At 51.4% G+C, this 251,752-nt stretch overlaps 9 protein-coding genes across 21 annotated transcripts; 5 read left to right on the top strand and 4 right to left on the bottom strand.

The window, feature by feature from the left end:
- The first annotated feature begins 25,570 nt into the window (after positions 1-25,570).
- KCNG4 (potassium voltage-gated channel modifier subfamily G member 4) lies at positions 25,571-36,718 on the top strand. The gene is made up of 2 exons (XM_036909270.2): positions 25,571-26,490; positions 35,729-36,718. Exons 1-2 carry the CDS (start codon positions 25,741-25,743, stop codon positions 36,593-36,595), a joined length of 1,617 nt encoding a protein of 538 aa, XP_036765165.2. The 5' UTR covers positions 25,571-25,740; the 3' UTR covers positions 36,596-36,718.
- Positions 36,719-48,634: 11,916 nt separating this feature from the next.
- Positions 48,635-55,299, bottom strand: ADAD2 (adenosine deaminase domain containing 2). Its single transcript, XM_036909403.2, has 10 exons — positions 54,815-55,299; positions 50,970-51,110; positions 50,626-50,673; positions 50,411-50,536; positions 50,173-50,323; positions 49,923-50,090; positions 49,575-49,804; positions 49,243-49,483; positions 48,844-48,964; positions 48,635-48,765 (listed from the first exon to the last, which is right to left on the bottom strand). The coding sequence occupies exons 1-10, from the start codon at positions 55,278-55,280 to the stop codon at positions 48,661-48,663; spliced, it is 1,797 nt and encodes a 598-aa protein (XP_036765298.2). The 5' UTR covers positions 55,281-55,299; the 3' UTR covers positions 48,635-48,660.
- A 3,876-nt stretch (positions 55,300-59,175) lies between these two features.
- Positions 59,176-68,709, top strand: TAF1C (TATA-box binding protein associated factor, RNA polymerase I subunit C). Of its 4 annotated transcripts, none has more exons than XM_036909386.2 (15): positions 59,176-59,326; positions 62,361-62,499; positions 63,581-63,662; positions 63,828-63,925; positions 64,002-64,091; positions 64,186-64,259; positions 64,861-65,099; positions 65,215-65,331; positions 65,413-65,530; positions 65,619-65,690; positions 65,827-65,962; positions 66,100-66,243; positions 66,903-67,077; positions 67,163-67,300; positions 67,447-68,709. In XM_036909386.2, the coding sequence occupies exons 2-15, from the start codon at positions 62,362-62,364 to the stop codon at positions 68,223-68,225; spliced, it is 2,400 nt and encodes a 799-aa protein (XP_036765281.2). In that variant the 5' UTR covers positions 59,176-59,326; position 62,361; the 3' UTR covers positions 68,226-68,709. The 4 variants fall into 4 exon arrangements, with proteins under 4 accessions (XP_036765281.2, XP_036765280.2, XP_057349364.1 ...); XM_036909385.2 differs by having other exon boundaries at positions 67,381-68,709; XM_057493381.1 differs by lacking the exons at positions 63,581-63,662; positions 63,828-63,925 and having other exon boundaries at positions 67,381-68,709.
- A 265-nt stretch (positions 68,710-68,974) lies between these two features.
- Positions 68,975-88,062, bottom strand: DNAAF1 (dynein axonemal assembly factor 1). Of its 3 annotated transcripts, XM_036909390.2 has the most exons (12): positions 87,701-87,970; positions 85,682-85,817; positions 85,140-85,231; positions 83,251-83,472; positions 82,996-83,162; positions 81,176-81,297; positions 78,142-78,287; positions 75,800-76,042; positions 72,907-73,016; positions 71,331-71,387; positions 70,116-70,464; positions 68,975-69,309 (listed from the first exon to the last, which is right to left on the bottom strand). In XM_036909390.2, exons 1-12 carry the CDS (start codon positions 87,822-87,824, stop codon positions 69,221-69,223), a joined length of 1,857 nt encoding a protein of 618 aa, XP_036765285.2. In that variant the 5' UTR covers positions 87,825-87,970; the 3' UTR covers positions 68,975-69,220. The 3 variants fall into 3 exon arrangements, with proteins under 3 accessions (XP_036765285.2, XP_036765287.2, XP_036765286.2); XM_036909392.2 differs by lacking the exon at positions 85,682-85,817 and having other exon boundaries at positions 87,701-88,062; XM_036909391.2 differs by lacking the exon at positions 71,331-71,387.
- Positions 88,032-118,020, top strand: HSDL1 (hydroxysteroid dehydrogenase like 1). 2 transcript variants are annotated; one of them, XM_057493382.1, is made up of 6 exons: positions 88,084-88,167; positions 90,590-90,692; positions 98,794-99,019; positions 99,680-100,125; positions 100,341-100,568; positions 115,356-118,020. In XM_057493382.1, exons 3-6 carry the CDS (start codon positions 98,800-98,802, stop codon positions 115,452-115,454), a joined length of 993 nt encoding a protein of 330 aa, XP_057349365.1. In that variant the 5' UTR covers positions 88,084-88,167; positions 90,590-90,692; positions 98,794-98,799; the 3' UTR covers positions 115,455-118,020. The 2 variants fall into 2 exon arrangements, with proteins under 2 accessions (XP_036765276.2, XP_057349365.1); XM_036909381.2 differs by lacking the exon at positions 90,590-90,692 and having other exon boundaries at positions 88,032-88,167.
- A 1,347-nt stretch (positions 118,021-119,367) lies between these two features.
- MBTPS1 (membrane bound transcription factor peptidase, site 1) lies at positions 119,368-170,114 on the top strand. Of its 3 annotated transcripts, none has more exons than XM_036909378.2 (23): positions 119,368-119,525; positions 133,221-133,704; positions 134,419-134,676; positions 137,431-137,634; positions 139,236-139,346; positions 139,791-139,900; positions 141,151-141,267; positions 141,691-141,758; positions 145,492-145,594; positions 146,838-146,989; positions 149,397-149,558; positions 151,569-151,713; positions 154,319-154,507; positions 155,037-155,209; positions 156,541-156,656; positions 157,170-157,326; positions 158,045-158,169; positions 158,851-158,928; positions 161,416-161,556; positions 163,329-163,460; positions 164,545-164,671; positions 167,813-167,943; positions 169,234-170,114. In XM_036909378.2, the coding sequence occupies exons 2-23, from the start codon at positions 133,542-133,544 to the stop codon at positions 169,428-169,430; spliced, it is 3,159 nt and encodes a 1,052-aa protein (XP_036765273.1). In that variant the 5' UTR covers positions 119,368-119,525; positions 133,221-133,541; the 3' UTR covers positions 169,431-170,114. The 3 variants fall into 3 exon arrangements, with proteins under 3 accessions (XP_036765273.1, XP_057349417.1, XP_036765275.1); XM_036909380.2 differs by having other exon boundaries at positions 119,408-119,590; XM_057493434.1 differs by lacking the exon at positions 158,851-158,928.
- Positions 170,115-171,378: 1,264 nt separating this feature from the next.
- On the top strand, positions 171,379-194,287 carry SLC38A8 (solute carrier family 38 member 8). 4 transcript variants are annotated; one of them, XM_057493038.1, is made up of 11 exons: positions 175,541-175,904; positions 176,230-176,420; positions 178,141-178,339; positions 181,420-181,561; positions 182,280-182,381; positions 184,604-184,661; positions 188,533-188,647; positions 189,915-190,062; positions 190,418-190,626; positions 191,796-191,847; positions 192,952-193,071. In XM_057493038.1, the coding sequence occupies exons 1-11, from the start codon at positions 175,865-175,867 to the stop codon at positions 193,013-193,015; spliced, it is 1,320 nt and encodes a 439-aa protein (XP_057349021.1). In that variant the 5' UTR covers positions 175,541-175,864; the 3' UTR covers positions 193,016-193,071. The 4 variants fall into 4 exon arrangements, with proteins under 4 accessions (XP_057349020.1, XP_057349021.1, XP_057349022.1 ...); XM_036909377.2 differs by lacking the exon at positions 192,952-193,071 and adding an exon at positions 194,082-194,287 and having other exon boundaries at positions 175,548-175,904; XM_057493037.1 differs by lacking the exons at positions 175,541-175,904; positions 176,230-176,420; positions 192,952-193,071 and adding exons at positions 171,379-172,317; positions 194,082-194,287.
- Positions 194,288-199,159: 4,872 nt separating this feature from the next.
- NECAB2 (N-terminal EF-hand calcium binding protein 2) lies at positions 199,160-227,891 on the bottom strand. Of its 2 annotated transcripts, XM_036909375.2 has the most exons (13): positions 227,638-227,891; positions 225,069-225,093; positions 219,796-219,904; positions 217,829-217,854; positions 217,609-217,706; positions 210,504-210,640; positions 207,941-208,059; positions 207,665-207,744; positions 204,694-204,747; positions 203,972-204,084; positions 201,498-201,575; positions 200,914-201,005; positions 199,160-200,371 (listed from the first exon to the last, which is right to left on the bottom strand). In XM_036909375.2, exons 1-13 carry the CDS (start codon positions 227,851-227,853, stop codon positions 200,343-200,345), a joined length of 1,176 nt encoding a protein of 391 aa, XP_036765270.1. In that variant the 5' UTR covers positions 227,854-227,891; the 3' UTR covers positions 199,160-200,342. The 2 variants fall into 2 exon arrangements, with proteins under 2 accessions (XP_036765270.1, XP_036765271.1); XM_036909376.2 differs by lacking the exons at positions 225,069-225,093; positions 227,638-227,891 and adding an exon at positions 220,148-220,288 and having other exon boundaries at positions 199,320-200,371.
- Positions 227,892-228,758: 867 nt separating this feature from the next.
- Positions 228,759-238,368, bottom strand: OSGIN1 (oxidative stress induced growth inhibitor 1). The gene is made up of 6 exons (XM_036909371.2): positions 238,218-238,368; positions 234,127-234,234; positions 232,829-232,965; positions 231,843-232,034; positions 231,531-231,622; positions 228,759-230,059 (listed from the first exon to the last, which is right to left on the bottom strand). The coding sequence occupies exons 2-6, from the start codon at positions 234,188-234,190 to the stop codon at positions 229,111-229,113; spliced, it is 1,434 nt and encodes a 477-aa protein (XP_036765266.2). The 5' UTR covers positions 234,191-234,234; positions 238,218-238,368; the 3' UTR covers positions 228,759-229,110.
- Positions 238,369-251,752: the final 13,384 nt, after the last annotated feature.

Raw genomic sequence — 251,752 nt, 5'->3', positions numbered from 1 at the left:
GTGGACAGTTACATCGTGTGCTGGGAGAGTTCACTGACTGTGCCCGTGAAGTGTTCCATACACACAAAAGTGTGCTGTGAGTGGGTGTGCTTCATACAGGCACGGAACGCACCGGGCTCAAACTATATTCTGTGCCTGTTCTCAGCAACCCCAAGACAGGCAGTACTTTGATGCCCATTTTACAGATAAGGAATCTGAGGCACAGCACTTGCCTGAAGTCAGGCAGCAGGTAGCAGGCACCAGGTGAGGTGGAAGGGACCGTAGCTCCAGGCTCAGACACCCCTGGCCACGTCCGGGTTCAGCCTCTGTGTCTGTGTGATGCAGGGAAAGCCTCCCAGGCTACAGAGAGATTGAACCCCAGACTACATAGCCCAGAGCTTGGCACACAGCAGGCGCTCAGTACGTGTTCTACAGTTGAGATGTCAGGTCCACAGAAGCATTTGCACCACAAGGACCTAGGTGTCACTCTGTGACCCATCAGTTAGCTTCTTGCAAACATTAACTTATAAAAACGACCCTCTCAAGTCCTCAGTAAGAGAGGGGGTTTCCTCAGGGAGCAGGGAGGGGCTGCAAGTTCCCCATGGGAGGAGGAGAGCTCTGAGAGCAGTAATAAACACGAGCAGCCCTGCCTGGGACCAGCTGCTTTCCTTTGATCAGAGGCGGACAGGACCCCAGCCTGACAGCCAGGCTGGACGTCCTCAGTGGGGGCCAGGGGGGGCCAGCCAGGGCCTGGGGCCTGTCACGGCTTCATGGCCAGCAACTCCTCCCGGGCCCCTGCCAAGCCCAGAACTTCATGTTCCAAGGGTTGGAGACCCATCCAGCTTATCTGAGCTCCGGCAACTCGGACCTGCTCCCACGCTTAGTGGGCTGTCCCCGTGGCCCACACCAACCCGAGAGTGAGGCTGCCAGCAGAGTCATGGGCAAGGTCACCCCTATAAAGCCTTGAGGCCGGCCAGGCCTTTTATCTCCTTTTGAGCAAGGGGCCTGCTGGGGTCTGACAGCAGCTGCCTGCCAAGGGCTCTCTCCCTCCCAAAGAGGGAAAATATCTCCTTTAAAAATATAAAGGGCACAAGAGCTTAGAGGCCTTATTATAAGGAGCAGAGGACAGAGCTCACCATTACAGGGTCTAGGAAGAAATCCTGCCCACCACCGCTGATAAAACCCCCAACCTGGCCACTGAGGCTTCAGATTCCTTCCCACAGAGACAGAATACTTCCTTCCATAGTAATCAGGTCAGGCAAATAAATGCTCCAGGCAAGGGGACAGGGTAGCATTAATCCATGCTTCATACTAAAATATGAATGACTTCCAGCAGAGAGAAACATACTGGCATAATAAGGAGGAGAAGTGTGCATTCACTCATTCATCCAAACATTTGAGTACCTACTATGTGCCAGGCCTGGGGTAACAAGAAGAGTAAACCCAGGCCCAGCCCCTGCCCTTATGGGGCTTACCACCAGGTAGATGAATCAGATATTAATCAAATAGTGATTTCAATAAACACTAAGATGGCACTTTTCAGTGTCAGGCATGGTTTCCAGTGCTTTAAAACTTTCATTCATTTAGTCTATTATAACTCTTTAAGGTAGGTACTGTGATCATTTTTTAAAGATAAAGAAATTGAGTCTCAGAGAGATTAACGATGGAGTAGTTTAAAAATATTCACTCGCTTAATCTATCAAAACCCTGTTAGATGGGTACTCTCACTATCCCCATTTTACAGACAGGGAAACTGAGGGTCAGAGAGATGAACACCTTGCTCAGCCAAACCTCACTGATAATCGGTGGAGCTGGAATTCCAACCCAGACATTCACTGTCAGAGTCTGTGTTCAGAACCGCCGCACCACATATTCACAGGAGAGCTGAGCTGCAGCAAGGCCTCGGGGAGACTGACCTGGTCAGAGGAGCCCATGGAGGTCCCCTGAGGATGTGGCTGTGCAGCTGAGGACTAAAGGCTGAGGCTGGCACAAGAATGGGCACTGGACGCAGACATCAGGGGCAGAGAGCACGCTGTGGGCCATGAGAAGGAGGGGAGCTCTTGGTGATTTGCCTTCTGGGACCCCTTCCTCTACTAAGAAAAAAATTTAACAGTGTTCTATTACAGCTGCATCTATGGACACACAAATATAATCCAAGCTGAAACATATTCTTTTTCTTCCTTCTGATTTTGAGAGAAGTTATGGCACTTTCCTGAGCCCTAGAAGTCTCTTGGGCCCTAGTCAGGGTGCCTGCAGATGGCCCTGGGCCCAAATACCGCTGTGTGACCTCAGGCAAGCCTTCGTGCTCTCTGAGCCAGGAAGCCAGAGGACTAAGTGGAGGGTGTAGATGGAATGGAGAAGGCCCTCAAGTTGCAATGGGCCTTCCGAACAGCCCCGCCCTGCCCTGTTCCAGGCTGTGAATGGAAACAGATGTCGTCTGGGCCGCCTGTTCCTGGAGAGACAGACCCTGACCTCAGCTCACCCGCCGCCTGTGCCGCCCTCCACTCACTGTCCGTCTGTCCCCTGAGCACTCAATGATGCTCTCTCAGTCAGGGGACTCCCAGCTTCTCTCTCTGACTCCAAGGAGCCTGCCCACCTTCTCCCCCCTGACCAGAGGGACAGGCCCGGGGCCAGAACCCCAGGAATCCCTCCCATGCTTCCTTTTGCCGTTTGGCATTGCTGTGGGGAGAGGGGTCCCCTTTCAAGCAGTAGGATGCCACAAAGCCATGGTGCACGGTGGCCAAAAGGTCAGGGCTGAAGGCTGGCCTGGCCCTCCGCCCACTTCTCCCCAGCTGAGACCTGCACCTTGCTAGCCGACTGAGCACCCCTCTAGCTGCTGGGCTAAGCCTTTGCTGGGCTTCTCTTATTTTTTTCCCATAAGACCAGGACCCCCAAAGTAAGGTTTTCAATGTGGCCACTTGTTTTTGTTTCTCCCCCAAAAGCGAATTTGATTGTGAAACCCCCACTCCCTTCCCGTGTCCCACCTCTCAGGCAGAAAGCCTGACTATGGCCCTGTCAGCACAAGGAGGACAATAGCCCAGCCCTTCTCAGCCTGGCTGCTCATTCATTAGCGTCCACCTCGGCAGGCGGTTTCAACCACACCCACACCCAGGTCTAGCCCAGAACAAATAAATCAGAACTGGGATGAATGACATCAGACCTGGCTGTTTCCAGAATCTCCCATCTGGTTCTAATGAGAAGCCAGGGCCAGGCCCCCTGACGGATGGCCTCTCCCTGACCGTTCCCAAGCCCAGACCTGCAGGGGCCTGTGCCTCCACACACCCTCCTGCCTCCCCCACTGCCGCACACTGGCCTTCCCATGCGTGTGCCCTGGGCACACTTTGCCACAGGGCCTTTGCATGCGCTGTTCCCTCTCATTGAGGCTCTGCCCTGTCTTCTTTGCTGAGTGTGCTTGTTAAGGCTTCCTCATATCTCAGCTCTCAGAAGCATTCCCAGCTCTGGGGACCAGCTTGTTCCCCTAGAGCGGACGTTCATGGCCCCGTGTACCTCTGCTTGACGGGACCCATGTAAGCCGATGTGGAAGTGAGATTTCTTTGTGACAAGGCCTGACTCTCCCAGTAGATGACAGGGACTCTACAGGCAGGGATTGTGCAATGATGGTTTTTGTTTTTTTCTTTCTTACCTACTATGCACCTGGCACATAGTAGGAGTTCAATGAACATTCATTGAATGGCTAAATGGATGCGCCCACACTCCCCATGCAGAGCTCCTGCCCAGATGACTTTGCTGGGCCTTCCTGATGCCAGGGTCACCCACCACCTGGCACCAAACCCCCGGACCTGACTGGACTGATGCCAATCCCTGCAGGAACTCCTGCCCCCATCCCACAGCCACTGCCTGTGCAACAGCATCCCAGGAGCCGGGGACCCGCATACCCCCTCTGCCCGCTTCTCCTCAGCACCCTTGAAATTGGGGCTCCCTGAGCTCTGCAGGATAGTCCCCACCTGCCAGAGGCCAGCTGTATTTCCCCCACCCCACAACCATGACAACAAAAATGTCTCCAGACAGTACCAAACGCCCCCTGGCCTGGGGGCAGAGTCTTCCTCCCGTTGAGAACACCTGCGCTGAGCGTCTTATCGTAAAACAGAATGGAGCTAGCATGTTGGTTTATGGTTCTCCATAAACTGTCCACATATGTTCTATGCACTTTTCTGTATGTATAGGAACATGGGACAGATTTACTAATTCACACACACACATGCACATGGTCATACGCACACACACAGGGTTAAAAGAAAACAAAAAACAAAAGACCACCGGCCTGTAATAAACTGCCAAGAAGCACGAACCCCAGGCTAAGGGCTCCGAAGTCTAAGTTTCCTCTCCTGCTTTTCCCTGTGAGTGTTGTGAATCGCTCTGTCTTCTCAAGGCCTCTCTCCTCGTCTGTAAAGCGCAGGCCACAGCAGGCTGGGTCACAGAGCCCGTGGTGGGCATAGTGTGACCTGTCCTCAGTGTCACCAGCACTACTCCAATATTGTCGACCATCCTGTCCTGAACATATTGTAGGTGTGGAGAGTCGGTGTTCAAACAGAGTAGGTGATGAAACAAATGGGGTAAAATGCAGAATTTGGGTAAAGAGTAAATCGAAATTTTACAGTATGCTCACCATCTTTCTCAGCTTGAATTATATCAAAATGAAAGAAGTTAGACGGAGAAGAAATGTCCAGGAAGCCAATCGATAGAGACAGAAAGTAGATGGGTGGTTTCTGGGGGCCGGCGTGTAAGGGGACAGAGAGCAACTGCTAAGGGGCAAAGGGTCTCCTTCATGGGGGCGATGGAAGTGTTTTGGAACCAAACAGAGGTGATGGTTGCACGACCTTGTGAGTGAACCAAATGCCACCAAATCGGGCATTTCTTAAATGTGAAATTTACCTCAATAAAAATAAAGCTGAAAAAACTAAAGAGGACCAGGAGAGCAGAAACAGACTGATGCTCTCTGGGCCCCACCCCAACGCCGGGGCAGAAAGCGCGACAGCCCAGACACCTGCGTGGGGCTGCTTCTTTTGGCTGGGCACTCAGCCCCCTGCTTACTGACCGCTCCTTCGTTCTCTCCTGGCCTTGCGGTCAGGGCGGGGGCTCAAGGTCAGCCTCATGGGGGAGGGCCAAGGTCAGACGATCCAGGGAGATACTGATGTTGGTGCCACAAAACATGGGCCAGGCAAAGCCACCCAAAATGATGTTTGCTAAGGATGTCACTACCAAAAAAACAAAAACAGAGCTCAGACACCAGGACAGTTAGATGTCAGGACATTCCCTTCGGCCGGTACATGGCCTGGGAAGTGAGCAGCAGACTTCACAAACCCTTCCCCAGAGGAAACTCTTAACTTGCCAGGGAGGTAAATGCGTCCTATGTTCCTATACACCAGCCTCATCCAGTGTTTTCCTGGGTTACCCTGGACTACACGTGGCCCTGGTGACAGTCCTGCCACACAGTAGGGCCTGGGTAACATGTGAGAGAGATCCCCTCTCTCAGGGAGGGGACGATCCCCTGGGAGGCGCAGGTCAACGGGGCTAAATGCTGTAAGGGCCCAAGAGTCTGAGAGATAGTGGGGTGACACATGGGATGGGGTCCCCCTCTAGGGAGGGTGTGAGGAGCAGTGTCCAGTGTCCATATCTAAACCCAGAGGTGAGGAGGGGCCCCGCAAGTCCAGGGGATGGTGAGGTGGGAAGAACCTTCCAGGCAAGTGCCACCAGCCTCAGTCCCCATTCTGCTCGATTACAATTGCAGGAGGTTCTTGAGGGATAAGAAGAAGGCTCTCAGCTGTATCCTGAGATAAGGGGAGGAAGCGGAGGAAAGGGTGGATGGAGCAGGATTTCTAGGAGATTTCACCTAGTGATAAGGGTGGCTGAGTCCCCCACAGTCCTCACCACCCAGATGATTGACCTAAGCTAATCATGTATTCCCAATCCCACCCCCTTTATTGATGATTGGTTCAGGACTGGGTCTGTCATCTGATCTGGACCAATGAAGTGTGAGGGGAAGTCAGGTAAGGCGCTTCTGAGTGGTCCTCACACCTAAGAGACATGCAGGAAAGTGGTGGTTCTTCCACGTGTCTAGACTTTGCCCAGTCAAAATGCGATGCCAGGATATGCAGCAGCTACTTTGCAACCATGAGGGGAGCCAGTTGAAGAGTGAGCCCAACACTGAAATGACAGCATGGAAAAAAACCACACCTGAGTCCTTGGTGAACTGAGACATTGCTGAACTGTTGAATTGTGCCCATCCCAGAGCTATCTTACCTGGGCATCTCTTTACATGGGACAAACCAATCTTCCTTAGGATTAAGCCTACTGAGTTGGAACTTTTTGCCACTGACCACCAAGCGCATCCTGACTGATATGCAGGTTCACATCCACCCGGGTTGATGAGCATCTACGGAGCAGAGACTGCAGGGGAAAGAGGATATGGATACTCACATTTCTTGAGCACCTATTATGTGCCACACTTTGTGCTAGGTCTCGCCACCTTACACAGGTCTCTCCTTAATCCTCAGCTTTTGAGGCAACTACTACAATATTATCCCCCACTTGTCAGAAGAGGAAGCTGAGGCTGAGAAGTGAAGACAGCACTGGCCTGATTCCAAAGGCTGGGACCAGGATGTGATCCAGGTCTGCCTTGGCGCGGGGCCCGCAGCCTCCTGGGGGAGCAATGGTGCTGCCCTGGTGGGGGGGCCTGATCGGGATCAGCGTTTTCTGCAAACGTCCATCGCTACCTGAGCGCTCAGGGCTCTGATCTGCCCAGTGGCCCACCGTACCCGGAGCCAAGGGCTCATCCGAGACTGGGGGCTTGACTGGGTTCCGTCTGAACACTGTCAGGACCCATATAATCACTCCACGCGAACCTTCCTTCTCCTTCTTCCGCCCTGAGGGTGGGTGGCTCAGGCCCCTTGGCCAGTGGCAGTCACCAGGGACAACAAGACACCCTGGACTTCCTGGCAGGGACCTCGGGGAACACTTCAGCTTGGCAGCACTTTGAAAAAAGAAGAGAAAGAAAGACTCCTTGACCCTTATTCTCAGTGCCTGGTGCAAATTAATTTATCATTTGGCAAAAACAAGCTGTCCTGTTGTAAATCACAGTGTGGCAGGAGTATTAATTCAGAAAGCGATTTCTGCCTGGCTGGGCATGCGGGGCCCTAGCCCTGGAGGTGGGTCAGAGAGGTGACCGCCTGCTGCGCCTGCTGTCCCAACCTCCTCTCATCCATTCCTCAAGAATCAGCCCTCAGCAGCTCTTCTAACTTTTATTTATTTGTTTTTCATATTACAAAGGCACAGGTTCTGTTTCAGTAGGAAAACAGAAACAATGATGGATATTTAACACAGAGGGACTAATGCAGGGACCTGGTTATGGGGCTATAGAAAGGCTGAGAGAGTGAGGTGACTCAGAGCCTGACAATTACAAGATGCGAATGCCCTGCCCCCAGGGGTTGGGGGGATGATTGAGGAGGGCGTGGTTCTGAGCCCAGGATCTGGGGTCACTAGGAAGAAGCCAAACAACACACAGGAAGGCTGCCTGGTGATGCTGGAGCCACGGAGGAGACACAGCCACTGTTTGAGGCTCTGTCCAAGTCACAGAGACATCCGAGTGCACAAGCCCTCTGAGCCCCCAGCCTGTCCATCAGATGGCCTCATAGTGGCAGCTGCCCCATAGGCTGCTGTGCAAATTAAAGAGAAAACCCACAGGAAATGCTTTGCCTAGAACACGGCACAGAATCAGCAGGTTTATTAAATATAAATCATGGTCATCTCTTTATAGGGAACCCAAAGGTGAGTCTTTGGTGCTTGTGATTTGGGGGCGCACCGCAGTGACATCACAGAGGCGCTGGGAAAACAAAAGCCAAGGCTGATTGCCGGCCTGCATATCAGCAAGAAGGAACCCGACATCAGACAGGAGCGGGTGAATGACGAGCCCATCTGGGGCAGAGACGTGTGTGTCACTGTGACAGGCGCCGGCGAGCTGTCGTGCCCAAAGCTGGAAGCTCAGCGTGGAAGAGCTGCTGCTATGCAGAGGTGCTCCCCTCCCCGCCCTGGGAGGCAGGCAGCAGCCCAGATGCCGAGGGCTTCCAGGGGGAAGACACCAGGGGAGGGGTCCTTGTTGAACACCCACCTCTTGCTGCCCACACCTCTTATTTCTCAGGGGTGGCTTCAGCCCTCTGGTGGGGAAGCTGTGAACTCTGCACACACTGGGGGACAGGTCAGGGCACAGGACCATGATGGTTACGGTAATGATTACTCCCACTGGGAGAACTGCCAATAATCGTGCCTACAGGGTCATCCTCTGAGCCGAGAACTTCACATACTCCCTGAGTCCATATAGGTCTCTGAGCAAGTACTGTTATTTTCCCCCATTTCACTGATGGGGAAACTGAGGCTCAGAAATAGCTTGCCCAAGGTCACCCGGCTGGTTAACAGCTGAGCTGGCTCCATTATAATCAGATCTTGTCGCCCGAGGTGGGGGTGGGGGGTACTGTCTATCGTTTGCTGCCCTGACATCTCATCATGGAGATGAGCCCCAGATCACCTGACCCCCAAGACCTGGACCACACACACACACACGGGTACCGTTAATCACCTGGGCTCTGGCTTCTCGAGGGTTCCACCTGGACACAACCACCCAGCTGGGGAAAGCTTTTCCTCCCGGGACTTGGCAGAAGTGTCCCCGCCCCTGCTCTGCTGCTGCTCAGGGATCAGGACTCTCTCTGAGCGTCTTCCCGGTGGTGAGGCCTCCCTGTGTGCCACGTGTCTGATGCCGGGGCAGCGCGGTTCTGCTCACCGTAACTCGCCTTCACTGGAGCCCTGACCTCCTTCCTGAATGCCCTTCCCTGCTCCACACTAAATCCTGCTTCCCGTTGTCAGGGCCCAGACCCCCTCAGGGTTGGGGAAAGAAGGAGGTGGCAGGACCTGGGAGGACAAGTGGGCGAGGCTCTCAGCCACACCCTGAACCATGGAACCACTTTCTTCAACCTGCGCGGCTTTGCTGTTACCTGCTTCCAGCACCACCTGCTCCCTGAACGAAGGCCAGTGCCACGCACCTTGCTTCCAGCACTGCCCCTGCAGCCCGGCTCTCTCAGCTTCCTCTTCCCAACCCGGGATAAAATGTGGCAGTTTTCTTGGTAATAAGAAACAGCCTCATATGTATTGTTTAAGCCTGGCCTGGCCCTCTAGCCATGCAGAAGCAGCATCCCCAGATTCTCAGTAAGCGTGTCTAATGTAGTCCAGGAAAACTGGTCCAGGTGGGTAGAGTAAGTGGGCACAGCTGAATTTCCAGAAAAACTAAGAGACAGAGGCACAAGGAAGGAGGGAGAAAGAGAGAGAGAAATGAAAGGAGAGAGAGGAGGAGGGATATTTATCTGAGTTGGAGCCCCAGGTAATGTCCAGTGGGGACTGGAACTGACCATCAGTCACCAAGCCCGGGCCCTGGTCAAGGGCTGATGTAGGACTGGCTCGCGACGCCCCTGCTGGAAGCAGCCAGCGCTGCAGTAAAAGAGGTTGGGTATTTAAAGGAGGAATAACACCGTCTGGTTCCACACTAGGTGGTCTTCATAACTAATTTCTACCTTATTAAAATGAAATTGGCCATTACTTGCATAGAGCTTGTACGGCTTTAATCTATTCCCTCCACCTGGTTTGCTGAGCAATAGCAACAAGAATGCATGCTCAAAGATACCCATCGCCACACTGCGTAATCATGAAACATGGGGTTTTGAGGACAAATGTCCAACTGTAAGGACTTAGCTAAGAGAATCACATATCCGCAGATAAGGAATTCCATGACCTATTGGAATGGTGCAGAGTTCTATTTATTAGCTTGGGGAAAGGTTCATAATATATTGCTAAGAAATAAAAATGTATTCTGCAACAGATGGTATAGTGTATTGTAATTTTTGCATAATTTTTATGCATGTGTGCATAGACAATGTGTAGAATACACACTAACATACTAACATTGGTTACCTGATGGGTGTCACCATGAATTCCCCCTTTCTGTTCTCCCATGCTTTTCCATGTTCCTACAAATTATATAGTTACCAATGTAAAATGATCAAGTTAAGTCTTTGGTATTGAAAAGGGTGTTGGGCCTACCCAAAGGAATAGAAAATTTTGCAAGACTTTGTAAAATTCTTTGCTTTGGGGCAGTTCACTTATTCACATTAATCAGCTCCAATTAGGCCCGGGTCTAGAATCAGATCCCCACGAGGCTGGCCATCTGACCGAAGTCACACCCAACCTCATAACACTGCCTCATAACACTCAGCTTCCCCCAAAAGTGGTGGAAACCAAGAAAGAGAGGGCTGGCCAGGTCCTGAGAGAGAGACATGTGCACACACCCACACACACGGCCCACACATCTGAACAGCTGAGCCAGGTGCCACCTTCTGCCCCAGTGACCAGGGGCGCAGCTGCACAGTAATCCCATTGAGCACCAGTGCCTGCAACATCACAGGCACAGAGCAAGAACTGAAAATATGGATTTAGTTCAGTAAAAAGATGGGAAGGAGTAAATACCTGGGCAAGTGGAATATAGGGAATGAAAGGGATGAATGAGGATGGGATGCTTAAAATGGAGCAGAGTGGATGGCATGAGGAAATTAGTGAATGAATGAATGGAAAGAGGTGGGATGGGATGAGTGAATGAATGGATGGATGAAAGAAGCTGACCCCAGGCAGCTTCTGGTCCGAGGAGAGGGAGGCCTGTAAGCCAGGATTTTCAGGGGCGTTTGGCCAGTACCGTCCCCCTAACAGGCCATGGATGGAGTGAAGGGTGGTCAAGCCTCGGTGCCTCACTTTACCCTCCCAGCAGGTGGCTCTGTGAGGCAGGCTCCTCCTCACAGAGGAGGTTTCATTTTACAAACCAAGAAACAGAGACTGGGGAAGCTTTAGTCAAGTCCCTGCAAAGAAGCAGTTCCAGCTCAGGTTCCCAGAGGCAAACTTTGGGGAGCTCTGCTGTATGGGGCATCAGCAGCACCCTCAGGAACCAGGCCGAGGACAGGAGGTGTGGGCTCAGGACCAGACAGAGACTCACTGAGGGCCTCAGTGAGCTGGGCTGGTCCTTACGGGCCATCCAGGGTTGGGGCAAGGGGGCCCGGCCTTACACACCTTGAGTCCCTCTCCCCACTCACCAGTCATGGGCTACAGGTCCTCTTTCCTCAGGGCCACGAGGCCAGAAGTCTTAGTCCAGGTGTGCCCGGAGAGTTGTCCCTTCTGAGGGCTCAGAGAGAGAACCTGGTCCAAGCCTCCCTCCCAGCCACCGGTGTGCCTGGGGGGGCACGTCACCCCAATCTCTGAGGCCATTTTCACAGGGCCTTCTCCCTGTGGGTCTGCGTCTTCATAAGACCGTCTTCTTAGGAGGACACTAGTCATCTCAGACCAGGGGCCCACCTGCTGCAGTGTGACCTCATCTTAACCAACTCCGTCTGCAGCAACACAGCTCCAAATGAGGTCAGATTTAGTCTTGGGGGTTAGAACTTTAACAGACCTTGTCTTTGAAGGGGGAGGGGGCACAATTCAACCCCAAACACAAGCCAAAGAATATTCCAGAGGGCTGGTAGCTGAGCGGCATGGGCCGCAGGCAGCTATCCCTCAAGATCCTCCTGAATCAAGCCTTCTCACTTTCTAGTCTCTCCACCTAGAATACTGTCCTCCCCCAGGGAATGTGGGTTTGCATGTCTGTCCCCTGGTCATTTAGGTTTCAGCTCCGATGCCCCCTCCTCAGAGAGACGCTGTCCCACCCACTTAGCTAAGGTAGCCGCCCAGTCCCTCTCACTGCCCTGTGTGAATTCTGTCTGCCGCACCCACTCTCATATTTTCTCCTTTGCTTTGGGCATTGCCTGTCTCCAGCTCAAGGCATTCAGCTGCGTGAGAAAACCCTCGCCTGTCTAGTACACTGATGACTCCGCATGCCCAGGACAGGACCTGACATACAGCAGGCACGCACATGCAGCAGCTGAATGGATGGGAGACTGAGGGCTAGAGGGGAAGACGAAGGGATGGGTGGGTGGGAAATGGGTGGAGAGAGGAGGACAGATAGAAGCATGGGTGTAGAGAGTTGGATAGAAGGACAGACGGGTGGAAAACGGATGGATGGAAGGAGAGAAGAAAGGCTGATGCAGGGACGGACAGGTGGCTGGAAGGATGAGTAAATGGGAGGATGGTGGATGGAAGGATTGGTAGTGGGTGAAAGAAAGTACAGATGGAAGGATGTTTGGGTGGGTGAAAGGATAGAAAGATGGTCCAATGGAATGATGGGAAGAATGAGAGAAGGATGGATGGGTGCCCAGAAGGGTGGGTGGGAATGGGGATGAGTAAACAGATGCAAGGAAGGAAAGATGTAAAATGCCCCAGCAGGAGGCTACCAGACTGAGCTGGACTGACTTTGCTGATGATAAATAATTTCCTGTCTGTGTTTGAAGGGGCCTGGCTGCCCCACCCCTTTCTGACAAGGACTTTTATTGCCAAGTGACAGAAGCCAACAGGCTGTTTGCACCTTTAATCCTCTGAATCAGACTCCATAATCACCTTAACTCATCATCAAATATCTATATTTAATGAACTCCCCACCTGATGCCCAGCTCCCCATGCCCAGCTGCTGATTTAGCTGCTTTATCACAGGGCTTGAAAATCCCAGTTCAAAGCATTAGCATCAGCATTAACTTCTCCCACCACCAGCAGGGGCCCTCTGTGCCCTGGCCTCCTTCCAAAAACAAAGACTTGCTCACATCACTTCTCTGCTTAGCACCCTCAGGAAGCGATCTGGGGCTCACAGGACAGGTGCAAACTCCAGGGCATGCAAAGTCCTTCACAGCCTGGCCCTAGCCTAACTCACCAGCCTCATTTTGCAGCTTTCTCCTGATCCTGTCACTTAAGGCCCCTGTGTTGCCATCACATGAAACTCCTCTCTGTTCTGAGAAGAGATCCTGCTCCCCCAGGCCTCTGAGCACCAGTACATGCTGTTCTCTTGGCCTAACATGCTGTTCTCTTATCCCTCCTGTCCACCTAGGGAATGTCCCTCATTCTGAAGCCCAAGTTTCAGAACATTTAAGCACCACTGGTCTCTCAAAGGCCGTGTCTTCACAACTGAAGCCATCATCATCTCCTGCCAAAGCTGGTCCTTCTGTATTGTCCATGTCCTTAAAGGGTCCTCCTGTCCCCCAGACTGGAGACCAGGAGGAATCCAGGATGCTGCCCTCTGCCTCATCCTTCAACCCCATCAAATGCTGTGTCAGCAGCTCCGTGAAACCTGTTCCCTCTGCTCACCCCAGTGTAGACAGCAGGCCTCAGCAGAGCATTAACCTGGTCCCAGCGGGCCTCTGCCCCAGTGTGCCAGCAGACCCCTAGAATAAAACCCCCAGTACTTTCCGTGCCTTACAATGGCTTTCTGGTTGACTCACTGCCTAGCTCTCCAACATCCACCCCACCCCTAACTCTGCCTGCTGTTATATACTGGGCTCCCTTTAAGTCTTTCTGGGCATCAGGTTCTCTCAGCTCCTGGCTTTAGCAGAGGCTGTTCCCTCTGCTCAGGACACTTTTCCTATCCCTCTTAGCCTGGATAATCCTCTCATCATCAGTATCAGAAGCAAAGCACCCTGCCCGCCACCACACCACTGGAGGAGCTCACTGGCCTTTCTGGGTGGGGCTGTCCAGTTACCCAGGGCTTAATCGTACTGCAAATTCTGCCCCATTAAGCAACAGTTACCATCTCACCCTCTAAAAATTATATCAACCCCAGGCATTTAATAACTGTGAGCCAGGAAGACAATCAGGCCTGACAATATTGAGCTCAAATGGAAATCTGGCTTCTCCACATACACGAGCATCAGAATTAGGCTGTGGGAACCCATTGAACTGCCTTGTTAGAGCGCTACCATCATCAATGGATTCCATAACGAATAGTCCACTTTTTACCCAAAGCAATAGTCTTCCACGTAATTTCTGATAACTTAAGTGTCCCCAACAATATCACGGAATTTATTTTTCTTTCTAAACATATTTGCAAATGGTTTGAGGTTTCTCAGCCTCAAATTAATATATCATGAATAGGAGAGGTCAGCCCCAGAAAGCCTCACTGAATGCTTTCTGCAGTAACAGGTACATCATCCTATTGAACCATCGCGAGAGGAAGAGGGACCTAAAGTCACGGAGACTTTGAGCTTGGGTTCCAATTCCTGTTCTGGTTTTTCTGAAGCTGTGTGACCCTAGGCCAGGCTCTCAGCCTCTCTGGGCCTGGGCATCCATATCTGTGGGATTGGAGTGCTATACCCTTACCAGAGACCTATGGAATCCAGTGGGACTGAAGCATGACACATGCATTTAGAAACTATAATGCGTTCTGCAGATGTCAGCTGCAATCCATCTTTGGTGGGGCATGAAGGGCACGCTGCCAGGGTTTGACAATTTGAACCTCCTGGTTTTTAATCTAGGTTTCTTGTCTCAAGTTCCCATGCTTTTCCTTAAGTAATTGCTTTCTCTTCCTACTTTCATCTTCAAAGCCCTCCCTACCTGCGGTGGAGGAAGGCAGTGCCACAGAGAGCAATGGAATGCCCACTGCTGACGAACTGAACTCGACCCACTCAGCCTGGGAGTAGGCTCTGCATGTGTCAGAATGACGCTCGTGGGAAGGAGTCCCAAAAGACAAGGGGTAGGCTGCGCACTGCGGCCAGGGCTTGGGGGAGGGCCGCCCCTCTGCCCCTCAGCCCCCTGGGCGCGCCCCTTGCCCTGTGCAGCTGGAGCTCTGCATGCACAGGGGCAGCGGGGTGGTGGCTCAGAGGTCAGCCTACCTCGCCCAAGTGTCCATGGGCGCTGTGACCTCTTGTGCCTTAGTGTTGCAGGGGTCACAGGGGTGAAGGAGGACCCGGAGGTGCTCTGACATGTGACACAGAGGTGACAAAGGACAGCCTGTGTGCAAGGAGAGGAGGGTCCCTGGAAGAGGTGCCCATCCTCGTCTTCCCAGCCCCACAGTCCCGGCAGTACGTTAGCCTCTGTACTTGGGTCACACACACTGCATCGCAGTCACTTTGATCCAGCAGTGTTGTTTCCCAAGGTGACCCCATGCACCTGGTTCCTGGGGTGTTCCAGGCCCCCCCCTCCGGTCAGCTGGTCTCATCTTTTCAGCCATAGGAAGGAGACATCAGCAGGCCCTCTGCACCCATCAGATGGCCATCGTCCTCACCTTTACTTGAAAAAAAAAAGAAAAAATTCACCTTTTAAGTCACAAAAAACATTTGCATGTTAACTTTGCTGTATTATGTTGACAAGGATGGAGCAGCGCATTGAGTGTTTAACAGCATGGGCTGGGGCGTCAGACCCTCCCTGTCCCCTGCTGAGTGACCTTGGACACGTTGCTTCACCTCTCTGATCTTCTGTTTCCGCATCTGTGATAAGATCACATGAAGAGTCCCTATCTGTGAGTTGCTGGAGGGCTGACTGAGGCCATGATGTAGGGCGTGTGGAAGGCCTCAGGCATTTACTACGGAATGTGTAGAAACAGGTCTGGAGAACATGCACCACACGATGGAAAACAGTGATCCATTGCTAAAAAGAGAGGGTGCATTTGGATTTTTTTACATCAATTTCATACAGATATATGAAAACACACATGCTCATTGTAGGAAATTTAGACAATGTGGAAAATTATGGGGAAGAAAACAAATTTTAATTTCTATCACCCCGGAGCCATATGTCCAAGGGAGAGATGATAGATCATTAATAAGTATCCTTACCATTAGCCAGGGGAGCCCTAGGTGGAATGTAGAAACGTGAATAAAAACCATTGTTTCCTTTGCATTCTGGTCCCAGCTGCCGAGCACAGTCCCCAGGAGGTCAGAGGTCAAGAAAGTGCCTCCCACTCCATCTAATTCCTCTATTTGTCCATCCATCCACTGCTTACTGTACGCCCATTCCATGCCAGCCCCTATGCCAGGAGCATAACTGAAAAACCTCCAGCTCTGGCCTGACTTTGCACTCCACAATGGAGCTTGATATGAGCCGCTTCTCAGAGCCAGGCCGGCCTTGCTCCCGTGACCTGACCCAGGGCTGCCAGGGTCTGCCATCCACTCCCGCTGGGATGAGGCGGCCATCACCCCACTTCTCCGCCACTGTTTGCTCTTCCAGACTTGCTCTATGTAAACACGATAGTCCTGCGTGTTCCTCCCATTTATTTCACCATGGAGGTTGTTGAATGCAAAAGCCAGAATTTCTGCTGACAGCAAAACAAGTCAAACAAACCTTTCCTTTTAGGGTAACAAAGGTTTTGCATTCCAGCAGAGAACAAACTTCTGCATTAAAATAAAATCAGGTCAATTACTCTACAGCTTTTAGCATCTGTCTTTCCTGAGTAAGTACTGACTCCAGAATATTGAGGATCCACAGGACAGCATACTTCTCTGGCAACCTTCTTGCTCCTCAGGAAAATCACTGCCCTAGATTTTTCAAAATCTTCACGAAGGCAGAATATGTCTGGAGCAAACGGCTCTTAAAAAGTATGGAAGCAAATTATGAGATTTTTTCCAGCAGTCAATCTAGGCTTATTCTCCTGATAAAATACACACATGTACTCATACAAGATGCTGTTGTTAGGGCCTTAGAGACCCAGTTGTCTTTTTTTTTTTCTTAAGGGTTCTGTGTGTATTTACGGCTTTTTGCCTTTTCCTAGTGTAATTACATAAGCTTTTCTCTGTTTAGAAAGTTTTTAATAATACAACTAAGAATAATCCCTAACCTTGACTTCCTACTTTATGCCGGACACTATGCTAAAGGCTTTGCATGCATTATCTTACTAAATCCTCACAATAATCCCACCTTTGAGGCAGGAACTATTGTCCTATTATTAGCCCCATTTTACAGATGAAGAAACAGCTTCAGAGAGTCAAAGTGACTTGGCCAAGGTTACCAAGTTAGAAATTGAAAGAGCTGGTATTTGGAGACAATCTGACTCCAGAGCCTGCCTGCTCAATCACATGATACTTTAACTTTGCACGCAAAATAAAAACATGGATACACAACAACAACATAGAAATCACATCTAGGCCTTCCGTTCAGAGATACGTTCCTAGCCCCACGACAAATATTTTTACATTTTATTTTTTCCCTCAATTTCACTTATCAAATGTGGCTTGAACATTCGCATCTGTAGGCACATTTTCTGTTGTGTTCTGGGGTCCATGGGCAGACCTTACCAGATGCTCCACCCCAAGATCAGAGGGACCAAGAAAAAGAAGATATCCTGACTGGATGAGGACCCCCAGGACACAGTCAGACCCGCCCCTTCCTGCAAAAATCTTCCTAGGATTCTCTTAATTAGAATCAATTTCTAATTGGTAATAGCGAGGTGATTGGTGATTCCTTAACAGGTTGCTCACCTAGGTGGGAGGGGACACGGGGTTATGCATCCCGTTCCCAATAACCCCTCCTCCTGAGTTCTGGTATCCTCTCCACCAAAGAATTAGAAGTGTTTCACTCCAAAGAATAAAAAGTATTTCACTCCTAACATCATCCCAGAATACTTGTTAACTGGAAAATGAAAGGCGTTCCCTTACAACGGACATGTCTGCTGCGGCTGCCTTACTCCAGCGATACATCACCCACAGGGGACAGCCAGGCATCGTGAACTCCCAGCATGCCCACCTATGAAGTATGCTTGCCAAAACTATCTAACCTGAGTGTAATCAATACTTTAGACCTGATTTCCAGAAATAGGAGAGATGGGCACTTCGGAACAATGGGGTAAATCCAGGGGGAACAGTCTACAGGCAACCTGGCCTCATCTCTTTAGAAAGTCAATGTCATGGAGGTGGTATGGGGGAGGGAAAGAAAGTTCTGGGGTGGCACAGGAAGACTGTTGGAGATTAGCAGAGGAAAGGAACATAATCAGCAAATGTTAATTATATGTCATCCTTAACTGGATCTTGGTCTTCAAAAAACAACTATCAATTTGGAGACACAGAAATTTGCTTATAGACTGGGCAGTAGACAGCATTAGGGAATTAGTAACTGTTGTTAATGGTGTTCGATGTGGTAATGGTTCTGTGGTTATGTAGGAAATTATTTTTATTTTTCTGGATGTCTGTGCTGAAGAATTTAGGGTGAATTGTCCCAGCATCTTACTGTGTGAACTTACAGTAGTGAAATGCTTTATTGGACCCTTCATGGCAATGGTTGTTTAAAAAAAAAAAAAGCTTTTTAAATTTAAATACAGATTAAGTGCACACATCATTTGCATGAATTCAACACAATGCAGTCAGCCCCTGGGAGAACAGATCAAGCAACATGATCAGCCCCCAGAATCCACTCTGTACCCCCAAAGGCAACCATTCTTCTGACTTTGATCACCATAGATCAGGTTTGCCCGTCATTGAATGTTGTATCGGTGGAATCATGCTCTATCTGCTCTCTTATGTCCGGCTTCTTCCACTCAACATAAGGACCCCGAGCTCCTTCTGAGCTGGTGCAGGTGGCTGGAGCATGGGAATTTTCCTTGCTGGACGGCGTTCCACTGTATGAATGTACACAGTTTCCCTTCTCCTGGTAGTGGGCGCTTCAGTGGGGCGCCCAGCCATCTAGTCCATGCTTTTGGGTGAGCACAGGTGACGTTTCTCCTGGGTGTACACCGAGGAGCAGAATTGTTGCATCATCAGATATGCCTGAGTCCGGCTCAGGTGCTTTGTAAACTTCTGGGTTAGTTGGCAACATTCAGAATGTGAGAAATTTAGCATAAAAATGAGGATAACAGCTCTTCTTCCCAAAGGGAAAGCGTTTCAACATTGGACCCACATTCCATCTTAGCACGGCACGCACCCAGTCTGTCTCATGTCATCTCTGCCTGGCTCCTGGAGGCGCCATGACGTTGGAACTCTCAGGGGTGAATGATCTGAGTGCCCTTGTACTTTAAGTTCATAATGAAAACTACTGAGTTGCCTTGGTACCCCCAGTGAGCTCATGCTGAATGACCCCGGCAGCCCAAAGGCTGCGTGCGATCAGGTCTCTCCAGTGGGGTCTACAGCCTTGGCCGCCAACAAAATATTCTTGATGGGGTGCAGTTGAGGTTGAAACAGCTGAAGGCAGGGCAGTGCAGGGCTCACGCACTGCTGTTTATCCAGCACCTTCCGCTTGGTTCCCATGTCCAATGGCTCCTCTCCCCGCCTCCCTCCCCTCCAGCCCCACAACCCCTGCCTGTTCACAGCCTTATCACCTCCTGCCTGGTCTGATAAATGAGCTCTTTTCTTCCAGGCTGCCTCGTCCTCCCCGTTGGTACCAAGGTGTCTTTTAATTTAACTTTTTTAAAAAGTTTTTTAAATCAATACATGCTCATAATTTTTTTCAATTGAACAATACAAAATGATAGAGGAAATGAAATTTCCCTCTTGCCCCTCCTCAAGACCCCTCAGTTTCCCACCCTAGAGACAAACCTAGTTTCTAGTTTTTTACCCATTTTTCAGAAATAAATATTCCATGCATACACACACCCTTCTTGTCTATTTTTTACGTAAACTGGGGCATTCGGTCTGATCTGTTCTACACCTTGCTCTTCATGCATCTTGCTGGTCTTCCACATCAGTACATGCAAATTCCTCTCTTAACAGCTGCGGAGTTTTCTCTTGTCTTAATAATGATTTGTTTAGCTAGTCCCTTAAGGAGGGATCCTTTGGTCATTTTCAATCCACTGCTACTGCAAACAATGCTGGAATGAATATCTTTATACATATATCTTTGTACACACACGTGAGCATATGTACAGAACAGATTTCCTACATGTGCAATTGTAGGTCAGAGAGCATCTGCATTTCTTATTTTGATCAACAGAGCCAAATTGCCCTTTAAAAGGCTCGTGCACACCCTCCAGCAATACTTGAGTGAGCTAAAGTGGGTCTGGAACTTGCAGACCTGATCCTGTCACTCCCGGCTCCAAGCTCCCACCCCAGCTGCACACCACAATCACCTAGGGGAGCTTTTGAAGCAATACTACAAGTGGGACCCTGACCCCGGAAGTTCTGATTCTACTGATCTGGTTGTGGCCCAGTCACAAGAGTTTTTAAAAAGATCTGAGGTGTGATAGTAGAATATCCCAGGATGGAGAACCATAGCTTTCATTGCCAGTGGCTCCCGCAGCCAGCCCTCAGCAACGTGGAGAACCCCATCACTTCTGCATCTCTGTTCTCGTCCCTCACAGTCCTCGCTGCTGGCCCACCAGGGCCCACTCGGGGTCCCACCTTGGGGAGCGCTGGCCTGGCCTGCGGGTAGGCCATGTGCAGTGATGGACTGGAGCCCACGGCCAAGCTGGCCAGAGCCAATCATTAGCATCTCTTCCCAACTCCACACTGGAGACGCTAAGGGTTATCAGCACGAAACTGGCCATGGCAGGAGGCAGGCACCACTGTTAACCGGCGAACTCTACACAGCAAGGCTTTTTCCCCCAGAAAGCCAGTTGTTACCAATAAACAGCACACCACCAGTTATCTGCCGCCTCTGCTTGCTCATGGCCCACTGGGGCCTGGCTGCTCTGGCTCTTCTCATGCTCTGTTATCAGGAGACTGGAGCTCCATCAACAATAAATAACAGTGATGATTAAGAATAATTTCATATTGAAGGTTTACTGGGAGCCAGGCCCTGACATCAGTGCCACCCGTGGCCTAGCGCGTGTGTTCTTTACAATGCGCGTGTGAGGTGGGGCTTCATCTGCCCCACCCCGCTCAGGCACACAAGGGAGGGTGACTTGCCCAATGTCACACGGCCAGCAAGCAGCAGCCCCCACAGTAGATGCTCAATAAATGTCTCTTGCATGGCTGGATGGGTCCTGCCTTCTGGATGCAGATGCCGCTGGGAAGCCTGGCTATACAGATAGGGCCGGACTTTCTCCTCAACAAATGGAGAGTGTCTCTGATGGTCAGTTTGTGACATGCACCCCCACTCCCCGAGTCAGGATGTGCATTAGTTAGCCATCGCTGCCGTAACAAATACCACGCACACACTCAGTAGCTTAGGACAGCACTGATTCGTTATCTTATACTTCTAGAGGTCAAAAGTCCAAAATGGGTCTCACTGAGTTAAAAGATGTCTACATCTCAATCCCCAGGACCTGCAAATATATTACTAACATGGCTAAAGGAATTTTGCAGGTGTGATTAAGTTAAAGATCTTAAAATTCAGAGATTATTCTAGATTATCTGGGGGGCTCAACGTCATCACAAGGGTCCTTATAAGAGGGAGGCAGGGGCCTCGGAGGAGGAGATGTGAGGACAGAAGCAGGAGGAGGTGGGATGCAACCAAGAGCCAAGGGAGGCAGGAAACCCCTACGTGCTGGGAACAGATTTGCCCCCAGAGCCTCCAGCAGGACTCAGTCTGGGCAACACAGTGATTTTAACCCCTTAAGGTCCATTTGGGCTCTGGCCTCCAGAACCACAAGTAACGTGTTGTTTTGAGCCACAGTGTTTGTGGGTTTTGTTACAGCCGCGCTGGGAAGCATATACATGTTCACTGTGGCCTGACTGTTATCAGAAGCCATGGCACTTGGCAGTCCATCAGAAAAATCAAGGATGAACAAGGCGTTCCTGTATCCCAGACCTCCAGGATACTGGAAAGAGAAGGAGGCTGGGCTACCGTCCCTGGAGAGCTGAGCTCCTGTGTACACAAAAGAGAGGGACCCTGGGGGCAGGAAGGCAGGGCATTAAGCTCAAAGGTGACTGGGACTTTACCAAGCCCTGGGGAAGGACTCAGTGAATGCCCTGGGGTGGGGCTGACCAGCCGGGGTCCTGTGGTTAAAGACACGGGTCCTGGGGCCCAGGCAGAGCGACAGTACTGAGGGAAGACCCAGGAGCTGTGGCAAGGGCACTGGACTAGGAGCCCCACCCAAGCAGGGCCCTGCCATCCGCTGGCCATGAGCACTCAGACAAATCTCCACACCTCTCTGAGTCTTAGTTCCTCATCGAGTTCTGTGGGGCTTGTACTAGATCAGTGCCTCTCAATTTTTCTCTTCAAAAACTTATTTAACAGCAGGCTCCTTTCTTCAAATAAAACCCTTCTTGTATGATGTGGACAGAAGTTAAGGTGATGATCTTATTAACAGCAAGCACTTAAGTGGGACCTGCTTTGCCCCAGTCTATCTTCTCAGCACCTTACATATGAAAATGGATTTGTTTGATAGTCAACAACAAATCAGTAGGTGGGTGCTAGCATCTTCATTTCACAGATGAGGGAAGGGAGGTACAGAGAGGTTAAGGAATTTGCTCAAGGTCACCCAGCAGGGAAGCGGTAAATTCTTGATTTGAAAACACGCACTCCAAACCCCAAGAGAACTGAGAGGCCCAGGTCGGGTGGGGGGACATTTAGTCAGAGGTTAAGGTAATAAAGAGCTAGGGGAGGCAGAGAGAGGGAGAACAGCATGAGTTGGAAGAAGCATTTTGGAGTCCAGCTCATGAGATGTTGAACCGGCTTTAGGAGCTGAGAGAACTGGGGGGTCAGGGGAAGACGGCAGAGTGTCATCCTCACCAAGGGGCCCCTGGGTCTCTCTGAGTGGGTTGAGGGTGGAGACTGGGCCACATGTGGTTCCACTTATAGACTCACTGTGCAAAACCATTCAGAGTGCAGCTGGTGTGGTGAGTGCACCCCTGTGTCGCTCCGCCCCCCCGATTCCAGGCCCCTCCGTTATTTCTGCAGAACCCTTGGGTTTCAAGCAAAACCACTACCCTAGATCACCTCCTCTCAGCCAGCTCCTCTGCTCCTGCCTGGATTCGCCCCCATTTCCCAGGCCAAGGATTGCCCACAGAGGCTAGCAGCTCCTGCCTCCAGGTAGCTGTGGATGGCTTGAGCTCAGCCTTTCCTCACTCCCAGATCCTTGCATCACAACTCAAAGTTCTGTTGGTGCAGATTCCCACCAGCAAGGCGACCATGAGCAAGCCTCTTCCCCAGACCTCCGGGCCTCATCTGCAAATGGAGCTGATGATGATAACTCACCTTTGGAAGCCAGGAGACGGCCTCAGAACCTCTTAAGAAAATTAAGAAGAGCCAGTGTATGCTGAGCACTTACATGAGAAAACGGTTTTGCAATTTCAGCTATCATAGCCTCGAATGCCCTCACTTGACCAGTAAGGAAACAGAGGCCCAGAGAGGTGCGGGGACCAGCTGGGCACACACAGCGAGACAGCGCAGGGCTGGGGCTAGAACTGTGCCTCTCCCTTCCTCCCTACCACAGCAGGAGCCTGCTCTGTGGCACACGATATGACGTCCCTGAACCCCTTTCATTCTCATATTTTTTTACAAATGAGGAAACTGATGCTCAGAGGCAGTAAGTCACCTGCCTGAGGTAACTCAGCCATTCACATCAGAGCCAGGGGCCAGGTATGTGTGACTCCATGCTCACACCTCTCCCTGGTCCATGATGTAGCCCCTGGAACTCCCACCCAGCACTCTGACACTGGGATTCTCCAAATCTGTCCCCAGACTGGTTAAAAGCAGCAAAAAGGTCCTCAGCCTCTACCTGAGCACCTCCCCATCCCAGCACACCCCAGGAGCCTCCAGGGTACTGGGGACAGCTAAGCCAGATGCCCTGGCCCCAGAGGACAGAGTGCCTTGCCTTCCAGAGCTGCGGCTGCTGCTGCTGCCTGGCTGATGGAGAGATTATTTCCAAGCCCTTCCCACTCCCCCCCCACCCCCGGTGCCGTCTCTTGCAGGACCACACTGGCTGTCCCTGTGGGACTCCTAGTGCAAAGCCCGTGGCTGAAGCAGGACAGCTGGTCCGGCTCCCTCCTACCATGAACCCCTCAGACTCTCACCTCTCACAGGGGAAAGGGCTTCTGGGTCATTTTAAAAGCCCCACCCCACTCCCCCAGGGCTGCTGTGCAGCTGTTGGAGAGAGAGATGCAGAATGAATGGACTTCTGGTTTCTGGAGGAGGAGGAACAGAAGAAAGGTCGGAAAGTAACTCTGCCAGAACCTGCTGTGTTTGGGATTTGTCTTTTCTTCCCCTTCATCTCTACCACAAACCTGTCTCTTTCCTGGGCATCAAGACATGGGCTCCCCTTGCCGGGCACAGGCACAGCTGGAGACGGGCTCCCTGAGACAGAAGGGTGAGTTAAACTTGGGGGCAGGAGTTTGTGCTCACTGCAGGGGTGGGCATGTGCTGTTACACAGCCTTGGCCAAAACGCTTTTTGAGTGACTACCTTTCCCAGGCTCTGGAAGGAGTTTTGTGTGCCGGCTATGCTGTCTTGGGGGCAGTGCATTGCAGAGTTGGGTTCGTGCAGTGAAAGCAGAAAGGGCAGTTTGGTGGTCGGGGAGGTTCTAAGAAGAGCCCCAGCTGGGAGACAGAGTCCTGGGTAGGGTCTGGATTCACTGTGTGACCTTAGACAAGTCATTTCAGCTCTCTGGGTCTGGGTTTTTGCAGTTGGAAAATGCGAAAGCTTGGGAAGGACTCCCAGGATTTCAAAGCACTCTTCTCTGTGCAGGCTGCCTGTCTTCCTCTGGCCATACATTGTAAATGAAGTAATGCATGAGTGCAGAATAACAGAGTGCGTGGTGAGCAAGAGTGAAATGCATAGGCTGTGATTCAACTCTTCACTGCCTCCTGGAATCCAACTGGCTCTGAAATTGAGAGGAACTTTTATTTCCATTCAGCTGCCGATTTTTTCTCTTGATTGGTGTGCATCTTGGAATGTAAGGTTATAGATGCTTTGGAATCAGCTCTGGTTGGAATGAATAATGTAGGAAATGACTGCAGGATGCTGAGGATGAGAAATACTGAGGTGATTTTTGAAATGTGTGGGCTAAATCTAAAACTCTGTTCTAAGTCAAGTGCCCCAATAGGTCTGAAATGAAGAAGGCATTAGAGGCCCCTTCATTTGGCAGATCACAAGAACCAAGGCCCAGAGAAGGGGAGTAACTGGCTCAAGGTCACACAGCAAGGGTTGCTGAGGCAAGCACCCAGTGAACAGGGAAGACCATTGTCAAGATAGCAAAGTCCTCCAAATGAGGGTTGAGGTGATGGTGTGGAGCTTCTGAGAGTCACTAGACGCTGTGCTAAGCACAGTCACATTCCTTGTTACTTAACCTTTCTGTGCCCCAATTTCCTCATCTGTAAAATGGAGATATAATGCTTGCCTCGTGGGGTTCTTCAGATGAGTTAATGTAGGGGAAGCGTATAGCTCAGTGCCCAGCACTTCTCGTATGTTAGACTGCCTGTACACCCCCACAGTGCCCAGTGAGGTGGGCATACATACCACCTCAGGTGTAGACAAAGTGAAAGGCTCCAGGCAGCCAGCCTGTTAGGGATCATATCCCGGTGGTGAACTTGAGACCCTCTTACACTCTTACACAGCTTTGACCAAACGAACCTTGCAAACCTGGCACGAGTCTTGTTATAGGGAAGAATGGTGCTGAGATCAGAGAGGTTAAGCCATATGCCCAAGACCACACAGCCCAGAAGTGGGGTGGCTCTGACTTGTCCAGCCAGGATGGAGCTCCCCCAAGTCCCAGACCACATACACTAGTTCCAGGTGTTATGGAAGAGCCTTCTGAGATGTGAGTAGGTGCTCCACCAGAGAAGGGATGTCATCATCTCCTTTTGTTCCCTGATAGGCCCCAAGGGTATAGCAGGTGCCCAGTGAGCCTGTGTTGGATGGAAAATGCAAAGAATGAAGGCGCAGATGAGGTCGTGGGAAAGCAAACGTGAGAACGCAGCCCTGCTGTCAAGGACTCTGCCCCGACCCTGACTCCTCCCGTGTCCTTGCCCGTTTCCTTCTGGGTGCCAGGGCATCTTCGGCAATGCCTGTGTCTTTCAGAAGCAGGGGCCTGCACCCCGGACACCATCACCCCGGCTCCTACAGCCCCTTGGGTCAGTTCTCGCCCGGCCCCGTGGGGCCCCCGTGCATCAAGGGCCTTTACTACCGCAGGGCACGGAAGGTGGGCTCCCGGGCCGCCTCCCCGGCGGCGGACCTGACGAAGGAGATCCTGGTCAACGTCGGGGGCCGGAGGTTCCTGCTGCCCTGGAGCACGCTGGACGAGTTCCCGCGGAGCCGCCTGAGCAAGCTCAAGTCCTGCCGCAGCCCCGAGGAGATCGCGCAGCTCTGCGACGACTACGACGAGGACAGCCAGGAGTTCTTCTTCGACAGGAGCCCCGGCGCCTTCGGCATGATCGTGAGCTTCCTGGCGGCCGGCAGGCTGGCGCTGCTGCGGGACATGTGCGCGCTGGCCTTCCGGGAGGAGCTGGCCTACTGGGGCATCGAGGAGGCCCGCCTGGAGCGCTGCTGCCTCCGGGAGCTGCTCCGCAGGCTGGAGGAGCTGGCCGAGCTGCGCAGGGAGGGGGCGCTGCATGGGCAGCCGGGGGCCTGCCGCCCGGCCGCCGCCCCCTCGCGCTGGGGGCTGGTCCTGCACTGGCTGCGGGAGACGGTGGAGAACCCGCACTCGGGGCTCCCCGGCAAGGTCTTCGCCTGCCTGTCCATCCTGTTCGTGGCCACCACGGCGGTCAGCCTGTGTGTCAGCACCATGCCCGACCTGCGGGCCGAGGAGGACAAGGTGAGTGGCCTCTGACCCGGCCTGTGTCTCCGTAGGGCCCCTGAAAACACTTAAATTTCCTTTAAAACCAGAAAAACCAAGAAAATTACTTATCAAGGAATGGTGTTCATTTGTAAACCAATGTAGACATAAAAGATCATTTTTTATTTTGTGTTTTGGAGGAAGAGGCCCGTGAGGGCAGAAGGACCTAGGGCCTGCAAGGCGGGAGCTAGCCCTGCCTCCGGGAGTGAACCTCAGCTACTGATACAGTCGCCCCTGGTCTCAGTGGGCCGGTCAGGCCCAGACTTGCCTCTCCTGCTCTGTGACCACAGGCAAACTGCTCCCCCTCTCTGAGCCTGTGTCCTCCTCCATAAAACAGGTAACCTTGTGGTGAATGTTCCCAGAGATTAGGGCCTGCCCTCACGGTTGCTTGCCTGCAGACTCACCCGTGCCGTGCATTGATCAGTGCACTCCTCAGGCCTTACTGAGCAGCGACCCTGGGCCACGAGCTATGGCAGGCCCCAGACCCCTGCCCTCGCAAGCCAACATCCTTGCGGGCATCCCGCCTCCGTCTTAGATGAGGACACTGAGGCATAGGGCGGTTAGCTTCCTTGTGGTTACAGAGCAAAGATGCAGATGATCCAAAGATTCTCAGCCCCCAACCCCCAGATCTCCTGTTTGTTCCTTCACTCCTGAAACCTAAGTGACTCTGTCCCAGAACGCCAGAGCAAAGAGATGGCCGTGCCCACTCCGGCGCTCTCTTTCCAGGGGGCCAGGTGGTCTGAGAAATGGGTAAGAAACAAACGTTTTGTTGGGAAGTCTATCGTAGAGCTTCAACCTGAGAACTGGAGTGTTTTCCAATTTAAAACACTGTTCCTGCCCTGCTTCATATTCCTCCGTGGTTCCCCATTGCCCTAACCTATGAAGCCTATATCAGAGTAGACAGAAGGGGCTGATAAATGAAACACATATGGGCCTTGTATATGGCCCATAACCGTTGTCAGTTGATGTAAGCTCTCTTCCCTTAAGGATATATCCCAGGGCAATATGGTAGGATCAGAGAACTTTCCAGATAGAAAGGGCTTCTGTGGAGAACCAGCCCAGACCTCCCCAGAGTAGGTTCTCAAGGAATATTTGTTGAATAAAATGTACCTTGTTCAATTTATATATGTTTTGTCCTATAGCAAACCGAGTAAAATATTTCCACTTTCAGCTTTTTTCCCCCATGGAGAGGCATTTTTTTATTCTTCAGCACAAAACCTTGTGATTTTAAGAGCTTGATTATTCACAGTTTAATTTATACGTGGACACTGCAGTAAAAAAGGTTAGGACAAAAGAAGTGGCCTCTGTCCCAGGCCCCCAAGGGTGCCCTTGATCCCAGTTGCTGAGGAAGGACCCCTGAATTTTCATAAGCCTGTTCCTCTTAGGGTTTTCCAGGGAGCCAGGATTTAGATTGTGCAGAGGGACAAAGCCTAATGCTTTGGAAATTACCCAGGATATGAACCCAGGCTTGTTTTAACAGGGAATCAGGAAATCAAATCAGAGGTGGGCACGAGGCTCCTGACCCGGGCAGCCCCAAGTCTGAGTGGAGAATGGGTAGCCATTCCTACCCCTGGGTTAAGAGGGGCTGATGCCATGGCCGGTCGAAATCTCTGCTTTGACCTTGTGAGTCCACCTTTGAGCATCTATTTCTGTCCAGAGAGTGATTCAGAGAGCAGGGAGGCTGAGGACAGGGCAGTCTTTGTTCTTTCAAGACTGTGTCCTCACATTTACATAAAAAGATGATGTTCTTTCCACCAACACGTGCCTGGTATTCCGTGTTCGCCCTGGGGACGTCAGTCTGAAAGCAGCTGAGTCAGGATTCGGGACTCAGCACACAGGCTGTGAACACTGGCCCACTGCTTCTGAGGGCAGGCTGAGCTGTAAGGCCTGGAGCCTGAGTCCATCGAGGGGCCTGGTGCGTGGCTGGTGGCTCCCCGAATTAATGGCACATGAGGGGACAAACACCCCAGGTCCAGGACCCATAGAACTCCTCCACCGGCTAGGGGAGGGCATGACGGTATAACTCTGGGTTGGAGAATTGGAACACATGCAAAGAAGTGGTTTGTGCTCTGTCCTTCTAACATCCTACAGCAATATCCCTTGGAGTAACTTGGTAGTAAAGGTAAACTGAGGTAAAAGGTCTGCACCAGGAGATTGCAGGTTTACATGGAGCAGGGAGGAGGCAGTATAGACAGAAAGGACTGAGTCAAGTGCCTCAGCACCAACAAGAAGCATTTGGACTTGCTGGACACCTTAGAGGAGCACATCCCCAGAGAGATGAAGGCACAGATGATTATTAAGCGCCCCTCACGACAGAATGGACTTAATCCTTGCACAGCTTTGGGAAGCAGATACTACTGCAAACCCATTTCACAGATGAGGAAATTGAGGCACAGGGAATTTTATCACTTTCATGAGCTCACAGCGAGTGCCAGAGCCAGGATTTGAACTCACCTCCACTGGACTCTAAAACCTGATGCCTTATGACCACATGACAGCGTATTCCCATGCTGGGCCATCTGCCTCTAGTCTGGACCCTTGGCCTGGTGGCCCTTGGGGCTTCTGCGGCAGCTGGACTTCGTGAGTCTTTCTATGTCCAGCATGATCACTCCGAGCGCAGACACCCTGGGCTTGAACCTTGGCCTCACCCCTCGCACACTCAGTCATTCTCGGGAGAGTCATGTTGCCTCTTTGAGCCTCCGTTTCCTCATCTGTAAAATAGGGATGCCATCAGCCCTTCCCTGAACGGGTTATGGTAAAGACTACAAGAGTCACTCATGCGAAGCAGTTGGGGCAATGCGGGCACATACGAAGTCATGATCATCAGCAGCTGCTTATTAGGTGCTAGTTTACAGCAAGTCACATAATTAGCCTTCCCGTCACCCCTACAAAATAGGCATGCAATTTTTCTAGGTACTGGAGACAAGACAAATTTCTTACCTTCTTGGAGCTTTTATTCAGAGCATATCTGCTCCACTTTCTAAATTGAGCTGAAATTCACACAACAGAATTAACAGTCTTAAAGTGAATGATTCAGTGACATATTAGCACATCCATAATGCCACGCAGCAACTACCTCTATCAGGTTCTGAACACCCACAACCCCAAAATAAAACCCCGTACCAATTAGGCAGTCCCTCCCCATCCCTCTCCCCCAGCCCCTGGCAGCCACCAGTCTGCTTTCTGTCTCCATGGATTTCCCTATTCCAGACATTTCATATAAATGGAATCAAGCAATATGTGGTCTTCAGTGACTGGCTTCTTTCACCCCTTCTGACATTTCCAAGGTCCATCCCTGTTGTAGTGTGTCAACACTTTATTCCTTTTTATGGGTGAATAATATTCCACTGTCTATATGTGCCACAATTTGTTTATCCATTCATCCAGTGATGAATGGTGTAACTTCCTAGTCCTTTGCTTCCCGCTGCCCGAGTCCTCCGCCATGGTTGTCCACCCTGTGATTCATCCCTGGTGCCCTTTCCACATGGACTCAGCCGCAGGTGGGCAGCTCTGCTGATCAGAGCACCTTCCCTCCCTCTGGGGGAGGCTGAAGGTCACTGCCAGATGCAGGCCAACACTTGCTTCTCCTCTTCTGACCTCTTTCTTCCTCTTTACTGCTACCAAGATGTCTGCAGACAGTATCACTTCATGGAAAGAAGCCAGAATCTCTAGTTGACTGCTTGTGGGTTTGAATCCCAGCTCTGCCACTACCTGGTCCGGCCCTTGGACAGGTCACTCTATTTCTCTGTGCCTCTATTTTGTCATCTACAAAGGTAGATAGAATAGCACCTACTCAGAGGGTGGTGCTGAGGCTGAATGATCCTAGTTAAATGTGCCGGCACACAGTGAACCCTCACCATGTTCTCACCCACCCTCTCGAGCTCGGCCCGCACTCCTGCCACCTGCTCTTCTGCTTTGCTCATCAGCCTCTCTCCCAGCTCATGGGAACCAATGGCAGCAGCCAAGTCAGAGGCCACTTGGCTCAAATCAAATGTCTTCCTGTCCTTTCTGGTGCCCAGCATCATCCTTCATTCACTTGTGTCCTCATCAGACCTTTCCAGAAGGCCTGCCCTGGGCTGGAGCCCCAGTGGGGACCAGTACAGGCACAAACCAGCTCTCTACCGCTTGCTCGGCCTTTGTTATGCGTTCGGGGACGTTGCAGAGGGATGTGCACGCCTGATTGCAGCCGTGCAAAGCCCTCCCTCCTGTCCTGGGCTGTGGCTTCGGCATCTCACTAAGGTGCAGGGCTGGAAGGAAGGCACAGGGAGGTTTTGAAAAGATCAGGTGGGACTACTGGGGGCACCTCGCAGGAACAATGCCCCCCTTGAGAGGGTGCGGCTCACCTTTTGGGCTGCAATTTTGGTCTCCCAGGCTTTAATAAAAAGCCCGGGGCTGGAGCCAGCTTCCCCTCCTCCCGCGTCCCTTTCTTGAATTGTGAATCAGCTCTGCTGCCCCCTCTCTGTAGCTGCTCCGTGTTCAGTGACCTTTGGTAATTGCTCTGGGAATTCTTCTTAACCTGGTGTTTCTGTTTTGGGGGATTTTTGCCCCTCAGCTGAGCCTCCCACGTGCCAGCCAACAAGAAGTATTCCCTGTTTCCTGCAGGGGGCTCACCTTGCCTGACTCAGCGTAGTTCCCACCCCCTGTCCCCATGCCCGACCCCCTAGCCCTAACCCCCTTAGCTGTACACACTTCCAGAGCCAAGGCTGGCTGGAGGAGGGGGCGGAGGGGCTCAAGGGGTGTCGGGAGTTGGGAGAGGATCCTGAAAGGGGCACAGTGGCTGGAGAGACGGCCGAGAGGGAAGTGGCTCCCAGGGAAGGGAGAAGCTGGGGAGCAATGAATCAGCACACAGGCCCAAGAGAGGAGAGAGTCAGGACTGGGACCAGGGCCAGAGGTGCAAGCAGGGGAATGAACAGGAAGGAGGGAGGGAGACCAGAGCTGCCCAGGAGACAGGTGGGACCTGCACGGAGCCAAGAGGAGGTGGGAAGTGGCCAAGTCTGGCCATATTCCCAAGGGCGAGCTGGCAGGTGCCCCTGCAGGAAGGAGTGGGGAGAGCTCCAAGGTGAAGACCGTGGCCCTGAGTCCCTCCCCGGTGGGCTCAGCTGCACCTGCGGCCAGCAGCCTGTGCAGACAGGCCCCAGGGACAGTGGCTTTGTCCTTGGAAGCCCTGCCCACCCTCTGAAGGCAGGGCTGTGGGAGAGGAGCAGGGCGCGGCTGTGGGGCCCACTCCCTGCCTCACCCGGATGCACTCAGCCAACTTTGATTCAGACTCCGATTTCTTTTTTATTAAGACTAAACTCACATACCATAATTTTCCCCCTGGTTTCTTTCTTATGAAGCTAGAACTTACATACCATACATAATATTCTCCTTTGTAAGGGGCACAGTGCAGTGGTTTTTCGTATACAGTTGTGCAACCATCCCCACTACTTCCAGAACATCACATGATCCTTAAAGAAGCCACACACCCGCTACCAGTTCCCAAATCCCCCAATTCCACCAACCACAGGCAACCACGGATGTCATTTCTGAATCCATGAATTTGCCTTTTCTGGACATTTCATGTAAATGGTACCAGACAATATGTGGTCTCTGTGTCTGGCTGCTTTCATAAGGTTTTCAAGGTTCATCCACATTGTAGTGCATCTCAGGGCTTCATTCCTTCTATGGCTGAGTAATATTCCGTTGTTGGATGGAGTCATTGTCCCAGTCACTGTTGGTAGGACTTGGGTCATTTCCACTTCGGGGCTACTGTGAACAGTGCTGCTATGAGCATGTACATAGTGTTTGGGTAGAGGGATATTTTCAGTTCCTTCTGGAATATGTCTGGGAGCGGAATTGCTAGGTCACACAGCAAATGTATGTTTAACTTTCTGAGGGACCACCGCCCTGTTTTCCATAGCAGCTGCACCATTTTACATGCCCACCAGCAGTGTTAGGGGGGTTCTCATGTCTCCACATCCTCACCAACACTTGTTAATTTCAGTCTTGATAACTGCAGAACTCCTAATGAGTGTGGAGTGGTAGCTCATCGTGGTTTTGATTTCTGACTCTGATCTTTTTTTTAACCTGTTCGCGATGGGAAATTTCAGGCATTTACAAAGTAAACAGGACAATAATATAACAAACCCCCAAGCGCCCAGGACTGAGCTTCCACCACATCCTGTCATTCTCATTCTCTCTCCCCACCCCTTCTACCCCCATAGCTTATTATCGTTATTCGTTTTGTTTTTACGTTACTGTTTTATAGGTAGGATTTAAATACATTGAATGCACAAATCTCAAGCTGTACGGTGTGACCCACACTTCTGCTTACTGTAGAATATTCCCGTCCCCAGAAGGCTCTCTCATGCCTCTCATAGCCAGTCCCTACCCCACCCAGAGACAGCTGCTATTTTGGGGATTCTGTCCACCACAGGTGAGGTTTGCCTGTTCTTGGACTTCACATACTGGACACGTACAGCATTGGCTTTTTGCATCTGGCTTGGTTTGCCCCACGTCCTGTCTGTGAGATTGGCCCACGCTGACAGACCATCACTCATGCTCCAGGCTTCTGAGCCCTGAATCAGAGCAGATGTCATTCCACCTGTAACAAGGCCCATGGAAAGGATGACCAGCCATCCCAGTCTGCCCAGGTGTGAGGGAGTTCTGGTGACCTGGGACTTTCTGTGCTCGCATTCGGAAGGTCCTGGGCAAGCCAGGACAAGGTGTTCGCCATACCCATGCAATACAACCAGAGACATCATCAGAGGGAGGAAAAGTAACTTTTTCTTTCCTTCTTTCCTGTTTTTCTTCAGATATTAGCTGGCCTGGGAATTTCCTCAGCTCGAGCCCCATAAATCCCCACCGCTCCTGGGGTGGCCTCTAATGGGGCATTTATCTGAGGACCAGTTCTGGAAGGTCGGTTAAGGATGCAGAGCAAAGCTGCAGTGCAGGGAGGCAGCCGGCAGGCCAGGCCAGGAGGGAAGTGGGTGGCTCGTGCCTTGAGTAGCCAAGCACCAGCACCGGAGGCAGAGGGAGGGCCCACCGAGCCTTCTCTGCCTCTCAGGAGTCACCCTCTTGAGCAAGCGTGTCAAGGAAAGGCTACCCCTGGGCTACAAGAGGCCCTTAAGCCAAGGGGGAGACACTCAGGATGTCAGAGATGAAAAAGGCCTTGAAGAGAGAATCTGGCCCAGGGTGAAAAACTTTCAGGTGCCTCGGGGTCAACTGGGGGGCTTGCCAAGATGTGAATTCCTGGAACCAACCCGCCCTCCCAGGTTTTGATTTTGTGATGAGAGCCCAAGAATCTGCATTTGTAGCAAGCATTCCAGGGGATTCTGATGCAGGGGGTTCTGAATCAGCTTTGAGAAATACTGATTCTGTTCCCACCTATTCATTGGAAACTGGAGCACAGAGAGGGGCCGTGAGCACTGCAGGGTCACACAGCAGTTTCATAGCAGGACTGGGGAATCAGGATCCCAAACTCCTGAGTCCTCCAAGATCCTGATGAAAACCCCAGGCAGTCATGGCAAAGACTTCTTGGTGTGCTGGAAAATTTCCTCAGCTTCCTGTAAAATCCAGTAAGAGGAGGAGGGTATTGCTACCCTTATACTGACCAGGCAGGTTGTGTCTGTGACCAGTGAAGCATCTCATAAAGGTAGCTGCCATGTATCCTGTGCCGGCAGGCTCAGCAGGCTGCTAACTTTTACATGGGTCACTTCACCACCTCCCACCACTTTGGTAGATCAGAGAGAAGTCAAGGGAGAAAGCTGCCTCGCTCTGGACAGGCAAATAGGGATCAAACAGTCCAACATGTTTCTCTTCCTCCAACAGCCAGACATAACAAACATTTTAATTTAGTAATTCCTGTGGGCCCAGGCACTGGAAATAATTTCCTTTTCCACTTCAGAGCTTTTTAATCCAAAGAAAACTGCTGTTGTCAACATTTTGCTTTTTCATTCAAGCAGCTGTCTTTGGTCATTCATTCATTCATCCATCATAGATAACATATATATGTAACAGTTAGAATTAGGTTCTCAACTCCAGCTCCACATTAAACTCATCTTTCAGGCTTCTGGAAAGTTCTCCTTCTCAGGTACAAATCTAGATCAATTAAATTAGAATCTCTGGGGTCCTGGCCTGGGCATCAGCCTATTTCAAAGCCCCAGACCAGAGCTTGTCAAGCTTTAATGTGCATGCAGATCATTCGAGGGTCTTGTTAAAATGCAGTTTCTGATTTCATGGGGATGGGGTGAGGCTCAAGAGTGTGTTTCTCACAGCTCCCAGGGGAGTCTGATGCCTTTGGTTCAAGGACTGCACTCTGAGGACAACACATTTTTGTTGTATGAATGAGTGAAGGACGACAGGCAAGGAAGTTACACAATGGCGCATAGTGGCTGAGAGACTACCTATTATGTGTGTGAGCTCAGGCAATTGCCTCACTGCTTGGAACCATTTCTTGGGCCATAATGAAATCACACTGCCTGCACATGGCACTTTGTGGCGTAAGCGACAGCACTAGAGCAGTGCATGGAGCACAAAAAGGGCTTCTATCAGTAAAGGTGAAGGTTGGCTACAATGACAAAGAGGCCCTAAACCAGAATGGCTTTAAACACAATAGAAGTTGATTCCTCTCAAACAGAAGGATTGAGGTAAATGCACTGCTCTCATTCTGAGACCCAGATTTTTCCCACTTTGATGCTCCATCCTACCCAGGAGTGTTGGTCCAATCTTCAGGTTCTAAGCTGGAGTGCAGGCCCATAAGGGTTGTTGTGGTTCATAGGGAAAAAGAGTGTCATGGGACTGGAGGTAGCCTGCATCACTTCTGCTTACATTCTACAGGTGGGAACTTAGTTATCTGGCCACACCTACCTGCAAAGGAGGCTGGAAAGAGTGGTCTCTGATCTAGCTGACCAGCCATGTGCCCAGCCATGACTTGAGAGGTATGCAAAAAGGGGCATTTGGTGGACAACTGAGAGTCTACAGCATAGAGCTCCATCAAGATGTATAAGGTAGATGGATAGATAGGCTGTAGAGAGACTATATTACATATAGACTGTATACAGAATATATTTAATATACAGAATCTATATATGGGATCTATATATATATGAGTTCCATCTATATCTATGTCCTATCAGTATCGATGCAGATACAGATGAAATCGCCTTCTGCATGGTCCCTTGCGCATTTCCAGCACGTTGCTGTCCGCTCTCTAGCCTGTTTTTTGTTGCCTCCCTAGGGCGAGTGCTCTCGAAAGTGCTACTACATTTTCATCGTAGAGACCGTCTGCGTGGCCTGGTTTTCCCTCGAGTTCTGCCTGCGGTTTGTGCAGGCCCAGAACAAGTGCCAGTTCTTCCAAGGGCCCTTGAACATCATCGACATCCTGGCCATCTCCCCCTACTATGTGTCCCTGGTGGTGTCCGGCGAGCCCCAGGAGGATGGCGAGAGGCCGGGCAGGAGCTCTTACCTGGAGAAGGTGGGGCTGGCGCTGCGCGTGCTGCGGGCCCTGCGCATCCTCTATGTGATGCGCCTGGCACGCCATTCACTGGGGCTGCAGACTCTGGGCCTCACGGTGCGCCGCTGCACGCGCGAGTTCGGCCTGCTGCTCCTCTTCCTCTGCGTGGCCGTTACCCTCTTCTCCCCTCTGGTCTACGTGGCTGAGAAGGAGTCCGGGCGGGTCCTGGAGTTCACTAGCATCCCGGCCTCCTACTGGTGGGCCGTCATCTCCATGACGACGGTGGGCTACGGGGACATGGTGCCGCGCAGCGTGCCTGGCCAGGTGGTGGCCCTCAGCAGCATCCTGAGCGGGATCCTCATCATGGCCTTCCCAGCCACCTCCATCTTCCACACCTTCTCGCACTCCTACCTGGAGCTCAAGAAGGAGCAGGACCGGGTGCAGGCCCGCCTCTGCCGCCTGCGACACGCGGCCGTGGCCAACGAACACGGCCTCCTGAATGATGCTGACAACCTGGTCCCAGAGAGATCTGGCTCGCCCACCAAATACGTTTATCTCAAGACCCCTCCTGAATACAGGGAACCCCCCCACCGCCCTTGGCTGGCGGGCTCAAGAGCACCAGGGCACAGACGGTGTGGTGGTGGTTTCTAGAGCTTGGGGAGTTTTCCTGACGGAGGAGGGGCTCAAGGCCAAAGGTACATGTTCGTTGTGATTCTTGACACGGTGGCCACGCCAGCCCCAGCTGACCTTGTCTGTGTCACCTGCCTTCCCTCTCTCCCCACCCGTTGCTGAGCCCGTGCGACCTCGCTGGGTCAGGGCAGTCTCCCTGCACCCTCACCTGCTTCCCTGAAGAATCTCCAGCATCCCACACTGGGTTCCAGAATCCTGCAGAATTCTGCTCCTCCCCTAAGACCCTGTTTCCTGGGTCACCCACTACCAGGAACTGGAGGATTCAGTCACTTAAAACCCTTCTGACCACATCTCCCACCCAGCCCCACCAGGGGATCTGGGAGGGGTCCTCTCTCTGCTCACTCTTACCAATGGCATTTTCCTAATGCAGCCGCCTGCTCCCAGCAGAGAAGGCAGAACTAGCCTGTGCATTAAATCCCGCAGTGAGGCTGATGGCCTGCCATCCCCCCAACATCCCTGGGCCCTGGGCAGGAGCCCCACCTGCCAGCATAGCAGACCATCCTTGGCCAATGGATCTTGCTGGAACATTCTCCAATTGTCCAGTTCTTGGCAGTGACAGAGGTTGATCTTGCAGGCACTGCATTGTCCCTTGAGAGGACAGTTCCTGCTGCTGGTTCCTCCAGCCCTGCGGAGACCTTAGCTTCCCACCTCAGCTGCACCACCCCGGCCAGTGTAGCTTCAGTGCAGAAACGAGGGCAGCCTTAGGCTCTGCCCCTTGCTGGCGCCCCAGCTTAGGCCCTTGATGCCAGAGCATAAGTCCTCAGCTTAGGTTTAGATGTATTTATGTCCTTATTCATTCATTCACTAATGATTCAGCCCTTTGCATCCAACAGAGGCTGAGGATGTAGGACCAGGTCACCTGAGGTAAAGGCAGGGCGCGCTGAGGCCAGGGGGGAAAGGGCAATGAACCCTGAGCAACTGCCACCAGGGGGCTCCACGGAGATGGGGCAGGGCTGGAATGCTGACGGATGTGGGGCCCCCGAACTGGAACGGGGTCAGGCTGAGAGGGTGGTGGGCTGAGGAGGTTCTGCAGAGGATTCAGACTCTTGCAGATGGAAGGTAACCGTTGGAGGCACCAGAGGAAGGCGCGACATGACCTTGGAGACACCAGAGGAAGGCACGACATGACCAGGCAGCAGATGTGGACAATGTGCCTGGACGAGACTCCACAGGACTGTGTGCAAGGAGAGCAGCCGCTCTGCAAGCTGTGAGGGCCCAGCAGCTGTACGAGGCGGTGCCACATCCTGGTGTCTTGCCTTTTTTTCTTTGGCGCCAGGCAGAGCACACCTGAGAGAGGTCTTGATGGCACCTCCCATGTGTGACACGGACACAAGCAGCAGTTCCTCGCCGTCGGCTGTAAATCCATGGGGAGAGCGCGTGGGGATACAAATGGGTGACAGGGAGGGGGACGAGAGCCATGGATCTGATGTAGTTTATGTGAAAGGGCATCCACATTTCATCACCATTCATTCAATCCTCTAGTATTTATCACAGGCCTACTATGCGCCAGGCACATGCCCTCCCCTGACTGTTGCTCCAGGCATCAGCGTGGCCGCCAGTTCTGGTCCAGCGGAGCCCCCCACACCAGCCTCTGGCTTCAAGCTGGCTTTGCCTCATGGGGAGCCCCCCCTTCCCTTTGACTCCTCTGGCTGCCCTCCCAGCTGACCGGGGTCCATGTATCCATCCTTCTAGACCCCAAAAATCAGAGGAGCACTTCCCCTGAGTCATTCTAACACTGACATTTCACCCAGTCGGCTCTTTGCAGAGTGGCACAGTGGCCAGGCACACAAGGAAAGCCCCTCTTCCTGTAAGAACCCCGGGACCACTCCATGCCCCCGGTGACTAGCAGAGGCTCAGGAGCACTGGGGGCCCATGACTTGGGTGCTGCCTCAGGCCCGGATTTTCAATCCGTGTGACCTTGGCCCCTTGCACTCTGTCAACTGTGGGCTTTGGCTAGATCTGTGGTTTCTGTTTGGGGTTCCACGAAGACCCTCAGGACCACTATGTGGGTAGAGAGCTCAGCATCCGGATATGTAACACTTGCAAATAACTATTTTTAAAAGAATATGTAAATTTCCAGACACCCTCCCCACCTCCAGTCAGCGCCCACCGAGGCCCATTGCACTGAGGTGGTGAACTCACCCTCGGAACCAGGGAAGAGGCCTCAGCAACCAGCAGAGGGCCTGGGACCCATGTGGGGCCTCACAGCCAGCCCTCCCTCTGCCGTGCCGCGCGCCTAGGGCGCTAATTCCCCCCTCCAGCTCTGCGCATCCTGTGGCTGCCTTCCACTCAGGCATATCCATTTTCCTGATTCACGCACCAGGCATCTGGACAAAAATGGGCCAGAACTCAAAGGAAACTAGGTGAGCCCACCAACACCATCATGAGATTCTATAGTGTCGTAAGGCCCAGTGGAAACCCTCTACCAAATTAGAAGTGGAAAATTGGAATTGCTTGTGCATTATGTGGGGCTTAATTAAACGCTGTATTTTTTCTCACCGGGCATAGCCTGACAGAGCAGCCCTTCCTCCATGCTGATTGGATGGAGGTAACGTTGCTAGGCTATCTCTTCATACCCATTGGCTGAGAGGAGTCTTGCCGGTCCCAGAAAGGCTTGTTTTCCCTGCGGCCAGTGGGCATGACCGCAGCCAAAGGTAGAAATTTCCAGCTGAAGGCGAAGAGCAAACAGCCTTTAACCTCAAGCATTTTCGTGCCGTGTCACAGATCCCACAGGTAACTTTAAAATGGTCATTCAACATCTCTCTAGGCAGTCAGAGCTGAACCCGAGAAGTGACATTAGGATAGGTGGGTTAATTCAACATTGTGCAACTGGGGCTTAACCCACTGGCTAGTTTGAAGGCTTTTAAGGACCTGAGAAGTTGCTAACTGGACAGCCCACCAGATGCAAGTCTAAGCAGGGAGTTTCCATGAGGGGCTCTGTGAACCTCTAGAGATTATGTGCATCTCAAGTGCACAGCTTTGAACAATTTAATCAGATCCTCAGAGGAATCCATGATCCCTCAAAAAGGATAGGAAATTTTCAAGTAAATCAAATACTGCATTTTAAGATGGAGAGCCCAAGGCTCAGAGAGGGAAAGCCACCTGCCCAAAGCCACACAGCCATTTGGTTTCGTTAGGTCCAAGTGTCCTGATTCTAGCAGAAAACTCTTCCTAGTTTCATGCTACAGCTCTTAGACTCATCTTAAACAGTGCTCAAACCTTCGAAGAAAATATTCAAGGCAAGATTGTAACACTTGGCCATGTCCTTCCAAGCAGAGTAAACAGGCTATCTTGAGGTACCACCAGCACTCACCCTCCCCTTGTATAGCAGTGGACGTGAAAATTGACTTTGCTGGCCCTTCCTTTTTTCATTGATCCCATGGACAGGTTGGACTATGTCGGTGTTAAGGTCCCTCTCAGCTTCACAATCTGTGATTCTGGGAAGAAGAGTTCATTTCACCAATGTAGAAGAGCAGGTAAGAAACAAGAAGAGAGGAAGGATATAAACAAACCATGGTCCCTGACTAGCCACAGGATTGCTGCCTTAGCAAAAATCAGCAGGTAGGTCAAGTTTGATAGAAGTTCACTAGGATTTCTGTCTAGCAGCTACTGGATACATTCCTACCCATCCCACCTGGGGTCCTCACCTCCACCCTGCAGCTTTGCACCCCCTGTGTCTGACTGCATGCCTTTCTCCGGTGGCATTAAACTACCTCCCTGCTTTTCCTCATATTGATGTGCTAATGATAGTCATCACTTACTGAATGATCACTAGTCACCGGGCAATTGATTTTTGAACATTTTATTTGCAAAAATGTCAAACTCACACACAAACACTGCAAGAACAAAACTGGTATGTAGAATACCTGAATACATCTCTTATTTTTAAACATTTTGTCCCAGTTGCTTTATCATTTGCTCTATTTTTTGTATTGTTTATACATAGTGTGTCTTCCTGGACCTTTGAGAGTAGCTGGCTATATCATGGCCCTTTGCTTGCAGAACTTTAGACTGTGAGAACTGGAAGGCCCCCCAAGAAGACTGTCAGTCCCAGAATCCTTTGTGAGAGTTTCCACAAGAGCTCTGTGAACCTCTGGGGATGATGAGCAGCAGCGCGTGTGTGTGTCATGTGCAGTGCAAGCTGTTCAGTGATTTCATCCAATGCTCAAAGGACTCCATGACCCCCCCACAGAAATAAAAGGGTAGGAAGCTCTGAGGTCTACCAACTCCTTTACTGTAGATGAAGAGCCGAGGAGACCCCAAATACTTTGGTGTGTCAATCCTAAGAACGAGGAGATTCTCTCACAGAACCACAGTACAGTTATCAATGCCAGCACCTGTGGCTTTGATGCAATATTTTAATATAATCTATTGTCTGTTCTGAATTTGTCCATTGACCTAATAATATCCTTTACAGCCTTCCTTTCCCCTCCAGGGCAGGTCCAGCCCAGGATGGGGTATTGCATTTATGCATTCTATCTCTTTAGCCCCTGTAATCTGGACCATTGCCACAGCCTCTTTTCAATGTAGTGACATTGAAATTTTGGGTGACTATAGTGCTGCCCTTTGAATAGAATGTGCTTCATCCTGTGTCTCCTTGTGTTCAGATTGAAACTGTGCATTCCCTGGCAGACACTGCATCATGAGGTTGTGTCCATCTAGGGATGTCATATTTGGGGGTGCCATGGACCTCACTGGTGACACATGAGCCCCTTGTTTGGGAGGTGACTTTAGGAAATGCTGGCAGAGTTGTGAATGAAAATGGGAAGGTGAGCTAACAAGTGCCAGCCTGGACATTAGCCCAATCTGATCCATGCAGACCAGAAAGAATGTGCCAGAGGGTGGGCATGCACAGGCCACCCCAGATGGCCTCTGTAGGGAGGAGGTATGTCCCCTTAAGGAAGAACTAGTCTCCAAGGCTCAGTGCAAATTTCCAGCTCCAGGCGATTTCCATCTTCTCTACTGCTAGGGGGCTGGCCCACAGATTCTTAGAGCCACAGGACTTTTATGGCCAGTGGGTACAACCTGCCCACTTTACAAGTGTGGGTGTGAAGGCTCACAGAGGTGACGTAATGTGGCCAGTCACATAGCCCCAGAGGTGACATAGCCAGCCCAGCCAAGTGCTTCAGCTCCTTGCCTCTGATTCCTGCCCCGGCCTGCCTCACCCAGCATCTGACAGCTAACCAGGGGCACTTCCAGAAACACAATGTCAGTTAAAAATAAAACAAAACAAAGGCCCTGTGGCTGCTGCCCAGCCCAGCCCGGCCTCTGCAGCAGACTTGCAGAACAGGCATGACTTCCACAACTCACCTTTGCTCAGAGGGGGACAAAGCCGAGGGCAACTTGGGAATGGAACAAATGTGAGTGTTCCAAGCTAAAATTGGCCAGTCCTGCTGTTCCAAAGGCTTCCATTGTATTCGGCCAATGACCGACTTGAAATAAGCCCCCCTGGACAGCTCAGCAGTTTCACCTGGCACCTTCCTAGCTAAGCTTCAGGCTCTGCCACCCTCAGCATCTCTGAGAGCAATTAAACAATATTAAGAAGTGGTGTTGTGGCTTCTCCAGTGTATTGGGGCACGTCCAGTCACAGGGCCTGTAGGGGCCCTTGAAATGTGGGGGAAGGTGGGGCGTGGGAGGGTGCCACAGAGGGAGGGGTGGAGGGTCAGGGGTCATCCACCCCTGGGTTACTGCCAAGACCCCCTCAGAAGTCCGGGGGCTGGCAATGGCTGGGGTCTGGGGAAGAACTTAAGTGCCTGCCATGCGCCCAGTGGTCTTCTAGCATGGAGGACATGGCCACTCATGAGGCCAATGCTGGTGTGGGCCTGAGAGGGGTGGGGCAGGAGCAGGAAGGCGGAGCCCTGAAGTCGGGAAGGAAAGGAATGGGACAAGCATGGCGTATGGCAAGTCATAGACAGTAAGAGGGCAGCAGAATGATGAAACTCATGTGCAGACGCAGAGGTGCAGCATTTGGACAGGCTTCTAAGGTCTGTCTTGGTTCTCCCAGAAGCGAGCCCTGAGACAAAGACTTATGTGCAGGTAGTTTATTTGGGAGGAGACCCCAACAAACTCTGGTTGGCAGGAGAGAAGTGAGACAGGGAGGGGAGGGTAGCCAGTCTAGGGCGTGGGGCCCTTCAGTTCTCTGGGAAGCAGTGTACCCAGGAAAATGCCAAGGACTTATTGTATGAAAGCTAATTTCACCCTCATATCAGACTCCCATTCCAGAGTCCCAACAGTAACAGCTCTAAACACTGTCTAGAACACACCTATAAATATCAGTTACGAATGTTTTGTTTCCAAGTACAAGAAACCTTATTCAGACTTTATTAAACAAGCAGGCAGACAAACCAAAGGAGACTCATTGGCTCTTATAACTGAACAACCATATGGAGATCAGGTGTGGTTTGTTCCAGGTGTTTGATCAATGTCAAACAAATGCTTGGATTCTCTGTATTTTTCCTCTGCCTCCCTGGGTCTATCAGTTTCACCCCAGACTCTCCTCATGGCCACAAGATTGTTACACAAGTTCCAAGTCTCACACCCTCATTCCACCAAGCCTATAGAGGAGAGAAAACTTTTGTTCCCCACAATCCCGAGCATGTGCTTTCCTTGAGTCTTACTGGCTCTGAGTGGGTTATGGCTGCCTCCCTGAATCAGCCACTGTGGCTCTACTGATTGGATTATATGAGTCAGGGCTCACCCTGGAGCAGAAGATAGGCTCAGTCCCACCCAACCAATGGCTAAGAACAGGGAGGACAAGGTTTCCCCAAGGAAAATCAGGGGACCATTTCAGAAGAGACAGAAATAGGTGCTGTGCAGTAACTGCATCTATCGGGACAATCACAGCATCTGTGGTGTTGGCTGCATGTCACTTCCTGCCCATCACTTCACAGGCACCTTCTGTGATCCTCACAGACACCTTCTGAGGAAGGTACTTGCGGGGAAGTTGGGGTTCCTATGGCCAGGATCCTCACTGAACTTAAACCACCTGATGATGTAACTGGCCTGTTGCTAGGCTACCGCTTCCCCACCTTTAGGCAATAAGCTATTGTTGCGCTATATAGAGAGCTCGGCCCAGTGCTCTGGGCAGAGGCAGAGATGCTAGCGCTCAACCTACTACCCGGAGAACAAGCCGGGTAATAAACCCTTTCACCCCAAAGAACATTTGCTGTCAATTTCTTTGGTCACATTGAATCCATAGCAAACTTGCCTGGGGCTGAAACCCATTGGCAAGACAATACTATTATCCCCATTTTACAGATGAAGAAACTGAGGCACAGGGAGGTTAGATGAATATTCAAAGGTCACTGGCTGCCAGTGATGGATTCAGGATTCAAACCTAGCCTGTCAGGCTCCTAAATCCTTGCTCTTAATCTCTACTTCCTACTGCCTTCGTGAAATCCCTGTCCACGAGCACGTATTTTCCCAAATGGGCTATTTGGGGTTCTGTCTCTCACTACAAAACCAATGCTAAGATCTAATAGTCTCTGTAAGATAGTGTTCTAGAGCTAGAATGCTTGTTTTTTATTAGAAGCAGGCTTCCTGACACAGAGGAAGGCCCTGGTTGACCACTGGCTCTGCGCTGGGTCTCACGCACTCACCTGCTCAGCTAGCCGGTGGGTTTTAAACACCTATAGAATAAAATCCCCAGTCTCTGAGGATCTCCTCCATATGAGGCTCTGGGCCAAGGCTTTATGCACCTTATCTCATTTCTATCCACAAAGCAGCTGTGTGAAGGGGGCCCTGTTAGCCCCCCTTTAACCAGCAAGGAAACTGAGGCACTGAACAGTTCCCACTGACAGTAAGGGAGACAGACAGTCAGGATTCCAACTCAGGGGTGCTGGCTCCAGAACCTGTCCTTAGCATGGACTCGGAAACCTGTCCCGTCGGTGCTGAGCCATGGAGCAGGGTGACCATTGGCAGAGCAGACCCTCTTTCTCTAGGTTCGTATTAACCTAGGGACTGGCTCTACGGGACAGAGAAAAAGGGCCCACAATACAGCGGGAATGTTCAAAATGCCTCTTAAAGCTGTGTTTTAGAGCAGGGTTCCTGTTCTCTCCAAGGAGTCCCCTCCCAGAAGGAGGAGTTGCTGTGACTCATCACTTCTCCATCCAGCACTTGTTCGTCAGGCATCTTCCTTGTGGGAGACCCCTCAGGGGGGAAGGAGAGATGCCCAGAGCCCAGGGCTGCAGGGAGGGAGGAGGGGGTGAGGGCCAAGGTTGCCTGGAGGAGGGGCAGCTCCAGGGGTGCCCAGCTAGATTACATCACCTCTCAATTTAAATATGCTGTTGTTGGCAAAACTTCACCCCAGGGGGATTAGGCCCAGACGACATTAACAGACTCCACTTCAAAACAGCGTTCATCAGGGCCCTGCGATATAAATGAGCTGATTCAAAGGAACTGAGCAGGTTTGTGTAATGAGGGCTGTCTTGGGAGGAAAGGACTGGAAGGGCAGATTTATGCAATGTGGGACAAATATTCCTTACTTGGCAGAACTCAGCACAGTTAATGTCATTTTGAATAACTTGTTTACCCAGTGATTATGTGATGAATGAATACCAAAAGGCTCATTGCATAAAACTGCAGTTGGAACGGCTGGCATATTTCTGGACCTGGTTGTCAACAGTGCAAAAACTAAATCAATTTAAATTATCTCTTGGGGAAAACAATGTGTAATAAATGGGCTAATTAATAGGCTAGGGTGTTTTCAAAATCCTGTCCATCCCTGAAAAAAAATAACCATGAGAAATCATTCTTTCAAAGTTGGCCTGAGAACTTAAAAAAAAAAAACACAGTAAATAACTTCGCAGTTTTCTCAGTTAAACAGAAAAATCAGTGCTTAGCTGGCTTTTGAGACCCTCCCTCCCAGCTCAAATTTGCCTCCCTCTAATCCACCCCCTCCGTCACACATGCTCACTCCAACACCTGTCCTGCCTCGGCTGCCCAGCAGCCATCTTCCCGCCCTCCTGCAGCTGCCACTCAAAGGCAAAGATGGCACCTCCCACCTTCGGAGGCAGCACAGCAAGGCTTCCGGGCCGCCAGGAGCATTAGGAGCCCTCCTGCCTTTTCTAGAAGAAGTTGGGAGTTCTGTGCAGGTACAGAAGCCCGCCCAGCGGCAGCCGAGGCCTTGACTGGGGCTGCAGCGCTCTGAAGTCAGAGCCTCCCAGGGACGGCTGCCCTTCCTGACGTTTCCCCACCGTCCCTGTGAGTTTCCTCACCTGTGAGATGGTGGGGGGCGGGGATAGTGGCCGTACTGTGCACAGCTGGTGGGAGGCTTACATGTAACCGTAGGGAGGGCCCAGGGTGCGGGGCCTACTGGATCCCTCAAACCGTCAGCTGTTTCGTCTACCGCTGCCTCCCTGGGATTTCCCCCTCCTTGGCCAGGGTGTTGGTCCAAAGGCAGAGAGCAGGAGGCCAGCGCACAAGCGGAGGGAAAGCCCAGGCCCGCAGGGGGCACACTGCCTTCCGTACTTTCCCTGGGTGAGGTGACCAAAGCACACGGAGGTTAGGCTGCTGGCCAGGCCTCACACACTGAGAGGCAGAGAGGCGGCCCGGAGGCCTGGAGGGAGCAGGCACCGGGGCAGGGCACCGGCCTGGTGTCTGGCCGGTGGGTTTCAGCCCCGGGCAAGTTCACTATGAACTCAGGGAGACCAAGGAATGACGATGGAGCGTTCTTGAGGTGAAAGGGTTTATACCCAACTTTATTCCCATGGTGGCAGGTTAATCACTAGAATCCTGTCCACTCAGAGCGAGTCTGCAGGCAGCAAGCTGGTCTCTGTCTCTGGGCCTCTCCATCCCCGCAGCTGTCTCAGTGTCTGTCCTCCGCGCTGCCACCACTCCAGTCTCTGCCCTCCATCAGCCCTGCAGCCGTGCAGCAGCCGTGCAGTAGCTGTGCAGCCTAGAGCACTGGGTGAAGCTCTGTACATAGAATCAATAACAATGTATTGTTCATACATGTGCAGTGAGCAGGCCAACGAGGGCCAGGTGAGAACTGTGGCCATAGGAACTTTCACTTTATCTACACCTGGCTGAATGCTGACCCAGCTTCCCAAGGCCCACCTGAGAAAGCAGTCTCTAGTTCTGAACTCCGAAACTGCTGGGGGTACAGGGCGCCTCAAGCCATAGGGTGGGAGCTGGGGCACTGGCAATGGTCCTCAACCACCCGTGGCTTCAGGTCCCCAGACTTCGAAGCTGCCTGTTACCCTTCTCTGCAGACACTGCCCAGGCTGGGGAGGTACCCAGGTTTGCAGACACGTGCATACGCTGTGTGTGTGTGTGCTTGTGTGTGTGTGCCACGTACACTGTCTTCTCTCCCCACCCAAGGTCCTCAGAGAGCCTGACAGTCCCCCACTCACCGCAGCCCCCTGGAGGAAGCTGGAGAACCACCAATCTGGCCTTGTGAGGCAGGCTCTGGCCTCCCCACACTGGGCAGACAGGCTTGGGCAGGCACATGACTTACCTGGTACACAGCTGGGGCTGCACAGAGAAAGGGCTGTGTGGATAAAACAAGAGTTCCTGTGGCCAGGATTCTCACCTGGCCCTGGTCGGCTAGCTCACTGCACACTTGTGGGCAATACGTTGTTATTGACTCTATATAAAGTGCTCCACCCAGTGGTCTGGGTGACAAGGTGGCAGGGCTGCAAGGCTGCAGGAGAGCAGAGCAGAGACTGGAATGGCGGCAGCGTCGAGGACAGAGGCCCAGAGGACGGCTGTGCGGACAAAGGCGCCCAGAGGCAGAGACCGGCTTGCTGCATACAGACTAGACTTGCTCTGAGTGAATAGGATTTCAGTGATTGACCTGCCACTGTGGAAATAAAGTTGGTATAACCCTTTCACCCAGAAGGAACATTTTACTGTCATTTCCTTTGGTCACAGTGACCCCATAGTGAACTTGCCTGGGGCTGAAACCCATTGGCAAGACAGGCTGACATCGAAGTCTGAACAACCTCCTCTGTTAGCCTCCCAGGGCCGCCATGGCAAAATACCACCAGTTGGCTGCCTTGAAGCAGCTCTGGAGGCCACAAGTCTGAAGGCAAGATCCTGGCGGGGCTGGTTCCTTCCTGAGACTCGAGGGAGAGAGCCATGCACGCCTCTACCCCAGCTCCAGGTGATTTCCAGACTCCTTGGCCTTCTCTGGCTTGTGCAGCCTCCCTCCTGTCTCTGCCTCCATCTCCATGTGGCCTCCTCCCCTCTGTGCGTCTCTCTGTGCATCTATCCTTATAAGGACTCAATCATTGGACTTGGGGCCACCCTACTCCAGTGTGACCTCACCTTTACTTGATGGCATCTGCACACACCCAACCCTGAGCAAGGTCACTTTCACAGCTTCCGGGTGGATGTAAATTTGAGAGGATGCTCTTCACCACAGGCCACCTGCAAGCCCAGTGGAAGGGTGTCTGGGCCCTACCTGCTGGCAGAAACCCAGAGGGCCCTAAGGACAGGGGCTGGGGCTGCTGCCTGCCTAGGCACCTGCCTCCCCTCCTGACAGGACCCACCCATGCCTGCACACCCCACCCTGCCCCCTTGCTCCAGGGCTGTACAGACCCATGAGCTAAGCCTCTGGCTTGTCTGCCTGGGACCCAGAGCGGGAGCCACCCTTCCCAACCACCGTCCAGGTCTGAGCCCTGGGAAGGGACCTAGAGCCTCCATCATGCCCAGGGAGGAAACGCTCCACCCTCTTTGCCAAGAGCCCAGCCCCAGGACAGCACAGCCCCTGGCAGGCAGGCTGGTAGGCGAGGGAACCAGGTGGGGCAACCATGAGGCAATTCCGTGAGGAGGGGATGCAGCCGAGGGCAGCCACAGGGGCTTCCTTCTTCACAGACCAAAGGGCTCCAGGCTGCCCCTTCACCCCAAAAATCCCATGACACAGAGGAGCACCAGAAACAACTTCTTTATTGAAGCCCAAACGTGCAGCAGCCCTGACCCCTCCGAGGCCCTCTCCCCACTCCAGTCCCAATTCCCCCATCTCTCCCCCACCCCCCAATCAGCACGCCTCCAGCTCAGGGACCCCCACTCTCTGGAGGTCTGCTTTAGTTTCTGAATTTGCCCACCAGGGGTTTCGAGGGCCAAGCACCCAGGCCCTGCTGGTCCAGGAGCAGAGACAGCTGCCGGCGAGCCTCTCGGTAGGACCCGGCCTAGGGTGGGAGAGGAGAGGACCTGGAGGGGGAGCTCCCTGGGTGCAGGGGGAGGAGGGCCGGAGGGGTGGGGCTGACCTTGGCTGCCTCATAGGTCTCCAGGGCCAGGAGGTGGGACCTCCCGAGAGCCTGGGCAGCCTGGCGGAAGGCGCTGAGGAAGGCTGCCTTGCAGAGGCGGGAGGGAGGCCCAAGGTCAGCACTGGAGGTGGAGAGAAACAGAGTGGAGACCCAGGAGGGAGGGGAGGGCTGAGCTGGCAGGCCCGAACCGTGACCCTCACCACCTCCTTCCTCGCCAGGACCATCTTAAAGGAGTGACAGGGTGGGTGCCGAAGCCCCAGCCACAGTCACACAGCTGCTAAGAGGCTGAGCTGGGACTGGAACCCAAGCTGGCGACTGGACGCACCCTGTAACCCACGGGGAGTTGGGTGGGACCCCGTGGGACCCTGCCCCCCCAGCCCACCCACACGTCCTCCTCACTCGGCCTTCACACGCCCGGTGGCTACATCCACAACCTCGACATCCGGGTCCCCCAAGCTCCAGTTGAGGCTCAGGCTGTGGCAGGTAGGGGTGGGGTTGGAGGGGGCCACAGAGGGCCCTGCAAACAGGTGCAGCGTGGTTCGGGCATAGGGAGGTGGCACACATGGCCCCGAGACCCCATCTAGGCAGGGCCGGGTGTGGATGGCCCTGCTCAGAGTCTGGGGGTCATGGCAGGGGTCGGCTGTGGGGACAGAGACATGGGAGAGAGTGCTGAGTCTCTCCCACACCGCCCAGAGCCCACCTTCTGCCCTCAAGCCCCTCAGGGCCCTCACCCAGGACAAGGCTGGTGGCATAGAGCGGAGGCAGAAAGTGGCCCAGCAAGGCACCACCCAGCCCCAGCACAACCCAGCGGGCCAACTTGTCGCTGGCTGAGAGGCAGCCAACGTGGGTGTAGCGAAGCGCAGGTGCCACGTAGCACACGGGCTTCAGGTCCCCCTGGATGTGGGCCTGCAGGCGGCAGGGGCTGCTGTGCAGGAGATGGCCCTCGGAGGACGGCGGGAGGCTGCAGAGGCAGGAGGAGGGAACGGGGCGCAGGACGCAACTCAGGGCCACCCTCTGACCCCGCCGCACCTGCTCTCCCTCCTCAGCCAAGCCGGGCCCCACTGGGGCTCCCCACATACTAGATGTCGTGGGCAGCTCCCTTGGGGGTGTTGCTGATATAGAGATGCAGGAAGATCCTGGGCTTGAGGGCAAAGGGGGGCCCTGGCCCAGGCTGGGGGGCCAGCACGGACTTCTCCTTGCCCTTGGGGCCCCCCTGTGTCACCAGCAGAAGCTGCCGAAACAGGAACCTGGGGGAGAGGGCAGAGGAGTTGGGCGCTGCCTCGTCCTGCCCGGGGTTCTGGCAGGGTGCCTACTGTGCCTGTCCCTCACCTCACCAGGGCCCGGCGGGCCACAGCCAGACTGTGGCAGTCATGCAGCTGCCGGCCTGAGAACTCCAGCCGGCCCGTGCAGCTGCCGCCACCAGTGCCCAGCGCCACCAGCTCGTAGATCTCGTGGGCGTGGGCCCTGGTGCCTGGGACCTCTGGAGGGAAGGAGGCAGACACGGCCCTCCCTAAGGCAAGGAGCCCACGGGGGCCCATCGACACAGGGGGAGCAGGGCAACCCCCACCTCTCTCCAGGATGACGGCAGCCACAGTCCCCCTACAGGCCTGGTAGGGCGACGTCTTATCCACCAGGCGGTCAAAGCCAGTGCTGACCACGGCCGCGCAGCGCTGCTCATGGGTCAGAATGTTCTCTGCACAGAGCGGAGAGGGAGGAGGTGGGGCACCACAGGCTGTGCCCCTTCCCTCACCATGGGGAGCAGGTCAGCAGGGGCCTACCTACCTACACTCAGGGAGGTGAATGGAGGCCTGCCGGGGGTCTTTGAGGGTTCTGGAAGAGACAGGGGACGGGTCTTCGTAGTGCTGGGGTCTGCCCTCCTGTCCCTTGGGAAGCCAAGAAGGGTGGGGGGCATCTTCCAGAGGGCAAAAGTCCCTAGGCTGCCTCTCTCACAGTCTCTGCCCCCAGGGTGGGCAGGCTTCCAAGGATATCAGTAGAGGTCAGCCAGGTCCCCTCCACCTAGCTCCCTGCAGGCCAGCTCCTGATGTCCAGATGGTCACTGCAGGTACCCAGCCCTCCCCCCCACACCCAGCTGGCACTCAGTCACCTGGGCCACCTGTCCCCCTTACCTAGGCTCCCCAGCTGACTCCGGATGTAGTGAAGGGCAGAGACAGCGGCCTGCTGCTTGGCCTCCAGCTCGCTGTTGGCGGAGCCCGAGGCGCAGACCACCCCGTCCAGTTCAGCGCACATGGAGAAGGGGCAGCAGGGGTCTGCAGAAGGAGGGGGCTGTGAAGTGGCGAGCTGCACCCCCTCCCCACTGTGGGCCCTTTCTAGGAGCACCACAGCCCCTGCCCCATCTGAGGCACAGCCACTCAGCTACATTGCCCCAGACCCTACGTTGCCCCAGACCCTGTCTGGTCCTTTCCCTGCCAGAATCTTTGCTGAATAACTAATTGGCTGTGAGGCAATTTTGCCCTAAAAGATAAAATGACAAAAAATGAGAGGGACATTCATTAAAAAGGGCATAAAGAAACATGAAAACAAAATTAAGATGACTTTAACATAAATACAAGATATTTGAATATGTTCAGAGTGTATTGTGTAGCTTTGCAGTAACTCTGGGCAAATAACTGACTTTATTTTGTGCGTCACACCTGAGCCCTTGTCTTCAAAGCCTGCCCTTCACAGTATTACATTATATGGTTTTGCTGCCTATTGATGGTCTCTTCTTTCAGCATCACACTTTGTTTTCACTAAAATAACTTTCTTCATTAGGAGGGGTGTCGGTTTCCAAGTACTAGGATGCATATTTGCAACAAGTTTTGCATTGCATCGTCAAAGTCTTCCATGTGGTTTCTTTCTGGTCTCTTGTCCTGTGTCCGTTGATAGACATCCCAGAGTTCTTTGGAAAAGGTGGGTTCAAACTCTGTGCCACTGTACAGACCATTGTGAAGGCTGAGATTTATATCATATAAAATGAGAGCACTGCATCAGTGGAGCAATGAAACCAAATTTTCACTATTTTTCTATCTTTTATGGCCATAGTCATGCAGTGAAAATGTCTGGGGTAAAAATGCTTGCAGCAGAGATGTCTATAGCAAGAGTACCTACCTAGAAGCCCTCCTGACCCCCCACAGCAAGGACCACCAGAATGACCAGGAGAGTCCCTTCAGGTGGTCCCCTGCACGGGGCACAGCACATGCCTCTGAGGCCCACGGCCACTCAGAGATCTCAAGTCCCTCTGAAACAGGTCCATACCATTTTACAGAGGAGGCACACCAGGGCAGGCAGTGGGCCTGGGTGGTGCCAGGAACCAAATCGAGGGCCACACTATTCCCAGGATGCAGGCCCTGGGCACAGCACACGCCCTACCTCCCCCAGACACACTGCTCCATTTCTTTCCTACTTTGGAAAATTTTCTCTACCAAACACTATCCTTTCCGGGGTAACTTATGACACAAAAGAGGCGGGTGACAATCCCGGGCCTAGGGTCACTTGGTCAAAGGGCATCAACTTGTTTCAATCCCTGTGCTTGCAGACACTTGCTGCTATCTGTTTCCCCAAAGGACTGCCCTTTTAGCAGAGGACCCGCAGTTCAGCTCTCCCCACCAGCCCTGAAACTCAGGAAACCCAGCCTGAGGAAACAAGCCCACGTCGGAGGCCACTGAACAGAACCACCACCCTCACTCCACAGAAAACGTCAATGTTCTGGAGACAAAGACCTACTTTAAAAGGGCATCACAAATGCCGACTAGAAGATGCGGAAGGAACGCAGGCACCGGAACACCACCACGCAGCACCCAGCGCGGTGATGCAATAGTCAAGTCTAGCGACAATCCTCGGAGGGTGCTAAAGCCACAAGCTGACGACATTCTGGGAACAGTACCCTCACACTGTCCCTACATGCCCCCCATGGATAACTGATGAGCCACAAAGGGGAAGACACCTGGGGTGCCACCCATCAAGCCCCCGCAGCTAGCACGGTCAGCGGCAGGACAAACACCCCACAGATCTCGGGGGCTGTGCAGCCTGGGACACAAGGTTACCACATGCGCTCCTGCCCTAACACGCAACCTGAACCCCAGCCTGAGGAAACAAGCCCACGTGGGAGGCCACTGAACAGAACCACCACCCTCACTCCACAGAAAACGTCAATGTTCTGGAGACAAAGACAGACCCAGGAACTGTTTCAGATAAAAGGAGATTAAAGACGTGTGACAGCCAAACGTGATCATCCATGCCGGGCTGGGAAAAAACGGTCATTATTGGGACAATGGGCAAAATTTGAAGGTGAGTGGAAATTAGGTCAATGCTCCGTTTTCCAGGATTTGATCATTGTACTGTAGTTACATAAGCCGATATCCCCGTTCTTGGGAAATGCACACTGAAATGTTTAAGGCATAAATCAACTTTCAGATTTTTCAGAAAAAATGGGGACACTTTTACATAAATAAATATACAGGGGGAGAAATAGACACATATGCAAAGCAATGTGGCAAATATTAACTGGAGAATCTGGGTGAAGAGGTTGTAGTTCTTTTATACTATTCTTTGAAATGTTATCAAAATAAAATGAATGACTAAAGACCTTGGCGGTGGGCTCTCAGGGGAACAAGGGAAAGGGGAAGGGAGAGGTGATACAGTCCAGGGGTTCAGCTCTGATACCAGCCTGCCTGGGTTCACACTGCCGCACAGCCACACCTCTCTGGCCTGCCTTCCCGTCTACAGAGTGGTGGTAACAGCATTGTGTGCCTCTTAAGGAACGGCAGTGAGCACTCAATGTACTGATGTGTCTGAAGCCCTTCAAAAGTGCCTAGCCCATCACCCAGAACTCAGGAATGTCAGCTATTACCATCTGTACGAGTCTATTTTCTTACTTTCTGTATTCTTGATGCTTCTAAATTTGGGGCCTTAATCCTGGAGCGACTGCTGCTCCCCCAGGGCTAATTCCTAGAAATACCAAATGACTTCCCTGTGAGCACACCTGTGACACCGAAACCAGCCAATCCAGAGATCACACCCCAACTACCAAACTCTCATACAAGCCGGTATCAGCCATACCCTAAATCACCCCAGGGCCAGGTACTAGGCGACTAGGGCCACCCCAATAAACCCCTAAACTTACTCAGCGTCTTCTTTACTCAATCCTCCCTTAATTTACTTAGCCTATTTACTCTGCCTTGAGAAAACACCATTCCTTCCTGAGAAAACCCCATTAAAGCCTCTGGCTGTGCTCTCCCCTCTTGTCTGCCCCCTGACCCACTCCGGGCCTTTCCCATGTGGCTCTGCACGGCAAGCTGTGCCTCCTGCTTCTAGGGATCCGTGTGTACAAACTTTTCCCTCATGCAATCATCTCTATGTCTGCTGTCTTACCATACCTGATTAAAATAAATCCCAGGTACATTTTTAATACATTCTTTCTTTCTGAGCTATTCATTTGGGGTTCTCTTAGGTAGTTTTACAAATGCTCCCAACAGATCGAGGGATAATTCTCGTGCTATCTCCTTAGAAACTGGGAAGGTTTACAGTTGGGAACCTACATTTTGGACCTGGTGTATGGCTCTGTATGTCTGTGTCTGAGCCCAGGGTGGGACGGATGTGCTGAGGAAGAGGAAAGGACATGGTAATCACCACACCTCTATGCCCTGTTGTTATTATTAAACTGTGTTTGACAGTGTCTTTTAAGACAGGCTGGCCCTCACTCAGGTATCTCCAATGCTGGCAAGGCAACTGTAATTGCATATAACTGGACCTGAAATAAACTTGCTGAAAGTCTGGGTAGCCTGGGGGCATGTCCTTTAAATTCCCCAAACCTCAGCTGGAGATAGTGTTCACCCTGACATGACCCTGGCACAGTTAGATGCCTGGCGTAGCGAGGGTCTGTCTCAGCCTGAGGGTCACGCGCAGCCCCCGGTCCCCCCTTCACCTGGGGTAAGCCGGAGGAGCTCTGCCATCCCAGGGCCCCAGGCCTCACCTGCTGTGTTGTCCTCTCTGAAGATCAGCGAGATGCCCAGACTAACGGCATACTGCGTGAGCAAGGCCACGGCCTGTTCGGGCGGCGGGTCTTTGAGCTGCAGGCCCAGCTGTCTGGCTGCTGTCAGGAAGTCCCTGGAGGGCCCCGCGGGCAGGACAGAGACCCTCGGGGACCTCCCTATCCCCTCCACGGAGTCTTCCCGCTCCAGGGCCGCCCCCAGTTCCCCGACTCCGGGCCCTGCCCCAGGCCCACCGTCCCTCGCCAACGAGGCCTGGGGCTGCCCGCCCGCCTCATCGTCTTCTGCGCTGGGGGCTGGCGCAGACTCTGGTTCCCAGGGATCTTGGCCCAGGCAGGCCGAAGGCGGCCAGGGTCTGGGCCCGGGGCTGATTTGCAAAGAAGCCGCCAGGCGGGGCTTCCTACGGCCACTGTCATCCGCGCCTGGGACTGTGCTGGCCAGCGAAGCCATGGCGGATGCGGGCAACAGGGGGGAGTGGGCCCTGATGTCGCGTCACCCGTGACCTTTTACACGCACTGGTCTGGCCTTGCTGGAGAAGCACGAGGCTCTGCAGACAGCGCATGGCGAGCTCCGCCCCACCTCACCGCTGGCCAATGAGAGCCCACAGAGCAGTGGTGGACAGTGCACCCAGCCAATGGGAAGGCTAGTCTCTTGGACAGCAGTGGCCGGATGTAGAGGATGGGTTAAGTGGTCACCTGGCCAACATCACACTTTCTGCATGGGATTTTGGGTGTGAGGCTGGGGACCCAGAAAGGAGGTGCTCCTGTCAGCCTTCAGTGGTCCTAGGAAAATGAAGACCAGGGAAGGGATGTAGGGTTCCAGATTGAGTGCCTTGCCCTGCTCCTACCCTAGGATGCTCCAAGCCACACCCGTCACACCAGCCTGCCCCCAACCACTCAGCTGAGTCTGGGGTCCTCACACCATAAATAAAGGTGTTGTCAATTGAAGCAGCCCCGCAACATCTTGAGGATCTACATTTAAAAACTGTTCACTGTACTTTCTATAAAGCCAACCAGGAATGCTCTCTGGCCAAAATTAACCATTTGGCAGCCCCCCATCCCCCCTTTCTTTCCCAAATGGGATTTTAAGTTGGCTCAAAAAAAACCCAAAAACCAGCAATTCTCTAAGATGAGGGACTGGAGATGAAGGAAAATATGATGAAGTTAGACATGAACACAATTTACATACCGGCCTAGTATGAGGCCAAAGGTGATTCAACAGGTAATTGCTTGAAGGGGGCTGCATATTTAACTAAGACTTAATAGGAGCTGGTGAGCGGAAAATATGACCAATCACAGAGTTCACAGTGCGTAAAATTCGTTGCCATTGCTGCTGCTGCTAATTATTGCTACCTCTGGGTCTGACAGTGCTGACCAGGATGGCACCAGTGTGGATGCGGGGGCACAGGAAGAGCAGTTGGTGGAACCAAGAGGTTGAAAGAGAAGATGTGGGCGGAGTCAGGGTAGATTTAGCCTCCCAAACGTTTCAAGGATTAGCATCAGGAAGAGCAATTCTGGGTGTGGTTAGGAGAGCAGAATTTGGCCTGGTAGGTAGAAGGAACTGCACAACAGGTGTGCAGGAATGGAATGATGGCCGCACATATCCACAGAAAGAGGTGAGCAGAGTCGTGAATCCCAGTATGTTACAGACAGAAAAAGGCATGAATAAATGGCGATAAATTCATACAGTGGATTATTACTCAGTGGAAAAAAACAAACTGCTGTTACATGCATGATGTGGCTGAATCTCATAGGAATGGTAGGCATGTTGAATGATAGATGCCAGACTAAAAAGAGTAACTTCTGTATGATTCTATTTATACAAATTTCGTCACCTGGTAGAACTAATCTGTGCTGATAAGAGTCAGAATCGTGGTTACTTCTTGAAGGGGAATATTGATGGGGAAGCGGCACCAGGGAATTTTCAGGAGTGATGGAAATGTTGTCTTGATCTGAGTCGTGGTTATGTGGGTATACATGTATGTAAAAACTTGAAGAGCTGTATGCTTAAGACTTGGGTGCCTTACTGCATGTTAAGTCTATGTCAGTAACAAAAGGAAACAGAATAGTTTGTTTAGAAGAAAGAAGAAAGGGAATTGGCCTTCCAGTGCAGAAGCCTGGTGGGTTTCTCATAATGGGGCTGTAGAACTGTGGTGTGGTAAGCAAAATAATGGTCTCCCAAAGATATCCATGTCCTGATTCCCAGAGCCTATGACTATGTTACATCATATGGCAGGGGGGATTTATGATTGCAGACGGAATTCAGATTTCTAATCAGCTGAGTTTTAGACAGGCAGATTATCTCAGATTCTCTGGGTGGGCCCAGTGTAATCATAAGTGTTCTTCGATGGGAAGAGGGAGACGGAAGAGTCAGGATCAGAGAGGTGGCATTTTGAGAGACTCAACTGGCAGTTGCTGCCTTTAAAGATTGAAGGAGCCATGAACTAAGGGATATAGATGGCTTTCAGAAGCTAGCTAGAAAAGGCAAAAAACTGGATTCTCCCTTGGAGACTCCAGAAAGGAACATAGCCCTGCTGACACCTTGATTTTACTCAGTGAGACCCATGTCAGGCTTCTGACCTCAAGACTGTACAATATTGTGCTGTCCTAAGCCACTAAATTTGTGGTAATGTGTTACAGCCACAGTAGGAAACTAAGATAAATGGTATTTAATTTTTTTGCATACATAATCTGAAAATAATGCTTAAAAACTAAGTATCCCCAATTTTTTAAGTCACAAATTGAAATAGTTACAAAAGGTGAAATTTATTACAGATTAAATAACCTTTCCAATGTATTTTCACCAAAACCATGGAGATGAGACCTAGCACATTCCATTTATGAAAAACTTGCACCAAATGATCCAAGCGTCCTCTTAATCAAACCACTCAGCCAAAAGAGAATTTCTTCCTCTCAAAACAGTCTGAAACAGAATTGAAAAATTTTTTCAATATCAATAAATTTGTTATTTTCTCAGAAGACATCTCGTTTTATTCCGTTTCATTGATTAAAATATTTAGTAAGCATCTACTCCTCTAGTTGTTGGGGATACAACACAGGCAGAAGAATTTCTGCCCTCCTAGAGTGACTACTGAATTCTATTTCTAAGATAGCTGAGAAGGCATGTAGCCTGAGAGGTTGAAGTCTTAGTGAGATAAAGTGCCCCAGTCGGCAGTATTTTCTTCTTTTTTTCAAAAAAAGGCCCTTTATTGAAGTATAACATACATACAGAGAAGCAGACAGCTCATTTGATGAGCATTCACACTGCACACCCCCATGTAACCAGCACTCAGATGAACATAGTACCGCCAGCCTCCAAAAGCCCCCCCTTCTGTACCCCTCCATCGATATTTTTTATTGAACATGTTTTTCTTAGCTTTAAAGGGACTGTCTTCTGCAGGAACTCCGGTTTTCGGAATCACCCCTTGTTCAACACCCGTCTTAGGAAATACTCCACAGTGGGGGAGAACGCAATTGTGGACGGGGGAGATGTTGGAAGAATCATTAGATTCCAAGGACCTCCCAGATAAAAACAGCATAGAAGCTAAGAATTGGGAGATGTATTCTTTCAGGTAATGGTTCTCAAACTGTGGTGATTGGACCACCAGCATCAGCATCACCTGGGAGTCCATTAGAAATGCAAATTCTTGGATCATATCCCAGAGCTACTGCCCCAGAAACCCCGGGGGCGGGGCCCAGCAAACTGTTGTAGCAAGCCTCCCGGGGTTTCCTGATGCACACTCAAGCCGGAGAGCTACTGGGTTAAAGAAATTGTAAGATTTATGACTGCGCAGTAGTTCTTAAAGCGGGGCCCCCAGGCAAGCAGAATCAGGGTCATCTGGGAATTTAGGTGTGCAAATTATCAGGCCCCACCCCAGACTCACTGAATGAGAAACTCTGTTTTAACATGCCTTCCAGATGATGCTGGTTCACGATGGAATTTGAGAACTGATGCCTAAAACTATACTTGCCAGATCACTGGAAAAGCCTCCTACACTCCCAGGGGTACCCGAACCCCATTTATAAAGCCCGCTTCATAGGATATAAGAACAATCAGTAGCATTTCTACCGACTAATACAGTGCCTGGCTCATAGTATGTGCTCAGTGTTTGTTGAGTCAATTATTTATTACAACAATCCTGTGATATAGGAAGTTAGTTAAGCAGAGGTGGGTTTCGCACTCCTCTCAACCTAGCCTTCACTATTGTGCCTGGATCTAACTTTACTGTCCAGGGCGCCGCCTCACTCCCATTGCCCCTCCGCCCGGCAGGTGGCGCTCTGGGGGGCCCGGGAGGCCAGGCTGGGAGGCGGGACTTCCTGCCCTCGAGGGAGCACTTCCTGCCCGACCTGGAAGCCGGGTAGTAGCTGTTGCGGGTCGGTCCCGTTCCCGACGCCGGATCCCGGGTGCTGCCTTGGGGCTCCCTCGTGGTTCGAGGGTCGGGCGGAGCGTCGTGCTGAGGTCCAAATCCCGGAAGGGCACGGCGAGGCTCGGGCCACGTAAGTGCGCGCCGCCGGGGCCGGGGGAGAGCTCGGGGTTGCCCCTTCGCGGGTCCACGCGCCGCGTGCTGTGCGGCCGTGGGGTAAGCCTTCCAGCGTGTACAGAGTGGGTTATTAGCTCTGAGCTTGATGCCGGGGTTCTTGTTTGCGGAGCCGAAGAATGAGCTTCACAAACAGTCAAGGTAGGAGAGCAAGGTACAGGCTTTTATTTAGAAATAAAGAATGGAGCTCCTGGCTCACGCCAGGAGGGGACAAGAGAGCCCGTAGTGGTGCGTTGTCTAGGGGGTTTTATAGGCAGCTGAGGATTTTTCGAGAACATGAAAAAAACTTAGGGGTGTGGACTTGTTAAGTGGTCCCTGAATATTTAGAATTAACTTAACACAAGCAACTTCTGAGATACCAGCATCTTGGTCTGGAGGCATATGAAACAAGGCTACCTGCTCAGCCCCCAAGGTGGGCTGAGGTATTGTTTGCTAAAGAGTAAGTAAGAATTTTTAACGTCTTAACTTCTTGGGTATTAAAATGCAATCTTATCTTTAAGGTGGAATCCTTGCTGCCTTTTACTGTGTTGTTTATGCCTGGGCTTACTTGCTAAATTAGTTGCTCAGTTTGCAAAATCACTTCATCAGATCTGAAGGAGGAAAGACAGCACATAGGCCTGGGCCTTTTAGCATGCTAAAGAGAACCTTACACATGATTATAGATGGTTAGCATAATAAAACATGTGCTACTCTTTATCTGGGGAACATTAACTGATTTCACTGAAGAATGATTCCAGAGCTCAATGTTTGACATAGAGTTTTAGCAGGGGATTTCCTTGCATGTAGTTACATTGCTCTGACTGAAAATATCCTGCCCTGCCCCCTCCAGTCGCCCTCACCCTGCTCTGACTACATCCACAGTCCCTGCCTCAAGCTGACGGAGGGGTGGGGATCCCACAGATGTAAAGCGAGGCTGCCGCTGCCCAGCACACAGCGCCTGATGCTAGGCCTCCGCTGTCGGGCTAAATTCGGGGTCCTGGAGGTGGAGTGAGAAGAGGTGGGTGGGGAGGACCGGGCAAGGAGCTGTATGGGGAACCGTCCGGATCCCTTCTTCCCGTCCCCTGTCAGGCTCTGCCATACCTGGCCTGGCATTAATGCAGACCCGACTGATTTCTACAGCCTTGGAAGTCTGAAGGGCCTTGGAGAACCAGGGTGAGGGCGGGAAGTTGAGGTTGCCTTGTCTAAGGGCTTTTCTGAGGTCGTGGGCTCCACCAGTGCCCTCTGCCTGCCTGTGCTTGTTTGAGACTGTTTGATTCCTTTTTTCTTATTCATTCATTTTCTGGTCTTGTTCTTTTGTCTTATATGGGCTAATTGGTACCATGTAGCAAATATCAAGGCACTAGAGATAAAATTAAGTCCCTTTCCCATGAGGACTGTTAGAGCAGTTTTGAATCACACACCTTCATCTTGAAATATCTAATCATACATTGCAATGCCTGCCCTGGAGGAAGGATTCAAAGTGGTGTGGAAGAACTAGGAGCAGCTTCCTGCCTTGAAATCTGAAGAATGAGTAGGATTGTATAAGTGGGGAGGAAGGCCACCAGAGATGGTTCTAAGTGGAGAGAGAGTGTGCCAAGTTCCCTCAGTGGAAAGAATCTGGTGAGGAAGAACCCCAAGTAGTCAGTGCATTTGCAGCTCAGGCACAAAAGGTAAGCTGGAGATGTGTGCGTGCTCACGTGGCCTGCTGGTTAACAGAAATGCAGCCACACCTGGGAGGCTTAGGTGCTCCTTAATTGCAATCCGTACAGCCTGTCGGAAGCTAGTGTTTTTCACAAGGATTGCTGAGCATCTCCTTGGCTCCTGCCACTGCCCTCTCCTGTCACAAAAAAGGGAATGACAGCAGCCGTCAGACACCGGGAACTCAAGGATGAATCAAACAGCCCCTACCCTGGGAGAGCTATCAGGCTACATATAAACCACAATTAGAACTAGGCTGACATGCCGTGAGAAACATATTCATTCTTTCGACAAGTATTTACTGGCCTTTATTGTGTGATGGACACTGCGTGGTGCTGAGGGTTCATGGCTGTACAGAGGTCACAGAATTAACTGAAAATCCAAGGGAAAAGATTTTTGTTACTAAGACTATAATGCTGGTGTTTGCGTTTGGATGCACAGGAGAGTGGTGGTTCAGAACTTGCACTTTGATTGGATGGAGGCTCAAGCTGTTGGCTTTGGGCAAGTTGCTCTTTCCTGGGTCTCAGTTTTCTGAACTCCAAAAGAGGGGCAACAGAAGAGTAAAACATGTAGTACCCTATCTGGCAGATCCTGGTGCTCAGTAAGTGCTGCTATTATTGTTGCAGTTAATTAAAAAAGAGGGATTATATGGCCATTTAATCTTCTAGAGCATTTTATATTCAGAAAAGCCCTTTGACATTAATTTATTGTTACTCAACACACATTCACTTGCATATTCTGAAAGATACCATACTTGACAGTAGGAAGACAGATGAGTAAGACTCAGTCCCTGGCTTTGGAAGGACTTGAGTTGGTTTGGGGACTGTATCCTGGGGTGTAGGGCATAGTCTATAAATGTGTGATAATACATAGGTGACCCCTCACCACTGTCTGACTTCATCCCCTACCACTCTCCTCCTTGTTCATTGTGGAGCCTGCTGGTTGTGACTCACATACTTTCCTGCCCCAGAACTTTTGTACTTGCTGCTCATTTTGCCAGGAACCCTCTTTTCAGTTGTGTGCATGGCTCTGTCAGGCTGTGCCAACACCACTGTCTTGATGAAGCTTTCCCTGGCTACCACTGCTAAAACTACACCCTGGCCCATCGCTGTCCCCTCCCTCATGGTTGGGTGGTTGGTTTTCATGTAGCACCTACTACTATCTGGCAGTAGGCTAGTATTCATTTGCTCTTTACTATCTGGTTTCTCGAAGAGAATATGCCCCTCCTTGGGCACTCTTCACTCTCCAGGAACCCGGGAAACTTCTCAGATTCACGTCTCTGAGGTGGAGTGTGACGTGTGGTTCTTGTCTTCTAGGATGGACTTTCCCAGCATCCTCCGCCCCACACTGTTTACGACTGGCCCACTTGGTCAGAGTGATGTCCCTGACATGTCCTTCATGTGCAGCTGGAGAGACATGCTGACCCTGCCAGAGCCCCTGCCCCAGATGTCGGAGGTGAGGATGGTGGGGAGAGCCTGGCAGTGGCTCCTTCACTGACTCTCTTTTCTTAGCATTCACATCAGTTGGCAGGAGTACAGGGTGGGGTGGCAGTAGCACGAATCTGCTAAGACAGGCTGAGGCAGAATGCTAGCTGGCTGTGGAGTACAGGGGACGCCTACCTGCCGCAGAGGGAAGACTGAGCAGGAATGGCCAGCTCTCTCTCCCTCCCTCCCCCCGCCCCATCCTTCCTCTGTGTTCAGTGAACACGATCACCCCTGCGATGTGCCAGGTGCTTATCAGGCCCTGGGAACCCAGTGTGGTAGGTCAGGTGTGATCCCTGCCCCCTGGGCCTCAGACATAGGGTGAGTGAGAACAGACAAGCCAATGGAGCAAAGGAAAAACCGTCCCAAGGTGTGATAGTAGTTTTGAGCAGAACCAGAGCATGCCGGAACAGCACAGCGGGGTTGAAGGGGCAGCGGGAGGGGAGGGAGACCTCAGGACAGGAGGAACTCTGGCTAGTCTCTGGATGCCCCAGCCCCTGGCTGCCACTCAAAGACAGGCTGGCTAAGGCTCTGCGAGGCAGATGCAGGTGGGCAAGGAAATGGAGGACAGCTCTGGGAGCAAGGGGCTTCTCTGACAAGGAGGGGTGTAATGTCAAATCAGCCCCTTCTGGGAGCCTAGCTTGATGGCTCTTCTGTCCCCTGAGTGTTGGAGCTGAGTTGTCTCGGGCCAGCCTAGCTCAGGAGAGTGGCGTGGGGTCAACTGGCTCCCTGAGTTAGTGACCACAGTCTCCCGGGTGGGATTCAGGGCAGCCAGTGATGGCCCCAGCGGGCCTCCGGAGAGCCAGTGCTTCCTGGAGGTCAGAGGCCCCCAGCCTGGAATCTGGCTGTTGGGTCTAAATTCCAGCCTTCTCTTGATTGGCTGTCCCCTGGGGCAAGTGGCCGCCTGCCTGTACCTCCATCCCTTCACCAGTAGGGGGACGATGACCATCATACTGACTTAGCGGCCCTCTTGTGAGGATTGAATGGGTTATCAAAAAACAGGTGCCAGCGACAGCGCCTGGCCTGGCACAGCGCTCACTGTGTTGTTTCCTCAGAGTGGGCTGCCACACTTGGCCAAGGGCCTGCTCTGGGAGCCAGAGACCCCTGGGCCCCTTCCCTTGCTGCCTCCTGGTCCAGGTAAGGGCCCTGGGCCTCGGGCCACCTCCCAGGCTGTTCCCCTTGTGGCCTCTCTACCCTACCCCCAGTCCTGAGACCTTCCCTCTCCCTGCTGATGACCTCCAGTCACCTGGGACGACACCTGGCCTCACTTCCGGGGCCTTCCCCGGCCTCCCCTCCCCTCAGATCCCTGGGACCCCGGCATGACTGCCCGGGACCTGGTTTTCCGGGGAGGCCTGCAGTTCCGAAAACAGCCCCAGGTCGTGCTGGATGTCACGGAGCAGGTGAGTGGCCCCACGATGGGGCATGCTTGTGTGGCCGGGCCTGTACCGAGTGACCTTACCTCCTCTCCTCCTGCAGCTCAGCCGGTTCCTATGGGACCATGGGGACATAGCCTTCGCACCCCTGGGGAAGCTGATGCTGGAGAATTTCAAAATGGAGGGAGCCCCGGTTAGTAGCCCCGGCCTGTCAGGAGAGGGCGCTCTGCGCCTCATGTTGGGGTGAGCCCTAGGGTGTGGGAGCCTGACGAGGCCTTTCCCCACAGAGCCGCTCTAAGACGAAGACCGTGGTCAGTGTGAAGGGGATACTCCAGGACCTCGGTGGACACCAGCCTTGGGGGCAAGTGGCTAGTGAGAAGCACGAGATGGGGAGGCCTAGCTGGTGGTGGGCATGCGGAAGGATCGGGGCACAGATCTAGGTTTCCATAACAATTGCTTCTGCCACATGCAGCCATGAGCCATACTTCCCTATGTAAAACTCCCAACTCTGAGGGGAAAGGGGAGTTTGAATTTACGGATTGCAGGCATGGCTGCATCCAGGAGTTCAAATAATGTTAGTAGGGCTCTATCTCTCTTTATTTTCTCATCCGTTTGGCTTTGCCCGGCTTAATTCCTAGACAGACTATTTCCAAGCGGCAACAAGGTGGCTTATGATTTCAAGGGAAGAGCCAGTGTGTCTCCCGAGGCACCAGCACAAATCCTGGGAGGGGTCTGGTTGACATGGCTTGGGTGTCATGCTCTGCAGCCGGGGTGATGGGATGCGTCGGGTGCCCGGGTCTGGGCCGTGTGACTGCCCTGCAGCACACGGAGTCAGATAGATTGGTTTCGCAAAGGAAGACATTCTAGGGTGATAAAAATACCTGGCCTGGCCTGCCTTGGGTGGCTGTCGGGGCCTCTGTCACTGCCGCAACCTGACCCTCCTGCTGTCCTCTCGTCCCCAGGTGTCCCTGGGCTTACCTCAGCTACCGACAACGCCGGTTCTCCATCCTTGGGGGCCCGGTCCTGGGCACGTCCGTGGCGCACCTCCTGGGAGAGCTACTGCACGAGGAGCTGGCCCTGCGGTGGGAGCAGCTGCTCCTGGATGACGCCTTCACGGGGGGCGCGCTGGCCTGGGTGCCTGGAAGCACGCCTCAGGTGGGGCAGCTGGTCTACCCTGCGGGAGGCGCCCTGGACAAGCTGTGTATCCTTTCCCAGGGCAGCAGGAGGCGCTCTCAGCATGGTCCAGGGCAAGGGCAAGAAGCTGGGGGACTTGCAGTGACCAGAGTGCATGCATTCATCCTTAGTGAGAAGCCCAGATTTCCAAGAGGTCATTCTGACCCCAGACAGTGACCCCCAGGTCCTCAAGGACCCTGGCCACATCCAGCTCCGAGGACCTGTCCGGCAGGTGGTGACCCGCACGGTGCAGGAAGAATGTAAGGCCCCGAGGCACCCCCCCACCGCTGCCTGACCTGCTGCCCAACTCTGACTCTCACCCCTCCCCTCAATCCCCTCAGCTCTGCTGGCTGTCCGCTCTGACTACCACTGTGCTGTGTGGAAGGTCAGCAAGCAGGGGCGGCCGGCCCCTCTGCAGGTGCTGCAGGTTGGGAAGGGGGCCACCGGGATCAGCCTCAGGTGAGGGGGCTCAGCTGGCTGGTCTGTAGGGAGCTGGGCATGGCGGGGTTCGGAGGGTGGCGACGTTAACCACATTCGTGCCCTGCAGCCCTCACCTGCCTGGGGAGCTGGCTGTCTGTAGCCGTTCAGGAGCCATCTGTCTGTGGACCCCCCAGGATGGGTAATGCCCCTTCCGCATGAAACCCTCCACCCCACCAGACAGCTCCCCTAGCAGTGTGTCCTGGTCCCCAGGCCTAGGCACCCTGGGCTCCGCCATCAGCCCGTCTCCCCACACATGGCTGGCGTGTCTCCCCAAGGCTGCGGCAAGTCTACAAGGACCCTGAGACCCTTGTGTTCCGGGACCCTTCTCCCTGGCGTTGGGCAGACTTCACCGCCCACCCTCGGGTGCTGACTGTGGGGGACCGCACTGGAGTGAAGATTATTGACACTCAGGTGAGGGGTGGGACCGTCCCAGGCCCAGCAGGGGGACAGAGCTACATGAGGCTGGGGTGGGAGACTTGCCCCGGCAGCCTGGCAGGGATGGTGCTGCTGACCTTGGACTGTGGGAGGGCTGACCCTTTCTTCCCTAGGGGCCCCCAGGCTGTGGTCTGCTGCTGTTCCGAGTGGGAGCGGAAGCATCGTGCCAAAAGGGGGAACGTGTCCTACTGACCCAGTATCTGGGGGAGTGCAGCCCTGCACCCCTGCATCCCACGCTCCATCTTGTCTGCACCCAGGTGAGCCTTGCCGGCGTGCTGACCTGCATGCTGTCTCAGGCGGTTACTGGAGCCGTCCTGGGACTACAGCAGGCAAAACAAGAATCATGAAGCTGGGGCTTAGCGGGTCTAACGCGTGGGTGAGAAAGGCCTGGCAGGGAGGTGATGTCTGAGCAGGACTCCAGGTGCCACTAGGGACGGACCAGGTGAAGGGGGATTGGCATAGGCTCGGGTGGGGGAGCAGTCTGTGCAGAACTGGACAGTTGCCTTGTGTGTTGAGCAAAAGAGGAGGTTAGGATCCCCCAGGGCTGGCCCCAGGACCCTGGGGTGTTACCAGGTGTGTCTGAAGTGTAGCTTCCAGGGTTGGGTGGGCTTGCGGGAGGCTGGTAAAAGCCAGGGGGTGGCTTCTATGTGATAAGGCTCCTCTACTAGTGTGGCTGTCAGGACAAGTGATGGTACCACCCGCTCTGGAATGCCGCCCTGTGGGGCTCGGCAGGTGTAAGTGCAGGCGTAGTCAGGGTGGCCAGTGCTGTGACCGCTCAGGGGTTTGCACTCCCTCTGAGAGCCATTTGGGGCTGGCAAGGGCTGTGGGGGCTGCCCAGAGAGACATGTCTCGTCAGACTCTTGCCCCACACCTTGTCACATCTGCCCCATCTTGCCGCCTGGCCCCTGGCCCCCAGTTCTCGCTCTACCTGCTGGATGAGCGCCTCCCCTTGGTGCCCATGCTGAAGTGGAACCACGGCCTCCCCTCTGCCCCACTGTTGGCCCGGCTGCTTCCTGCGCCGCAGCCTGGCTGCCCACGGCCCCTGCTTCTGGGTGGCCAGGGCGGGGAGCTGCAGCTGCTTCACATCTCAGGTGAGGGGCAGCCAGGCTGGGAGGCACGTGGGAAGACAGGCGGCCCTGGGGCTGGGCAGAGCCTCAGCCATCTGTCCTTCCTCAGGAGAGGGGGCCTTGGCACCCCGCCTGGCAGGACACCCCCAGTCTCTCCCTTCCCGGAGGGACTCCCTCTCTGCATTCCCCCTGCTGGAGCCTAAGAGCCAGTGGAGGCTGCAGGAGCGTCTGAAGTCCCCAGCCATAGGTGCGCTGGGGCAGGGAGGGAGTTGGGAGGGCTATACCCCGCAGGGCAGGCCTTCAGGTCACTGCCATTCCCGCCCCCAGGTCTGGCCGCTGCCATCCCCCCCTCCGCCTCCACACCAGCCCTGTCGCTCTTCCAACTCTCTGCAGCTGGAGATGTCTTCTACCAGCGCCTCCGCCTCCAGGCAGATCCTGGGGCCCCCAGCAACCGTGGGCCCAACTCCTCTGCCCCTGCGGCTTCCTGGAGCCCCCAGGACACAGCCTGCTGCAGCCGGTGGCTGAAGGCCTTGCTGGAGGTGCCCACAGCTCCCCCTGTATGGGCTGCACCCACCTTTTCCCACCGCCAGCTGCTGGGCTGCTTGGAGCAGCGGAAGGTTGAGGGGAGAGTGCCGGAGGGTCTGCGTGCAGCCATGGCCCAAGGGCGGCTCCTGTGGCAGAGGGACCTGGGTTCACTTCCTGTTGCCCAGCTGCCCCCTGCCCCTGAGCCAGGCCCTGAGGACATGCTCACTGGGCGCCTGGAGGCGGCCTGGGGAGGGCGGGCAGCTGCCTGGTGGGAGAGGCAGCAGGGCGGGGGCTTGGGGCCTGGGAGGCCGCCCAAGCGGCACAAGCGCCGGACTCTGCTGTCCAGTACCTTCTCCTCACTCAGCCGCCCAGACCTCTCTGACGCCACCCCTGCTCACAGTCCAGACCGGATACCCCCTGAGGCCAGGCCTTGCCCTCCTGTGACCCTGCCCTCCCAGGAGGTGACCCAGGAGCTGCGGACCGTCCGGAACTGTACCACTGGGCTGCCGTCCCAAAGGGACACCCCAGGAGGCTCTGAGGTGCCCTCTTCCCAGAGCTCTGGCGTCCGGGCCCCTTGCTCCGGGCAGCGGGCACCCGTCCTCTCTGGCTCTCAGCCACATCGGAAGAAGCCCCGCATGGGCTTCTGAGGGCCCAGGGAATCTGCTCCCCTGCCTCCGGAAAGCCCTTTCTCCTGCACCAGCTGTGCCTTCCGTAATTGGAACTTAGGAAATAAAGAGAGAACAGTCTCCAGGAGTCAGACCTTTTTACCATCTGAAGACTGCTGTGACTAGGCGACCCCCAGAAGTGGTTCAGAACCATGTCGGAGCAGGGACAGCAACAGAGTTGTTTCTCCCGTGGTTTATCCTTCTGCCTGGAGACGTGTTGGAAAGGCCCTGGCAGTCCTGTCCTGGGGCCAGTGTCACTGGGTTTCCTCCAGCCAGGCCACAGGGCTGCGCAGTGCAGGAGCCGGGCCCCGGAGCCCACCAGTGACGGTACCAGCTCCTCCCCAGGGTCAGTGACGGTGAAATGAGACCCAGAGAACTGCTGGTGCTGGATGTTCGGTTGGTTGAGCAGTTTCTGAAGTTTTTTGGACCCACATTTAGGGTTTGAATAAATTGTCAGCTGAGCATGGATTTGAATGATCAAGTTTCTTGGACTGGGCAGTGTCCATGTACAGCTTTTGATGTGTAATGCATGCTATTCACTGCCTCCAACATCTGTGGCTCCATTGGAAGGCTCTGCCATCCTGTGGGGCAGATGCGCACTCCAAATGTCACAGGACACCAGGATCCAACCTAGCTCTAATCACACATGAAGAGAAGAATGGTTCTTAGGTACCTGATGAAATGAGTCACATGTGACTCATGGATGTTAAATAAGCCAGTGACACATGGACTCATCGATACTGAAGTGTTTATCATGCTCAGGGATATTTGCAGTTACAGGCGGCAGACTGCCAATACCTGGGGACCAGCTGTGCCCCTGCAGGGGCTGTGGGTGGGGGAGGTGAGCCACCTGCCGGCCCGTGACAACCAAGTAACCCCAGGTCTTCGGAAGGAAAGGGAGCCCAGCTAAAGGGTGGACCCACACCCACTGGGATCAGGCCTGGCTCGGCTGCCGGCTCCCTGTACCACCTTGGGCTTCAGTCCAAGCCAAGTGCAATGTCCTCTCGGTCTTCTCCCACCTCGGGCTCCATCTCAGACTGCACCCCCATCTTTTCAGTGCTGTTTCCTAAAGTGGGGAAGGAAGGTAACGGTTTCTTGAGAAGTGTGATCGGCCTCATTTCTTCCCACTTGCAGGCCATGAGTCAGCCACGCAAGCTGGCGTTGACAGAACCCTGGTGTGGGATGAGAGCAGGAGTCATGGAAGTTCGGCAGACGCCCTAATCTAGATAGGCAAAGGCAGGCAATTGCTGGAGCAGGTACCCCAGCTCCCTTTGTTACCAGGAAGTGCCAACCAGCTTCGCTACCTAGGCATCTCCTGGTATGCTTACCATGTTCACAGGCCCCAGTGCCTGGCTGACCCATGTGTCAGCCCCTGGCTTCATTTGTCCCATCCGGCCTGGTGCTCTAGACACTGTTCCTACCAGCCCCGCCTCGGTCCTCAGCCAGTCCTGGACCCTCAGCCAGTCCTTGTCCCATATTCCCAGCTGGGGTATCAGGTCCTCGCCCTCCTTTAGGAGCCATGGTCTGGAAAGGCCAGGGATCAGAATGGCTAGGATGGGGCTGAAAACTCGGGTCTCCCGGCCCACTGAGGGAGGCTGTGTGGCCATAAGCAGCCCAGGGGATGCCGACCTGCCCGCCTGGGAATGGGGTGGCTCTGTGGCTTCGCAGCCCAGGCCACACCCAGCAAGCGGTGGCCTTAGAGACATAAACTTAGGAGCATGGTCTAAGCCACCTCCATAGTCTGTCCAAGGACATGGAGTTCTTAGGGCACTAAGGCCCAGCTGGCTACCCGCTGGACTTGGGCAGTCAATGGTTCACTTCCCCAGTGTCTAAGTTTCAGCCCCCGTTATCTTGAAGGTGGGGTGGCATTACCTGGAGGGGAGAATGGGAGTCCGACACTATCCCTGTCCTCGCTGGAAGGGGCTGGGGTGGCATCCCTTTGGCGGGTGGGGGGCTCGCCTGAGAGGTCCTCGTTGAGCTCCTGGATCAGCAGGCGCGGGGACTTGGTGTCTCTACCTTGAGTTTCCAAATCCTTTGCTGCTGCTTTAAATATGTCTGCAAAGGCCATCTCAGTCTTCTGTGAGGTGTCCTTGGAGATGGCGAATATGTTTGAAAGGGTGTCTGTGCACGTGTTTTCCTGCCCCTGGAGCGAGGGGTAGTCCAGCTCAGGGTCACTGTCATCACTCAGGCTTGAGATGGCTGTAATCTTGGGAAAACACATCTGGTAAAAAAAGATGTGTTTGAATATTTCTGATCTTACAAGTCATTCTGAAATGCACAATGCTAATTCTGCTTTTTTTCTCTATCACAAAATACTCTGTTGCTGTGTACAAAAGAGGCCTGAGGGAGCCCAGCACTGTGCCCTTCAAAAGTCAGGCCTCAGGATAGACACCTCTTGGTAAGCCGTCTCTGAGCCCTCAAAGTCATGTGAGCTAGACGCCCAGTCTACACTCCTTTCCGCCTTGTGCTGGGTGTCCACGCCGCACTCCCTGCCCACCCTGTTGTGGCTACACCAACACCCTCCGGGTCCTCAGTCAGCCCTTCCCTGAGCCTTGGCCTCTGGCTAGCATATGCCTAACCCCAGCCTCCTGGACCCAGGCCCCCTCCGGGACGGTTGTCCCATGTCTCCTTCCTGTGATGATGCTCCCACACAGGGAGTGTGGGACGTCCTCCTCCTGAGTGGCACACAGGCTGTCAGAGGGGCGGGCCGTTTGGGAGAAGTCCCGTCAGGCCCGTGCACTTGTCTCCCTCCTGCTTCTCCTATCCTGCCCTGTCTGTTTCTATATACAGATGTTCATAAGGTGGACATAAAAATACAATGGAAGGATGGAAAACTCTTGTCAGGCAATTATGTACAGCACAGTTATTAAAAACCAGTGATAAAATATCTGTTGAAGAAAACCCAGTGGTTACTTATAAAACCTTAAAGAAGTAAGCAACAGAAAGCATTTCCTTTGCTAAGGTGAAAATGGGGGTGTGTGATGCCTCATCACAAAGAGCATTATCCTTTCATATTAAGGAGTAGGATTGTAAATGACAAGACTAGAAATGAGAGCAGAATTACACTGGCAGAATGTGTGTGATCACCTTGTCCTGGCCCTCCAAGGATTCGCCTGTGTCAATATCCTCCAAGTCAGGTAGGTCCTGAAAAAGCAAGCGAGCCCGTGTCAGCAGGAGGCTAATGCTGAATGTCACATAGGAGGGACATAGGCACCCACAGTCCTGTGAGCTGGGAGAAATGGGGAGCCCCATGCACACTCATGCCCCACGCGCGCACACTTCAAGTATTTGGATCTCATCAGTGAAAGTGATCTGCAAGGTGTGTTTGAAGAACACTCGCCCCGCTTCACACTGTCATGAGACACACAGCCATCCCGTCTGGGGGACACGATGCGGCCCAAACCAAATGCATCCCTCTGTGCAAATTAGTCTTAGGACTCTGTGGTACAAAATGAGTGTATTCTGGATCTCCCCAAACAGGGAGGGCTTCTGTGTTGTGTTGTGTTGGTATCTTCACCTGCAGCAGCCAGGTGGGGCAGGAACATTGTATGATTAGAGGCATGGACTCCAGGGCCACACTGACGGGGCTGGTATTCCTGCTCCACTGCTGACTAGCTGTGTAGCCTTGGGCAGGTTGCTTAACCTCTTTGTTTATCTATTTTCTCTTCTGTAAATGGGAATGCTAACAGCACCTACCTCTAAGAGTTATTGGAAGGTAAATGAAATAATACGCAACGTGTTTAGAACAGTGCCAGGCAACAATAAGAACAGTATTAGCTATTAACTGTCCTGTATACAGTTGGCTCTCAAATGTTAGAAATTAATTGTTCAGTTTAGAATCCCACTCTGAAAATTGACCACTTGAGAAGCTTATCAAGGAAGTTGACAGAGGCAGACCAGGTAGTGCATGTGGGTCTAAACTCACTCATACGATGAGGGCAGAGAAGAGGGCTGACCTGGGGGAGCAAACAGCACCAGCTTGCCCACTGGGTGTGAGGCTAAAGGTATGAGAGAAGCCCCCCTACTCCTTGCCCCACACCAAAGTGCAGTTCCTGGGGGTTGTGACAAAATGTGTGAATCCCCCTGGAGCCCATTCCCTTGGGCTAAAGCGTTTCTAACTATTACCAATGCAGGAAGAGCTTCCAGGAGGAAGGACGTTGTCAAGGCCATGATGAGTCATAAGGTCAGACGGCCCCTCACTGAACCAGCCCCAGGGGACGGGATGCTGGACAGTCACATCAGCCGGGGGCAGCGAGAGGCTGGGAAGATGGCACTAGCTGCTTGCCGGGCAGTTGACTGTGGACTAGAGGCTCTGATGATAAAATCTCTCAGCAGTTTACATAAGGCTAGCTAGCAGTGTGACTTCTTCAGGGAGAACAAATCAAGAGTTTGTAGACATAGTTCAAGGGGAATCATTTGGGCCATCACTTCTCAGCCTTGAATGTGTGCATGTATGAACCATCTGGGGAAGATCTTTTTAAAATGCAGATTCTCATCAGTAGGTCTGGGTAGGGCCTGGGATTCATATTCTAACCAGCTCCCAGGGGATGCCAAGCCTGCTGTCCAAGGACCATACTTTGGGTGGCAAAGACTGAAGGTTTGGATCTGATAGGATACCAACTCTAAAGCAGGTACCTATCTTCGCATGCAGCTATTTACATACATCGATGAAGAGCTTCTCCTTCATCTCCAGTTTAGTGGTTTCCAAATCTTCATCTCCATCAAGTTCTGCACCGAATGGATGCTCAATGGCCACACTCGGGGGGGTAGATTCTAAGGAACAATAACAAGTTATTAATCTTGGAGTTAGTTTTATGCACAGTGGTTAGACTGTCAAGCCCAAGGTTGAGGTGAATTCCAAAAGCGGAGGAAGAGCATACCCTCCAGGTCTGAGGTTGGCCCCTGTGACAGAAGCCGCAAGGGTCCCCATGTGAGGATGGGGTATGTCTGAAAGGAAAGCTCTGTCCCAGGTGTCCCAGAAGCTGGAGATGGATGGAGCTGGAGCCTTGGGAAAGGCCTGGCTGATGGGCAGGGAGACCAAGAAAGGCCAACTGGGTGGCTGGCGGGTAGGTGACAGCTGTGCCCAGGAGGGGTGAGCCCACCACTCCCTTGGGTGGTCTGTGCCCTCAGGGCATTCGCCCCCAAACAGGGCCAAGAACACCTGTCAATAATCTCAAGGTTGCCTGGGGACTGTGGAATTGAGGTGGGGTTCCTGTCCCTCCTCGAGGCACCTATTTTTCAAGGTTCCCAAGGCCATATCCTCAGGTCCTGTCCTCTGCTCTCTGCTCAGCCTCGCAGCTCCAGCAATTAGGAGTTCATGGCCCAACTCTCCTCATCACACACAGGTCCAGAGTATCCATGCTGAGGACTGGCCAGGCCACCCTGGGCACCAGTTCAGGATGAAACATGGAAACAGATGCTGTTGTGGCTGAGCTGGGCCCACACTGCAGCCACCCCCTCAACCTGCACCCAAAAGGCCCAGTTGCCGTGGGCTTCCACACGGGGCCTCCTGTGGCCTCTGAAATTCGGAACTTCTAATTACAACCACGGCTGCTTCCCCTCTCAGCAGCCCATCCTCCCGCACCCCCTGCCTTGTTCACGGCACTGTGGTCTCAACTTCCCGTCCGTCTGTCAGGAGCTTGTACTTAAGGCTGCTGCCAAGTGTGCTTGCTTCCAAACACCCGTCTGCTTAGGCTCTGTTTTACTTCGGGAGATGGTGCAGTGGGGAAGAGGTGAGCAACTGTCAGCTGCATTGCTTAGGTTCCCTCCTTCAGTCCCTGGCAGAGATCGTCCCCATTTCACGGACTGAATGGGGCTCAGAGAGGTTTGTGGTTTGCCCCGGGGGCATCCAAGGTGCTGGACTTGGGTTTGACCTCCAGGTGTCCGTCTAGAAACTGCACTGTCATGTCTGCACACGGTGTGCTCTATTGAGACACTTGATCATCTCTGTACCATCCTGGCGACCACAGGAAAGAAGCTAAAGCTCTCCCAGAGAGATTGTTATTGAAGAGATGGAAACGTCTGTTTCCAATGTGGCAAGCACTCACGTGGTGTGTCCTCCTGCCCTGAGATTTAGACTCATTAGAGCATCTGAGTCCTGACTGCTTCTCAGGCAACCATCATTGGTTCCTGGTTCCATGGCAAGATCTCAGCACTTGCACAGGAACCCAGTGAAGCTGGTCAAACTGTCTCTCATTTTCTCTGTCCTCCACTAAGGCCTCGTTACTTGCAAGGAAAGACCATGTCTCATGCAAGAAAGGTAACTGGGAAAGTAAGTTTTAAAGACATGATATTTACTGGGATTTGCCTTTCCCTGGGGTTGAGTGCCTTCAGTTGAGGTGGAAGTCAGGCCTCCTGCTCTGAAAACCCAGGACCTGGGATCCCAGTTCACTTCAGGACCTGGGACATGCAGAGGGGGGCTCAGGCAGAAAGGTTGGGGGCAGAAAGCAGAGGTACGAGCAGTAGAGATGGGCTGATGGTGGTGATGCAAGACTCAGTCCGAGGCAGATGGGCCTCAATTCCCCACTCCGCCGTTGGCTTGCTCTGTGGTTTGGAGCGAATTATTTCACTTCTCTGAACCTCAGTTTCCAACTCCATAAAATGGGGTAATGACGATGGCAACTGCCTTGCAGGACAGTTGACAAGGCTGAACAAGACACGGCCTGGAAGTCGGCCCTCTCGGAGCACCCCCACGTGCTGGATAAACCTCCGTCCCAGCTGCAGCCATGCACCAGCTGCTCTGAAGATGAGCCTTGCCTGGCTGGCGTCCTCAGTGCTGTGGAGAACAGGTTACTTCTCAGTCTCTCCCAGACGTGGGGACCTTCATTCTGGGGACCTTTTGTCCTGGGCCAGGCCAGCTCAACTCCCCAAACAGACCCCAACTGCTGCTCAAGCTGAGGTTCTCTGTCAGCCAAGGCCCTCCAGACAGCATGGTCCAGGTCTGGCTCACCCTCACCAATAACAGCAATAGGAAGACGACCTCAGCGAGTCCTGGGTTTATCTGTTAGTCGGCAAGACCCAAGGAACTTGGCTAGAACCTGCCAGGGGCTCCTTGTCCTAGATCTGCGTCACCCACTACGGCAGCCACAGCCTGTCTGGGCTTGGCTGTGTCAGTGTCTGGCTGTGCACCTGGAATGCAGCCCAAGCTCCTGAGAACTGCATTTTTAGTTTTATTTAATTGTTTTTACTTTTAATTAATTTAACTTTAAAAACTGAGCAGTATAAAGCAACTCGCTCCTTTTGTGGGACTACACTTGAACGGCTGGGAAGTTAGTTTCCAAATTGAGAATGCGCTATGCTAAATACACACTAGGTTTTGAAAACTTAGTGCCAAAGAAAGCAAAGTATCTCATTCAGAACTTTACAGTATCTGCATTATTATATTTTGGACATACTGAGTTCATTACAACAGTGTGTTCTCAGCCTTTTCTTCTCACCTTGTTTAATGGGACTGCGACGCGGCATAGTCGTGGCTCACCTTCCGGGGAGGAAGACCACCGGCCGGCCGCAGGGGGCACAGCAGCCCGGGCGCCGCGGTGGCTTCCCACGCGCCTTACCTTCCCGGGCGGCTGCCGGCTGCGCGGCGCCCGCTGGCTCCGGCCCCTCGGCCCCTCCGTGCGCATCCGCCGGCCGCTCCTCCGCCGGACTCGGCTTTTCCGGGAGCAGCTCCTCCCTGGCCTTGAGGCCTTCCTCCACGAACAGCTGCATTTTCTGCCGCCTTCCTGGGTCCTCTCGAGGCCCTGCCTTCCCCGCCGCTCTGGAGTCCCGGTCCTCCTTCCCGTCTGGCGCGGGCCCCTCCCCTGAATGGGAGAGGAGAGCAAGGGAGGCGGAACGTCCCCGGGGACCCGCAGCCAACGGCTGAGACGGAGCCCGGGGACAGGCAGGTCACAGCCAAGAACTGCCCGTCGCGATGTCCATCAAGGTGCGCACAGGCCCGAATGATCGGAGCTGCCTGTCCGCAAGAGGGGTCGCTTAGCAAGTCGTGGGCTGGAACAGGACAGAGCCACCAAGACACCCCGCAGGGGCTCTTAGGAGATACTGGAGTAGGTGGGCTTCGGGATGTCTGCCTGCACTTCCAGATGGCTCAGCACAACAGGAAAGTGTCAGTGTGTCAAAATGTTAAAAACCGTCCCACCTTAGTGGGCACAATATAACTGTTTATCTTACTGTTCTTTAAGCTTTCCTAAAAATTTGAAAAATGTCAAAATAAAAAGTTGGGAAAAGAAAAAAACATGCTTAGGAGAAAGTCTATTTTATAGAAAATGTATTATGCTAGTTCCAAACAGTAGGCAGAAAGAAAGCACTACAATTATACCATTTTTCTACTAAAAATGTGTTGCTCTCATGAGAAGCCAGGAGACACCACACTAAATATTGCGTGGTTCCCCCTGTGACTGAGTTATTACTTGGGCATTTATACGTTTTCTGTGTGTGCTGTATTCGTGTTTTGTAATTAGGTAAAAGACAATAGATGTCATTTGAAAACACACATGGAGACTCTACTGTGTGTGGGATGGAGAAGGGGGCTCTTCCTTATCAAGGTGCCCTGAACCCCAGCCAGGATGCCACAGGCCTGCTTTCAGGGTCCAACCAGGACGCACTCACCGGAAGCCCCTACTGAATGCTGGCCAGGGGCATCAGGTATGGGCTATGAGTCCCGCACTCGGGCAGTAGATTGGGTGGGACAGGGTGGGGCTAAACCTGGGAGTGGAGAGAATCTTGAAATGGGGGAGGCAGGGGGTGGGAGGAAAGGCAGGGAGAGAGACCCTAAGACCCCAGAGGGTTCTGTGGGCCCAGAACATTTCCCGGCTGCCCTGGTCCTGACAAGCCGGGAATAGGAAGGTCTTAAATCCCTCAAAGGTCTAGCAGGTTTCATTCAACCATCCAGACTTTTAGCTCTGATCTGAGTTAAAACCTACGCCACAGAGGAGGCTGTGCAGCCACCCTTAAGAATGAACAAATTGTCAAGGGCGGCCATAAAAAGGAATGAAAACTGATCTTGCTACAAAGTGGAGGAAGCTCAAAAACATGCTGAGTGAAAGAAGCCAGGTGCAAAATGCCTCCTATGATATAGTCCCATGTAGACAGAATGTCCAGAGGATCGGGGAAGTGTGGAGAGGGAGTCACTGCTAATGGGTAAAGGGTTTTATGCTCGAGCAATGGAAACGTTTTGTAACTAGAGTTGCTGATTGTACAATATTGTGAATGTGCTAAATGCTACTTTAAAATGGTTGCTTTTTATGGATTTTAATGGTTGATTTGATTGATGTGAATTTCATCTCAATGAGAAGAAAGATCAAGGGACTCCATGCTTTTCTGTGGTGATTTTCATGGAAATCACACAAATCTCTGGGGCTGCACACCCTGAGACACCCCAACGGCAGGCCAACCTTCCCCCTCACCTTTATCCTACAATGCCCACCTCCAAGCTCATGCCACTAACATGGTCTCCACAACACTCATCTTCTTCATAGCCCATGACTTCCTGTCACCGGCCACGTCAAGGCCGGTTTTCAAGGCCCTTCTTGATAACTCAGCTAAGCTTATATGACTGCCCAGTTCACAACTTAATTCCCAGTATGGGCATCTGGTGCTCCTCTCTGCCTCCTCAGCCTCTGTCAGGATCCTCGACAGTGTCTGTGTGCTCCACCTGTGTGTATGTGAACAAATTGTGTCTGAATCACTAGACCTGTTTGGAAGCTGCATGGAAGTGCTGGGGCTTTTCACTAATCTTGGCAGGTGGGTGAGGCCAAGGGCAGATGGATCTGCAGGTATGTAAGTAAATGGTCAAAAAATGAAAGCTCCAGAGATGAAAGAAACTGAGTTTATCAGCCCAGATTTCTAATCTAAATGGAGCTCTGGGTGCTTATTCGTCTAGGGTGGGGACCTAGGCTCGTACCTCTCTCCTGCCTTTCTTTCTGCTGCTTGACCATCGCCAAGGCCTCGATGCTGTCTCTGATCTTCTTCTGCTCTCGGCTTTCCCATAGCTGCCTCTCCTCCTTCTCAGCCGTGAGCCCTCCCCGAGCCCAGGCCTCTGCACAAGCTCTGTTTTGGAGGATAAAAAAAGAAACAAATTGGGGAGGTTTGCATTTTCACAAGTTAAAAGTAAATTCAAAACATATTCTATCTGACCAAACTTGCTCATGTTCCCCAAAGTCAAACTAAAGGCATATGGGTCATGTGACTGCAAGGAGAAGAGTTGACACATGTGCATTTTCAATTTTTAAAGTCTAATGGTTTGCAAAGCCTTCTGGATATGATGCCAGAAGCATAAGTTGACAAAAAAAAAAAGAGAAATTGTACTCCATGAAAATTAAAAAGGTTTGGAATGCAAAGAATACCATAAATAATCAAGAAATTACTTGCAGATCATGTACCAAATAAGGGGGACTTGTAGCTATAATATATAAAGAACTTGTACAGCTCATTAGTACAAAGAGCAAAGACAAGACAAATTAAATGGGCAAAGGTTAAAAGAACGAAAAGACAAGCCATGGACTGGGAGAAAATATTGTCAAGAAAGATAACTAATAAACAGCTTGTAGCCAAAACATACAGAGATCTACTAAAACTCAAAAATAAAAATTAATAAACACAATTTTTTAAAAGTGGGTGAAAGACTCAGACACCTCCCCCAAGGAGATCGGCAGATGGCAAACAAGCTCAACATCACGTGACCTCAGGGAAATGCAAACTGAGACAATGAGACACCGCATCGCACCTATTGGGCTGGCTAAAATCCAAACACTGGCCACGCTGCGTGCTGGTCAGGCTGTGGAGCCATGGGAACTCTCATTCATTGCTGGTGGGAACACAAGGTGGTGCAGCCACTTTGGAAGACACTTTAGCAATTATAAAGCTAAACACACTCCTACCATATAAAGCAGCAAACATGCTCCTAAGTATTTACACAAATGAGGTGAAAACAAATGTCTTCATAAAAGCCTGCACGTAATAGTCAAGGCAGCATTATTGACAGTAGTAGCCCAAAAGGGCAACCAGCCCCAGTGTCCATCAGCTGACGAGTAAATAAAACATGGCATTTCCAAATGAAATACTATTTTCGTTATTATTTTGGAATGGATTAAGGACACACACTGCAATGTGAATTGACCTTGGAAATATTGTGCTGAGGCAAAGAAGCCAGACACAAAAGACTGCATATTGTATGATTCCATGTAAATGGCATGTCCAGAACAGGCAAATCCATAGAGACAGGAAGTAGATTCACGATCGCCAGGGGCTGGGGAAGGGCAGGTGGGGAGTGCCCCTAATGAGTAAGGTTACTTATGGGGGTGATGAAAATATGCTAGAACTCAGTGGTGGTGGTTGCATGACTGTGAATATACTGAAAACTTTGAATTGTCTACTTTAAATGGGTGAACTTGTTCCAGGGGCTGGAGACACAGCAGGTGATGTGAGAGACGCCACTGCTCACTCTGCTAGAGCTGCCCTTTCATGGGGGAAGACAGGCCCTAAGTGAGGAAACACGTATGTCAGAGGCTGGTGTGTGCTAAAAAAGAAATTAGGCTAAGGAGACACCAGGGGGAAGAGGTGCTTCTTAGGGTGTTTGGTCCTGGAAATCCTGAGATGACAGGTAAGCAGACACCTGCAAATGCCTGTGGAGAGTACCCCAGGCAGGTGCCCGATGGGGTACAGCTTGTGGGTGGTGGAATCAGGACTTGAGCCAGGTGAACCTGACTCCTGAACCAGAGCCGTGCTGTGCTGTACAGGTCAGGGGTCTGGCGTATATCTCTGTTTAGACTTTTCTCTCATCAGCACGGCTCTGGGGTGGGGCTCAGAACCTCAGTGACAGCTGTTCCCACCCTCCTCTGATGCACTCAGTACCTGCTCATGCCCCACATGTTACTCACAGGTCCCCGCAGTAGATGTTGTCCCCACTTTCCAGGTGCAGAAGGGGAGGTCGGGAGGTGAGTGACCCACCCAAGGGAATGTAACTGGCAGCCACAGGGCTCGGCTTTGAAGTCAGTCTGCAGGCTACTCCAGTCCCCATTGCCCCACGGAACTGGGCCCATCTGCCCAACTTCCCAGAATTTTTTTCTCACCTTGTCAGAGTAGGGGGTCTCACTTCTATTGGACATATTTAGTAGTCTGACTTTAACGTGTGAGTTTAAAGACATGTTAGCAGCTACATTTCTTTTCAAATGTTGAAAATTCAAAATTCAGATTGCACCTCCCTCTACACAATCCACATTACTGAGGTTTTATTAGAATAAATAAATCAGAATGAATAGTGACCTAAATTAAAAGTTAACTTAAAAACTGATAAAAGTAGTGACAACACACCCATCAGTTCCTGGTTCAAGATTCTTAATATAAAAAGAGTCTATGAATCAATAAAAACTCTCCAAAGGGAACTGGGAGAAGTCCTGAATGGAGTGCTCACAGAGGAGGAAACACGAATGTCCCACAGAGATGGTAAAAATGACTAATACTATCGGTTTTCCAAAAATGCAGGTTTAAAATGACTCACTACCTTCACTCATCAATTAACCTGGCAAAGATTTTTTTGCAAGACTGAGGCTGTGTCTGGTGAAGTTATAAACTGCTGCAAACTTTCTAAAAAACAGTTTTAAAATAATTGTAAGTGTATTTAAAAAGGCTCAAACCACAGTCTTTAATCCAATAATACAACTCCTAAAATTCCACCTTAATGAAATACTCAGCAATGAAGTCAGAGACTGAAACACACAGATAGTTCTTAAAGAATTATGAACAAAATCTATGAACAAGTGTCCCAAAATAGGGAGTGTCCTATTATAAACAGCTATGTAGCCATTAAACCTATTTCCTAAGAATATTTAATCATGTGCGAAAATGCTCAAAAATCAGGGATTTTAAAAAGTTTAATATTAAGCATGCTCAGCTATTACAAGTTAAAAATGTACTCAAAACGCTTTTTTCTTCCTTACCTGTCCTTTGGAAAAACTGGTCTGTCATCCAGGTATGTTAAATGTTTTAGCCGAACGGTGACTGTCCTTCGGTAATTAGGGATATTTCTAATGACTGGGTTTCCCATCAAATTCAGCACACGCTGTAAGCACACAGACAAATTACTAGAAGTGTATGTGATTAAAATATTTTATATGTGCTATGCTCTGAGACTAGATAAATAAAAACGAAGTGCCAGCATGGTGAACTGTTGGCTTTACCAGAGAAGCTAAGAAGGTTTGCCTTGATTTTGTGCCCTCAGAACTGTCCTGGTAGTTGAACAGCCCTTCCGGTGACTTCACTTCTGATCCCAAATCTCACTGTCCTTCTGGAAATGTTGGAAAACTCACCAAGGCCTTTGCCATGTATAGCGATTGCATTTGTTTTGCTCCCAATCTCTTTTGCTGAAATTCTTCTCTGTCTGATTGTTTGCTTTCCATCCCAGCCAGGACCCACTTTAAGGAAACTACATAGAGGCTAGACAGATAAGAAGTAGTGCCTTATAAGGGAAAAGGGTGGAATGTACAGGTTTATCTAGCCCAAGGGCCTTGCGGCCAGGCTTACAAATCTCCTGGATGTCAGGCTGGGACCAGGAAAGAAGAAGGACACAGTGTGCCATCCCCCTATCTTTAAACGTCGTCACCTCCTCTCCAGCCTGTGACACCCAAAGGAGGTGAAGGGCTAGGCAGGACGTGGGTGAGGCCTTTAAAATCAGTGTGACTAAACTGATGAAACACTTTTCATATCTAAAGTGGTTTTGGTTATTGGAGAAAATAAATGCATTGGAAACGAGTTAGTTTAGCATTTCGTATCTTTGATCTTGCACAGCCGTTGCCACCCTCTTCCTACTGTCCTGTGGCCTATCCTGTGGGGGCTGGTGTGGCGGGAGTGCAATGCCACAGGGGCAGATCCTGCAGGGCCCATTTGTGTGGAGACTTTAAAACCACTAGTTGATGAGGGAAAGTTTCTCTTTGCAGAAGCATTCCAGCTAATAAATGCAGAAGGAATACAAAAATCAGAAAATGACTGTTGTACGACTCAGAATGAAACAATACATGTAGGTGATGTTCATCAGTGGCTGCTGAAACAACTGGAGAAAGGCTGATGGGGGGCTTCGATATGACTGGATTAGGTCGACGACCCCCGAACACCCCAATCAATCTTAAAATTTGGCAGCCATATGTTACCTACCCCGTGATGTGATGCAACAGCTCACCTTAAAGTTAAACATTGAACCTGGATCCCATCAAGCCTCCAGCTCCACTATCATTTTATAAGAAATATGGGTGCAGCAGAACATGTTAAATGACACCATGAGGATGGAACCAACCAAATCAGAATGTGGCCAACAGCCAGAGAAAGGACCCAGTCTCTCCGAAAGATTAATAGGGTGGAGGGAAAAGCAGGGAAGGGGAATGTGATGGATCAAGAAATTTGACAGACGAATAATGGATCCGATGTGGAAGTAGACAACACAACAGTCCAAGCCCATTTTCGAGACAAACAGGGAAAACTGTACATGGACTGGGTATGATAACATGGTTTCATTATTGTAGCAAACTATTATAATAGTTTAGATATAATAATAATAGTACAGTGACTGTGCTAAAAAGGTCCTTATCTGTCAGAGATGCACACTGAAATATTTGTGGGTGAGATGACACGGCATCTGGCAACTTAAGATATTCCAGCTGAAAATACCAAGAGGAAAGGAGGGAGGAAGGGAGGGAGGGGAAAGAGAAGAGAGATATGGTGTCTAAAGGACATAGAAGAAGGTAAGCTTTGTGTACGTGCGTTTTACCAAGTCAGGCATGCTCTCCAGAATGCTCAGGATTTCGGGATCACTCAGCTTATTGTGGGAAAGGTCAACCACGCAAAGCTTTGGACACTCCTTTAGATGCTGGATGTCCCCCACAGTCTCCAAATGATTGTGGGCCATCTGGAGTGTGTTCAGGACGGGCAGGCAGGCTGGAAGGCCAGGTCAGCAGAAGTAAGCAGCGATCCTATAAGGAACTCTTAGATCCTCCCCCCAGGGAAGGCCCCTGGGGGCTCTTACAGAGGTTTTCGATGGTCTTGATGTAATTGTTGCTGAGGTTAAGAGCATCCAGTTTCTGCAGAGGTTCTAGGTTCTCAATTTTATGAAGCAGGTTCACTTGCAGGAAGAGGCAGCGCAGCTCCGTCTGGGCCTCCAGGTTCTCGATTTTCTGTATGCCGTTGCACTCTAGCCAGAGACAGCGCAACCCCGTGTACTCTTCCAAGTTCTCGATGCGATCGAAACCTAGCAGGGGCAGGCGGCGTTTGGTAAGGCCCTCTGCACACACAGAGGCCCCAGGTCACCTTGGTTTTGCCTACCTGTGTGGCATCCACACCTTCTCCCTCGAGTAACACTGCTGCCCCTTTGCCTGGAGGAATCTCCCTCTCCTGATCCCACCCCATAGCTCTCTGAGTGGCCAATCAGACTCACAACAATTCACAATTCATTCCGGGCTGGTCACAGTTAGCTCAGTGGGGCTGACTTTGCTGAATGCTGGGGTGTTTTGCTGGCTCCACTGGAAAGAGGTGGCCTTTCTGCTGGAATTGCCGGCCTGGTAAGGTCGAGCAGGGGCCACCTTCCCTTCATGGCTGAGAGAGGGTGAGGTGAGGGGTGACCCGCCCGAAGTGAGCCAGAGGAAAGCAGGGACAAGAAAAGGAGACAGACAGCCTAGTGAAGTGATGCTCTGAGCGCCAATATCCAGCTAAGCCGGAAGGTCATGCAAACTGTGGGTCTTGTTTTATTTTTCACTGTTATAAGGCAAATTTAGGATTAGGAAAACAAACATTTTTGTTTCCTTTAGTAACTCATTATCAATTCGTAATTCATGATTCATCTATTATGAAAACTTAAAATAAGTTATTAATTTTGTCTGGAAAAGTTTTAAGAAACTATAATGTCAGTGGTGAGCCAGACCGCTCAGCAAAGTCATTCCCAGATTCCTGGCTGACAGAAGCAGTATCAATAATGAATTTGTTTTAAGTTGTGAAGTTTGGGGATAATTTGATACACGGTAGTAGGTAAAAAATACGCATGTCTCCCCAGCTCTTCTGCTTCTCTGACTCTTTCTACTTAGTCCAACTCACTGGGTCCTTTTCTTCTTAAATCTTGCCCTCTTAGGCTGTCTTATTCACTGCTACCACCTAGACGTTGGGTGGAGAATTTGGAGGTCAAGTGGAGGTGAGACCAGTCAGGAGTTACTGCAAACCTTTAAGGTATTTGGGCTGCTGGAGCCCTTCACAGACCCTCCTGGCATGGTGCTCCTCACAGGGGCTGCCCCGGCCTGCAGGACACCAAAGGTACCTTCACCATAGCCATCTCTGTATTCAGCACAGAGCACGTGCCAGGCCACAGAAGACTCAGTAAACATTTACTGGCCTAACAAACGACCACACAGATGACCAATGAAGCAGGCTGGCCCTACCAGACTTGGCAGACTCCTCTTTGTCATCACTAGGAGCAGCTCTATTAATCTCAGCTTAAGGTTGTAGGAGTGACTGACATCTTCCCTGAGCCCCGGGATGCCACCGTTCATACCCTCCATTCTGAGAGGCACCAGCCTCCCATCCTTTGTTTTCTACATAGGTCTTCATCCTTCACAACACATTCCTCCCACACATAAAATGTTTACGATGGGCTTTCTGTTTGAAAAAAATCATGAGTCCTTTAGGAAAGATAAATAAGACATACCACTGTGTTTCCCTTGTATCTGTCTAGTCAGTCGCTGCCTTTATAAACTCCAGTCGGGTAAGAATTTTTCTTCAAAGGAATATTACTGCTTTTCCATAGATTTCCATCAATGTCTGAAATTCCTGCTTAAATGTAAGTTGAGAACTCCAGGTGACCCATGTAATTTCTTAGATCATGAGGGCATTTCACCTGATGTGAGACATCTCAACTACCAGGTCCCTTACCTTTGAAGTGTAAATACAGTGTATCGTTCAATGCCGGGGTAATATAAAGCTTGTGTTGCTGGCAGAGTTTTTGTAGGAAACTTTTAGTCATTCTGTTAAATGAAAAACATGAGCAAGAAATTTATTTCAATTTGTCATTTATCAAATATACTCTAAAAATTCTTTACCACTTCCATTCCTTCCCCAGATTCTACAACATCCTATATGCCTGATAGCTATTTTAAGTTCTTAAAATATATATGGCTTTCAGGGCCTCATCCAGTATCATTAATTTTAGCATTCTTAAAAATTGCAATGCATGTTTTAATAAAAATACTTTAAACAGTTTCATCACGAACCACTGATGTCTCCCTTTCCAGGTTTGGCATTAAAGTTGAATAGGTGGTGGTTAGCTGTGCCATCAGAGGCTGTGTTGCCCTAACTCCACTACAAATTCCCAGACATCAGGCCGACTATTTAATCTCCATAAGCTTCAATTTCCTTCTCTGTACAAAGAGGTGATCACAGCATCTACCTTCCTTGGTAAACGTGAGCTATGATACCTGGGGCTGTGATCCTCCTTGTCATCTCTTTGGTGTGCTAACTGACCATGCGGCCTGCCATCACCGCTCTGTTTCTGCTTGCTTTGGGAGGATGTATCAGGAGGACCTATACACGTTTCTTTACGGTCATTAATTTCTGTAAGATAAGAGATTGGTTCTGTAAACATCAAGAAATGTACACAAAAAATTCTCCCAATTCCAACTTATTGCCCACTTTCAGTTTGGTACACCAGTACTCTTTAACTTAACTGTTTTTAAGGCATTGAGAAGGACTACTGAAATTTCATTTCTAGATAGCGCCTCTATAAAAACTCTTGTAGAGGAGCATTAGGAGACATGTACAAAGATATTCCTTTCTGCATTATTTGTTACAGCCAAGAACTGTTAACAATGCAAACATCCACCCATAGGGGCTGGTTAAATTAAATAATGGATTATTCTGCCTTGGAAAAGAATGCACTGGGACTACCTCCATCAGTATGGACCATTCTCAGAAACATGTATGGAGTGAAAAAAGCAACTTCCATAATAAGCTCAGTATACCATTTATATAAACTAAAAATACACAAACCAGTGCTATTCATTGTTTAAGGACATGTAATATGTATGTAGAGAGGAGTGACTGAAAGAATCCATACAGAATTCTGGAGACAAGAATAGGACTGAGAGTTGGAGGGTGGAGGGCAGAAGGAACATCAACGTTATTACATATCTATTGAACTGTTTCATTTCTGTAATTTAAAAAGGACTTCAAGTAAATATGATAAAATGGTAATCATTTTCAATTCTTGGTGGTGAAACATGGGTATTTGTTACAATATTTTCTGTCATTTCTTCAAAAGAAAGATCACAGGAAAAGAAACGGTGAAAGCATCTTTGGTGAAAAGAAAATGAGCCCATTCAAATGCACTTAATTTTTTTTAAGCCCCATTAAAATTGGCCAATGGAAATGCACTTAATCGCAAGGGCCTTTGGCTGCTGCTGAGTGTGCCTATGGCCTACTGAACTCCATGTATGGGACTGTGTCTTGCACTTCCGCATTTCCCACTGGAGCCACGAGAGGCCAAATAAAGAATAGGTGTTCAATATACACATAATAACTGATTATATTAATAACAAGAACTACCACTTGTTCATGGCCTGCTGTATGCCAGAAACTCTAATTATAATTATCCCTGCTTGCAAATGAGGAGGCTGCCCCAAAGAAAGGTTAAGTTCTGGACCAACAGCTGTAAAGCTGGCGAGTTGCAGAGCTGCCAACTGAACCCACCAGGAGTGGCTCCAAAGTCTGTCTTTCCAAAGAACATGGCTTCCTCATACAGGGCTTGCCTGGACAGTCGATGCTTAAGATATACTTGTTGACTGGGTTCAAAAAATGAAACAAATCAAGTAATTTATCTAATCATTAAAATATTTCCCTTAGGTCGCCAAGCCGAATGGGAGCAGAGGGTGGAGTCCGTCTTCTAAGCCCATTCTGGGAAACTTTGTTGGGGAGTCACCCGCCGACCCCAGAACCACCAGCTCTTCATTCCCTCTCTACTGTGGTCAGACATTGGACTGGACACTGTGTGTAAAATCAGGACGTCCTGCCCCAACATAGCCTGCAGTTTCGAAAGGGAGAGAACCTTTGATCTTACATGGTGATAACAATAAAGGGTTACATTCAAAACATTAAAAAGTTGGGAGGTGGGGAGAATGGTGAGTTAGGTAAGGGCCTGGACTCCGGGCCTCAGAGTCCGGGTGTGAGTCTGTTCTGCTATTGACTGGCTGAGGGTGACCGGTTTGGAGCAAGTTCTACGGACTCTTTAAGTCTCAGTTTCCTCCTCTGTATGAAATAGCGAGAGGAGTGCCCACCGCAGAGGGCGGGCTTATGGCTCAAGTGCGGCGCGTGCTGGGCACGCCTAGTGTAAACGGTCTGGGCCGCTACCGTTACTATTATCTTTAGTGCCGGCTGGGAAGATCCGTGCGCGGTACGGCACAGCCCGTCGCCCCCTCAGCTTCCCGGGCGGAGGTCCGCACCTTCCTTGCAGGCTCCCAGGCCTGCGTCCTGGTGATCGCCAGCCGACTCCTCCACGCCCTGCTCCTGCGCGCCGTCCTGCTCCGCCGCCCGGTCCGCCACGGGCTCCGAGGCCTCGGGGTGCATGCTTATTCCAGAAACACGAAACACCGAGTAGCAGTGGGGAAGCCCGGTCCTGGGCGATCGCTGCGGCCCACAGCCGGACGAGGGAGCGCCCGCTTTTCTTCCGCGCAAGCCACCTGTGCCCGCTCGGTTGGCAACCCAACGCTTCCCTGTTTCCACGGCAACCGTCGCGCACGCGCACTCGGGTAGGCAGCACGTCGGGCGCCTGGGCGGATTTGTCCCCGCCCCGGGCGCGTGCATGGGTCACGTGGGGCGCGGCCCGCGGCAGCGGCGGCGGCGGCGGCGACGGGGGTGGCGGCCGCGCGGCTCTAGTGGGACCAGCTCGGAGACTGCGCTGCCTCTGCAGGTACCGCGCCCGCCGCGCCTGGCTCGGCCCCCACACCCTCCGGGCCTCCCTCGGCCCGGCGCCTCCTTCTGCGCCCACCACGCCCCCCGGGACTCGTGCCCCGCGTCCCTGGGACCCCTGCCCCCAGCACCCCTTCTTCCAGACCCGACCCCTTGCCCCATAGCGCCACCCCAGCTGCTCCCGGCGTTGCGCCCCCCAGCACCCGCAGCCGTTGGGTCCCACCCACCCCGAGCGCGGGCCCCTCCCGGGCCCCTGGCGGGGCGCTGCTCGCGAGGCTCCGAAACCCCGCTTTGTCTTTGCTTCTTTATTCTCATTTCTCAAGCACTCGGTTTGAGTGGGATTTGTCGTCGTCTTTGTTCTGAATTCAGAGTGACTGAGAATGAGGGCGCTCCTGAGGGAAGGGCACCGCCAGGTTCCGAAGCGGCGGCCGGGTCTCCAGGGAGCCGGGGCTGCCAGGTGTTGGCGGGGAGGGTCCTGAGGCCTGGCCGGCCGTCCTTGTCCCTGAGGACCCGCACGCCGGGCCCGCTCGGTGCTGCCAGTGGGACGCAGCCTGGGGTCTCACGCGGGGCCTCCCCCCAGGGCTCTGGACTTGGATAGACCTTGGTCTGACTCGCCCCTGGCCACCCAGCCTTAGGGTCCCGGCTGTGTCGCTTCACCGCTGTAAGTCTGTTCCCCGTCTGTAAACTGGGGATGACTATAACTGATTGCTAAGGTTGTTGAGAGAATAAGCAGGGTGACGGGAATAACGCCCTTGGCGGCGTCTTGTGCATAAAGCCCGCTCTCAGCCAATAGCTAACACTGAATTATGGTGGCTAATAGCTAAGGTTTATGAGCACTTAGGTGCCAGGCACTGTTCTAAGTGCTTTATGTGTCGGACTGCATTTAATTCTCATAATCTTAGGCAGAAACTATTATTCCCATGTTTACAGGTGATGTAAGGCAAGGTGAGAGGTGAAGTAATTTCACCTTATGACAAGATTCGGAGCTCTTCACTGGCAGCCTGTCTGCCAATCCAGGAAATCTGTTGTCAAGAGTCTGTGGTTTTGATCATTACAGCAATATTCCAGGGCCGTTGAGTTCAACACATTGAATATATTCTTTTTAGTAGGTTAAAAAATTTTAGGTAAAATCCACATAACAAAAAATTCACCATGTTAGCCATTTGAAAGTGTACTGTTCATAGCAGCTTATTCAGTGTGCAGCCATCTCCACTATTTAACTCCAGAACATTCCCATCAACTTAAAAGAAATCATACTCCATTAGCAGTCACTCCCTGTTCCTTAGCAGCCCTAATCTGCTTTCTGTATCTGTGGATTTGGGCTTTCTGAACAAGCTTTGTCCGGTAGTAATGTATACTTGTACTTCATCATTTTTATTGCTGAATGATATTCCATTACGTGGATAGACCGCATTTTGTTTATCCATTCATCTGTTGATGGATATTTGAGTTATTTATACTTTTTACCTATTGGGAATAGTGCTGCTATGAATATGGCTGTGCAGGCTTTTATTTGAGTGCAAGTTTTCTGTTATCTTGCGTATACACTGTGGAGTGGATGTTCTTACTATTTTATCATACCAGCAACAACTCTGTCAAAGTGCTGACACAAAGTTTGAGAAGCTTCTTATATTTTTACTCCTCAAGAGTGAAATTTGAGCTTTGAACACTAAGCAGTATTTGCTTTTATTTATTAAAAAAATATTGTATACAGAGCACCATGCCAGGTGTTGAGGAGGAATATTATAGATGGATGTGATCCTAGCCTCACACCTTCATGAAGCCTGCAGGAGGAGTAGACTTAGATCTGAAAGCAAAATTGTACAAACTTTTAGAAAATAATACAGGAAAATAAAATATCTTTATGCCCTGGGACTAAAACAGGATCTCCTAGAGAAAACATAACAAGGTGCACAGGAAGAAGATTAATACATTTGACTACTTAAAATTAAGACAGTTCATGGAAAGCACTATAAAGAGACAAACTATACAGAGTACTAGTATCTAGAATATAGAAACAATTCTTAAAATTCTGAAAGAAAAGGAGGGCAACATAGTAGAAATAAGAGCAAAAGCTAGAAACAGGCATTTCATAGATGAGGAAATAGTGCAGAAACAAAAGAATGCCAATCAGTTTTAGTAATCAGGGTGATGCCTGGGTTCTTGTTCATGGCGTCGAAGAATGAACGTTGGAAACACTCAAGGTAGGAAAGCAAGGGAGAAGTTTTTATTTAGAGATAAAGTAAGAGGACCCAGCTCCTGGCTCATGCAGGGAGGGGACAAGAGAGTCTGGGGTGTTGTGTTTAGGGGATTTATAGGTGGTTGAGGATGAATGTGACAAAGGACTAAGTTAAGCAGACCTGCCAAATGGTCCTAAAATGTTTATCTTTGATGAGACACTAAGTCTCTTTTCCTCATATCAGTTCTTTAGGTAACAGAAGAAATTTATTGCTCTGATTCCTTCCCAGGATAGCAGCTTCTTGGTCTGGAAGCTTATCAATCAAGTCTGCCTGCCCTGCTCCCAAGGTGGGCTGAGTTATTGTCTGTCTGCTAAAGAATATGTTAAGAACCTTACTTTCCAACTTACTGGGTTTTAAAATGTAATCTTATCTTTAAGATGGAATCCTTCCTGTTTTTACTATGTTGTTTTATGGCTGGGCTTGCTTGCTAAATCAATTGCCCAGGTTGCAAATTACTTGATTAGGGACTGGAGGAGGAAAAGCAGCATATGGGTAAAGTTAAAAAAATAAGCTGGGCCTTTTAGCAGGCTAAAGTAAATCTTAGAATGGCATAATTTAATTGACACAATGAACATATGGGCTATGCTGGGATATTTTATTACCTGGGGAATATTCGACATTCCAGGCCAAGTTATTCCTGGCTTTTTGAGCTTTAACTGATTAGCTCATTAATTTTGAGTCTTTTCTGTCTCTCTAGTTTTAACTAATCTCACTGAAGAATGCCTATATTCCTAGTTTGATATTTTTACCCTAGAGAGTTAATGTGACTGACTTTACTTAATGTTTAATATGGAGTTTCGAGTTTTGGTAGGGGTTTTATTTTGTACCTTGTTACATTGTTTTGACTGTAATTATCCTGCTTTGCTTTTTCTGGAGGCCCTCACCCTACTCTGTCTAAACCCACAGTCCCTGTCTCAATGGTATGTACACCAAACCTGACCTCCCACTTCCAGCCATCCTGTGGATAGAAGGTGAACTGCTCACACTACAATGTTGAGGAGGAGGCATGGTGAACTTGTGCCCTGCTGGTGGGCATGTGGATTGGTTCAGCTGCTTTGGCAGTGTAGAGGAATGCATGGATGCCCTGCAGCCTGGCAGTTCAACCCTTAGGCATTGATGCTCTTGCACATGTGCCCAGAGATGTGCATGGGATGTTCATGGCAGCAGTGTTCCTCACTGCAGTAAAAACCAGCAAAAACTACCCAGGGCCCCCCAGCAGTAAATGGCGTGTGAATCGTGGTGTCTGTACCCCGAGGTGGTGTGCGGCAGCACTGGTGGGTCGCCTAGGCTACAGGCGCTCTGGCGAGTCTCGAAAACAACGTTGAGTGAAAGGAACAAGCCACCAAAGAATGTGCACAGTCTGATTGCTTTGTATGAAGTTCAAAACGAGGCAGAACTGAATACCGCTATTTCAGAACCTGTGCCAGGGGAGTAGTACCACTACTAAAAAGAAGGAGGCAAGGGAATAATGTCAGAATTTAGAAGAGTGGTTACCCCGAGGGTGGCGGAAGGGGATGCGATCAGGCAGGAAGCACACGGTGCTTCTAAGACTTTTGTCCTCTTTGTAAGGAGAGCGGCTATGAGGCTGATTTGTTTTATTATTCTTTTAACTGTGTATAACAGGTTTCAACTGTGAATAGTACAGCTTCTGTGTATTTTTCAGTTTTTTTTTAATTCCAGAAAAATTAGCTTTAGATATGTTCCCTGCCCTCAAGAGGCCTGTGCTCTAGCTGGAGAACCAGGACAGAGACAAGTTAAACACTTAACCAGAACGTGGTAGACCAGCGTGGTAAGTGCCACATGAGTAAGAGAGAGAGAGATACTCAGAGGCAGGGGTCGGAGTGTGACCCTGTGTGCCCCATGACCTGTGTATCATCTGGGCTTGTCAGCACTGGTTTTGAATCGGGGAAAAACAAAGGGCCTTGAGCTGGTCTGGGGAAGACAGACAGGATCTGGGTGCTGAGAGCAAGGCACCTGCAGACTCTAAGGTAAGAAAGTCCTGAGAAAACGCTGACGGAAGTCAGGGCCCTAGTCCTGCTGCCTTGCTGCCGAGCTTGATGGCGCTGGCTGTTGACGAGGAGGGTGAGGGCCACCTCAGGTCTGCCGCCCCCGTGAATGGAAGATTGTAGGAGCCTCTGAGGGTACCTGTGGTTCCTGATACACCTGCAGGTTTTGGTTTAAGAGATATGCAGGATTTGCAGCTTGTCCTTTTACTGTCCTCAAAACTAGACCGACGGTTTGTCCATCCGTCATCATCCATCTTCCTGTTGCTGTAACAAATTACCAGTGTGTCTTAAAGCAACACATGTGTTTTCTCTTACAGTCTGGTAGTTAGAAGCCTGAAATCAGTCTCACGGGGCTGAAGTCAAGGGTCAGCAAGGCTGTGTCACTTCTGGTGGCTCTGGGGACAGTCTGTTTCCTTCTTTTTGCCAGATCCTAGAGGGGCCGCCTTCTGTGGCCTGTGACCCCTCTCCCCTTCAAACCCAGCAGCCTAATGTCTTTAAATTTTGTTTGCTCTCTCTGACCTCTGCTCCTTGATCACATCTTCTCTGACCCTCTTACCTTCCTCTAAGGATGCATGTGATGACATTGGGCCCCCCTGGATCATCCAGGATCATCTCAAGATCCTTCTGCTTTGCCTTTGTTGCTACATAAGGTGACATATTTAATCAAATCTGCAAAGTCCTCTTGGCTCTGGAGGGTGACATCTTTGTGGTTTGAGGATTAGGATGTTGACATCTCAGGACCGTTATTCAGCTGGCCCCACTATCTTTTATCCCATGGTGCTTTAATGGTCTGTTTCCCATCATACTGCTTTACCTTCTTAGGCAGCATTTCGGCCAGTTTGCCTTATTATGTTCTTTTACCACCCACCCTGGGTCTCACTCATTTAGGTGACTTGGTGACATCTGTGCTCCAGCTGAGACCTTCTCTCAGAACACTTGATTCATGGAGGTTTTTATATTAGATTTGACTGCCTGGTTCCCTGCTGAGTAAGCTAAGCTGGAGGCCAGGAGAGAGAGCATGACAGGCCGCAGCAGGTGCGCCTCGTACACGAGGCTTTGCTCCCTGCAGTTCTGACCATAATTTCCCCATGATGCTTGCAGAGTTGGAACGTTACCTTTAGGGTTTCTTTTAAAGTTTTTTTTTAAAGACTTTTTCTTTCTGGAGTAGTTTTAGGTTTACAGTAAAATTGAGAGGAAGGTATAGAAATTTCCCATATAGCCCTTCCTCCACACAGAGCCTCCCTCATGAACCTGCTCACCAGAGTGGAACCTTTTTTATAAGGATGAACCTACGTGGGTGCATTGTAATGGCCCAAAGCCCACAGTTTACCTGAGATACCTTTGAGTGCTCGATGAATTAGCCCTGATGAATATTGTCTTGTAGAAGTAGAAAACACCTAACACAATAGGGACTTACTCTTTTCCAATTTGGGTTCTGTTTTCCCCCACCTGTTTCTCTCTTGTTCTCTGATGTTTTAGTTTTATATAGAGGAAAGAAAACAAAGTTGATATTAACTTTTATAGGTAGATTGTGTAGGGGCCAGAATTTTGCTGTTTCAGTCTTTCTTTCTGTATAATGGATTTCTCTAGGTGTAGACTGCTACTTATCCAGACAGAAGTGAATTAGTCACTCTGTCAAAGTGCATCTTGAGATCTAGACATTTCTTAGTAGGCTTCTAGACTTAAAAGTGTCATTAACACCTTTAAAACTGTGTTTCCATGAGCTTGCCTGGAATCTGATGGCTTTGGAGAAAGTCCCAGTTTCTTCTTTCATTAGACATTATTTTCACCTTGGACCTAAGGGTGAGGAAGAGGATTAAGAGGGTGTATAATTGCTTGTTATTTTCCACTTACTGTCCACCAAGGTGTGAACAAATGTGGGGAGAAGTCTGGTGCATCTGAGGAACAGCAAGGAATCAGTCACAAAGCCACATGCTCTCAGTCCGGCCAAGCCTCATCCCCATCTGGACCACGCGGGTTTAGGACTCCTCGCCTCCTGCCTGCCCTGCTGGGCAACCTTCCGCAACAAGCTGCCTTCTGCGACAAGCTCCCTTAGTGCCTCCTGTGTGGAAGGGGCTTACCCAGAGAGCAGGCATTTTCGCAGGCGAGACCGTTCACGGTGCTGTGCCCTGACCGGAGGGTCTTACCACATCCTCTTCCACTGTGCCCGCCCTGCTGCGTTCAGTCACTCTGTTTACCTTTCAGGGAATTCTGTGTCCAGGGATGGCAGGGACTCTGGGCTCACTCCTGACAGGTCCTCAGCATCTGACATGGTTGTTTTCTTCATTGCTGTTCTAATGGTTTTGTTTTCCACATAGACTTTCCAGTGACCATCTGTGTTTAGCTTCTTGGTTGTATTGTTTATTACTAGAGAAACTGGCACTTGAATTTATTTAACCAAACTTCTGTGAGTTTGGTTGGTGTGAGTCAGATCTCTCCATGTTAGGCTGCCTCTGATAAATTGCATTTCTGTACCTCAGGGCTGGGGACCAGACCCAGAACGCTGCCACCCTCTAATTATCTGTGCTTTTAAGGAAATATAGCAAAGATACCATATGTTTAAGGTATTTGTATATGGTGGGTGTGTGATGCTAACATACCATCCTGGTCTTCCCTTGGACAAGATGGGAAGGGGAATCTGATGGTGCAGTGAGACGCTGGCCAATCCTGGCTGAAGGCCCTGATGCCTCCGTCTCAACTCACCCCTGAAGCCAGCACATCTCTCTGCAGGACCGAGTGGGAGGGCACTGGAGGGTTTTGTGCATGAGATTTTTCTTCCTGTAAAGGATCAGAGGAGTTTGGTGAGCCTGTCCCGAGTGGGAGAACAAGGTGGTGGGAGCAGGGAGGTCAGCCTTGGCCTGGGCCTAGAGGAACTCAGTCTGCTGGGGGTGCTTCCCAGCTTCTCCCCAGCAGGGAGGGTGTGTGTGTGCCAGTCTCCTCCTCCTCCTCTGAGATGGGTGCGGGTTCCCTGTGCCCAGTTGGGTGGGCGGGCCGCCAGGAATTGGGATAGAGATGCAGGCAGCTGCAGTAGGGTGGCCGCTAAGTGCTTTGAGCGGGGAGCGGACGAAGGTGGTTTGCAGAGAGGAGGCCCAGAGCAGGCCCAGGCGCCGGGAGAGGGAGGGCTGAGCTGGGGCCTGCCTATTCCTAGGCGTCGTGTCCTGAGCTCCTGGTGTCTGCACAGGGCGCCATCACTGTCCAAGCCATTGAGCAGGTTTTGTCACATCTCGCAGGATGTTCTCTAAGTAAGAAGGTGCAGGAAAAGGGCTGTGTTCCCGCTGAGCCTGTCACCAGGCCAAGGCTGTCATGCTTGCTTTATTGCTGTCTCACTTGCTTTATTCTGAGACGAGGAAATGCGTTGCTGCTTATTTAGAGATTCACGACTTGGGGAGTTCTGTTCCTGCGTCTCCAAAACTTTGGTCTTAGTTGTATGTCAGATTTCCATAGCTGAGCTCTGAGGACAAAGGAAAGGAATTGGTGTTGGTTTTTGTTCGCAGATTGGCCTCACGACGCAGCAGCATATTCGTGAAGGCCCAGAGCTGGCAGAGAGAGGGGAAGAGGCAGCTGTGCAGAGCTAGTGGCCTGAGCCCAGATTAAGCTCCTCTGCAGTCGGGCACTGTTGGCAGGGCTTTTCCTTCACAAATGTTGAAATCATTGAAAACAACTGTGTTTGAGGGGGAAGAAGTTCCCTTTAGTACAAGGTCTTTCCATGGGGCGCATCTGACCTGCTCCTTTTAGCAAGAACCTCGTCACTTCGTGCAATTAACTTTTCTACAAGTATTGCTTTCTTGACAACCCATTAGATCTTAATATGTGGTATTTAATTTTTTATTAAAAATGTTGTTTTAACATTTTAGACCTAACACCCACCTATTACTTAGAACAATAGATTTAATATTCCAAGTTTAGTTTTTTTGTCATAGCTATAACTTGGTTATTTCTAATTTTATTACATTTTGCTTGAAAAGTACTAGTGCATAGAATTATTATTTTTTGTATTCACTTTTCTCATAGCCTAGTATTTGATTAGTTATGACAAAAGGCACATGTATACTTTTAAGATGTTATTTCAGGCACCTTGAGTTTTGCATGGTTTAGCATGGAATCTCAGTTCTTACAAGAAATTCATGTTTTGATTGTCTGGGAATCTGGCAATTAGCGCTATTCAGGAATTGCAGCCTGTGTGAACACTGACACCATGCCAAGTCAGGGGCCTGTCCAGCCAGCCACCTGCCTCAGCAGGACTTGGCTGTGTATTGACATGGCTCAGCAGGGGGCCCTGGAGCAGGGTGACTCAGCACTCCCTCATCTCTGGTGTCTGGAAGCTTGGAGGGTGTTTCATGCAGAGCTCAGAAAGAATGACCACGTCGGGACAGGGGATCCTAACTTTGAATGTGTTTCAGAGGGTTTGGGAGCAGCTCCCAGTGGTCCTGCCCGTAGTCTGGCAGATTGATCAGAAAAGCAAGGCATCCTGGGCCCAGATGTCATTTATCCTGAGAGTTCATGGTTTAGGGACTCTCAGCCTGTGTGTCCATGAAGAGAAGTTATCCCAAAGGAGTTTATAATTGCTTTTATATTACTAAGTATTTGGGTTCTGTACTTAAAAGTTCATGATGTGGTCTTTTCATGGTCAGTTTTGCCATTCTTACTGTGGGGGTGAGTTTCTATGGACAGAACCCCAGGACAAAGCATTTTACCTTTGGGAAAGGTGACCCAACTTCAGATGTTTTTCTATATTGTTACTTGAGAAAAGCATTTCTTTAACTTACATAATGCCACATCAACTTACTTTCCGATTTGGTACCATGAAGAACTTCACGTGGGAGAGATCATGTCCGTAGGGGGCATTTAGGGATCCTGCCACCCAGCGTTTCTCAGTTTTCTGTCATATTTGGTGTGCGCCGTTGGTTTGTCATGTAGACTGTACCGTCGTATATTTATTTGTATCTATTCCACATACAAATATATGCATATATGCAACAGTTCTCTGTGATTTGGGGTGCCTCTTATCCCGGCATGGTGTAACAAGTCCAGGCCAGTGGCTAATCTTTCTCCTGCTTAGTTTGATTTTTACTCTGCAAAACTTGGCTCAGCTCAGATTACATTGCAGTGGAGTGGGAGGGAGTTCACTCGTTCTTCCTTAAGCTTATGCCAATTTTTGCTGCTAGTGTTGGGGATTTTCTTAGTTTGAGGATTTTTTTTTTTCTATTAAAAAAAATGAGATTTCTGTAAGAGGGGCCAGTTCCAGGAGTGTTATATATAATTCTTGGCTTAAAATCAATTTTATATAATAAATGTTGTATCCTTGTGTTCGTGTATCTCTGAGTTCCGTGTAATTTAATTGTAGTGTCTGTTCTGATCTTTTTGGTATTGTGTCTGTCACAGCACACAGTCGGTCCCGCCTCGGCAGCTCCCCAGGGCGAGTGTGGGACAGAGGCCAGCAGCCTTGGTCTGCTGGGCCTTTGGCTCCCTCTGCAGGGTTATCTCTGCCTGTAGGCACACAGAACCAGTTCATAGAGCATTTAAAATTGTCTTTTTAAATGCCCATCTCTTCTCCTAGGTACAATTATTTAGTTCATCTTTGAATCCTTAGCAACTGCCAACAGTACCTGGAACACAGCCAGTGCTTTGTATGTGCTTGCTGTGCAGATCCTTAAAAGAGTTGTATAGGATTTGTTTTTCTTAAACATAAGGGGCCAGGCAAGGATTATGGTGTCCAAATGATGTTAGTGGGTTGCAAGGGTGCCCACTCTGTTGTTACTTGAGAAAACCATTTTTTCAAGTTTGGGGAGTATCTCTTTTTAAGTGTAGAGTTACATGTATTATACAAAATAGAGTTTATGTTTAGCTTATGTTAAAGTTTATTATAGCTTAGTTTTATCTCAAATGAATTGCAAGCTCTTTGAGGCCAAGGCCATGGCTTAGTATTACCTCTGTTTCTCCTGCTTGGTCTCTGTGTGAGTAGTGGGCCTTCTGCACTTGCTGATTATGAATAAAAAAATGCCTCTCAGCTGTAATATGAATTAAACAGTCTGTGCCTGTCATTATACTGGGCTGGGAGCTTATTTAGAGCATAGAGCATATTGTGTTTATCTCTGTATCCACAACATGTAGCACAGAACCTGAATTTCAATAGGAATTTGGTAACTCCTGGTAGTTATGTTGACTGATCTCCTTGGAAGAAAAAAGCTTTCTAAGCTACAGATGTTAATGAGGTTATAAGTTTACTGGATCTACGGGCTACATGCATTTGAAAAGTTACTGTTATTTCACAAGGGCAAACTTGTGAAGCTCTGATGTCCTCACATGTCTTTCCTCACTTAGACTACATGTGCTCTTTTAACGTACCAAGCAAAGAATGCTTCTCTCTCCCCTTCCCTGCAGGCTGCCATGGCTGCCGTTGACAACTTCTACCTCTTGTATAGGGAAATCGCCAGGTCGTGCAATTGCTACATGGAAGCTCTAGCCTTGGTTGGAGCCTGGTATACGGCCAGGAAAAGTGTCACTGTGGTCTGTGACTTCTACAGCCTCATCAGGCTGCATTTTATCCCTCGCCTGGTGAGCAGAGCAGACCTGATCAAGCAGTACGGAAGATGGGCAGTCGTGAGTGGTAAGAAATGAAATTTCAATTATTGCCCAATTTAAAATCAAAATAATCTTTCCTGTTTAAGTTGTGTTTTAAGTTCGACACATTATTCAAGGAGTTACGGAATTTAATGTGATGTTTTCATGAGAACATGCTGATAAAAAATAACATGTCTTGTGATTATTTTTACCTTTTCTTACTGCCCTTGTCTTGGAAGAATGTTTGTTCTCTCTCATTCCCAGTCCTGCTCCAGCCACTCCTTCCCACCTCTGGGTTTCCCTTTTTGTTTTCTGTTTTGATATTGTCCTTAGAAACTGTCACTGCTTTCAGAGATGCATCTCTTACTGTTTTTAAATATCATTTGAATTTATTTTTGTTTCCCAGGAAAGTACCTCCTAGCACTCATTCAAGCCAAGTATAAGTTTGAAAACAGTTTCTACTGTGTCTCACAATGTGGTGAATATGAAACAACTCTTCCTTTGCCTATCAGGGTGGGAGAGTGACCAGAATGTATTGTTCGTATTATGGATTTGACATTGTGCTTGACTGGTCAATATTAGAACCCAGTTTACTTCTAGTGTGAATCTTTCTCTGAGTAAACCAGAAGTGGGGTATTTAAGGTTCATTTTTTCAAAGGTCGCACCATTAAATGAGCACGCTCACAATTCTTGGCTTGTACTGTAGGTGCAACAGATGGGATTGGAAGAGCCTATGCAGAAGAGTTAGCAAGCCGTGGTCTCAATATCATCCTGATTAGTCGGAACCAAGAGAAGTTGCAGATGGTTGCTAAAGACATAGCTGACACCTACAGAGTGGAAACCGATATTATAGTTGCAGACTTCAGCAATGGCCGTGAGATCTATGACCCAATCCGAGAAGCCTTGAAAGACAAAGACATTGGCATCCTGGTAAATAACGTAGGCGTGTTTTATCCCTACCCCCAGTATTTCACTCAGGTCTCCGAGGACAAACTCTGGGACATCATAAACGTGAACATTGCCGCAGCTAGCTTGATGGTCCACATGGTATTACCGGGAATGGTGGAGAGAAAGAAGGGTGCTGTTGTCACGATCTCCTCCGGCTCCTGCTGCAAACCAACTCCCCAGCTGGCTGCATTTTCTGCTTCCAAGGTAATGCATTCCTGATGAGAAGGTAAAGTCATAATGCAAGAGGACATTTATTAGAACTTATTATCATTTTTGGTTCAATTTGTTATGCTCTTTGTTAGCAACTCATGTTTGCCTCTGCCATATTTTTTTCCTGACATGAAAATAAGCCTTTTTGTCTTGAATTTCATTCCATGTTCCTGAAAAAGTAAGTCTTTTTCTCTGCTCCATTTTAACAGGCGTATTTAGACCACTTCAGCAGAGCACTACAGTATGAATATGCTTCCAAAGGAATCTTCGTGCAGAGTCTGATCCCTTTCTACGTGGCTACCAACAGGACCGCACCTGGCAGCTTTCTGCACAAGTGCTCGTGGTTGGTGCCCTCACCCAAAGTATATGCGCATCACGCTGTTTCTACTCTTGGCATTTCAAAAAGGACCACAGGATACTGGTCCCATTCTATCCAGGTAATAGTATGTGCTTCACTCTTGTAATTAGGCTAATGCATCCTAGACTTTTCTAAGTGATGCATGGGAATCTGACTGAAGCCTACTGCTCACAAATGAGATTTAGCAGGTTCTGATTCTTAAACCTGACACCCTGAATGGTTCTGGTTAGGTCAGTAAATTCTCTTTTGTGGAATTATTATATCAAGGACATTTAAAAGTTGAGCCTACATGGCACCAAAGAGATGCTTTCATATAAGTAGATGGTAGTAGTACAAAAATACTAAGTATTTATGTGGGTATTTAAAAATTAAAAAGATTCTAGTAATGCTTGTTGGGGTACCACTAAGCCAAAAGTGTAATCCAGAACATAAACCACAAAATAGGTCAATGCTTCATATAAGTGTTATGTCCAGTGATACCTCAGTATATTCTTACACTCATTTGTTCAAGAAGCATAGAATTTTTTTTAAGTTTCTTGGCTCAGGCAAGACAAACATTTGGGTCTTTAGTATTTTAAAGAGCAACTTTGTTAAACATTTGAAAATTTGACTCTAAGTGTTAGATGGAGAACTCTCGATGACTTACTCTAATGGACTGTGGTTTCTTTGTCTGCCTAGTTGTAGATGTGTCCAAGTTTAGAATTGTTTTTTTTTAATATGCAAAGTTTTCTTTATTACCAAACAAACATGTTTGGGACTCTTTGAATAAAGATTATTAAAGTTACTTTTACTGAATAAACAGATAAGCAAAGCAACAGTTAATTTTTTACTTTATCAAGAAAATTAGCTAAAAGCTTCTTTAGTAAGGAGGAGCTTTCTTTTTTTTTTTTTTTTTTTTTAAAATAATTATTTTTTATTGAAGGGTAGTTGACGCACAGTATTACATTACATTAGTTTCAAGTGTACAACACAGTGGTAGAACATTTATATACATAATTCTAGGTTCCAGCTATCACCCTACCAAGCTGTTACAATATCTTGACTATATTCCTTATGCTATACATTACATCCCGGTTACTTATTTATTTTACCATTGGAAGTCTGTCCTTTTTTTTTTGTTTGTTTTTGTGAGGGCATCTCTCATATTTATTGATCAAATGGTTGTTAACGACAATAAAATTCTGTATAGGGGAGTCAATGCTCAATGCACAATCATTAATCCACCCCAAGCCTAATTTTCGTCAGTCTCCAATCTTCTGAGGCATAACAAACAAGTTCTTACATGTAGAACAAATTCTTACATAATGAATAAGTTACATAGTGAACAGTACAAGGGCAGTTATCACAGAAACCTTCAGTTTTGCTCATGCATTATGAACTCTAAACAGTTCAAATATGAATACTCATTTGGTTTTTATACTTGATTTATATGTGGATACCACATTTCTCTCTTTATTATTATTATTTTTAATAAAATGCTGAAGTGGTAGGTAGATACAAGATAAAGGTAGAAAACATAGTTTAGTGTTGTAAGAGAGCAAATGTAGATGATCAGGTGTGTGCCTGTAGACTATGTGTTAATCCAAGCTGGACAAGGGCAATAAAACATCCACATATGCAGATTTCTCTCAGAACGGGGGGTGAGGTTCTAAGCCTCACCTCTGTTGATCCCCAATTTCTCACCTGATGGCCCCCCTGCGACTGTGCCTGTCTTAGGTTGTTCCTCCCTTGAGGAATCTTACCCGTCTCTGGCTAACCAGTCATCTTCCGGGGCCATACAGGGAAATGTGAAGTTGGTAAGTGAGAGAGAAGCCTTATTGTTTGAAAAGGTTAGCTTTTTACTTCTTTGCATATTTATGCCCTGTGGCTTCTATGCCCAGCATTTGTCTTGAGGTATCTTTACCACTTGGAGGAGTTATGATACTCGATATATTTGATACGAGGCACGAATTCTATTTAAGGGTTGTAATTAGGAAGGAAGAAGAAAAGCTGTAGAAGTAGCAGGCGGAAGAAAACATGGGAAGATTGATTATTTTTGGCATATCTTCTTGTAGAGTAACTTCAGCATGAATAGGTTTTAAGCTACTACTTAAATTGCGCACACACATTAACATAATAGGAGTATAGTTACATAACCAAAGCATATCTGTAATTACCAGCCATCTCCAGTGAAACCAAGAAAACCAGTTAGGCACCTTAGGCATTTGTGAAAACTTATCTATGACATAGTGGATATTGTCCAACTGAACTTGAACAGTCTGAGAGAAATCAGACAAATTAAAACAACCCATTCCTGGGGACTGTTCACATGCCATATGTTCTTTTAACAGTAAATAGTCTGTAGTTGTAAGAGTTTGGAGCGCTACAATTTGCACTTCTCCAAATTCTTGGTTGAGTTCCAACAGTATAGATCCAGTCAAATTTGTTGTTTTACTGTATGCACAGGCCAGCTTAGATATCTCCTTCCTCATTCCCATGGCAAGTCCAGGAACTGGTGGGATGAGTGCATCTACAGCTGTAGCAGTGCGTGGATCTTTGTTGGGGTTTTTTGATGATCATCTTCTGGCATGAGTCTTCCAGAGAGTGCAGATGTTGGAAGTTCTTTTTCATATCGTATCTTAGTTCATTTTCGGGGTAGCCCAATTAGGCTTTGATCCTCTGTATAAACACAAACAGACCCTTTGCCTACACTTTTATATGCCCTTTATACCCTTGTGTAGAACTCGTTGGAGGTTACCACACAGGAACTGCCCTTTTTTTTTTTTTTCTTTGTTTTTGGTATCACTAATCTACACTTACATGACGAATATTATGCTTACTAGGCTCTCCCCTATACCAGGTCTCCCGTATAAACCCCTTTACAGTCATTGTCCATCAGCATAGCAAAATGTTGTAGAATCACTACTTGCCTTCTCTGTGTTGTACAGCCCTCCCTTTTCTCCTACCCCCCCTTGCATGTTAATCTTAATACCCCCCTACTTCTCCCCCCCTTATCCCTCCCTACCCACCCATCCTCCCCAGTCCCTTTCCCTTTGGTACCTGTTAGTCCATTCTTGAGTTCTGTGATTCTGCTGCTGTTTTGTTCCTTCAGTTTTTCCTTTGTTCTTATATTCCACAGATAAGTGAAATCATTTGGTATTTCTCTTTCTCCGCTTGGCTTGTTTCACTGAGCATAATACCCTCCAGCTCCATCCATGTTGCTGCAAATGATTGGATTTGCCCTTTTCTTATGGCTGAGTAGTATTCCATTGTGTATATGTACCACATCTTCTTTATCCATTCATCTATTGATGGACATTTAGGTTGCTTCCAATTCTTGGCTATTGTAAATAGTGCTGCAATAAACATAGGGGTGCATCTGTCTTTCTCAAACTTGATTGCTGCGTTCTTAGGGTAAATTCCTAGGAGTGCAATTCCTGGGTCAAATGGTAAGTCTGTTTTGAGCATTTTGATGTACCTCCATACTGCTTTCCACAATGGTTGAACTAACTTACATTCCCACCAGCAGTGTAGGAGGGTTCCCCTTTCTCCACAGCCTCGCCAACATTTGTTGTTGTTTGTCTTTTGGATGGCAGCCATCCTTACTGGTGTGAGGTGATACCTCATTGTAGTTTTAATTTGCATTTCTCTGATAATTAGCGATGTGGAGCATCTTTTCATGTGTCTGTTGGCCATCTGTATTTCTTTTTTGGAGAACTGTGTGTTCAGTTCCTCTGCCCATTTTTTAATTGGGTTATTTGTTTTTTGTTTGTTGAGGCGTGTGAGCTCCTTATATATTCTGGACGTCAAGCCTTTATCAGATGTGTCATTTTCAAATATATTCTCCCATACTGTAGGGATCCTTCTTGTTCTATTGATGGTGTCTTTTGCTGTACAGAAGCTTTTCAGCTTAATATAGTCCCACTTACTCATTTTTGCTGTTGTTTTCCTTGCCCGGGGAGATATGTTCAAGAAGAGGTCACTCATGTTTATGTCTAAGAGGTTTTCGCCTATGTTTTCTTCCAAGAGTTTAATGGTTTCATGGCTTACATTCAGGTCTTTGATCCATTTTGAGTTTACTTTTGTATATGGGGTTAGACAATGGTCCAGTTTCATTCTCCTACATGTAGCTGTCCAGTTTTGCCAGCACCACCTGTTGAAGAGACTGTCATTTCGCCATTGTATGTCCATGGCTCCTTTATCAAATATTAATTGACCATATATGTCTGGGTTAATGTCTGGATTCTCTAGTCTGTTCCGTTGGTCTGTGGCTCTGTTCTTGTGCCAGTACCAAATTGTCTTGATTACTATGGCTTTATAGTAGAGCTTGAAGTTGGGGAGTGAGATCCCCCCTACTTTATTCTTCTTTCTCAGGATTGCTTTGGCTATTCGGGGTCTTTGGTGTTTCCATATGAATTTTTGAATTATTTGTTCCAGTTCATTGAAGAATGTTGCTGGTAGTTTCATAGGGATTGCATCAAATCTGTATATTGCTTTGGGCAGGATGGCCATTTTAACAATATTAATTCTTCCTAGCCACGAGCATGGGATGAGTTTCCATCTGTTAGTGTCCCCTTTAATTTCTCTTAAGAGTGACTTGTAGTTTTCAGAGTATAAGTCTTTCACTTCTTTGGTTAGGTTTATTCCTAGGTATTTTTTTTTTTTTGATGCAATTGTGAATGGAGTTGTTTTCCTGATTTCTCTTTCTGTTGGTTCATTGTTAGTATATAGGAAAGCCACAGATTTCTGTGTGTTGATTTTGTATCCTGCAACTTTGCTGTATTCTGATATCAGTTCTAGTAGTTTTGGGGTGGAGTCTTTAGGGTTTTTTATGTACAGTATCATGTCATCTGCAAATAGTGACAGTTTAACTTCTTCTTTACCAATCTGGATTCCTTGTATTTCTTTGTTTTGTCTGATTGCCGTGGCTAGGACCTCCAGTACTATGTTAAATAACAGTGGAGAGAGTGGGCATCCCTGTCTAGTTCCCGATCTCAGAGGAAATGCTTTCAGCTTCTCGCTGTTCAATATAATGTTGGCTGTGGGTTTATCATAGATGGCCTTTATTATGTTGAGGTACTTGCCCTCTATTCCCATTTTGCTGAGAGTTTTTAACATGAATGGATGTTGAACTTTGTCAAATGCTTTTTCAGCATCTATGGAGATGATCATGTGGTTTTTGTCTTTCTTTTTGTTGATGTGGTGGATGATGTTGATGGACTTTCGAATGTTGTACCATCCTTGCATCCCTGGGATGAATCCCACTTGGTCATGGTGTATGATCCTTTTGATGTATTTTTGAATTCGGTTTGCTAATATTTTGTTGAGTATTTTTGCATCTACGTTCATCAGGGATATTGGTCTGTAGTTTTCTTTTTTGGTGGGGTCTTTGCCTGGTTTTGGTATTAGGGTGATGTTAGCTTCATAGAATGAGTTTGGGAGTATCCCCTCCTCCTCTATTTTTTGGAAAACTTTAAGGAGAATGGGTATTATGTCTTCCCTGTATGTCTGATAAAATTCCGAGGTAAATCCATCTGGCCCGGGGGTTTTGTTCTTTGGTAGTTTTTTGATTACCGCTTCAATTTCGTTGCTGGTAATTGGTCTGTTTAGATTTCCTGTTTCTTCCTGGGTCAATCTTGGAAGGTTATATTTTTCTAGGAAGTTGTCCATTTCTCCTAGGTTTCCCAGCTTGTTAGCATATAGGTTTTCATAGTAGTCTCCAATAATTCTTTGCATTTCCGTGGCGTCCGTCGTGATTTTTCCTTTCTCGTTTCTGATACTGTTGATTTGTGTTGACTCTCTTTTCTTCTTAATAAGTCTGGCTAGAGGCTTATCTATTTTGTTTATTTTCTCGAAGAACCAGCTCTTGGTTTCATTGATTTTTGCTATTGTTTTATTCTTCTCAATTTTATTTATTTCTTCTCTGATCTTTATTATGTCCCTCCTTCTGCTGACCTTAGGCCTCATCTGTTCTTCTTTTTCCAATTTCGATAATTGTGACATTAGACCATTCATTTGGGATTGCTCTTCCTTTTTTAAATATGCTTGGATTGCTATATACTTTCCTCTTAAGACTGCTTTTGCTGTGTCCCACAGAAGTTGGGGCTTAGTGTTGTTGTTGTCATTTGTTTCCATATATTGCTGGATCTCCATTTTGATTTGGTCATTGATCCATTGATTATTTAGGAGCGTGTTGTTAAGCCTCCATGTGTTTGTGAGCCTCTTTGCTTTCTTTGTACAGTTTATTTCTAGTTTTATGCCTTTGTGGTCTGAAAAGTTGGTTGGTAGGATTTCAATCTTTTGGAATTTTCTGAGGCTCTTTTTGTGGCCTAGTATGTGGTCTATTCTGGAGAATGTTCCATGTGCACTTGAGAAGAATGTATATCCTGCTGCTTTTGGATGTAGAGTTCTATAGATGTCTATTAGGTCCATCTGCTCTACTGTGTTGTTCAGTGCTTCCGTGTCCTTACTTATTTTCTGCCCAGTGGATCTATCCTTTGGGGTGAGTGGTGTGTTGAAGTCTCCTAGAATGAATGCATTGCAGTCTATATCCCCCTTTAGTTCTGTTAGTATTTGTTTCACATATGCTGGTGCTCCTGTGTTGGGTGCATATATATTTAGAATGGTTATATCCTCTTGTTTGACTGAGCCCTTTATCATTATGTAGTGTCCTTCTTTATCTCTTGTTACTTTCTTTGTTTTGAAGTCTATTTTGTCTGATATTAGTACTGCAACCCCTGCTTTCTTCTCACTGTTGTTTGCTTGAAATATGTTTTTCCATCCCTTGACTTTTAGTCTGTACATGTCTTTGGGTTTGAGGTGAGTTTCTTGTAAGCAGCATATAGATGGGTCTTGCTTTTTTATCCATTCTGTTACTCTGTGTCTTTTGATTGGTGCATTCAACCCATTAACATTTAGGGTGACTATTGAAAGATATGTACTTATTGCCATTGCAGGCTTTAAATTCGTGGTTACCAAAGGTTCAAGGTTAGCCTCTTTAGTATCTTACTGCCTAACTTAGCTCGCTTATTGAGCTGTTATATACACTGTCTGGAGATTCTTTTCTTCTCTCCCTTCTTGTTCCTCCTCCTCGATTCTTCATATGTTGGGTGTTTTGTGCTGTGCTCTTTCTAGGAGTGCTCCCATCTAGAGCAGTCCCTGTAAGATGTTCTGTAGAGGTGGTTTGTGGAAAGCAAATTCCCTCAGCTTTTGTTTGTCTGGGAATTGTTTAATCCCACCGTCATATTTGAATGATAGTCGTGCTGGATACAGTATCCTTGGTTCAAGGCCTTTCTGTTTCATTGTATTAAATATATCATGCCATTCTCTTCTGGCCTGTAGGGTTTCTGTTGAGAAATCTGACGTTAGCCTGATGGGTTTCCCTTTATAGGTGACCTTTTTCTCTCTAGCTGCCTTTAACACTCTTTCCTTGTCCTTGATCTTTGCCATTTTAATTATTATGTGTCTTGGTGTTGCCCTTCTTGGATCCTTTCTGTTGGGGGTTCTGTGTATTTCCGTGGTCTGTTCGATTACTTCCTCCCCCAGTGTGGGGAAGTTTTCAGCAATTATTTCTTCTAAGATACTTTCCATCTCTTTTCCTCTCTCTTCTTCTTCTGGGACCCCTATAATACGGATATTGTTCCTTTTGGATTGGTCACACAGTTCTCTTAATATTGTTTCATTCCTGGAGATCCTTTTGTCTCTCTCTCTGTCAGCTTCTATGCGTTCCTGTTCTCTGATTTCAATTCCATCAATGGCCTCTTGCATTCTATCCATTCTGCTTATAAACCCTTCCAGAGTTTGTTTCATTTCTGTGATCTCCTTTCTGGCATCTGTGATCTCCTTTCGGACTTCATCCCATTTCTCTGCATCTCTGTCAGCATGTTTATGATTCTTATTTTGAATTCTTTTTCAGGGAGACTGGTTAGGTCTGTCTCCTTCTCTGGTGTTGTCTCTGTGATCTTTGTCTGCCTGTAGCTTTGCCTTTTCATGGTGATAGGAATAGTCTGCAGAGCTGGGACGAGTGACGGCTGGAAGGACTTCCCTTCTTGTTGGTTTGTGGCCCTCCTCTCCTGGGAGAACAGCGGCCTCTAGTGGCTTGTCCTGCGCAGCTGCGCGCAGACAGGGTTTCTGCTTCCTGCCCGGCTGCTATGGAGTTAATCTCCGCTGTTGCTGTGGGCGTGGCCTGGCTCGGGCAGCTGCTCCAAAATGGTGGAGTCGCGTTGGAGCAGGAGCTGCTGGGAGGCTATTTATCTCCGTAAGGGGCCTGCCTGCTCCCTGCAGCCCAGGGGTTAGGGTGCCCAGAGATCCCGGATTCCCTACCTCTGGATTAAGTGACCCGCCCTGCCCCTTTAAGACTTCCAAAAAGCACCCGCCAAAACAAAACAACGCCCACCAAAAAAAAAAGAAAAAAAATTTTTTTTAATTAAAAAAAAAAAAAGTTTTTAATAAAAAAAAAAAAAAAAAAAAAGGTGGTCGTTCGTTTTTCTTTATTCTGCGGTGCCAGCCTCAGGCCTCTGCTCACCGGTCTTTCTGCCCTGTTTCCCTAGTATTGGGGTCCCTATCCCTTTAAGACTTCCAAAAAGCGCTCGCCAAACAAAACAGCAAAAAAGCAAAAAAAAATGCTCGCGCGCTTTTCTTATGTCCTCTGTCGCCCAGCCTCCAGTGCCTGCTCACTGTTCTTGCTGCCCTGTTTTCCTAGTATCGAGCGCCCTGCACTCTGGCCCGGATGTCGGGGGCTGGGTGTTCGGCAATCCTGGGCTCCGTCTCCCTCCCGCTCTGCCTGCTCTTCTCCCGCCGGGAGCTGGGGGGAGGGGCGCTCGGCTCCCGCCGGGCCGGGGCTTGTATCTTACCCCCTTCGCGAGGCGCTGGGTTCTCTCAGGTGCGGATGTGGTCTGGATATTGTCCTGTGTCCTCTGGTCTTTATTCTAGGAAGGTTTGTCTTTGTTATATTTTCATAGATATATGTGGTTTTGGGAGGAGATTTCCGCTGCTCTACTCACGCCGCCATCTTCTGCCCCTCCCTTCAGGAGGAGCTTTCTTTAAATGGTTATTTCCAGGTCCTTAGTGACTAGTAAAAAGTAACTTTAGGAGCCCTGACCGTGAAGTTCCCTAAGAAGTGGAGACAGAATGAGGATGGGGTTGAGAGGTCCAGTGGATCTGGCCTTGTGAGGCTCCCGCTGCCATCAGCGTGGGGGTGGATTGGGGTGCTGTAGGGCCATGTAGAGAGATGGGTGGGGGCTGTTGCTGTAGTTGAGGTAGGAAAAGACTGGCTCTTGAACTTAGGATTGACTGTGGGTGGGGCGCTGAAGAATGAGCTCAGCAAGTCAGGAGGTAGAATCAACTGTCTTTGGGGACTAATTTGATCTGGGAGATGAGAGTGGGTATTGGTAAGAGGATAGGAGAGTTGGTTAACGAAGTCATGATTTTCAGGGACCTCTGGGACATCTGAGTAGACACATCTTATAGCCAGTCACATGAATTTAGGCCCTAGAAGATTGATGTGGGTTGGAGTGAGGTGGTGGTAAAAGCTGTGGGTGAGGATAAGATAACCAGGGAGCACATGAGGGAGAAGGCTGAGGCCAGAGCAGAGGGAGGACTGTAAATGTACACAGGTCAGGTAAGTTAGGAGGAGCCACTCACAGAGAATGCTGAGGAGTGACGAGAGACCGGGGAGGCCCAGGGTGGAGTACTGTCAGTTAACAGGGAATGCTCCGGGTGGATCCAGTAACTCAGGGCCTGGAAAGAGCCTACTCAACATAGCAGCAAGGTGGATTCGGTGGAGGTGGAGGGACAGAGCATGAAGGCAGGCTGCAGGAGTGAGCACACAGTGAGAGTGGAGATGATCTGTGAGACCTTTCAAGAAGCTTGGCCATTAAGGGAAGAAGAGAGGCTAAGAGCAGAAGCTGGAATGGAAGGAATATGGAAGGAGGTGTGTGTGTGTGTAAGAGAGGGAGAGAGAGGAATGCAGTTGAATGCATTTAGAAAGTCTAGTAAAGGGTGAGATGCAGGAGATGGAATCCTGAGAACAAGGGAAAAAATTGCATCCTCCATAACCAGAAAAGGGAGAGAGGTGAATGTGGGTGCAGGAGTGTGTGCACAGAGGCGCAGCAGTCTTTGGGATCTCTGCCCGTGGGCCTCCATTTGCCTAAGAACCAGGCAGGCCACGTCTTCTGCTGAGAAGGGGCTGGAAGAGGCAGAGGACCTGAGGAGCATGAGCTCTGTGAGGTGTGCGTTGGGGACACGCAGAGACATTTCCCAGTGGTGCTGGAGTCCAGGTGCGGTGGTGCCGGCCATCAGTTTGCACAGCGGGGTTTTCTCTGCAGAGCTCAGCCATCAGGGTGGAAGGGACGAAGTCCACACAATGAGATTGATCTGGTTTGGGGTTTTTGCTGAGTGTAGGGGATGAAATGTCAGAGAGAAAGGAAGGTGAAGATAAGGGCTGATGGACATGGAGAAGATGGAGTAGGAAGTGAGGAAGAAGGTGTGGCAGGGGCCAAGCAGGACAGCACTTCCATGATTGAAAATAATCTTTCTCCACCCAGGTGTGATTGCATTGCGCTGGCTGACAAAGCCTGGCTCTGTGCTCCCGGGCTGTCACTCTGTATTAGGCTTAGACAGTGTCCTCCTTAGCTGAGGACTTTCCTAACCACAAGGATAACAAAATAATAATAGACATTGCTGAGCTCTTCAGAAGATTTGTGCTAGGAGCTTCTCACACTTTACATTATCGAGTTCCCATGACAGTCGTGTCCTTATGTCTGGTATTATCCTCATTTACAGAGGACATTTGGACTCAAGAGTTAATTAACTCCCAACATAATGTGAATTTGGCTAATTTTTAAGAATAACCCCTTCCCCCAAATCAACTACAAATGGGTGTTGGCTTCATCTGTTGGACGTCTACCAGAGTTCCTGACAGCCTCGTGTCTCTCCAAATCACCCAGAGTAAATCAAGAAATCTCAAAGGATACTCTCTTAATTTTCATGAACTGAAAGAGTAAGGGCGGAAGTGGTCTTTACATCTGGGGGGACAGGGTGGGGAAGCAGGGGAAGGACAGGGTGGGCACTACCCTCAGAGTGCTGAGAATCCCCTAGAACTGCAGGTTCCTGATGGAGGTGTTCTAGCAGGAAAGCCCCAGAGTGCCTAAAATCTTGAACCCTTTCATCGGTGGCTTTTCTGAAAATTGTTCCTCCCTCCACTTGCCTGATACATGAAGGACTGAAATCCTACCGAAGGCCTTTCAGAAAAGCTCCCTGTGTGGAGCATCTGCATCTGGTGTGCAGTTCACATGAGAGTGGTCCTGCCCAGGGGGAGCCAGCCAGCCCCAGGCTCTCCCAGGAAGACGGGACTTCAGCGGGAAGACTTGCATGAGGGGAATGGACGGCCTTTCCAGGCCATGGCTCTGAATCTCATTTCCAGCACAGGCTCCTCTGCTTAAAGTTAAGAAACGGGCTAAAAGCCTGCTTGTCGCCTGAAGGGCTTTGCCTTCCTGAGGGAGGACAAAAAGAAGAGAATGAGGATGGGTTTAGATGCAGTAGGATACTGTGACTGGATTTATAAAACACCAGCATTTTCATTACGGTGAACCTTTGTTCACGCTGATGAATTTTTCCTGAGCATGTATGTTTTTTAGCCAAGGAATTCTGTTAAGCTAATTTAACACCTGGAGTAGCTTTCTATGCAAAGCTATTAAAACCTCCCATTTTTTTCTATTTTTATTTTATTCAAATTATTTTCAACATCATCACTTCTTTTTTCAATTTTACAACAAAGATTCGGTTCATCAGTCACTGCTCCGGCCACAGCAGATTTCTCTGATAGCTCTGCCTTGTGATTTTTGCCATCATTTCTGCTGAGTGCAGTTTTCTCAGGTTGCAAAGATCTAAATTTTGTCAAGATATCAATCCTCTGTCAGTCATTAGCCTCTGAGAAGTATATTGTATGAAGATCGATAGGCCAAACAGAAAGTAACAAGTTGCATTTTATGCTGTTTATTCCAGTGAGTCTTCTACATTATGAAATAAGTAAAAATGATTAACTGTTTATATCTTGACAAGATGTGGAGGTAGATTGAAAATAAGGGGTTAAAGGAAAGGAAGGAGCAGCCTGTATTCTCGGGTCTTTGGCTGCAAAAACTCAGTGGCACCATTTGCTCAGATAGCATGAGAGGAAGAGATCAGGTTTTGGGAGAAACAAGTTTTACTCTTCTGGGAAATAGTTAAGAGGAGTGGGGTGGGCTGCTGCACAGATGGGTGCTGAGGTAGAGGCCTGAATGGAGGTTTACTGATGCCAGGCGGTGGTGGCTCAGGGAGAGGTGGAGCCAGGAAGCCCTGCAAAGGCCCTGGGGCTGCTGTGGGTGAGTCTGAAGGAGCAGCTGATAGCAGGGTCAGGGGTTGTTAAAGCCCTTCTTTCCTGGCTCCCCAGCAGCTGGGAAGGGCACTTTTAATGACATACCCTTGCAGCAGCTTGGTTTACACCTTTGGAATAACTCCAGTTTAGGGATCGACCTCTGTTCTTTGGGATATTCTCCATCCTTTCCATTCCTTTTATTTCTTACCTCTTTATGTCCTATCTGTCTCTGTCCCTGGGGAATGTGTGCCATTTGCATTTTAATTGCTAATGCAAATTTCCAAGGAGCTGAATGTGTACATTTACTGACTCCCGCTTCTCCAGTCAGGGTCCCCAAGTCTTACTACATGGGCTTCCCTGTGTCAGAACGGTCGCCGTCGGCTTTGCTTTTGTGGAGGAGCAGCAACTCCCGTCTTGGGCCTGGACAGGTCTGAACTGGTCAGGATCCTTGGACAGTCACCAGGCCTTCGGGAAGCTAGGCCACCCCTCTTCTCCCTCTCTCTGTGTCCCATATACACTCTCTCTCCACCCGCCTGCCAACTCACTTCCCTCTGGGTACTCTTCTGCACTTCCTAGTGCTGAGAGACCTGGCACTCCTTTCTGGTAACTGTTGTCTAAACAGGTCAATGTATCAGCCCCTTTAGTTTACCAGTCAGTACCCAGAGGGTGGTATTCACCCCTCCTCTTCCATTAGCTCCTTCACCCACAGTTTCCACCCTGCTGCCCAGGGCCCTAAAGCCTCCCTGGGATGAGCAGAAAGGGTGTGCCCGTGAGGAGTCCCTGGGCAGAACCTTAGGGAACTGGCTGAATAGGCCTTGAGCCTGGTGCCTCTGCAATAGACAGCTGTTGTGAATGGGAATCAGAAACAGATTTTTAGATGTTGGTCTCTTCTCCACTAAATAAACACTGAAAATGTACAGTCATTCCCCCTTACCTGTGGGGGACACCTTTCACCAACCCCAGGGGATGCCTGAAACCACAGATAGTACAGAACCCTATAGATAACTGTGTTTTCTCCTATACATACACACCTGTGACAAAGTTTAATTTATAAACTAGGCACAGTAGGAGATGAACAACAGCAATAAAATAGAACGGTTCTAACAATATCCTGTTACAAAAGCTATGTGAATGTGGTGTGTCTCTCTCTCTCTCTCAAAACATTGTGCTGTACTCTTCTTCTTAAGATGGTGTGAGATGATGGAATGCCTGCGTGATGAGGTGGCTGAGGGGAATGACGTAGGCACTGTGACACAATATTAGGCTGCTGCTGACCTCTGACCAGAGCTCAGGAGGCTCTCTGCTTCTGGACCTCGGCTGCCTGGGGGAAACTAAAACTGCGGAAAGCCAAACCGTGGATAAGGGGACCACCCCACCGTGAGGGGGAGACCCTGCTGTCTATTCTGTCTTGGAGGCCTACATGTTCGAGTGCCACCTTACCTACAGGTCCTCCAGGGACCACAGCTGACTTCTCTTACTTCCTTGGGTTTAGAACCTTTTCCTTTGGGCTAGTAGCTCCAAAGAAGTGTATCCAGGTATTTTTTCCACGAAATCCTGGCTTTTCAAAGAGACCATAGTTACATCCCTGTCTGTGGCTCTGAAACTGTATCTCACAGTTGATGACACGGGACCCCTTACTCAGTTTGCTTCCCTCGGGTTGCAGAGGAATCCGGGTCTGTTTATCAAGGAGAGGATGGGTGAGCTCTATTACTATACATCTGTGCAAGGCTAGAATTTCAGCATTTGCCAGGGCCTGTCCATCTCCATTCCTTAACATACAGGTAGGACTTTGGCTCATTGTGGGACAGACCTGCCAGCACAGTGCAGGGTTTCTGCACCTTGGTGCTGTGGGCATGTGGGTTGGGCGATTCCTCGTCATGTGGCTGTTCTGTGGACTGCAGGATGTCAGCAGCATGCCGCAGCTCTACCCACTGGGTGCCAGGAGCACTACCACACGGTTGTGACAGTCAGTAATGTTTCTGGACATTGCTGTATGTCCCTGGGGAGCAGAACACCTGGGTGAAACCCCAGGGGCCGAGCAGCATGAGCAGGACTCCCTGTCTGGATCCCCAAGCTGGCCTTCATCATGGCTCAGGACAGCCCCAGGGTCCGTTCCCTTGTTTAACCTCACTTCATCCTGTCCCTCAAATCCCAGTGTTCTCACACAGTCCTAACCACCTATGCATTTTTCCATTTCAGCTGCCTTTTGTTCTGGCATGGTTTTGTAATTCTTAACCAAGTGAACATATAATTCGTATCATGTTAAGGAAAGATGGAATTGTATTACTGCATGTCCATCTGTCCTCATTACTGAGAGGAAGTAGGTGGGTGGATCATGCAGTCTATTCCCAAGAGTCCAGTGTAAGGTCATAGGCAAAAATAGGTGCTCAGTATAGTAGCACCTAAGGGCTTTTCCTTCTTTTATATGTAATGTGATTGGAGACATTTGTTGAATTAAACCATATGCTAATCTGTGTACTCATTTCTGTTGGCTTTGGGTTCTAACCTTAAAACCTTTTTCTCTTTAATTTTTAGTTTCTTTTTGCACAGTATATGCCTGAGTGGCTCTGGGTTTGGGGAGCAAATATTCTCAATCGTTCTTTACGGAAGGAGGCCTTATCCTGCAAAGCATGAAACTGGATGATGGTTTGGGAAGTTTTGCCAACTCATGAACCTGCAGTATTCTGACATTTGGAAGAACACATTTAATTTATCTTCTGTATGTTCTCTTATCACTGGTTATGTAGCATACTGCTGACTTATCATTTGCAAAGCAAACATAATACTTTAAGAGAATGCTGTGGAAAAACCTCAAGGGCCACAGGATGGCACAGCATAAATAATGACGAAGGTACAGAAACGGATTGAGGAAACCCAAGTTTTTTTGCCTTTTTCCTAAGCTTTTCAAAAGGTGTGTGATTTATGTTGTTCTGGGAGCTACAGCAGTCTGATATTGAAATATAATATGACTTGTCAGCTCTTATAATTTCAGATTGTTTTTTAAGGGAAATTATTTCAATAGATACATTATAATATTGGTTTTCAAATGTTCATCAGAAACGACTATTTAAAAGGTTGTAAGAGCACTGGTATAATTAACAGTAGAAATCTGTGTGTATTATATTGTATAGCTCTAGTTGTTTGGCTATCTGTGTATGAAGATGCTGCTTTTCAAATGGTACTTCATTAGAGAACCATGTATGTATGTATGTTGTGTGCATCTGGCCACTTTATTTTTGGGTAATTTACTTTGAAAAAGATTTTTGGTCATGATGGCTTTAGTGGAACCTTTATGGGATGTTACAATTCTAGTTTATTCCTTTTCATACTGAACAAGCCTACCTAATTTTGTGCTATAGGTTTGCCATGTATAATACTACTTATTACATTATGTTGTTTTGTTTTTTAATCTGCTGTGGAATTCATTCATTCCTAGATTTGACATGTAATGTTTGACCATTAGTCATCTCTTGACTTACAGTTATTGTGGATAAGTAGTGATTTCTCAGCCTATGACTCTTTTAGTAACTGAAATTTAGCCCATGAGAGCTTGTTATATCTGGTTTTCATACACTTTTCTATGTAATACTGTTCCATTACAGTACCATTATTGGTGTAATCATCAAGTATTTATGGAATAGTAGTTAAAATATGAACAATTATGTGTGTGATATGCCATATCTCTTGAAATAAGTTAGAAGCTCGTTTTTGGTTCATGTAATGAATTTATGCTTTAGAGTGAATACTTTTATTGGTGTGGAGATAATTGTGCACAACCCCCCACACTATGGGCCAGCAGTGAGGCCTACTGCAAAGTGTTCTGATTTAGGTCCTGTAAACTCACGTTTGGAGGCCCATATACCTAGTGCTTTGACAATTGTAAATCACTACATGAGTATGACAAAAATATGCAAATTAAAATTTGGGGCCTAAATATTGTGACACTGATGCAGAGACTAGTGAATTGATTGAAATCAGGACTTCTATGGAATAGTTTTCTCCTGAGATGATATTCCATTATGAGTAGTCCTAAGCATGCATTTATGTTACCCACAATTTTGCCAGTGACGTTGCCTCAGTATTTCCAGATATTGGACTTAGGAGGTCAGTGGTTAAGTTCAGAAGCGTTTCCACTTATAGATCAGGCCTTCATCACATAACAGGAAGACCTTCAGATATGAAAATTTACCATCAGTACTATGTAACACTGAAGATTTTGAAGGAGTTAGCCCAGAAGCCTTCATTTTGTCATATGGGTACATTCCCTCCCCCAACAATTAATTTATGGTCATTAAAACTAGAATAAAATCTGACTTCATGTAAAAATACCATATTTATATCTAAGGTGTTATGTGGTACAGCAATGTCTTATAATTTAGATGTTGAATCGTTATAGGATGAGAATAAGTAAATGATGTCAGTGATGTTTTAAAACTCCCTATGTGGGAGAAATAATGCTGATGCAAAGTTAGTGAAAGATCAAAACAATGAATCTTCCTTAGGTTTTCTCTTTCATGAAATACTTGTCCTTAGAGCTCATTTGAGAGTTATTCTGGGGGGCACCGTAGACAGGGTTTGTTATTTAGAATGTGAGAAGTAAGAACATTTGAAACAATCTGAACTGTAAGTTTAATAGTAAAAGCACTTGCTTCTGCTTCCTTTGAAAGAAGTTTTGCTCCATGTTTGTAAACTGGTTGTTTGGAATGAGAGTTACCATTTTATCCCAAAGAAACAACATTAAAAAATAACAAAAATTTAATCTATGAAACCTGAGGTAGTAATTTATTAAAAACTGGTAATTCATCAAGAAAATTACAATAAAAAATTATATATATGATAGTTGAGTACAATGGCAGGGTGGTTTGATCATTGACTCTGGCAACTTGGAAATTGCTTGCGTTCTTGCCATGAGCCATTTTGTCTCGTGGGGATTAAAGGAATGTTGTGGGTTCGAGAGAGTGGGAAGGAAAAAGGAAGACAGCAAGTAGACACAGCTCTTTTGAGCAGTCTTTGTTTTGTTTTGTTCTAAGCCCAGGTACTCGTTACATTTGTGAACCAGAGGGATAGGTGGTATCCTTGGTCTTGACATTGTGTGCCCTCTGAAACCAAGTCCAGTCTCTCTCTGTCATCTCAGTATTGGCTCTGCTGTTACTCTTTAGACAAGTATTTGGTTTGAATAAAAATTTACCTTCCTGTGGAATTGTGAACGCTTTATTACACACATAAAGCATGAGTTTTTAGGAAGATATCTTAGAATCTGGAGTCGTGGAAACCGGTAGACCAGGATCCTATGGCTCTCAGCCTTTTTTGGTAGATTTCCAAGCCACCTCTCTCTCATGCCTCAGCCCCCTGAAGCTTATGGGTTCTCAGGGGCTGGCAGCATTCTCCCCTTCCAGGCTTTGGGACTTCAGTGTCACATGACAAGGATGTTTGCAGTTCCCCAGCCTACCCCAGTTCCTAGTAGTTGGGCTGTGTATTCAGTGGCATAGTGACTTTAAAGGGCTGTTAAAAAGAACCTTGGCCAAGACCGATTTACCCCCAGTTGGAACAACACAGTTAAGTTTAAACTCACGTACCTTACTTGGTAGCATCAGGGCGTGCTTTAACTTTGAGGATTTACAAATGCAGGAGTCAAGAATTCTCTTTAAAGTTCCTAACGTTATGCAGTCTCAACAGGAGACTTCCATGAGGTGTGGGTTGGTCTAGATAAAACTACCACAGCTTATGAACATGGGAAAGTCAAGCTTTGTGTTTGTGTTTCCTTTAACCCTCATGATCGTGTTGCTGGGCAAAGTTCCAACAAGGTAGAAGCAGTTTTATCTGACTCTATAGCACATAATTTTTTATCAGCATGAATATAAATAATGCTTTCAGTCCCCGGGCTGAGCCCAAGGCCACGTGTGGGCCAGTTCGCCATTTAGACAGAAAACCACTGGTGATCCTCAGACATAAATCACCCAGACATTTTTGGGAACCGATCCTCGTTTCTTCAAAAAGGGTAACCCCTTGACGTCAGCGGTCCTGGCGAGGCCCAGCGGGGCTAAAGGTGGAGCAGGCGGGGTTTGGGGTAGGGGTTTTGCCCGTCAGGGTGGGACTGAGGTGAGGATTCGAGGCCCCGAGCAAGCAGCCCCGCCCGCCCGCGTGTCCGCGACCGCGCGGGTAAAGCGGTTGGAAGTTTGCAGGGCGGTTGCCCGAGGTGCCGCCAAGACTGGCTCCGGGTCAGCGGCCCCGGAAGGCCTCAGGAGGAGCGCTCTGGAGTACGAGCCTTCAGGCGCTTACGGTCAGTGCTGGTCAGGCGGGCTGTTCCGCCAGGCTCGTCTTTCGCGGATTCCGCGGGTTCCCGGGCTCCTGGCCCTGACACCCAGCGCATCTCACACCCACCCATTCCGACAGTCCGCAGCCCCGCGCAGCCCCTGCCGAAACAGGCTGGCCACGCCTCCGAGCCCACGGGCCATAGATGTCGCGAGATCTCCGTCCGGCGGCCTTGGGCCCCCAGAGCGCGCACGCAGGCGCCGCGCCGAGCACGCAGGGCACGCAGGCGGCCGGAGAGGCTGGCGCCCCTAGCTGTGGGTCTCCCCGCCCGGTTCGCGCGATATCGCGAGAGTTAGGAGTAAACAGCCCCCGAATGGAGGCGCGAGGCGTGTTAGCAGCTGAGGCGCCGTTATCCCCGGCCCGCCGGAACTGAGCTTGAGGCAGCTGCAGCAGGTAGATGGGCCGGGCGGCCCCCTGGAACCGCCGTCCTTCCCCGGCGCGGCCTCCCGCGCGCTCAGGTGCGCCCGAGGCTCCCGGGGCCGGGGTCTGCGCGGGCGGCGGCCGGGCCCTCCTGGACCTGGACGCGCAGGGAGCGGCGCCGGGCCCGAGGGCGAGGGGGTCTCAGGGTGTGGAGCCGGAGGGCGAGGGCGGCGCGGGGGGCGAGGAGGGCGCGGGATCCGAGGACACGGGAGACGAGGGCGCGGGGGCCCGAGGGCGAAGGGGACTCGGGGTTCGGGGCTGGAGGGCGAGGGAGGCGCCGTGGGCGCGGGGCCACAGGCACTCGCAGCAGACGCTCGTCCCCTTCATTCGCCCCATTAGCGGCCCCCACTTTAGTCATTGTCGCTTGCCGGCTCTTGGATGTGTTTGCACGGTGTAGTAGCCTGCTCAGTGTCACCACGTCCTGCCTGTGAAATGAACTTGAACGGAGTGGATAACGTGCCGGGCTCTGGCGCGCGGTCCCCGAACATTCTGGTGGTTATAGGTCTGCTCCCCGAGGCGTGGTGGTATCAGATTTTAAATGACCTCAGCCCTTCGCCGTATCTGTCTGTACACACCGCTCCACTGATTTTCAGAAACGCAGTGTAAGGAGCTCGCCGGCAAGTTGGGCCCGTGAGACTTGGTTTACAATCAGAACCCGAACGCCTTTCAGACCTGGTGGATCTCAAAGTCTTGCCTTGTCCTGCCATGATTGTGCTACCCAAGACTGTTGAAGATCAGCTGCGTTTTCATTGAGATGTTTACCCCTTGATTTGGTCAGAGCCCCTGAGAACCGTGGCCTATTTGTGCAGATTAAATCAAATGCTTATTTACTTTAGATTCTCAACACTTCCAAGTAAAGTAGACTGGCTTGGATCTCAGAGTTGAACGCTGGAGAACGTAGTGTCTTATGGCCCTTAACTATTACTGTGCTAGTAAGTCGCCCTCTGACCCCACGGTCTGAGTATGGGTGAGTATAAAAAGACGGTCTGGGGGAACTGTGATTCTTCACAACTTATGTGCAGCACCCACTATTTCTTAAGGGCTTTAAGGTAAATTTTACATACTGTAAATTCCACTTGTTTTACATGTACTTATCAGCGATTTTTAAAAAAGTAAATTTACTGAATTGTGCAGTCTTCACCACAACCCACCCTTAGAGCATTTTTGTCACCTGGGAAAGATCCCTGGTGCCCATTTGTGGCCACTACCCATTTCTAACCCCAGTTTCAGCCAACTACTTACCTACTTTCTGTTTTCCTAGATTTGCCTTTTCTGAGTATTTCATGTATTCAGGTGAAATCATATGTGGCCTTTGTGTTTGGCTGCTTTTATTTATAGCACAACACTTTCAAAGCCCTTATCTACCTCATAGCAGGTATCAAGGCTTCATTCCTTTTTATGTACCAATAGTATTCCATTATATGGATATAACATATTTTTGTTTATCCATTGATGCAGAAGGCTTTTTGCAAATAAAACTGTATGGTCCCCCTATCGGCTGTGGTGGTGGCGGCTGCCTGATTGGGACTCTAGCCCAGTAGGCCTCTTCATTGCACTCCCCAAGCATCCCTTATAATCAAGAGTTGGTCAAATCTTTGAAAAAATAGAAGTTCTTATTTAGTGCTTGCAGAGCCTTTGACAGTTCTAAAGTTCCATGGGATCAAAAGAGATTACTTCTAGTCAACAGGTTTTTAGCATTCCCTTCAAATTCACATTTTCTTTGATTCCATTTTCTATCAGCCTGCTGATACTGCCCTGCCCACTGCCTCTTACTAGTGTGGCAGGCATAGTGAGTGCCACAGATAACTGGAGTAACAAAAGCTAGGAAGGCTGCAGGCTTAGGTAAACTGCCCAGGGCTCTCATTAGTGTTTTAAGTGGGGTTTTTGAGGGGAGATTTGGAACTGCCTCTTTGCACCAGAAAAGTAGTTATATTTTATTGCAAAAGCTTGGCAGCTCAGACCTGTGGTAGTTTGAAATACCAAGAGGAGGCGGCTTGGCCCTGTAGTCGGCATTTGGCTAGGGGACCTAGGTCTCTTCCAGTGTTTGCCTGAGGCAGGTTAAGGAGGTGGTAAAAAGAGACTGAAGTTGATTTCCCCTTCCCTGTGACCTAGTCAGTTTTGATATGCTGCAGAACTCTACTAGATTTATTAATCTTGACAATGTCTTTTTCCTTAAGGAATGAATTGAAAGTAAAATGAGGGAAGCACTCAGTTTGGAGGTGCCTCATATGTGCCTTATCTAGCCAGCACCAGATGCCTGAAGGATAAAGAGAATAAGGAGGCCGGAGCAGCGTGTGGGAAAGAATGGACAATATAAGACAGTGCAGACCAAATTTCTTACCTTTGGCACTGTTGACTCTTTGAGCTCAGTTATTTGTGTTTTTCCCCTACAAAACTAATGGACAGAATGTGCCAGAAGGAGTGATTCTGTCAGGCTTAAGAATATACGTTTATTCTAAGGTAGTTCTGGCTTTGCTGAAATGGTAGCCTACTAAGCAGTGGTCATACAGCCAAGCATGCAATTAGCTACAAAAGTGGTATTTTAATTGAACCAAATGGTACCCTTTTGTGGCCTAAACACAATTCAGTTTTCTCTGGAGTGATTTGAGTAAAGGTTCATTAAAAAGCAAGGCATATCTGCATAACTATAAGACTGTCAGGTGATAAAGTTAATTTCCTCTCCCCTAAATTGTGTTCTTTAGTTGTTTGCAAAGAAATAATTTTAGGCATACTTTAGCTATACCCAGATTTATAATCTTAGTTGTATTCTTGTATAATGTAAAGTTGAAGAATCTCAACCCCAAGGACTGTTAGCTGTCAGCTAGACTAGTTGCTTGTCCAAGTGATACAGTTCCTTTAGTTTGTCTCCTTTTTTACACATTTCTTTAAACCTTATTCCTGGCTTGCATTATTGGAACTACTTATTTTCCATTTAGCATTTAATGTAAGTTTTTTTTTGTTAAAAAAAAAACACCTCTATGAGGCATAATTATACTTACTTATGGAAAATCCATAATTTGTAAATACCATTTTTCAGGGCATACGTTTGTGTGGACAGATAACCAGGTCTTCTGCATGAAGAATTTATAGAAATTAAGTCCGATAAAGACTTAGTGGATTCACTAACAGCCCTAAGTAGGCCCTTTGAGTAAGTGATACCACAGATGATAAGCCTGTTCAGAATGAACTAACAAAAAGCTCAACTGTAAGCTAGAAGGTAGACAGAGACAGATATTTGAAAACAGTTCCTAGGAAATAGGTCCCTTTTAAGCTCAGCTATATGTGCAAATAAAATTAAATCTTTTAACGTATTTTGCATCTTTGTGCCACTGTCTTAACAGAACATGTTTTTCTGTGAATTTTTTAAAGGTTTATTCAAGTACTATGTTTCATCTAATTACAAAGCTGCAATATATCCTTTAGTAAAAATATAAGAGAATTAAGAAGAAAATAACTACATATAATCATGCCATTGAAAGGTAGAGCCAGTGTTACCATTTCGGTAGATACCTTCTCATGGTCTTTCCTGTGCATTTAGGTACATACTTAAAATCAAAATTTCAGTCTCACTGTACATGAACGATTTTACTTATTATTTCATTAGCATTTCCCCATATTCTTTGGGAAATACATTAGTTTCCTGTGGCTGCTATTAACAAATTTCTACAAACTTAGTGACTTAAAACAACATGAATATATCACCTTACAGTCTGGAGGTCAGTAGGCCGAAGTCAGCCTCACAGGGCTAAAGTCAAGGTGTCAGCAGGACTTCATTCCTTCTGGAGGCTCCAGGGAGGTTCTCTTTCCTTCCTTTTTTCATTTCTAGAGGCACCTGCACTCCTTGGCTCCTGATTACATCACATCTGCTCCTTGCCCAGAGCTTGCACATGACAGAGACTCTAGTAATTCCATTGGATTTGCCTGGATAATCCAGTATGCTCCCCCCTCTCCAGATTCTTAGTTTAATTACATCTGCCAAGTCCCTTGGTTATATAAAGTAACATGTACAGGTTCCAGGGAAGAGCATAAGGGTGTGAACACCTTTTGAGGACATTATTCAGCCTCCCAAAGGAGCATAATTTGAAATTGCTGCATAGCATTTCATGGTATGGATGAACCATAATCATTTAGCTAGTCCTCTCTTGCACATTTCGATGGTCTCTAATTTTCCCTGTTAGAATCCTTAGACTTAAATCATTGTATGGTTTCAGATTCACACCTGTGTGGGATGAATTTCTAGGGGAGATTATTGAAAAGCAGGGAAGCCTGCCTCTTAAGAGTGTGGCCTCTGAACCAGACTACCCAATGTCCCAGACCAGTTTTCCATCTCTGGGCCTTAGTTTTCTCATCTGAAAATGGTTGTAACAGGTTGTTGTGAATATTGAGTTCATACATGTAAATTACTTAGAATAACGCCTGCCCCTTCATAAATGCCGTGTTAGTTTTTGTTGTTATTACTGGATTTATTAGACCAGAAGAGTTTTTACATTCATTTTTAAGGTTCTTAATACATATGGCAAATTACCATTTAAAAGGTTGTAAGAGTTTTTTTATATTTACTAGCAACATATAATAGTACCCATTTTACTGGGCTGAATTTTTAAACATAATTTGTATTTTATTCTGGTGGCTCAGTTTATGTCTGTGAAAATGTCACTTGATTTTTGTGAACAAACAAAACAGAAACAGACTCACAGACACAGGAAACAAAACTTGGTTACCAGAGTGGGGGTTGAGTTGGGGCACCAGATAGGTGAAGGGGATTAGGAGGTACCAACTTCTGGTTATAAAATAAGTCATGGGGTTGTCATGTACAGTGTAGGGAATACAGTTGCTGATACTGTGATGACTGTATGTTGTGACAGGTGGTGACTAGCCTCAATTGTGGGGATCATCTCATAATGTATATAGATACTGAATCACTGAGATACGCCCCTGAAACAGGGTATTGTGTATCAGTTATATACTTCAATTTAAAAAGTTACTTGATTTTTATGATGTAAATTATAGAAACACCGGGGTTAATTTTAACAGAAATTTACTTTTAACTTTTTCAGGTGTTCTCTTAATGCCTTGGACTGAGAAATACTTGAAATTTCATTTTGACTAGTTCAGTCCCAGCTGTTGGGATGTTAGGATGTCATTCTTTGTAATAGTTATTGCTGTAAATCTGTTTGACATGGTGTATGGTCTGGTTATGCACAAAGCAGTCAGCACAGACTGAGTCTAAATACAAGAGGCTGTAATTGGCCCCCAACCCACCACTTCTTAAAACTTAATTCTCCTATCCTTCTCTGTGCACTCCTAGCAACTGAGACTTAACATAGGCGCGCGTGTGCGTGTGTGTGTGTGTTTCGGACAAAACAGAACCACTTTTCCTCTGAGCCATTTGAAAGTAAGTTGCAGATCTGGTGCCCATTATCCCCAGGTACTTAGTGGGTATTTGCTGCAAGCAAGGACCTTCTCACATAATCACAGCACAACCTTCAAAATCAGGGCACTTGTCCTAATAATCACCGCTCCCTAATCACCCAGGTTTTGCCCCTTGTTCCAGTAATGTCCTTACAGCGAAGGATCCAGTTCAGAAGCTCGAATTGTAGTTAGTGGCCATGTCTCAAGTCTCCATCTGGAGCTGTATCTCAGCCTCTGGCTTTTAGGACCTTGGTATTAAGAGAATTTCTAGGTCAGTTACTTTGAAGAATGTCCCTTGATTTGGGTTTTGATGTTTCCTCATGGTCCGTTTTGGGGTGTGCATTTTGGCAGGAGCCCCACTGGTGATGCTGGGCTCTTCAAGAGCACCTGCTTGGTGGCCAGGGGTCCGCTTGTCCCATTGTTGGTTGACTTGATGAAGCTTCTCTGCTGTGAAATTACCTTTCTCCCTTTGTAAATCAGGGTGTTGTGGGGAGGCATTCTGAGACTGTGTAATTATCTCATTCTTCTTCAAACTTTGAATTTCTTTTGTTACATATTTATCTTATTTACATATGAGTCATTGTTACCTCATGTTTTCCTGTTGTATTCAGTGGGCTAAGATCTATTACTTTCATTACTTTTCTGGTGTTCAGATTGTCCCAAGCTGGCCTCTGTCGCTCTGACACAACCCCATTATTGAGTATGTCCTCACTTTCTGGCACAAGATTTTTCTAGACTCACCTGTTCTTACCCTGCCCTTTGAGGAGCCTGGTTTCTTTGAGTGGAGAATGGTATTTAGAAAACCAGGGCTGGGCATGGGGTGTGCTCCCCTCTGTTGGGACATTGCTGCTCCTGCGTCCTTTCAGTAGACAGGAAGTGTGTTTGTGTGTGTGTGTGTGTGTGCGCGCGCGCACGCGTACATTCATACACATGCACACATTTGCATATATTTGTTTCCATATCTCTCTCTATATGAAGAATGAGTTCACACCAGTCCTTCCAATTTCAGTCTGGTCCTTCATGGTGCATCCACGTGTTCCCTTTTCATATTTTTTGCTTCCCTCTCTGACCATGAGAAAGCTGCCTCCCATTATCCATGAGGTATTTGCTCAAATCAGTTTCCCTTTGTCACTTCCATCACCCCCACGCAGGCTCTAATACCACTTCCCATGTGTCAGACTCCATCCCTGGGCCACTGCACTGTCCCCACATCCGCCTGCCTACTTGGTCCTTGACTGAGTTATTCAGCAGGGAAGAAGAAAAGGAAGAGTTACAACTCTTTTTAAGAGTGTTTTTTGCTTCATGTTTCTATTTTCTGTGCTCATCTTACACTGGTTGCTACGTACCTGCTTGCCACTAGGTGGTGAAGGTGCTCACCAGGTTTAAGGTACGAGTGAGCCAGGAAGGATCTCTCGTAGACACGGGTGAATAGGGGATTTAGGTAAGGGAAGGTGCAGTCATTGCCTTTAAAGCCCCAGTAGAGGAGTCAGTGGGGACTGGTCATCTTTAAAACAAACTGGCTAAGGACGCAGTCTTTTGACCCCATGCCCATGTCATCATTCCCCAGCCACTGTCCCTCGGTGGCATTTTTGTTTCCCTTAGAGCAAATTTCTGATTTGAAGCCCTCTTACTCTGGGATTGGGAAACCATAGACATGTCAGTCAGTATCTGTTGGCATATTTTTATGAGCCATAAGTCTTTGAAAAGAGTATCTTCCTAGAACCCAGACTTTAGGTCACCTTTAAAGGACACAGCAGGTCAACCAGATCTGAAAAAACAGGGAGGTGTCTCCTTGTTCCTGTCATTTCCAACTTTATCATTTGGCCCCATGGGATTTTTCTCCCTGAGGGCATCTTCTTTCATTTCCTGTGGATTTGGAGACAGGAGCCTACTGGGTTCACTACTGTGGCCCTTTTCTGGAAGGAGTCATGATCTTTAAATTACTAAACCAATTATCTCAGCTGGCCACCACCCTTCATGATGGAAATCTCTCTCACTGACTTTGGGGGTTTTTGACCTCCCCCTTCTTCTGCCCTGAGCCATGCCCTCCCAGCTCTGGTGCTCATCCTGAACTTCCCACATTCTGAACTCGGCTCCTGCCAGTTTCCAGACCAGCTTTTTCGGTAGCTTTCTTCGTCCCAGGAGCAGATGCCACTGGGGTTTGGGGAAGAGGCCTTGGTGTTGCCCTTGACGCCTCACTTGCACACTGCCACATCTGGTTGTCAGCAGATTCTGTCAGTTCTACCTTCACATCCTCAATGTGACCACATTGATTGCCTTTCCTGCCCCACCCTGACCCAAGCCACCATCTTTATGGACCTTCCAGTTGGTCTACTGCTTCTGCTGTGACCCCTTCCGCACAGAAGCCAGAGTGAGCCAATTAATGTGCAGGCCCGTTGGGGTTGCTGCTCTGCCCAGCGCCTGCCCTCCCTCCCTTCACAGGGAGAACTGAGGCCCCTCCTCTGACCTGCCCGCTGCCTCCCCAGTTCTCTCTAATCTCACCTGCTGAGTTGCCTTCACTGTGCTCCCGCCACTCTGCTGCTTTGCCTTTCTACATGCCCTGGGCGCTCTCCTTACCTTAGGGCTTTGTCCTTGATTTCCCTAGCGCCTGCAGTACTCTTCCTGGAGGGCTCAGCCAGCCTCCTGCTTCCAGCGGTTCTCGCTCTGCTCAGAGTCCCTTCTCAGAGGCCTGGGCAGCACTCTCTGCAAACTCCACCCTTCCCCTGGCCTGTGAGTCCCCTTCTTTCTTTTTTGCTTCTTTCCAAATACAGCGTTTATCACTACTAAATACCATAAGCCTTATCTTGGATATCATCTATCTCCCTGCCCTGGAAGGGCAGCTCCTTGCAGAGATCTCCATTGTATTCTGTTCTCTGCTGTGTTCCTGCCTCCTGGAACAGCTGTGGCTGCGTGCTGGGTGAGTGGGTGAGCAGACAAAGTTTGGTCAGCAGTCCCACCTGGCTGTGTATTATCTCTGCACAGTTCACTCCCATTGGATGAAGAGGGTCTGTTTTTCCAGTTTTTTTGCTGGAGTTCTGCTCAAACTCTTACCTGCTTGAGGTCCTTGTCCCCTGCTTTCTTTCAGCCTCCAGACTGGCATCTCATTACCTCCCTCCTCACACAGGCGACTTAGTGACACTGTGCACGCCCTGCATTTTCTGTCTGTGACGCAGCCCTGCTCAGGATGCCCCCCCTTCTTGCTCCTATTTCCACCCTTCCAGCCCTGCTGGCTCAGATGCCGCCAGAGCTGGCTGCCACCCCCTCTAGTACTGGGGCCCCTCTTTACAGCAGGGAGCATCCTGTCACGGAGGGTCCCTGGCCCTGTGCGTGTGCCCTGCTGCGTGCTCTTCACCTGCACTTTGGCTGGCTGTTTGCAGTTATGGCCCTCTGTCTTCTGGACCATGCCTGGGGTGCTGGGTCCCTCACTAACAGTCCGTGTTTCCTCTGCAGCACCAGACACTGTCTTAACCTTGGTCAGCAGATCTAGAATTGTATGATTTAATGGGTAGAATATCTTAATGTTATTGCAGTGTCCTATTTTCTGAAAACATAAAAAGTTTTATTTTTCTATTTGGGAGTGAACTGATTTTACCTTAAGCACTTTTAAATTTAACTCCCCCCTAACCTTTTCTTTCTTTTTCAGTTACACAAAAGCTTGCCTTAATTGAGTGAAAGACTGATTTAAATCTTCTGACTAAAAGTTCATTTAATATAACACTAGAGCTCTGTTCACCAGTGATTAGCTTTATCTTCTTTGACCAGTAATATTTAAGTGAAGTACATGCTTCAGGTAATTGTATTCTTTGATACTCCATGCCAGCAAATATCAAGTATAAACCAAAGAAACGGGCCCATTCCCAAGCAGATTACTATGAAAGATGTTGACATGGTTCCTGGTTCTCATTGTTTTTCTTCATGTTGATACAGAAATAACTTTAAAACATGTTTTGGAGGATAGCTGACATTGTATTGGTTTTAGGTGTATAGCATATTGATTAGGCACTTACATGTATTATAAAGTGCTCACCATGATAAATGTAGTTACCATCTGTCACCAAAATTACTATAGTATCATTGGCTATAGTCTCTACAATGTACTTTTCATCCCAGTGACTGATTTATTTCATAACTGGAAGTTTGTAGCTCTTGATCTTCTTCAGCTATTTCAGCTATCCCTCCATTCCTCTCCCCTTGGGAAACCTCCAGTTCTCTGTACTTATTAGTCTATTTCTGGGTTTTTTTTTGTTTAGCTTTTGTTTGCACATTTGTTTTGTTTTTTAGATGCACATATAAGTGAAGTCATATGGTATTTGCCTTTCTCTGCCTGGCTTATTTCACTGAGCATAATGCCCTCTAGGTCCATCTGTGTTGTTGCAAATGGCAAGATTTCTTTCTTTTTTATGGTTGAGTAATATTCCATTGTGTATATGTGCCACATTTTCTTTATCCATTTATCAGTGGATACTTACGTTGTTTCCATATCTTGGCTGTTGTAACATGCTGCAATAAACAGGGGTGAATAGACCTTTTCAAATAAGTGTGTATGTTTTCTTTGGGTAGCTAACCAAAAGTGGAATTACTGCATCAAATAGCATTTCTGTTTTTAATTTTTTGAGGAACCTGTACATTTCCACAGTGGCTGTACAAGTTCACATTCCCACCAACAGTGCATGAGGGGTTCCTTTTTCTCCACATCCTGGCCAACACTTTGTTATTTCTTGTCTTTTAGATAGTGGCCATTCTGACTAGTGTGAGGTGGTATCTCATAGTCGTTTTGGTTTGCATTTCCCTGATGATTAGTGATGTTCAGCATTTTTTCATGTGTCTGTTGGTCATCTGTATGTCTTTGAAAAAATGTCTACTCATGTCCTCTGCCCATTTTTATATCAGATTATTTTGTTGTTCTGGTGTTATGTTATATGACTTCTTTATATATTTTGGATGTTAACCCCTTGTCAGATATATCATTTGCAAATATCTTCTCCCATTCAGAAGGCTGCCTTTTTGTTCTGTTGATGGTGTCCCTTGCTGTGCAGGAGGTTTTTGGTTTTATGTAGTCTCACTTGTTTATTTTTGTTCTTGTTTCCTTTGCCTGAGGACACATCCAGAAAATTGAGAAGATCAGTGTTTAAGAGTTTACTGGCTGTTTTCTTATAGGAGTTTCACAGTTTCAGATCTTATATTTAGTTCTTTAATCCATTTCAAGTTTATTTTTGTGTGTAGTATAAGACAGCAGTCCTGTTTCATTGTTTTGCACGTAGCTGTCCAGTTTTCCCAACACCACTTATTGATGAGACTCTTCCCCATTGTATATTTTTGCCTCTTTTGTCATAGATTAATTGACCATATAAGCGAGGGTTTATCTGAGGGCTGTCTACTCTGTTGCATTGATGTATGTGTCTGTTTTTGTACCACTACCATACTCTTTTGATTACTGTAGCTTTGGGATATAGCTTGAAATCAGGGAGTGTGATACCTCCAGCTTTGTTTCTTTCTCAAGATTGCTTTGGCTTTTTAGGGTCTTTTGTGGTGCCATACTAATTTCAGGATTATTTGTTTTAGTTCTGTGAAAAATGCCATCAGTTTTTTGATAGGGATTGCAATGAATCTGTAGATTGCTTTGGGTAGTAGGGGCATCTTAACTATTAATTCTTCCAGTGCGTGAGCATGGTATATCTTCCCATTGTGTCATCTTCAGTTTCTTTCATTACTGTCTTATGGTTTTCACAGTACAAGTCTTACACATTCTTGATTAAATTTATTCCCAGGTATTTCATTCTTTTTGAAGAACCTGAAACTGTAATGGGATTGTTTTCTTAATTTCTCTTTCTACTAGTTCATTAGTAGTGTATAGAAACAACATATTTCTGTATGATTTTTGTATCTTACAACTTTACTGAATTCATATATTAGTTCTAGTAGGTTTTTGGTGGTCTTTAGGTTTTTTTTTACATATAGTATCATGTCATCTGCAAATAGTGACAGTTTCACTTCTTACCAATGTGGATGCCTTTTATTTCTTTTTCTTTTCTGATTGGTGTGCCTAGGACTTAAAGTACTATGTTGAATTAAAGTGGTGAGAGTGGGCATCCTTGTCTTGTTCCTCATCTTAGAGGAAAAGCTTTCAGCTTTCACCAGTGAGTATGACGTTAGCTGTGGGTTGTCATATATGCCCTTTATTATGTCGAGGTTTGTCTCATTTTGGTATCAAGAAATGCTGGCTTTTTAGAATGAGTTTGAAAGTTTCCTTCTTCAGTTTTTTGGAATAGTTTGAGAAGAATAGGTGTTACTTCTTAAAATGTTTGGTAGAATTCTGTGAAGCCATCTGGTCCCGGACTTTTGTTTTGGGAGTTTTTTGATTACCAGTTCAATTTTGTTACTGGTAATCAGTCTGTACAGATTTTCTATTTGTTTTAGTCTTGGAAGAGTCTATGTTTCTAGGAATTTACTCATTTCTTCTAGATTTTCCAGTTTGTTGGCATACAATTTTTTGTAGAATTCTCTTATAATCCTTTGTATTTCTGTGATGTCAATTGTGACTTCCCTTTTGTATATGATTTTATTTGAGTCCTCTTTTTTCTTGGTGAGTCTGACTGAATCAGGTTTATCAATTTTGCTTATTTATTCAAAGAACTAGCTCTTCGTTTCATTGATCTTTTCTATCTTTATATTTAGTCTATTTCATTAATTTCCTCTTTGATCTTTATTATTTCCTTCTACTAACTTTGGGCTTTGTTCTTCTTTTTCTAGTTTCTTTAGGTATAAGGCTAGATGTTTCTTGTTTCTTGAGGCAGGCCTTAGAACTTCCCTTTTAGAACTGCTTTTGCTGTGTCCCAAAGACTTTGAACGATTGTGTTTTCTGTTTTTGTCTGTCTCCACACATTTTTTGATTTCCTCTTTGATTTCTTGGTTGACCATTGGTTGTTTAGAAGCATGTTGTTTAGCCTGACACAGAAAGTACTTTTAAAATTTCATGGAACACATTCCTCCAACTTCAGTCTCCAGTGCCAGAGATGGGCCCGCTTTTCTGGGTTTATTACCACAATTGAAAGTCCTGTAAACTTTAAAATATTCCTTTGACACCCTCCCTATACTTTTATGAGTGTTTTCCTGTTTGTAGAAGCACATGTGCATAGTTCCAGAGTCCACAAAGGCCTTGTTACTCTAAAGCACCATTTTGACCAGAAGAATGGGTTTAATGATGTGGCCTGCCTCTCTCGGCAAAGGGCTAACTCCTTGTCCCTTGTGTTCTTTTTAGAGACAAGTAGCAGTATAGGGCCTACCATGTTTCCGGGATCTGTCATTCCCCTGCTGGATTATTTATGCTTCTGGTGTGATCTCTACAACACATTTTTCTGGGCATGCTGCAGCCAGCATTGCTTTTTTATTGCTTCTCTGTTTTTCATTGTGAAGAATGGTTCTTTTTCCTACAAGTCAGATTATTTTGAAAGATATTTGTACCCACATGTGATTTAACTCTCAAATAACATTTCTTTAGCAAGCTTACCTCACAAACTTCTCCTGTTGCTTCCAGTAAAAAAATAATCTGGTTTTGTAACATATTTATTAGCAGGTTAAATTTCTGTAAGTTGAGGCTTCAGGTAAAATTGCATGACAGTAAAAACCCTTCTATTTTCTTTTCGTAGAATTGGTAGGAAATATCTCAAAATCTGGAAAGGCATACTTTGAATAATTTTAAAGCAGTGTCTCTTAAAGAAGATGTGTTAAGAACATGATTTCTATGGACATTAGTTCATAGGTATTCATTTTACAGTAGAAAATAAAGATGTATACCAACCTTTTATCTGGAAAATGGGTGAAATTTATGGGGAGTTAAAGTGCTGATTGGGGAAGCACCCTAGAGAGGAAGAGCTACAGATGACAGGAAATAAGAAATATGACCTAGAAGCAAAGCAAAGGTTCATGAGTGGACAGTCATTATTTCTCGTTCTCTTTGGCTGCTAGGATTCTCAGGACCAGTATGCTTACAATCCCTGGTGTTGTTTGTGATCCTTATTTTCTCATTTATTTTATCCTTTCTTATTTCTGAAGCTGCCTTAAAACTTTTATTTCCCTGAAAGAAGTGAGGAGTAACTAAAGAAAAATGAAATAAGATGTTTCGTGATTGTGTCAAACATTCATTTTATCTTATAGCAGGGATGTTTTTTGACCTCTTATTCAGATTGCACATGACTAAATCCCACTTGGCGCTGTCTCTGTGCTGTAATGTCTCCGTGTGCTTGTCTTGTTTTGTAGAGTGGCTCACAGAGTGAGTGCTCCTTCCTGCTGGACTTCAGTTCTGTGGTGCAAATGGAATATAGGACTCTGTTGTCTGGCCCAGAGTGAGAGGAGCCTGAGGTCCAAGATGGAGAAGAAACGAAGAAAGAAATGAGAGCCTCTGTTCAGGCCGACCACAAAAGGCCATGAAACTGCACTTTTATTTACATTGGACAGACTGTAGAACAGCGGATCAGTAATGTTTCAGCGTTTAGCTGAAACAAAAATTAACTTATAATCAAGCAGGAAAAAAGTGTGATTTGAATTTATGCAATTTTATGATCACATTCACTTAAGACCATGAAGCTTGTCAACATCTGGCTGCTTCTGCTAGTGGTTTTGCTCTGTGGGAAGAAACATCTGGGTGACAGACTGGAAAAGAAATCTTTTGAAAAGGCCTCTTGCCCTGGCTGTTCCCACCTGACTGTGAAGGTGGAATTCTCCTCAACAGTTGTGGAATATGGTAATGGTATTATTTTGAATGTCAGGGACACCCCCCCCCCATAAATTTTTTCAAACTTACTTTAAACATTAGCTTTTGCCAAAAAAACATTTCTGTCTTTTCTGTAATAAATTTCAAGTGGAGTGAGTGTGTAGTGCTTGGCTGCTAAGTTGGCCAAGGTTTGTTTTCCCAGCACAGTTAGCTGATGCGAAGCAAGGAAATCACACTGAGTCCATTTCCCTAAGACACAAGTCCACAGGGCAGATGCCAGTGTGGCTGGCGACGGGGAGTACGGAGGTGCCGCAGGTTACTCTGATGTTCAGGCCAGGTGTGAATAACCAAGCAAAGCGTCTTAAGTAATCTGCTCTAAATTGTGTTATTCTTTTCCGTAAAATAAAACTGAGCCTTCACTTCTCTGAATTCCTTTTTCCTGTTTGAAAAACTTACATACGTTTCTTTGCCATACATTCGAACTTCCGTTAATATTTGCTTTTTGATAAATAGCAGATAACTGACATGGAGTCAAGTGTTCTGTTTGGCAATTCATGCAGATCAGTTTAACTCACAGTTTTCACAACTGCTGCCCAGGGTTTTTAAACCGGTTTTTTTGCTTACCATTTCCACTATAGGTTTTAAGATATGTAAGTTTTCTTCTCATGGGGAAATTTTAGATATTGTTTTGTTATGATGTACGTACATAAATTCTTAGTTTTTATTTGTGGTTGTTGATTTCAGAATACATTGTGGCGTTCAATGGATACTTTACAGCAAAAGCTAGAAATTCATTTATTTCAAGTGCTCTGAAGAGCAGTGAAATCGGCAATTGGAGAATTATACCTCGAAACAATCCATCCAGTGACTACCCTAGTGATTTTGAGGTGATTCAGATAAAAGAAAAACAGAAAGCAGGGCTGCTAACCCTTGAAGACCATCCCAACATCAAACGGGTGACGCCCCAACGCAAAGTCTTTCGCTCCCTCAAGTGCACCGAGTGTGAGTACCAGGGCCTTGGGCTGATCTCTGCGGGTTCCTGCTTCCCGCGGGCTTTGAGAGTGAACGTACACATCACACCTTAGGTGCTCTGCCACCCTCCCCGCCCCCAACCTGATTTGGAAAAATTTCAAACTGGCAGAATAGTTGAAAGACAGTACCACAAGTGCCCACATCCCTTCATCTGGTTTCATCATTGTGAACACTTTCTTGTCAGGGATTTAAAAAACACAAAAGAGGCTTGGTGCTGTCCTGGTAGGAAGAAGACTGGGAATCTGTGATGGAACTGATAGTGAGCTCTGTTTCTGGGAAGTGGTGCCCCCCAGGTCTGTGCAGAGCCACCATACTGTGAGGCTGTGACCCTGACACGCTGAAACAAGACGCTCTGCTGTGGCATCTCCATGCACATTTTGCTTGTCTGTGTGCATGTGTATTTTTCAAGGCACCTTGCAAGGGGTTGTTGTGTTCCATTTAATTTTGTTTTTAGTAAGCCTTCTCAGGGCTTGTGAAGTTGTAAGCTGTGCAGTTGTGAGGGTGGAGGAGTTTGTTCTCTTTTCAGCTGGAGGGCTTAGTCCTTCCTGCTTCTTTACAGTGTGCTCTTGTCAAGATTGAGTTTATTTTAAAGTAATAAATGGCATATTTATTACATAATAGTTTCCAAAGCATATGCATTACCAAAGGAAAAGTCTTTTTTCCTGTTCTCATAAACTGGGGTAACAAATAACTAGTTCTGTTACATTTACTGGCATTACTTTCATTGTAGGAAAAAAGTTTTGCTTTTCTCCCTTTGTCTGATATATACTACACCTGAGAACCTCTGAGGTTTAAAAAAAACAGCCAAGGGAAAATGCTAACTAATTTGCATTGTGTGAGAAGGCAGTTTGCGAGTCACCTTAGACATCAGGTGCCTGACTTGAGACCCCTCTGGCCAGATGTTCTGTTATGCTTTTACTCTAACAAGCAGCAGCCTCAGAGCAGTCCAGGAAGAGAAAACAAATCAGACCTTGTACAGTTAGCCAAAAATGTACACTTGGCCTTTTTGTTTCATTTTATTTTTTATCTTAAAGACCTCTAGAATAAGAAACCTGGAGGTGCCTGATTTTACCACAGCAGTCCTCAAATCTCAGGGTCAGGCCTCCTTTCCATATACGTGTGGTTGTCGGACTCTGTGCTTGAGCCTGTACGGAAGGAAACAGTTTGCTTCTGACAGGCCAGATCTTTCTTGTTATTTGTGACCTTGTGTGGCAAACAGCTTTAAGTTTCAAGTTTTCTCATCCGAAAAATGGAGATAATACTACCTGCCTCATACAGCTCTTACGAGGTAAAAGAGTGTATATGAAGAGAGCTTCGCAGTGCTTAGGATGTTGACAGTAGGCATTGACCATTGCTGATTTCTGTGGTGTTACTATTATTTGCTTCATTTGGGGCTGAAACCTGTCTCCCTCTGGATCCTGTCCCTGGCTGTGTCCGTGGGCCTTAAGACAGAGCTGACTAGTTTTCCTATAAGACGTTATGTAAAGGTGTTTGGAAGATATCCATGGTGTCCCCCTTGACAGATTCTTCTCTCCAGGAAAATGAAAACCTCCAGTTCCTTCAACAGGTACTCTTAAGACTTAATTTCAAGTCCCCTTGTCATTTGATTATTTTCCTTTCAATCCTCCCCGGATTTTCTAACTTCTTCTTAGAGCACAGCCCAGCCCTGAATTCAGTGCCTCAGGTATAGTCTGGTCTGTCTCAGCTAAGGTGGAACAGACCCTCCCTCCCTTGTTCTAAATATCATTTTCCACTGAGCCCCTCCAGGCCTGTCCCTTGCTGTTGACTTAAAGAACAGACTCAACACAGGAAGTTCAGTGCAGCATGATTTCAGTTACACTGTGCAGATAATTGCTAAATGAAGATATTTCCTCAGGTCCCTATCCTTTCATAGACATAGCCTGTAAGACAAGAATAAAAATGATACTAATTTGCTTTAGAGACAGAACTTTATTAGTCTTTACAGATTTGTTTTTCTTAAAACTGATTTGAAATATGATTTTTCTTCAGTGTAACATAATCTTTGAATAGTAAAGGGACAACTCTGGTGATATTTGTTTTGCTTTTTCCTCTATTTTTAAAGAAGTAAGGTATTTACAGATAATAAATTCATGCTTTCTAGTGCACAGTTCATCCAGTTTTGATAAGAGTAAGGTCAGGTATTCACCAACAAACTCAAAATATAACAGTTCATCGCCTTTGGAATCCCCCCAACTCCTTTATAGTTTTTTTTGCTTTTAGAAAGGTGACCCTCTAGTCAATAAGCACATTGCAGAAATCAAGCAATATACAGTGAGGAGAAGGTCCCGTTGATGTTCAGCCAGATGTGGGGTAGTGGTACAACATGCCTTTTCTGTTGGAGAAATCCAGTGTTGTAAACTTCACGATTGGTTAGTGGCCATTTTCTTTTTTTTCCCCCTTCTGGTTCAGTGAGAACAAGTTGCTGATGCAGAATTGGACATTTCTTCAGTTTTAGTATTATGATTGACTTTATTTCTTTAAAAGTGGTCCTTTTACCAGTCTTTCGGTGCCTTACATTGGAGCTAAATGGTGTCCTGTAAAGCATAACCGCCTTGAGGAAGCCCTGCTGGCAAAGGCAGACAGTCCCACTTTCTGTCAAGCAGGATCCCAGAGGGCAGCCCTGCCTGTTCATAACATTGTCTCCCCGCTGGGTATCATGACATGGGGCTTTCCCTCTCCTGACCTTCCTCTCCTTGGCTCCAGCTGACCCCGTGGTGCCCTGTAATGGAACCCGATGGAGCCAGAAGTGGCAGTCGTCCCGTCCCCTGCGAAGAGCCAGCCTCTCCCTGGGCTCTGGGTTCTGGCATGCTACAGGAAGACACTCGAGTAGACGGTTGCTGAGAGCCATCCCGCGCCAGGTCGCCCAGACGCTGCAAGCAGACGTGCTGTGGCAGATGGGCTATACAGGTGTGTGCTGTGAGCCTGGGAGCAGCGGAGGCCCGGTGTCCGTGGAGTCTCCCTCTCTCCAGTGCCCAGTGCTGGAGCCATGTGGCCACGGGCATCTGCCCTCACTGTTGGTTGGGCTGGACACATTCAGCTGCCTGTAGTCCTTGACTCCTGTTGTGCTGGGCATCTGTTTCTTTGGCTTTTCTAATTGTTAGGTCTTGTTCCCCTTTTGTGTCTTATTTTTCTGTATCGTTGCTAAGGTGAGAAGGGGTAGACTGTGGAGCATTTCTCTCCTGTGGGCTCATTTGGGCAAACACAGCACTGCTCAAAGCCAGAGCCCGCTGGCCTTCCAGCGAAGTCGCAGTTACTCAGAGAATGAGAGCAAATCCGAAGATGGTTACCGTGATGGGCAATAACACAAAAATGAGTTTGCCACCTGAGTGTGGTGCTCTGCATGCAGAACGGCTACGTGCTAGACTGACGCACTTGGTCCTTGTGTCAGAACAGGAGACAGTAGTAATGACCAACCACATCCTGTGAAATAAAACTCAGGACCAGTACGATTTTCCCCTTACTGTTTCTTCTACCCTAGTTTGTCTAGGTGTCTGTACTTACTTCTCCAAAACCTGGAGACCCTTCTCCATTGATTTCCTCTGCCTCCCACCCTTCAGAATGTCTGATATACTGAAACTTTAACACCAAGGAGACTGACATTTTATAGAAATGATTGCCACCCCTTGGTTTTATCTTTTTAGGGTGAGACCTCCTTCATGAAACAAATTTTTTAATCATCAGGAAAGCATTTTTCATTCCCCCAAACCAAATGGTTTTCAATTTTATGTGTGCATTTTTAAAAAGTAAGCAATATGTTTTGATAATTATCTCAGTATATTTGATTATTTAGTACAGTATTGATACATAAACACAACTTTTATACCAGAAAGACATTACCTTCATTATATGTTAGCTGTTAAGTAATACAAGTGTTTGTATTTTTCCTGCATGTTTTCCAGGATTTCTTGATCTGACACCAATTTTATTTCACATTGGTGCTGATGGCTTGGGCCAGTATCTGAAATAGACTCATTAATTATAGAAAAGTATTAAGGACAGTGGTTTCACTGAAAGTGTGATTATCCCCGTGTGTTGTTGATAGCCCCTCCACAGAGCTTGTTATGACTGAGCAGCATTTGAGTACAGTCCCCACCCTCGTCAGGAACAGACGAGCTTCCCTCTGTCCTGGAGGTGTGTTCTTCGTGAATGCTCTTAGCCCTAGAGGCCTCTCTCAGGCTACGAGGGGATGGAGGCCTGGGGGACATCACCGGGAGAAAATGAGTCCCCGGTGGGAGAGTGGGAGGGGTGGCATGGAGGGGCATCCCGAGAGATTCTCGATCTATGCTCAAGTTGAGCAGCAGATGTTGCCTCACCCGCTGTCCCCTCTTCTTGGTCTCGGCTCACCCAGGGTCCCCAGGGCATTGGACCTGAGTTGTGTGCCCTGGCAGGCTTTGGCCCTCCGTGGTGTGTCATTCTTTTTGGGTCCCAAGGAGGAATGTATTTCATAGACAAAAACCCAAAAGGAGGCCTTCTGTGAACATGATTATGCTTACCTCCTTTTGGATAAGGTGCTAACGTGAGGGTTGCCGTTTTTGACACTGGGCTGAGTGAGAAGCATCCACACTTCAAAAATGTGAAGGAGAGAACCAACTGGACCAACGAGCGCACGCTGGACGACGGTGGGTTCCGCGCAGGCTGCAGGTGTGAGAGACGCCCCCGGTCTCCGTGGGCTTCGTGCCACCTCCAGTCCTCCGTTCTGTGGTTTGGAGTATATTTTCCTGCGTGCTACTGATTAAGTAGTCCACGTACAATGGTTTTTAGACAAATCCAAGTTTTTATCGCACCTGTTGGCAGAGAGACCTAAGTGCCTCAGAGGGTGTTGGGAAGCAGCGTTTGAGTAGGGGGTGCCTGGCAGAGGGGCACTTGTTCTCCGTCTTGGAGAGAGCTGGAGCGCTGGACCCGTGGAGGGGCAGGGGCGTGGGGCTCAGGGGGCAGGACAAGTGGCCGCAGCTGAAATTCTTGGTCTGGGATGAGGAGGGTAAGTGTTTGAATCGATGGTTTGAAATGTGGGTGTTGGTGCCCATTATCAGCTGTTCTGTGACTTTCCTTCCTTGTGGACACAGGGCTGGGCCATGGCACCTTCGTGGCAGGCGTGATAGCCAGCATGAGGGAATGCCAGGGCTTCGCTCCAGATGCGGAACTTCACATTTTCAGGGTCTTCACCAATAGCCAGGTGGGTGTTTTGAGGACCCCTGAAACTTAAGGATTGATACTGAAATGTAAAAAGGAAGAACACAAGAAGGCACTCATTCCTTTAGAAGCAGTGCGAGTCAACGAGCTGGCTCAGCACGTGCAGCCCCTCCACCGTCCCTGTGTGGCTGTGCTCTCCTACCACCCCCTTCATGGGCTTCACTTGACCCTGGAGGCCGCACTCCCAAGTCACTGAGCACAGCGATTCCTTGACTTCCCATTTCTTCCTCCCCATCGGGCTTGCCCAGGGCTCCTGTGTCCCCAAGTCTCGGACACATTTCTTACACTTTCTTCATGAGAATTATCATGTGGGTATGTTTGCTGCCCCTACTGGGCCGTGACTGCCTGAGGGTCACTGGTGTGTCCCAGCTCCTTGCCTCTGGTGCTGTGGGTTTCTGAGCTTGTTCCTCTCTCTTCACATGGAAACTAGTCATAGAAGAGGGAGGGTCCTATGTTTATTTACTTTGAAATTTTAATTTTTGTATAGGTAATACATATTTCAAAAGTATCTAAAGGAACACAGGGAGAATCCTCCCAGCCCTGTCCCCATCAGGCAACCATCTGCCTTACTCCCCATGTCTCCCATGTGATAGTTTCCTAGTTTCTTTTGTCCCTCCTCCTAGAATTTCTTTGGCATATATAAGCAAATATAAATATGTAGTCTTATTTTAAAAGCCTTTAAAAAATAGAATTCTTAATTATTACAGTGATCCTATTTCCAGTTTAAGTTTAATCTTGTCTTTCATAAAAACATCTAAGCTGTGATATGTAAAGTAATTTAACTTCTATCAGGAAACAGGAGGAATTGAACATCAGAGAAATAGTTCTGTGAAATACCTTTTAGTGATGCCATTTATCCTTTGGTCTATTTAGGAATAAAGAATACTCTACAGATGCATTGAACTATTTAGAAACATTCAGTAGAAGCATTTTAGGGTAAACCACTTTATAAGAGGGGCAGCTGGACATCTGGTGTTTTACCTAGGGGGGCACACTAACGGCAGGAGCTGTACCTTAGGTGGGGGGGGGTCAGCTGCCCTCAGAACACAGCCCTCCCTCGGGTCAGCTCCGGAGGCTGAGGATTTATGCTGTGGTGTGCTAGTTTATATTTCAGGGCAGGTTCTTGGGATTTACTTCTGAAATTTAAGTTAGTACTTCATGCTGCTAAGCGTCTATACTCTTGAAAATAGAAACTGTGTTGTAGCACTAAGGGACTGTTTTGAAATGAACCAGGTATCCTACACCTCTTGGTTCCTGGATGCCTTCAATTATGCCATCTTAAAGAAGATGGACGTGCTGAACCTCAGCATCGGAGGCCCCGACTTCATGGACCATCCCTTCGTCGACAAGGTTGGTTGCTCTGCACATAAGGATGTGTGTTTGGTGACAGCACCTGCTCTTTCACATGCTTCATCTCCTGTGTGCGAGGCAACTGCTTTGTGAGGCTGGGCGGATGACGATGGGGACTTTGGTGACTGCATTGGGAGCAGCACACAGGGTCTTGTCAATGCCTTCTCGTTGAAGCACAGAGCCCATCATGGCCGAGCGTCCCCCAGAAGCCCGGGTCTGCCTGGCTCACTGCGTCATCCTAGAGCTGAGATATTACAGGCCCTAAGCAGGCTTATCAACAGACACCCTGCTTATAATAGCTAGTGTTACATTTTCAGGGGGATCTCTTCCTTAAGACTAATTTTAGAAGTTGTTTTGGACAGTTATATGTTGATAATTTAAAAGTGGCACGCTGTCATAAATAAATGTGTGCTGATTTTGTAGGTGTGGGAATTAACGGCCAACAACGTGATCATGGTTTCTGCCATTGGCAATGACGGTCCTCTTTATGGGTGAGTATCCCCATGGGGATGACCTTAGAAGTGGTTTTTTCTGTGAAAGAGCTGCAAAGCTGTTGGCCTATCTCTGTATCTATCTGTACCTATTGATACCTAGTTAATTTTATGGAATTTGCAACATACAAAAAAACAGTGTAATGAACCTCTGGTTACCCTTTAGCAGTTGTCAGTTCAAGGCCAATCTTGTTTCTGTTTGTTTGTTTATTTTTTTGTCAATAACAATTTGGATGTATAAAGTTTTTATTGTACTTTTTTCCTCTGCCAAAGTCAGTCAAGGAAGTAAATCTGTTAGAGATGATATGTGTATTCCGCAGTATTTATTGAGACCCACTCTGTACAAGCAGAGGGCTGAAGATGTAAATAAGATGAGGTGCTGCCTGCCTCCTTTTTAGGAAAGATGAGATACAAACACAACAAAACTAGCTCAGGGGAGAAAGTGCAGGGTGGCATAACGGAGTCAGACGGTGCTTTGAGGTTTGCCGAGGGGGATCAGGGAAGCAGAACGGTGCTGAGTTGTCGTGAACTAAAGCAGCATGAGATGCAAATGTGAGCTTATTCAGAGTTGGGGGCATGGGGCTTGCCATGAATGGAGATATCAGAAACTGGAGAAGTGGCAAATGGGAGGAATATATAAAGCACAGGCGAGAACCTGGTGAGATCACCTAGTCACTGAATCACAGGCAGTAAACTTCCTACCAACAGCTCTGGCTGTTACTCTTTAGGTCCTGGATGTAAGTGACCTTGTGCTGAACCCTTCGTGGTAGGATGCTCTTCAGCCTCCTTTACTGGGTGCCCAGGATATGTGCATTTTGGTGCTGTGACCAACAGTGACCACAGAGGAAAAGAGAAAATACAGAGTCTGCCCTTGCCGTACTGTAAGCCATTAGAGGGAGAGTCGAGCACGCGCATTCCCTCCCACATGCATGAGTCTCTGGGGCCCACGGCGTGGATGTGCGCAGAGGAACACTCGCTGCATCTTGCGGTGCCAACCCAGGAGCACATGCTGGGGAGGCAGCGGTCTCAGGGACTGGCTTATTCAGAGTCAGGGCTTAGGATCAGGCTGAATAGGAAACGGCTGTCATTATAGATCAGAAGCCGTGAATCTTGGCAGCCATGTTTCCACCCTAATAGTGTGTCAGTCAGTGATCCTGCCTCCTTGGGAGGGGCCTGGGGTTCTAGCGAAGTATGTTGTGACTCGTGGGTGTAAGTGGCGGAAACACCCTAACTGTAGCTCTGCCGGGAAAAGCAGCAGTGGCTTGGTGATCTCCCTGGGGTTCCTTGTCTGCCCTTTCAAGTAGCCCTCCCGCTTGCCCCCTCTCCCGTGTACAGCGTCCCCACTCAGGCCCAGCCCTCATCAGTTCAGAGGCACCAGGCTGTGCATGGGTTTCATAGCTGTCTTCCTGCCTGGGCAGCATTGGGTTGTGGGAAGAGTGCAGAAGTGGAGCCAGGCAGCCCCATGAGGGCTGTGGGACCTGTGGTCCTGAGCCTCCACTTCCCTGCCTGTCTCGAGAGGGTGAGGCTGCACTGCTGTGCCCAGAGGAAGCAGTCAGTGGAGAGAAAGCACGCAGGTGCCAGGTGGCAACTGCTCCTTTTCTTTCCTTTGTTCTGCACTTCTCCTCTTAAGGTGATTTCCTTATTCAGGAATCTACAGTGGATCATTATTGCCTGATCAAATTCAGATTTTTCTTCTTGGTTTTCAAGGTCCTCAACATACCAGCCTGGAGTTGGCAAACTTTCTGTAAAGGATCAGATAGTAAATATTTTAGGCTTTGCAGGCCATATGGTGTGTTTGTTTCAACTATTCAGCTGCCCTTGTAGTGTGAATGCAGCCTCGGCTGTGTGTGAACCAGTGGGTGTGGCTGTGTTCCAGGAGAAGGATCTACAGAGACAGGTGTGGGCCTGTTGTGGCCTGTGGCCATCGTTTGCCAGCTGCAGCCTGCAGCTATTGGCCCAGCTGTTTTATCCTCTGCCCTGTGCACATCCTCCTCACATCCAGTCTCCTGGGTCTCCTGTGGTAACAGTGTTTACCTCCTCCACCACCTGTTCCTGCTGCTGGCCCTCCCAGCCTGCCTGCTCTGGGGAGCACCCACCTCTCTTACCAGCTCTTCCACTGCAGTTCTGATTGCTTTGCCACATGCGTCGGACTTCTGAAATCCCGCGGCTTCTCTGGGCAGTCACATGCAGTGGCTCCTGTCAAAGCATTTTTCATCTGCAGTGGGTTAGAGGAGAGTCCTGGAGAGCACGGCCCTGTGTCCAAGCATCCAAGCTGGGTCTGCCCATAGAGCCCCACAGAGGGCTGGCACTTGCCAGCTACTTGGCAGTGTGGGAATAGCTTGTGCCATTACAAGGCACTGCCTGGGCATCACATAGGGTTAGTCAGACAGCAGTGATGTGCTCAGATTGTGGAGCCATTTATCACAAGCCTCACACCACCAGTCCTGCAGATAATGCTCCCATCCCCAGATGTACACCCTGCTGCGAGCTCTCTGGGTCCTGCACCCCTGATACACTTAGACTTCATGGTGCTGGGGAGTCTACAGTTTCAGCTTCCCTCCTTTTCCGCAACAAAGATTTCTTACGCTTTCCCTTATGTTTTAAGGGTTTGAAACACACTTAAGTATTATAGGGACTGACAGGTGGAGGGTGGGAAAGTGGAATTTTTTTGTGTGTCAACTTCAGTGGGAAGTTTTGTCAGTAACTTCTATACTAATCTCTGATCCTTGATTTCATAGAAATTTATGACTTTCCAGCATTAGTCAATAAGAAACAGTCACTTTGGTGCCTCTGAACAACCACCTAATAGCATGTTGGTGGCCAGTGAGCTAAGAAGGCAGTTTGGGGGTGGCTCATTGTTGTTTAACATAGTTGGTTTAAAAGCACACGTTCTAGAATCTTGCTACAGTATCACTGAAGTCACTTGAAATCATTTTGTGATCATCGAATTGTCAAGTTTTTTCTGTTACACAGCTGTAGTAGATAAAGCTCAGAAATGCAGTTTTAAGGCTTGGCATTTTCTACTTTCAAATAGTTCAGCTTCTTCCTGACTTTACAGCAGAAACGTTAGAGTATCATTCTTCATTCACTGTAACTTCTTGGCAGAGCTAGTGCACCTGAGGCATTGAAGAGAATCGTGTAGTTGTCCTTGGCGTCTCCCGGAGGGCTCACAGTGATGGCATGAGGCGACCCCACTGAGGACTCGTGATCACGGTCGTGGGTCAGCCCCACAGTGCCCATGAGGGTGCTGGCACACCCTACAAAAGACAACTGAGAACTGCCACCTCCTGGCAAGGCAGAGGTCCCTGTGAGCACCACTTGCTTCCTGGAGAACGTGGGATGTGGCTAGGGAGGCCCTGCGGGTGCACCTGGAGCAGCCTGAGAGTGAGGGTGCGTGAGTGGGCGATGAGCCCTGACAGTGTTAAGTATTGTGAAGTTCAGAGAAAGGGGTTAGAGACCAGGGAGTCTTGGGCCAGAGTACCCCAAGTTAGCAGGAGAGGAAGGAGGAGAGGGTGCTTCAGGAACGAGGGAGCAGCCCGGGCCAGTGTGAAGGCAGCAGTGAGCGGCCCTTGCACGGGGCAGACAGCTGGCCGGCCGTGAGGAGCCGCACAGCTGTGCGTACCTGCTCACAGGAGGGCCTGGGACCTCTCAGACTGTTCTGGGGGTATTTGCCTGTATTTGAATTACTTGTTTAAAGTGATTTCTCTGCCTTTGTGTCTGTGCCTCAATTTAGCACCCTGAACAACCCTGCTGATCAGATGGATGTGGTCGGCGTGGGCGGCATTGACTTTGAGGATAACATTGCCCGCTTCTCTTCAAGGGGAATGACGACCTGGGTAGGCTTTTCGTCATTAGTCAGATGTTCCTCATGGAACCACTGGAGGAAGAGCCTGGGGTGTATTTCCACATGTGTAGAAGCGCCGTGGCGCTCACATGTGGAACAGCCTGAGGACACCTCCTGGACCGCGGTGCGCTGGGCAGCCCTGGGGTCTCAGTGGTGCTCCCCAGTTCCACTTCTTAATTAATTCTGAGTAAGTCACTCTTCTGGTCAGCTGGACTCATGCCCACTGCCCTAACCAGTAGGAAGGTGAGCAGCCCTCCTCGGTGTTGGTGGGATGATTTTTTGGCCTTAAGAAGCAAGAGAAGACAGTGAGAATGACTTAATACCACCTCTGCTACCAGGGAAATCATGGAGTTAGCTAGACACAATTGAAGTAACTCGAGCAAGTTAATTCATTCAGCTACTTGGAGTTTAATATGCAATATCCATCTTCCTTTACCCATCAGAACAGCATTAGATTCAAAATTAGATGCTCCCCGGGGCAGCACTTGGGTACCCTGACCTGCCCCTATTGGCCCTGGAGCCAGATCACCTCTCAGGACCCATGGTGTCATGTCTGTGGCATTTTGATGAATGATCCTGCATAATCGGCACAGCTGCATTTGGGGGTACCTTCCGTAACCTCAGTGTCCCCCAAATGGATCCAGCATCCATTTATGTTGGATTGATAGGAAAGCCTTTTTCCACCTCAGATTGGTATACTTTTTTCTTAGAGTGTAAGATCCTACTGTAATTCTCATTTTGCCCCAATTGCCCGGAAATTTAAGAGAATGCTTAGCCAAAATCTTACCTCAAGTTACTTGCACAGTTAGAATTACCATTCTAAGTGGTTTCACCTAACCCCCTAGCAAAAATTTAAAAAAAACAAAAACATTTTTTTTTATTTTCTGATTTTTCTAACATATTTCTAATTTTTAAACTATCTAGAGATAAAGCAGTTTCCAGTTTCTAGTCTTGCATGTTAGCAAAGTTTAAAATATTTACTTTCTAATTGATGGCATTACTGTTATATTGGTTATAAAATATACCAACAATAATTTTATTTTCTGCATTGTCATTTAAGCTTGTTTTCTTAATAAGTAAACATTATAGTAAATGTCAGCCTAAAACCGTTCCCTCACTGAAGTTATGCTGCATTTAAATAACCTGTATTTCTCTTTGGGTCTCACTCACTCCTAATTACATGGAGCGGTGTGCCTTGGGTGCTGTGATGGACACCAGGCTGCTTTCACCCACAGGAACTGCCAGGAGGCTATGGCCGGGTGAAACCTGACATTGTCACCTATGGTGCAGGAGTGAGGGGCTCCGGTGTGAAGGGTGGGTGCCGGGCCCTCTCAGGGACCAGCGTGGCTTCTCCAGTGGTCGCCGGTGCGGTCACCTTGCTTGTAAGGTGAGTGTTGCTCAGCAGAGAGAAGGTGGTGCTGGCAGACCAGGAGCTGAGTTGCTTGCCGCTGAGTAGTTAAGGTGAGTGTTGCTCAGCAGAGAGAAGGTGGTGCTGGCAGACCAGGAGCTGAGTTGCTTGCCGCTGAGTAGGTGTGAGAGTTCAGGAGCGTGTCACACACCTTGCTCCGTCTTTATTTCTATCTCCATGGAAGAGGTCAAGTCCCTTCTCTTATAGAGGATTCTTGTGAGTTAGGTGGTATACGTATGAACACACTGCAGACTCTAACTGTAAAGCACATTGTGGAGGCACAGAGTACCTCTTACTGTTTTTTGGTTTGAGTTCTGTTTCTGTTTTGGTATGTTTTGTTTTAAGACTTTATTTTTTTAAGAGCCGTTTTAGGTTCACAGCAAAATTGAGGAGTGCACAGAGATGCCCCTGTGCCTCGTGCCCCCATACATTTGTCTTTAATATACCATTTTTGTACCACAGTTGTTGTACTTGTTACATCCAAACAAGTGTGTGTATTAGGTAAGGAACAGAAAGTGAGATGTGCTTCCCTGGGGAGTCAGCTCTTAATGTGCCGTTAGCTGAGGAGCTGTCAAGCCAGGCGGGCCTGTTTCTCTGTGTAGTTTGTTTTTTCTCTTTGTCTCATTGAGTCCCATATATAGTCAGAATGGAGCTTAGTGACTGGCCCTTAATTTTGCAGATAGTGAGAAAAGAAAGTCCTCAAAGAGACTTGACCAGAATTGATGCTTATATGCTCCGCCTTAGTCAGACAAGCCATGGCGCCCAATGTCTTTGCAGCTAATGCTTATTTTATATTTTCCCCCCAAATAACTCTTTCTGTCTAGGTGTGCTTTAGTTGAGCTTTTGTGTTGTGATGACATAAAACTGCTTATTTGAAAGTTACTATATTCTGTGTTATTTTCAAAATTAAAACAGGCAAATAGTAGTGAATGTTTTTATATTTAAAATTCTCTTTAAGAGCAAGTCAGTTTAAGTTGATTTTAACTTCTAGTGCCAGGGATTTTTTTTTATTAGTGATTTTTGATAAAGGTAGATATCTACATCTTCCTTTTCCCATCCTTCCCTTATGATTCAGAGCAAAATTCTTGAAAATGTTTACACTGTCCAGAGCAATCCCTGGAGAACAACCATAGCCTTTCGAAACACTGTCTTTTTCTTCCAGTTTTCTCATCTCTGTGTTACATACACTGAAGAAAAGGACTGTGGAGTTCGCTGCCTCATTGAGGCTTTCATATTTGCCAGGAGGAGAGAGTTCTGTTGGGGCTTCCATTTCCTGCCTTGTTGATAATGGAATCAGAAACATGGTGCGCCCCTCCACTCGCCCTGGCTGTGGGCAGGACTGGGGTTTCAGGCTCCGTGCTGTGCCCCTCAGATCCCTCGGTGGCCTGTAGCGACCCTCAGCTTCCCACCCTGCCGCCCCCTGTGAGGCACTGGAGCCTGACCTTTGATTTTGCTGTATCAGCAGGAAGGGCTGAGCTTGTAGCCATTCTTTTATCCTGCCATTCAGACTGAATCCCACTTTACCTCCGCTTATTTCTCCTTATGTCAGATTTTGCAGCTAGACCCATTAGAAAAACCTGCCTACCTCCTAAGACCAGCCACCACCATAGAAAATATTCAGGAACTTAAGAGAATGTTTCTTTTTTGCTTGCTGGATTTTCTCCCCTGCATTTAGGGGTTAAGATTTACTTGTATTTATACACAGATAGACAAAAATGAATGTTTTAATGCTCTGTTCTTGAGCAGTTGGTAATGCCTAAGTGTTGCTAAGTTCCTAGCCAAGCAGAGCTGTGTGTTAGAGTTGGTCCAGATGCATTCTGATGATGAAGCTCTCAGGGTGGCCTGTGGTCTGCTTGGCTCTACTGGGCTTTATCCACATGGGCATCCAAACAGAGGCAGGTGGAGGCGGCGGCTTCACTCCAGTGCTGTGCCTCCAGCCCGTGCCACGTCCCACGCCACTCCCTCGCCAGGACACTTGTGCTCCTTTCCTTCACCTACCAGGTGTCCCCTTCCTTTTGCCAGCAGGCTTCCCGTCCCCTGAGAAGCCAGCAACTCTTAACCTGTCTTGCCTCCAGCAGCCTCTAAGGTCTCTTTAGTTTTGAGTTACTGGAAGAATGTGTTGCTGATAAATTTGGTATGAAGAGACGTTAGCTCCATGGAGCACTGCTCACATGAGCTGTGCAGAGGGCTGGTAGGCGGTCAGTCCTGAGGTGGCTGCAGGAATGAGCACACATTCCTTCTCATCTCGCACAGACTGTACCAACGAAGCTCCCAGGAGGTACACAATAAAGGCAGGTCATATGTTTGCGCATCCATGGGTTCCGGGTAGTCTTCTTTTCATTCTTTAACTGAGGAAGAATGAGTAAATACGTGCTTTTCCCCCCAGCACAGTCCAGAAGCGTGAGCTGATAAATCCGGCCAGTATGAAGCAGGCCCTGATTGCATCAGCCCGGCGGCTTCCTGGTGTCAATATGTTTGAACAAGGTCATGGCAAGCTGGATCTGCTCAGAGCCTATCAGATCCTCAACAGCTACAAACCACAGGCAAGGTCAGTGTGTGCCTCCTTTGGAATGGGCCTTTTTCTTCTTCATTGGGCTCCTTGGGTGTTTTTCCCTCTGCTCAAAATACTACAAAAACAGAAACCCATCACTGATGGCACCACACTCGGCCTGCAAGGAGAGGGCGCTGCTCACGGCTGCTGCTGGGGCTCTTGCTGGCAAGACTTCACCTGCATCCCTCTTCCTAATGTTCTGCTGTTTGTGATGTAAATGTTTTAAAATAATTCCCTATTAAAAAAAAAAAGATTTTAAACAATTTTTCTATTTTCCTTTTACTCCTTAAAACTTTCTTTTCAAGTGATCTTAGGATTACAGAAATTTGAAGGAGTCTAGAAGTTGTCTTGACCCAGCTTCCGCTAATGCGATACCTTAGCTGACAGTAACTCTGCTGTGAAGGCCACCAGGGAGCACACAACTGGCCCTGCAGACTGCTCACAGCCCACCGGGCCCCCCGTTTGTGCTGCCCGGGGTGTGACCAGGCCTCATGTGGGTCCCTTATCATCTTGGCCTCCTCCAGCCTGTGGCCGTTTTGTCTGTCTGTTGTCATTTGTGACTCTGACTCCTTTGGCAGTGATGATTACTTATTATGTAGACTATCTCTTGATGTGAATTTATCTGACGTTTTTGCACAATTATTTTGAGGTGTATTTTTGCTAAGAAATTTTTCCACTTTTTATTTTGAAATAATTTTAGTTGGACAACAGAGTTTCAAGAACAGTTAATGCGGGCTCAGGTCCGTCACCCAGCTTTCTCTAATGTTAACATCTTACCTAGCACAGCACAACCTTCAAAGCCTGGAACTTAGCACTGTGTACCAGCCACTATGCCACAGACCACACTCCGATTTCCCCGGTGCCCCACTCTGAGCTGTTCCTGGTGCAGGATCGCATGCGCCTTTAGTTGGCATGTCTCCTTGGTCTCCAGCAAGGACACCTGCATGTTTTTCCTTCCTCTCATTCCTGGGGATGTTGGTTTAGGGGATGGATCTGGGTCCTCTGGGAAGCAGTTGCCAAGACGAGGTGAGATGTCCAGGAGTCTGCTGGGGGAGGGGCCTGTGAAGGAAAAGGTGGAGAGGGCAGGAGGCAGGAAGTCTTAGCCGCTGGTTGATGCTGGGGGAGCCCTTGAGCCAAAGTGTGGCCCACAGGATGGGCCTCTCCTAAAGCCCCTCTGCTCAGTCATTGGCTCAGAGCAGTGGGGGCCAGCCTGGCCTTGGCACAGACGTGGAAGGTGGGGGCGGCTGCTGGACGGGTCTATCGGCTATGGTCCTGCAGCTGCAGGTCTGAGGAACGTGGCTCATGGTGCTGTAGGTGCAGAGGCCAGGCTGCCCTCTGTAGTTACCCTTTGGCCCTTTGTGGCTACTGAGTGCTGTGGGGATGATCTTCTCTGCACATACTTCCACTCCCTGATTTCAGCTTCCATTGGCGCTTCTCACCTGCCGTGATTCTGCAGTGGGGATCACCCCTCGTGATTGTCTGTTTCTCTCATTCTTTCCATATTTATTGATAGTGATTTTGCTATAAGGAAGAGCTGTCCCTTCTATCTCCTTTATTTATGGATTTCCTACATTATTTATATCCATGTTTACATATGGACCTAATTTTATCTTTTTGCCAGTGGCCACCCATTTGTCACAGCTCCCATCTATTAAGAAGTCCAGGTTTGTCCTACTGACATGACGTGCTGTGATTTGAGACTTTGAGTCAAAGGTATTCATTGGGGCTGGTCACATCCTCATTTTTTGCCAGCCACAACCACCAGAGTTCCAGACTCACAGAAAGGGAGAGGTGTTCCCCACACGTCCTGTTTTTTGTACAGTCCAGGCCGGCCAGCCCATGGGCCTTCACAGTGAGAGAGCCTTCCGAAGCAAGGTCTGGGACACCACCGAGTGCCGCCCTGCGTGGCCTTAGCTCAGGGCTGCCATGTTGACACTCTCCTGGGTTCTGTGGCTCCATTGTCGTTTCCTAGTGCGCCTGACTCTTGTGCTGTATTCTCTGTTCTAGTCTGAGCCCCAGCTACATAGATCTGACTGAGTGTCCCTACATGTGGCCGTACTGCTCCCAGCCCATCTACTACGGAGGAATGCCGACAGTTGTCAACGTCACCATCCTCAACGGCATGGGCGTCACGGGCAGAATTGTAGACAAGGTGAACTGGCGCTCTGTCTTGTGATGAGCTTAGGTGTGGCCCAGGCCTTGGCACCCCGGCTCTTTCTTGGAGGTTAACATAGGAAGGGTCTCCTCCCTCCGTCCAGGGTGCAGGGCGTGGTGGCGTGGCTTGTCCCCCCTACCCCTGCCCCGGTCCCATCACAGATAGGTCAGGGATAAATTAATAAAACCAGGCTGCTGCTTTTTGACTTTGGCATCATGAGTTTAGCTTCTGAACTGATTACGTTTCATTCTTCATCTTTACAATTTCTCACATATAGTTAAAGCCCACTTGTATTTCTGCATCTTGAATGAGCACAAATGGGCCTTTGAGTTTAGAAGGTATGTAATGTCTTTATTTTAATTTTATATTTTTTCTTAGACTTACTGAGTAAACATTACAACAACAGGATAGGGAAAGAACAGAAAAATCACTTCCAGCCCTACCACACTATGGTAGTCACTGTCTTCTAAAATATTCTTTTCCAGACTTTATCTGAAATACGCTTTTTTTGTTACATTTGTTCAGTACGCAAACTTCAGTCTTTTGGGTTTTTTTTCATTTCTTACTATGTTGCAGACATTTAAAGATGTAACTGTATTTGTGGCACCAGTGTACTTTTTTAACAGTTATTTAATATTACATAGAATTATTAAATCTTAATTTTCTTACTATTTCCTCTTGCTTGAACAGGTAGGTGGTTTTCAACTGTAACTATTTCACTCAATATCTTTGCACATTTATCCGAATTATTTTCTTAACATACACTCCTTAGGTAGGAGTCCTGCTTCAGGGGGCACCGACAGTATTATGACCCTTGGTACTTAAAATCAAGCCCTTTCCAAGAGAAGAGCCACATCAGCCCAGGCTGCTGCCGGCCACGCTGCCAGTGTCCACAGAGGAGTGGTGTACCCACTGCCTGCAGTGGGTGGTATGTTTTTAAAAAATTCCATGAGGCTCTTAAAAATTGAGACAAAATGCACATACCATAAAATGCACCCTTTTAAGTTGTGCAGTTCAGTGGTTTTTAGTGTATTTACCAGTAGTGATGCCGCCATCACGTACATAATCCCAGAGCATTTTCATCACCCCAGAAAGAAACTACTGTTAGCAGCCACTTCCCATTCTCCCCATGCTTAGTTCCTGGCAACCACTCATCCACTTCCTGTCTCTGAGAACCAACCTGCTCTGGACATTTCATAGGAACGGAATCACACCACACAGGGTCTTCTGTGACCGGCCTATTCCACACTGCATGGCACCTTCAGGGTTCATCTGTGTGGTCTCGTGTCAGGGCTTCGTTCCTTTTTGTGGCTGAGAGACCCCTTTTTGTTCATTCGTCCAATGGTGGACATTTGTTTTATTTCTGGGTGGTTCATATTTTACTTTAAATTTAGAGGAGGTGAATGGGTGTCTTGTTGACTGTGTACTGCGGCTTGTTTGTGAGTTGGCTGTCCACAGATTCATGACCTCATTGTATTGCCTTCATTGTGAATTAGCTTTTCGTTTCCTCGGCCCATTTTTCTGCTGGAGTTTAGGATTTTCTTATCGGTCTGAATGGGATCTTTATATCATAGAAAATTAACCATTGTTTTATGCAAAATGTTCTCCTAGATTATTGTTTATTTTCTCTTAAATATTAATGGTGATCTCAGTTTTAGTTTTTAATTTTGTAAAACTTTCACATTTTCATGTAGTTGTGTTGTCTTTTTAATCTATTGTTTTAAAAATCAGAAAACTTGTCCCTATGGAGATATAATGAAATCTCTATTTTCTGCTACTTTTCCTTTTATGCTTGTTAAATACCTGATTTTCTTTTTAATCTGTGATAATTTGATATGTGGTATGAGAGACAGATTGAAATAGACTTTTTGCTGAATTGCTGACCAGTGGTCCCAGGGGCATTCATTAAGGACCCCCTCCCTTCCTCAGTGTTTGTGATGCTGTGTCCTACCAAAATTTTTTTCATTTTTTTTCCCAGAACTTTTTTTTTATATTGCTGACTCACTTGGGGAGTATATTGTTACTCTGTCTTGTGAGGGAAAGGAGTAATTGAGGTTAATTTGAAATGCTGGTTCATTATGAGAGCTAATTTGCATTTCTTCCAGCTGCCTTTCATGCTCCCCTTTCTAGTCTCCGCAAGCCTGGGAGAGTGTGAGGGCAATGCCAGCTCTTCTGGGTGCCCCATAAACCTCTACCTGCCCTGTCACCGAATCTGGGGACCATTTGCATCATGCCACTTTATTATTTTATTCCTTTCAGTTAAAGTGAGTTGTTAAGCATACATCTAATTGGGATCTAACCTCAAATCTGACTGTTTTCGTTCAAGTTCTCTATCAGAAAATTTCTTTGTCAGAGCAGGTGTCCCTTTTTTATTTTAATCTTCAGAAAAAAATTCTCTTTAAAATTGGAGGCTGTTAGAAATAGTAGTTTGTAGACTTCTCCAGTGGACAATGTTCTAGACATTCCATAGGCTACCTTGCTCATAGGTTCCTTAGTACTCTGTATACATTTAATTTTGCATTTAATGAATTGGTTCTCAAAAAATGACGCAGGTAATTTAGGAATTGAGTATTTCCCCTTAACCGTTGTTTTTCTCCTGCAGCCTGACTGGCAGCCCTACTTACCACAGAACGGAGACAACATTGAAGTCGCTTTCTCCTACTCCTCTGTGTTATGGCCTTGGTCAGGCTATCTGGCCATTTCCATTTCTGTCACCAAGAAAGCAGCTTCCTGGGAAGGCATCGCGCAGGGCCATGTCATGGTCACTGTGGCTTCACCCGCAGAGGTGGCAGTAAGTGTGTGCTGGCAAGCAGGCATGTGTTTCTTGGCCTCTCTGTCACCTGCTGGCAAGGGCAGAGCAGGCCGAGTGCCTTGGGCTCTGAGGTGGAGCACAGGTGACTGGAATGACGAGGCTTGGAGGCGTGAGTGACAGTTCCAGGGCCTGTGGAGTGGCACTAAATGAGGGGTGGCCTCCGGGGCTATTGTGAGCAACAGCAGATTGGGTTCTCTTGGGCCAGATTTCAAGCTCAAGGTGATTGCAAAAAATGGGCACTCCGGAAGGGCAGGCAGGGTTAGTCCTGCGTAGCCCAGTAGTCTTGAGGAGCGAGGTACCCTAAATGTTAGGTCTTAGACTCTTAAGAGGAGAACTTGGGTGGCATTAGTTGTGATCTGTGCATGTTCTTCCCTGTGTTTGTTGTTATTAGAAATTCTTGTGTTCAAATTATGTGAGTTAAGTTGATCAGTAGAAGTGACTTTTTAAACCAGAAAATGTGAAAGTTTCTTCTGGGCATGATGGGCGTTTTGGGTTTCTTTTATTTCAGTCCAAAAATGGTGCAGAACAGACTTCAACAGTGAAGCTCCCAATCAAGGTGAAGATAATTCCTGCTCCTCCTCGAAGCAAGAGGGTCCTTTGGGACCAGTACCACAACCTCCGCTACCCACCTGGCTACTTCCCCCGGGATAACCTGAGGATGAAGAATGACCCTTTGGACTGGTAAGCACAGCAGGGCGAGGGGTCACTGTCCCCTTGAGGGCAGGCTTTGCTTCTTGCTGGCCCAGACTGGGTGACGCCTGGCCTTTGCAGGCCCTTGTGCTCTGGGGCCCCCGCTCCTCTCCTCTGAGGCTTCCGCAGTGTGTGGTGAGAAGCCTTGAGCTCATCCTTAAGGCTCCCCCCTCACTTCTGTTGAATCAGCCAGCAGGTCCAGTCCCTCCTGCCTCTGAGACAAATTCCGAAGCCTGCCTGTCTGTTCGCTGCCGTGCCCCACCCTTGTCAAGCCATCAGCGTGTCCTGCCCGGGCAGCATTGGGGACCCCAACAGGCCTCACTGCCCCCCAAATTCCAAATTCCCTACCTCACAGCCCTCTTCCCCTTCAAACAGCTTGAATTCTGTCATGGTCATGGTTTGCATACAACTCTCTGGAGGCCGCCTGTGCAGACTTCCCACAGTGCTCTGCACAGCCCTCTGGCTCTGCCTCTGAGCAGCCCCTCACCCAGCCGTCCCTGGCTTTCCCTCCAGGGCAGCGGGTTAACTTTCCCTTGGCCCATACCCCAAGCTCAGTGCTGTCTTTGTGTAACTAACGGAGTTTCAACTTGAGCAGAAAGTGGGGAGGAAGGAGCATTGCAAGGTTGAGCAGGACACCTACCAGGTCAGATCTGTTCTTTATGACAATGTCTCTAGAAGGCCACTGGAGGGACTCAGACGAGAGGCAGGCAGACAAGAAAGAGTGAGGAGTTGGTAGACCAAGGTGATGGCCATGGACCTGGAAAGGGGCCTGTGGGTCCAGCTCAGTTGAGGAGGTGGACTCTGGAGGGCTGTGTGTGGGGTGGTGGGTTGAATGCCCCCTGGCTGTTTCCATGGCCATTTGGTGGGTGACTCACAGGGAGCGCACAGTAGGAGGGACAGGGCAGGAAGGTGACCAGCAACCGTGCTGCAGGCTCCCTGTGTGCCCATCCTGGCTCACTCCCCTGCATCCCTTGTGCTGGCATGTCTGCCTGCCCATGCCTATATGGGTGATTGCTAGCTGTTTCCATGTGTGCCACCGCTAAAGTGTTGGTTCATTGTGTTTCACAGAGCATTTCTTTGGTTTATATCTTCTCATCCTCTTACCCGTTCCACAACCGTGCCACGTGTACTTCTTGTTACTGCCCGTTTTATTTGTGAGCCCAGAGAGAGCTGGGCTGCAAAGGCGCTTTCTGTGCCATGGGTCCAGCTCCCAGGCCTGTGCTGGTGACAGGCTGTGCTCCTCCAGATGCCACCGGGGACTAGCTAAGCCTTGGTGACCTGTGGAGAAGGATCATTTTAGTGCCGGGTTTACTGTTTTTCAGGAATGGTGACCACATCCACACCAACTTCAGGGATATGTACCAACACTTGAGAAGCATGGGCTACTTTGTTGAAGTCCTGGGCTCCCCCTTCACGTGCTTTGATGCCAGTCAGTATGGTGAGTGCCGAGGTGCTGACCAGGTGTTCTTTCTGCTCAGTTGGGTGTTGGTGAATCTCACAAGGTGAATCCAGGGCTTAATCAGAGTGGAGAGAGCATGTGTAGGGGCTCCTCGTCTTGGTGGAGGCTGGAGCAAAGCTCCAGAACAGAGTGGCATGTGATTCCATGTGGTGGGGATGGTGAACTTGCAGCTAAAATTTGGAACTATCACACCAGGGTCAAGGACATTGTGTGCTTCTGAATGTACTTCAATGAAGAACCCGTAGCACTGGATTTGCTGCTTCTCCAGTAAGTGAAGTAGCCTCTGTCGGCATCACAAATGAAAGGGAAGGCCACCCAGCCCTCCCGTCCTCGTCCGCCCACTTCTGGAGCAGTGTGGGCACCCAGACAGAAACAGTAGAAGCCAACAAGCTGAGATGCGGGTGCCAGAAAGCATGTGCTCCTGAAACGCTGTCCTGTGGTTCAGGCTCAGTTCATCCTGCAGTGCTCACGGCTCAGCCCTTTGTCCTGCAGGAACCTTGCTCCTGGTGGACAGTGAAGAGGAGTACTTCCCTGAGGAGGTCGCCAAACTGCGAAGGGACGTGGACAATGGCCTTTCGCTCGTTGTCTTCAGTGATTGGTACAACACGTCTGTTATGAGAAAAGTCAAGTTTTATGATGAGAACACAAGGTACTGACATGAATTAGCGTTTGGATAAGAAATTTAGCTTTTGGGGAATTAGATTCTACCCAGCAAATACTGAGTAGCCAGCCTGTTGGTGGTCCTTTCAGTGGTCAGAGACAGGTTCAGACACCTGGCAGGAGGAAGTTTTTCATGTGATAGAGATGAGAGATGGTCTTGAAAGTTTCTTGTAAAGGTAGTAAAGTGCCTGATTCCCAGTACTGAGGGACAGGGTTAATGGTCTTTCTTGTTGATCTTAGATACTTGAGTTTTAAGTTTCCGTGGAGTTCTCTTCCATTCTCCCATCTACTGCCGAATCTGTGCAAGTGTCATGGCACCAAAGCGCTGGTATTTAAAGAAGGCTTCCAGTGAGCTAGGTATCGACCAACGATTCCCGGTGTGCCACGTCAGCCTTATAATTTGAACTTTATTTTTAGAGCCTGCCACGTGAACTTTTAAGTTCTTATCTCTTCTCTTCTCACTGACCCCCTTGAAGTCTCAGCTCTACATGCAGTGCATTTATGTCATATGTGGTACATTCATGAAATATAAATGTAGCTTTGATTTTTCTGCATACCTGGCTGAAGCATTTACATGATAGTATTAGCCAGACCCAGACAGCATTAGCTGAGACCTTAGAGTGCATACGATTTAGTTATGGCATGAGAAGACTGGGTGTAGGAGGGCGTCTAATCTCCCCGCTCCGTGCCCCTCTGTCACTTCGCAGGCAGTGGTGGATGCCGGACACCGGAGGAGCTAACGTCCCAGCCCTGAATGAACTTCTGTCTGTCTGGAACATGGGCTTCAGCGATGGCCTGTACGAAGGGGATTTTACCTTGGCAAACCACGACAGTAAGGTTTTGCATTTGTTCTCTAGTAAGGCATGTTGTTCCAAGAGATGTGAGAGCAGAAGCCATGTGTCTTTGAAGTTGAAGTTTCAGAGACAGAATGAGGTGTCTCCTAAATAAGCAGGTCTGTGGTGAGACCTATTCAGTGTCTTCAAAAAGGACATCTGTGAAGCAGGGTGTTACCACTCTAGTTTTCCCCAGATTTTCAACATGAAAATATTTTGTATAGGCATTGCTAACTTAAGGGTCACCCATAAAGTTCTTCATGTCCTATGTATTCCCACATAGGAAATACCTCATAGCTCCCTGGTAATTTATAAACTTCTCTCTGTGAAACAACTTTGCATATCTCATTTAAGAAGTTTCCCCACAGATTAGTTTTGGTAACTAGTTCCTAGAGCAACATCTTGAGTGTTAGTGTTACTGATTCTGCTCATCCTGACTCAGGTGTTTCAGGTCTCTGACTCTGAAGTGTATTCAGAAACCTTGTATTAATAGTATTTCTTGGCTTGAATTTTGACATAATCGCTTGTAGTTTTAAGTGTGACCAGGCAATGATAGCAGCTCTTCTCTTAAGATTAAGAGCAGTTTTAGGAAATAGATAATGTCTAAAGAATGTATTTTAGGTAAACTTGTAGCTGTGGATAGAGTCCAGTGTTTCTGTGTTGTCGTAACTCTTTCCTAGTGTATTATGCATCTGGGTGCAGCATCGCTAAATTCCCAGAAGATGGCATAGTGATTACACAGACCTTTAAAGACCAAGGTAGGAATGCTCTTAGTACGCTTTTTGATTTCGTTCTCTCTCTCTTAAACATAAATAAATAACAGTTTTATTGAATGTAATTCATATACTGTAACATTCTGTCTTTTAAAGTGTACAGTTTAGTGATTTTAATGTATTCACACGGCTATGCAGTCACCCCCTCTCTCTACTCCCAGAACATTTCATCACCCCAGAAAGAAATCCCTTACCCATTTATCAGGGTTTTTCTTTTTTCAAATTTGTTGCAATATTATTTGAGTAGTTCCTACTTTGGGCCGGACTGTGGCTAGTGCCCCTGGGGGATGCAGAGCCAGGTGAGATAGCCCCTTGCTGACCATTTAAATGTTTGCACTGACCGCTGCAGAGTAAGTCAATTTCTCGCAGGAGGAGGACTGTTGAGTATTTATATATTTTTTAAACTACCTTCAAAGCTGTTTGAGATTTGTGTTAGTATTTGTGAATTGTTCTCCTTTTATGATCAGATTACTAAAACTTTTGGAAAATATTGACTGTGTTTTGAGTTGTTAACTATGTAAAGGTTATTATAAAGGACATTATAGAAGCATTTAGTGTAATATAAAGAATATTAACTTCAGAGTCAGCTCTTAAAATTCCCTTCAGAATTCCAAGGCAGAGAGGCCTTCTGTTTCAGTTTTGCTTCTCTAACAGCAGAGGCATCACCCCTAAAGGCAGACAAGGCCATTATCCCTCCCATTGGTACCTGTGACACCCCACTGACTGCGCTTAGCAAACCTGGGGCATGGAAAGGAGCTGAGCGACCTGGGCTGCCCTGCCCTCCCGAAGGTGGGAGACTGTCCACCTGCCTCCATGGGGGATAGTCTTGCTGCAGCCCAGCGCACCAGCGACTTTGCTGTCCCTTTCCCCCCTGTGCTCCTTCCACATCAGCGTGACGGGCCCATGGAGATTAGGGGATGGATCTGTATCCTCCTGCAAGTGAATATTTTGTATTTCAGAATGGAAGTTCCCTTTCATTTTGAAGTTTGCCGTTTCTGTAATCGGGAAGTTAGGGACAGTTTCCTTGGAAGTGACAAGAAGGCAGGATTCTCACTCATCTATTTGCAGCTTCAAGGTAGAATTAATTTTTGTAATACCTGGAAGGGATTTTTTCCCTTCATCAAAGCAAGGTCAGGCAGTAGATAGGCCTGCGTTCCTAGGGTAACACTTTAACGCAGAGGACACGGGGGATTGGGCCTTCCCAGTCACTTGGCGCAGCTGACTGTGGACCGTGATTCTTCGGGGAACTGGTTCCCCCCAGCGCGGCGCTGTTTCTGGGGTGGGCGCCCACGGTGGGGGCAGCAGGCTCTGCGGCTCGTTGCCGCCTTCAAGCTTCGCTTTGCAGGGAGAGGAGGCAGTGGGGCTGCTGCGATTGGTGCATGCTTTGCTTCGGTATTCTGCTAGACTGAAAATAAAAGGTAATCACCTTGAAAGCCTTATAAGGGGCTTTTTATTTCCAAATAGGCTTTATGTTGAATAATCTTCTGGGTATAAAATAGGAATTTGAAAATCTGGGTTATATGGGATCAAAAAGGACCATATTGTCAGAAACCACAGTCGAACCACGAGGCCAAGTGACAGTGTAGGGTGCCTGTCCCCATTTCATCTGTTTCACTGCTCTGTCTTTCCCTCCCAACAAAGAAAATCTTGTTTTCTTTTCCGCTCAATTCCTCATGGGATTAGACTAGAGAGCAGAAAATCTTTATTTTTATAGGCACAGACATCTTAGATGATACCAACACAGTGAACATTGGATTCTGGTGAAGATGTGTGTCAGCTCCTAGTGCTAGGGGCAGTGTTTGCTTCAGGGGTAGAGACGCAGAGTAAGGTGATGTTGTGGAGCTCACTGCCTGTGGCATTTACATATTGATTTCTTGAGTCCTTAAACATTTATAAATTGTGTCATCTGTTTGGGCTGTTGGAACATTTGTGTTTGTGAGATTAATGTAACATATTGTACACCTAAATTAAAAATATGTGGGCATGTGTTTTAAAAATTGTTTTTGTTTGTCCTCACTTTTAATAATGAGACTGGAAACCCAAGTATCAGAATGTGTAACTGCATTCATAGTGGTATCTCTGTGTTTAGCCTGGCTGGCTGACCCTTGTGTATGCAGTCCAGAAACATAACCCTTTCAAAAGGGTGATAAGGGACAAAGATTTGTGTTTGTAGGATAAAAAGGGAGAAGTGACACCTAAGATCGTAAATATATGTGCCGCCATCTCAAGTGAGAATGAATGAGGATTGAGAATGGAAGTGCAGGTGTACGTGTCAGTGAATTTTACCAAAACCCAGATGAATGGCACTTGAAGCATTTCCCTATCCTAAAAGTTTGCACTGTTGTGATTGGATATTAGATTTTGATGTAATTTTTGTTTGTCATATAGACTAAATGTCAAGTTAAGTGGCAACTAGAAAATGATTCATTCCTCAACCAAAATTTCATGGTTGTTTTTGTTGCATTATTTCAGGGTTGGAGGTTTTAAAGCAGGAAACAGCAGTTGTTGAAAATGTCCCCATTTTGGGACTTTATCAGACTCCCATTGAGGGTGGTGGCCGGATCGTGCTATATGGAGACTCCAATTGCTTGGACGACAGTCATCGACAGAAAGGTGAGAACTGGTGGTGTGGCGGAAGGCAGGTTGGGCTTCCTGAGGTCAACGCACAAATCCTTCCTCACTCTTATCTCTGAAAAGGCACCAATGAGGTGCTGGTAAATAAACAGAAACCTGTTCCCGAGAGCCAGGTGCAGCTGGGTGATAGGTATCTAAGTGCACAGGACATTTAGTAAGCCAAAAACCTTCATTTACAGGCTACACTGGCCCCATATTTGTTGTCCCAAGGCCTGCGGATGCCAGGACCAGCGTGTTTCAGTGGAGAGGGCCTTTGCCCATTTCTGCCCTCCCTGTCCTCCTCTGGAGTCTGTAGGTCACAGGCACCACCACGTGGGCTGCCTGTTCTTGGGTCAGACTCAGTCTTTTCTTGGAAGGCCAGCACTTGGCTGTCTTCTGGGCTTGGGAGCCTTGCTCTCGGGAGCCTTTGGTGTCGCCGCCGGGTGTGCAGGGAGGTGGGGAGTGGGGAGCTAGGCCCCACCTCTCCTTTTTTTCAACGTCTTGCAATGCAGCCTCCAGATTCAGGGGTTTTAAGCTTGGTCACAGACTGTTCCCATTTTGTAAGGCGGAAGTGGGATGGTCAGAGTGTCACACGTGATAACATGACGACGAAGCCAAGACTGAAGCCTGGTCGCCTTGCTCATCGGGGAACTGGGTGGGTGGGAAGGGAGGTAAGTCAGGTCCTCATGTGGGTACAGCGAGCGCTGGAGCTTGAATTGGATGCTGTGTGGGGCACCTCTCTCTCATTCACAGTCAGAGTTGACCAAATTCCTAGCATTGTATGTAAATCCATAGATTATAGTTCGTCTTCTTAAAAATGATTAGTGACAGGTAAAGACACAGTTGGAAGATTATTTTATTTCCACATAGATTTTCTTTTAAGACCAGAAATCTCCTGGTACGAGTCTACTACAACTTTAAATGCCCGAGAGGACTGTCCCAGTCCTTAAAGTTCCAGTGGCAACGTGGAGGACCTTTCAGGGTCTTTAAGCACGTGACCGGCAGTGCTCTGAGTGAGGGACGTGCCTCCTGGTGGCCCATTTCTCATGGATCTCTAGTCCAGGCGGGTGTTGGTGCACTGCAGTGGCAGGCGTGGGGAGAGGTGGTGTGCGGACCTGTGATCCAGTTTAGACAGTCAGCATCGCAGCCCCTCGTGGGAAGACTCTGCACCAGGAGCTGTTGATCGCACCCATTCCCTGCACCTTCCGGGATGTCCCCCAGCGTGACTGATGATTTCCTGCTTTCCTGTGTCTGGTTGGGGCCCACTGACTCAGAGGGCAGCCCAAATTGCCAGACTTGTGCACCTGGCTGACCTTGGGCCCAGGTTCCTGAGGAGTGTGCATGGAGGGTGGTGAACCTAGGTCCTCCCTGAGGACAGCCTTTGGGTGGTGCCTCTTTCCCTCTCCTCTCACCTGGACCCCCACTCTGCATGGTCCTCCATCAGTGGTGCCACCTGTTCTCACTCTCCCGGCATGAGCTCCAAGAGGGGCCTGGAGCCGAGCGGCCCTTGGGCAGCTTGTCCAGCCCTGTGCACCATGGCGCGGCCCTGCCCCAGCCTGGGGGCTGGAGTGAGGCTCAGGCAGGTTGTGTCTGTTTTGTAGTCTTTGTGGACCGGTGCTGACCACAGAGAATGCCCGTTTTTCAAGAATAAGGGTCCACTTTGACCTACTCTTCTCATTTCCCCTTCCCCCTCATTTGGGGGACTAACTTTTATTTTCCTGAAGATGGTCCTTTAAAAACAGTTCCAAAGCAGCGTGCTTGTTGCCCCGCAGACTGCTTTTGGCTGCTGGACACTCTCCTCCAGTACACGTCGTATGGGGTGACCCCACCCAGCCTCAGCCACTCTGGGGACCGACAGCGCCCTCCCAGTGGCGCCGGCGCGCTTTCTCCAGAGAGGATGGAAGGTGAGTGGGCCATAGGCGCTCCGGGGTGTAGAGGCTGCTTGCGTCTGGAGGTAGTCATGCCTGCCCCCAAACAGAACCTGCTTGACGGTGCTACCGATGGTTTTCTTAGTGACTGCCGGCAGCATGGCAGCCAGCGGCACTGGTGCAGACAGCAGCACAGACGTTACTAGGGCCTTGCTTGCTAGGTGCTTTCCCATACTTGCTCCCCATGTCCCCATACCACCCTCTCATGGGGACACTGGCTCCGGGATCTTTGGGAAGGACAGCTAACATTTTGGGTGCTCACTAGATACCAGGCAGCAGGCTGAGGTGCTTTACATGCTTGTTTCCCTAAGTCCCCTAAGAACCCTGTGGAGATAGGTGTTAGTCTCCCCACATCACAGGTGAAGAAGCAGGAGCTGAGGGAAGAAACTGCTCAAGGTCACCAGGTGGTTAGGCAGTGGAGCCAAAGGGAAGGTTTGGTGGTGAACTGCGGCCTCGGCCACCTGGTGTGCGCTGGGCAGGGCTGCTGCTTCAAGGCCTGCATGTTCTGATCCTTCCAGCGCTGTCCACGGAATTAGCCATGTCAAAAAGAATAAAAAGAAATGGGTGAAATACATTTTAATGAAATACTTTAACCCAGTACACCAAAACATTACTAAAATATGTGGCATGCACCCCATTTCGGTTGCTCAGTGGCTGGCTAGTGGCTAGTGTTGGATAGCACAGATCTGAAAAATAAGTTTTCAATTTAGAAAATACAGATTTTTTTTTTGCCTGAGAATTAAGTGTTTCAAAAGAGAAAGGTTTTTCCATGAAGCTCATCTACAGGTTAGGTTCCTCAAGTGTATATAGCCTTGTACGTGTAATTGTGAGTGGTAAAGGTTGCCGAGCTTTACAAAGGGAACAGCCGTTCTGATCTGTTCACTCACCTTTAGCAGTGGGTCTGCGTCAGCCCCAGCCAGGCCTCACTTCTGAAGCGCTTGAAGACCCAGGTTAACAGTACCTATTGGGCCTGTCAGCAAGATTGCAGACTAACGAGGCCTCGTTTTTCCCCTCGCGTCTCGCGCTGACGGCTGCCTGTCGCTGGGTGGATGCTGCCCAGGGAATCACCTGCACCGGTACTCCAAGGTCCTTGAGGCCCGCCTGGGAGGCGCGGCACCGCGGACTCTGCCGGCCTGTCCGCACCTGTCGTGGGCCAAGCCACAGCCTTTAAATGAAACGGCTCCCAGGTTAGTGTCTTCTTGTGTTTTTCCACTCCTGGTGCAGAGTTTATGGTTCATAACTCTTTTTTACAAGAGAAAATGGAATTTTACTGACATCACTAATCAGACCTTCTAGCTTGTCATTTTGTGATGGTTATTTAAATTAGTGAGCCCCCATTTTGACCTTTAGAACCTGTGCTCTTTGGTGGTATCCTGCATAAAGAATATTCTAAAATGCTTCAGGTAATTAGCGTTTCGTTAGGTTTGGCTGCTTCTTGCTTAAAAAGCTGTGATCTGACAGTAATGCCACTGAACAGAAGCTCTGACTCCTTCGGTTGGGGTTCCGCAGTTGAACACTCCCTATCTGCACTTTTGATACTGAAATAGACACAGGCCCTTCTGCTGTGCCTGAGGGGCTGAGACTACTTGGAGTAGATCTGGGCTCTTGGGCACAGCCTGGCCCAGAATGTGCTGTGCCGGGAACCTGCGCCTGCGCCCTTACCCCAGGCTGATTGCTGTCTCTGGTCAAGCGACTTGCACCAGTTAGGGTCACGGTAGTTGGGCATCTATATGTGGTGCCCAGACACTGTTGCTCTGCCTGTTTTCCGTCTTACTAACTCAGCCTCTGAATTTGTAGCACCGACTTTCGGAAGCCAGAACCTGAGCTCTCCCTGTGGTTCCCTTCGGCGGAACAGTCCCCTCTCCATGCTGGTTCCTGGGTTTTCTCTAGGTCGTGCCTCCTCCTCTCATTGGCATCCCTGGCCCTGCAGGACAATGTCCTGTGCTGGCCAGAAGGCTGGGAGCTTTTCCCGATTTGGGGTCCTGACATGGTGAAACTGGGTCCCATGTCCCTGGGACAGCTCTGGGTCTGGGGGCAGGCCTCCCACAGCAGTGCAGGCCTCTCCTTCAAGTGGTGCTGCAAGAAACCGTCTGCCTTCCAGGCAGCATGCCTTACACCCCCCAGTGGGTTGGCAGTCCCCTCACCCCTCTGGCAGCAGGCTCTGCTCTATGGAGGCTCCTGCCTTCTCTCCCCACCCACATTGGTCTCAGGTGCTGTGTGGCTGCATGGGGAGGGCTGTCGTGGGGACAGAGGCCACAGTCCTTGCTGTGAGCCATGAAGAGGAGGATGCCGGCAGGAAGGCCTTGAAGCCACCCTCAGCCTCACCATCCCATAAACAGACATGCACTGACCCCAAGTCTCCTTTAGAACATTCCCAATGGAAAATGATACATTGTGGAATTGTCACATTGTCTTCTCATCAGCTATTTCCTTTTTGAAACTCTTAATTACTGAGTACTTTCCATTTCAGTTAGCATCCCATCATTTAAAAAATTCTGATAAGATTCTATTTTTACATTCCACTTATTTATAACCTACCATTATCCTAGCCCTCAAGCCAGACTAATTCCAGCCACCATCAGCAGTTCATACGCAGTGGGCAGTCAGTGTTGGTTGAAGCTTCCAAAATGCACTTCGTCCCCAGAGCACTGCTGAGGACTGGAAACGGTCCTTGGTGTCTTCATGTCCATGTCAGACAGTCCATTCAGGGCTGCCCTGGCCGTCAGGGATGATGTGCAGCTCCTGGGATTCGATCGTCACCATCACTCTCAGGAGTCCTTTTTGACACACCCACCAGGCTTCACCTTTATATCACATTTCACATCCTGTTGAAAATTGTTTGCGGTCCTCAGAGACCCAGAGCAAGTGCCAGGTTCTGAACCCCTGAAAAGGTGTGAGGCAGTGTCAGATGGCTGCAGATGGCCAAGGGTTCGTCACCTCAGTGCTGCATGCAGGTCTCTAGTTCCTCCGCAGCAGAAACGTGTCCCAGTTTCTTTGCTGGGCATCCGATGTCCCTTCGGAGAGCAGCCGCAGGAGCGTCCCCCACAGAGGAAGCCCTTCGTCCTTCTGTCAGCATGTTGGGTAGTTCCCAGACAATGGTGTGGTTTACGGTTGCTTAACTGGGAGGGCTGTCGCCAGATAAAGGCCAGAGGGTGTCACCAGTGAGAATTAAAGTAGAGCCCCGTGTATGTTCAGCTATACAGAGCTGCGGTGTCATGAGTGTGACTTAACATTATCAGGTTAGTTTTCAGCCTGGTTCAACCTGAAAGGTAAGGTTAAAGCACGTACAGTAGAACAGGCTGTCATCCTCCCTGGCATTTTCCGAGCAGCCACCACACTGGAGCTGGGCGGAAGCAGTCTGTCTCCTTCCCACCCATAGTCTTCAGAGACCCCCCGTCAACTGGCAGCTACTGACCTTCACCTGCCTGCTGAGAGAACTGAGTATCTTTGCTTTCACTTGGCCAAAGTAAGAGAAAGGCTATTTCCAAGAGAATAAGTAGAAAAATGGGGAATTCATGAGTTGCAGACATGTTCTCTCCCTTTCCCCCACTTGAACCAGAACAGACTTCAGATTCCCATGGCATTCTGTGCTCTAATCTTGGTGTCTTCCCAGACCAGCTGCTGCTCTCCGTGGCATGGCAGCCCCCCCTTCTCTTCAGGCGTAAGTTGTGGTGGCCTGATAAGTGCTTCAGACCTCAGAACTAACCCCAAAGCACTGCCATAGGAGCCCTGCACATTGCAGAGCATGTGTTCTCTCGTCCTGGCCCAGTCAAGGCCGATGCTTCTTCCCACCTCCTGTTTCTTGACTGCGGGGTCACTTGTGCATCTGCCTCATCTTCCTCTTGACAGTGGTGTCCCCGAGGACAAAGACCACAGCCACCTCTGCCACACTGGCCCGTGTTCCTCAGAGACCCCATGGCAGAGTCCTGGTGCACCTGGCAGCTGGCCTGCATCCCTCAGCCCTTTCACGGGGGGGACGTGTGGCTTCCGGTGATGTTCCCAGTTTAGGCAAAACTAAGGCTCATGTTGGCGACATTGTAAACCATGTAGAACTGCTCAGTTCTTTCAGGCTGAAATTTCTGGGAATAAACCATGACCCCTGTCAGGATATTCTGACCTAATGCTTGTGGATGGGATTTTGACTTTTCTGTCTGGGACCTGGAGGTTGTTGCTACAGCTGTTGAGCACTTGGGTGTAGGTAGGTGTAGATGAGACATAGTTTTACTGTTCTCTATAAATCACTTTCTGTTTCTTAGGTATTGGCTAAGCTACCCAAGCTGTACAATTGCTCATTTTTTTTTGTTTTGTTTTAACCCGCTTTCCTGAAGTAATCTTTGGAAACATCAAAAGTTGCTCTCCATCGACCTGGACAAAGTGGTATTACCCAACTTCCGATCAAATCGCCCTCAAGTGAGACCCTTGTCTCCTGGAGAAAGTGGTGCCTGGGACATTCCTGGAGGTCAGTTCTGAGAGGCTTTACTGTGCTAATTGTATGTTGTTACTCTCCCTCACTCCTCCAGCAGGTGGCCAGAGGCCCCGTCTTTGCCGTTCCATCCTGGGAGCCGTCGTGGTCTGGGTGGGCTTCGTGGTCCCAGTCCACAAGGCCGAGAGGGCAGCCCTCTTTTGGATCTCTCAGAAAATTCTACCTGGGTTTTGAATTCTTTTGTGATGCCTAGGTGTTAAAAAACATTTTTCCAACTGAGGAGCCTGTGCCCACTCCCTCATTCTCAAGTGTGTGTGCACCCCGGGGGCTCCCGTCGTCTGCGGTTTGGGTCCCAGCCAGTGGCTGTAGCCACCCCAGTCCCTAAACCTTCACCCCAGAGGTCTCCACGGATTCCCTGCCTGGGCCTGCCTGGGACTTGACCAGGCTAGAATTCTCCATTGAATGCGGGTGTGTCCCCTTAGGTGATCTGAGTCTGTTCCCTCCACAGGTAATGCCTTTGGCATGATTGGCCATTTGGGACAGATCCTCTCTTAATCTGGGGTGATAGGTATCAAGTCATCCCGGCAGACTCTGGGTGGTTCTTTCTGGAAATCCTGGTGCTCTTCCAAAAGGTTACAGCTCCCCAGGCTGGGTTTGGGGTTCTCCTGGCTCCAGGAATTGGCTGAAATTTCTGGGAATCAAGAACAGTGCCACAGTCTGTGTGGTCCAACCCTGGGAACTTTGTAGGCCTTGCTGTAGGTCATGGGGCATGCTAATGAAGCTTAGTTCTGAAACTCCAGCATTGCTCAGTTATAAAGTCAGACTGACAGTGTGAACCAGGGGACTTTCAGTGGCCTCCAAGCCCCTGACCACGTGTCCCACCCGCACAAGGCTTTCCCAGAAAGATGGGGGCACCACCAGCCATCCTGACTCCCTGCCTGGCCTCCTTCCTCTTGTTCACCCTCAGTGAGTGTGACATCAGCACCCTCCCCTCCCCAGCATCCAGCCTGTCCATCTCCCGGTGTATTTGGGGAAACAAAAGGCAGCTCTGGGCAGCCCTGGTGTGGATTGGCTGTGATGGGAGAGGGGCCACATGGAGGTGGGAGGCCAAGGCCTCAGCCCTGCCCTGGAAGCACTAATCTGTGAGCAGGGCCTCAGGCCTCCTCCCTTCCCCACTTATGGCCTGGGTTTAAATTGGTGTTTGCCCAGCAAGTCCAGCTGATGACATGAGCAGCATGCCCCCCTGAGGGTCCACCACCGCTGGTGAACAGGCGGTGGCTGGGCAGCTCTGCGGCGTGACTGACCGTTCACCTCTGCCCCTTGCAGGGATCATGCCTGGCCGCTACAACCAGGAGGTGGGCCAGACCATTCCTGTCTTTGCCTTCCTGGGAGCCATGGTGGTCCTGGCCTTCTTTGTGGTGCAGATAAACAAGGCCAAGAGCAGGCCAAAGCGGAGGAAGCCCAGAGTAAAGCGCCCACAGCTCATGCAGCAGGCCCACCCACCAAAGACCCCTTCGGTGTGACAGACCGGCAACCATGAGCGCAACAGAGAGCCTTCGCCATGGCCTTGGTGGGCGGGTGGGAAGACTTCCCGGGGCCATCTGTTTAAAAGGGATCAAGCCTTCCGGTGTGGGTTTTTCAGAGTCTGCTCCAAGCAGGCCACCTCATGTGATGTGTGGTGGCTCATGGCACCTGTGGAGGTGTCTTGTGGCCGGGGGCCCGCAGGAGGGACTCAGCAAATCAGCCTTGAGTAACAGCTCACCCAGCTGCTGCGTGCACCAAAGCCTGGAGGACTTCAGAAGGCCCCAGGGTCTCCTGACCTGAGAGGATGTACTTTTAAACAAATGAAACAACTCTGACCAAGCTAAAGTATGCTCGTTAAAGGCTATTTTCTATATTTATTGTTGGGAAAAAGTCACTTTAAAGACTTGTGCTATTTGGAAGCAAAGCTATTTTTTTGTTCGTCAGTGGAATGCAGTTTTTTACTATTTCATTGTGAAGAGTAACACAGATTCCGTAACCTCCTTTTTGGTGAAAGGATGGACTGGGATTTGAAGGAACTTGCACAAATCTGTGAAACAGACCTTCGCTTATTTTTATAAGTACCAATCGCCATCATGCTTTGTAATTTGGGGTCTTTGATTTCACCATTGTCGGTGAAGAAAATTTTCAATAAATATGCATCACCTGTATGAAGCTATAAGAAATTGCGCAATGGGCTTTTATCCTACCTGTCCCTCTTCTCTTTGATGACAACGTAGAGTGGGTTCTTCATCGGTGTGATTTCTTTTTTGGAGGTATAATTCATGTACTATAAAATTCTCCATTTTGAAGTGTACAGTTGAGTGGTTTTAGTATACTCACAAGGTGGTACTGCCGTCACTCCTGTAATCCCTGCACATTTTCATCACCCCCAGAGGAAACCCTGGGCCCTTAGCAAAGCAGCCTCTGTTCTGTCTCGCAGGCCAAGGCAGCCGCTAGGGTGCTGGGTCCACGGACTTGCCTGTTTTTGGATGTCCTGTCCGTGGAATCCTGCTGCGTGTGGTGCCTGTGACTGGCCGCTTTCACTCCGCATGTTTTGGGGTGCCTCCATGTGTAGCGGGTCAGGACTTAGCACCCTCTTATGGCCCCTGGTGTGGGTAGACCTCATTTTGTTTATGGTTCTTCAGTTGATGGACATCTGTGTTGTTTCCACTTTTGGCTATTGTGGAGAGTGCTGCTGAGAATTTGTGTACAGGGTTATGCGTGGACAGTTTTCACTTCTGTTGGGTGTATACCTGGAAGTAAAATCATTCACTCTGCATTTCACTTTTTAAGGAACTGCCAAACTCTTTTATTCCAAACAAGCTGGACTGTTCTAGTCCCGCCAGCTGTGTATGAAAGTTCCACTTTCTCCACATCCTCACCAGTGCTTGGCACTAGCCATCTTCTTGATTATAGCCTCCAAGTAGGTGTGAAGTGGCATCTCTGTGGTTTTGATTTCCATTTTCCTAATGATGTTGAGCATCTGTTCATGTATTAATTGGCCATTTGTGTATTTTCTTTGGTGAAATGCCTATTTATATCCTTCACCCATATTTTAATTGGGTTATCTTTTTGTTATTGAGTTGTCAAGAGCTTTTTATATATTCTAGATGTAAGTCTCTTATTAGATATGTAATTTGAAAGTGTTTTTTTTCTTTCTGTTGGTTGTTTTTTTCCCGATGGTATCCTTCGAAGCATAAGTTTTAATTTTGATAAGGTCTATTTTATGTACTAGGCTGGGCCCCAGGACTTATCTCTTAACTGTGCTGTCTCTTGAGAGCCAGTCAGCCAGAGGCCCTGACTGTAGGAATCCGGAAGGTGCTGCATGGAGATGAGCCATGAATGAGGAGGACAGCTGGTAGCCCCAGCCCTGCAGCCCCAGCTGTGTGAGGGACGTAGGGGCCTGAGGTCCTCCTCCTGCTTGCGCTTACCCGTCCTGTGCTCTTAAGGCTCACGCCCCGGGCTCGCTGACCCCGAGGAAGCCTCCCATGAGGACAGGCCCTGCAGTTGGTGAGCGTGGCCCAGCAACCATCGCACTGCATCTGCTGAGCGCTCACCACCTGCCCGGCATGCATGATGCTGTGGGAGTCTCAGCCACCCCGTGATGATCTCACCACTGTTTCTCAGATGAGAAAACCAAGGTGGGACCAGCATTCCAGTCCAGGTCTGGCCTGGGCCTAAGCTCTGAGCCCAACACCAGGCTGCTTCCCTTTCACCTATTGAGGGAAAGATGCCCATTTTCTGGTAATAATGGGGGTGATACTAAGATTTACTGAATACAGAATGAAGCAGGTTAAGGACTCTTATACATAGATCAAATAGAGGTTTCCAGATAAAGAATAAAATTCTTGATTTTTTTTCCCAATGACTGGTGCCGCCACATAAGCGGGTATTAACTCACAGGATGTTGGTGTCATGTGCCGGCAACATGAGTGCAGTGCAGTGAGTATCCTCAGCATATGTATTCCTGTGCCTTGCCATAGACTTGCCAAGTCATGTGCTCTTTGGAAAGAGCCTAGAAATCAGTTTTAAAAGCTCCCCAGGGTAACCATCATATGACTCGGCTATTCCACTGCTTGAGGTAGACCCACAAAAATTGAAACCTGGTGTTTGAACAAAATCTTGTACACATAGCTGCGCTATTCACAGTAGCCAAAAGTTGAAAAAAGCCACATGTGCATTAGTGGAGGAATGGATGAGCAGGATGTGGCCTTGCCCTGTGGCGGAGTATCAGCCCTCAAAGGAGCAGCACTGATACACTGCAGGGTGGGCGAACCTCAGGAAGCTCCTGCTGAGGGAAGGAAGCCAGACACACAGGACCGCACAGCGTGTGACTCTGCGACTCTGAGTCACTGGCCAGAGCAGGCAGATGCGGGGACAGAGCAGGTCAGTGGTCGCTCAGGGCTGCGGGTGGGGCGGGGGGTGGCTGCAGTGGGTATGGGTTCTGCTTTGTGGGATGAGGATGCTCTGGAACTAGACGGAGGGGTTATTTGCACACCACTGTCAGTGTGCTGCTACTGAACTGTGCGCTTCAAATGGTGAATTTCATGTTTGACTTTTGCCACCAAAAAAACTCTAAATCTCCCCAGGGGATTCTTAAGAACAGGCAAGGTGGGAGCCCACGGCTTGGAGACTAGGAGAGGCTCTCTGGACCCTCACCAGCATGGACCTGAGGGTCCGGACCAGGTGATGAAGGCCCTCCAGGGGCCCATCTGCTGCCCTGTGACACAGCCTCCCTGGAGCTGCTTCCTGTCACGGCCAAGGTGCGGTTCCCTCTCTCTCCACCTGCAGCAGGACTCTGATCCTAACTCGGGGTGACCTCTCTGCCATTTCTCAAATGAGAAAAGTTGCTGTTCAGGCACAGGCACACTGACTTCTGAGATTCACCCTTGTCTGTTTTCCAGAACTTTCTAATGTGAGCACACAGACCAGGGGAAAGGGGCTGAGGTTCACAGAATACCATGTGATCCATAGAGAAAGAAAGGGGGGACCCTCGGGGATGACTCCTGGTGACCGGTGCTCACTTCTTGGGGCAATTCAGAAGGCGGGCTATGATTCCACATGTGGGGCACCATGCTGGGCCTCTGCCTGCCTTGTCCACGAGTGCCACCTCGCTGTCCTCCCTCTGCCCCCAAGCCACCAGCCTGCCCACCTGCCCGCCCACACAGATGGGGCCCTGCAGGGTGCCTCTCCACAGCTTGGGAAAGGTCACATAGCCCTGGGATGCCTCCGAGAGTGGATATCAAAGCTCCTCAGAATTAAGAGTTTTTTCCCTGTTGAGTGGAATTTCACAGCCCAGTGGCCAATTTCTAAGTCATGCACGTTAATGGGCAGCTAATGAGGGACCCAGGCAGGGACAGGGAGGTGCCCCAGGAGCCAAGATTAAGGAGTACAAAGCGGCAGCCGCATATGGGGGCCCACTGTCTTCTTTCTGCCACAGAAGTGGATTTGGGGGAGTAAGAGCCATGTGACTCTTGACTCCTGAGTAAGCCTGGGCTCAGTCTGCATCCCTCTGCCTATTGGGGCTGCTATACTGGCTCTCCCTGCTGCCCCACAGCCTCTGAGGTGCCCTGACCTGGGTCTCTACCCTTGGGAACCCCAGAGCACCAAGGCCTTCTGGGGAGCACTTGCATATCCCCCTGTCTGAGCCTTCACATGGGAACTGCTCACTCCCCTCAATGCTCCCCTTTCCCAAAGGTGCACAGACGTCTCACCTTCCTCCAGGAAGTCCCTCTGGACTCCCCCTCCCTCCTGGAGTCTGATGCTCCACTCTTCCTACCACTGGACGGTGCTTACTCGTCTAATCTTGATCTCCCCAGGGTTTTGTCCCCTCCTCCAGAGCAGAGATCTCTTTCACCTCTGACCCCTAGGGCCTGGCCTGCAATAAGGACTCAAACAGTGTGTGTTGAATGACTGACAGAATGATTGAGAACACAGTCAGACCCTGGATATGTGGGGTGTAGTGTGCGGAATGGTGGCCCCTAAAATAAGTCTGTGCGCTGGAACCTGTGGTCTTTGCAGATATAATTAAGGATCTCAAGACCCTCCTGGAACATCTAAGCAGGGCTAAATCCACATAAAGACCAGTGTCCTTAGGAGAAAAGGAGAGGATATAGACACAGGGAGAAGCCTCACAAAGGTGGAGACTGGAGTGCTGGACCTCCAGCCAAGGATGCCTGGAGCCCCCTGGAGCTAAGCAGGAAAAGCAGGAAGGACCCCCCCATGGAGCCTTCAGAGGGAGTGGGGGGCCCTGCCCACACCTTGATTTAAGGTTTCTGGCTTCCAAAACCATGAAAGAATAAATTAGTTGTTTTAAGCCTCCCAGGTTGTGGCAATTTGTTATTGACAGACTCAGATTCATATGTGAGGAAGCCCCGTGACTTTCCTTTTTCTCTCTTTTCAGGAGTATGTATTCATCCTGCCCTCCATTCATTCATTCATTCACTCATTTATCCACTCAGCACTTCTGTCCCAGGCACTGCCAGTCAGGGTGGGTGTGAGGAGGCAGTGTGACGTAGGTTCTGAGGTGACACACATCTGGGGCTGAATCCCAGTCCTGTCACTCGCCAGCATCCACGTTCTCAGCCACTTGCTCTCCCTGCCTGAGCCCAGTTCCTGCCTTGTGCAGAGCAATGATGTGACACCCCCTTGGGGTTCAGTGTAAGGACTCAGACGCCCAGCATTTGCTGTTAAGGTCCAGTCACAGCACTGCATGTGTGGACATTAAGTGCTGCCTGTGATACCGTCCAGCCCCAAGCTTCGGGGGCCACAGTCATACTGGCCACCCAGCAGGTTGCACATTTATTGAACACTGGATGAAGCCTGCGACAGTGTAAAAGGGAGTTTGCCCAAGGAGGTGACAGGGTCAAGACCGTTACAAGCTACGTGGAGAAAAGCCTTTGGGGCCGCGATGGACAGACAAGGCCTTAAGACATTTAACTAAAAGCAGTGGTTCACGAGGGACCCAGGTTAGCAGCGTGTCAGCATCACCTGGGAGCTGGTTAGAAATGCAGATTCTCAGGCCTCGCCCCAGACCCCTATGTTAGAAACGCTGACTGGGTCCCCACAATCTGTTTTAATTTTGCCCTCGAGGGGACTGTGCCTGGGTGCCAGGAATAAGCAGGTTTACTTTGGTTCAACATCTGACCTTCATGGGCTTGCGTTTTCCAGAACGGAACCCTTCCCAGTATTCAGCCATCTTAACTGATGGGTTGGGTACTCAGAGTATAGTGGGGGGCCCAGCAGCACCCACCTCTCAGAGCTTGTAGAAATGTGGAATCTCGGCTCCACCCAACATGGAGTGAATCGGTCTGCATTTCAAGACCCCCAGGTGACTGGTGTGCACGCTTGCCATGGGAGCATCTCCACGAAGTACCTGCTAACAGCCCGAGTGTTGCATGCACGGGGCCTTAGCCTCCCAGGCCCCTGCGAGGGGGGCACATGGACCCCTTAGGCTCAGAGAGATGAAACACTGCCAGCAACTAACACTGACTTCTATGCCCATCCCCCACCCCCAGGCAGGGGGCTGCAGAGAGGCAGCCTGGGGAGGAGGCATTGGAGAGCTGACCTGGGTCACCAAGTGCGGTCAGGTGCAGGCGCTCCCCTTGATCTTTCCAGCTGAGCACCCTCTAACCCGAGCAGCAGGAGGGCCCTGCCCCGAGGGAGGGACCTACTCCGGAGTTGGGGGAGGGAGTCTTCAGACCCTTTCACAGGCCAGAAGTCTCAGAAGTTGCAAGATCTGGGGACAGAAGGCCTTGACCCCCTGTCCTGTTACTCTAGGTTTGGGGACTTGAACCCCAACACATGCTCTGTAGGGCTCCTTTGATTCATGACTCAGTTCCCCCCCAAGCAGAGCTAGAATCTTCATTCTTCCACCCCTCCTGGCCCAAGAAACGCTGCTGACCCTCCCGGTGCCGGCTCCAGCCCCACCCCGATGGCCGAGGACTGTCTGGCTGTGAAGCTTGGGTTTGGTGGTAAGGAGCAGGGGCTGGGGGCTGAGGGGCGAGAGCAGGGCGGGCACTCTGGAAGGGAAAGAGGAGGAGGCAGGGGTCTGGTGGCCTGGGGGTCGGGTGGGAGGGCAGGAGGAGGACAAAGGGGTTCATGTTGGAGTGGGCACATTTCCTGAGGGGTTCTGGTGAGGACCAGCAGTGGATGGGGATCACACAGGAGCAGAAGCGCAGGAAGTGGTAGGTGGGGCCTTGGGGCTGGGAAGGGGGAGAAGTCCTGTCCCAGCCAGGGTGATCCGTGGCTAGGAGGAAGGTGCCACCACTCCCCTTTCCCGCCCTCTGCTGCTTCTAGCCATGAAGGAACAGACCAAGGGAAGCAGAGGCCTTTTGGAGGAGCCCATCCCTGCGGCCACCAGCCCGGGTCTGTCCTCGCTGGGCGCTGTCTTCATTCTTCTCAAATCTGCGCTAGGGGCTGGTCTGCTCAACTTCCCCTGGGCCTTCCACAAGGCGGGCGGGGTGGCCCCTGCCTTTCTAGTGGAGCTGGTAAGGCCCTGGGAAGTGTTTTGAGGGATCTCCTGGGGCAAGTAGCAGCTGGCTTTTGTTTTTCCAGCAGGACCCTTAGCCTTGCTCTGCACAGCAGTCTATCTTAGAAACTATCCCCTTGGGGTTCTGTTTTCTGTCCCATTCAGCTCATGAGGGAAGGTAGTCCCACTGCAGACTCAGGTGGAGAATATCCCACCACAGGGTGCTATGCGGCCAGGCAACACCGAGGACCCCGTTGTCTGCAGCCACCTGCAAACGAGCCTGGCCTTTCCGCCGTCTCTGAGCAGCTGCCTGGCCAGGTGAAGTCCCATGTGCAGAGATCAGCTGGGCCAGGCCCTCTGCGGGGTCAGAAGTGTTCAGGCACTTCTGCATGTTGAGTCCAGATTCTCTTCCCTAAAAGCCAGGGGCTGAACATCCTCAGTGAAGAGCTGCTAATTAGCACAGGTTCATCCTATTTGCAAAGGCTCCTTTCCCCCGGCGGGCAGGAGCCGCTGGGTCTGGTGGGAAGCTCTTTGACAGGCATTATCACAGACACTTCTGTATGGCAGCCAGCTGATTCCCGGTCCTAACCGTCTGTGGGCCATGGGACCTTTCATGTCCTGGAAACTGCTGAATCCTGCCCTGTGTAGTGTCCCCAGTGTGGGCTGAGCACCTGCTCTGGTGTTGGATGGCTGCTATGACTGTGGTCCCCAGCCTCATGAAGCTTGTTCTAATGCAGAACTCAGACGAGATGCAAGAAGTCAAATAAGATAGTCTTGGGGTGGGTGGTGCTGGGGGGCCTTGGGACAGGGATGGGATGACATGGCACACAGGGTGGTCAGAGAAGGCCTCTCTGAGGACAGAATGTTGCACTGAGCCCAGCTGAAATGGAAGAACTCGTGTAGGTGCATGTGAGGGGCACCACAGCCGGGTCTGGGTGCTTGCTTGGAAGGGCTGCCCACCCAGAACGAGGAAGAAGCCGGGTCTCCAGCCACAGAGTCAGTGATAAAGCGGGTGGGGCTGGGGGGATGGGGTCACGGTCAGGCACAGACGGGGTGAGTCCCAGGGTCACAGCCCGGCCGTGAGCAGAGATGCGGATCCCCTCCTCATGGGCACAGGGGCTCCTGGCTACTGGCAGGAAGGCTGATGCCGATTCAGCAGGTCTGGCTGGGCCCAAGCACGTGCATTTCTGATGCGCTCCCAGGGACACATGTTGCTGGTGTGGCTCGTACTGTGTGCAGTGTCGTCCCTGCCTTGAATAGACTTGAGGAGAGGGGACCCCAAACACGCATAAGCGTTTACTCCTGACAAGGAAAGGATCGGGCTGGTAAAGGTGACCCCCAACCCTGCTCCTGCCCAGTGACAACCCTCCCCTCCCCTCCCCTACTCTCCCCTCCCCTCCCCTCCTCTCAGCCTGTGAGCCCAGCCCCTCAACAGTGTTTAAAAATCTGTCCTACCAGGAAGCTCTGGGTTTCCGATGCCTCATTTGTCCAACCAGGGCTGAATGGTATGAATCCCAGATTCACAGACTTAATGCCTGGGAGGCCTTGACAATCTGCCTGCTCTGCAGCTCCGGGTTCAGGGCAGGCCAGGGCTGGTGGCACAGCAGGTAGAGGTCTCTGGGCTATAGGCTGTCTCAGTGACAGGCCCGGGGGTGCGGGGAGCCCTATCAGAGTCCCAAGGGGCAACTGGCTTGGGTGGAGGACTACGGGCTCCCCCTGGCGATGGTTCCGTTCCACAGGTCTCCTTGGTCTTCCTGATCAGCGGGCTGGTCATCCTGGGCTATGCTGCCTCCGTCAGCGGCCAGACCACCTACCAGGGCGTGGTTGGAGGGCTGTGCGGCCCCACCATTGGGAAGCTGTGTGAGGCCTGCTTCATCGTCAACCTGCTCATGATCTCTGTGGCCTTCCTCAGGGTGATCGGGGACCAGCTGCAGAAGTGTGAGTTTCTGTGCTGGAGTCTGCGGTGGCCCCGGGGTGCGGGGCCCTTCTGACCGCAGGGGCTTCTGGTTGATGAGCAGGATGCAGACACTGGGCCTGGCCCTGCGGAACAGCAGAGGCCGAGACCTCCCCTGAGCTCCTAATGCTGTGGGAAGGGAGACCCAGAGTTAGGAATTCTCTGCACAGTGAGAGGTGTGGACAGAGGAGCTGTACTGACCAGTTCAGAGATGGGGAAGTGAAGCCAGTGTGAGCAAGCCCCTGCAGAGGGAACCGGCAACACCTCGATTAAAACTAGAGCCCCCGGCGCCTTGGCATCTGGGCCCGCTGTCGGTGTCCCTGTAAGCCCTGCTTTAGCTGCTACCAATTTTGATATGTTGTTTTCATTTTTGTTTCATTCAAAATATTGGCTAATTTTGGCTGTGATTCCTTCTTTGGCTCATAGGATGTTTAGAATTGTGTGGTTCAGTTTCCAATTATTAGGGGATTTTCCACATCCTTTGGCATTTCTACCTTAATTGTATCATGGCCACAATATGCTCTGTGATTTCAATCTTTGGCATATGAGACTTGCTCAGTGACCCCCAACATGGTCTGTCATGGTGACTCCATGTGCTGCTCTTAAAGGATATGTATTCTGCAGTGGTTGGGTACAGTGTTCTAGAATTCTCCATTAGGTCAAGGCGATCCACAGCTTCGATCAGATCTTCCATAACCTTACTGATTTTATTTAGGGGGGAGGGATCTAGTTACTCTATCAGTTTCTGAGAGAGGGGATGTTAAAGTAGCCAGCTGTGATGGCAGATTTTCTGTTTCATTCTTTAATTCTCTCCATTTTTGCCTGGTAGTTTTTGAAGCTCTGTTATTAGGCACATACTGTGAATTGCCCTTTTATTTTTTTTTGAAATATTCTTTTTTTTGTCTCTGGTGATACTTTGGCATTAAACAACCTGCTCTGCTATGAATGTATCCATTCCAGCTCCCTTAAGAGTAGTGTTTATTATTACTTCCTTCCCATCCTTTCACGGTGAACCTAACTGTGGCTGGGGATTTTAAAATGCATTTCTTGTAGACAGCATATGGTCAGGTTTTGCTGTTTATCATGTTGATGATCTCAGGCTTTTAACTGCAATGTATTTATGGATGAAGTTGGATTTTGGTCTGCTATTTTGGTATTTCTTTTGTTTCCTGTCTCTTGAACCATGAATGAAAGGTCCCCAGGCACTGGGATATTGACAGTAAAGGCTTCTATGGTTCGGGAGGCACTTGCACCCCCAAAACTGACAAGGTCGGCAAATCTGAAGCTTCCAGTGGGTGAATAGGCACGAGAACACCCTGCCTGCCAGGGGCAAGTAGGGGTCCTGTCAAGGTTCAGCTCTGGCCATCTGGGGGTGGTATGTTGAGATGCATGGTGACTACGTTCAGACCCAGTAGTTGGCCCCCTGGAGTGGTTGGTCATTGATTAGGATACATGCCACCCTGGCTCTGGGCAGACTGACTGGGAAGACAGGGCATTGTTTGTGTGTTTCTGGTTAGATATTTGGGGGGGTGTCTTTCTGTAGGCAGGCCAGGCTTCTTTCAAGGAGGGCTGAGTAGAGATTGGGGTGCTTGGGGGTGCTATTGCATTCATGGGGCACAAATGATTTGACCGTGAGTGGCTGGTGCTGAGGACGTCAAGGATGTCCTAAACTGAGGGCTCAGGAAGGCACTGGTGGAGCCCAGATGTCAGAGCCGGGGCTTCCCGGCTGCAGGATATCTGGATGCGATAGATATCTGCAGGATAGATGGATGCGAGGGGCTTATGCCACTGCCCCCAGATCTCCGTGCACCTTTGGGGGTGGGTATTCCCTTGGTACCTCTGTCCCCCGCGCGGGTGCCTGAATAATGGCCTCTGAGTGGGACTCTGCCCTTGTGCCCGCTCAGTAGAAACAAGCTGTCTGATAAGGCATTTATTTCCCTGCGCGGCTGGCTTTACCAAGCATTGGGCAAGAACAGAGAAGGGTTACATTACAGCAGCGCGAGCACCCCCAAGCGGCCATGACCTGGTTCCCAGCCTGCCGTGGGACTGTGGGGGCCGCCTTGCCCCAGCAGTCGCAGCCCTAAGCTGTCTCCCTGAGCTCTGCCCTCCCCCATCTGTCTTGCCTCTTTTGTCAGCTCCAAATTCTGTCTTATTCTGGCAGATAGAGACAGTCCCCGGGTCTCTGGTGTTCCCTCACTGAGAGATCGGTGGGGGGGTCTGTGTTTCCTCCTCTTGAACCAGAGTGACAGCCTGGCTCGGCACATGTGACACTGTTGGCTCAGACCCGGCCTTTAAGAGGTCTTGGTCTCCAGGAGCCCAGCTGCCGTGGACTAGCCTGCCAGTGGGTCTGCAGGGAGGGGCCCCAAGGCTGCAGAAAGGGCCCCCCGGAGCCCAGGCATCCCCCTAGGCACCCAGTGTGGGTGGAGCCATCAAGGACCCTCCAGACCAGTCCTCCCGCCAGCCAAATGCCCCCAGGTGACCCCAGCTGATCCCATGGGGAGCAGAGTTGGCCAGCTCAGCACTGCCCTGATTCTTTACCTCAATTCATGACACACAGTAAAGTGGTGGCCCTAGGCCACTGTTTGGGGAAGTTTATTGTACAGCAGTGGCAGAAACGTGGCTCTGATGCAGAGCAGCTCGGCCTCCCAGCACTGCCACCAAAGAGTTGCTGCAGGCCCCCGCACAGCCCCATGATGCGCCCCTGGGCTCTGGGGCAGAAACAAGGAGGCTCCGTTCCCAGAGCAGAAGGGTCCAGGGGCCTAAGGGCGGCCTCCTCATCTGTGTTTGCCGCTGGATTGGGCACTCAGACCAGTGCCTGGGCACGGAAGGGGCTCCGTGCATGTCTGTTGGATGAATTTGTGCAGGGGGAGGCCTTTCTCCTTGGTGGCATGTGACAGGAACCCCATCAAGCTTGTCACCCCATCCCTTTAGGCTCGGTGGGGGTTAGTGGTGCCTGTGCAAACTCCACCCAGGGGCCAAGAGCCGGGAGCTCTGTGGCCAGGGCTCTAACAGTGGCCAAGGGCCATGCAGGGCTTCCAGTAGCTCTTGCCCTCCTTCCTGTCAGTGTGTGACTTCCTGCTGCCCGGGGCTCCGCCGGCCCCGCAGCCCTGGTACGTCGACCAGCGTTTCACCCTGACCCTGCTCTCTGCTCTGGTCATCCTGCCTCTGTCCATCCCACGGGAGATCGGATTCCAGAAGTACACAAGGTATGGGGCTGAAGGAGCTTCTGGGCAGGGTGCTGGGCCAGGGGGAAAAAGATTAAAGAACTACCCAAGTAATGCACGGGTGGTGGGCCGCTAAGGTTTTGTGACTTAATTATTACAGACTTTTTCTGTGCACCCACAGGCAGGGAGATAGGGACACAGACACACATACTTCCTTCATCTTATAGTCTGAGCCTTAAAGCATACTTTTGGAAAAAGTATAAAGTCTGGCAAGATACTCAGATGAGTCTGCAACCTGCCCGTCCCTGTTACGTCCTGACAGTAGACTTCTCACCTTAAAGCAGGACAGAGGAACAGCAGGCAGGGCAGCGCCCCCAGCCTGTGCCAGGCTCTCTTGTCCCTTCCGGTCATGTCGCGGTCCTCCTCCCTGCTGTGTGACCGAGGGACAGTGCCCTGACTTAGATGCCAAATCCCAGTGGCTGCGGCACTCACAGCCTTGTGGGTTCCGGCCAGTTAGGAACTTGACAGATGTGACCTCTGGGCCTCAGAACGGCCCTGCCAAAGTGGCTGTCCCACCATTGCCGTGCATGGACAAGGAAGCGAGGTCCAGAGTTCTGAGCACTTTGCCAGACACCTGGCCGGTGTGGGGAGCTGGCATTCAGACCCCACTCTGCCTCCCCAAACCCTTGGTGGTGCGCTAGAGTCCCACGCACTTGCGCTCACTGACGGCGGAGGCCCCCTAATGCGCACTGTGTGTCAGCATCCTAGGCACCCTTGCTGCTTGCTACCTGGCCCTGGTCATCGCGGTGCAGTACTACCTCAGACCCCCAGGCCTCATCAGTGAGCCCCGCTCTGCACCAGGGTGAGTCTGAGGGGCTGGCTTTCTGAGGCTCTCTGGGATGCAGGGATAAGGGGGCTACTCGGAGGCAGGGCACCTATGCTGCCCCCCATGGCCTGTACAGATCCCTGGCTCCCCCCATGCAATCCCCTGTGTCTCTGATGCAGTAGAGTCTAACAAAGGCCCTTTCCTGCTTTGAAACTGAGGTGGCTCTTTTCGTAAGGACCAGGGACAGGCCGAGGGACACACAATCACCCCCTCTCCTGAGCCTGGGCTCCTAGGCTTTGCAGTGTGTCCCCGACAACATGGAGGCAGCTAACCATCAAGCCATGAGTGCCCGGGTAGAAGGACAGGGAAGCAGGGCGACCGCATGACTGATCACCTGAGCGAGGCCAAGCACACAGCTAGGGTGGGTGTCCTGTAAGGACGCAGAGCTGTGGTGAGGATTTCATGTTTGCCAGGAAGCTACTGCAGGGGTTGAGCACGGCAGGGACTGGACTTCAGATCTGGTGCTCGCAGGGCCCCCAACGTGGGCATGTGACCTGTGCAGTGCCCAGGGCCCTGTGCCCAGGTTAATGCCCAGTGTTGCCATCCTGAAATTCTTCATCACTTTCGAACAAGGGGCCGGCATTTTCCTTTGGCACCGGGCCCTGCAAATTATGTGGCTCCTCTTGGCTGGTGGATTGGAAGTGGATCATAAAAGAGAGAAAAGTCCAGGGCGGCTCTAAGCTTTGGGCTTGATCACTGGGAAGGATGGCAATGCCCTTTCCTGGAGAAGTGCAGGGGGCTGGGGGAGGAGTCAGGTGGGGATGTGTTCAGTTGGAGATGGCTTTGCATCACCTACACAGAGGTGGCAGGGAGCCAGTCAGACCTGTGTGTTTGGAGTTCAGAGAGAAAGGTCCAGGCTGGAGGGAGATATGTTGGTGTCGGCCCAGAGATGGCAGTGAAGGCCGCAGCCCGGGTGAGGACTGTCCCCTGAGCCAAAGGTACCCTGTGTGGCACCAGGAGGTCAGGGAGAGGAAGAGTTGCTGTTGAGAGACGGGGAGGGATGGTGAGTTAGCAGGATGTTTGCTGCCTGGAGCTGCTGTAACAAATGACCACCAACTGGGTAGCTGAGAACAGAAAATTTCTCTCTCAGTTCTGGAGGCTGGAAGTCCAAAATCAAGGTGTTGGCAGGTCCAGGCTCCCTCTGAGGGCTGCTGGGGGGGATCCTTCCTGCCTCTCCCACTTTGGTGGCTGCCAGCATCCTTTGGTGTCCTCGCTACAGGTGCATCGTCCCACTGTCTGCCTCTGTCTCATGGCTCTCCCTTGACTGTGCGTCTGCTTCCTCTTCTTAAAGGACACCAGTCATTGGACTAGCACCCAGCTGACTCTAGTATGACCTGATGTTAATGTAACTAATGACATCTATTTCCAAATAAGGCTTCAATCTGAGGTTCCCAGTAGGTGTACATTTTGGGGGACACTATTCAACCCAGGATAGATGATAATTAGCAAGTCAGTGAACAAAATGTCAAGAAGTTTGGAGTGATTGCCACCATATGCTACTCCTGAGACATGTGGACCTGAGCCCTAGGTGTTGGATTTGGCCATGGAGGCTGCTGGTGACATGCTGGGCTTTGTCAGAGCAGGAGAGGGTGTGAAGGCCCAGGCAGAGGGGGTTCAGGAGAGAGCGCAGGAGGCAGGAATGAGCAGGAGCTCAGGGGAACAGAGGCCAGCAGGTACTGTGTGTGCCCCACTGCACTGTATGTTCCCAAGGTGCCAGATGCTGGCACCTATAGTGACTTCTCCAAGGAAGCTGTAGGGCCACCGTTCAGGGACCACCGAGAGGCCTTGACCCGTGCCCCTCTCAGCCCTCTTGAGGGCATGGGTGGAGGTCAAGCCATCCTTGCCCTACTGGGGATCTGTTTGGTGGCTGCTGTTTGTGCCCATGAGCCCCTGACTTCCAAGGGAACAGGCAGCTGGAGAGGGAGGTTGGGAGCCCCTTCTAGCTTGCCCTGCCCAAGTTCTTCCTACGTGCAGAATGTCAGGGTACCAGATGTCAGCACAGATGTATTTATAAAGTGTAGCATTTAACATGGATCCTTTCCATCCCCCCAAACCTGGTAGTGACAGTTATGATTAAGAATATATCTTATAGTCAAGCTTAGTTCATCTTCTGGGTATTGTTTAAAACTCACCTTCAAATTTAAGGCTGTTTTGAGTTTAACTTCTTGTAATAAATGCCTCTTCTTGTCTGTTTACAGTCCTTCCTCGTGGACCTCCGTATTCAGTGTCTTCCCCACCATCTGCTTCGGATTTCAGGTAATCTGCACGTCTGGATTTGCTAGCTGTGGTGATTCCTGGCTCCCCTGGGAGAGTGTGGCCTCCCTGGCAGGAGAGAAGGTTGTAGACTTGTCCTAGGAAGACATGGGCTGTCTTCCAGAGGCTGCATGGGGGCTAGTGTTTGGGTTCTGGGAAGGGTGCATGACTGTTGAACTTGGGACCCCAGCCGCACCAACAGCCCATGGCAGCAGTGCTGTGTTGGGTCCGGGGCACAGTGTGGGGATTGGGGACCTATCCTGTCCTCTGCAAAATCCCCCAGGACTGTCACCACCACGGGAGACCCAGAGCCGCCCATAGGTCCACAGGGACCCTGGAGAGGCTTGTAGGCCAGGAGTGCTGGGAGGGGAGCACGCGGCTGCACGGTGTGGGTTCAGGGCAGAATCCACAGGGTCTCTGATGGAAGGCCACCGAGGGAGGACAGGTTGTGTGTGTGGAGTCCAGCAGAGGGCTTTTGTTGTAGCCCTAGGTGGGCAGATTCAGACACTCCCTTTTTCAGGTGCTGATCCCGAAAGGAATATTGAAGAATGTGTGGGAGACAGCTACGTGGGGGCGAGGGGGGTGGTCCAGCTAGAGCAGCCAGTGAGCCCCAGCTGGCGGGGCAGGGGCGATGCTGGCTCAGAAGGGCAGCTCCTGGGGCGGGGGTGCTGGCATGGGCTCTGCCCCCTGCCTTCTGGTCTCTCAGGGGTTTTCCAGGCTCCTAGCAGGTGACGGCTGACTCCCTCCTCTCACTGTTTATTTTAGGAAAGATTTGCCTCTCTCCTAAAAACAATATCTACCCACCACCACCACCACCACTACCACCAAAATCATCCCAAAGTAAAGCCCAGTTTGCACGGGGAAGTGGTCCCGGGCCAGCAGCGCCCTCTCAGCTCCCAGCCTGAGCTTTTCTTCCTCCTCCATCAGCTGGCTCCTACTTCCTGTTCTTTATGAACCAGTTTTGAAAGATCCTGAAACATTGCCATTTTCTCTGCCTTATAAATGAGTTGATGTATTGCTCCTGGGACTTAGCAAGCTGCTTACAGAAGTTCCTCACATTTCTTCCTGCACATGCAATATTTTGAAAGGTCTGAAGCAATGATTTGGCTGTCATCCGCTGTCTGGGTGGAGCGTCCGCACCCCTCTCTCCCAGGCCCGGCCACCATATGGTGTGGCCGGCTCACGCTGGGGGGGGCTGCTTTCCAGATGCTCACAAGGGGGTGCCCCTCACCTTTGCCTTGGCTCCCATGTCCGATTCTCCTAGCAACCGAGGCTGGGCTGCAGTTGCCAGGGACACGGATGCAGAGACGGGGAACTGGGCAAGGCAGCATGTGGCTTGCAGGGTGGAGGCGGGGCTGAGGACCAGTTGTCAACTGTGGGGATAGAGCAGGGCTGCGGGAGCCAGCTTGGAGAGGCGGGTGGGGCTGGGGGAGGGTAGAGGTGGGTGAGGAGGGCAGGGGGCAGGGTGAGGCATCAGGACAAGGCTGGAGGCAGCATGGGGAAAGGGAGGCCCACGTGTGTCATCAGGAGCTCTGACCTGGTTCAGACATTGCACTTCTCCCACATTCAGCAGTGGGGCGCCCCCCACACCACCCCGCCTGTGCAGGGTCAGTACATAGGGCCTGGAGGGGCAGAGTGGGGTGCAGGCTCTGCTCCCAGCCATGCTGGCCACACTTGGTATTTGTCTCTGCTGTTACTGAGATACAACTCCCAGCCACCAGCATAACCCTCTGGAGGGTGTGACTCAGTGCGTTTAGTCTGCTCAGAGTCAAGCAGCTGCCACCCAGTGAGCTGAGACCACTGCCCTTGTCCCAAAGCAAACCCCTGCCTGTTCCCAGTTGCTCCCCATCCCCCTCATTGCTCCCCAGCCCGGCAAACGTGACTCTATGTCTTATTTCTATGGGTTTGCTGGTTCAGGGCATTTCATATAGATAGAATCGCACAGCATGTGGTCCGTGTGACCTGCCGCTTCTGCTTGGTTTTCAAGATCACCCATTCTTCTTTGTTCCTTCTTACGGGTGAATGATACTCCTGTGCGTGGATAGACCAGCTTGCTTATCCATTCCTCCCTGGTGGGCTGCTTCCGCTTCTTAGCTGTTCTGTACCCTGCATTCTGTCACTGAGAGTGGGGAGCCTGCACATGGCCTGCCACCATCCTGGGCGCCGTCCCGGCAGGCTCTCCGGCTCAGGAGACGTGCTTTATTTCCTCATATGAAACCAGGAGAAACGTGGCCCAGGCATGTGGGACAGAGGGGCAGGACTCCCTCCTGCCACCCCTGGGTTCCTCTCCTGCAAGGGCACTTCTGCTGGGTCAGGAGGCAAGAGCATCAGTACCCTGAGCCCCGCTGCCTGTTGGTCAGGGTCCCTGCGGGGATAAGCCCCCACGACCTGGCCGAGCCTCCATGAGGTCTCTGGTGCAGAAAGATAAATGTGCACAAGGACCCTGAGGCTGGTCTGTCAGGGAAGGTGTGTGAGGTCACCTGGACTGGATGCCACTGTGGCTGGAGTCAGGAGAACTGAGGCCGGGGTGTGCCAGCCCCTCCCTTATGTGCACTCTGTGAGGGGGGCACCCATGTTGGGCTTGTTTATGTGGCACCCCAGCCTGGCATGGAGTAGAACCGAGAGTGCCCCAGAGCTGGCACTGGGTGGAGGGGGGCCTCCTGCTGCCGGGTGGGCCACCGGTGTGGGTGAACGAGTACTCCCTGGCACGTTCCCCAGCTGTGGGCCGGGCTCTGTGCTCTGCATGAGCCAGGCCGATGCGGTCCTTGCCACCACGCGGATGACAGACACTGAACAAGCAAGCTGCGGTGGGCTCACCTGGGGCTGTGGGGACATGGGGGAGAGCCACCTGGCCCAGTTTGCGTGGCTTTCCCCAAGGAGGAGGAGGAGCTGGCAGGAGCAAATCCCAGGCAGAGGAAACAGTATGAGCAGAGGCCCTGAGGCAGTGAACAGAGACAGAGGTGGAGAGCATGGCTTTCGAGCCTGGAGAGGGGGCAGGAACAGACGATCAGCAAGTCTGGTTTTGGTCAGAAGTGAACGTGGTGGTGGGCACCCTGTCCAGGAGCCCGGGAAGACCCTGGACCCCAAAAGGGATGCACGGAGCTACAGCAGCACCTCCCATCCTGGCTGCTTATGAGGTGCCGCAGCCCGGGGCCTGCCTGCATAAACGACATCCCCGTCTCGGGAACTCCTGGCATGGGCTGTATGCAGTTTATTTTTAAAATTTTTGGTAATATATTAAGTCCCCATGAACCGTGTTAATCCTAAGTATGTGTGCTCCATGTCACTGTCACCCCAGTCAGGGTACAGAACACTGTCAGCCCCCCACGCTCTGGGATCCCTCATGACATTGTCCATCAAAGGCACCCACCCAACCTACACTCTTCTCCCTGCTGTCACCATAATGGTTGTTCTTAGCTGGGGGCGATTGTTGCTCTGCAGGGGACATTTGACAATGTCACGATTTAGGGGTACTCCTGACATCCAGTGGGTTGAGGCCACAGAATGGTCAGCCTCCTACAGTGCACAGGACCCCCATGTGGTCAGTAGTGCTGTGACTGAGAGCCCCTGTCCTGGCCAGTTTGGCGTCTAACTTGAACTTCATGTACATGGAAATATTCTCCCTTGTCTGGCTGCTTCTGTTCCACGTGACGGCTGCGAGGCTCTTCTGTGTCAAGGCGTGTAGAGGGCGCATCCCTTTTCAGTGCTGTGTGGTATTCCATGCATGTGTATCTGGTGACACACTTACACTGTGTGCTGTTCGTGGACATTTGGGTCACTCCCCATGTTTAGGGACACTGGTGCTTTCTAGATGGCCCAGGTGATTCTCACAGCCTGCTGGCTCGAGTCCCACTGAGGCTGCCCTTCCTTGCAGTGTCACGAAGCTGCCATCTCCGTCTACTGCAGCATGCGCCACCAGAGCCTCACGCACTGGGCCCTGGTCTCCGTGCTGTCCTTGCTGGCCTGCTGCCTCGTCTACTCGCTGACAGGTGAGGCATTGTTGTGTCGGGCATCAGGCACTGGGGAGAGAGCGTCCAGGGGAACAGGAATGAAAAAGAGTGGCAAGACCTTTGCCCATCGAATCCTTAACACCCTGTAGGAAAGCCTCCAGTTCGTGGCTGAGGAAACTGGGGCTCCGGGAGCTTTCTCGGCTTGCCAAAGGGCTCCTAACTGGACGGGCAAGGCTGAGCCCCAGACCCTGCTCTTCCACGCTGCTCCCTGCCACAGCCCATCTGCCTGCTGACGGACAGCGATGGCCATTGTAGTGTTACATCAGGGTAGCAGTTTATAAAACTCTCTTGGGGTCAGTGGATTTGGGCACTGCAGGCAGAAGGTCTTCAAAGGTGATGAAGTGTGGCTCAGAGAGGGCACGATGTGCCCGTGGTCACACAGCTTGCCACAGTGCAGCCCAGCTCTCAGACTCAGGCTGACTTCTAGGCGGCCACCTTCTTCCAGGCCAGCGGCAATTCCTTTCATCCACCTGTTGGGGCCTCTGACTCATGAAACTCTTGGGCTGCCGCCAATGTGTCTGGCGCCTCGGACTCCCAGGGTCACCCAATAAGCTTGTTGGGTGACCATCCCTGTAGGGGAGATCCCTGTGGGTCTGTGGCCCTTGGGCTGGAGGCAATTGAGAGTCACCTCCAGACAGGCCAGGCCTAGGGCCAGCAGGACCACGGGACCTCAGAAAGGGCCTGGAGAGAAGCCCAAGCAAGCCACAGCCCTTGGCCAGAGATGAATGTCTCAGGACAGGGCAGGTGAGCAGGATTCTGGGTGCAGCGCTGGCAGCGGTGCAGGGGCCTGGCGCTCCGGCCCGGGGCTGCTGTTTCCAGCTGTGTGGTGCTGGTGGGGGCCGACTCCCTGGGTCTTGGTTTTCCCCAGCAGGAACACTGCCAGCTGCTCGTTAGGTACTGTCAGAGTGGGACGGATAGGGCTTGGGGGGCAGGGGTATGGTTTCCGAAGGGCTGCATGCTCTCTGGGAAGGCCCAGCCCATGAGCAGGCCCCTGGCACCTGCGCTGTGAGGGGTTTGGAAGATGGCTAAGCGCTGGTTCGGCCCAGCAGGAGTTTTGAGTCAGAAGATCACGTAGGCTGAGGACAGGAAACCTTGGGAAACACCAGAACAGAGAAGCCTCCCAGAGCCTGCTGTCGGCTCCCTGGGAAAGCCCTGGGGGCAGGAGGAGCCGGCTGCTGTCAGTGCCTTGCGACTGAAGGGGGTTCACTAATCGGCTCCCCTGGCTTCCACCCTTTCTACCTCCCAGGAGCTTACGGTTTCCTGACCTTTGGGACAGAAGTTTCTGCTGACATCTTGATGTCCTACCCAGGCAATGACATGGTCATCGTCGTCGCCCGGGTCTTCTTCGCCATCTCCATCGTGACTGTCTACCCCATCGTGCTCTTCCTGGGCAGGTGAGGCCTGGCTCAGCCGGGACACCACCCAGCCCAGGGCGTTAACCGATACTGTGGTTTGGTGCATGCTGGGCGCTGTGCTGCCATTGTGTTCACTTCACAGAGGACAAAACGGAGGCAGAGAGAACCTGGGTATTTTACCTGGAGTCACGCTCCTGCAGGGCTGGAGCCTGGCCCCCTGCACGGCTCCTCTCCGTGGGCTGCCTGGCACGGACTGAGCCCCTGAGGGTTGGCACAGTTCCTGCTGTGGAATGGGAGCCCTTGTCAGTGTACAGGGCTATTGGGAGGGACTCCGGGTGCCCGGCCGGCAGGCAGGTGTGGGCCAGGAACCTAGGAGCCTGTGTGTGGCCTCCAGGTCGGTGATGCAGGATTTCTGGAGGAGGAGCTGCTGCCAGGTGCGTGGGCGCAGGAGGCTGGCCGACCCCTCAGGGCCGAGGCCCCGGATGCTCCTGACTGTCGTGTGGGTCGCCGTGACGCTCGCCCTGGCCCTGGCACTGCCAGACCTCAGTGAGATTGTCGGCATCATTGGTGGCACCAGCTCTTCTTTCATCCTCACCTTCCCAGGTGAGGCGCCCCCTCCGGGCCCCACCGCGTGGCCTGCATGCGGCCCTCTGCGGGCATCCTGTGCTGCAGGTCAGCGTCTGAGGGTGGGCGTCCTGCGTAGGTAGGATGGCTCCAGCCCCGTCTACAGCCAGACAGACACTGGCTGGGGGCTCGCACACCTTCTTGCACTAAACATCTCGGGGTGCATTGTGGACGTACTCAAGGGACACCGTAGGCCTTCCAGGCCCCATGGCTGGTGCACAGCAGGACTCAGTCAGCCTCAGCGCTGTCTACCCTCCCGCTGCTGCTGCTCGCTGAGGGATTTTGTTTTATTTTTTTTTAATGTTTTCAATTACATGAAATTCATGTGGCTCAAAGGTATCCATGACAAGACATCTTCCTCCCACCTTGTCCCCCAACCTGGGAGGCAAAGACGGTTTCTGGGATGGACTGTTTCTTACAAAGGCTTCCTGGTATTAGTGAGCCATGAAAAGTCCCAGCGCAGCTGGCTGGAGGGTCGTCCTGGTGGGAGGCCTGGGGGCCAAGGCTAGAGGGCGCTCCTGGGGAGGGGCACCGAGGGGCCGCCTGGTGCGGGACCCGGGAGGGAAGCGCTGCCGGGCTGAGGGCTGCGGCCAACAGCCTCCTTCCCTGCTGCCGGTCCGGGTCTGCTGGCCTCGGCCTCGCTTATCTGGAGCCTTAAACAGTAGTGAGTTGGGCTCCTAGGTGGAGCCTTCCACCTCCAGCTGTGCCCCACAGACAGGTTTGGGACAGCGCACTGCCGAGAGAGCTCTTATAGAGCTGTCTGGCCCCAACTCCTAGCAGAATTATTTAAAAAGAAAAAAAAAGACAGGCAGCAATAATGGTGGCTCTGTGATTTTGAATGTGTCCCGCGTGTCGGGCCCCATGTCACATCACAGAGCCCAGTGTGGAGGTGTGCTGCTAGTGTCTCTGGAAGACTGAGGCTTGGAGGGGCCTGGGCACTAGTGGGATGCTGGCTGGGACCCCACAGTCGGGCCCCTATTCACTGGCCTTTTCCCAGGGGTGGTGTGGGCCAGTGGGGCCTCTGGGAGACAGGCCTGTGGGCCTCTCGGGTCCCTGGAGGCTCCGGGGTATTGACTGAGCTCTCATGAGCCCAGGGTTGCCTTAGGTTCAATAGTGGAGAGCTGGGTGACCCTGTTTCTCCTCTGCAGGTCTGTGCCTCCTCTGTGCCATCAACACTGAGCCCATGGGACCACGGGTCAAGTAAGTGGCTCCAAATGAGGGTGGCAACGCGGGCATCTGCAGGGGCTCAGCTCGAGGAGAATGGAAACGCTGCAGGCCCCCAGGGACCCTGTTGCCTGGGGGATAAGAGCTGCTGGCCACAGGCTGGGGCCTTGTCTGCACGGCATGAGGGTGTCTGAGCCCAGACTCGAACCCAGGCCAGCAAGGCCAGGTTCTGCACTCTCGGTCTGTGCATGGCCCTCCCTCCTGCTCTGAGGTCTGTGGTCTGTGGTTGGAGCGCTGCGTGGGTTTGGGGTCTTCCCAGCCCCTGGAGGCCCCCCCCAATGCACCCTTCCCCATCCTGCCCTTGGAGGGCAGGTCCTGCTGTCCCACAGCACCCTGGGGTATGGAGGCTCTGCAGTCCCCCAGCACGAGGGCAACACATGCCACGGTAGCAGGTCCTGGTGGGGCACCTCCTTGGCACCAGCTGCATGCCAAGCCTCCGTACTTGCTCATCTCCCTGCAGTACAGAGGAGGAGGAGGGCGAGGGGGAGACAGGACCGTGCCCAGAGGCACGTGGCTGCTCAGGGCAGAGACGGGCCTCCACCCAGGCCTCCTTCTGGCTCCACTTTGCTGGTTAAATGGGAGAATTTGGACGGTCCCTTTTTCCAGCAAAGTGCCATCTTCCTCTGGGTTGGCCTGCGATGGGCCTGGAGCCCTGTATTTTGCCTTTGATGGGCCCAGTCTGACCCCACTGGCAAAGAATACGTATGCACAGATGACGCTACATGCCCCTGTGGGTCCCCAGGGGAGCTGAGAGGGTCTGAGCAGCTCTTATTCCCATTTCACAGATGTGAAAACTGAGGCTGAGACAGGTTAAGAGGCGCATATGGTTTTCTAGGGCTGCTGGGGGCTTAACGCAAAAGAGTGTATTCTCTCGCAGTCTGCAGGCCAGATGTCCAAAACCTAGGTGGCATCAGGCCGTGTTCCCTCCAAAGGCTCTCAGGGATTCTGTTCCTTGCCATTTCCTGCTTCTAGTGGCTCCAGGGTTCCTGGCTTGTGGCCCCATCACTCCACTCTCTGCCTCTGTCTTCACGTGACCTCTCCCTGTGTCTCTGCCTTGAATCTCCCTCTGTCTCTTACAAGGACACCTGCCATTGGATTGAGGGTCCACCCCAAATCCAGGATGATCTCATCTCTAGGTCCTTAACTTCATTACAGCAAAGACTGTTTCCAAGTAAGGTCACGTTCACAGATTCTGGAGACCACCATTCAGCCCGGGACAGATGCTGTTACTTAGCCGCAGCCACGGACTTGCAGTCCGTGCCTCTGTCTACCCCTTCCTGGTGCCGCGCTGCACCCAAAGCATCAGGCACAGCTTGTCTCCTCCTGGGTTGGGAAGACTTTCTCTGGATGTCATCCAACCAGGCTTTGGCTTCGAGCTGCTCTGGCTGGCTGTGGCCCCTGTGTGGTTCATTCCCGGCAGCCCTTTGAAGTTCTGCTTTTGTTTAGTGCCTTGATCCAAGCTCACGACATTTTCTACCGATGGGCTTTCAAGATATTTTTAATTCCAGAACTGCTCTGAGGCCTCCTGATCCATCCGAGCTGCTCCGGGTGGAGCCGCAGCCCGGGTCACGTTCTCGCCCCCCTGCTTCTGATGGGCGGTGTTCATGGCAGCAAGGTGCCGCTGTGAGATGCTGCTTGATTAGAGACGGTCTTCCCGTGACAATACACCCTCGTGGCCTTTGTTAATGGGGCCAGGAAAATGTCCCTGGCTGCCCTGCCACTTTGTGGAATCTTATTATCACTGTCCTCAGCTCCTTGTCTGCACCATCTCTTCCTGGTACGCTGTGAAGGTCACAGACGTGGCCTTAGCGGCTGCCTGTTCAAGTTCCTCTGCCTCCTGCACTCTTGTCCCCCGGTTGTGTGTGACTTAGGGCTTTCTTCTCCTCATTTTCTTGCAGCTTCACCCCCCACCCCCAAAAGGAAGAGGCGATAAAAGGAAGAGAGTTTAAAACTTCCGTGTCTCTCCTCCCCATTTCTTTGGCTTTGATAAAACATGGGGGAAGAATGAGGTTATGAAATTATAATAGGAGTGGGTTTTTTAATTGCCTGGGTTATTTCTCAGATACTCATCCCTATACATAAGGGAAAATACTCTGAATTATTTCTGAATTGGTGACTCTACTGGGTTCCAGTCATGTTTTCTGAGTGTGCTTGGCCTGTCTGGTGAAAGCTCAGAATGGTGCGTGTTGACATGGTACACTGACTCACAGGTGCGGCTTGGAGATCTGGGGCGTGGCCTCCGTGCTCCTGGGCACCTTCATCTTCGGGCAGAGCACAGCCGCAGCCATCGTGGAGCTCACCTGAGGGGTGGCCTGCACCTGAGCAGCAGACTCCTCCGCGGGCCAACCGGGGGCGGCTGTGTGAACAGCTGTGAGACGGGTGTCCTTTCCCCATAAAGATGCTGGAGAAACAGACACCTCCTGCCTTCCCGGGCTGCTCATTTGGGCTTCTGCTGGTTCAAAAGGTTTCTGGGACAGTGGTGAGGAGAGCGTACCGGTGTCCCCGGGGCTGCCCTCACGAACTGGTGGCTTAAAACAGCAGAAATGTCTTCCCTCTCGGCTCTGGAGCCTGGGAGTCCAAGATCCAGGGGGCAGGGCTGTGCCCCCTCTGAAGGAAGGAGGGTCCTTCCTGCCTCTTGCAGCTTCCCGTGTTGCTGGCTGTCCTCAGTGTCCCTTGGCCTGTGGACACACCCCCTCCACTCTGCGCCGTCTCCCTGTGGCCTTCTGCCTGTGTCTGTGTCCAAGTTCCTCAGTCATTGGATCGGGGCCACCTGAATGCAGTATGACCGTAACATAGTTATTTAATTAGGGCCTGCAAAGATCCTGTTTCCAAATAAGGCCACATTCGTAGATTCCGGGAGTTGGGACTTCAACTTAATATTTTCAGCGGACACGATTCAACTCAGAGAAGTAGGGGCTGAGGATCCTGAGAGAACCCTGCTTTGGGGTGTCAGGATCAAAGACAGGAGGTGAGGGTCCCCCACGGTGCATCAGGGCCCAAGGGGAGGTGGCAGGTGGCATCTGCTAGGGACGGTGGTGGGTTCAAGCTGGTCCTCACACAGACTTGCACTTGGCTCACACTCCAGTGTGGGACCCCAGGGGGAGCCCCCTTTCCCTCCCACCAGCGGGGCCTGCCCAGCCTGGAAGCCAAGTGGACAGTTTGCGCTGCAGCTCTCCCCACCCCCTCCACAGTCTGGGTGGGGGGCCACACCTGCAGCCGCAGGTGAAGGGACCGGGGGCCCTGCCCAGGCCCGGGTGTGGAGGAGGGCGCGGCCGGCAGCAGGGTCCAGCCCCTCCCGCATCGCTGGCTTGCCGTTGCTGAGCCGGCACAGGGCCTTGGCGTCCTGGATGGGGCTGGAGTTGGCCGCTCTCCCTCTGCCGTGGGATGCCTGCCAGAAGCCAGCGCTGCCCCAGCCAGGACAGGCCCTCGCTGGAGGACACGTCCCTCGCGGGAGGCCTCAGGCTGAGCTGTTACACTGTGCGGTGCCTCCCTCACTGTGGGAGGCAGATTGGAATAGACTGTTGTGTGTTTTTTTTTGTCTGTGTTAATTTGTTTGAGATACAGCTCACATTCCATGAGGTTCACCCTCCTCACATGTAAGATGCGGTGGCAGTAGATCAGAGCTGTGCAGCTGTCACCCGTATCTGACTCCTGTATGTTCTCATCACCCCTGAGGAACACCGTGCCCCTCAGCATTGCTCACAGCCCCCACCGGCCCCCATAAACCTGTTCTCTGGCTCGACAACTCCCCCTGTCCCAGCCCTTCCATGAGTAGCTTGTGCCTGTGGCCTTCAGTGCCTAGCTGCTGTGACTTGGCATGTTTTGAAATGCGCCACTTTGACAGGTGAAGCAGCTAAGGCTTGGGAAGGCCACGCTCCTGCCCTGTGAGGTACAGAGCTGGTGTTGGGACTGGTGTTGAAACTCCGTAGTCTATCTCCTTTCCACGCTGTACCCCACTCTGCAGAACAGCTATGGGTGGGGCCTGGGCACCTGGCCCCTGGGGCAGGGATGGCCTCTGCCCTCTTCCCCCCCTGGCTGCAGGCAGAGACTCTGAGGGGGGCACAAGACCCTTCTCTAGGTGCCCCTGGCCAGCCCACCACGACCTGCCATGCCACACTCAGGGGCACGGTGTCTCCCCAAAGGCCTCAGAACCAGGGTGTGTGTGGGCAGAATCGCTTTAAGGAAGCCTCTCCCGCCCCAGAGCCAGTGGTGAGAGTGGAAAGTCATTTATTATCTGTACTGTGTTGTGATGCCAGCCGGGAGGGCTGCGCTGTGGTAGGACTGTTCACAGAGTCCTAGGCAGAACAAAACACGGCAGGTAAGGGGTGTGCCGTAAAAGGAGGCATGTGTGGATTAGCTTTGGAGGCGGACCACTGGTTATGAACACTGGCTCTGCCATTTCCTTTCTCAAGATCTGGGAAGTTTATGAACCTCTTCTAAGACTCAGTTTCCCCATCAGCACAATGGAGCAGGCTTTTGTGTATGATGGGATGTGGGGCTTACTGTGAGTATTAAAAGTGATACTATATCTTCTGCAGCTGGAAGGGGAGGCAAGCAATGATAGTTTTATTTCCAGAAAACCTAGGTTGAGATTACCAGGTGAACACTGAGCTTCCTGGCAGCCAGGACAAAAGGGAACATGAGGACTGAGGCAGGAAAGCACGTCAGGAAGGAAGTAGATGGCATTAAATGCAAAGAAGAGACCAGGGCAGGGCTCTTTAAGGGGTGACAGATATCACCCTGGGGACAGGAGCTTCCACCTTGATCTGTGACAAGTACAGATGTGATCCTCATAGGACAGAGCCTCCAATCAGCCCCCATAACACAAGTACAGTGCAGCCAGAGACATGCAGGCTGGGCAGTCACCCTGATGCCTGTCCTAATAGAGGGGGATGTGAGCTTTCTCCCAGCTGTCCTCCAATACCAAGTGGCTCCCTCATGTTTTTGTAGGGAAAGGGGACTGAAATGGCATCCTTGAGGTCAAGGTGGCATCGTGTAGGGCTTTAGCATGGGCCTTGGGTCTGGAAGAGCTGACTTGGCCTGCCACCTACCAGCTGTGCCGCCATGCCAGGCCTGTCCCCTCAGTTTACTAACACAGGAGAACCTCCACTAGTGCTGTTCGTGGCTGTCCTCCCTCGGGCCTGGGACAGCAGCCACCCTCTGCCCTTCCTCCCCTGGCCCTCGGCTCCAGTCCTCTTCGTCCCCCCGCCCAGGATGGCCATGAGGATGGGCTGAGCTTCTCCCACCAAGCTCTGGCGCAGGCCTGTCCTGTCCTGGGTTCTGGTCAGCGGTGACCCCTGTGCGTGAGTGTAGAGCCTGTGCATCTCAAGTAGCAGCTGCTGATGTGGCTGAGTGACACTTTGGAGCACAAGGGACCCGTTCTCCTGCTGACTCAGGGAGGTGCCTTACCCCGGGCTGGGGCGTCACAGCCAGTACCTGTGCAGCCCCACGTGCTGCTGACTCTGAGCGCTGAGGAGGTGCCCACCACCCCCCAGGGTGGCCTCTGCATGCCTCCCAAGGAAGGCACCAGGTTCGGACTGGATGTAAGGATGTGGACTGGCTGTTGACATACATGGCGAATGTTTCTGTTGGGTCGGGTGAGTTGATGGGGATTTTGTTTTTGAGATGAAATTCATGTAACGTTAACCATTTCAAAGTGTAGACTTGGTGGTACTTTCACAATGCCACGTAAACACCACCTCCATCTGGTTCCACAAAGTTTTCACTCCTGCAGGAGGCACCCCAGTGCCCATCACCAGTCTGCCCAGCCCCCAGGCCCTGGCAGCCACCGCCTGCTTTCTGCTTGCACTGGTTTAAGTAGTGACGGGCGTCTTCCACTGAGTGTGTTGTCAGGGTTCATCCGCGTTGTGTGTGGCCCTGGGCTGCACTCCTTCCAGCTGGGCACTGCCCTGTCCTACGCTAGAGCATATTTTGCTGTCCATCTGCTGGTGGACGTGGGAGCTGCTGTCCATCTGCTGGTGGACATGGGAGCTGTTTCTACCTTTTTGTTATTGTAAATAAGCTGCTGTGAACCTTTGTGTAAACGTAGTTATGCTCATGCGCGTCTTTGCAGTTCTGGGCATGGGTGAACCCAGGAGTGGAACTGCTGGGTTACAGGGTAATTCTGCTGTTTGCTGTTTGGAGAATTGACTGGGCTCTGAGGTATTAACCTGGAGCCGTAGCTGCCCACGTGTCTATGCTGTGGAGTATGGCGAGCAGGGCCCAGGATTGGGGGTGGGCAGCTCTGGGTTTGGGTATAGGCAGTGCCAGCTGCTTGCTGTATGACCTCTGGTGAGTTAGTTACTTGCCTCGTGTTGTCTGCTTTTCCCTGCCTGCCCATCACAGGATGGCATAGCCAGAATCTCTAAGGTGATGCCTGCAGTGCCTGACTCTGCACCTGGCATTAAGTGGGAGCACTGATACCTTTTAGGGGTGAAATCTGTTCTCTTCAGAGCCTGCTCCCACCCACTCAGAACCCAAGGAGGCTCTAAGTGCTCGTGGGCTGTGATCAGCAGAGATGCTACGACCCAGGGGAGCGCTGGGGTGAGCGGCTGTGATGTGCGGCAGAAGTGGAACGAGACCAGCTAACAGGGCTCCTCAGCTGCACCCCAAGGGCCTCAGCCCCCTGCGAATATTATTTTTAAAATAGTTGAGCTGATTGGATGAGTGCCAGAGTGGGGCCGGGGGCAGCTCTTACTCCTGCTGACGCTGCCAGCAGGACCCAGTTAAGTGGCGTTCTCGCACCAGCCAGTCAGTCCCTGATCTTCTAAGTAGGGGGGGTCTTTTCCTCACTTTACAGACAAGAAAATAGAGCTCTGAGAGGCTGGTCGCACAGACTTCAGCTCAGATGTAGAGCTGGGATGTGAACGTGTACTGCATGCCTCCTACAGGCCCACTGTGTCTCACTGGTTTTGTGTGAGTGGCTGGCATCAAACCTCACGAGGAGGTGCAGGGCCCAAGGGGGGACAGTGTGTCCCCCAGGAGCAGGGAGCCGGAGGAGGCAGGGCAGTGCGGGCGGACAGAGACCCTGCCCGGTGGTGATGCCTTTAATAACTGTCACATTCACAGGCACAGGGGGGCTGCTCCAGGCTTGGAGCAGCAGGTGGAAAGACACGCATCCTGGGGGCCACGTCTGCCAGGCCTGACCCACTGCTGCCTGTGCAGGGCCCCTCCCTCCTCCCCAGGCCTCGGCTGCTCCTGGCAGCCATCCACCCACCTGCTGTCTTCTCCATCCTTCCTCTCTTGTCCTTGGAGACTTCTGTGTATGATGGCTATCCTGCTAACCAGGACAGGGAGAAGGAAGTCAGAGTGTCACAAAGCTTCTAGAAGGGGACTTAGCCATTATTTCAAATCTGGTCTTGGTCTGTCTTGTTGGAATAGTTCAGTTACTGGTGCACAGTGAAGGGTCAGCAGCGCCCAGAGACGTCTGGCCTTTGCCCTCAGCTCCTGGGAGGTGATCGGAATGTCCTGCCTGACGTGACTGTCTTTTTTTACCTGGGGCCACATGGTATCAGCTCCACTTCCACGGCTACATGACTGACTCCCAGGGAAAACTCTGATTGCTGAGATCAGAAAAAACTCTGTGGTGAGCTTCCCTGGTTGGCAATACTCTGCATAATGTCACATGTTAGTGCCGAGAGAGACAGGTGCCGTCTGCATTGCTGCTCTGGGCACGCGGTCTCCCCGTCCCTTCCCGGCCATAATCTGTAACCATGCATGCACTGGCTTTGCTGAGTTCCATGAGTCCCTCTAGCAGATTACTGAGCTTGAAGGTGGTCTTGGGGACCCCTAGGATGTTACAATGGGCGTGAGCTTATTTGTCAAAATACATACCTCAGTTATCTCCATTTTAAAGATAAGAAAACTGAGATTCTGGCTGACTTGCCCCAGGTTCCAAAGCTCATAAGGGGGTCCAGGACCCATGCACCTTGACAGCTTCACCCCACCAGCTGTCATCAACTAGAAAACAGGAACAGACACACACAGCATGCAGCTGTTCCCAGCCAGGTTTATTTGGTGCCTGGCCTGGCAGCAGCTGTTTGCACATGGCACAGGCCGAGGCTGGGCCTCACAGGGTCTCGGCTCCTACCAGGGAGAGGAATGTCAACCGGGGCAGTGAGAGGCAGTGGCGAGGAGCGTCCTGCTGAGGCCAGGGCAGGTGGGTGATGGGGGGCTCATCATGCGTGGACAGTCAGCCGGGGTGTGGGTGGCGAGGAAGAGGTGGAGGGCGGGCTACAGGAGGCCTCCCATCCCCACTGACCCCTGGCTTCAGCAGGGCCCAGCAGCTCAGACAACAGAGGTGGGGGGTGCCGGGGAGGGGTTCTCCTTCACCTCCAACAGCAGGGAAACACACTCCTATTTGGAAATATATTGAAAAGAAAGCCTGTATACCAAAGTTTCTAGAAAAGAGGGGATGTCCTTTATAAGAAGAGGGTCGGGTGGCAGGTTCATCCTCAGGGCCTGGGGGCTGGTCAGTCATGGCCCACAGTGCACCAAGCAGCTGGGGAGGGGGAGAGAGACACAGTAAGTAGAGAAGATGGGGCAGCACCTTCCCCACATCCCGTGGAGGCTGCATGGAGGGGCAGGTCCACTCCCTCTCCTGCATGCCTCTTCCTGCTGCTCAGGGCAGGAGAGCAAGGCCTCTCAACAGCAGAGGGTGAGGGCTGGGGGAGGGAGGTGCACAAGGCCTCCACGCCTGTGGAGGTCCTGTCCATCTGGCTCTGGAGGGCTGGGGGTGGGTGGGTGCACGTCCCCAGTACCCTGCCCTTCTGTCTCGCTGAGGCTCTGCCCTGTCCTTCCATTTCTGGGGTCGCCTCCCTCTCTGGCCTCTGGGCTCCCTGCCTCTAGACCCTCTGCACATGGGCACTGGCGTTGAGTCCTCACTGTGGGCTCGAGTTCCGGCAGCCAAGGGAACCGAACGGGGTGTCGCAGGCATGGGCCTTACCTCTCCCTTGCCCACCTCTGCCTGGAGATGGCTGCTTGTCCCGCCGGCGCCAGGGTAGCCCCACTCCCCACATGTACTGTCCAGGCCCTGCCCCTTACCTGGCACGGAGATCCTGGAGAGGGCCTCGGGCTGGCTCAGCGTGTCCACCTTAATGTGCCGGAACGCCCGGCACAGTGGGCTCTGCAGGTGCCTGCACACAGGGGCACTGGTCAGCTCTGGGGCCGCGCCTCTGGACAGCAGCCTGGGATACGGGTGGCTGATCCTGGCTGTGCCCGAGACGGGGGGCTCAGACACCAGCCAGCCAGTTCTGAGGCTGAGCGTGCTGCGTGGAGATGAGAAGACAGGGCCCAGGGAAGGCTGACACTGGGGCCCCGGAGGAGCCGCAGGTTTGTGGGGAAGAGCCTGCTTCATGCCTCCCAGTGAGCCTCCCCAGCGAGAGAACTCACTGCACTTCTATCCCTCAGGGGTGGCCGTTTTCAACCAGGGGCAGCCTTGGTGCCAGGAACCTGCATTCAGGCATGTGGGAACCCACTGGGACCTGGCTATTCCTCTCCCCTCCCCTTCACGCCTCACCCCAGGGGTACCCTGGACAGGTACCCCTGAGAGGCCTGGAAAGGCTGCCAGGGGGCTGGGGCAGCCCTGCCTGCCTGCCACCTGGCGCTGGAGGGCACAGCCCGCTCACCTCTTCCACGCCTCCTCCGTGTCCCAGAACTCATAGACCACGAAGGTGAAGCCGTCCGACAGCCTCACGGCCGCAATGCTGCACAGGGAGAGGAGCAGCAGAGTCAGCAAACACCCGACCGTGTTCCCCCACCTCTCCCCCTCCAGCCCAGCCCCTATCCCCAAACGGGCTTGATGCTGCCTGAGGCCACTCGTGATCACTCCTGGTGACACTGCTGCCTGTCTGATCAGGATAACATGGGGGCCCCCAGGACCAGCCACCTGGTCTGATCTGTTAGTGTGCATCCCCACCACCGAGAGCAAGGCTGGGCCCCAGAGGGACTGATAAATATTGCTTGAATGAATTGACATTTTCAAAGGCTTTACATTCATTTAGAAGATGTTACCTGCCTTGGAAAATAAAAGCATTTTCCTCCTGCCACACTGTTCTGGAGCATTCGCCTGTGATGCTTATGTAATTATGCCCAGGTCACTCCTGTCTTACCTGGGCGATGGCGGCTGGCCCCTCCCCTCATTTACATAAGACTTAGACTACCAGGGCTGGGGCAGGAGGCAAGGGCTTCCTCCAGGCACGTGGCCAGCAGTCCCCGGAGCAAGGCCCCCCGGGGGGTCACATCACCCCTAATGTTGCCCCGGGCTGGCTTCCCCTGGCTGCTGCTTTTTCACAGGCTCAGCAGAACAGAGCAGGGGCCTGAGCAATCCTCAAGGAGGAGATGCTATTATAGGAGGCATGTGCTGTACAATTACAGGCAATTCCAGGTTTTGCTGAACAGGATGGAAGCAAGAAACAAAGCCGCTAATGGGATCATTAGTTCATTATGCTCCAGACTAAAATTATACATGGAGCTGTGGGCTCGTAAATGGAGAGGGGAATGCGTGGTGGACGTGCAGGCTGCCCACTAATCAGGCAGAACCCATGGCCGTTTGCCAGATGTGAGGGGTGCTGCTTCTGGGCCCCTTTTGACAAAGGTCATCAGAGCAATTTGGTTCACCTAAGCGTAGTTATTACAGCAAGATGCAAGCCATCATGCTGAGTGCATTTGCTCGGCTGATGATACACTGATTGTTTTGGTGGGAAGACACGAGCAGGCAGGCTTGATGTACAAGGGAGGACAGTCATTCAACGAACAGGCCTGGAGCCCTACCCGGTCCTGGGCCCTCCTCCTTCCACGGTCTCTCCTGTGGGGAGCGTGCCGCTGCCAGTCCGCCCTCTGTCCCCTCGGACACCAGCACCTCAACCTGCACGTGCACTCTGACGCACCTCTGCCCTTCTCCTGACTGCTCTGGCTCCGCGTACGGCACCTCGGGCTCTTCATTTCTGAGCCAAGGAATCTCTGATCCTGCTTTGTCTCCCCTCTGCACAAGCCCCCATCCCAGCCACTGGCTCTAAACAGATCGCTGTGTGCCCAGGGCACACCAGGGCCCGGCCGCCTCTCCAGCTGGCCACAGAGCCTCTCCCTGGCTGCCTGCTGTCCCCACCCAGCCCTTCTCCACACGAGGAGCCTGACCAGTGCCCCCCTGCTGCTTGAGCAGCTCTGACACTTGGATCGTGCAAGGCCCCCAGGGCAGGTGAGAGCCGGTCCTGCTGCGGCCCCAGGTCTTCTCCTGGCGTCACCACTGGGCCACACCAGCTGCTCGCTACCACCCCAGGAGGATTCCCCTCCCAGACTGCCCTTCCCCAGATTCCGTGGGTCAGTCTGCTCATCACTCAGGCCTCAGGGCACACAGGTCCTGCTCCTGGCCTCACACGCCCCGCACTGTCAGCACCCTACTCGCCCCTCTGCCCCTCTGCTCCCTAGAACAAACACCCAGCACGAGCAGCACCCTGAGTCCGGCTGTGCCCCGGGGCCTGGCCCTCGACAGGCCCCCGGAAGCAGGGTGAGAGCACATGGGCTCTCGGGGTGGAAGAAGCAAACCGGAGAGGGAAGGAATCAAGGGGGGAACAGAGGCTCAGCTGCATGTGTTGGGCGCTGATGGGAGGGCCTGCAGAGGGGAGAGCCCGGTGGTGGGTGCCAGCAGCCCTCTGCAGACTGCTGCTACCAAGTGTGAGGGCTGTTGTCTTTTGTCCACCACTCAGACGTGGCCACGGCTGTCCTGCTCAGCTTCAAGGACTAGCACAAGGCTCAGCAGCACGCACCCGGGCGCGGGGCTGCAGGGGCAGCCGACTTGGAGCACCACCTGTGCACACGCCCTGGCCCAGGGCCCTCGTGCTCTTTCTTCCAGTTTCACCTGCTTCAGCCCCAACGAGTGGGCCCTGTTCAAGTCCCCCTTTGCAGACGAGCACGCTGCAGTCAGGGAGGTGCAGTCACCCCATGCCTACACAGCGGGGAAGGCCCCAGCTGGGACTTGAACCAGCAGCTCTTCCAGCCACTCACTGTGTGCTCCCCTGGGCTCTGGTTTGTCCTCACGGATGCAGCCTGTGCCCCCAGCCCGCCTGCGATGCCACCCTCGGGGCCCTGCCCTCGGCTCACTCACTGGAAGCAGTTCCCGGCTCCAGCCGTGCCCCGCAGGTACTGCCGCAGGGAGTCCACAAACTCGCTCAGCTGCTCAGGGCTCACGGCCATCTCCTGCCTGACCAGCTGCAGGTGCTGCGGGGCCACAGGGTGAGTGAGCGTGGGTGCCCGTGGGCTGGGCAGCCTGCGCCCTGGGCTGCTTGCCAGGCCTCTCCCCGCAGGGCCCACCCAGTCCTCTGGGCACTGCCCAAGACCCAGCCTCCCTTCAGAGAGGCCAGGACAATTGGGTCAAAATAAAACCAGAAAAACCCCAAACGCACACACACGTCTCATTCTTACACATGAAAACTGGCTAACAAAGGGCCCAGAACTTAAGAGGCCAAGTGCAGGAAGTAGCCCCACAAATGCTGAAAAGCTCCATGGATGGGGGCAGCTGCCTGTGAGGTGTCCCGGGCCGAGACAACAGAATCGGTGACCCAGCAAAATCCGTGTCTGAGCGAATCAATGTTTTGATGTCCCTGTCCTGCTGGTCATTGCTCCAGGCCAAACTGCTTTTGATCAAAGCTCTGGAGCCTCAAAGGACACTCCTGGGAGGGGCAGGTGGCCAGGTGCTGCATCTCCCCTCATGGTGTCCCAGGCTGGGCTGGCGGGGACATGGAGCCCCCGCACCTGACTCCTGACTCAGGCAGGGGTGGGGCCACAGAAGAGGGGTTGGAAGGGGTGCCTCAAGGCCGCGAGCCTCACCATGTTGGTGCCTTCCTCATCGGAGAGGCGCTGCTGCAGGTCAAACCAGAGGGCCTGAAACAATAAAGCACAGAGATGCTGGAGACAGGCCACCTCTTTCAGGGAGGCCTCCAGGACCACCACAATAACACCAGAGTCCCCAGGCTGGTGGAAACCCCCTGGCTGAACAGGGCTCAGTCCACCCTCCACATATAGGGCTGGCTCAGAGGGGTCCTGGGAAGCCAGGCTGGGAGACTGAGCACAGGAAGTGGCGGACGTCCCTTCTGACTTGGCACCTGGGGGCACAGAGAGCCCCAGAGGCCAGCCAGAGCTACTGTATTGGGCACGGAGGGGGTTCCCTTTTGCTGAGGGCAGGGGTATTGGGGGAGGCAACAATGGGGACTCAGTCCTAAACCCAGGGCACCGCTTCTTGCCACAGCTGCTGGTAACAGCCCTGAGATTCCCCATCAACTTACGAGTCATCCCCGGTTATAACCCCTGGTGCCTCATGAATCTAATGGTCTGAATGGGGTGGTCTGTTCTCATTGGCCTTCTACAGGCCCTGAATGTCTGACAAATACATCTTCCATAACTTTCCAGACTGTCTGAGGCGGGTGCTGCCCCACTGTAAGCTCCAGAAAAGTAGGAACCCCATGCACGCTGTTCACAACCATATGGTGCTGTTTAGAATAGTATCCAGCACCTGACGGATACTCAGTGGTCACAAAAGCTGGTCAAGGGTCGGAGCCTGTGTTTGAACTTAGGTCTCTCTCCTCCCAACCCACTGAATCAGGATTCTTTTTCCTTTAACTTGGCACCCCAATAAAGCCCACCCTGTCCATCCTCGTGAGGACAGCTTGTGTCTCTGGTACAGCCACACACCCAGGTCTTTCCTCTCACACAAGCACCTGCGTGAGGCACATCGGCTGGTTGGTAAGAGTGGCAAGCGGGCGTGGCACCGCCCTGAAATGCTTAATAATGTTTGAACAACGTTCCCTGCACGCTCATTTTGCACATACCCAAAACGGGCCCCGTAAACTCTACAGCCAGTCCCGGAGGGGGTCCTGACTTCCCATGGGCAGGCGGCGCGGACGGGCTTTATAGGTGAAGGTGTGCCTGGCAGCGGCGAGTCTGTTTCCATCATTTTACAACCATGTAGGTTGGTTCCTAGAGGGCAAGGCCTGCAGCTGGTTCCCTTGGCTCCTCCAGGCGGCGGGACCACCGAGGGGGAGGTGGGGGGGGAGACAAGGGGGCACCCACGTCTGCCCCGCCCTCGCCCACCCTCGCGGGAGAGCCCCCTCCTCCGGCCCCGGCAGAGTCTGCGGGCTCAGGTGGGCGTGCGGGGGGCGGGGCCCGGAGCCGGCCCCAGGTTGGCCCTTGCTCTCAGCCTGGACCAATCAGAGGCCGGCGGGGAGGGCCCCGCCCCGTCTCCAGGACGCCCAGGTGCTCTGCGCCTGTTTCCAGCCAGCTGGTTGTTAGGGTGACTGGGGCGCTAAAAATAAGCTTCAAAGAGCCTCCCTCTGGAGGCGCGCAGAGTCGTTATGACAACCGGGCCTCGGGGGACCGCCGAGCCTGCCTACCGCTCCCGCAGCCGCGGGCTTTAGGTGGGGGAGATGCCCCCTCGGCCGCAGCCCTGCAGGTGGGTGGGGTCGCCGCCTTCCCCGACTCCCCACCACGTCTCCGCTTCAGTCTCCCTCTGCGTGGGGAGACACGCCCCCTGCCCCCAGGAATCCCTCACAACCCCCAAACCCATGAAAGTACTAACTTTTTGCCCTTTTGCAAAAGATGTAAAAAATTCATTAAAGCAGGAAAAATGTATAATCTCCCCGATCCATGGCTTTGAGATGCCTGCTATCCTGGTGTAGGCAGGTATGCGGTATGGCGTGGGGGTATGGGTGTGGTATCAGGAGGTCTACTAATAATTGCTACTATAAAATGCTAACCACACAGCAGGCTCTGTGGTAAGCTATTAGGACGCCTTTTTAATCCTCACAACTCCACAAAGGGTATCATTCTGGTTATTTTCTCATTAGAGGAGGAATCCGAGGCAAGGAGAGGGTAAGTCACTAGCCCAAGGTCACACAGCTGTGAAGCAGTTCAGCTAGGGTTCCACAGGCCGTTTGAAACCAGGGCCCACTGGTAAACCTTAGGGCAACGTGTTATCTTCCTTCCTACAAATGGTCGTTGTCACAGGCTGAACTGCCCTCTCCAAATTCCTATGGTGAAGATCCAACCCCCAGCGCCTCAGAGTGTGACTGTATTTGGGGACGGGGCCTTTGAAGAGGCGATTCAGTAAAAATGAGGTGACTGGTGTCCTCGTAGGAAGACATCAGGACGCAGACACACACAGGGACGACCTTGCCAAGACGGAAAGACAGCCATCTACAAGCCCGGAGGGAGGCCTCAGAGAGACGGCCCCATCAACACCCCGGCCTCAGACTTCTAGCCTTGGACAGGAGGGTGCGTGTGCCAAGGGCCCTTCTGCTGCGCAGTTGCGGCAGCCCTGAGCAGCTGAGAGTCATTTGGTGAGTACCCACCGAGTCACAAGACGTTCTCTGAAAACACAATGCTTCGCAGGCAATGCCATTGTCTATCACTGCCTGCGGACATGCCACAGCAAATTAAAAATGTTCAACTGCTGGCCACTCAGGTTGTTTCTGCCTTCTCCCTGGGCGTCACCATCCCTCACTACCACGCTGAGTCCTGGCGCTGCCTGCCCAGGCCAACCCTGCCTTAGAGCAAAGCGTCCTTGAGGCTGTGTCCCCTTGCCACCTGTGACCCTGCCACTATCTGCTCCTAGAGTTGCTCTTCCTGGCTGCCTGCCTGCCACTCCAGCCTCTCCCCTTCTGCGCTGGTACCTCTCCTCGGGCCTGTATGATGGACACACCCCTTCCCAGGGCTCCCTGACCTCCCTTCTGAACTCCCCACCTGACTCTGCACTCCTGGGGGCTCCGGGAGGGATGGGGTAGACGCGGGGGTGCAGTGGGCTCACCTTGTTCTCAAGCCGTCCTATCAGCTCTGCCAACCGGCTGATCTGGGCTTCCAGGCCCTCGGCCTTGGGGTCTGTGGTGACTGGGAAAAAGGAAGGGTTGCTGATGGTGGGCAGGGCCAGCCCTGGCAGAGGGAGCCCCCAGCCTCCCCAGGGGAGGGACCTGCCTCAGCCCTGCCAGTTCCGCTTAGAGACCCAGGCCCCATCTGGGCCGCTGTCAGAACTCCTGGGAGGACCCCCAGCCCCTGCTCCCCTTCCCAGGCCACTGCTGTGTCTCACCAGAGAGAAGGCTCTTCCCTTGTTCCGTGGCAACGGGCTTGTGGCTGGGGGCATAGGGGGAAGTGGGGCTTCCATACCAGGTCTCCACTGCACCGTGGCTGGGTTTGTTGTGGTTCTGCCTGTGGTTTGAGTGGGGGGAACACACAGTGAGGGACGTGCAGGGCCTGGAGCACTCTTAGCTCTGACAAACATTAAGCCCTGACTGTGGGCTGAAATGTGCATGGCTAACTCTCTGGAGCCCCAGCCCTGTGAAGTGGGCATCGCGGCCTTTGTTTTAGAGGAAAATACAAGACCTCCGGGCAGGCGACTTGGCCATGACCCCACAGCTCGCAGGGCAGAGTCGGGATCTGAGGGCTCTCAGCAGTGTTCTAGGGCCTGGTTCAGTTACAGTGCTGGGGCGATGCTGAGCCAGGCCCCTACCCCACTCCATGGTTCCCTGCCTCACTAGGAGCCCATTTCATGTTTGCTGCCCCCTGGGGTAGGGGGCCTGGGTTTGTATCAGCTAGACAACCCCCCTTTCCAAAATTGGGAGCCCTAAGACACAGCTGAGAGTGGGCTTATAACAGGACAGAGAATCTGTGATGCTGGACGCAGCTGGGCCTGTGTCCTGTCCTCGTAACCCCGCATGCGCACTGACGGGCACACGCGCAAAGCCCCTGGAACGCCCCATGGGCACATGCGGTTCCAAGCACTGTGCCTGGAACGACAGTAGGGACCCAGCCAGTGCTTGGTCAGTGCCTGAATCCCCCGCGCAGAGATGCCAGAAGATCACCAGACACGCGTGTCCACATAAAACACGCGTACACTCCTGTCCCCAGCCGCCTCCGCCTTCGGGTGTCACTGCCTCAGTGTTCTGAGGCTTGTCTCCCTTGTACCTCAAAGCTCAGCAAACCTCTCACCCGCGCAGAGGGGCAAACCCAACTTCCCAGCTGGGGGAAAGCTTGGCAGAGTCTGTGACGTGTTAATCCTGGCGGCTCTGCACCCCAGCGGCAAATTAAATGTGGCCCTCAGACCATGGACAGGGGCAGCTGGCCATCTCCCAGGGACAGTGGGGTTTGAACTAGGGTCTTGGGCCTGGAAGGGGGCACCCCCAGGGCTGGGAAATAGGATGGCGTGAGGGGACTTGCAGCTGTGAGCAAAAATAGCTGAAATTTGGGTGGTTCAGGGAGGAAATGTGTGTGGAACAGTTGCGTCTCCCCATGAGGACCTGCCACCCCCACGAGCAACGTCCCCAAGTCAAGTCCCAACATGACAGCTGGCAGGTGGAATGCTGACCCGTGACGGAGCTGGCAAAGTGCAGGAAATCAGCTGTAATAGTGCTCCGTCTTATCTGTTCTACTGCAGGATAAAAATGGCAAGTTTTTTATCAAGATAGATTTCCTTTATTTATTTTTTTTTTGTTGTTAGTGTCAGCTTCCAGAACTGTGGCTGCTAACTCTGGGGACCCTCAGAATCACAAGACTGACCACAGATGCAGAGTTCTGGACTCAGCTCCCAGGGATTCTAACCCTGCAGGCAGGGCCCTGGCCCAGAGATCTGCATTTTACACTTCCCAGGTGATCTGGCCTCAGGTGCTCAGAGCAAACACGTTTTGGGAACAGTGGCATCAAAAGCGATTGGGACCAGCACCTCACCAACCCAAACACACGCTCAAAGCACTGCTCCACGGCAACTGACACAGCAGCCTGGCCACGCCGCCAAGGCACAGGAGCTCCGGGCTCAGTAATGCTTGGGCCCCACTGCCTGACTTTTGCTCCCTTCTGTCTGCACATCCCTGTTTCCCCTTTATGCCATGCACACGCACATCGGCTGTTCTAGAAAGAAGAGGCAAAAAGGAGTTCACCTCAACTTGGGACAGCAAATGCGAGGGCTCATGGTCCCCAGGCTGACACCACCAGGCCAGGAGGAGACCTGCTCCTCTCCAGGCACCAGGCTCACCTCTCAACTCAGCACCCCCACCAAAGAGAGGGGACCCCAGATGCTTTTCCGTGCTTCAAGGACACACAAGGAAAGCCTTAAATAACACTAAACAACCCTGAGGAAAATCACCGCATTCCAGTGCTTCTGAGAAAGACATGACTTGGCACTACCCTGTCCTCAGTGCCTCTCTGCAACCTCCCAGCCTCTCTTTGTAACAAATAAGGAGCAGGCCTCAGGATTCCAGGTGCTTACCTTTACAGTTACTTCATTTACGGCATGCGATAACTGTTTTCCAATTTTGGTAACCAAGTACCGTTTCCTGTATTTGGTTCCAGTTCTCAAAAGTGAGTCAAACAACAGACTAATGTGAGTGGTATACGCACGTGGCAAAACTGATTACAGTCTAGGAAATGCATGCACACCAGGATCCTTCTAAGCACATACTGTCTCATTCAATCCTCACAGTCACCAAGGAGGTAGGGATATAATTTTCCTCATTTTACAGCTGGGGAAAGGGAGGCACAGAGAGGTGCAGCAGCTTGCCCAAGATCACCCAGCTCCCAACTACACAGTGGCCCCACCAGGGAACAGGTTGGTGCTAGCACATACTCCCACAGGACCTTGCCAGGTCTCTTCGACGCACCGGATCTGGCTGGTCTGCTCTTCAATAGCCTCCACTGCACTCTCCACGGAGCTCAGCAGCGACTGGATCTGGTTGGCCGTCTCCTTCAGGAGGAACCGCGTCACAAACTGGTCCACGCTGCTCCCACCCTCATACACCTGTGGAGGGAAGGAAGGAGCAGAGGGCAGAGGGGTTGGGGAGGGAACTTGGTGTGGGGCTGGCACAGCGCTCGGGGGGACACCTGGGGTTGGTGTGTCTGCCCTGCAGGAGGAAGTGGGGACCTTCCTCTGGCATCTCGGAGGCTGTAGAGCTCCTACGTCAAGGCAGGGGCTGTGAATTCAGCACCAAGGTGAGCCCTTCACCGTTTATTAGCCCTGGCCTCTATGGCCATAAGAGGAGTCACTGGGGCATCTATTTTCAAGGCTGTACTGATGAGCAAAGGACACAATGTATATAAAATGCTCAGCACATTGCCCGTCCCATAGCAAATTTTTAATGGACAGTCGCTGCTGGATGAAGATATAATAGTGGAGCTGGTGGTGATGGTGACGGTTCTGAAGGTGATGAAAATGACCAGTGGTGGTGTTGCCGCGGCCAAAGTATTTGGGGAGAAGAATGCACAACCTCCTCTCCCTCCTTCCTCCTCCGAGGAGTCTTTGGGCCCCTGGGCCTCCATGTAGCTACTTAGAGAAATGATAGAAGAGTCAAAGACAGTTAAACTGGCTCCCCAAAGAAAGCACCTGAGGCTTAGTGCTCAGAGGGGAGGGGCCTGGGGAGGTGGAGAGGGAGGCGGACTGGAGTGAAGAGCGCTTTCCAGAAAGTTTGCTCTGCAGTGTGAGACAGAATTTCCCCTTCGGTCAAGAGTCTGCAGCAGACCTCTCTCGCGGTCTCTGGAACCCCCGGAGTTTCTTTTGGCTTCAAAAGCCTTTCCCGTGGAGGGAGGAGGCTCTGCCTCATCCGGGCCACTCAAGGACAAGACTGACAAAATGCTGCTGGTCCCCCAGGCTCTGCGCTGCTCTCCTAGCCTCCTCCACCAAGACCCCACCCTCCTGCACCACCTGCTCCGGCACCTTGGAATCCTGCCCAGTCCCTGGCAGGGCGAGGGAAAACAGGGCTCTCAGGGAAAGCAAATTAAACCACGCATCACCCTGACTGGGAATTAATCAGCAATAATTGCACAAGGGAAACACGGCTGGAGACAGAGACTGAGAAATGGAGGCAGGGGTGGATGGGGAGCAGGGGACAGGGGTGAGGTGTGGGGAGAGGCTGAAAGCAGAGGCATACAGACAAGAAGATGGGTGGACACCCCGTGTCAACCAGCAGGTGCACTGCAGACAGGCCTGCGTAAGTGTGCAGCTTAATGCACCGCAGCAATAGATTAGCCTCCCAGCAGAGAGCGTCGACCACACACCCTCCAGTGATCGGTGGGCTCTGGGCAAACAAATGGCCAAAACTGAACAAGAAGCTGTAATGTGGCAAGAAATTTAAACACAAAGAGAAAGCCTTGCTAAAAGCCATCAGGCAGAAAAGTGAGCTGACCTGTGTTAAAAGCACCCAGATCACAGACCAGCAGGCAGGGGTTAATAAGTGTGACTGGGTAGCTGAGTTCCAAAAAGGCAGCTTTTACAGATTTCTCCTCCACCACAATTGAGGCCCCAGCCCAGAGACTAGCTCCGTGGATTCCAGAGGGAAAGGACCAGATTTAGGTATTTTGTATCACATGGACAAATGACTTGTTTGCAGGATAACAGGGAGATATTGAGAAATCTGCAAATCTCTGAAATTTTACCAGATGAGCACTTTTCCTTCAAGGAATGTCTAGGAATTTCTTCTAAATCATGTAGTGTTGAATCAGAGAAGGAATTCTTGAACAGAGAAGTGAAAAGAACTGACAGTGATCACTCAAATACAAATTAAGGTTATGGAGGTCAGGAAATAAAAACATTAGCACTAATAGTTTAATTTTCATCACACTGGATTAAGTCAACAGAGTATGAAAATATGGGGAAAAAATAGCTGAAAATGTCAAAAATTCCTTTAAGTCCATAAAAGGGATTAGGAATAAGAAGTGGTTTATTAGCTAGGTATAAAAATAGGATTAAGAATGTTAATGTATGTTTTAGATGTCACTGGAATGTTGACCTTTGAAATATATTCACTACTATAAACAGAGCAGACCATCAAAAGGTACAGTGAAGGAGGCATAAGAAACAGAAGCATAAAAGATTAGGATGCCAGTCAGACCAGATAGAGCGTTAATAAAGAAAAGCAGCCTATATTCCCCATGTAAGACAGTGTCAGATTTGATTAAATGAGATCCATTTAGAGGCCCATCTACACCAAGGAACAGCACCAAAGTACAGAAAGAAGTTTGTGCAAAGATTCTGCAACCAAATTTGATCAAATGAACAGGACAAGTTGCAATATCACTACAGGGTCCAATTTAAATGAGAAAGCATTACACAAAAAGAATAGGAATATAATGACGGAAGGCAAAATGCATAACAAGGACAGGACATTATTAAATCTTTATGCAATGGGAAAGCATATTGCTATCATCATGGCTATGGGGATGTATGGATAAACCACTTTATAAAGCAATTTTGCTTAATATCTAGAGACTTGCACAGCTCGTATTCCTTGACCCAGTAATTCTCCACTTTTGATAATTTATCCTTAAGAAATAATGCAAAATATGCACAAATATTTATGTCTCAATGTTTCACTATTATTCATAACAGCAGAAAACTGGAAATAATCTACTATGCACAACAACAGAAGAATAGTCAGAAACTTAAATAAGAATACTTAAGATAATGCTTCTGAGCAGTTTTAATGACATGGGAAAAGTGTTAAAATATTATGTGGAAAAAGCAGAAAATAAATTTTGTACACAGAATGATATTAAGTATATTAAACAAATGAACATGGAAGAAAAGGCTCAAAGGTTATAAACTAAAATGTTAACAGTGGTTATGGATAGTCAGAATCAGAAGTGACTTGAAAGTTTTTAAATATTTTTCTATACTTCCTAAATTTTGCATATTGCCCCTTTATATAATAAACATATTACAACAAAAGTCTATATGCATCAAACAACATGACTAAAAATATAAGAAGGAAAAACATTAAAAATATAGATTAAATGGCAAAACACAATTTAATGTGAGAAATTAGCTCATCATTGTCCTGTAGGACAGATAAATCAGAAATAATAGGAATGTAAAGTGCATTGCCAGGAATGTGTGAAAGTCTTTAAAATGAGCAAAGAAAGATTACTGGGTTTCTTATCTAGTACATCCTCTGGATTAACTAAGTCTTTTCTTGTTTCTTGTTTTGGAGCTACTTCTAAAACTCTGTAAAATGTATAAAATTTATCACAATGCAAATAATTCCCATACACAGAAATGCATATGAATTTTGTCTGGTAGAGTGCAACTGATTGTTGGTTGCTATGTGGACAGTGGCCCATTTTTCATATAGTCACAACTTCATTCCAGAATTCCCGGTTGCTTAGATACATGATGTGCATTCCTTGCGTTTTCCTTTGAGCCAGCTGAAATATCTCACTGGTTCTCACATGAGTTAATGAGTTAAATAAAATCTTTGACATGTGTGCATTTTATGTTTGTACAAAAGACACAATTTCACCTATTTCTAATGTCTTCTGACAGCATATATTCCATAACAAAGAGGATGGTAGTTATTTTCAAATTTTATATCCTGAAAGTATGATCCACATCATCTCAAGCATCTGTGAGATAATTACAAGATAATCAAACACTTAAATAATGAAGAAATCTCAACACATTAGAAAAGTGGAGTGGAAACCTTACCAGTTACTTGGTTTTCCCTTAATACAGCGAAATAAGAAATGAGTGAGGCCATAACAGATTATTAGAGAACATTGAGAGAGAAAATGATACATATTGAAATCTAGGGTTGCAGTGAAAATATCATTCAAAGGGAAATGTTTAAAATTTCAAATTGTATTATCAAAAAAGCGTGAGCATTCCATTCCACCTTTGAAAAGGAATAGTAATGTCAACAAACCTAAGAAAACAGGAAGAAGGAAATAATGATAAAAGAATATAGTAGAAAACCTATCATGAAATTTAAAGAAACATGTTAAGGACTGGTTATTAGAAACAATGAATTAAAATGTACACAATGCTGTCAAATAGAATTCTTAAAATGTAGCAAATAGGACAAAAATTAAAACCCAAGCTTCAGCAGCAGATGTTTTATTGAATTTAATCTGCATTAAGTTCCTGTTTTGTGTCAATGTTTTAGATTAAAAGAAAATCATAAGAACTTACTATGAGTAATTGATCATGAGACTCAACATCTCCATAGCAGTTTTGTTTAAAACAGTACTAAAATGCACATGAAAAGTTAAAAACTTTACTAGAAGTAAGCTTGACCTTAAAATAACTATTAAAATAACACCCCTCTCCCTGTTTAGTATCTCGACCTAAGCCAGCCTTATGGATACATTTTATTTTGGAATAGAAAAATAATTCTATGTTAGAGAAGCTGATTCATACACAGAAAATATTCAAACCACCTACGATTCATTTCCAAACTAACATCCCATCTCAATTCCTGATAGAGAAAGAGATAAAACACTCAGTTAGTGAGAATTCAGCAATGTGATAAAAGAATAATGTGCCAATTAGGGTTTTTCCTAGGAAGCTAAGGATCATTCAACAGGAGAGAGTCTAATAATAGAATTCACCCCATCAATGGCTTAAGAAAAATCATACAATCAAAAAGCCATTTGAAAAAAATTTACTACCACCTCCTAAGACAAAATTTAACGGAGGGAATGCAAAAACACTTTTTTTTTTTAACAAGCTGAAGAGGATTCTAAAATAAGAGTGGTTATTAATATTGTAATTAGTGGAGAAAGGCTAGAGATGCACTTGAAAATTAGGAGCAAAACAAGAACGCCTGAGACAGCAGCAGTACAGGGTTTAGAATTTGGGGAAGCTGGAAGGGGACCCAACAGAGAAATAAGAGAAATGCGTATCAGAGATGGAGAAGATGGCTAAACTAGTGAACAGCCCGCTATGACTGTGCAGCAGCAAGAGCGAAGGAGTCAGAGGAAACCAGCGGTGGAAGAGAAGCATTTGAAATTATCAATGACCTGCATCTCTACAGACAAAAATCAGAAAATATGCCCGAAATGCCAGTCACTGCGGCAACAGCCTTACTGCTAAAAACGCACATGGAGCATCGCATGCGCTCAGTATCTGAGAGCAACATCTCCAGACTGGTCTGAGTTGGACAGGCAGACACTGAAATCCTGTCCTGGATGGAAAATGAGGTCACATCTCAGAAGAATTCTCACCACAGACCAAGAAGCAAGTACATGTTATTAATGCCCCGAGACAACACTGTCGGAAGCGGCCCTGTTCAAATAATGGGGAAACCAAGGCTCAGGGAGGTGGTTTCAGTCGCGGCCACCCGTTGGGTGTGGAACAGGGCTGACACCCTGGTCTATGCAAGGCCTCTGGGTCTGGGGTCTTCCATGCTCCCTTCTGATGCGCTTGCCCACCTTATGTTTTCAGAATGTCAAACAACAGTATCTACGAGGATGAACAGCAAAAGGGAATGAATTGCCTTACATGATGTTGACATATACTTTAGAACAGCAAGACTCAAAACAGCATGGCCCCAGGACAGAGGGGAATTGCAGATCACTGGAGACTCCAGACTAGGCTGGCTATTTGTGGATGTAGGGGACAAAAGGCGTTCTCTGACACTTGGCAGAGCAGGAACCGAGCAGCATTTGAAATAGACATACAGGATGGATCTTTGGGCACACAACAGCAGCCTACTGATAAAGACTAAGAGTTTCCTTTGCTCTGTGCCAGGCCCTATGCTAAGCAACTTAGAGACTTTACTCCATTCAGTCCTTGTAAGGACTCTATAGGGTGAATGCTCCCATTCCACAGATGGAGAAACTGAGGTGCAGAAAGTGAAGTGACTGGCTTGGAGTCCTTCCACCAGGTCTGGCTGACTTGGTCAGCTAAGCTCCTGACCCCAGCCAGCAGATGGAGCTGGCCTTTTCTGAGTTCTCACAGCCCAAGGTCATGGGTAGGCTGCAAGCCCTGGGCATCTGTGAGTCCCTCCCTGCATGGCCCGCTCCCAGCTCCTCCCTGTGTGCCTGGGTCAGTGTGTCCAAGCAGCTGCCCTCAAGCCTGGCAGACCCTCCAGTCACCCCTGGGTGGGCCTGGAGTCACATGCTACCCTCCAAAATCCCTGCCACATCCCTGACTCTGTTTTCCCTATGGCTGTCTGGCCACCATGCAGTGGGGGATCACCCTTCTGTGCCTGCTGCCATGGCTATGAAGTGGGAGGAATGGTAGCAGCTCCCCAGAGGGTGGCTGTGAGGACCACACTGAGGTCCTCAGGAAACTGACCGTGCCTCTGCTCTGTGCACACAGAGACGGAACACAGTCCGCCTGCCCCTCCAGATGTGCCCGCCCAGCCGGGGTGCGGACTCAGAGGTGGGGATGAAGCCTGGGAGCTCTTGAGGCCTGTGGGAGCCACAGCAGAGAGGGCACAGGGACCTGCTTGCAGCCTGGCCCCCTCTCCCTGCCTTAGAGCACGGGGCTGATGGGCCTGCTCTCCAGGACATGGCAGGGTCTCTGCGCTCAGGCTCATGCCTCCTGGCCTGGATGTGGCATTCTCATATGAGAGTCCATCAGATTGCTCTGCCAAGTTTAGCTGCCCGAACCCACGCCAGCCTCCCGTCCCATCCCTGGACTCCGCTGTAGACAGGTGCTGCCGGGTACGATGCCCGTCCAACGACCCTGGAGAGCTCACAGTGGCTGCTGCTCCTTTTCTAGAACTCATCCCAGGACCACACCCAATTCAGGGAGAGGGTCTCATGCTCCAAACCAGACACTGGCTGGACAGGGACATTCACCAAGCCACCCACTCACTCCACAGTTTATCTCAGCTCCTTCTTGGAGCCCAAAGCCCACACCAGAGCCAGCACCACCCAACCCTTGTCATCACAAACCCGGGCACCCTTGGGTGAGGGTGCCCTGGAAACAATCTGGAACCAAACCAGCACTCAGGCACTGGCCCCCCAGGGCCCCCCATGCCTGCTGACCTTCTTGGTGTAGCCCATGGCCTTCAGGACAGAGTGATTCAAGGTCTCCAAGGAGGCCAAGACGTCCTCATAGTCCCCCATGTGGTCCACAAAGTAATCTGGGGAAGGGAAGGCAAAGGTCAGGGGTCATGGGAGGACTGTGCCCCTCCTACGAATCCCACCTCTCCCAGTTTCATGCCCCCCACACCCCACCTTGGTTCCTGCACAGCTGGGCACTTACCACACAGCTCCTTGGTGTCCACGTGGCTGCAGAGAGATAACAGGGAGACTAAGGCAGGCCTGTCCTGTCCCCTCTGCCCCCCACCCTCCTTCTGCAGCAGGCTCAGCCCTGCGCGGCTGGTGAAATGCCTGCCGTGCCTTCTCTGTCCTACGTCCACTTCATGGATGAGGTGGCAGCAGGTGAATGATGGCCCTCAAAAGACCCCAGCAGGGACCCACGTCCATATGTCTGTCCCACTCCCTCTCCCAAAGTCTGCTGACTACATCATGAGCATAAGGGACCACAGACAGGCCAAGCCGGGGCTGGGAAAGGGGGCAGGAAGGGCCAGAGAGACTGAGAGAGGTCGTTAACAAAGCTCTCCGTTGACACGCAGCTCCCCAGGCGTCCCCACCTGCTGGGTCCTAGGCGGCCCTTCCTGTTCTCTCCAGGGGTCCCGCATCCCCATCCCTACAGGGGAGAAGTCCTGTCCTTCCTCGGATTGAGCATGAGGAGGCCCCCCACGCTGGAGGAGGGGCACGTGGCAGCCTCAGGCCAGAGGCGGCAGAGGGGCTGGGGCTTCGCGGAGGCAGCGGGTGTCGGTGCAGGCTCTGACCGCCTTGCCCGAGCTGGCCCCATGCCCTCGCTGGGAGAGGAGGGAGCAGGCCTGGACGTTCAGGACGCTTCTGGGAAAAGGCTCCGGGTTCAGAAGCTCTGCATGGGGGTTCCCCCATTTCTCTCTGCATGTTAAAAGCCCTGCCGAGGGGACGCCTGTTTAATTGTGCTTAAACTAGCGTGTCATCAGTCTTTCTGATCCATGTGAGCCGTGGCCAGAAAGCCTCCGAGCATCCCAAGGAGCGGAAGCTTACAGCTCACCCTGGGGCGCGGAGGGAGGAGCCCCAGGGGCCTTTGGGGTTGGGCCCCTGTGCTGGCGAGTCCCGGCCCGCGCACTGAGGTCAGAGTCTCCAGCCAGGACTGCCGCCCCCAGTGCTGCCCCGAGGAAGGCCCCACGGGAAGGACGACACCCACAGGCGCCTGCCTCGCCCTTTCAGATCTCCCGGGGGCTGCAGGGACTGCTCAGAAAGAGCCATCTGGCTCCAGAAACAAAGCCCTTGGCCGGAGTCTGCAGCAGGAAGCTGTTTCTTTCAAGTGGCCACCCCCAACAAGGACACCACGCCACCTGCCCCACTCGGGTCCCCAGGCCACTGCAGCCCCCCGCCCGGTCCAGGCCTCCGCCATGCCTTCAGACCCTTGGGATGCGCCTGGCCACAGCTCCTCATCCAGGCGGCCTCTAGCCTGTCTCGGGGGCCCCGAGCAGTCCCCAGGAGCTCTGGGCCTCATCGGCTGAGTGGGCCTGAGGAGGGTGACCGCGGTGGGGGTGAGGGGGCCTGGCCTCCTCCTGCTCGGGGTGAGGGAGGAAATGGCGAGGTGGGAGGAGCTGGGGCTCAGTGAGTAGAGCGTGCACTTTGCACTGGACTTACAGATGGGCTGGGGCCAGAGTTTTGGTTGATTTCTGGGGTGCAGGGTAGGTCATGGTTGGGTTGGAGAAAAGGCTTGTTAGGTACCAAGGCAGGAGAAGTACTGAGGTCAGAGTCGGGCTTAGTATTTGGTTACAGTTTGGCTTCCGATGGGATCCAGTGAGGGTCAAGGGCACAGGGTCATGTCAGGACTGGGAATAAGCACAAGGGGTCTGAACCGGGCTGAGCTAGTGGAAGGGTGACCCATCACCAACTCCCCTTCCCCTCATCCTCGTACATCTGTGAAGTCCAGGGTCTCTCCCTACTCAGCCACGTGGCTCAGGAAAGAGCAACCTGCCTGCATCCGGATCACCCAGCCAGCGGGGCCAAAGAGAGCTGACTTTGGGATTTGCATGACTGGGAATTTTCAGGCCGCCTGCCGCTCCAGGGGGCCAGAAATGGGGACTAGCTGCTGGGTGGGGACAGGCTGCCTCCAGCGCAGACCCCGGCCGCCCCGCCCAGGGCCAGGCTCACTTGGTGTTGTCCAAGTCAATCGTGTGAAAGAGATCCTCCAGTTCTTTCTCGTCGAGGACACCGTCTGCAAAGAAGAGCTGGAACTCCTCCAGGGACAGCTTCCCATCGTCTGCAAGGCAGGGAGGGAGGGAGGGAAGGGAAAGAGCATCTGGTGTCCAAGGGGCAGGACACCCCCAATCCAGGCACTCCCCAGATGAGCAGAGAGCTCCAGACCTACTTCCAGCCCGCCCAGGAAATTCCCAAACTCCACTCCCAGAGAACCACTGACCTGTCCAGCTAATCCCAAACCTACAGGCCACCTCCCATTTACAGACAGTCCCCCAGGCCAACGGGCACAGCAAGCCGCCCTCACCTGATCCACTGGCCCCCCCAGCTCAGGCAGCCACACCTGTGAGATGCAGGGCCGAAGCCAGCAGTCTGATGACCACCCTCTCTCACCTCCAGACGCCCAGATAATCTCCACACACTTAGATCCTCCCGGGCCTCAGCACTCAGGCCCTGACTCTGCGGAGGTGAAATGACCTCTCTCCACTCCACCCCACCCACACGGCAAACTCCGTGGTCTGACACGCGACAGCTGCCACCAGTTGGCACAGAGTTCTCACCGTGCCACGGAGGCAGCACGAAGACTTAAACGCCAAGGGAAGGAGGTGCCAGACCTGGCCTGGGCCCGGCACTGCCTGGTCCTCCTCTGGGCTGGGGCTGTGGTTCTGGGATGGGGAGGAGCGCCTGTAGCTGATGCAGGCCACCTGCCCTGCCCTGGGCCCTCCTCTGGGCTGCGGGCTGTGGTTCTGGAATGGGGAGGAGCCCCTGTAGGTGATGCAGGCCACCTGCCTTGCCCTGGGCCCTCCTCTGGGCTGGGGCTGTGGTTCTGGGATGGGGAGGAGCCCCTGTAGGTGATGCAGGTCACCTGCCCTGCCCTGGGCCCTCCTCTGTGGGGGGTGGGAGGGGGCTCCCAGCAGAGCACCAGGGGCCCCAGGGAGCAGGCCCCAGGCTTGCACCCTCAGCTCCGCCCACCTGGGCACATCTTAGCAAACTCCTAAAAGCTGAGCTGCCCTCCCACCCTGCCCCCCTCCTCCTTGAAGGAGCTGGGTCTGTGGGAGGCAGTGGAGGTCAGGGGGAAGGGCGAGCCTTCGCAGCCCTGGGCCCCTCCAGCACATCCCCTTCCATTCCTTCCAGCCAATCAGAGCTCCCATGAGCCTCTTTGTGTAGATCAGGAGAAGCCCCTTCCTGGTTGGGATGCGGGATGGGGTTGTAGTCCAGTGTCAGGAGTGGAGTGGGAGTGGAGTGCAGGATGGATCTGAGGCCCTCAATTCCCTTGGGCAGGTGCCCTTGTGCAGGGCACAACCTGCCCAACCCCACAGGGCAGACCTACTTGGGCTCAGAGAAGTCATTCTTACATGAAGGCTCTGGAGTGTCTATCTCTGCTCCCAGCAGCTCTGCAGGGGCTCAGAGTCGGGCAAAAGGACACGCTCAGGAGAGGGAGGTCCTCCCCCTGTGCCACGGCCCCCTCCACCTGTCTTCCCTCTGGTGCCATAATAAAGTGTCAGGGTCAGGGGTGGGAAGAGAGAGAATGTGAACAGGTGTGTGCAGGGGCGGTGGAGGGTCTGGGGACAGGAGCCAGCGTGCTTCCTACATCCCAGAGGGAGAACGAATTCCTAACTTTCAAAAACACAAGTCCTTCCAAAAGCAAAACAAAGGACTCCCCACCCATATGCACACACACAAGACCCTGAACCGACTGCGAAGGCACAGGGTCCCGCCGTGAACCGTGTGAGCTCTAAGTGGTGGCTCTTTGTTTTCTGCGATCCCCAAGACTTCCGGGCTTCCTGTGGCAGGACGGTGATAAAACCAGGAACAGCTGTGCAGGATCATGGCTGACACATGGGGCTCTTTCCCACGTTCACGCATTCAGGCCTCACAAACACCCCCATTTTAGAGACAGTAAACCAGGGCTCAGGGCGGTAAACAGACTTGCCCAGGTCCCACAAAGCCAGGCCCTCTGGCTCCTGAGCCCATACGCTCAACCCAGTCAGGGGCAGGGTCTTGTGGAGAGACCCCCAGGCACAGGGCTACAGGGAAATGCTGAGGCCTAGTCTGAACTCAGGGGCAGCATTCTGTGATTGATTAGCCATGCCTGCCATGGGCACAGGGTGCGAGGTTGGGGGAGGCTGCCTCCCTGCCTCCATCCCCTGCCTGCCCAGGCACCTCTGTCCAGTCTGCTCTCAGGAGAACAGGCAGAAAGAGGCCTGCTGGCCTCCCGCGCACAAAGCCTTCTCGGCTGACATTTACCTTGCCTGTCCCGCCACAGCCCTAATGAACCTGGATCAGCTAATGAGGGAAGCAACACTCCAATTAGATGAGTGGGCCTGGCACCTCTTCCAGCAAGGACCCTGAACAGGCCGTTTGCAGGTGTTTTCTCTAATTAGTGTGAGCTTGGCCTCTGTTGCAGTGACCTTTTAAATGCCAGGAGTCGGCTAGTGTCTGCATCCCTGCAGAGCAACGCAGGCTGGAGCGCATCCCTCCCCTGGTTGCCAGGGTCACCCTTCCGGGCGCACAGCCCAGGCTGCCAGGCAGCCCCTCACTCTCAGCTCCCCTCACAAGCCATGCCTGCCCTCCTCCTTCATGGAGAAGTCTGTCCTGGGAGCCAGCAGAACCGGCTGGTGCTGAGCCATGCTCCATCACCCCAAAGGCTTATCCCACGCGCCCACGCTCCCATCTCCCAGGCCCAGGCATCTTGCTGTGCAGACACCCGGGGCAGGGCCAGCATTGGCCTGCGCTGAACAACAGTGTGCGCATGGGGGGTGCAGCTGTCTCTGCTTAGGTCCATGCCCGCACTTATCCCTCCGTCCCCGCTCACGCCGCCCCTGCCCACACAATGTGTTCAAACTCTGCTAGGCCGGACCAGGACTGGCCTACGCCATGTCCCAGCAGAGGGCCTGCAGCAGTGTTGGCCGCTCCGAGCCTTGCTTTCGTCATTGTCACAAGCGGCTGATGCTTCTTACCCCAGTAGGCGCATAGGTAGACCCAAAGGAGCTCTGCTGGTCTTGGAGCCTAACAGATGCTCAGTGGTTGCCAGCAGCCTCCGCCAGATGGTAAAGCACAGCGGGGTGGGATTCACACATCTACTGCCCACCAGCCCCTGTCCAAGGCGTTCAGGGCTCCAGCTGGCATTGTCTGGGGCTTTCTGGTTCCTCACAGCAGGCCAAGCCTGGAGCTCCACTTTCTGCCTCATGACAGCCCTCTGAGGTGGGGACCAGCATGGTTATCCCCACTCACAGATGGGGAAGCAGAGGCCCCAAGAGTGTGGTGACTGACCTGTGGTCACACAGCTGGTCTAAGCGACTGAGCCAGGTTTGAACCCAGGCAGTCCCTGTGACAGAGGAGGGATCCTGCTTGCCCACAGGCCCGGGAAGCTCCCCAGAACTAGCATCACCTGCCCACACAGCCCTGGTGACAACCCCCATGGGGCTCTGGGTGGCTGGAAGATGGGAGGCCTGCAGGAGGTGTGGCCTGGCCCCGTGGGGGCCAGTGAAGGCCAGGGTCCCCGCAGCCGGGCTTAGGGCGTGGGGATGGCTTCTGATGGGAACAAGCCCTGAGGACGAAACCCCATCTGCGCTGAAGGAGGCCAGGGCGCCACCACCCACCCACACATGCACATGCACACGCATACTCGGGATGGACGGCAACAGTCAGGAGGCGCGGCCATTCACACCCACGCTCCCCAGAGCACGCACGCGTGCAGCCCGGAGACACAGACTCTCATCAAGGAATAAATCCACTGCCTGTAAGCCTGCAGGTGTTTACTGAGGACCTACTGTGTGCTGGGGACAGACCCAAATGCCGACCTCACAATCAGCTGGGGAGCCTGGCCAGCACAGGGCGATGACCACATATCCCCAGGTGTCCACATGCTGAAGATGCTAGAGGGGCCAGGGTCAGGGTCCTTAAGGCAGTTCAGGCCACGATGCCACGACCAGTGCCCCACGTCCCTCTCCCTCCTCCCAGCTCCACGTGGGCTTGCTGCCGGCCCTTCATCCCAAGAGGCCCGGGAGGGGCCACTGTCACACCCAGGAAATGGGTCAAGAGATGGGGACCCCTGGACACTGACTTTCAGCCCAGGCCTCTGTACTCTTCCTGTCCCCCAAAGACTCATGTCCTACCCCTCAACACAGTGGGGACAGTAACTCCCAGCGGGGGGTAGGGGTGCTGGGCACCCAGACCGGCACTGCAATTGTGAATGCCAGCCTGCGCAGCAGAGGCCCGGTGGGACCAGATGCTCTGGGGGACCGGGGCAGGGGCCATCTGGGTTGTCTGTGGCCTACTCCTTACCCAGCAGGACCTCGATACTCATCATTTTTCTCAACGAAGGAGCAAATAAACACCGAGCACTGCTTGACTCTCTTAAAAAGTCCGCCACCCACATCTCCCTGCATTGCCCCAACAGCCCAGGGAAGCAAGCAGACAGGCCACTGCCCCCCTTTACAGGGGAAACAGGCCTGGAGAGGGACTGAACCCTCCTTAAAGTCCACGGAGAGTTGCTTCAGGCCCAAGAATAATCATTAAGAGATTAAGATACATGCGTGAGATTAACAGCCTGCTGCCCCTGTGAGGCTCAGGTGGGCCTGGGGAAGCTTTGCCCCCTCCCCAGCCCCTGCCCTTCCCCGTGCAGCCTGGGCCCTCTGTGAGTCAGACGTGCAGTGTCATAAATTTGTTAGCAAGAACATGTGCTGCTGGTGGGGTAAAGTGCTGGGGGTCTGCAGCACAGCCTTGACTGCCTTTATGCAGCTGGGTGATATTGGGCAAGTCACTGAACCTCTCTGGGCCACTACTGTGTTGACAGAACCGGGCACCAGCCCTGACTGCATCCGGTCGCTGGGAGGAGCAGTGTGCCAGGGCTGTGAAGGGCCTACAGTAAGGCTGGGGGCTCCCTTACGCGTGGTCTCTGGGGCCCCACCTGAGCTGCTCTGAATCAGCCTGGCTGCACAGGGGCTAAAAACCTTAGCATGTGCCGGATTCTCCACGTCACAGGCATTAAGTCATGGAACCCTCATGGCATCCCTACTATGTAGGAACCGTGGGAGTCCCACTACACATGGGGAAACTGAGGCACAGAGCAGGGCCAAGATCTGGCCTTCTGACTTCAGAGTCCTACACTTTTAACCTTTAGATTCAAAGTTGCCCACATCCCTAACCCTGACCTCTTCCCTCGAAGCATCAGGAGAGAAAGGACCAAGTCCTCATTCAGGGGACAGCCTGGGAGGGAAACTCACCATTTTTGTCCGCACGGCGGAAAATCTGCAGAGAAGAGACGTAGAGTCAGCCTGGGCCCTCGCGCAGCTTCTGAGCATACTGAGGTCCCGGGCCTCCCCAGGTGGGCCTGGGGGCCTGAGCCCCCTCTCCCTCCCCACGAAGGAGACCCTGGCAGAGACCCAGGGGCAGGGGAGGGGTGTTTCAGGCAGAGGCCGTCCCAGCCACCCACGAGGAAGCAGCCGCCTACCATCCCTCTGTGCCGCCAGCCTGCCAGTGGCCACGTGACAGACACATATACACACACACACAGACACTCACACCCATCCATGTGCTCGCACACGTCCTTCCAGAGCCACCGGTCCATGGGGCCTTATCCACTGTCATACGCCAGTGGCACACTCAGAGTCCGTGTCCAGTGGACACAGCCACACTCCTTACACCACTGCACCTGCACCTGCCCTCCTCGGGAGCCCCGGTTTTCTCCAGGGAGATTGGGTTAAGTCTGATGGAGGTGTCTGCTACGGGCCCCTTGGGGCCTGGTGAGTGGGCCCGCTCAGGTAGGGCTATGTCTTCTGGGTGGGGAAGCAGGCCGCCAGGAGCTCAGAAAACCAGCAGCAGAGGCAAGGCTCTGGCTGCACTGGTGGGGGTGGAGGAGGGGATGCGGGGAGAGGCTGCCCACCCAATCCCCCAGCCTGAGCTGAGACCAGGTAACTCCTGGCATTTTGGGGACCAGGTAAGCCATGCTGCTGGAAGGAGGAGGGGAGGCTTCACCTGCTCTGACCATCACCCCTTTGGCCCTGTGCCTGGGACAGATGCTCCTCCCACCTCATCCCTCCAAGCAATGGGGCAGGCATCTGTTCCCGGGCACCTGGGCCACAGCAAATGCATGGCAGCTGAGAAAGGGCTTCTCAGACATCACCCCCTCCCTTAGCTGAACCCTGAGTCCAGGCTATGGGGTAGGAGCCCCTGAGGCTGGGAAGAAAGGGGAGCAGTTATCAGAACACCCCAGGCCACGAAGCTTCGGCCTGGGTGCCCCACACCCACGCTCCTGACTGCCCCATTCCTGGTGGCTGGGGTCCTACCCTCAGGGGCTTGCATTGGGCGTGAGTGTTAAACAAGTAACGCGACAAGACCATGCTGGGGCTCCTGGAGTCTAGGGGAGTCTACACGAGCCCCCAACTCTTGTTCATCACCCCATTTCCCACATCAGGAAGTGGAGGCTCTGAGCCCACACACAGCCACAAGAGGGGGGCTCCAGAGCCCCTCCTGTACTGTTCAGGAGAATCAGGGGGTCCGCCTGGGGCTTCCATGCGGGGTTGGGCTTAGGTCTATGGATCCCACAGCCCAGGAAACCTGCTGGGGTCCTGAGACAGAGTCCAGCTGTGCAGGGGTGCGTGTGTGTGCGCACTAAGGCCATAGCACGCACAGCACAGCACGGCATCCCCTTCACAGCCCAGCCCCCTCCGCCCAGAGCCACCTATGGGTTCCCGGAGAGAGGAGAGGAAGGGGGCAGGAAACCCACGCTCCCCACACAGAGAGTGCAGCGGGCACACCCGTGTGCACACACCACACACACACCCCCCTCCCTCCCAGAAACCCGGGATGCATATGCAGGGCACCTCCATTCCCCACCACCACTACATAGGACCTTTCTGGGACGTGCACATCCCACCCTGAGCTGTCATTGGGGGAACCCCGGGAGGAAGCCCCTCGGCCGACTCCCAGAATTCGGCAGGGGAACCCCCGACCCCAGCCCTCCATGCATGCAAGCTCCCTCCCATCCCCAGGGGTGGGTGGGAGGGTGAGGTGGACCTCCCAGAGCTGGTGGTTTGGGTCCCAGTGGGGAAGGGAATGGAGGACAGAGGGGGCTCAGAGTGGGGTGGGAGTGGTTGGGGGGCCCACAGGGGTCCCGGCTCAGGGCGGATGGGGGTAGTTCCAGATCTACTGAGAAGAGGGAACAGAGGTGCGGAGGGGGCTTCACTTTCAAAGATATGGTGGGTGGGGCAGAAGGGTCTTCGGCCTGGGGGAGAATGCAAGGGCTCAGGGTCTGTAGCCAGGAGGAGAAAGGTGGCTGGGAGTTCAGAGGCTCTGGGGGGCTCTGAGAGAAGTAGCGACAGGGGCGAGGCTCTGGGGTGGAGAGGACGGGGCTGGAGGCAGCGAGGGCTTCTGTTCCGGGAAGGGGTAAGGGAGGGGGTGAGGTGCAGAGCTAGGGAAAGACGAGGGTTTGGCCAGGACAAAAGTAGGGGGCAGTCCTGGGGGGAGGCGCTGCAGGGTCCTGGCTCCGAGAAGGTGGGGGATCCCGATAAGTGGAGAGGGGAGTGGGCAGAGGGGGGAAATCTTTCTGGTCTAGAGACAAAACTGCACCGGGATGGACATCAGCCGGGACCGGGAGGGGCTGGGGGCGAGCGTCCTGGGACGCGGAGGGGCTGGGGGCCGGTTCTGCTGCGGGCCGCCCGGGGAGGCGGCGGGGGACAGAACGGGGGTCTCCTGCTCAGGCTGGGTGTGGGGATGTCCCGGCAGGGACCGAGGAGGGTGGCGTCGGGGGCGTCCTGGGGGCAAGGGTCTAGGGCTCCAGCCGCGCGTACTCACGTCCAGGATGACAGCGGTGCCCCCGCGCGGCGAGGCGGGGCCCCGGCCGGGGCTGGGGTCCGCGGCGGGGACTTCGGGGACCAGCGGCGCCCGGGGCTCGCCCATCCTGGCGCCCACCCAGCGCAGAAGCCCGCCCAGCGCCCGGCCCTGCGGCGGCGGCTCCCGGAGCAGCCTGTGCGCGCCGGCCCTGCACAGGCGCGCCGCCCGCTCACACATCGCGCCGCGCCCGCCGCCGCCGCCCGGAAGCCCGCCGACCCCCGCCCGGCCCGCGGCCCGCCCCCGCGCGACCCTCCCCGGCGCTGCCGCCCGCGCCGCCCGCCCGCCCTCCTCTGCCCCTGCGGCCGCGGCCAGCGCGGGGACTGCCGGCGCCGGGGGACAGGGCGGGGGCGCCGCTGTGCCCGGACCCTGAGCCACGTGCCTCGCGTCCCCCCAACCCCAGGTGGCCTGGGCTGGACGCGGGGGCTGGGGGCTGGACCCAATTTCGCCGCGGAGGTTGGCGCGGGGTTGGTGGGGGTCTGGGTGTGGGGGGGAGCGACTCGGGGAGGGTCCCCCGAAATTTCCCCGCTGCCCCCCTCCCGAAGGCAACCTCCCCCAACCCGTGGCGCCGCCGCAGGGGCCGGAGCGCGGTTGGCCGGGGGGCCCCGGGCGCCCTCTGCCGGCCCGCTGCGGGCTCCGTGCCACGAGCCGGCCGCCCCCACCGCCCGCGGGCACCGCTCGCCCTCCGTGGGCGTGCACGCGCCCAGTACACAGCGTCCAGAGCCCATCTTCTCCCCAGAACACCTCTTCCCTCACACTCTGCCCATTCACCCATCACCCACCGGCCCAAAGCATCGGTTTAGTGGCACGTCAGCAATAGGTCCAGCGAGGGGCTGGGTGCCAACAACGTGCAAAATAGACATGGTCCTTGGCCTTACGGAACTTAACATCCAAGCGGCGGAGCCGGATACAGGAACGATCGCACAGATCAATGAACCGTTAAACTTGAACTGCTAGGAAGAGGTGGCACCGTGGGCCCAGTGGGTGAAGGCTTGCCCCAGTGGCCACGAGAGGAGGCAGGGGAATGTGCCCTGGGCTAGAGCTCCGTCCCCCACCCTCAAGCACAGAATCCTCAGACACAGGAGTGAGGCAGGCACTGGTTTTATTTGGGACGCGATTTTGGAAGGAGCGGGGCCTAGAGTCCTGGCTGGCTGCCCTGGGGATCCCTGCTCTCACTGGCAGCTTTCACCCCAAACTGCAGCCTGCTCCGGCCTGCAGCCACTGTTCCCACTTGGGCGCTGGTCTGAGTCCCCACAGCCTGGGCTCCACACTCCTCTTCATCTAAGAGGCCTATTGCAGGGGCTCGTGGCCCCTCCTGGGTCCTGCCAGGAGAGGCCACCTTTCCTTACTGGGCATCTTGGGCTGGGCCTAGCCTACAGCAGGGCTGTGACCTCCCCTTCTCTTTAGGGTCTGGGTGCAAGCATGCCGGGCCAGGTGCTAGGGTGGCCTCCTGGCCTCCTTCCTCAGCAGGGAGCTGGCCACAGCCAAGGCCCCACCCTGCACAAACCGTACAAAATTGTCCCCAGCCAGTGGCCCCACAGCATACAGGCCCTCCTGGCGGGTGCTTTGGTAGGTGAAGGGGTCCACATCAATGGGGTTCCTCTTGGCACTCAGTGGCTGGTCAGGGTCCACAGCGAGGTCGGTGCCTGCCCCCGGGAGGAAGGAAAGGTCAGGGTGGGAGCCGATGAGGACCAGCACCAGGGCGACATCGAAGACCTTCTGGAGGCCTTGGGGGTCCTGGAATACGGCCTGGTGGTCCTCCTTGAAGAACAGCGGTCTGTGCTCTGGGAGGCTGCGGTAGCCCTCGTAGGGGCTGGGCGACAGGATGGACTGCTCACGCATCATCTGGTGCACCTTGTGGTACTCAGGGTACAGCATCTTGGGCAGCTGGTTGAAGACCAGGCCGGGGTCATCCACCGGCCGGCGGAAGGCGTGGATCACAGGAATGTTGTAGTGGCGGGCGTAGAGGACTGCATCAGCCGCGGACAGCCCTGCGCCGATGATAAGGACGGGGTCCGAGGCTGGGGTCACCGTGCCAGCCCGTGTGGCCGCCTCCAGGGCTGACAGCTCGTGGTGGACAAAGGCCAGGGTCTCCCCAGGGACGCCGAGGCAGGCTGGGCTGTCAGACGTGCCCGTGGCTAGCACCACATTGCGGGCACGCAGAGAGAAGGGCCTCTGGCTCTGGCCCTTGGTGGTCAGGAAGCCGCTCACGTGGAAGAGCGGGCTGGAGTCCTGGGCCCCAGAGCTGCTGGGCTCAGGTGTCCCCCACTCCACAGCTGTGACCACAGCGCCAGACACAAAGTTGTGGCCCAGGCCCTTCTTGGTCACATAGTCTCTGTAGTAGTGAGCAATGTCCCCAGCTGTGGCCCGGCTGTTGCGAAAACCCCTGGGAGGAAGGATTTGGGAGGGTGAGAGTCAGTGGGCTGGGACATGGGGCAATCAGGGGTACAGGGGCAGGCAGGCAGCCTTGGGCCTTGGAGCTGGGCTACAGCTGTGCCTCCCATTGATCGAAGTACTTGGCCAAGTCACCCTCTCGGACCCTCAATCTCCTCTTCAGTGAAATGAGGCTGAGGAGGGTGGGGTGGAGAGTGTGGAGCCTAGAGGCAGATGGCCTGGGTTCAAATCCTGGCCCCACGGGTGAGCTGTGTGCTGGAGCCCTCCATGCCTGCGTTCTCATTTGCCAGAAGAGGATGACGGCAGTGACAGTACCTAGTTCCTGAGGTTGCTGAGAGGATTAGATGACAAATGAAGAGCTGAGAACAGAACCTCACAGGTGGTAAGTGGCAGTAGGAGTCGCCACTATTCTTAACTCAAAGGACTAAGTAATATCCTAGGTAAATATGGGAGGATTCCATTTCTGTCAAGTTCAGAAACAGGTAAACGTAATCTGTGGAATTACACGTCAAGAGCATGTCCCCATGGGGCAGTGACCAGAGGAGGATGTGGATGGGGATCTGCCTTAATTTGGGGCAGCTGAGATGCAGGTGCGTCCACCCTGAAGCTCACCCACGTGTAAGCACAGGAGTGTGTACTCCTCCTCCATAGGCCATGCTCAGTACACGAGTTGGTTAAGAACTGCCCCATGTAAGGCACAGAGCACTGTCCCCTGCGCACATGGCAACAGCAGGGAATGCTGTCGCTTTGTTAGCACCCTTTCTGGGGCAGCAGAGGTTTGCTGGAGGCCGAGATGCTGAGCCTGCCCTGGGAGTATTATGTGGCCATGTAAAAGGATGGTACAAATACTGTGCTATTGCCATGTGACACCCTTATGACATGAGGGTGAATTTTAAAACTAGGATATGAAGGGGTATGTCTATAAATGGAATTTAAGTTCCTGTCTGTTAACACATCATTACTCCAGCCTGGATGTCCTCCTACCAAATCTGCAGGGACAAAAAGTCTACCAAAGAGACAGATAGAGAACCTGGGAGAGGCAGGAATGGAGTTGCTGGCCAAAAGCCTGCTAGGTGGGGGTGAAAGGCCTCATCCCAGCCACCAAGCATGGAGGAGACAGGGCTTCCCCCCCAGGTGGTGCTCCCCAGGGTGGGCAGGTGCTGGAACTCCTCTGCTCAGGGACTCGACTGCTCCTCTGGGATGGTCAGTGTGGTCATCGTGGGGCAGGAAACAAGGTGAGGGGAACCTGCCCCAGATGTGACAGCCGTAGAACATGTGTCTCTGCGTATTGGATTGAGCGTGTGGCCTTGGGGCGAGTCCTTTCCCTATCTGAGCCTCACCTTCTCCCCGGGAGGAAAAGGAATGGCAGTGAGATGGGCCCGAAGCATCTGGACCTCTGGGTCCCGGGCTCACGTGGGGCGAGGTCTTCCCTGCCCACCCTGGGCTCTCCGGGGCTGCCTCACCTTCGCTTCCTGTGCATCCAGTCCTTGACCTGCAGGTCTGGCAGCCCCATCCACTGGCCTTGGCTCAGGGTCACCATGGAGCCTTCAATGGACTGCATGCAAAAGGAGCCCACTGACCCAGGCCTTTCCCAGCCCCTGGTCCGCTCAGGTAGCGGGGGCACAGGAGGCCTGCTGCAGATGGAGCAGACAGGAGGAGGGCAGGGAGGAGGCAGAGGGTGGGGGCAGGAAATGGAGGAGCCCTAACTTAGGGAGGGAGGGAAGCCCCCTAAGACGTCCCGTCAATTTGGCCCCAACCCCCTTGTGCCCACTCACATGCCAGGCTCCCCCAGGCAGATGCCGGCCCAGGACCAGGTGGGGGATGGCTCTTTCCTTCTGGTGCTTCCAGGTGAGGACGGACTCCGTGTTTCCCCCGAAGTCTGTGTCTGGGCGCAGGAGGGCATCAAAGAGCAGGGCCACAGGGCTTTGGCACCGACCTTCAAGGCCTTCAGACAGGTAATCCAGGTCCTGGCCAAGGAGGGCAGGTTAGAGGGGCCACTGGAGCAAGGCCACATGGTCCTGCATTCCCACCCTAATACCAGGGTGGTCAGATAAGCCTGGGAAATGCTGCCTCTCAGAGGGACATAATGCACATCAGCATATTAAAGGCTCCGACAAGTCCTGTAGCTGTTATTTACCTGTTTAATTTTGCCAAATCCAGCGTCTCTCAGACTTAACGGAATAGGAACATTTTCTCTGCATATTATACTGAGGAACTAGTCTCACAAAAAATGCTGATCCAGCCAAATGCTGGCTTACTTCCTCATCTGCCAACTTGAGGGTGGGAGGGGCCTGGAAGGATGGACGCTGCCTGGGGGGAGGTGGACAGTGAGAGGCCTCCTGGAAGGCCCAGCGCCTGGAGGAGGACTGTCAAGCACTCTTGGGTGGGAGCGGTGGAACTAAAACGTCCCGAGGAGGACCTCTAACTCTGGCATTCCCAACTTTGGGCCGAACCATGCTGCATAGTGACCATAGGTATTTAACAGCCTCCCTGGGCTCCCCACTCTAAGCCAGCAGAGCCCTGCTCCAGCTGTGACGACCAACCCTGCGTCCAGGTACTGCCAAGTGTCCCCTGGGGTCAAGCTGGCGCACTATTTGTGGGTCTCAGAAGACAGCCTTGGTTTCCCTCACAGTTTCACCAGCTGGTGTCCTGTTCTGTGTTCAATCTCATATCTGACAAATACCTATCTTTGCTTTTTGCCCTGGGACAGCTGGGGGCAGTTTCCCCAGGGTGGGCCTGTCCGCCCAGAGCTCTGGCCCACCTGGTCCAGGATGGAGATGCCCTGAGCCTCCGTGAGCTTCCTCTGCAGCAGGGGGTGTGGGTGGGTGGAGTCAGGCTTCACGTAGGGGGTGTAGCCAGAGAGCAGGTAGGACAGGCAGATGCCCGAGGGACCATTGCCTGGGGAGAGAGGGGGAGTCAGGGGGCCAGGCTTCGGGGTATAGAGACCACCACCACCCAGGGCTTTGGTCTTTGACTGGTTCACTGATTTGCTCTTCATTCATGAAAATAAAACAAAATATTTATTAAATCCTTAGCATGTGCCCAGCGCCAGGGACAATAATAGTCAATTAGAAAGTAATGGGCAATTCCTGGGAGCCTACCATGGGCCAGGGGCTGTACTACTGTACCCTTTTACCAGCAATAAAGTAGAGGCAGTGACTCACGTTACGGAGTGCGTACTATGTGTCAGCATCCTGTCAAGGGACTTTAGGAACAAAATGCTAAGAAACTGACAGCTGCTGATGCTGTACCAGGCCTCACATGCAGCCCTGAATGCCCCACTATCCCACTGAGCTCCCCCGATAACTTTAGTGAGGTACATGCTACTCTTTTTCTCCTCTTATACATGAGGAAGCCAGGCACAGAGAGGTTAAGTTGCTGGTGGTCACACAGCAACACAACTGAGCTCCCGAGCTCCCAAAGGACAAGTACCGTCTCTCAGAGCTGGCTGTCTGGTCAGTCTGATGGATGAGTTAAACACTACAGTGCAGATCGTATGTGTTCTGGGGACCTGGGGGTCAGCTCCAGGCCCACGGCGCTCAGGAGAGTGCTTAGCCACCTGAAGGGCCACGTGTCCCACGTTTGCACGAACCACACGGCTTATCCTGTGGTACTTCTGAGTTAATTAACCTCATGATGTCACCTCTATTCTTATCTGTTTTTTCCCTTCTTATCTTGTGCTGTTCAGAATATTACAATATGCAGAATATTGTGAGGGTGAACCATGTGGAGTCAGCCGGGTTCAACTGTTTTTAACTTACAAAACTGGCCATTTCAGGTGGTTCTGCCTGATGCATGGGGGGAGGGCCATCTGCCCCCCAGTTTTGCAGACCTGAGGACAGGCACCACATGCTTCAGCTGCGTCCCCCCTCGCTCGGGCACCTTGGACAGAGCTAGGCACAGGGAGACCGGAGACTGGCACGGGCTTAGGGCCGGGCCCCTCCCCCCTGCTGGACGACCTTGCAGATCACCTGCTCTTGCCCAGTGGGTTCTTGGAAGGCCTGGCTCCTGACCTCTGACCCTAAAGGCTCCCCCTGACCACACACTGGGGGCGCTCACCAATGATGAGGACCGTAAGGGGTTCTGGGCCGCTGGCACCAAGGTGGTCCTTCCAGTTGCTCATGTCTGTGGTTGGCCAGGGCCGGGAGGTCGGGGCTGGCAGCTGACCTGGGGCGGTGCAGGAGAAGGGCCGCTTGGTAAGGCTTGGGTGTCATGAAGTCCCTACTCAGCTACAGGGTGGCGTCCTAGGGCCCTCAGGTTCAAGTCCAAGGTCTTTCCTGAGGCATATCCAGGTGCCACTCCTCTCTCCCTTCTCCTTCCTCACACCTGCTGCATTCCAAACGGGCCCAGCTCCCCACCCGTTACGCGGGGTCCCCTGCCCCAGCCTGGTCATCTCCGTCTTTCTGAGCCTCACTCCACTCTGCATCTCACCACGGGGCAATAGCAACCCCCGAAGCTCATTACCCATCTTCCATGAGGCTCACCTGCCCAGCCTCGGGGGTAAGCCCTGCCCAGGACGCCTGTGACAGCCTCAGCCCCCACCCCACAATCCAGCCCCCAGGTCTTTGGTGTACGCTGTGGGCTCTGGAGCCATTGCCTGGCCCTGGCGGGGTGCTTCCTAGCTGGCGACTGTGGGCCCGTTCCTGGACCTCTCTAGTCTTGGTGTCCTCATCTGCAAACCGGGGTAATAACAGGCCCTACCCTGAAGGTTGTGGATGTGCACAGTGTCCCTGAAGCATCTGTCTGGAGCAAATGTATCAGTGGGGACGACAGGGCTCACTGCCTGCTGCAGGGCTGGTCTGGGACAGGTGGGCTTAGTCAAAGTTTGGAAGCCTGAGTAACTTGGTTTGGGGAAAATGCCTGTAAACCTGCTTGTCTCTGGAGCATGAGCGCCCCCTGCTGGCCACAGGCCCCATTAGCTCATAGGGACCCAGACCCAGTTCTCAGGGTTGCTGGTGTCAAGAGTCCAGACCCACCATCTCCGTCCCCGCCAAACCCAGCTATCAGGGGCCAGGCCTAACACTGTCCAGCAGCCCTGCTGCCCTGAGGGCCACCAGGCAACATGCAGGCGAGTGTGTGAGGAAAGGGTGGGCATATGCCACTTACTATGTACTGGGTATCGGATGTATTTTTCTCATGCCCTCCTCACACTGACCCTGAGCAGAAAGTACTGTCGATGTTATTATCCCACTTCACAGTTGCGTAAGCTGGAGATCAGAGACGTCACACAAAATGCGCAGTGTCACGCAGACCACTTCTGAGTCCAGGGCTAACTGGTGCCAAGGTTCTGCCTGCACTGTGTGTGTCCTTCAGCCTGTCCCCAGGGAGACCCGGGGCTCATCGCAGGGTCTAAATGACGGCGTGGGTGGGCCCAGAGCCCGGACCCCCCAGAGCGCTGAGGGATGGGAGCCCAGGGTCACCAGCCTTCGGAATTCTTCCAGAGAAGGCAGAAATCCAGATTTTTATGTGAATTCTCTGCTTTGGAAAAGTGGGCAACTAATTCACATTTTTTGAAAATCTTGACCCGGCAGACAAACAGGGTCAAGGCCAGCCGAGGACCTCTGACATGTGCAGTGTGGAGGACCTTGGCGTCACTCCCACTGTGACAACGGGTCTTCTCGCAGCACTTTACAGAGGCGTCTGCACCTAAGTGACAGCATTCGGCTCTCTGAGCAAACCTGAGAGCTGAGCCATGTCACCTCTGGCAGGTGAGGAATGGGAGGTTCAGAGGGCAAAGGACACATGCAGGCAGTGGAATCTCGGGGACTCCGAGAGCAGCCCTCATGGCCTCGGCTGGGGCCTCAGGCCCGGAACGGCCTCCTCCTGTCTGGGTAAGTCCCGTGTGCCCGGCATCTCCCTGCGGAGATGGAAGGTGGCACCCAGCTGACCCTGGACACTGCATGGCCTTCTCCACGGCTGGTTCCCTGCAGGGGCCTGTGCTGTTGGCCTGAGGAGAGGGTTTGGGGGTGCAGCCCTAATAATAATCATTCAACAACATCAACAACAGCAAAACAAATGGCTGACATCTCCGTACTTCCGTGGAGTTGGCTGGGTGCCAAGCACGTCCTAAACACTTTACATACATTGACTAATGTAATGCTTACTTAATTGGGCTGTTAGAAGTGTTCTTATAATCACTTCCAAATTACACATGGAGAAACTGAGGCCCAGCCTGCTTCTCGCAGCCCCGAATGGTTTGTGAGGCATTTGTCCTGGGACGCATGGGCTGAGATGGACTCAAGCCAGGCTGCCCCCCAGAGCTGTCTCTGCGCCCCCCACCTACGGTGTGACAGCTCCGGCCACAGGCCCTTCCCAGCCGGGCTGAAGGTGCAGCACACGCATCTGTCCCTGCCCTGCCCACACTACACCCCTGTCCCAGCCCTGTGGGCAGGGAGGAAGGCCATGGGGCCGATGTCCCCAGCTAGGGGAGGGGACAAGTCCTCACTAACCACTGGGCCCCGGGTGTTCCTGGGAACTCTGGGGAGTAGGACTATAGCTCCCACAGCACTGGTTCCCGGCACCTGCCAGCAGCCCCAGGGGCCTCACGGTCCCCAGGAATGACAGCAATGGGGACACGTGTGCTGTTCTTGTGGAAAGCTTGCTAAAGGCAACCCACTTTTCAGACGAGAAGACTGAGGCTCGGGAGGTAAGGCCGCACCCGCAAGGTCCAGAGGAACTGGAGTTTGATCCCATAGCGGGAAATGAGCTTGCCAACCTGCTCGCGGCACACAACACTTGTCACCCTGGCCACGCCTCTCCCCTCCCTGTCCCTCTGAATCCTCCCTCCTCCCCGAGGAAGGTACTTGCAGGAGCCCCGGTTTGCAGATCAGAACCGACCGCCTCTTACCGCACTTTGCAGGAAGCGGGGGTTAGGGAAGGGACTTTTACCACCAGGGTTTTTGGGCTCCAAGTCCAGTGCTCAGTCCCAGAAGCCTCTGGATGCCACACACATGAGGTCATCACCCAGAGGCTGACCAAGAGGTCAGTTCCTGTGCAGCCATACGGATGTCCTAGGGTCCCGAGCAGCATAAAGCTCTCATAACCTTGGAAGGACACACGCTGCCAGCTTACAATAGATAGCTTGACACTTCAACTACTTCCATTTTATTTTACACTTTTAAGTTTTATGGATCTGGATTGATCAGTTTTTAATGTAAACTTTTTGTGTGAGTCCCTGTGGTTGAAGATAGCAAATGTCGACTGACAAAAAGCCAGCGTCAAAAGAGGATTCAAATTCACAAAAGCAGATAAGCATAAGAAATGGAAATAATTGCACCTTCAAAAATGTTGTTTGAGTTTATAGCACCTGTACTTCCAGGGCTATTAAAGCTTATATCTGCTCTGAGGCTGGGGCACCTGTATAGCTGCATTTATTGAGCACCTATGGTGGCCCTTTACCTACTTGGCTTGGATGACCCCCTGACACACACTCAAGCCCAAAGTGGGTTTTCTTATCCCCATTGCACAGAGGGAGAAACTGAGGTCAATTATATCTAAGACCATACCCACAAGTGCAAATCCTGCCCTCTGACACCTCTCAGAGGGCGGGAAGTCCCCTGCCCTCACAGCCTGTGCTGCGTGGTGGTGAGGATGAGGAGGCGCCCAGTCAAGCCAAGTACTGCCTGCCTCAGCCCCGGAGCCTGCCCATTGCATCACCTCCCTCCAGAGTCTCCCCTCCCTGGAACCCCAAGAGCTCAGAGGCTCCTCAACTTGCTGGGGCCCCACCCCTCCCTCTCAGCACCCCCGGAGCCTTCTGTGAGAAGCCAAGTCTCTGGGACCCCTGGGGTGGGTCCCGTGGGTGGGCACCTGGGGGCTCTGCCCAAGCTGAGCAGGAGGATACCCAGTGGCCTCAGGGGCCAGGCAGCATGCCGAGGCTGGCCACCTCTCCCTTGCCTGCCGAGACAGCTTCACGCCGGCAGGGGCGTGCTCCGGGCAGCAAAGCATTGCCAGGCGGAGGGTGCTAGGCACCCTGGAGGTGGGCATGGCCAGGAGGGGTGGGGGAGGAATCTGGGGGCTGGGGGAGAACCAGGCTGGCCCAGGGAAGCAGGTGGACCTCCACCCACGACCCCTGCCGGTTCCAGGGCCCTGCTGGCCACCTGGCTCGGGATGTGCCCCGTTTCCCACCCCCTTGCCCTGCCCAGGTCACTCACCTGACGGGCAGGGGATCGAGGGAGACTGGTGAGCCTGGCCTGGCCGGGCACTAGGAGCACCAGGGGGTCACTGGGCGCGGGACACCCACTCCCCGCGGGGATCCAAGGGGCAGTGAGAGGCCGGGAAGCCAGGGTATTTCTCGGGCTAGAAAGAGGCGGGCGGTGGGCGGTGCCAGAAAAATCACTTTCATAAGCGTGAGTCAGCACGGGCCCCTGGATGAATGAACTTGCACACTCGGAGCGTGATCACACTGCCGGCTTAGGGCCGGCCTTAAAGGGCCCCCACTGGGTGGTCTGTGCAGCGAGCTGGGGGTGGGGACTGGGAGCGGCGGGCTGGCCTCCTCCCCCAGGCTCAGGCAGTGAACCGGGGGGAACCAGGAAACCCTGAATGAGGCAACCTGGCCCTTTCCCTAGTGAGGCAAAGAATACTGTGCCCAACACAGGAGGCGGCGGCCCCTTTAAGTGGAGAAAGACGCCCCTCGGTGTCTCCCCCTTCCCCCTGCTCCCCAGTAAAAAGCCCTCTGGCGCGGACTTGCCCCACTTCCCGGGCAAGCCTCCTCAGTTTTCTCATCTGAGAACCAGGGCTAAGTACACTGCCTCCCTCCGGCTGTGCCCCCTGCTCGGGGGGCTGCCCAGGCAGGAAGCCTGCTCCCCGTCCCGGGTTCCTGTCTTCCCTTCTCGGTTCGTTTTCCCCTCGGCACACCTCCCATTTTGCCGATTCTTATTTTATTACTTTATCGCCTGTCTCCCCAAACCGGGATGTGTGCGCCGTATCTATGTCTGCTTTATCCTGTGTCTAGAACAGCACTCAGCACATAGTAGGTGCTCAAGAAGGGACAGAGCTGGATCAGTGTTTGGCCGTAGACTTCAGTGCATGATAGCTGCTATTTTCATTATTCATGTGACTGTCACCCTCCTCATCCTCCCTGGCTTGGGGACATCCCTGCCCATCCTGCCCCATGGCTGGGGGTCCTGTGGATGGCAAGTGAGAGCAAAATTTAAGGGGGTCAACAGCGATCAAGAAAATAATATTTTAGTGCAAAATTTAAAAGGAAATCAAAATTAATGCAAAGTTCCAGGATAAAATATTTAAATTTCAGACAAAGGCAGGATCTGCAGCAGCAGGGGTGAGCCGGAGCCTCATCGGGGCCTGATACAAAAAGAAAGACGAGAATACTGATGCCATCTTTACACTTTGCTGTTTCATTTATCCTGGAGTTTTGGCATTACTTTTCTTTTAAAAATCTCATTAACACACTGTGAGTGTTGATCATGGAGCACTCCCGGGCCCCTTCTGTCCTGTGCCTGTGCTGGTACCTCTCCCAGTCGCGGGCCTGGTGGCCCCAGGGGACAGGGCCCTGCCCAGCAGGTGCGCCAGAGCGTGCCCACAGGGTGGCAGCGGGGACAGGAGGGTGAGGCCAGGCCTGACTGCAGGGGCCTTTCGGGGCTGGGGTGGGGGCGCCTGGTGAAAGATGCCTCTGAGGATGCAGTGACCCCCTGGGACCTGTGGAGAGATGCAGAGAGAGGGGGAGAGGGATGCTGGCATGGGGGGGAGGGTTGGTGGCTGTGTGCCCTGAGTGGGGGGCAGCATGACAGGCTGGGCTGCAAAGGGAGCCCCTGGGCTGAGGGTGGAGGTCAGGAGCAGTTGAGTCCCTGGCCAAGGTTTGCAGGGGATGAGCCAGGAGAGTGGCTGGCAATGGACCAGGCCTGGGTGCAGCCCCTCCCTCTGCCTGTGCCCCCAACCCTGGGGATCACAGTGTGCAGCCTGTGTCCAGAACCCCATTGTCAGAAGGGCCCTGTACTTGGTTTGACTCTCTGCTGTCACCACATTAAAATCCTAATGAATTTTTGAACAAGGGTAATGTTGCACTGAGCCCCACAAATCACATGACTGCTGTGGGCTGGTGGTGAGAGCTGGCTTCTGGGCTCGGCCCTACAGGCAGAGGGCTCAGGTGAGGCACTACCCACCCCTCCCTGGGGCATCACTTTACCCAAGGGAAAATGTCACCCACTGTACTTTTCTCTGGGGTCTTTGGCACCAGTGACCCGTGCGGTCATAGCATGTGGCAGAGGGGCAGAAGGGCAATGGGGAGCCCACTGCTCTGGGCCTCAGCTCCCAAGCTGGCTTCTATCCTGCTGCCAGGTGTGCTGTGTGACCCCAGCCAGTGGCCCACCTCTCTGTTCCAGCCATGGCCTTGGTACCAACACTCCCTGAAACTCTGAATATACAACCCCTCCCCAACCCCCATGACCTGGCCAGGGGCTTTGGACCCACAGGAGCCCGGGGAGGGGCCAGAACGTGCAGCCTCTGAAGGGCCGACCTACCTCCTGTGCAGGCTGCAGCCTTCCCCAGCAGCCACCCCTCTGTCCACTTCCTCATCCCTGGGCTCCGGTCTGTTAAGTTCCCAGTGTTTTCAGATGTGTAAACTGAGGCAGAGACAAACACCCCAGGGTCAGAGACCCCCTCTGAGTGTCTCGGCCCAGGCCTGAGTGGTGGAGGGACGAGGCTGAGGTTCAGGAAGGCAGTGGGCTCCCTGGACCCCCATCGCTGGGTGGGGCCCATCCACCCTTTTCTGGCTTCTGAAAATTTGCTGATATGGAGCCTTGAGGGTGAGACCCGGACTTTCTTCCCTGCCACTGTTCACCTGCCCAGAGATGACTGGAAATAGACTCTGCCAAGTTGCTTCCAGAAAACTCGATGAAGACAAAGACATCACGGTCTAGGCAAAGGGGCGATGGATAGGGGGCCGCGGAGAGGGGAGGAGTAAGACGTGGCTTTGGGGGTTGCCTCTGGGTGGCCAGCGATCTTGGTCTCCACGAGGCAGATTCCTCTCAGCCAGCTCTGTCCCCTGCCCTGCCGGGAGTTCCAGTGGCCATTAAGTACCCGAATTGGGAGCCTCTGAATCCAGAGGTGCTGGGAGTCAGCATACAAGGTGGAGCAAATGAAAAACACAGGCACCCTGGGAACTTTGAATTTCAGATAAACAAGAAATAAACTTTTAGCACAAGTATGTCTCATACAATACTTGGGATATATACTTTTACTAAAACCTTTTTCTGAATTGTTTATCTGAGATGGAGAATTATCCAGGCAGCCCTGTATTTTATTTGGCAAATCTAGTTGTATATGTAAAACACACTCTAGATTTTGAAAAGGTAGTACAAAAAAAAGGAAGATAAAATATCTCACAAATAATTTTTATATGAATTACATGTTGAAATGAAAAATATTTTGGACATGTCGGGTTAAGTAAGATATTAAAATTAACTTCACCCATTTCTGTTTACTTGTTTAACGTGGCTATTGGATAATTTAAAGTCACATATGCAGCTCTCATCAGGCTTCTGCGGGACGCTGGCAAGCGTGGCCCATGCTCATGCAAACTGGGACATTCCCAGGTGTAGTGTGGAAAGGCCTGCCGTGTTCCAGGAATCTGCTCCGTTCCAGGCAAACCGGGCAGTGGGTCACCGTGAAGCGCTGCAAGTGACTGGGCAGCGTGACTTGGGAGAAGCACTCCTCTGAGCTTCAGTCTCCCCACCTGTGCACGGGTACTGCCCACTAGGGGCTTGCAAGGAGGTGGCAGCTGATCAGTGCAGCTGGGGAAAGGGGCCTGACACTTGGCAGCTCAAACAAGCAGCCTGTGATGCTTGATATGGCAGCCCTCTGCCCCTGAGGGTTTCCCCAAGCCCTCTGCAGGTGCTTGGAACCTGGGGAACCAGGAAACAAGTCCCCTACATCAAAACTACCGTTCCTCTGCCTACGAAGTCCCAGGACCCTTCAGAGGGACTACTCCTGGCCGCTCTTCCCCCCGTCTCCCTTGCGGGGGCTCCCACAGCTCTGCCACTTGCTGGGCACCTCCAGGAGCCACGTGCTGTGGAATGTTCTTTACACACATCTGAGACTCAGAGAGGCGGATATTGAGCCTGAGGTCACACAGCATAAGTGACAGAGCTGAGCCTTCAACCCAGCGCTGTGGCCGCAGAGTCTGGGCACTTCCAGGACAAAGACAAAAAACAAAACCTCTTTCCTGTCTCAGGTGCAGAGGCTTTGACCTGGCATCACTCCTGTCACCACGGCCAACCCCTTATGAGGTGCCCTCACCGTGGGGCCTTGCACGGGATCCGGAGCCAGCCCTGTGAGGAAGGCCCAGGGCCATTATCCTCCCATTCTGCGGGTGGACACTGAGGCTCTGAGACCGTAAGACGTAGCCCAAGTTACAGTAAGTGGCTGACTGGGGACTGTGAGCAGGTTCTGCCTGCTGCCCTGGCACGAGGAGACGAGGCCCTTCCGGCATGTGACACGGGAACCAATATTTGCCCTGATCCCCCGCTGTTTACAGAGCCTTGTCATCCGCCTTATCTCATCCATTCTCCTGACAACCAGAGAGGTGGGCAAATATTTTCAATAACAAGTTTAGTTTACAGATGAAGAAACCCAGAGGGACTTGCCCAAGGTCACTGTTGGCAGTGAAGCAGGAGGGGGGATTCAGACTTCAGTCTGCCTGGTGGCAGAGCCCGCATGTCGCCCCAGGACAGCCATGGCAGCTGCCAGGGCCTGGCCCAGAGGAGAGAGCAGTGCGCAGCCTGGGCAGTCGCCACGGACTCCCTGGGGGTGGGGGGTGTCAAAGCTGGGAAGGCTGTGGAGAGAACTGGAGCTCAGGAGCCTGAGGAGTCAGGTAGGCCCCAGGAGGAGGGCCCACACAGGGGTGGACCCCAGCCCCATCCTGCACGAACCTCCACATCACCTTGCTCATCTATGGTGCCCTGGCCTCCCCAGCACGGCTCCATGACGCTGACTGACTTCTGAACTCCAGGAAGGACTTTATTCTGTCACTCTCCATTGCCACACTCCGAGCCTGGAGTTCCAGTCCTAAGGGAAAACCCCCACACGAGAAATGGGCCACGGTCACTACCCTGGCACTGGTATTAGCAACCACTGCTGTCAGCGGCTTCCGCGCCCAGTGACCGAGAACAGTTGGGTGAGCCGCGGTGAACGCTCAGAGAGGAACATCGGGCAGCCTTTGGAAATGGCAGTTACAGGGCCCGGAGGGAATGTGGGGGCTCCTTATGAGCACCCCGCAGGAGAAGCTGGCCACGAAGGTGTTGATGCCATGCCCAGCGTGTGGGCCTGTGGGCAGGAACTGGACAGGGACTGGGGCAAAAAATACGTAAATAACAAAGCTAGACTGATCGTAGGGCCAAGAAATTTTAGACAGATTTTAAAATTCTAACTTCCATTACCTTTGTATAATAAACAGTAGTCATCATCGTAAGTCAAAACGATTCGAGACAAGGACTCCTCTGTGTTTTGTTTTGATCTTTGATGTGTTGCGAATGCCTCGCAGACTGGCACATGGGGGCAGCTCAGTGACTGTTCACGGAATGAGTGAATCTCACTGCTTTCTGGCTTTTCTGATAGACTCTTAAAACTTTTTGCGCACGGATGGCCTCTCTCGGCTTTAGATCATATGCGTATGGATTGGCATGCCTTCCATATGTTTAAATCTTTGATGACAATTTTGAATTGGCCAAGACAGAACAGGGTCCTGTCTGTGGAGTCAGAGACTCTGGGTTGTGTCTCCGCTCTGGAAAACTTACTAGCTGTTATGTCCTTGGGCAAGTTAGTGCACATCTCTGAGCCTCAGTCTCCTCATCTATAAAACAGGGATAATAATATGGCCCCCAGGGTAGCTTGCTGCCTGGCACGTTGTGGGTCCTCAGTAAACAGTGGATCCCCCTCACCTCTGTCTACTGCCACCCGGACATTGTCACTCTGGGCAGAGTGGCCCTGGACCGGCTGGCCTTCCAACTACCCAGCTCACATCTCCTCCCGACAGACGTCCCAAAAGGCAGTGGTTCTCAAAGTGCAGTCCCTGGACCAGCAGCTTGAGCAGCACCTGGGAACTTACTAGAAATATAGATTCTCGGGACCCACCCTAGACCCACTAGATCAGAAACTCTTGGCGTGAACCCAGTGATCTGCACGCCCACAAGGCTTCCAGGTATTCCCTCAAGTTTAGGACCAATGCCGTAGAAAAGGATGAGACACTCCATCAAAGGCCTGTCGAGCCCTGTGGGTGAGGCAGTTGGTCACCTGGCTTGAAAGCTCTTGGCGAATCCACGCTAGGCCCTTGGGGTGACCGCTTCTTTCTCCCTATAAGCTCTCAATCCTAAGCACTGCTGACCCTTGAACAACGTGGGCTTGAACTGCATGAGTCCACGTACACGCAGATTTTTTTCAATATATTGGAAAATATTTTGAAGATTTGCGATAATTTGAAAAAGCATTTTCTTTTCTCTAGCTTACTTATTTTAAGAATGTGGTATATAACACAGATAACAAAATTTGTGTCGATCGACTGTTCAGGTTATCAGTAAGGGTTCTGGTCAATAATAGGCTACTAGTAGTTTAAGTTTTGTGGGGGTCAGAGTTATATGGGGATTTCCCACGGTGCGGAGGTTGGCGCCTCAAATGCCGGCATTGTCTGAGGGTCAGCTGTGAACCGGGGCTGGGGCTTCAGCACGTGCCTTGTGTGGCACTCAGACGACCCCACCCACCTGCTTGTCCTGCCCTCGTGGGTCCTGCTGGTGTCCTGTGAGCCCACCAAAGGTGTGTCTGGGGCCCCTCAGGACACTGAGAGGTGGTTTGCAGCGTGAGGAGGCCTGTAGGCTCTGGGCGGCTGGGGGATGTCTGGTCAGCCCCTTCCCACACTTCCAGGCCCTCCTAGCAGACGTGTGACCCAGTTTCCAGTTTAGTCTGAGTGCATTGCCCTGGACAGAGAGGTCAGAAGCCGCCGAGCTGTTTTCTCTCTGGCACCCATGGCTGTTGCCCCTTGGCCCCGGGGAGCAGGGGCATCATTTTGTTCCTTTTGCCCCACATGCAGCTAAAAAAAGCCATTTGCCACTGTTTTGGGGTTTACAGCCCCCTCCCGCCACCTTGCCTTCTGGGTCAGGTGAGGTCAGGGCCTCCGTGATCTAATTTAGTGGCATGTGAGCTCGTCCTGTCCCCAGCCCCAGGATGGGACAGCAGCCTGGGAGCTTTGTGCATGTTCCTCTATAGAAGAGCACTGTGCCCAGAGTCCGGGCCCTGCAGTCCCGAGAAGAGGGCTTGGCACTTCCAGGCCAGCAGGCACAGCAGGGGTCCAGCGCCCAGAGCCCCACCTGTCTCCAGAGCCCCTTCTAAACTTGTGAAGCACAAACTGGAGCCTGCACTCCCATGTGGGACCACCCCAGGGCACTCCCTACTGTCCTCAGGCCCACCCCGCCTGCCTGCCCTGCCGTCTGGCTTCCCTCGGGCTCTGGGCAGGCCCCTCTAGCTCTGTCTCCGGTTCTCTGCCGCTCACACGAAGCGGGAGCTGGAGGCTGCCTTTCCTGACCCACTGCTGTGCGGGGCTTCCCACCAAGTGCTTGACAGACATGCCCTCAGTTAACTGAAGGGGCCCTGGCCCTGTGAACCAGGCCAGACAGCCAACAAGGGCTTCCCACCCCAGGGTCTGGAGTTAGAAGGGAGAATAAGAGGGGGCTTTGGAGGGAATTAGGGGGTTGGGGCAGGGGATGTACCAAGAAGCCCCTCTGGAGAGGTGGAACTTCAGCTGAGGCGGGCACGGTCACTGGGAGAGCTGGGGTTGGGGACATGCGGCGGGCAGGGCAGAGGGTCGCAGAAGCCCCCGGGTAGGAGCTAGGTGGCTGTGTGAGGACCTGGAGGAAGGGAGGGAGGGGTGTGGAGAAGCCATGTAGAGCCCTGGAAGGCCGAGACAACCTGGGATGTAACTTGGGCTGCAGCGGAGGCCCTGCGGGTGCCGAGCAGGTGGGCAGGCCTGAGCAGAGTGGGAGCAGGGCGCTGGCGGTGTGGCGGAGAATGGGTGGGCTCCTGATCCAGTGTCAGCGGGACTGGGAGACGGCCTAAAACTGGAGGAAGAGCAGAGGAGTCCTGCTACCTGTGAAACTGTCCACCAAAGAGAAGAGGCCCAATGTGTGGCCTCTGCCAGTTCCTGTGGTGTAACTATTCCTGCCACACCTGGTCTCAAGCTACCAACACGACCAACAGGGTCGGGGTGAGGTGTGTACAGCTGCTGTCCCCAACGCGGGCCCCTGCAGCCACCACGGGGGGTGAGCAAGGCATCAGGGGCACCAGCAGATTCCTGATGTGAGCCATGGGATGGACGGTGACAGGGCATTTGCTGGGCAGACAAGATGGAGAAGGAAAGAGATGGGAAACCAAGCATTGTCCTCCTGTGACCTCTCCGGCTGGGCTCAGAAGGTTAGGGTGTGGGGCCGAGAGGCTGGCGAGATGTCGAAAGCCTGGGGATCAGAGGAGGTCACTGAGAGAGAGGGAGAGATCGGGAGAAGGAGAGAGAAGAGCAGAGGAGAGGCCTGGACGGCGCCCAGAGAAACGGCAGGAGCAGGCAGCCTGTTCAGGTGCCCCTCACCCCAGCACAGCTCGGAGGATGCCTCTCACGGGGCTGGTGACTTCCCCCTTTCGGTGGTGATTCTGGAGCCCCCTGTACCTCAGGCAGACCCCATGAGGATCTTGCAAAGCAGCTTAGGGGCCCCTCGGCTTGGGGCCAGGTGATGCGCAGCCCAGGGGAGGGGAGCCAGAGAACATGGGAGGCTGGGACAAACATGCGGATAATACAAGCTCCAACTCAGCGCGCCCTAACCGGGTGCGGGGCCAGGACTCGGCACTTGGGGTAAAGCGAACCGTCGCACCACCCCGCGAGGCAGGCATGTTATCAGCCACAATTACAGATGAGCAAATCAGGGGTCACCCTCCCTGCAACCCATTCTCCTGACTTTTCCTGATTTCACAACACAGAGCCTTCGTTGTGGTTTTGGTTTCTGAGAAAAAGAGACCTACCTGGTCTCCTTAGACCCTATTCTAGTTGAGACCAAACTGAACAAGCACTGGCTTCTGCCGAGTCGCCATCACCGCCACCATCCGCGTCTTCCCCGTCACTGTTTTCAGCAGTGGGATCGGCAGTGTCACCGGGCAGCGGGGTAACAGGGTTTCTCCTTATCTGTGTGTCCAAGTTTTCCGCCGTGATCAGACACTGCTTGCACCTTTGGGGAGGAGGCGGCCCAGGGGAGCTGGGGCAGTGTGGTGAGCGCAGGGGTGTGGAAGTGCTGGGACGAGGGGACGCCTGTTGGAAGAGGCGAGAGCCCTACCTTGCTCCAGGGGCTGCAACCGGCAGGACGTGACAGGGCCTGGGCTCCTTGCTCTGACTTCTCTCCAGCATGCCAGGCAGCCTGCCATCGCAGTCGCACTGCCGCCTGCCCTCTGCAGCTCTGGGCTTCGGCCAGGGGTACAGTCAGGTCTGGACAGGGCCCCAGAGGCTCTGCGTGTCTGGTGCACGGCTGGAGGCGCAGCTGCAGCCTGGCTGTCTGGGCTTGGCGAGAGCTGCTGAGCTGTCTGCGGCGTGAGCAGGGGGCCCTGGCCATCCTCACCTTGGGACAATTCCTGCCCTCCAGGTGATGATGCTCGAATGGTGGGATCCCAGGCATCGGGGCCGAAATATCACCGGGCTGGACCTGGACCCACTGTCCCCAGGAGTCTGCAAGGATGCGCTTGTCCACCTTTGGCCATCAAGGGCTCTGGACGAGACTCCATGCTGCCGTGGCCTCCCCATCCCCCAGGACCTCCACCTCCATCTCCCACTGATGGGGGCAGGGGCGGTGCAGTCGCTCCGGCTGGGGCGCGGTCACATCGCCCTCTGATGGCCATCTTCCTCACCCTGAGATCGCTGTGGCCCACTAAAAGCTGAGATGCCCCCTTTCCCAGGTGGAGCAGCTTGGGTTGTGAGGGGACACAGCTCACCCAGGGTCATGCAGCAGGACCGTGCCTGGGGGTGCAGCTGGGGCTGAAAGGCTGTGAGCTCGGGGGAGCGGCTCAGCCCCCCCACCCTCACTCCCTCCAGCGACTCAGTCAGCGGGACTCTGTACATGGGGCACTGGGCTGGGAGGTGGGCATCTGATGGTGGAGAAAAGACACAGGTCTCACCCCCAAGGCGGCGGTGACCCAGTGGGGAGGGGAGCAGACAGCGAGTAAAGGAGGGGATGATCACGGCCCAGCCAGGACGGCCAAGGTGGGAGCAGCAGCCCTGAGGGAGCAAACTGGGGAGAACAGAAGGGTGGGCTAGGCTGGGAAAGGCCTACCAGGTGAGGCCAACAGCCAGCGCAGAGGCCCTGGGGGTGCAAGGGGCTTCTGGGAACCTGTAATGGGCATGTGCCCAAGGGAGGGTGCCGGCTGGGGCTGGGCAGCCTCGGGAGGAGTCAGGCTTTCTCCCAAGAGCAAAGGACAGCCTCAGAGTGACAGGATCAGGCGTGCAGTTTGGAAAGGTGGTGGGGAGACGAGGGCAAGCACGGGCAGGGGCTGTGACAGCGGCCCCAAGCCGGCACCAAGGGCACGGCTACTTTCTGTCCACAGGAGGAAGCGCGCCTTGGGACCAGCCAGATTCCAGGACGCTGTGTGTGTGTGCGCGCGCACGTGTGTGCTGAGGGGTGTCAGGGCAGACAGGAGGGGCGGGAGTCCCTGCAGCGGGGGGCATTCTATGGGGATAAAGGTCACAGCGATTGGCACGGTCTCTCCTGTCTGAGGGTCGGACATGTGCAGGGTCTCTCCCTCGTCCCGGAGTCTGTGTGGCCCGTCCTGTGGGGGGCAACCACCTCCATGCACTCCCCCCTCCTCTGGGTGTGTGGCTTCTCCTGTGGGAGCAGAAAGGTCTGGGTCTCTGGCCAGGGTCTCAGGATGGGGAGAAACAGGCTAAGCTCCTGAAGTCCAGCCCCGGCCTACAGCCCTGCAGGAACCTGCGGGCCACTGGGCCTGCTGGTGTCAAATGCCCCTTCGTCCCCACGCTGGCATCTCCTCTGGGGACCTCATGGAGAGGAGACCGGTCCCATTCCCGGCAGGATCTGGTCCTCGGGGATCTCCACCCCCAGTGCCACCATAACCACCCCCAAGCCTCCCCACCGTCCCTGTGATGCCAGGGCCGCCTGTGTGTCTGGGGCCCCATTCCTCCACACAGCTGTTCGGGGTTCCGTCCTGGCATCCTCAGTGCTACCCCAAGCTGCCCAGAGACCCTTGCCCCGCAGCACCAGCTACAGGACATGCAGGCCCAGGGCAAAATGAACTCAGAGCTTTAAACCCAGTGTGGGGTCCTTCTGAGGGCCAAACGCCCATAAGCCAGCCCCAGCCGGCCCATGTAGAAGCGCAGGAGCTGGGGCCCACCAGCTGGTCATTTTCAGAGGAGGAAATGCCTCACAGCAAAGGCTTTACCAGGAGTCTGACCCTGACCTTTGTCCTGCACCCACGCATTTGCTGGTGCCATGCCCGGGTTCCAAGCTCCCGCTGGGCACTGAGTTCCCCTGAGGCCCTGAACCTGGAGATGCAGTTGGTCCCATCTGTGTGCTGTGTGCCGACCTTGGATGCGTGCCGCACACCCAGGGCTTCTGTGGCCCCAACTCACCAGGCTCCCCAACGCCCGCCTAGCCGGGGATCGCTGGCAGCTTCACCCGGCACACCCAGGCACCTGGGATGCAATGGCTGGGGAGGGGCCCCCAGGGTGACGGCACGAGGTCCTGTCACTTCCTTGGCCTTCACGTCCCTCCATCTGTCCCTCACCCCAGGCCCCTTCCTCTTTGGCCTGCATTATCATCATTTTATAAAAAGAGGTATAACTCATCCATAGTACAGTGCACACTTAGGTTTGCAGATCAAGGTCACGATGCGGAATGTGCCCTGGAAGGCTCGCTCGGGGCCCCCTCTATCTACCCGCCCCCATCAACCCCTTTCTGATGTTTGTCCCCATACGTGTCGCCTGGTCTTGACTGACTTCAGTGGGATGACACAGAATGTTCTCTGGTGAGTCTGGATTCACTGGGCCTTGTGGCCCTGGAACTCACCCGCACGGACGTGGGAGCAGCAGCTCCGTCATGTTCATCCCTGAACAGAGGTCCAGGATCTGCACGCCCCACAGACTGTCTGTTTCCCGGACACTTGGCTGTCTCCTGCTTTATGCTGAGACCCTCCCCGTGCAAGCCTCTGTGCAGACATCTGCTTTCATTTATTTGGGGTAAATACCCACGAGTAGAACTGCTGGGTCATAGGGAAGGCAAGTGCATCAGTTTATTAGGAACTGCACCCAGCTTTCCTAAGGGGTGCACCACCTTATCTGAGTTTCTGCAACTGCTTTCTGGCGGGCCCCCTCCCAGCATCCTGAAACCAAGCAGTCTTCCCCCACTCAAAGAGCTGGCTACATCACTCTCTTGCTCACAAGGCTTTGAAGGCAGCCCCCGCTTTTAGGGGAGAAGTTCAAACTCGGCAGCATGGCAGGGCCCTCCCCAACCAGCCCTGCTTATCTCCCCAGCTGTGTCTGTGGCCTTCTCTCACCTTGAACCTCACATTCCAGCCATATCGCAGACCCACAGCTCCCCGAACACACGTCATTTCTGTCCTGCATGAACTGTCCTCTCTGCCGGGAGCACACACCCCTCCATCGCCCTCCTTGTCTTCTAAGATCTCACTGGAGCATCTGGCAACCTGCTGGCATCTCCCAGGCCCCAACTGCCTTCCTGGCCCACCTTCTCCCGCGTCCTTTGCGCCCCCTCTGTTAGGGCTCTTCTGAGCATGCTGGGTTGGCACTGAGGCAGGCTGCCACACGATCAGGGCAGGAATGGGGTATTTTTCTCCCAGCTATGTCCTCACAGTTGAGCAGGATGCCTGGTACCCAGAAGGCCTTGGTAGATGTGCAGTAAATGAATCCATGAGGCCCAGTCTGGGTGGACAGGTACAAAGGTGTAACTTCTGGGCGGTAAAGCACACACATCTTAAGTGTGCAGCTCCATGAATTCCTGCACATGTGCACACCCACGTGAGCACCCCCGGGTCAACATGTGCAACATACCTGGCCCTCCCTCTGCTTTTTGCCCCCATACACTAGTGTTGCTTGTTTGTGAACTCACTATGGAAGGAAATACACAGAATGTTCTCTCTGTGCCTGCCTTCCTCTGCATGCTGCACTCCTGCTCTGGGAGGCAGATGCCTCCGACTGAGTCCCTTTGCCTCCATGGCTGTGTCTCTGGCAGCCCCTCTCTCCCCAGATTTCCCACTTCTCCTTCCTGTCCTCAGCCCGGTAGGGGCTTTGTCTGCAGGCCCGTGGTTCCGGAGCGGGCAAGCCTCTTCTTGTAACCAGCAACTTATCCTTGAAATTCAGGGTACCCAGGCATGGCACTGCCTGGCCCCCCTCACAGAGGACCCCCAGCACTTGTCCAGGCCTCCCTGTCCCCTGGGCGTTTTGCAGCCACCTGGCCTTTCGGTCACTGCAAACTGGCCCATGTGTGTCACCGGGCTCCACCTGGCCACACCTCTGGGCTCCTGGGTGTGATAACGCAGTGAGACACATCATATTTGTGTGTGGGGGTCTCACAGGCTAGCCCACTTAGAGCAATGAATTGTCAGAGCCCAGAGCAGCAGCGTCGGCACCAAATGGGAACGTAAAAATGCACATTCTCGGGCCTCACCATCCTGGAAAACCTCCATT

The sequence above is a fragment of the Manis pentadactyla genome, chromosome 15, assembly GCF_030020395.1.
Source record: "Manis pentadactyla isolate mManPen7 chromosome 15, mManPen7.hap1, whole genome shotgun sequence".
Classification (NCBI taxonomy): domain Eukaryota; kingdom Metazoa; phylum Chordata; class Mammalia; order Pholidota; family Manidae; genus Manis; species Manis pentadactyla.
Note: the sequence above shows the minus strand (reverse complement) of the source record. Positions and strands in the feature narration are given on the sequence as shown.

What these genes read in the sequence shown, in the direction of transcription:
- TAF1C (XM_036909385.2), top strand. Translation starts at nt 62,362, where the DNA reads ATGGACTTTCCCAGCATCCTCCGCCCCACACTGTTTACGACTGGCCCA. An exon ending in TGCTGGATGTCACGGAGCAG is followed by an intron (nt 63,926 to 64,001) that starts GTGAGTGGCCCC and finishes CTCCTCCTGCAG; the next exon opens with CTCAGCCGGTTCCTATGGGA. An exon ending in GGTGGACACCAGCCTTGGGG is followed by an intron (nt 64,260 to 64,860) that starts GCAAGTGGCTAG and finishes TCTCGTCCCCAG; the next exon opens with GTGTCCCTGGGCTTACCTCA.
- MBTPS1 (XM_036909378.2), top strand. Translation starts at nt 133,542, where the DNA reads ATGAAGCTTGTCAACATCTGGCTGCTTCTGCTAGTGGTTTTGCTCTGT. An exon ending in CGGGCAGAATTGTAGACAAG is followed by an intron (nt 151,714 to 154,318) that starts GTGAACTGGCGC and finishes TTTCTCCTGCAG; the next exon opens with CCTGACTGGCAGCCCTACTT. An exon ending in AAGAATGACCCTTTGGACTG is followed by an intron (nt 155,210 to 156,540) that starts GTAAGCACAGCA and finishes ACTGTTTTTCAG; the next exon opens with GAATGGTGACCACATCCACA.
- SLC38A8 (XM_036909377.2), top strand. Translation starts at nt 175,865, where the DNA reads ATGGCCGAGGACTGTCTGGCTGTGAAGCTTGGGTTTGGTG. An exon ending in GAGCCCCGCTCTGCACCAGG is followed by an intron (nt 182,382 to 184,603) that starts GTGAGTCTGAGG and finishes GTCTGTTTACAG; the next exon opens with TCCTTCCTCGTGGACCTCCG. An exon ending in CCCATGGGACCACGGGTCAA is followed by an intron (nt 191,848 to 194,081) that starts GTAAGTGGCTCC and finishes ACTGACTCACAG; the next exon opens with GTGCGGCTTGGAGATCTGGG.
- DNAAF1 (XM_036909390.2), bottom strand. Translation starts at nt 87,824, where the DNA reads ATGCACCCCGAGGCCTCGGAGCCCGTGGCGGACCGGGCGGCGGAGCAG. An exon ending in CAAGACCATCGAAAACCTCT is followed by an intron (nt 83,163 to 83,250) that starts GTAAGAGCCCCC and finishes CTGGCCTTCCAG; the next exon opens with CCTGCCTGCCCGTCCTGAAC. An exon ending in GAAAGAAAGGCAGGAGAGAG is followed by an intron (nt 76,043 to 78,141) that starts GTACGAGCCTAG and finishes TCTCCCATTCAG; the next exon opens with GGGAGGGGCCCGCGCCAGAC.
- OSGIN1 (XM_036909371.2), bottom strand. Translation starts at nt 234,190, where the DNA reads ATGAGCAACTGGAAGGACCACCTTGGTGCCAGCGGCCCAGAACCCCTT. An exon ending in CCTTACGGTCCTCATCATTG is followed by an intron (nt 232,966 to 234,126) that starts GTGAGCGCCCCC and finishes CTCTCTCCCCAG; the next exon opens with GCAATGGTCCCTCGGGCATC. An exon ending in GCATCTCCATCCTGGACCAG is followed by an intron (nt 232,035 to 232,828) that starts GTGGGCCAGAGC and finishes CTCCTTGGCCAG; the next exon opens with GACCTGGATTACCTGTCTGA.
- KCNG4 (XM_036909270.2), top strand. Translation starts at nt 25,741, where the DNA reads ATGCCTGTGTCTTTCAGAAGCAGGGGCCTGCACCCCGGACACCATCAC. An exon ending in TGCGGGCCGAGGAGGACAAG is followed by an intron (nt 26,491 to 35,728) that starts GTGAGTGGCCTC and finishes TTGCCTCCCTAG; the next exon opens with GGCGAGTGCTCTCGAAAGTG.
- ADAD2 (XM_036909403.2), bottom strand. Translation starts at nt 55,280, where the DNA reads ATGGCTTCGCTGGCCAGCACAGTCCCAGGCGCGGATGACAGTGGCCGT. An exon ending in GAGTCAGCTGGGGAGCCTAG is followed by an intron (nt 50,674 to 50,969) that starts GTAAGGGGGACA and finishes TGTCTCTTCCAG; the next exon opens with AACCCTCAAAGACCCCCGGC. An exon ending in GCCCGCCGGGCCCTGGTGAG is followed by an intron (nt 50,091 to 50,172) that starts GTGAGGGACAGG and finishes CCTCTCCCCCAG; the next exon opens with GTTCCTGTTTCGGCAGCTTC.
- HSDL1 (XM_036909381.2), top strand. Translation starts at nt 88,060, where the DNA reads ATGGGTCACGTGGGGCGCGGCCCGCGGCAGCGGCGGCGGCGGCGGCGA. An exon ending in AGACTGCGCTGCCTCTGCAG is followed by an intron (nt 88,168 to 98,793) that starts GTACCGCGCCCG and finishes CCTTCCCTGCAG; the next exon opens with GCTGCCATGGCTGCCGTTGA. An exon ending in AAGATGGGCAGTCGTGAGTG is followed by an intron (nt 99,020 to 99,679) that starts GTAAGAAATGAA and finishes CTTGTACTGTAG; the next exon opens with GTGCAACAGATGGGATTGGA.
- NECAB2 (XM_036909375.2), bottom strand. Translation starts at nt 227,853, where the DNA reads ATGTGTGAGCGGGCGGCGCGCCTGTGCAGGGCCGGCGCGCACAGGCTG. An exon ending in CCGCCGTGCGGACAAAAATG is followed by an intron (nt 219,905 to 225,068) that starts GTGAGTTTCCCT and finishes CCTGCCTTGCAG; the next exon opens with ACGATGGGAAGCTGTCCCTG. An exon ending in CCATGGGCTACACCAAGAAG is followed by an intron (nt 210,641 to 217,608) that starts GTCAGCAGGCAT and finishes TTCCCTCCACAG; the next exon opens with GTGTATGAGGGTGGGAGCAG.